General features: G+C 47.6%; 4 protein-coding genes and 1 long non-coding RNA gene across 10 annotated transcripts; 3 read left to right on the top strand and 2 right to left on the bottom strand.

The window, feature by feature from the left end:
* Nucleotides 1–17,515: 17,515 nt before the first annotated feature.
* Nucleotides 17,516–147,736, top strand: FLNB (filamin B). Of its 4 annotated transcripts, none has more exons than XM_084794487.1 (46): nucleotides 17,516–17,958; nucleotides 63,490–63,738; nucleotides 65,245–65,342; nucleotides 67,127–67,274; nucleotides 77,569–77,687; nucleotides 78,300–78,377; nucleotides 79,699–79,861; nucleotides 80,507–80,704; nucleotides 84,234–84,371; nucleotides 85,459–85,585; nucleotides 87,192–87,328; nucleotides 88,633–88,826; nucleotides 89,457–89,570; nucleotides 90,264–90,407; nucleotides 90,657–90,780; nucleotides 91,090–91,250; nucleotides 92,169–92,259; nucleotides 92,489–92,658; nucleotides 98,500–98,617; nucleotides 101,390–101,652; nucleotides 102,599–103,196; nucleotides 103,787–103,960; nucleotides 104,913–105,075; nucleotides 106,061–106,221; nucleotides 108,912–109,079; nucleotides 111,270–111,393; nucleotides 111,835–111,991; nucleotides 112,929–113,118; nucleotides 114,823–115,070; nucleotides 117,358–117,396; nucleotides 118,195–118,297; nucleotides 119,222–119,362; nucleotides 121,018–121,146; nucleotides 121,886–122,059; nucleotides 124,182–124,340; nucleotides 124,891–125,094; nucleotides 125,949–126,101; nucleotides 126,207–126,329; nucleotides 129,912–130,178; nucleotides 130,786–130,923; nucleotides 132,108–132,223; nucleotides 135,341–135,473; nucleotides 138,159–138,335; nucleotides 142,310–142,528; nucleotides 144,937–145,140; nucleotides 147,124–147,736. In XM_084794487.1, the coding sequence occupies exons 1-46, from the start codon at nucleotides 17,667–17,669 to the stop codon at nucleotides 147,309–147,311; spliced, it is 7,776 nt and encodes a 2,591-aa protein (XP_084650613.1). In that variant the 5' UTR covers nucleotides 17,516–17,666; the 3' UTR covers nucleotides 147,312–147,736. The 4 variants fall into 4 exon arrangements, with proteins under 4 accessions (XP_084650613.1, XP_084650612.1, XP_084650614.1 ...); XM_084794486.1 differs by having other exon boundaries at nucleotides 117,358–117,429; XM_084794488.1 differs by lacking the exon at nucleotides 117,358–117,396.
* LOC311604565 lies at nucleotides 116,116–118,261 on the bottom strand. The gene is made up of 2 exons (XR_014781565.1): nucleotides 118,170–118,261; nucleotides 116,116–117,117 (listed from the first exon to the last, which is right to left on the bottom strand). It is a non-coding gene; the product is annotated as an uncharacterized lncRNA (long non-coding RNA).
* A 6,228-nt stretch (nucleotides 147,737–153,964) lies between the features above and the next one.
* Nucleotides 153,965–156,843, top strand: LOC311604559 (uncharacterized protein; the record flags this gene model as incomplete). The annotated part of the gene is made up of 2 exons (XM_084794532.1): nucleotides 153,965–154,475; nucleotides 156,187–156,843. 2 exons carry the CDS (start codon nucleotides 153,965–153,967, stop codon nucleotides 156,303–156,305), a joined length of 630 nt encoding a protein of 209 aa, XP_084650658.1. The 3' UTR covers nucleotides 156,306–156,843.
* Nucleotides 156,844–163,591: 6,748 nt separating this feature from the next.
* Nucleotides 163,592–187,969, bottom strand: DNASE1L3 (deoxyribonuclease 1L3). Its single transcript, XM_084797152.1, has 9 exons — nucleotides 187,563–187,969; nucleotides 182,822–182,910; nucleotides 179,687–179,776; nucleotides 178,756–178,868; nucleotides 176,184–176,296; nucleotides 172,544–172,701; nucleotides 165,375–165,471; nucleotides 164,996–165,112; nucleotides 163,592–163,817 (listed from the first exon to the last, which is right to left on the bottom strand). The coding sequence occupies exons 1-8, from the start codon at nucleotides 187,716–187,718 to the stop codon at nucleotides 164,996–164,998; spliced, it is 933 nt and encodes a 310-aa protein (XP_084653278.1). The 5' UTR covers nucleotides 187,719–187,969; the 3' UTR covers nucleotides 163,592–163,817.
* A 14,439-nt stretch (nucleotides 187,970–202,408) lies between these two features.
* ABHD6 (abhydrolase domain containing 6, acylglycerol lipase) lies at nucleotides 202,409–249,572 on the top strand. 3 transcript variants are annotated; one of them, XM_084795428.1, is made up of 11 exons: nucleotides 202,409–202,548; nucleotides 202,766–202,869; nucleotides 216,695–216,834; nucleotides 219,889–220,041; nucleotides 230,164–230,320; nucleotides 231,224–231,337; nucleotides 233,130–233,262; nucleotides 236,047–236,204; nucleotides 240,025–240,079; nucleotides 240,288–240,388; nucleotides 248,215–249,572. In XM_084795428.1, exons 4-11 carry the CDS (start codon nucleotides 219,923–219,925, stop codon nucleotides 248,386–248,388), a joined length of 1,011 nt encoding a protein of 336 aa, XP_084651554.1. In that variant the 5' UTR covers nucleotides 202,409–202,548; nucleotides 202,766–202,869; nucleotides 216,695–216,834; nucleotides 219,889–219,922; the 3' UTR covers nucleotides 248,389–249,572. The 3 variants fall into 3 exon arrangements, with proteins under 3 accessions (XP_084651554.1, XP_084651553.1, XP_084651555.1); XM_084795427.1 differs by lacking the exons at nucleotides 202,409–202,548; nucleotides 216,695–216,834 and having other exon boundaries at nucleotides 202,610–202,869; XM_084795429.1 differs by lacking the exons at nucleotides 202,409–202,548; nucleotides 202,766–202,869; nucleotides 216,695–216,834 and adding an exon at nucleotides 212,688–212,844.
* Nucleotides 249,573–250,028: the final 456 nt, after the last annotated feature.

The raw sequence follows: 250,028 nt of genomic DNA, 5'->3' as shown, positions 1-250,028 counted from the left end.
TGTGCAGAGGCAGAGGCAGAAAGATCTCTATAGGTTCAAGGCCAACCTGGTCTCTATAGAGTTCTAAGACAGCCAGGGCTGCACTGTGAGCACCATATGAGTGAATGAATGAATGAATGATGAAGAAAAAGTATTTATCCTACGTGTAATATTCATTTAATCAACACTAAATTCTTTCAAGTGTATTAAACAAATTACAAGCTCCCAAATGCCTTGCTTTTCAAAACTCAACATGTTTCTTTTCATAAATCATTAGGTGTGAATATGTGTCCATAAGCATTAGGAATATATGCTGTTAAAACAGAAGTTGTTGATGCTTAGAGCAAATCCATTACATATGAACAACTCTTTGTTAAGTGCAAGAAGAAAGCAACGCCCTGAGTGCAGGCATAGGGTTATTGTATACTTCAAATGCTGATTTCTGTACCCCTCATATCTGGTTGCAATCCTTACTCTAAGTTTCTCCTGTCTCACTGTTGTGTACACAATGCTCCCCAACTATCCCCTGGTATACTAATAAAGCAGCTTACAGCCAACCGCTGAGCAGGAGAGAGACTAGTTCTGCACTTCCTGCCAGGTAGGGGAGGAGAAGTTAGAAGAGGAAGTGGAGGATTCAGCTACAGGCAGAGGTGCAGGAGAGATGAAGATTCAGCTGGAGCAAAGAAAGAACTACAAAGCAAGTAACTTGGGGATTTTGGGCAAAGATGGAGTCAGGATAACATAGAGGGTTAAGAACAGACTTACATTGCTCAAGATTGTGTTGTAAAGCCTTATAAACAAATAGAAATGAGTCTCAATTATTTATGTGATAGCCAGTTTAAGAGAGAACCTAAGAGAAGAAAACACAGTATTATAAAAATAACATTAACATTTGAGGTTCTGTGAGTGTTCCTTGCTGCAAGGCTGAAGCCTTTTTGTTTTTATCTTTGGCTTTTCAAGACAGGGTTTGTCTGTGCAGCCTTGGCTGTCCTGGACTCACTCTGTAGACCAGGCTGGCCTGGAACTCAGAGATCCACCTGCCTCTGCTTCCCAAGTGCTGGGTTTAAAGGGGTGTGCCTCCACACTTGGCAGCAAGGCTGAACGAAGCCTTTGTCTACATTTTGTGTACACTGAAGCACCGAGGAATGTTTGAGTATAAAACAGGGAGTGCTGATTAATTTCATCTGCGGAGTATTCAGAGAAAACACTTTCTACAACCTCTGAACACTAATACAAGAACTGCCCCACAAACCACTTGAGCACCAATCTCAGTGAGCTATTGATGGTTTGTTAGAGTACCACACCCCAAGACTGACCATGGCCAGAGACACAGTGGACTTGAGAGCCAAACTGTGATGTTAGTCTGCTTCTAAGGCAGGCTTTTTATAAGGAAAACCAGAACCAGGTAACAACCAGGTAGCCAAGGGGGAGGGCAATGTTACATCATTTTGATTAGCTAAACACAAGAAGAAACGATTTTGTTCCAAGCACAATGTATCCAGCTGATTGGCTAGGATACAGGCTTAGGGACTTTCCATTTCCCCACCCTTCTAGGAAAAAAGAAGCATAGCAGAGTATTGTGATTCTGTTTAAGTAGGGCATAAATCATTAATTCAAGCAGAATGTTCAACAAGGATTGAATTGTAACTAAAAGGCTATTCAAGCTCCTGGCAGGTAGAGTCTGAGATCTGAACTTAATTTTACCTTATGATCAAAATGAAGACTTGAAGGCAAAATGGCTTCTGATATGCTAAAGGCGACTGCAGGTGTTAACAGAGGAGCCACAGTTATGCTAGGAACTAAAGAAGGTCTCAATGGACAGGCTATGGAGTTTAAGCAGGCTACAATAGGGAGTAGGCAGGATGCAGGGTGGGGGTGGGGAGTAAGCTCTAAGTAGAATGTATGCTTCTGTGAGTTGTTTTTAAAAACTAAAGTAAAGTAGAATAAAGTCATTAATGCATTTGTTTCATTAAGATGTGACTCCTTTAATCCCAGCACTTGGGAGGCAGAGGCAGGCAGATCTCTGTGAGTTCAAGGCCAGCCTTGTCTATAAAAAGTGAGTCCAGGACAGTCAAGACTATTACCCAGAGAAACCCTGTCTCAAAAAATTAAAAAATAAGAAATAAATGAGCCGGGCGTGGTGGCTCACACCTTTAATCCCAGCACTCGGGAGGCAGAGGCAGGTGGATCGCTGTGAGTTCGATGCCAGCCTAGTCTATAAAGTTAGCCCAGGACAGCCAAGGCTATGTAGAGAAACTCTGTCTCAAAAAAAAAGAAAGAAAGAAAGAAAGAAAGAAAGAAAGAAAGAGATTTGAAACCAGGATTAGTGATATACTCCTTGTAATCCCAGCACTCAAGGAGGCAGAGGCAGGCAAATCTCTGAGTTCAAGGCCAGCCTGGTCTACAGAGTAAATCCAGAACTGCCAAAGCTATACAAGGAAACCAAAAATAAAATGAAATAAAATAAATTATTTGAAGGTTTAATTAATATATTGTTTACTTCTCGTTCTTTTCATTAAGCTGCATGCCATCTGGAACTTCTAAAACTAAATACAGAAAGGAAAGGAAAGGAAATATGACAGGTACATGGTGGTATTTTTTTCAGCCATAAAGAATAGTGTTCTTATTTGCAAGAAGAGTGATACAACTGCATATAATCATAGTAAGCCATTTTCAGGGGGAAAAATTCTTGTGTTATTTCTTATAACACAAGTTGCTAGATTTTTTTAAATTCTATTTTAGTTGTGTAATACTGAGATTGCCCAGTGTAATACTGAGATCACCCAGATCACAAGACCCCCAAAATGACCACCAGGACTCAATACTGATGCAACATACACAAATATTATTCTGAGCTCGAGCCTGGGATCACAATCCCTCCTGATGCAGCAGGATAGGAGTTACCCAGAGCTTCAAGGGCAAAGGGTTCATAAAGGTAAGTGGAGGAGAGGGATGCTGTGGGTCACAGGAATGTAGACCTTTAGCCAGGTTGGGGGTGGGGGAGGCTGGATTTTCAGGGAAGTTGTGGGTCACAGGAATGTTGACCTTTTGGCAGGTTGGGTGGAGACTGAGTCTGGAGGGGAAGTTTGTTTGTTTGTTTGTTTGTTTTTAATCTCAGAGGAACATTAGGAGCTAATTGTATGTAATCGCTCCAGTGGAGTTTCTGGGGACTGCTGGCAGGTCTAGTTTATGGCAGTGCGTGCTCATTCCCGGAACACAGGAAGAAGTGAAGTCACCTGGAGGACAAGTTCTGACAGCACATTCACAGGCCATGGCATTAGTTGCAGGATATAGAATAGGGCATTAATTTTGCCCTTACATTTGTATGTGAATGTATGTTTTGCCTTTGTGTATTTGTGTGTACCTTGTGGGTGCAATGCCTGCAGAGTCCAGAAGAGGGCCTTGGGTCCCCTAGACCTGGAGTCACAGACCGTTGGGAGCCACAAAGTGGGTACTGGGAATTGAACCTCCAGGTGCTTGGAATTAAACCTGTGTCCCCTGGCAGAGCAACCAGTGTTTTTAACCCCTGAGCCCCTGAGAGACTCCAGCCCGTGGTTCTAGATTTTCTAAGATACACAAAATCATATGTGTCTATATGGCTTGAAAGCTGAAGATAAAGTGTCTAGGGGAGTGACGGGACCTAATAGGAGAAGGAAATATTGAGAAAAGGGAAGGTAAAGGTGAGGGGGGGAGGGGCGGAATATGTTCAACATACAATGTCCACCCATGCGACTGTCTCCTCACGAAGCACGGTACTGTGTATAATGAACGTACACGATAAAAAAAATAATAAATTTTAAATGTTTTAAAATAAAAGAAACACCAAGGTTTGTGTACTTGCCACATCAGAAATGTTCATACCAGATGCAAGACCAAGAGCTTAAGAGGAGAACATGGTTGAGCTCCTGGACACCGTGCTTTTACAAAGGCTTCTTTGACGTGATGAACAGAGCGCTTGTAAGCACCAGGAAATATGTGGTTATAAAACAAAATAAAAGAGTTACACTAGGAAGAAAATTCATTGTACAATGGTTTCTCTCACTGGATGGAGGAAGAATACACAAGCAAAGGCTCCTGGAAGTCTTCCTTGGTTGAAGCCTGAAGCAAGCCTCTTTTTACACAATGAACGCTGAGTCACAGACACTAGTGAATATGTGCTTCTTCTATTCGTTGACTTAAAGAATAAGCCACAAGCGTAGGCTTCTGAGTCCTTCCTTAGACAAACCCTAAAGCAGTGCTCTGTCCCCACACTGGTCATTTGAAGGAGCAAGGACAGAGAAGACCGAGAACACAGAGCTTCTGAGGGCCAAGGGATGAGTGCTTGGAGGCTGACGTCTTCGTGCCGCAAGTGTGACTGCTACTAAACTTCTCTCCTTGAGTGCTGAAAATACAGTCTTAAGCTTCTGAGCATATGAGCTTGTTAAGGCCTAGAGAACAGGCATCTTCTCAGGCGGTGAATATTGCATCTTCTAGGTGCTTCCTAGAAGGTCGTAAGTAATACTGAACTTGATCAAAACTGGGGGGGTGGGGGTTAGGGGGTGGAGGGGAAGAAGATGGTTTGTGTGTTAGGGTTCGATTGCTGTGAAGAGGCACCATGACCACAGCAACTCTTATGAAGGAAAACACTCAATTGGGACTGACTCACAGTCTCAGAGGTTTAGTCCATTATCATCATGACAGGAAGCATGGCGGCGTGCAGGCAGACACGGTGCTGGAGAAGGAGCTGAGGGGTCTACATCTTGATCCGCAGGCAGCAGAAGGAGGAGACTGTGTGCCACACTGGGTGTAGCCTGAGCATAGGAGACCCCAAAGCCTGTCCCCACAGTGACACACTTCCTCCAACAAGGCCACACCTCCTAACAGTGCTACTCCCTATGGGGGCCGTTCCTATTCAATTCACCGCAAAGCGGTTGCTCAGATTTGTAACTCCAGCACTCTGGAGGCTGGTACAGGGTAATTAGAATGAGTTCAAGTCTTGCCTGGGCTACACAGTGAGTTTTGGGCCATCCTAAATACACTGTAAGACCTTGTCTCAAAAAAAAAAAAAAAAAAGGGAGGGGCGTGTGGGGCTGAAGAGATGGCTCAGAGGTTGAGAGCACTGGCTGGTGTTCCAGAGGTTCTGAGTTTAATTCCCAACAATCACATGGTGGCTCACAACCATCTATAATGAGATCTGATGCCCTCTTCTGGTGTGGAGGTGTACTGCATGGCGGAGCACTGCATACATAATAAATAAATTTTTTTTTTTCCCCCGAGACAGGGTTTCTTTGTGTAACAGCTCTGGCTGTCCTGGAACTTGCTCTGTAGTCTAGGCTGTCCTAGAACTCATAGAGATTCACCTGCCTCTGCCTCCCAAGTGCTAGGATTAAAGGTGTGCACTACCACGGCCTGGCAAATAAATAAATCTTAAAAGGGGGGGAGGGGCTACACTCAGAGACACAGGCAGATCTCTGTGAGTTCAGGGCCAGTTTAGTCTATAGAACAAGTTTCAGGGATATACAGAGAAACTCTGTCTTGAGCCCAGAACGGTGGCGCACGCCTTTAAAACCAGGCAGATCTCCGTGAGTTTGAGGCCGTCCTGGTCTACAAAGTCAAGTCCAGGAGAGCCAAGAATACACAGAGAAACCCTGTTTCAAAAAAGCCAGAAAACAAACACACAAAGAAAAGAGAAACCCTGTCTCAAGAAAAAAGTTTAAAGTATATATAATATTATATAAATTTCTTTATTATTTTATATAAATTTCTATAAAATAATATATATAAGAAATAGGTAGATAGATAGATAGATAGATAGATAGATAGATAGATAGACAGATAGATTGTTCAGTCGGGGTGGAGAGATGGTTCAATGGTTAAAAGCACTTTGTGCTCTTGCAGAGGACCTAAGTTCAGTTCCCATCACCCAGATCATGTGACTCACAACCACCTGTAACTCCAACTCCAGAGAATCCAACTATCTCTTCTGACACCTGCATACATAGAACATACATTTATGTAAGCACACATACATATAAGTTTTTTTAAAAGTCTTTTAAGTTTATTTTATGTGCATGAATATTCTGATATACACACACACACACACACACACACACACATATATATATATACACATATATGTTAACCATATTCAGAGGCCATAGAGGGCACAGAATCCCTGGGAACTGGGTGTGAGCAGCCCTGCAGGTTCTGAGAGCTGAACCTGCATGCTCTACAAGAGTAGCAACTACTCTTTTTTTTTTTTTTTTTGGCTTTTTCGAAACAGGGTTTCTCTGTGTAGTCTTGGCTGTCCTAGACTCACTTTGTAGACCAGGCTGCCCTTGAACTCACAGCGATCCACCTGCCTCTGCTTCCTGAGTGCTGGGATTAAAGGCGTGCGCCACTGTGCCTGGCTCAGCAGTAAAGTACTCTTAAACACTGAGCCAGGCCCCAAAATAAAACTTTAGAAACAAATCCCAGTACTCAGGAGGCAGAGGCAGGTGGATTGCTGTGAATTCGAGGCCAGCCTGGTCTATAAAGTGACTCCAGGGCAGCCAAGGCTACACAGAGAAACCCTGTCTCTAAAAAACAAAAACAAAAAAACTTTAGAAACAAACACTGAACACGGTGGTGCATGGCTTCAATCGTGGCACTCCAAAGGCAGAGACACGCAGATCTCTGTAAGTAGGTCAGCCAGGGATGCATAGTGAGACCCTGTCTAAAAACAAAGAAAAACCTAAAATAAATTTTAAAAAATCAAGATGAAACAAACAAAGGGGAGAAGGAGCTAAAATGAAAGCCGCTGTGACCTTTTTGAGACCAGAGAAGAGTCATGACCTTCCTGGGCCTCTTTTATTCCATCTGTGACACCCTCATTCCGTCTGTGCCTGAAGGACGGTTGTGTTAGAGCAGTGGTTTCTGCCTCCAGATGCCTTGAGGTTCCATGGGAGCTCTTCCTTTTCAGTTTAATGCAAGGAATTTTCACCCCTCTGCCCCAAGCAGCCCATACCGCCTGGCTAATCCGGAAAATCTGGTCTGGGCTAGCTTCATTCCTTCCCAGTCCTGGCCTTTTCCTGTAATCCATGCCAGGGAAGTGGCTAACTAAGAGACTGCCTTCCAGATAAGCCCATGTAGAAGGGATGCTGTGAGAAAGGACCGAGGACCTGGCAGCCAGAAGAAACACTCAACACCTGTCCTCCTCTCCCCGTCAGATCCCTGAGCGGCAGGATGGAGGGCGCCATGATAGGAGAGCTCTCAGCAGTGTGATTTCTGTTTGTTTGAGACAGGGCCTCCCTACATACCCCAGGGTTTCCAGACCTCTCCATCCTCCTGCCTCAGCCTCCTGAGTGCTGACATTATAGGTGTCACACTGGACCCCAAAGACCCTCCCTATCCCTTTCCGTGTTGGCACAGAGAGACGATGAGGCACTCAGTGTCTTTGAGAACACAGCACTCAGAGTCTGCCTGTGCCTGCCTTGATCTGGGCTTTGTCCAACCTCCAGAACTGTGAGAAACAAATTGTCACTGCTGGTGTTCATGGTTTTTGACACAACAGCCTGAACTGCCTAAGACATCCCCTTTAGCACAAGGTGCGAGCACACACACACACACACACACACACACCAGCAATAGAGAGTCATAGCAAGTCTCTGAATAAGGGTGGGGCAAGAGGATGTCGTTGTGTCTTTGGTGCTTTTCTCTGCGTAATAGCCCTGGCTGCCCTGGACTCACTTTGTAGACCAGGCTGGCCTCAAACTTGCAAAGATCTACTTGCCTCTACCTCCGGAGTGCTAGGTTAAAGGCATGTACCACCACCCCGGCCCTACCCCCCCCCCTCCACCTTTTTTTAAAAATAAGCATGTAGGGCTGTGGATGTAGCTCAGTTGGTAGAGTCTTGGGAATCTGTTTCCAATTCCCAGTACTCAGGAACCTAGGCATGACAGTGCATGCCTGTAATACTAGCACACAGGAAGCAAAGGCAGAAGGATCAGGAATTCAAGGTCCTCTTCACCCATAACACAGAGTTCAAGGCAGTTTAGGCTACAGGAGACATTGTATCGAAAGACAGATAAGAAAGAAGGGAGGGAAGAAAGACAGGAGGAAAATATAGGATAAAGAGAGAGCAACAAGAGGGCTCAGTGGCAACAGTATCCACCAGCAAACCCTTCCATCCCTGGGCCCTGCCTTTAATCCTAGCACTCAGGAAGCAAGGGCACAAAGATCTCTGAATTTGAAGCCGGCCTGGTCTATATAGTAAGATGGTGCCTTTAAACAGAGAGAAGAAGGCCGGGCGGTGGTGGTGTGGCGCACGCCTTTAACCCCAGCACTTGGGAGGCAGAGGCAGGTGGATCGCTGTGAATTCGAGGCCAGCCTGGTCTACAATGCGAGTCCAGGACAGCCAAGGCTACACAGAGAAACCCTGTCTCAAAAAACAAAAACAACAACAACAACAGAAAAAAAAAAAAAGGAAGGAGAAAGAAAGAGAAAGGAGAGAGGATGGCTTCAGTTGCTGGGCAGGGTGTAGACAGGAGAGCTGGGTCCGGTTAAAGCCTTGTTGGGAGGCTGATGGACAGCGAGGAAGGGTCAGGCCAAGCTTCTCCAGGGCAGTGCTCCAGTAGAAGGTGGGGCCCCACCCACCTTTCACCTTTCCCCTGCCGGGTTCCCCACAGGCCTCACCCCTGCTCCACTCCCTAGGCCAGCTTGGCTCATAAAGTCCAGGGAGAGGCCACTTCACTTCCTGGCTGAATGAAAAAAAATAAATAAATAAAAGAAAGAAATTAAAAAAAAAAAAATGAGAGGATATGACTGCTTCTAGGTAAGATGGAGAGGAAAGTTTAGGGTAGATAAAAGAAAGAGCATAGCCAGAGGTGGGGACATCTGGAAGAGTCCAGAGTGAACATGACCCTGAGAAGGGCCATATAAGGATAGGAAACAGCCAGCCAGACTGAGACTGCTCAAGAGTAAAGGATAGACCAAAAGGGCCAGGTACCCAAAATGGTCTGGATTTATACACAGAAAGGCGGCTGGAGGAAGGGTATGCCAGCTTACTCTGTAAGAGTAGGAACTGAGGAATGCTGGGAGAACCCAGCTGCCAGGTCCGCTCTGCTACCGTTAATGAGCACCTCAGCGGTTTGTCAGGGATTTGAGAGATCTAACCCTGGCCTGCCGCAATTCTCAAAGGTTTGGGGCTGATTTCTTCATTAGGTGGCGCTGAAGGGCTGCGTGGTTAAAAATCAGGGCCCTTGACTATAGAGCAAGTGCAGATGTTTGACCCAGCTTGTGGGCCCCCGGCTAGTGCTGGGAGCTGGCCCTGAGCCTAGGGGAGAATCCTGGAGAAGCTACTCCCGGCTGACTCAGAGCCTACTGCTCTTCTTATCAGGCCTGGGCAGCGACAGGGAGCAAGTCCTGATATGGAGATTCTGGGTCTTTCTTTGGAAATGGCAGGAAATGAACTGTGGGGGCTTTGCTTTACTTTAGTTTAAGGAATGGGGATGACTCACAGGGATGAGGGGCTGGGAAGGGGGAGAAATGGTCATCCAGCACCAAGAGGCAATTGCAGGGAGGCCCCTGGGGTGCGTCCAGCCTCCTCCACACCCAGGACCTGACTGTGGGCCACACTTTAGATGGGAGTGAAGGCCTGAAGAGTTTTTTGTTGTTGTTGTTGTGTTTTTTGTTTTTTGTTTTTTTTTTTTTTTTTGGTTTTTCGAATCAGGATTTCTCTCTGTAGCCTTAGCTGTCCTGGACTTGCTTTGCAGACCAGGCTGGCCTCGAACCCACAGGGATCCACCTGCCTCTGCCTCCCCAGTGCTGGGATTAAAGGCGAGGTCTTCTTTACATTTCAAACAGAAAATATTTTCAGGGACAGCCAAGATGGCTCAGCCAGTAGAGGTGTTTGCCACCATGCCTGCTGACCTGAGTTAGAACCCAGGGATCCGCATGACACAAGGAGAGAACTGACTCCAGAGACTGTTCTCACACACATTGTGACTTTAAATTTTTTAAAGGAGCTGGGCGGTGGTGTCACACGCTTTTAATCCCAGCACTCGGGAGGCAGAGGCAAGCGGATCGCTGTGAGTTCGAGGCCAGCCTGGTCTACAAAGCGAGTCCAGGACAACCAAGGCTAACACAGAGACCCTGTCTCAAAAAACCAAAAAACCAAATAAATAAATAAAAAGGAAATATTTCCCAGCATAGCGTTATTATTTACTAAATGTTGGCTGTTGGCCAAGTTCTTCAACCTTGCCGTTTCCTTGATGACCTCAGTGACAACCTCTGTTGGTGGTCTGGTGTCAGCAATTGTCTAGAGATAGCGCAGGAGGAAACTGGGGCTTAGAAAAAGGAAATGGCTCAGATTCACTCAGTAGTCAGGACTTCAAGCCCATATTAAAAATACATAGGCAGCTCCCTCACTATCCAAAGCAGATCTCACCAGAGCAGGGTGGTCTGGGAGTCTGGACTTCTGTAAAGTGCTCTAGAGCCTTCCAGAGAAAGAGCAGCTGGCTCATCCCAAGCATTGGGTATTGACGGCTCCTTTCCAACTACAGTTCTTCACTGGAGTGCTGAGGACACTAAAGGAGGTGCTCTCCAGCAGCCAGGTATTAGGAGGAACATGAGCTCATAGCTGGGCAGTTACGTCTCTCTGCTCCCACCCAGGATCTGGAAGAGGAAGAGGGTGTGGCACTTAAAGATGAGATAAAAGACCAGGAAATTCCTAGTCCTGTGGGAGAGACCAGGCCCTATTAGTCAAGACTGAGAAACAACTCCAAAAAAGGGAAGGTTCTGACTCATCCCACTCGGCATTGTCACCAGGACGCTGGCCTGTTCCCTATACGGCAGCCAAGCTGTCCGTTGGATGCCCCAGGCCCTAGTGTAAGGGAATCTGGCTGAGAATTCTCTGACACACACACACACACACAGAGTTCTGATTGGCTTAAATCACATTCCAACCCTCAAACCAATCACCTTGGTTTGTAGAAGGCTTTTTTCTTTTTTCTTTTTTTTTTTCCACCTCTAGAAAAATTAAATAAAAATTTAAATTTCATATATGTGTAATTGTATTTACATCACCCCCTGCTTCTCCTTCCTATAACCCCCATGTTGTCTTCCCTTTAAACTCCTAGTCTCTTTTAAATTATTATTGATACACACACACACACACACACACACACACACACACACACAGACATGTGAGCAAATATATGAATACAGCTTGAGTGCATTTAACGCTGTTCGTGTGGATATGTTTTTAGAGGTGATCACTTGGCAGTGAATAGCCAGTCAGGGCCCTCGTCTCTGGGGAGGATTAATTCTCTCTGCTCAACAGTCAGCAATTGTCCATAGCACTTCAGGCCAGGAATCCAAACAAGGCAGGACTCTGAGAGCAGGAGTGGACAGAGAGGCTGCCCACCAGCTTACTCCTCATGCCTGGCTCAGCCTGCTTTCTTTTTCCTTTTTTTTTTTTTTTTTTTTTTTTTTTTTTTGGTTTTTCGAGACAGGGTTTCTCTGTGTAGCCTTGGTTGTCCTGGACTCACTTTGTAGACCAGGCTGGCCTCGAACTCACAGCGATACGCCTGCCTCTGCCTCCCGAGTGCTGGGATTAAAGGCATGCGCCACCACGCCCAGCTCAGCCGGCTTTCTTATATTACCCAGGACTTACCAGGGTGTTGTGGCACACGCCTTGAATCCCAGCACTCAGGAGGCAGAGGCAAGTGGATCTCTGAGTTCAAGGCCAGTCTGGCCTACACAGTGAGTTTGTGGGCAGCCAGAGCTACGTAGACAGATCCTATCTCAAACAAACAAAACAAAACAACCCAAAAGCCCAGGACCAGCAGCCCAGCCATGGCATCACTTGCCATGGGCTGGGCCCTCCCCCCACCAGCCACTAATTAAGAAGAAGCCATATAGCGGAAGCATTTTCTCAACTGAGGTCCCTTCCTTTCGGATGCCTCTAGTTTGTGTCAAGTTGACATAAAACTATCTAGCACATCTGGGTGTCTTGTGTTTGGTTTTTAAAATTTCATGTATGAGGATTATGACACATCACTGCCCTTCTGTGTTCCCCCCACCTCCCTGCATGCCGCCCCCTACCTGCCCCCCCCCCCAGCACTCCTCAAATTCTTGACCACTTTTAGAATGAGGTTTTCTAATTGGCCAAGCCAGTCTTATGCCAGTCCTTGTAGTGGATCTCATTGTGAGACAGAGCTAGAGGCCAAACTACCTGTACCAAGTGGAAGGTGGAAGAGGAAAAGGCAGAAGAAGCCCTCCTTGCTCCCTTGGGACCCACAGCCTGGCTTTGAAAGAAGATTTATAAACCAGCAGGGAGCCCGTCCGTGTCTTAACGTAGGGCTTGGATTTTTTAAGCTCAGCATTTATCAGCACCGGGAGCTGGATAATTCTTGCCGTGAGGGAACTGTTTCTGTTTCGTGCATTCGATGTTTGGCAGCATCCTTGACCGGTCATAGGGAGGAACATCTTATCGCTTCCCTGGTGGCAATGTCTCTGGAGACAATGTTACCCCTGTTTGGCGTAGGTCAGGCTGTCCAAGAAACAGACTTTGAGGTGAAGGTTGCAGAAGGCTGCGGAGTTCTTGTCTAGCATGCGGGAAGCCATGTGCTGCCCATCCTGGACGGTATAAACTGTATATTCTTGTCATCTGTGCCCTCAGGGGGGATCAGAAGTTGGAAGTCAAGGAGGGGATGGAGCTCTGTAGACAGAGTGGCAGCCTAGCATACCGAAAGACCTGGACTGGGCTCCCCAGCACCCCCTAATCCCGGATGGTTGACAAAGAAGTTCAAAGTCTCCCTTGGAATGGAACTCGGGCTTTATACATGCTAAACAAGCACTGTACCAAGTGGCCTACAGCCCCGGTCCTTGCTTTTGACTGTTGTTTTTGAAGGAGACCTTATCCTGTCTTACAGGTGGGAGAACTGAGTGAGATTCAGAAACTCCGCAACTGAACTGGCAGCTTGCTGACCAGAAGTAGCTGCGGCTCCCAAGCTCTGGTCTCCAGGTCTACTAACCCTGCAGTCTTTCCGCCTCCCAAACAAACAAGTCTGTAGCCATCTGCAGTGAGAAGACTCAGCAGTAGAAAGGTTATCCCGGGGTCTGATGAGTTAGGAAGGCAATTCTGCTGACACAGGTCTGAGATGTTGGCCCGGCCTTTCTCCGGGTTTGGGTGGGGCTGTTTAAGTATGAGAAATAAAATATGAGTCGGACCTGCCAGTTTAACAGGAGGCAAGTAGAGAAAAAGAAAACAATATTGGAAGGAAGGTTAGGAAGAGGAAAGGGCTCGGTAGTGAATTAAAACAGGCCTCAGTTAGAAGGACTTAGTCTGAAGCTACAAGAAATCAGGAAGGACAGAACTTAGCGGGTGGCCACATATATTGGTGGCACCTCATGAGGGACATGTGGACAGCTTACAGGCTTATCAAGGGACTATAATAAGGAGTCTTAAGTCTAATTTCTTGGTTTCCTTCCTTGAATGATGTCACTTTGTTATGAAATAAAATATTTATCCACAGCCTGTACCCTAGTAACTGGGACATTAATAGTCTTGCTAAAGTAATTGATCAATCCCTGTGTACCAGACATATAACAGCACAAAGACAGAGGCCAAGAGAGGTCCCTTGCAAGTGGCATCCACTACCCTTACGACCGTGGGCCGTGGAGAGAAGGAGAGCCAAAGTTTCTTCTATTCAAGAATGCTCCAGCTGGGTGTGGCATGGTGACACGGTGACACGTGCCTATAATCCCAGCACTTGAGAGGCAGAGGCAGGGGAACCAGCAGTTCAAAGTAATACCAGCAGGCTCTACACACAGCCTGTTTCAAAAAACTGGAAGATAGCTGGGGATGTAACCTACACGAAGGCCTGGGTTCAATCCCCAGCACCACATGGTGCGTGATGGTATGTGACTGTGACCCTAGCACTTGGGAAGTGGGAAGAGGAGGACCAGAAGTTGAAGTCCATTTTCAGTTATATTGCTAGTTCAGGGCCAACCTAGAATACATAAAAGGGCCAGCCTGGAATACATAAGGGCCAGCCTGATCTCCAAATGAAAACAAAAACAGAGCCTGTGAGTGGCTCAGCAGTCTAAGGCACTTGCGGCAAAGCCTGACAATCTGAGTTTAATCCCCAGAACTCACATGGTGGAAAAAAAAAATGACTCCTGCAAGTTGTTCTCTAGTGTCTACACACCCACTGTGGCACCTGTGTGAAAACACACAAACACACAAGAGGCACATAAGCAAACAAAGTAACTTAAAACACACAACCCTTCCCCAAAGTCATGGCAAGCTGTTTCTTTGATTTACCCCTCATTTAAACTTGTGTGTTTCTCTCTCTCTCTCCCTCTCTCTCTCTCTCTCTCTCTCTCTCCGTGTGTGTGTGTGTGTGTGTGTGTGTGTGTGTGTGTGTGTGTGCGCGCGCACGCATGCTTTCTCCTGTTCATGTAGGAGAATGTGCATAGCCTTGCATGCACATGTGGATACAAGAGATCAACTTTGGATATTGTTCATAAGGAGCCATCCTCCTTTTTTTTTTTTTTTTTGCTTTGTTTGTTTGTTTGTTTGTCTTTTGTTTTTGAATAGAGCCTCTTACCAGCTGGAACCTATCAAATAGGTTAGGAGGGCTGGGCAGGAAGCCAACCTCAGGGATCTACCTGTCTCTACTTCCTAAGCATTAGGGTTACCAATGGTCCTAGCAACCTTCATGCTTATACAGCAGCACTTTACCAGCTTACTTACCTTCCTAAGCCCCAGGTGTGTGTGTGTGTGTGTGTGTGTGTGTGTGTGTGTGTGTGTGTATGTGTGTGTGTGTTGGGGGAGGCAGGGTGTTACTGTATTGGAGACAAACTCTTGCTATGTAGCTAAGGCTAGCCTAGACTTCTTTATGTGGCTGAGGCTGGTCTCAAACTCTCAATACCTTGCCTCCGCCTCCTTTGAGTTAAAGGCAGACAGAGGCCTCTAGAAAGGGCTATGCGTTTTAAAAGAACAAGCCAGAGATGAAGTGCCCCTCTTACCAGATCCTGTGGAGGGGTGGTGTGCAGTATCTCTCACAGGCTGCTCTGACCACAGGGTAAGAGGGATGTTTGCCTGCTTTTTCTACTGACAAACACTGTGCTTCCTACAAAGGTGTTGTATCACTAATTTCAACTTCCAACCTGAAATCCAAATTTTACAAATATTAATTTAATTGTCTTTTCAAACTCCTAAGGCCAGCATGATAGTGCATGCTTGTAATCTCAGCACTTATGAGGTAAAGGCAGGAGGATCAAGAGGATCAAGAGTTCAAGGCCACGCTGGAGAGATGGCACTTAGGAGGAGTGGCTGTTCTTCCAGAGGAGCCGGGTCATTTCCCAGCTCACAACTGTCCACAATTCCAGTTCCAGAGGCTCCAATACCCTCACACAGACATACATGCAGACAAAACACCAATGCACATAAAATAAAAATAAATTTAATTTTTAAAAAAGAGGTCAAGGCCATGTTTGGCTACATGAGAAGTTTGAGGCTAACTTGAACTACATGAGACCCTATTGGGAGGGGCACACACGAGTGAGTGCACTACGGTTTAAAATGAAAAGAAGAAAATGCCCCTCCCATTCTGTCTCCAACATCAGTGTTTGCTTGTGAATCATCCCAGAGGTATTTTATGCACTGGCAGGTAATTATATACACACATACAGCCTTTCTTTATATAGGACCAGCAGACTTGCCATCTTGCCCTGCACTCAACTGTATGGCCGCTTGTTTTGGAGACGCCCTGTAGGCAGCTGAATTTTCCCTCCGGGATGAATTCATAAGTGAATTAAGTTCTGTATGGCAAAGGCCCAGCCACATCGCCCATCAGAGATGACTAGATCTGGTGTTATGGAACGGCAAGATGGCAAAAGAAAATGAAATTAAAGATACAGGCTGACTTCCGGGGTATAGAAGAGCTCACAGGAAACTAAGTCACGGAGATAAAAGTAGAAGGTTTTTCTCCTGGTATTATCATTGTGACTTCTATACCAAAGGAAACTAAAAGCTGGAACCGGGAGCGTATGCTAGTAACTGAGAGGCTGAAGCCAGCACACGTGAATAGCAAGAGCTCGTTACTCTTTTCCTTGTAAGGCAGGGAAGGGCCGTTCAGCCTACTAGTATCAATCTCCTTGAATTGACATGTTTGCAGTTAATTGCTTTGTGGAAATGAGTAGAGCAAACACCCCACCTAGGGCAGGGACAGGATGTAGATTCTCCAGGCCCCACACCCCAGCGAGAGCGCCTGCAGGATGAAGGCTGCCTTCGTCAGCCTGCAACTACTCATCCATGCATCCACGCACCCAGCCAGCCACTAACCCATCCACTGACCTCTTCCCTACACGTCTCCCTCCCCCAGGAACACAGCTGCCGCAGTGGCTGAGGTGGACCTGACCTGGCGGGTGGGGCGTGCAGCCCAGTGTGGAACTGATCCAGTCTTGAATTTCTTCAAGGTCTTAGAGCTCCATATACTCTCCCACGCAGGGGAGCAGGGCCGCCTCACGGAGGAGATAACCAAGCTGAGCCGGAGAGTTGCCAGGCTTAAGGAATTGGAAAAGAAAAGGGACACAGGTCAGTAGGTGCCAGCACCCGTCTATCAAGCCCTTTCCCCAGGCTGTGCCTTCTTGGCGTCTCCTTGGTCATCATAGTCAATCAAATAAAACAGCACCATTCTGGACCAATCAACTCACCCAATACAATCGAAAGGGTCTTCAAGCAAGTTTGTGACTATGGAGAACTAAGGAGGTGACAGGATGAGAAAGGTTTTGTGCCCCCAAGGAGGAGCAATCCTAAGCCAAAGCATGCGCACATATTCTAGAACCCGGAAAGGCAAAGGAACAGGTTCTTCCCTGGAAGTTCCAGCGAGAAATGCACTGGGCCGGTGACCTCAGTTTTGGCTCACTAAAGCCCTGACAGGACATCTAACTAATTTGCTGAGATGCAAGATAAGAAATTTGTGGGATGTTTGTTTGTTTGTTTTTGTTTTTCGAGACAGGGTTTCTCTGTGTGTATCCCTGGCTGTCCTGGACTCACTCACTTTGTAGACCACGCTGGCCTCGAACTCACAGGGATCCACTTGCCTCTGCCTCCTGAGTGTTGAGATTAAAGGAGTGTGCCACCACACCGGGCCCTTTTGTGAGATTTTTTTTTGACACCAAGTCTTGGTAATTTGTTACTCCAGCAAAATATAACTGACACAGTTCATTTTCACTACTGCTACTCAGATGTGTGACCCTTAGGCTGAAATCAATGTGTCCAAATAATCATTGTCATGCCCGCTCTGAGAAATGCACCTGCCTCTCACTGAGACTACAGATGGATGGCCATTCCGTCTAGTCCCCTGCTTCCTTATGTGCCCTCATTCTGGGCCTTTCCCAGGTTACTTTCTTCTAGCTGGCCATCACATCAGGTTAGTGAGACTCACCAGGGTAGTGCAGGCTTTAGGCTGTAGAGGGCGAACGTAGCTAAGGAATTCGCTTCTATATGGTCGGAAAGGGGCGGAGTCTCGGGGGCGGGGCGGTGTAGCGCGCAGGCGCCAGGCCAGGCTACTTGCGCGCTCGGGGGCGGACGAGGGCAGAGCAGCTCCTGTTGCGGCTAAGGTAGCAGCGAGTTCGAGCCCCCCTTGCATTTGCCTCGTTTCCCTAGTCCCCGAGTCCCTGGTGCTTGTTGCCTCCGCGCACTCTCCGCCTCCAGGATGCCGGTGACCGAGAAAGACCTGGCGGAGGACGCGCCGTGGAAGAAGATTCAACAGAACACATTCACCCGCTGGTGCAATGAACACCTCAAGTGTGTGAACAAACGCATCGGGAACCTGCAGACCGATCTGAGCGACGGACTCCGGCTCATCGCGCTGCTCGAGGTGCTAAGCCAGAAGCGCATGCACCACAAGTACCACCAGCGGCCCACCTTCCGACAGATGAAGCTGGAGAATGTGTCGGTGGCGCTGGAGTTCCTGGACCACGAAAGCATCAAGCTCGTGTCCATCGGTGAGTGTTGTGGCCAGACCCCCCACATTTGCAGAAATCGGGGTATCCGGCAGCGCGCCCCACCGCGGGTCGCTTCCTGGGGCTGGATGTAGGCGCCGAGGGGAGGAGGAGGTGTCCCTGGGATGAGGACCTAGAATCTAGGCCTTTTCTGCGGTGCCATCTGTGGCCTGGGACCTGGCGTGATTGCTCGCCACGGTGTGCTTGGCGGTGCCGCTACAGTGTTGCGGGTGGGTTAAACACTAAGACCGTCCATTCACAGCTGGAGATTTGATTGCGGGGGTGCCCCGGGGGTTGCTGGGGAAAGCGTCTGCTGACCCTGATAGCAAAGCCCTTGGACTCTTACCAAATTCCTACTTCACGCTCGCCAGGTGCGCCTAGACCAGAGCGATCCTCCTGGGCTGAAAGGGCGTTGGCTAGGAGTCTGGGCGTGGAGACCTGAGACGCTACCGTTCTCTGGCTCTTCACCTAGGTGGAGACTAGGACCTGGGACCCTCCCCTCCCCTTCCAACGCCGGAATGGGTGTGGGCCCTGAGGTTGGAAAGGCAGTGTCCTCGTTTCTCAACTCTGGCTCGGGGCTGGAGGGTTCCCTCGAGTTGAAATAATTTAGTGGTGATAATAATTAATGTGTGTAGAAGAGGGCCTAATAGCGCTCGCTGGACGGCCCCAGCCTTCTAAGTTAGCTCAATACTCAACGTCTGGTGGGCTGAGATCTCCTTAGAAGAGGGGACTTTTAGAGGGCTATTGGCTTGTCCAGGGTCACTGTAAGTGTGGTCCAGCTAAGAGCTAAAGCAGTGCCCCATCCCCTTTCCCTGGTCGTCCTGAGAGAAGGAGTTTGAGTCCGGCTTCTTTCCTACTGTCCTGGCTTCGAGAATTAAGGTCTGGAGTAGTTCAGGCTTCTAAAGAGGGAACAGGGCCCTTGAGGATGTGGTTTGTGACTGTAGGAACCATGGGGGTTAAAGTGTGTGCGCCCGGGTTCGCTCCTTTGCCCCCGTAGGCGTTCGTGTGGGCACACATAGCATGTATTCATGCAGAGATTTTTTGTGTATGCAGAGGATGTGTGCACTCCATGGAGGGCTGGGGATTCTTCCTGAGGAAATAAGGCCATTATTAGTGACCCCAGTGACAGGAAGAAAGGAAGGTGGGTGTGGCTTCTGGAACTTTCTCCAGTGGAAAGGGGTTCCCTCTAGACTGAACCTCCACCCAGCCTCACCCTGGACTTTCCCCACACCTGTGCTGGCCGGTAGAGGAGCTTGTTACTTCCTGGGTCCAGGCAGCTACAACCAGTAGCCTCCCTCTCAGCAGGCTCTCCTTCCCAGGTGTGGCTTCTCAGTGGGGGAAGCCGTCTGGGTTGCATTGTGGTCTGGAGGCCCATCTCTTGTATCAAGGAGAGAGCACCTCAGACTTTAACCCGGAACTCTCCTTTCCTACGAAGAATGATTCTCAAGGCCTGCCTGGCTGAGCTCAACTTGCATTCATTCCTTGTTTTAAACTGTATATTTATTTCATTAACTCCACAAAGAAATTTAAATTAAACCAGGTGTTAAACATGACATAGAATCGCTTCAAAAAGAAACCATAGCACCGGAAAGTGAAGGGTAGCCTCATTTTTACCAACTGAGCTGTGTCCAGCACGGCTCCACAGCTTGTGGGTCTCCTTCTGGCCTGGTCTGGAGGTCCCTCCCTCACCGTTTCCTAATTGATCCTCATGATTTTTTCCAGCTTTGAACTGGCTGAGGCAGGTTAACTACCATTTATCTGATTGATAATGGGTTTGTTACTGTACTGCTTGATTTGTCCCTTTAAAATATTTCATGGATCATATTCTCCAAAGTGGTATTCCTAGGTTAGAGGGTGTGACCACGTACAACTCCTCCCTCGTTGCTTTCCAGAAAGATCTCTTAGCAAACAGGTTTTCCAGCCTCTGGAGACCCGTCTGTCTTGCCAGGGGCCCAGACTGCTGAAGGAAGAGATGGAGCCGAAGGCGTCTTGTGACGCCTAGGGATGTTTTAAGTAATGGCCTGTCTCGCTTGGACTTCAGTTCACTTATTCACTGTTCATTTTATATTGTCTAGCGCTCACCATGGCACTTTTTATATGGCCACCCACAGTGTGTTGTAATTCTGTTGACTACTCCCATTGAATATTCAGGATAATCAATTGATAGCAGCTAATGTCCTTCTGATAATGGTCTTCTCTAGCAGTCTCCAGAGGGGTCAGGGGCTGGGTTCTGTCCTAGGCTGCCACATGGTACTTAGAAAGCAGCTGCTGTTGTTACTGCCGTTGTTGTTAATATAGTGTCCCTACTTAAAGACGGGAAACAAAAATGAACCAATTTCTCGAGATGACAAGCGGCTGGACAGTACACTGGGGCCAGAGTGCAGGTTTGCCAAGCTGTTGATTTTGAATTTTGAGTAAATTTCCTTCTAGTGTCAGAGATGAAAAAAAAAACAAAACACCTCCCATCTCCCCCTCTGCATAAAAGGTCTGATGTAGCCTCCGTTTTGCAGTTCCAGGGTGTTGAAGTGGCGGCTGGACAGCCACAGTTTGAACCTTAGCCCCAGATGCAATAGGGATGATGGAGTCTTTGGTGAGTGACAGGATTCATCCTCTGGGCTGTGAGGAGGGAAGTTAAAATGGAGTCAGCGTGTGCTCTTATGGTTGGAGCTGTTGAGTAATAGCTGCTGTCTCGATTGGTGGCGCTTGACTGCGTTTTCCTGTTCTCCAGGGGCTCATGTTTTATGTATAACCTGGGAAGGTTATTGGATGGATTCAGGGCATCATATGGCTTGGCTGACTCCCAACAGTTTACATTGTGGGGACCTTTAGAATCGTGTTTGTAAGACCAGCTGTGGACATGAGGGGGTCAGAGCTGCCAGAGGACACTGGCATACCTGCCAGCAACTTCTGAGAGACAACCCTGGCTGTTTATTTCCTCACATTTGTGGTTCATCAGAAGTTGGTTCTGCCGTAGGCTCTACCCCAAAATTGAAAGCTTTGTTACGTTGCTTGTCCTGTTAGTTCACAGGGAGGCTCAGCATGCTTAGCTTTTTGGTTTTGGGTCAAGAGTTGGTAGTTATATTTACTTGTTTTCTCCACCGATCTGAAATTTGGGCAGCCCAGCTCACTTTGGAAAGGAAGGAAGTCTCCAAGCCCAAGAACCACAATGGAGGCTGCTAGAAATTTGGGTAATATATCGAGGTTTGGTCCTTTAGAAAAGAATCCCCCCCCCCTTTTTTACAAGATGCAGCTGGCCCTCATGTTTATTCAACTTAACCTGAACAGGGTCTGCTAGGCATTGTGAGTACGAGTGCCCAAGACTGAGTCCCTGGGTGGGGCATCATGCCGCCCAGCATCTTTGCCTTCCTCCCTTTGGTCCCATCACCAGAGAACCAGTGTACTATAGATGTTCCCATTTGTGCTTCTTCCTGAACTAGCTAGCAAAAGCCCATGTGGTCTTTCGGACCATGCAACCTAAGAACCCAGAGGATTCTTATGTAGTGAAACTTCATGCTTTGTTTGAACCGACAAATCCAGGGCCATTTGCAACAAGACAGCAGCACAGCCCTGTGAGATACAAAGTTAAAGGCAAGGTGTCTTGGTTCAATTCTCACTTGCCACAAAGTAGCTATTAAAAATTTCCAGGCCTCTGTTGTTGTCTAATTGCTGAAATAGAAATAATAAATGCACCTTAAAAGATTGTTACAAAGATAATTTTACATGTCATTTATGTAACTTGTAATAAAACAAGTTTTAAAAAGTGGCTGGAACAGGGGCTGGAGAGTTGGCTCAGTAGTTAAGAGTACTTGTGGCTCTTGCAGAGGACTTGAGTTCAATTCCCATCACCCACACGGTGGCTCATAACCATCTGTAAATGCAGTTCCAGGATATACTCTGCCCTCTTCTGAACTCCATAGGCACCGGGGACACACGAGAGGCGCACACACACACGTATGCAGGCAAAACACTCATTCAACAAACTAATTAAATAAAACTATCTTTTTAAGTGGCTGGAATAGTCCAGGGTACATAATAAGTGCTCTATGAGTGCTTGTTAACTGAACAAGATGCCGTGAGATAATCTCAAGCTGGCCTGGAAGAGCTTGCGCGCTGCAATGAAGCTCAGAGTCAGTACTGCTCGGGGAGGCCAGCTCAGCTGGCTGCTGTTCATCCTGCTTGCTAAAATAGAGTGAGGAGCTGCCTAGAGGGTGTCTGCTCCTTGGAAGGGGATGACCCCCGGTATGTTCTGGCTGCCTCCAGGGCCCATTCACACTAGCTTTGTTTCTGAGCTGGACAGGAGCTCCAGGCGCCTGTCATTCCAACCTCCCACCCCGTTCAGGAATCTCTGGGCCAAATCACTTCCAGATGGTAGCTGGGGCTCTGCTGAGCTCTAGCAGTTGGTGGAGCCAGCATGCCAGCCAGCGGCTGCCTTCATTCTTGGAGGGTCTGTGGGAAGGAGGGCTTTTATTTGGAGCCAAGTATATCTTTAGGCACTCCCTTCCCCGCCCCCTGCCCTCCCCCTGCCCCTCATAGGTCCAGGTTCTGCCCCATGAGCAGGCATCAGCAAGTGGGCTGCTAATTTGGTGGAGTGTGGCTGCCTTGCACTTTGGGGCAGTGGATGCTCAGAACGCAAGCTTTTGGGCCAAGGCCAGGGGTTCTGGGCATCTTACTTTCTGTAGACATAGGATCAGCATGACCTAGGCCTGGTGGTCCAGGCGTGGACTCAAAGCTACAGGGCTTGAATTGTGATGCCCACTCTGCCCCATAACAGCCCTGGTGTTTTGGTTTTTTTCTAAGCCTTGGCTTCTCCATCTGCAAAATGAAGCAGAACAATTGTTGCCATGGTCTGGTGGCAGAGGGCAATGTGTTCGATTAGGCTGGGCTGTAGCTCCGTTGGTAGAATTCTTGCCTAGGATGTCCAGAGCCTGGAGTTTGAACCCCAGAACTAAATGAACCTGGCACGGTGGCACACACCTGTAATTCCAGCACATGGGAAGTAGAGGCCAAAGATCAGAAACTTGAGGTCCTCTTCAGCCACATGGCAAATCTGAGCTTGCTCTGGGCCACACACAATATCCTAGCACAATGATGTTGATATGCTCATTATTAATGTTCATTCATTAATGGCGTTCTACTAGAAATCAGCTTTGACATTATTGTTGTAACTAGTTGCCAACTGAGTGTGCCAGTGACCACTGCGCAGCATCAGGATTATCATATAATGAACAATAGCGTTTCTTCAGAGGCTTTGAGGTAGAGCTCTTAGGTGGCTGTCTTAAAACATTTTCATGAGAAACTGAGTGCATGTCCTAAGGAGAGCATTTCCTGGGAAAAATGATTAGAAAACCAGGTGGTTCTCTGTAGGCTGTGGTGCCAAAATGGTAAGCGACAGTAGCTATATTGGATGTAAAGATGGGGACTGCTGGTTATTTTATTGTGTCACTTGCTGTGATGATTGGAGCTGGGGGGGGGGGGCGGGGCGGGCGGGCGTTGGGGGAAGAGGAACTGAGCTATCTGTTAAGTCCCCTACATATTCAGTATTTGTTTGTTTGTTTGTTTGTTTGAGACAGATGACTCAGGATGGCCTCAGCCTTAAGTGCTGACATTGTAAACATACACCTATCAGTAGCCTTTGTTCTAGGGACCTTGTAGAGTTGGCCCTGAGTGTGTTTCTTTGATAAATGAGAGCTGTTCTATCTCCTCTGCAAACTGTTACAAAGTAATTGGGTAAGGCTTTTTTACTCTGCCTATTGTCTTAAGTGGCGAAGTTTACCACGGACGCATTGCCGCCGCTCATCTTCCTTCAGCCAGCCTTCTGTACTCTACAATGTCCCTGGCCAGATACTTTTGTACTGTAAGCAAAAAACATAGCTTGGCTCTTGACTTAGTCCGTCCCGGTGATGAAACTGCACAGCAGTCACGCTGGCTGCCTGCTTCCCCTCCCCCACCACCAGAACCTGACTTTTCTGCTTTGTTCAGGTAGAAAGCTTGGCAGGAACGGCAGTATTGTTCTGTTTCCTTGGCTTTTCTTGGTACCAGCTCTGCCTCTTGATGATGTTGTCTGGGTGCTCAATGTTGAGGTGTGTCTGCTTGGCCTCTTCTGCAACATCAAGTGTTTACACGCCTTCTGTCTGCTCAGCGTCAGTCTGCGATTCCTATCGCTTCTGATCCTCATTGCAAACCCAGCGATGCTTTATTTTATTTTATTTTTTTAGATAGGGTCTCACTTTATAGTGCAGGCTGTTTCAAACCTGTGATCCTCCTGCCTCCACCTTCTGAGTGTTGCATCTGCATTTTATATAGGTGGGAAACTAAGGCTGAAATCCATCTACCTCCCTTTGTAAGACAGGCATGGTACACACTGAGGCTGTCTTACTGACTTAGAAGCCAGTGGGCCATTTGTCCCCCAGCATAGCTCTGAATGCAATGCAAAACTGTAAGATGGCTTAAAACATTATGTGCAGAGTCTTTGTCTCTTTTGTAATCCAGCTCTGTGGTTCTGGAGTATGAACTTTGGGGATGACTGCATCCTGTCCCAGTGTCAAAATGTTGGACGGACCTGACCTGTAAGCGAGCAGTATTTTCACATCAGTCAGGCTGTACACTGTACAACGGGTCTGTTGTAGAAACAGGCTGTGGGAGGGACTTTTCTTCTTGACTGGGTGTTGGTGGTGGTTGGTTTATTTCTTGTTCTGTTTTGCTTCAGACTTCACTCATTGGTGCTTGAGTAATGCAACACCAAGATTTTCTGCTACGAGCTGGGCTTGTTTGATGACACAAGCAAGCTTCAGCTGCTCAGGAGGCTGAGTCAAGAGATTGCAAATCCAGGGCCAGTTTGTGCTGGCCAGCTAACTAGGATCCTGTCTCAAAATAAAGTGGAAATAAAAGGGGGGTAGGGGGTTGTCCATGAAGATATAGTGATAGAATGCTTATCTAGAATGTTTGAGGCCCTGGCTGGGTTCAATCCCAGGTATTGGAGGGAGGGAGAGAAAGAATTTCCTGACACACCACAAAAACTCTCGCACCTGATCCAGCTCCAGGGATCATTGACTGCGCATGGAGGGTGCTTTTTGCAGGTTCTTTAGATTTCTTTGCCTTTGGTTCCCTTTGAGGAACAGCCAGTGCTTGTTTGCTTTGAGGCTACTGTGTGGGCCATGTGTTATGAGGCCTGGAAGCCAGAGGTGCGGAAGGAGGCATCCTTGTCGCTTCTGTCCTGCATCTGGAGAACTCACAGTGCCTGCCACAAAAGCAAGTGTGGACTGAGGTGTGTGTGTCTGAGGGGGGGGGGGGGCGGGGGGATGTGTCAAGAGGGCTGCGTCAGGGGAGCATTGGTGACAGTGGACATTGGCCCAGCTGTTCTCTTGTCAGAAATGACCTCACCTTCATCCTTTCCTTCTGCCAACCTTTAAATATTAACCAGGAGGAGGTTGTTTTCTGGGGAGTGCAGGGTTCCTTTCTTTCTACCCAAGTCTGGCAGTGGTCTCTTATTTGCTTGATGGCTCTGGCTTAGGTGCCTGTAGTTCCCACCAAGTGGCTTTCTGTTCATTTATTTTTATTTTATTTTATTTTATTTTATTTATTTATTTATTTCCAGCAAGCTGCAGGCTGGCCACCTGCAGAAAGGAAGCTGTGTGCTTTAAGCTGAGCTTATTTTGCCCGTGGCCTTCTCCCCTCTCAGAGAAGCTGGTCTGAAGGCCCATTCAGGGTTCAGCCTCCTGAGCAGTTCAGGGCTAGCTGATTGAAAGGTCTGGGCGTTTACACAGCACTCCTGTTCTCTGTCTCTGAAGGCCCTTTATGCTGGCTTGAATTCCTTTTCTCATGGAGATTTGAAGCTCTTTTCACTAACCGAGCCCGGTCACCTTACTGGGTATTTTCATAAGGATTTCGCCATGCCAGACAACTTTTGTGGAATTTCCTCTCTGATAGAAAGGCAGCCAGTGAGGTGGGAATTATTTGGAACTTAGCTTGGAATGTTGGCACCCTCCCTATATAGGGAAACGGGTGGGGCTTTGTGGCCAGGGCTATGTAAATTTGCTGTGACACATAAATTGAGATTTTTAAGATGGAAGGGGAAAAAAAGGGGGGCAAGCAGTTGGCTTTCCTTTCCCAAGAAGATCCGGTGTTTGTTCCCACCTTGTGCTGAGTGTGACTGAGGGACAGGCCGGCCTCCCTTGCAGGCTGGGGTATGAAAGGTTTCTAGTCCCTAAAATCAAGTTCCCCTCTGCCTTCTACAAACCATCCCTCAAGGAAACAGCTTGCTTTTTAATCATGTTGGTACCACAGCTCTTGTGTGAATCATTGTCACTTCCTTGCATGTTCCTGGAGCGACTTAACAGATTCCAAAGAAACAAGAATGATTCAGCACTCCAGGCTGTAACAGACTCTCTGAAATAAGTGACAGAGTCATTGGTTATAAATTGGCTAGAGAAAGGCTCCTCAAGGGACCAAAACTCTTAAGAATTTTTTTTTTCTTTCTTCCACGGGTTTTGTTTTGCTTTGTTTTTGAGACAGGGTTACTTACAGCGCAGGCGGTCCTTATACTCGGTATGTAACCAAGGATGACCTCCAACTTGTAACGCGCTGCCACACCTTGTCTACGCAGCGCTGGAGATCATACGCAAAGGAAGGCTTTTTGCTTGCTGGGCAAGCACTCTGCCAACTGAGCTGCAGCCCCAGGCTTTGCAGGTCTTCGCGGCTTGGTAGTTCCCTTAACCAAACAGAGCTCTGGGTTCTGGTCACAAAACTCTGTCAGAAAGAGGCAGGCAGGAGGAGCTGGGTGGAGCCTGGCTTAGAAGCCCCTGTCGTGTTGTCCTGTTCCTCAGAGCAGCTGAAGGAGGCTAGGTGGCAGGATGCCTCTGGGACAGGACAGAGGCACTGTTACTGGAGGGATCTAGAAAGGTCAGCATCCCACTTCCTGCAGGCGCCTCTCTTACCACAGTCTTCTCTGTGTCCCCTTTTTCTTTACTATCCAAGGTAGGCACTTCACAGGCCCTTCCCTGCCCTGTCCTTAGGACGCACATCCCTCTTATATCTGACTTGTCTCCTAAAGCTGTGAATCCTCATTGCTCCAAGAAGCAGGTGCTGTGCCCAGCTTACCTCTGAGCGGGGTACTTAATAGGAATCTAAGAAATTACTTACTGAATAAATAAACAGTCTCTAGTAGAGTGGGTTGAATAATAAGCCCAGTGCATTGATTTGCTTGCTTGGTGTGTGTGTGTGTGTGTGTGTGTGTGTGTGTGTGTGTGTGTGTGTGTGTGTGTTTATCAGACTTCAGATTTATTTTATCTTATTTGGCACCTCATGTTAAAGTGGGAACAGTGTCTAATGATCTGTGAGTGTCCCAGCAAAACACTCATTTTTGGATCTGTGGTGCTGAACTTAATTCAGCCCTTCATACTCACCCTCTCCACACTGACCTTTGACATCAGCTGTTCGAGAGCAAGGTTTCCCAAGTTGCCATGTGAAGCCCAGACAATGAACTTAGTAGCAAGCCACTGAGGATCAGAGCCCAGGAGTCACAGGGAAGCTTCATGAGTGCATACAGAGCGTCTGCTGATCAGCAGGCAGTGTTAGAAAGGTTGTGATGTTGTGATGTGTGACAATGTCCTTATATAGGAAGGGAAACTGAGGCATGCCCAGCTAGCTAGTGAGGATGTGGCTGGTTGTTATTGTTAAGATTTTAATCTTGTTTTTTAAAAATTATTTATTTTTATTTTATGTGCATTGGTGTTTTGCCTGTGTGTATGTGCATGCATCTGTGTGAGGGTGTCAGAGTCCCCGGAACTGGAGTTACAGGCAGGTGTGAGCTGCCGTGTGGGTGCTGGGAATTGAACCCGGGTCCTCTAGAAGAGCAGCTGGTGCTCTTAACCGCCGAGCCATCTCTTCAACCTTAAGATTTTAATCTTGTAAAGCTGTCCATCCCCTCAGCATGTTCTTGAAACCTACTTCTAGACCATTTTTTTTTCCTATTAAAATTTACAAAGCCATATTTGAAAGCTAGTGAGGTACTTGCCACTAAACACGAAGACTTGGATTCAATTCCTGGGACCCACATGTTAGAAGGAGAGAGAACACCTGCCAATTGTCCTCCGTCTTCTGCTACATATGTGGCATGTGAGCGCGCGCGCACACACACACACACACACACACACAACATAAATAAATGTGATTTTTAAATGTACATTTGCAATTACTTATTTTACCCTCACCCCCTCCCCCAAAAATCAAGAATACAGAAAGCATGGATCTCACCTGTAAAGACCTTTGAGAGTTTTTGTTGTTGTTGTTTTGTTTTCTTTTAGAGAATTTTACTTACATCGCCTTTTAGTTGTAATGGGGAAAAGAGAGGTGCATTTTCTCAGGAAAATGGACTGGCGCTTTCTTGTGCCATCTTTGCTCACACTGGTGTTTGTAACAAGCTTCACCTTTGACCTTTAACTGCTTGGACCCGCATTAAAACTGGAAGACCTACTTGCCTCTCATTATGGTTAGGAAGGCTCCCTTGGTTCAGGAACATGTTTTGGTCAGCCGTGGAGCAGGGGTGTTCCAGCTACTTCCTGTGTCTTAAAAGCTTTTAGGACCAACTTTTATTGGAACTGCCAGGGTCTGCTAATAACAGTTATTATGTTTGGTAACTGTTGCGATTTTTGTCTCATGTTTAGCTGCCCAGTAGAGAAACTCAATTTAGCTTTTAGTTGCTCAGCTACACCATAATTTCAATGCGTTTCAGCAGTCCCCTGGCAGGATGGAGTTGGACAGCCTGGTCCCCCACTTGCCTTCCTAGGGATTTATAGAGACTGTCCCATGCTGAAGGCTTCATGCTCTTATGGAGGAACTGTTTCCCAGCACTCCCAAGGACAGCAGATCCACAGATTATCCCAACTCCATTTCCTGTGAAGTAAAGGGGAAGTAATGAAAGCAACTTCTGATTCAGCCACTCTCCAAGCACTTAGGACAATGGGTCTGAAAGACCCCCACCACTTCCCCCTGAGTCTTGGGGCTGAGTTTCTGGAGTGTTCTGACAGGAAGTACTTTGACCTCTCACAGCACTCCCAAATAGCACTCTTGTCCTGGAGGTCCATAAATGTCATGTAAATCACACATGTAAATCTCCCATGTTCTTTATTTTTTCTTCTTCTTCTGTGTAGCCCTGGCTGTCCTAGACTCACTTTGTAGACCAGGCTGGCCTCAAACTCACAGGGATCCACCTGCCTCTGCCTCCTGAGTGCTGGGATTAAAGGCATGTGCCACCACACCCAGCTTGTTTAAAAAAAAAAAAAAAAAAAAAAAATATATATATATATATATATATATATATATATATATATATATATATATATATATATATATATAAAAGAAAGAAAGAAAGAGCATTTGAAAGAATTGCTGACTGCTTTTTTGTTTGCTCGGATTGGTCACAGGAAGCAGTTTTTCTCCTGTTCTCCAGAGCTGCATGGCGGGTTGTAGTTTCAGATGCTTCTGAAGCTCACAGGATAGGAGTTTGAAACCAGCCTCAGCAACATGGAAAGGCTATTCGAGCCTGGTGCCGTGTAATCCCAGCACTCAGGGAGGTAGATGCAGGCAGACTGCTGTGAGTTCAAGGCCAACCTGGTCTATAGCGAATCCAGGACAGCCAGGACTACAGAGAGAAACCCTGTCTCAAAAAAAAAAAAAAAAAAAAAAAAAAGAAAAGAAAGAAAGAAAAAAGAAAGGCTACCCTAAATGGTGGTGGTGTGTGTTGGGGGTGGGTGGGTAGCTTTTGAGAGTCTGAGGCAGGTGAATTCCCAGCCAGCCTGGGCTATAAAGGGGGTGGAGGACAAGGAAAACCCCTACATCTTTCTCACAGAGTTCTGGGGTATGAAAGCTGTCGTGTCCTTAGCACTGGCCCCACTGCACCTTGGGCAAATGAGTCTTCACCTTGATGTCACAGGTGCAGTTCTGCTTATCTTTTTGGGATTCGGTGGCAATGCTGATGAGCAGGGAGCTGGAAAGACTTGGAGGTGTTTCCAGTGTTAACCCCAGGTTATGCCAAATGCTTGGCGTGCTTTCATCTGGAGCAGAGTGGCAAAGCGAGCCGGCTGCTTCCACCCGGGCCCGGAGCCTCACTGTCCCTGACTTGGTCCTGGGTATCAATTTCTCTCCCTCTAACCCAGGCCCTTGGCATCCGGGACATCTTTGTCAGGCTACCCGCGCTACCTGCCAACATATTCACTTCCCTAGGTGTATGGCCTGAACCCCGGCCCATCCAACCTTGCATTCTGAGGCTTGGGATAGTATTTTTGCAGTGATGCTTGGAAACTACCCTGGACATCCAGGTTGTGGGCCAGGTTGGGTGTAGGAGGCTGCAGGGAGTGCATTCTGTGGTTTCTAACATAAGCGTGGCTCCTCAGTTCTCACCAGCCTACCTGCTCCCTCCGTAGAGTGTGGCCTGCTGGTTCCGTGGTTAGGGTAGACTTCTGTCTGCTAAGACGCCATTTAATAATTGTCGTTTTCTTTTCTGTGGCTAGGGAACATCCAGCCCCTTTCCCAAAGGTAGAGCTGGTGAAGGTTCTCGAGTGAGGAAGGCAGAACTCCAGTTTAACCACAGGAAGGAATGAGTCAGTCAAAGGTGCTTTTTCCATGGGGGACCGACACAATGGCTTTTGTTTCTCCAGCTCTGGCAGTTCAGTGTTATGGATAATACCAGCGGGTGTTTTAGCCCAGGCTCAGGCTAGCTCTTCAGGCTTCCCAGGCCTATCTCTATGGTCGTTAGGCCTGCGTTACCTGAACTTCAGCCACCTTTCCTAGTTTCTCAATCTATGGCTGTCTCCGTTTCAGTCTCACTTAATCATTTCCCCCTGCCATTGACTCACTTTTTTACAACAGATATAATTGAAAAGGAGATTCTGTGTCACTATCATAATGGAAAAGCATCATCACTAAGTAAACGGAAGGTAACCATAAATAAACCCAAAACAGTGTCACCGAGTCACAGCCAGAAGCTTGCCTGTGCTCAGCGTGAGGTCTCCCTGCTGCTAGTAAAAGGAGCAAGCGAACAGCAGAGCATCCGGCAGGCACCACACGGATGCTAAGCCTTTCTCATGACCTGCTTAGACCGGCTAGAGGGCAGGAACTGGGCAGAGACCCACACAATGAGTGAGTCTGAAGTTGTACCCTGTTCTGAGTGTACATGGGTTCTCACACTGGACCCTGTCATCTTCCCTAGACAGACAGACACATTCAGTGGTCCAGAGGGTCATCCTCCTATGTGCTTACCCTAAATTCAGTTTTACAAAGCATGATGTGGATGGATCCAAGAAAGCAAACTGGGAGATTATTTGCTACCGATACTGTGTATGTTTTGCTTACATGTGTCATAAAATACATATATGTTCATGGGAATGACCACTACCAAAACTTGTGGTGGCCAGGGGTGTATGTGTGCCGTCACTGGGGCAGAGAAGTCCAGGGGTGTGCAGATGAATTTGAGGGCAGCCTGGTCTACATAGCTAGTTCTAGGCCAGCCAGGGCTACACAGTGAGCTTCTGTCTGAAAAACAAACAAAAGTGGGGAGAGGTATGTGGAGGCGTTTGATTCGTCTATTTAATTCTTCTGTTGAATGACAATTGTGCTGCATTATTCCCCCCTGGTCTGCTTGTTTGTCGGGGCACTTCCTTTATTAAAAGGCTGAGAATGTAGCTCAGTAGTAGAGTAGTAAGCCTAGGATGTGTGAAGTGCTGGAAAAACATTGGAAAAATAAAAGTATAACTGTCTGAGAACAGTGGGACAAAGCTGCAGCTCTAGCTCACCAGCAGGTTGAGGTTCGGGGCAATCATGTGGGCCCCCAGGAGTTTGATCCAGCCTAGGCTCTTTGCTTTTCTTATAAAAAGGATCGGTACAGTATATCTCTCTATTTGACCATGGGGGGGAAAAAAAAGAGAAAATACCTTGTGTTATTGTTGTTGTGTTTGGGTGTCTTGCGTACATGTTCGAGCCCAGCTTGTAAGAAAGAAAATAGATCATCCTCGAGATGCTGGGACATGATAGTAAGACAAAAGACCTTCATGCCGAGTACGGTTCCTCCCCACTCATGTGTTGAAAGACCTGAGCTAATTGCCTTGGCCTATGAGGCCCTCCTGTTGCCTGTGAGCATGTCAAGCTTGGGGTTCCCAAAGACACAGAGCTCCCAAAGTTTGCCTCCAGGAGCTTCAATAGCCTTTTGTCTGGAAGAAGACAGTTTCTCCAAGTCTTCTGAGGAACTGCTGAAGTATTTGCACTCTCTCCAAAAGTGGGTAGAAGTCCAGAGGAGGAGGATGATGGAACGCGGGAATGAGTAAGGGAGAGTTGACTCCAAGATCACCTCTGCGTGGCCTACCTCATGGTGTTGGCCCCCAACTAGTAGACTGTGTTCTGGTCCCTACAGTTAAAAATTCAACAACAAAAACAAACAAACAAAAACACCAATTTGAATATAAATCAGATATAAAAAAGGGGGTACCTTATTACATTTGCAAGCATATACACGCCCACCCTCAGATACGCGTTCCTTCACATAGAAGGGCACCATTAGCAGTATGAAGACAGAGCATGCCTGTGGAATAGCCTTCAGAGTCCCTTTCAACCTCTGACCTGAATCTTGACATCTCCTCATTTGGGATTACAGGTGTGTTCCTTCATGCCCAGTTTGGTTTATGTTTTTTTAAAAAAGTGGCCTTTGAGTTCTTTTACATATGTATGTGTATATATATATATATATATATATATATATATATATATATATATATTTAATTAATTTATTCATATTACATCTCAATTGTTATCCCATCCCTTGTATTCTCCCATTCCTCCCTCCCTCCCATTTTCCCCTTACTCCCCTCCCCTATGACTGTGACTGAGGGGGACCTCCTCCCCCTGTATATGCTCATAGGGTATCAAGTCTCTTCCTGGTAGTTATGTTTGGTTTTTTGCTTTTGTTTTGTTTTTTATGGTTTTTTGAGACAGGGTTTCTCTGTGTAGCCTTGGTTGTCCTGGACTCACTTTGTAGACCAGGCTGGCCTTGAACTCACAGCGATCCACCTGCCTCTGCCTCCCGAGTGCTGGGATTAAAGGCGTGCGCCACCACACCCAGCTTATGTTTGGTTTTTAAAGATAGTATTTTTAAAAGATTCTTGGTGAAAGTGGCTGTCACTCTATTTTTACCTGTTCTCTATCACAAAACTTTAAATTTTTCACTGCAAAATAGTTCTTGTAACAAATTATAGGAAAAGTCCCTGTGGTCCCGCCCCATGGATTAACTAGTGTCATGGTGGATATTTATTGCAAAAACAGAATGCAGCCTTTCCAGCCATCACTCAAGTAGATAAGCTGTGCCTACCGTGTGCCAAGTTGGTACCAACCGTCACATATCCCACTTACTCACCTCCATTTTACAGGCGGGGGAACTGAGATGCCAAACATCTGCTCTACTGACTTAACTACACAGACAAGAAGTAGTAGGGGCAGACTTGGAATGTAACGTGGTAGGGATGCATATGGTTCCAAGCTCTAAGAAATTCAAACAGCCCTGGATCATCCAAAAAGGACGCTCATTGGCTGGAGCACCCGGAGCGTTAGGGGTATGGCCAGCAGCTTGACCTGCAGGTTAGCCGGCCACCAGAGAGCCCTGGCCCGTTTCGTGGTGGGGTTACTGTAACCATTTTAGGCTCTCCTTCTGTACCTCACATCTCAGTGAGGAAGAGGGCCGACCCCTGTTCCCAGCAGGCCCAGGAAAGTTGCAGAATTTGGGTGGTTTATCTGTATTTCCTGCCCTCTCCTCAAGTGCTTACTGGCCACATAACCAGTTTGATTGAGTTTAGGTCACGTGTTGTATTCCCCCAATTAGTTTGTTTTTGTTTTTTGAGACAGGGTTTCTCTGCGTGGCCTTGGCTGTCCTGGAACTTGGCTCTGTAGACCTCAATCTCACGGATATCCATCTGTCTCTGTCTCCCAAGTACTGGAAAGTGGCCTATGGTCCACACCTTCTAGAAGAACAAGTAATTTCACAGAGCTGTAGACATATAGAATTTTTGTTTGGTTGTTGGTTTTGGCTTTTCGAGACATGGTTTTCCCTGTGTAGTCTTGGCTGTCCTAGACTCGCTTTGTAGACCAGGCTGGCCTAGAACTCACAGTAATCCGCCTGCCTCTGCCTCCCGAGTGCTGGGATTAAAGACGTGCACCACCACGCCCGGCAACATACAGAATTTCATTCCACCTGAAGAGAGTGGAATACATTTTGGGGTCAGTGAGAAGCATCAAGTACCCCACCCCCCACTTCCTTAAGTAGGAAGAGTTCATAGAACAAATGACTATGTGAGGAGTAGGGGATTGGGTTGAGGTCCAGAATTTGTTAATGGAGGCAAAAATCGTAGTGCAAACCAGCAGCTTGTCATTTTAAATGTGGTTCCAGATTAGCAAAGTTTAGAATGAAGGTGAGAGCTTTGAACCGCTGGAGCCCTTCATGACACCACACATACACATCCAAGCTAAAGGATGCCCCCTTGTTGATTAGACAGGAGAGGGGGCTGCCTACTCGGCTGTGTGGCAACGTGGGCATGATTTTTATTAGGACTGAGTTTCTGCAGAGAGGCAGCTTTGCTTGCAGCCATCCCACTCTCACTGTGAGCTCACCAGGGCCCGTATCCACACAGCCTAATTGTTTCGGACCTGTGCATGCATGTAAGCTTCCTAATTAGCGGACGGGTTTACTTTTCTTACTGTTCCAAGGAAAGATGACCACGGGAGCCACGGCTACTTTAATTTTTATCTTTAATACTTTTGATCATGGGAGGGGCATGTGAGAGCAGGTACAGGCCATACACATGCAGTCAGAGGACAGCTTGGGGGTGGGGGTGGGGTGGGGGGACGACTCAGTCCTTGGTTTCTGATATGTGGATGCCAGGGATGAGCCTCAAGTCATGCGCCTCTGCCCGCTCAGCCATCTCACTGATCTGCCACTAGCCTTTTCAGCACCAAAAAAAAAAAAAAAAGATGCTGCAGTCTTTCTTGGCAAAACATGATGTTTACCGGTCCAGTGCTGGGGATGGAATCTAGGACTTTAGTGGTTCTCTGGGGAAGCTCTTTATTACTTGCCTATATGTCCAACCTTAGAAAATTATTCTCTTCTTCCTTCCTTCCTTCCTTCTTCATTTTTGGATAATTTCTTTATTTATTTTATGTACATTGGTGTTTTGACTGCATTTATGTCTGTGTGAGGGTGTCAGAGTCCCTGGAATAGGAGTTACAGACACGTGAGCCACCATGTAGGTGCTGGGAATTGAACCTGGGTCCTCTGGAAGAGCAGCCAGCGCTCTTAACCTCTGAGCCATTTCTCCAGCCCCAAACATTATTCTTGATGAATGGATGGGTTTTTAAGTTCTCTCTTTTCTTGCCTATAGTTACTCGCTTTGTCTGTTCCGCCCTTTGGCCGGGTCATGGTAACTCACAGTGAGATTCAGCACTGGAATAGAGAGGTCTTTGTAGATAGTTGACAGTGTGGGACTGTAATACCAACAAGGGAGTCACGTGCTGGTGCGGTCCTACCAATTCAGCCCTTGAGAGGCTGAGGCAAGAGGATGATGAGTTTGAGTCGAGTCTAGCCTACATAAATCAGAGCTTGTTTCAAAAAGCAGATTGCCTGTGAGAACCAGCAAGGGGGTCGGGTGGAAGGTTAGATGTGTGGCTGGCTTTGGTTAGTTGTCCGTCACTGGTCCTCAATTTTTGCTTTCCTGAGTTAAGATTTGATAGGTGGAAGAAAAAAAAAATCATGGAACAACAATTCCCCTCTCAGTTTGTTTGAAACAGGGTCTCGGTGGCTGGAGAGATGGCTCAGAGGTTAAAAGCAGCTTCTGCTGGCTGCTCTTCCAAAGGTCCTGAGTTCAATTCCCGGCAACCACATGGTGGCTCACAACCATCCATAATGATATCTGATGCCCTTTTCTGGTCTGCAGGCAGAGTGCTGTATACATAATAAATAAATAAATATTTAAAAAATAAAAAACAAAAATCAAACCAAAACAACAACAAAAAAGAAACAGGGTCTCATGTAGTTAGTCTTGAACTTACCATGACTTGAGGTTGACCTTGAACAGGATCCTGACCCTCTAAAGTTAGGACCGCAGGAGCCCACTATCACACCCAGTACAATGACACTGGAACAAAAGAAAAAGAAAAAACAAAAGTGTCTGTTGCTACTTGAGATTGAACCCCGGGCTTTCTGGTGCGAGGCAAGCAGTCTACCTTTGAGTTACACACTCTGCCTATTTTCGATTTTATTTTTAAAGCAGGATCACAACAAATTGCCCAAACAAATTTTGAACTTGATAGGTTGTCTGGGCCTGTTTTTGGTAAGGCCTTGGATTTGGAATCTTCCTGCCTCGGTCTTAGTATGTATGTGCCACACACCTGGCTCAGCAAATACTAAATAAAAGCAGTGTCTTGGATTTTTTTGTTTTGTTGTTCTCATTGTTTGGGGTTTGGAGTTTTTGTTGTTGTTGTTGTTGTTGTTTTTTGTAGGTTACATGTAGGGAAGGCCTGTTAATACCGGTGGGAAATGCGATGCCCAGTATTGTTATTAGTGTGTGACCGTTAATCTGCCATGAACCGAGGCGCTCGCTCTACACCTGGTTCCCAGCCAGTGCGTTGCCTACCAGATCTCACTCTACTGTTGTGTGGCTCGCTGAGTAACAAACAGGAGCAGTGACCAGACAGAACAGAGTTATTAGCCTGTTGGCAGTGTATGATGGTCACTTTCTTCCTGTTGGATCCGGAAGTGCTCTGAGGTGCTCTGGGCAAGACACCTGGCTTTGCTTTGTTGTCAGTCTCCTCCTTTATAATTGCTGAGGATGGTGCCATTATGGGTAGGAAGTTGCGGGATTTTTTTTCTCAACGTATAGTACATGCTTCTGGTAAGGAGCTGTATTCTCATACCACGAGGAGGTGCAACCCCTGTGCTCCTAGGCTCTCCTGTAAGGGGTTAGCATTTTGTGAAACATTAGTGGGCACTAGTTCAAGGAGCAGAAGCAAACTGGCAGAAGCTGGCACTGCAGGGGGAGTGTGCATAAATAGTTATCTTTTACTCCCATGGAGCCCGCCTCTACCTGGCAAAGAGAAGTTGTTTACATTTTCCTCTTGGGCCTTCTGTGCCTTCTTTTTAAGTGTGTAAGTGGGAGGCTTCTAGACTATGCCTGTGAGTCCGAATCCACTCCCTGATTGGTACTTGATAGGTAGGAACAAGCCTTTAGAAAACACTGCCACGCTGTGGAGGGGGGCGGGGTGGGCATGCCTTAGGAGGCTGAGGCAGGAGGATTGTGAGTGCAAAATCAATCTGTAGAATGGTGCTAATTGAAACAAACAAATGAGGAAATTTCCTCAGTTTACCTGGCTGCTAACCGTGTGTCTGAGCCGGGCCCCCGAAGCAGAGGTGCAGAACTTGAATGCCTTAAAGAAAAAGTGCGTTGGTGGCTTGCCTGCATGTATGGCTGTGTTAGGGTGTTATATCCTGTGGGACTGAAGTTACAGGGAGTTGTGACTTGCCGTGTGGGTGCTGGGACTTGAACCCTGTGCTCTTTGTTTTTTGGTTTGTTTGTTTGTTGTTGTTGTTTTTGTTTTGTTTTGTTTTTTCAAGACAGGCTCTCTCTGTGCTAGCCTTGGCTATCCTAGACTCACTTTGTAGACTAGGCTGGCCTCGAACTCGCAGTGATCTGCCTGACTGTGCGCCACCACTCCTGGTGTTGCAACCTGTGCTCTCAACCACTAAGCTATCACCCTCAAACTTCAGTTTTTTTTTTTTTGAGACTGGGTTTCCCTGTGTAGCCTTGGCTGTCCTAGACTCGCTTTGTAGACCAGTCTGGCCTCGAACTCACCACGATCCGCCTGCCTCTGCCTCCCGAGTGCTGGGATTAAAGGCATGCGCCACCTTCAGTGTCTTGATGAATCGAAGACTTTAATTCTTTTTGCTTTCAGTGTCATTTTTCGTGACTATAGTCAGCTCCATGTCCTCATGTGAGCTAGGGTTTGCAGTCAGTCACGAGGTATATGCATCTGCTGCAGCCACCGAGCACCTGGTGTCCCAAAGGATATTATTAGACAGGGCCCAAGGCTGTCTGATGCCCGAAGGTCCTGGGACTGTAGCTGGGTCCAGATGGCTTCTGTCTTGAATGACTTGGTTTTCCTGGAAGATCTCAGCCACTACCAGCAACGAAGATTAAACCCTCTCTTTCATCCCAAACTTAGTTTCCAAATAACAGGTAACACATCTACTCCTGATGCATTGGTACCCTGGGCACTGATCAAGTAGGGGCAGTCCTCATGCTCGCTTTGAGCCGTGTAGTCCTGGGTGCAGCCTTGGGCTCAGTGTTAGTAAAGAGGTTCAAGCAGTGACACAGGGTGCTCAGGGTTATGGGGCTGTGCTCCTGAAGCCGGTCAGACCTACTTCTCGTGACTTCCCGAGGATCCTTCTTGAGTTGTCTGTGTGGACTTCCCCCAGCTGGCTGGTCCCAGCCACACCATACCGTATCAAATAGCCTCGGAAAGGCTCCTGGCCAGCTGACTCAATTTGGATGTGTCCATCTTTGACTTTTCTAGGGTTCCGGGTAGAGAGATTTTAGCATTCTTGAGATTCTTTCTGTGGATGGCTTAGTAAATAAACCATTCCATTTCCTCAGTCTCCCACATGACCCTGCTCTGCCCCTTGCTCCTCAGGACTGCCTCAGATGACTGCCACTTTGCTGTCTCATGCACATGACCAGCTTTATCTTGCCTTTTTTCTTTCTTCCTTTCCTTCCTTCTTTCTTTCTTTTCTTTTCTTTTTTTTTAGATAAGGTCTCAAAGTTGCCCAGGCTAACCTTGAACGAATTCATTCATTACTCTGTAGCTCAGGCAAGCCTGGAGTGTGTAACTCTTTTTGCCTCAGCCTCCCAAATCGCAGGGATTTCAGGCCTGCACTAACAGGCCTTGCCCTGCCCTGCTGGTGATTTTTATTCTGGGAAGCATTCGTGACAGGGAGCAGCGAGGGGATTAATCATGGAGGCCCAAGACTGCATGGACAGCAGTCATTCGCTTTTCCAGATTTCTGGTCTTCTGGTAGACTGGGAAGCAGTTGGAGATTTTGGTTTTTGGTTCTTCCAGGCTGTTTCTTTGTGTAGCCCTGGCTGTGTTGAACTTCCTTTGTAGACCAGGCTGGCCTTGAAATTCAGAGATCCAACTGCCTCTGCCTCCTGAGTATTGGAATTAAAGGTGCGTGCCACCAGTGCCTGATTTTTTTTAATGCATTTTGTTGGGTAATTTTAAAAAAATAAAGCCTTGGTGAATGTGGTGGCACACACCTTTAATTTCGGCATTTGGGAGGCAGAGACAAGTGGATCTCTGTGAGTTGAAAGCCAGCATGGAGCTACAAAGTGAGTTCTAGGCCAGACATGGCTACACATTGAGACCCTGTTTCCAGAACAACAACAAAAAGAAAATCGAGCCTTAAACTAGCAAATAAACAATAAAATTAGAAATTTATTAGTCACTGTTCTTTTGAACACATGAGAAAAACTAGCTTAAATGGAAAAAAAAATAGTTTTGAGATTACTACTCTTCATATTCTCTTGGACTTAGTCTTCTCTAATCTAAGACTCCCCCCAGCTCCAGATTTGCTGGGTAGACCCCTGAGATACACAGCAGTCACGTGGGAGTGCCTTCACAGGTACCCACTTCTGTACTGGGTATTAATTAGATCCCTACAAGGAACATGGAGTCATGAACCTGTCCTGGGGCACTTGGAACCCAAGATCAAAAGCCACTGAGTTCTGGCTCTGGTTCCTGGTTGCCCCCACCCCCACCCCCCAGCCCTCTTTGTCTGGGTGAGTCTCTCTAGCATTGTCCACAACTAGCCTGACCCAGCACTTTTGCTGTTTACCTCTTCCTGTAGGCCTGTGCTGTTTAGCTTCTGTGGCGGAATACAGGTCAGCCAGCTGTGGGCAGAGGCAGAGACTGGCACCACCGCTAAACAAATTCGGGTTGGTGGAGTATAATCTTAAAGAAGCCTGGCTATCACAGCCAGGTCTCAGCCGGGCGTGGTGGCGCACGCCTTTAATCCCAGTACTCGGGAGGCAGAGGCAGGTGGATCACTGTGAGTTGGAGGCCAGCCTGGTCTACAAAGCGATTCCAGGGCAGCCAAGGCTACACAGAGAAACCCTGTCTCTAAAAGCTGAAAAGAAAAGAAAAGAAAAGAAAAAAGCTGTGATAGAGACGGATGGTCCATGCTTCTTTTTATCTGGTTGAGGGCATTAAGTACTTCTTCAGTCCAAGATGTTAAAAATAAGCCATGTCCAGGGCCTGTCTCCACGCTAGGAACATGTCACCCTAAGTTCCAAGTGGCTTACGTGGCTGCCTCCTTCCTGCCTCAGAGCCAAGCCCAGATCAGCACCTTGGGAACTCTTGGAGCTGGCCTCTGCTTCCTTCCTGCACAGTCTGCAGCACCGTCTGAGAGGCAGGATGGCTTCTCCTGGAGGGGAGGAAAAAAAAAAAACCGCATCAGCGCATGCGCTCAAGGCCAAGGCTCTCCCCAAACACTAATCAGCGCTGATGACTTCCAGTGTGTTGCCTTCGACCTCGGCCGTGCAGCACGTTTTGTCCAGTGTGGCTCCAGTGCCTGGCTTCAGCTGCTGCAGCAGATAGCAACAAGCTCATGGATGAGCCTAGGGGAAGGGGTATGTCCCTTAATCATGCTGGCCTCTGCTGGCCTCAGAGCCTGTCCGTAGCAAATTCCTAGCTCAGCGGCTGGCCTGCCTTCCACTTCCAGTATTCAATTCACACTTAGGAATGGAGTCCCCAGAGCAGAAAATGTGTTAGGGAAAATGTCCATAAAAATCACCACCACAAGTTAGTGCTGAAAGTGAATTTTCTTTGGCATGGCTGAGCAGAAGTGGAGACGCACTGCTCTCAGGTCCCGAGACCGAAGGGGAAACAGCTCTGCTGCGGACTTGAAGCGTGATCTTCACCTAACGAAGGCATTATTTCTTCAAGTTCACAGACATTTGGAAACTGAGCGGTTGAAACTAGAAGTCATGGGCTGGAGAGATGGCTCAGTGGTGAAGAGCGCTGCCTGTTCTTCCAGAGGTCCTGAGTTCAATTCCCAGCAAGCACATGGTGGTTCACAACCATCTATAATGTGATCTAATGCCCCCTCCTGGTGTGCAGGTGTATAGGCAGACAGAACACTGTATACATAATAATAAATAAATAAAAATTTAAAAAAAGATTTATTTATTATGTATACAGTATGCATCAGATCACATTATAGATGTGAGCCACCATGTGGTTGCTGGGAATTGAACTGAGGACCTCTGGAAGAGCAGTCAGTATTCTTAACCTCTGAGCCATCTCTCCAGCCCCAAATAAATAAATCTTAAAAAAAAAAAAAAAAAGAAAAGAAAAGAAAAGAAAACAGAAGTCATTGGGCTTGGTTTTAACTGAATGTCTTTGAGAGCTTTGAGACACTTGCTGGTGCTGCTCCGCCTTTGCACATGCACTCCGCAGAACAGCTCTGCTCTGTGTGATGGGAATCTAGAGTCCAGGCCCTCTTAGTTGCTGGGACTTAGCTTTTATTTAGTACTACCTGTAACTATAGTAAGAACTCTGGAGTAAGAATAAAGACAGAAGGATTCATAGGTTTTTTTTTTTTCAGACAACCTGCGCTCTTGAGGTCCAGTTCGTATACCACATGCCCTTTAAACGTATCTGTATTTCATTCCTTTTTTTGATGACCAAATGATGGAATGCATAGGATTTAAGTTTGAAATAAAGCTGGAACATCAGTGGTGACAAAAACACATTTACCTAACATGTAGGAACCCTGCCTGGTTTTACTTGTCGGCATTGGAAAAACAAGCCTATGAAGGTTTTGGTTTTCCTCTGCCTGGTAAACATTTTCTTAGAATGGCCAAGTGCCTCCTCGTGGAGAAGAAACGGAAAAGCTTCCGCGTAGTGAAGTAGTTGCTGCTGACACCTGGGAGATAAGATGGCTCTTCCTTTATGCCAAGGAAATTTATACATGTTAATTAGCACAGATAATCCTTTGTGATAAGTTTTTCATTACGTTTATTTTCCACATGCCTGACTTATTTTCAAAGTCCTTCTCTCCCCCCCCCCCCCATGCGCCTTCCTTGGGGAGTAAAGAGGAAGAGTTCTAACAGACTCTCAAAATCTTCTGTGATCCTCAGTCATTAATGTACCCCCATACTTGCTTGGTCATGGCAGAAATCATACCCAGGGCCTGGCGTATGCTACATTCCCAGGACTCCTATGTATTTATTTCATTGAGCTACTTGGAAATACCAAGCACCCATTGCTTCTAAGTATTTCAGCTGGCATTGAAGACTATCTTAGTCACAATGTCCCTGCATTCCTGGGCGGTTAGCTGTGACACAGTAATGGTACCATTGCTGCTGCTACTACATTTATTTACTGTGGGAGGTGGGGGGGGTTATGATGTAAGTCTGTGCATTTGAGTGCACCGCTCACAGAGACCAGAAGACAGTGTGTTCAGTACTCTGGAGCTTGAGCTACAGGCAGTTGTGAACTGCCCAAAGTGGGTACTTTTGTGTTTGTGTGTTTGCCCACATGCCACACATACAAGGTCAGAGGACACCTTGTTTGAAGCATGGCTCTCTTGTCTCTGCTGCAGTATATTCCAGACTAGAGGCGCTCAAACTTCCTGCCCGTGTTCCTTTCTCTGCCTCCCATCTCACAGTAAGAGCAGTGGGACTTAGAGTACTTACGGTTGCATCCTGTCAGGCTTTGTATGTGGATCCCAAACATGGGACTCAGGTGTCAGGCTTGCCAGTGCCTCTGTGTACTGAGACTTCTCCCTAGTCCCGGATTTTATTTTTATTTTTTAATGCAAGTAATGGATGACTGACTCCGATTTAATTTTGATTAAGTAACAACCTAATTTTATATGATTCCACAGCAATGGTGGGTTTCAAAAAAAAGCAGATATGGGGATAGGGGATGCCTAAGAGGGCAAGAGTGCTTGCTTCTTGCCGCAAAAGACTTGGGTTTGATCTCTGGAGCCCATATAAAGGTGGAAAGAGAGATTCGATTCCATGGGGTTGCCCTTTGACGTCCACACATACACCTATACAGTGCTAATAGATTTTTTAAAAAGTAAATATCTATGGAAATTTTTATTTTTATAATGGAGATTTAAAAATTTCTACGGACTTAAGGGAAAAACTCCCCTCCTTCCCCATTGAAATAGAGTTGCATGAAACAACAGAATACTTTACATTTACATTAGCTTCAAAAGAAAGATGCTTTAGCTTAACGTGTGTGTGTGTGTGTGTGTGTGTGTGTGTGTGTGTGTGTGTGTGTGTAGGCGGGGAAGGGGGAGGGCTTTACCTGTAAGGTTGGGGAGTTGGGGAGTTGGACAGAATTGCAAATGGGTTCAGAATGCGGAATAGCTCTTTGGCCTTCTGGGTTTTCATCCCTCCCTGACCTCTCCCCCAGGAAGTGCGCATGTCTTGGCAAGGTTTTGAGGCTCCTCTGTGAAAAAGGGTCATAGTGGGTTTTGGCCTTCTGAGCTCGACACAAGGCCTGGCTCATGATGAATGCACAAGACTTGCTGATCAAAGGGCTTGAACCTGGTTTCGAGAAGTCTACACACTGTATAACTGAACCACTCCCCAAGCTCCTAGTCTTCTTTGTATTTAATTTAAAAAAATTGTTTAAATCAATTGAATGTTTTACAACTATGCATTTATTTATTGGTGGTGTGGGGAGCCTCAAGAAGCCAGAAGACTACTTTTCTTCTTCTACGGTGTGGGTCCTGGGGAAATCTGACCTTTCTGTTCTACTTCAAGGGCTGCTGGGTCACAGATGTACCCACTATACTCAACTCCTACTTGTAGTTTCCAGATGGATCCTTACCCTTTCTGACTTAAAACCTATATAGTGTATCATTTACTAGTTTCCTTCAGCCACCCGTGCTTCTGATTTAATTAATCACCATTTATTCACCAAATAAATTCTTGACCATTTCCTCATAGATTCTGCACCTTTGGCTTACTGAGCTAAATTGAGACTTCAATTTCAAATCCTTTGCATGCAACTGATTATGTCCTTTATATTCTTTAGCCAAGGGGTGGTAAATTAAAAAAAAAAAATGACATTAAGCCCTCTTTAGCAACCGTATTTTTCTGTAAATAAACCTAATTGTCAAGACTCATCTCAGCTTCTACTCTGCCCTAACCACCCAGTCCAGGGCGGGCTTCCTTGCTGTACCGGATCACTGCTGGGGTGGGGGTGGGGGTGGTGTACTCTGCAGGCCCGACCATCATCAGTGCATTGGCTGGAAGTTGTGGGTTTTCTTTGTAAAACCATTTTTTGGTAGCATCGTAACTTTTCTTTCATTTTTACAGATCAGAGTGTGGAAGAGTGAGGAGGGTGGAGACTCCTGGCTTTCTGGGCCATCCTCTTCCTCCTCAACAGCCCTTAAGCTGGGTCTCTCAATGAGGCTCTGGTCGGCTGCAGCTGTGTTGACTAGACTGGCCACAGCCATCCCCCTGCCTCCCAAGTGATGAAATTGCAGGTGTGAGCCCACCCTTGGCCCCTATTTTGTTTTCTAAAGGCAATTTAGTGTGTGTGTGTGTGTTTTTTTTTCAGGGGTGTGTGTGTGTGAGTGAGTGTGTGTGTGCCCGCGCGCATCTCGTGTGCAAGTCTCCTGCAATCAGACTCAAAGCCTCATGTACACTAAACAGGTACTCTCCAGCTTCCGCTCTCCCTCAGCTCCTCCCCCACTTCTTCCTTGCTTCCTTTCCTTTCATGGTCCCTGCCTCCACATCTTAAATGCAAGGATTACAGGTCCCTGATTACATAGTTCTGGGGGGGGGGGGCAGGTGCAGGGGGGTTGGTCCATCTCAAGGCTGCTCCCATGCTAGACAAGCAGACTTCGTACCAGCCCCCAGCCCTCTGGCACCCTCTCTTCTCTGGTACCCTGGAGTATTTGTTGCAGTGTGTAACTGGCAGTTTAGGAAATCACATAAGCCAAACAAAGGGATAAAAATTCACATGTGTTACCAGGAAAGTTACAGTTGAATTTCAGATAAACAGTGCTGATCTTTCTAATGTAAGCATGCCCCACCTGTGGCAGTTAGTCCTGGTATCTTAGAAGCTGTTGCCTAGGGCATACTTACTAAAGAATGACTCTTGTTCTTTTCTTAAATTCATATTTAACTTTATAGGCACTCTCTCTCCTCTCTCCTCTCTCTCTCTCTCTCTCTCTCTCTCTCTCTCTCTCTCTCTCTCTGTGTGTGTGTGTGTGCGCGTGCGCGCGCGCGTGTTATTGATTTTTCAACCTCTGGGTCCTGTTGCAGGCTACCTCTGTTTTTGCCTGTATAGGGGTTGGTATTTGCAACTTCAGAAGGTCCTGGGGCCGGGGCTGATTGAATAGGCATCTCCTAGCAGTGGTTTTGGGCTCTAGGGTAGGGGCCAGATTAGCAATTAGCTAAGCATGACCTCACGCTGGAGGAATGTGCTCTTGCTAGGTATTAGCAAAGGTTTAAGCTCTAGGGAGCCATTGTCAGGAGTTTGTCAGTGATGTCATCAGCTGGAGCAGCCAGCTTTCGGGCCTCAGGAGAAGCCCTGAAGCTAGGACTCCAGTTTTGGTAATAACAGCGAATGGAGTTTCACAGGTGGGGTGGGGAGGAATTTATTAGGATATGAAGCCATGACAGAGCCTTCTGCTTGCCTGCAGCCCCAGCCAGCTTTCTAGAGTCTGATGAGCAACCAGAAGCTTCTAACGGGGTGATTACACCGTTGGCCCGAGGCCCTGGAAACACTGGCTCATCTGTGAACACTCCAGGAGCTGCGAGGAGTGTCACGACTGTTTTTACAGCTCTGAGTGGGGCCCTTAAACCAGGAAGAGAGAGAGAGGCTACTTTAAGAAGGATGTAGAGAAATCCTGTCCTTGCCGTCTCATCCAGCCCTTTTCTATGGGAGGGCGCAGGGAGAGAAAAATGCAGGGGTGGTGAGAGGAAGGGAGGGGGAGAGACAGAGAGAGCGAGCGAGCAACATGCTTGGACTATATACAGAAGAGCCATAGAGGGCAGGATATGCCATGCCATGCCCTGTAACAGGTGGGGACTGAGGAATGCTGGGAGAACCTGGAGGCCAGAACTCCTTTGATATATTAAATAGGCCCCTCAGCCGCTTGTCCCAGGTCTGAAGCGCTTCCTTCACAGAATTTTATAGTTACAGAACAAAGAAAATCATAAATCAAGGCAGTTTAAAAATGCATTGGCGAGTCGGGCATGGTGGCGCACGCCTTTAATCCTAGCACTTGGGAGGCAGAGGCAGGCAGATCGCTGTGAGTTCGAGGCCAGCCAAGGCTACATAGAGAAACCCTGTCTCAAAAAACAAAAACAAAAACAAAACAAAACAAAACAAATGCATTGGTGAGGGCTGGCAAGATGGCTCAGAGGTTAAGAACATTGACTGCTCCTCCAGAGGTCCTGAGTTCAATTACCAGCAACCACGTGGTGGCTCACAACCGTTTATAATGTGATTGGATGCCCTCTTCTGACCTACAGGTGTACATGCAGGCAGAGCACTGTAAATAATAATAATAATAATAATAATAATAATAATAATAATAATAATAATAATAATAATAAATTTTTAAAAACAGAGAGAAGGTCACAGCAAGATGGGGGAATTCTCCTGATGGGCCTCAGGTGCTGTTGGGTGATACTGTTAACTTCTGAGTCGGGAAGCTAGTGGTCTGCTTCATATGTTCATCACAGGATGTTAGACACAGAGGTGAGCAAGGAGATGGCTATGTAGGGGGCTGAGGCTAGCCCAAAACAAGGTAGTTAGGCTCTGAACCTGTCTCCATCACTGGAGTTTGATCATTCTGCCAGTCTTTGAAGCTAGGGGCTTCTTTCAAGTAATTCTTATTCCGAGCTTGGTCACAACTCAGAGCCTGCCTTGGCATTTTCCTCTAGTAAGAGGCCACCTCCCGAACGTTCTACAACCCACCCTCCAGCATGGGGGGGGGGAGGGGAGGGGGGGAGGGGGGGGGCAAGGGTTCAAGCATCTGAGCCTTTAGGAAACATTCATTCAAACCCCACCATAGGAGAGTTCTTTAGTGGGGGGTCACAGTGGGAAGGGGAGCAAAAACAAGCCCAGAGGTTTCCCCCCCACCCGCCGCCGCTACCCCCACCCCAGCTGCTGAGTTCTGACAGGGTTAACATTTAAATAGAGGTCAAGAGGCAGGCAGGCCTGGTCAGGGTGTGGTGGTCTCTCCCCAACCCCCACTCCTAGTCTTGGCCTAGCATTGTCTCCGGTCCTGCCTCAGCTCCCAGGTGGTCAGTCCCTCCTCTGGCTGACTGCAGGCTTCGGCCTTTTCCTTTTCCCACCATGAAATTCCTGGGGGGAAATTCCAATTCCTTAGGGACCTGGATTTCAAAAAAGACGGGTGGCCAGAGGGAGGAGCGCGGAGAGCCTGTATAGACTGTCCTTGTTCTTGCCTGGACAGTTACTATTGGAGGTTTCAGATTTTTCCCCTTTGACATGATTTGAAAATCCTATTCCCATCTATTCTGACGTCGGCAGTGGCCTGCATCCCCCCCGTGGGCCCTCCCACTGCCTCCTCCTGAGCGTATGCAGTCTGCTGATTTTGACGTAAGAAGCTCCGTAAGAAGCTCCGAAGCAAATCCAGGAGGGAGGAAGCTGCTTGGGGCCTGAATTCCAAGCATTGCTTGTTGCTTAAGAGTGAATGACAGTTTGCTGCTCTGCACTGTGGGGCAAACCTTTAATCATAGCTCTCAGGAGGCTGAGGCAGAGGCATGGTGACCAGACCAGCCAAGTGACATACTGAGACCCTGTCTCTGGGCAGGGTTGGGGGGTGGAGGGGGGAGCAAGAAATGACAGCTTGCACTGAACAGTAAATTGCTTCAGGAGTTGGTTATCACCAGAACCTGTAAACACTGGTTGAGGGGTGTGCAAAGGGTATGTTTTTCTTTAGCAGCCTTAATTAGGAAAATGCCTTGGAGAGCCTATTTTCTGTCTTTTATCTAGAAAACTTCTAGATTCCAAGTGTCAGGGTGGTAATTTCCCAATTTCTGCCTCAGAGCCATCATAGATTACAGATGGCTGCTGTTCCTGTTGTCCCGCCTCTCCTCCTGTGGCACATACATATTTCCTGTCTCTCTTACCCCGCGCTTAACTGTTTACAAAATGTCCATTCCCCAGATTCTGAAGAGCAGCCTAAAGTAGGATTTCCCCCAAAATGTAGAGTACTACTAGTCTCCTCGGAGGCAGAATTTCTATAAGATTCCCCAGTCCATCCATGGCTCAGCTGGTGAATAATCACGAAGATCCAACCTCAAACCCCACCAGCCACATTTAAAACGCCGGGTGCAGCTAAATGCATCTGTAATTCCATAGCCGGGATGAGCAAAGGCAGGTGACTTTCTGGGCCAACTCATTTAGTTAGATCAGTGAATGCCAGGTTCAGTGATAGAGTCTGTCTCAAAAAATAAGATTATAAGATGGAGAACGAGAGAGGGAGATGCACCCAATGCCTTCTGTCCTCCAGATGCGCATGCAGCACGCACACACAAACTCTGAGTGCCCCACTGGCTTCAGAGTTGGCGTTAGTTACAGCAATCGTTCTGTAGTTCAGCCTGACCTTAGCCCATACTGTCATCGTGAGTGGAGCCGTCTTTTGGGGTTTGGGACCTATTAGAAGCACACATCTACCCCACCTTCTCCCTAGTCTGATAACATCTGGAAATTGAATGACATCCTTGTCAGAGTCACAGCATCAGGTGATTGATTAAATAATCAGAATGAGCTAATGGCGCCGAGGCTATAAACCGTAAATGCAGGTTTATTGGAAGCAGCGTAGGAGGAGGAGGGGAAGGGAGAGCACACACTTAAGGGGTCGAGGGAAGGGAAGGAGAGAGGGCAGGGAGGTTGGAAGAGGACAAGGGGCAGTGGACCCAAGATGTCTGCTTTATATAGTGAGCCTCTGGTCCTAGCCATCTCCTGCAGATTGTCAGTGTAAATCTGTCTGATGAAGATTCTGAGGAGCCCTGTAGCAGCTTAGTTGTGTAGAGCTGGGTATAGTATGTCCACCTCAAGGTTTGTTTGAGATTAGAAATCTATAACGTAGCAAGAATTAAAAACAAAACAAAACAAAACAAAACTAGCCAAATATGGTTATGCAGGCCTGTAATTCTAGCAGTGGGGAAGCTAAGGTGGGGTGGTTATGAGTTTTAAGACGAGCTTGGAGCCAGGAGTGGTGGTGGCGCACGCCTTTAACCCCAGCACTCGGGAGGCAAAGGCAGGTAGATCGCTGTGAGTTCGAGGCCAGCTTGGTCTACAACTTGACTCCAGGACAGCCAAGGCTACACAGAGAGACCCTGTCTTGCAAAAAAAAAAAAAAAAAAAAAAAGACTAGCTTGGACTACATAGGGCAATAGTTCTCAACCTGTGTTTGCATTCCCAAAAGGGGTCGCATATCATATATCCTGCATATTATATATTTGCATCACGATTCATAGTAGTAGCAAAATTACAGTTATGAGGTAGTAACTAATTTTATGGTTGGGGGGGTCACTACAACATGAGGTGTTAAAGGGTTGCAGCATTAGGAGGGTTGAGAACCACTGGCATAGGGGGACTCTGTCAAAAAAAGAGTTGTTTAGTGTGTTACCAGTGCCTCTTTAGCCCCAAATCCCCCCACCTGACTCCACCCACGGGTGGGGGGCATCTGGAAAAACTGGTGGAGATCTGATTTAGTCTCTTCTAAGACACGTGGCACTCAAGATGATAAAGTTACACAACTAACTTTTGTTTTTTTGTTTTTCAAGTCAAGGTTTCTCTATGTAGCCTTGGCTGTCCTGGACTTGCTTTGTAGACCAGGCTAGCGTCGAACTCACAGCGTTCCGCCTCCCTCTGCCGCCCGAGTGCTGGGATTAAAGGCAGTGGCCACCATGCCCAGCTTTTTCATGAGTTTTAACAATGTAACTAGTGTTTTAGACTGAAATTTCATGGGCATTATCACTTAAGGTATTCCAGGCAGGGATGAGTTGAATTAAGGAAAATACTGGTCGATGGTCCAAGTGGTGAAGGATAGATGGGTCCCGGTTTACAGTGCTCCTGGAATCAAGTGTAGGCAGGACAGTTCTGACCGAGCTTTAGCTGCCTGAGCTGATGTCCTTTCGTTGCTGGGCTAGGGGCAGCTTCAGAGCCACACAGCTGTAGATGAAGTAGTGGCAATAAAGAGATTTGGCGCAGACTGGCTCTCCCTTCGGTCCAGCAGCAGCTGGTGGCTGGGCTAACCCTGTGGAGATTAATCGTGTGTCACTCGCCTGCTCTGCATTTTGGACAGCGTGTCTTAGGAATGTTTAGATGGAGTTTCCTCCACTTAGCAGTGCGTCTGACCTGCTGGATTGGGTCTGTTTATCTTGCTGCCAAGACCATTTGTCACGGGACAGAATACAAGGGTGAGATGATAAATCTCTTTTACAAGGGTGATGTAACCCTGAACATTTTTCTTTCTTCTTTTTTTAAACATCTTTTCCCATTTTTGAAGCATTTGTGACAACTCTGTCCATATATTGGCAACGTCCTTTGTGTGCCTGTTTGGTTCTCCAGGCAAGGATGGTCAACAGCAGGGTTTAGGGTCACTGACCTAAGTTCAAATCCCTGCTTTACCTTTGAAGCTCAGTGACTTTGGACTTAATTTACCCCTTATTAGTCCGGAAAATGGAACAAACAGTGGTATCTCACAGCCTTGTGAGAATTCAAGAAGGTGATTCTACTAGGTCAGGTTGGCAGCTGAGTCTTGCAAGAGTGCTCAGGGGGCTCAGGAAAATGGTGGCGAAGTTCATTTTTGTTGCTGTTGTCTGGGAAAATATGCCTAAAGGCAGCCAGGTGACTGTCTTCTTGCTGTGTCATCTGCGGCATCATCATCCCCCCCCCCCACTCCCCCAAGCTGTTTGGCCTCCGAGGGGGAGGCCATCTCAGGGACTTGGTGCCTCCAGGTGTCCTGGAGGGGGTGTGTCTGTCTGGTGAGCAATGGTGAGCATTTACATTTTCACTGTGAGAAAGGTGAGTGAGGGAACGTCTCAGGAAAAAAAAAAAAAGATGAGTCAGACCGGCAAGGTTTCTCTCAGATAGTGTACCCCCATCTAGGAAAGCTCCTGCCTCCCCTGCCTCCCCCTTCCCTCCTCCACCCACCCTGCTCAGCTGGTAAGCAGCTTTAGTCTCTTCAAGACTGAGCCTGTGCGATGACCTCAATTGTGCACACCCCACCCTTCCCCCCCACAGCTCTCCTTCCCTCACACATAAGCCTACCAAACCCATTGCCTTTATCATGGGATAAAAACTCTTAATTTCCCCATATTCATGCCGTGGCACAGAACCCAGCAAACAGTTTTATTGAAGTTTCTTAGTATGAGCATTTCCATCTTTTGGGTGGTATACATAAAATTTATTCTAAAAGGAATAACTATAATTAATTTTTAAAAAACCCACAAAACCAAACCAGGTTGTGGTGGCACACACCTTTACTCCTAGCACTCAGGCGGCAGAGGCAGGCTCTTGAATATCAGGGCCTGATCCACAGAGTAAGTTCAGGGACAGTCAGGGCTACACAGAGGAACCCTGTCTTGAAAAAAAGCAACCCCCCCCCCAAAAGAAAGAAAGAATGGATGAATGAATAAAAATGTAAAAATGCAAGCAATACAGAAGGGCTTCTTTGCCTTTACCTCTTTAGTGTTCTTGCTAGAGTCCCAGGGGCCAGTGGAGCATGCTCTGTCCTTTGCTGCAGTGTTTCCCTTTCTTCCATAATGTGCCAATGCTCACCCTTGTAGGAGGAACAAACAAATGTTCCTCATTCTTTCTGCAGCAGCCTGCTACTTCTGTTTGTACAGTTTCTTTAACTGCTTGTTGAGGTGGACATTGAAGTGTAGTGACATATTAGGCTGATTTAATGATTAATGATCTTTTAAAATAACACCTCCTCACCCATTTCGAGTTAGACAAAGAAATCTCCTTCAGGATCTTTCTAGAATACTTTGTGCTTCAAATTTAGTTTAGGGAGCCTGAATTTAATTTCCGTCAGCCACGGGATTGTTCTGGAATCTGCTGGTAGGGTCCGGGTGGCCTGCAGAGTTTAGCAAACTAGCAGGTTGTTCAGCAGCTCATGAAGCAAAGAACATCTTGATTCTATCAGCCTTAATTCAGGGTCCCTGATGGTTCCCACTCTTGTAGTTGTTAGCAGATGGAATGTTCTTCTGTGTGGAAGGCCAAGTTCTGGGGCAATCAGTGGTGAGCAGTCTTTACTTTTTATTTTACTTTATTTTATTTTATTTTTTGAAACAGGGTTTCTCTGTGTTATCTCAGCTGCCCTGAACTCAGTTTGTAGACCAGGCTGGCCTTGAACTCACAGTGATCTACCTTCGCCTGCCTCCCAAGTCCTGGGATTAAAGGCGTGTGCCACCACACCTGGCTAATGAGCAGTCTTTAACCTGCATAGGACAGTAGGGAACCTTTCTTTCTCCCAGTGCTGATGGCATACCATCGGTTCCCATTACTTGTGCGTGCTGACATTTTTTACTGTAGGAATAGTAGTATTCACTGTAGCCCTGCTACCTGCTCTACTGCAAGGTGTCACAGTGGCTTGATATGGTGAGCCCAAGTGAAAGTAGGCCACTCTTAGCCCCACAGTTACCAGGTCACTGCACTTTGGGGGATGAATGATCGGGGCTTTCCTGACCCCAGGGCAGAGCATGTGAGCTTCTATCTGTGCCGTCACTAACTGCCAGTCGCTCTCATCCTTAGGTTACTTGGCCACCAGTTATTTCACTAAATGACCCGCTCCCCCCCTTCCCCATAACCCCAAGCACACCTCCTCCCATGCTTTTTACCCAGAGATGTTGGACACAGGGCATGTTACCTGCGATGAGACAGCCAGTCTCTGGGGGGGGGCAGATGTGTTCAGAGATCAAAAATCGTAAACTGAGAGTACAATTTCAGCTGCCATTTAAGCTAAATCATGCCGTGGGATCCTGTGCCACCCCAGACGTGTCGTGTGGGGAGGCGGAACCAGCGCGTGGTCATCTCTCTTCTGCAAATTTCTTCCCTCCGACTTCATTCTCTTTCTGTTGAAGTTGGGAGCCAGCTGATCTAAATTATTTTGTATTTCCCTCAGCTTTATTCCTATTCACCACTTTACATGGGAAGTTTTGTTCCCTTTTATTGCTCCTTCATAACCTTTGGGCGGCCTGCCATCTCCCTAGTAGGCTTGCATGACTTGTAACATGAGCTGCATTATTTGAGGGGAATGCAAACCAAGAAAGCCACCTTGATCTGATTCTGTAACTAGATTCAACGTTTACAAGTGTAATCGAATGAACACCCATCTCTTCCTGTTCACCATTGTTATTTCTACTCTTGACGGATGTGCACATACGTATGTGTTTGTATAGGCCAAAAACCCATAGTGTAGTATGGGGAATAAAAAGCCAAAAGTTACCAGGTTTTCCCTTGACTTGTTCTTCGCTTGTGTTATCCAGTACACTCTGTTCTCTTCCTGGACTGTTTTAGAGTAAGTTTCATTTTTTTTTCTTGTTTAAAATTTAATTTGTATCCAGCACAAGGCCCAATGCTTACAAGACAGTTAGGAAATTTTTGTTGGACCTGAGAACAGAAGAAGAGAAAGAGCAGACAGGGCTTTCAAGAATACAAGTAAGCCTAAGTAGTATTTTCCAGAGAAAAGGGCAGGGTAGCAGGTTTGGATTTCCTTGGGTACACCGTCTCTTCCAAGGTTGGCTGTAGATGCGTCTCCGTCCAGCAAAGAAGCAATATGCAGGGACTTCCCGGATCAGTGGAATCCCAGGTCCCCGGAAGGTCTTGGCTGAGAAAAAGGGACTGATAAAACAGGTCTGACTCATTGCTGGCATCTCCTTTGCCTTCCGTTGCCGCTCTGCATGCACTGTCCGCTGTGTTTCCTTCCAGAGCCCTGCAGGTCTGCACAGTAAATATAAACGGAACTAGTTGAAGTCCATATGCTCTGCCTGTGGGTCGGCAGCCTGGTTCGCATCCTAAGCACATGGGACTCGTGTGGGTCGGCAGCCTGGTTCACATCCTAAGCACATAGACTGACCAGCTATAGGACCCTCAGTCTCCTCATCTGCAGAATAAGAATAATGACTTATCGCCTGTTGTGATACAAACAGATTCAGAGTAATGGCTTTTTCTCTATTATCTCATTTGTAAAATGAGGATGAGCCATCAAAGCCACCCTCACAGGGTCTTTGTTACAGGGAAGGACTTCAGGGTGCACAGGGCGTGGCCCTGGGAAGACTATGGGCAGGGGTAGGAGAGTGCGGGGCACAACTGCTGTCATGTTGTTGACCACAGGAGGGATGCTTATGGGGTCTTTCAGGCCTCTTTCTCATGTGCCCTCCTTTTCTTTTGTGGGCTGCACATTCAGGCAGCCTAACTCAGGAAGAGCGGAACTCCTAGTGAGTGAGCTGCATTTCAGTGGAGGCCTGTCTACATGACAAGCTGAGGCGGAGCCAGTAGGTCTCAGCGGGGGTGGGGGTGGGGGTGGTGGGGGGGATGGCTCCATTCACAGCCAGCATTTGTTATTTCAGCTGGACATATTCTCAGAGCCGTGGTGGCTGGGGGCTGTGCCTGCCATGCTGTGGCCAAGCTTCATGTACTTGTGCTGGGGTGTAACCCAGAGTTCCCAGTGGCTATATTCTGCTCTGTGACTCATGAGCACGCTCCGAGGAGTCCTTTGGGGGGGGGGCTTATCTTGTTAGCCAACCAGAAACCGTGTGGTGTCAACAGAGTGGGCTTATCCAGGGAGTGATAGCTTTGAGCTGAGATACAAAGTTGAGAAATTCAGACCATTTTGGGGGTATCCTTTATTTGCCCCCTTCTTCTACAACTTTCCTAACGAGGTTCTAATCTTCATCCTAATGTTTGGTAGGCTCGTTTTGAGACATGATTTTACTGCACAGTGCCCTAGTGCGCAACTCAATGTGTAGTATCCCAGGCTGGCCTGGAATTAGAGATCCCAGGAATATGATAGAAATGAGGACAAGATCAATCCGGTGTATGGTTGGAAGGGAGGTTTTTATTGGAGGCACAAGGGAGAGTATAGAGAGGCTTCTGGAAGAGTCCAGAGCAGGGAGAGGAAGTCCTACACTGAACAGGGCCGGCTGACTGGGCGTGACCAAGAGAGGAGTAGGAAGAGAAAGAAGAGAGCAAAGAGAGGGGCAAAAGAGGGGACCCAGAGAGTGCCATGGCCGAGATGGCTGGGTTATATAGGAATGGGGAGCTGGAGGAACAGGGCGCTCGTGAGCCTGAGAAGCGAGGTGTGGGGGTGAAAGAGCAGAGAAAGGCCACAGATACCGAGTGAGCCTGGAGTGTGCTTTGGTGTGCTGATAGGAGCCAGGGTTAGCTACTGAGCTTCTTTTGGGCCTGACAACTTATACCCTTTTCTATGCTGTTTAATATGTTATCACTTAGTCTAATATCAGCTTTTATTGCTGAATATAAACTAATTCTTAAGTGAATTTAAAGAAAGAAAACTTTCCAAAGTACTGTTAGGGAAGGGAAGAAGTTACCAAATATTGAAAATGTAACTTACAACACAATACCAAAGCCAGGTGGTGGTGGCCCACACCTTTAATCCCAACACTCAGGAGGCAGAAGCGGGTGGGTCACTGTGAGTCTGAGGCCAGCCTGATCTAAAGATTGAGTTCCAGGACAGCCAGGGCTGTTACACAGAGAAACCCTGTCTCAGAAAAACAAAACAAAAAACACAATAAAAACCATGGCCGGCCATGGTGGCACACACCTTTAATCCTAGCACTTGGGAGGTAGTGGCAGACGGATCATGTTTGAAAGCTTAACTAACACAAGACTTTCTGAATACACTCTAGAATAACCCAACTGCAGTGGGTGTATACAAATCCACTCAGAAGTCCCTACTAGACGCCGAGCAGTTTGTGAGTAGGAAAGAGAACTAGAAATCCAGCTGACCCCAGCTTCCTGGCCTCACTTTATTGTGGTCTATACTGAAATAGACCCACGTGACCTTAGGTCATGTTAACTGCTGTAACAAAGAGGCTTACGTGAGTGTGTGGTGGTGGGTGGGGTTGAACTGATGGGGTGATGGACAGCAATATCAGGAGCATCACTGGAAAAGAATGAAAATTTGTTGTTGTTGTTGTTTTCGATCTGATCCCTGATTCTGGTGGCCTTTGTTTGTTTGTTTGTTTGTTTGTTTTCCCAGTCCTCCCACAATCAGCTCATAACTGAGGTAGGTGCAAGGCTATGGCTGGCAGTTAAAGAGATATCCACCCAGGGCTACAGTGATGGCGTACTTTACTTTTGCCCGCTGTCCGTTGCCAGCAGCTAGGCCATTGAAGTCCAGAGAGGCTGGGAGAACCATCCTTCTGGAAGCCACATGTCTAGGATGAGAGAAGGGGAGGAAGGATTTTCAGTGTCCTTTGCCACAGATGCTCTCCAGTCATCAGGGTCGTGAGTCACCGGGCTCTAAGTCTGCTTTGTTGGTTTGAGGCCTCAGAAAGACGCCAGAGTACAGAGAGGAGCGAAGCTGGCCTCACTCTTAATCTTCCTGGGCCCCCCTGGCATGGTCCATCTGTGGTGTGAATAGACAGGCCATGCATAGTATACCAGAAATAGGACCCTGGTCTTGGCAGCTGGCCAAGATGGATCAGATCTTCTTTAACCAAGACTCAAGGCTTCATCCTTCTAAATTTTTCACTGAGGGACTGGAGCGATTGGTCAGTTTGTTTCCTTTCATTCCAGATTTCCTCTTGTTTGATCACCTGAAGACTATAGGCATGGTTTGTGGGGCTTCAAAGCAAGTCGACCTCACAATGCCAGTGAGCCTCAAGCCTGGCCATGTCTGGCCCATGAGCCCAGGACGTCTCTGCAGTCCAGGGTTCCTTGGGAACAGCCCCATACAGGAAACTGCTGCTGCAGGCTCACCAGGCACCTAAGGCCAACAGGAAGCCCCACTGTAAGGCTCGAGGGCTCCACTCTGGCTTCTGAGCTGTGTCCTGTGAGTCCCAGTGTTGATAAGAGTGCGTGGAGGTCAGCGAGGTCAGAGGACAGTGGAAACAGTACTCAATGAAAACCGGCTGCAGAGACACCAAGAGGCAGTGAAATTGCAGCAGTGGGAACCCGCAGCATGCTATGCTCGAATCACCCAAGTTCCCAGGTGAGGGGACTGGAGTGTAGGGAGAAGAGGCGGAGTCGAGAATACTCACACAACCTGTCCTTCCCGGCCTCTCCCTGACCTTCCTTCTAGGCTTAGAAGAAAAGGCGGGTAGGGAGTTCCGGGCCAGCAGCGTTGGGGGCCATAGACTAGACACCATGAAATCAGGACATCCTGTTAGCTCTGGCCCAGAAAGTCAGCCCTGAGTACCATGTTCCTTCTGCAAGGTTCAGCACCTGGCTCGTCTCTGGGAAGGAGGGGGACGGGAGGGACTCTCAGGCTGTGTGGGTCTTACCTGCTCAGCTCCCACGTGTCACACGTCATGGAGATCTCATACATGCAGCAGCATGGTGGTCAGTGGGGGCTGTTCCTGCTAATGGAGCTGTGGCCCTTCTGATGAGTGGCTTGGCTCAGAGAAGTGACAAGCAGGCCATGCACCAGGCACTTGTTTTTGTCTCTGTTTAGAAATGGCACTTGAGGTAGGCTTCAGGCTCTCCCAGAAGACTGCTTGGCACAGTAGGAGAGTTGTAGGTGAGTGAATTCAGGAGGGGGCAGAGTTAGACCTACTAGGCACCTACTTACTGTGTGCCAGACGTCACTCTCAGCTCTTGCTCTTCTCTGGCCTTACTCCTCATACCTCCCTATCAAGTTGTTGATTATGGTGGTTGCTATTGTCAGATGCGGAGAATAAAGCTCAGATGAGCTGCCATATTGTCCAGAGAGAGAGAGAGAGAAATCTGGTTGAGCTGCTGGCTCCGCAGCTGATTCTCTGTTGTTCATTTTTTTTAGCGCCATATATATTTGTTGTACTGAGCAATGGATTTTGGCTTTTTGTCCATATATATATATATATATATATATATATATATATATATTTCAGGCACTCTGACCATATTCACTCCCATTACTTTACTCACCCTCATCTCTGCTAGTTCCCTTAATCGTGTGTGTGTGTGTGTGTGTGTGTGTGTGTGTGTGTGTGTGTGTGTGCATGTCCGTCCATACTCCCTAGTTTCCATATAGGAAAGAAAAATGCAGTATTTTTCTTTTTCCTTATTATGATGTCTAGCTTTATCTTTCCTACAAATGGCACGATTTGTATATTTATTCTACATCACGCGCGCATGCATACACACACACACAGCACACACGTAAACACACACACACACACACCATTTTCTTTTTCCACTGGTGGAAACCTAAGCTGACTTCGTAACTCGGTTATTCTGAGTCACAGAGCAGCAAACATGGATGAACAGGTGTCTCTGTGGCATGCTGACATGGTTTCCTTTGGCCGTGTATCCCGGGGTGATTGGCAGAGCTTAATCATGGGCTGTGAGTTTTTAGCTGTTTTCGAAACCTCTGCACTGCCTTCCATAGAGGCTTCTGTAGTTTACATTCCCACCAACATTTTGTAAGGTGCCCTCCTCCCTCCTCCCCCTCACCAGCATTTGAAGTTGGTTTTCTATGTTTGTTTGCCTTTGTGTATACAAGTGTTCCATGCGCGTGCAGTGCCCTTGGAAGTCAGAGAGGGCATCAGATCCCAGCAAACTGGAATTGGAGGCAGCCATGTGGGTGCCGACACCCAAACCTGTCCTCTGCAAGAGCAGCAAGTGCGTTAACCACCTCTCAGACCCTTGTGTTCTCGTTTTGTTTTGTTTTTCGTGTTAGCCATTTCTGACTGGAGCGAAGAAGGACTCCACAGTTTTCCTTTGCTTTTCCTAGTGGCTAAGCATGCGGCAGGTACTCCGATGTGTTAGCCCTCGCAACTTCCTAGCAGGTAACAGTTGCTGAGTGTGCAGAGAGCAGAGAGTAAGGAATTCTGTTTCCCTGGCCCTCGCCACTCTCTTCACTTCTTACTTCCTGGAGTCATTTGTTGCCTGTTTGTGGCCCCGTAGCCAACTGTCTTGGGGCCAAAAGATGACCTATTGTTCTCATTCAGAAGAGTACAAATGTGGACTGTTCTCCACCCACATCTGTCCTCAAGGCTTACTAACTACCCCTGCCATCTTGGTTAATCATTGGCAGCCAGGTGAATGCCTCAGGAACTCCAGCGGGGTGCTGGTACATCACTAGATGGAGGAGGCAGGGCTGTATCGGTCTAGTGTTTGGGATCAAATGTCCTGCAACAGTCGGCCCTTGTTGATGAGAGCTGAGAGAGGCGAAAGGCCCTTCAAGGAAGTACTTAAAAACTTCTGCAGAATGCTAAAAAAAAAAACCCCTGGTATTCACCTCAGAATTGGCCCCATTCCACATATAAATGCTCCTTAACAAGAGCTAGAGGACGGAGACAGAGTGATATAAATGTATCCCATTGTAGAATTTGCAGGAGTTCAAATCGACTTTCTAGCTATTAAAAAGGGGGGGGGGGGGGGAAGCAGCGCTGTTATTTTAAAGTAACTGGATAATTGTAGGTAGTTTGAGAAAGTGTTTGTGGCTTGAGGGTTTGTGTTGTCAGTAGCCACGGTAGTTATGTGGGAATTGTGATTGGTCAGCTTTGGGGAGGAGAAGCACATGGCCAGGTTCCAGTCCGTGGAAATCCAGGCAGAGTCTGGGAGGTTGGGCAGGCATGCTGGGCGTTGGCTTGTTTGGTTCCTGAAAGCAAGAGGCCCTGCAGCCTTGGACTGTGGGTGTGCTGCCATCCGCTTGGTCTTTTCCTTTCTTGTGAGTCAGAAGGAGCACTCCCTAGCACACCAGCTCTTCAGCAATGACCAGACACACACACACTGGGATGCCCTCGCAGCATTTCCCCTTTAAGGCACGCTGTGGGAGTCTCCTGTTTCCTGTGGATGGGAACTGGGGAGGTCTTTTGGGCAAGTTGCCACCTTTTTATTGTTCTAAGAGCTGGGCTAAACATTTGAACCTTTACCTGTCAAAGATCACTTTTGGCATGAAGCCTGTTTTCCTTCCAGCTTCTTAGACTGGCGGGGTGAAGGTCTGGTGTATCCCAGGAAGGCCGTGAAGAGGCCCTTCCTGTTAGGACACCCACTTTGGACTCATTGGAAACAGAAGTTGAGGGTACTGTATATTTCATAACTTTGGCTCAGATTTTGACAGGGTCATACTTCCCCAAAATCTGCCCCCAAAAGGGCTTTGCTTTCTCCTTTAGAGCAACATGTGCAACCTGCATACAAATAGAACCACCACCTGACTTTAGGTCGTAAGTGTGCCCAAACACTTACGCATGGGTTTTGAGACAAGGTCTTGCTGTGTAGCCCAGGCTGGGCGTGAACACACTGACTTTGACCACCTGAGCATCCTCCTGCCTTGGCCTCCCTGGTGCTGAGATTACAAGTGCGTGCTCCCACACACCCAGCTCAAATTTGCCATTTTTCTTCTAGTGCCAGAGATTGAACCCAGGGGGGCCTTTCACATGCTAGGCAGGCATGCAAGCCTGCTTTGGAAAAGCTCCTATTTTACAGAGCTGTGGGGAGTTTGAGTTTTACGGGCTTAATGCTTGAGGTAGAACAAGGTTTCTTAGCCCCCACAATGCAGTTGGGCTGCCATCAGTCAGTATCTTACTAGACATACATATTATGTGGTTTAGTCTGTGTTCAAGTGCCTCATGGATGAGGAAAGCTGATCCCCACCCAACCCATCCCCACTCCCACTGCCACCGACATCCCCACCCCATGGTCCTGCTATGGAGTGGAAGGCAGGAGGTCTGGTCGCTGGTCCTGCTGTTGAAGGAAAGGATCCTAGCACACATGTGGTTGTGCATGTAGCACCACCAGCCTTGGGGCGGTGTGTGTGTGGGGGGTGTACCATAGTGTAGTCCACATGGAGACAGGGTGAGCGTTCTCACAGGCAAGGAAATTCAGAACGTGAAGCAGGCCTGTCATGCAAGGAAGTTGTCATCTTGGAACAGGCCAACTTTGAACCTGGGTATAGAGTATGTGGTTGAGTGGATGTGACAAGGATCAGGCCAACTGAATGCTGTGTGTTTAGGGTCTGTGGGCCTATGGACAACAGGTAGTGTCAGTGAGTTTGGAAGAACAGAAGTACTCAGCAAAAACATGGTGTTGAGGCTGTGTGTGTAAATGGCCGTTCATCTTCATGGCTCTCAGACATACCAGGAAAGGGAGAAGCTGCCCATCTATAGGAAGGTGCAAAAAAAATTGTCAAGAGATGCCATAGGGAGAGATGACATAATGTAAAAACTTTACCAGAGATTGAAGGGGATCTCAGAAGTTAGGATATTTTCAGCGTGGGGCCCCAGTAGAAAAGGGATGGTTCTTGATGTTTGTGGAAGGAAGGGAAAAGAGCAATCCTAAAGATAGTGTTTAAATTTTGTTGAGTGCAGGTGCAAGGTGGAAGGACAGAGAGCCAGGCATGTGGTACATGTGCATAATCCGACATCTGGGAGGCAGAGGCAGGAGGACCGCAGATTTGAGGCCAGCTTCCGCTACAGTACAAGAGTCTGTCCCAGAAAACAAACAAAAAGGAGGCGAGAGCTGCCCAGGGTATTGGCAAGCGCTCGGAGTCAGGGAAAGGATGAGAAGGGAGCCCCTGCCTAGGCTCGTCACTAGACGCTTTGCCTGCTTGCGTTAGCTTAACTACCTTCTGGGTGAGTGACTGAGCAACAGACAGGAACATGATTGATAGCTCAGCATCGGTGAGATTAAAGGGAAGCCGCCTTCTTAAACCTAAAGGTAGGAATGTAAACAGAAACAAGTTTTTATAAGGAAAAGATGACTAGGAGATAATTACCAGTGAAAAGAAACCTTTAAAGCTTGTGCAGAAAAATATAAAGCCAGGATAGCAAGCGAGATGTTAGTACAGGCTGTACACCATTGTTAGTTCTGGGACACGAATACCTTTTATTGTCTGCATTTCTGAAATGGTTCTTTAAAATGTTAAGCAATAAAAACAAACATCAATTTAACATTATTTTATCGTTTTAAAATTATGCATCTGTATGTATGCATGTAAGTTCCGGTAACCTTGCAGCTAAGGCGTTGGGGGTCTCCCTGAAGTTACAGGTTAATGTGAGCCACACATCGGTGCTAGGAACCCGAGTCAGGCCCTTTAGAAAAGCAGTATGTACTCTTAACTGCTGAGCCATTTCTCCAGCCTTGGAAGCTTCGATTTCAATTGAAAGAAACACCACCAGGAACTCAGGTACAGCAGTGGGATAGACCAACTCATGAGTAACAGCATCCTGGAGGCTTGTAGAAGAATATAAATGTCATTTAGCTTAAGAAGTTGTAAGTTACTTGTGAATTAACTCATTTCAAGGTGGAAGAATCCTCAGGTCATTTCTTCCTTTATGTTATTACATTAATGTATGTATGTATGTATTTTTGTGTGTGTGTGTGTGTGTGTGTGTGTGTGTGTGTGTGTGTGTATGTGTGTGTGTTCATGTGCTTAGAGAATAGAGGACAGCCTCCTTCCATCTTCCATCACGTGGGTTCCAGGGACTGAACACTCAAGCTTGGCAACACGATTTTACACATTAAGCCATCCTGATAGTCCCTCAGATCATTTCTTAGTGTCAACATGTATGCAGCCCTCTCTTTGAATTTCTTCTACATTTAAAGAGGGAACTGTACAAAACTCTCAAGTTCCCTGTACAGGATCAATTCTTTCTTTCAGGCAGCTTGGCACAGAGGGGGCAGCTAGAACACACACACACACACACACATGTGTGCGCGTGCGCGTACGTATTAGAGCATTCCATTTTGTTATGTCTCTTCATTAATCTCTAATAGTCAAAGTTTCTTCTACATCTCCCATTGTATTTAAATGTCAGTCCTAAGCCTATAATCTACCTCAAAGCTTTTGATCACTTGTCATCTTCATATAGATTTGTTTGTCTAGGCTGAGCTAGGGCCTCATCTGTGCCAGTGCTACTTTGTTGCTGATCTATGTCATCCATGTTTCAAACACTGGTTTCCTTAAAATTTAAAACCCTTTTTCTTTGTATGGAAAACTTTAAGCTTGCAGAAATGTATTGGCAATAATATAACACATCCTAATGATCCAGGCCAGTAGTTAATAAACAGCTTCGATTGCTGCTGCCGTCATTCTGTTTCCAGATGTTTTGAAGCATGCGTGCGCGCGCGCACACACACACACACACACACACACACGTGTGTGTGTGTGTATGTGTGTGTGTGTCCAACACTGCAACCTTTACCGCTCAAGTGTCTCAGTGCAGTTCCCTGTGGATGGCGGCTTCATTTACTTTCCACAAAGAGTTTGACCCACGCTTGTGTAACGCAGAAGAAGAATGACCAAGCAATGTCTTGTCTTGCCAGACAGTAAAGCCATTGTGGACGGGAACCTGAAGCTCATCTTGGGCCTGGTATGGACTTTGATCCTTCACTACTCCATCTCCATGCCCGTATGGGAAGATGAAGGGGATGATGATGCCAAGAAGCAGACGCCAAAGCAGAGGCTGCTGGGATGGATTCAGAACAAGATCCCATACTTGCCCATCACCAACTTTAACCAGAACTGGCAAGACGGCAAAGCCCTAGGAGCCCTGGTAGACAGCTGCGCTCCTGGTAAGTACATATAGGTGCCTAAACCACCCAGAGTAGGAGCATGGTGGCCCCATAGCTGGGTTTCTGGAAGAAGGGTTGTTTGTGGTAGCTGCTATGGGTCTCCTGGTTTTAGTCCATCGTAAGGCAGGAGATGAGCCACAAATGGTTCTGTGTGCTCTCCCAAAGGTAGGCATTCTAGGTCTGTCCATATAGGTTTGCTAGTTATTCAGATCGCCAGAAAAGCTCCAGGGCCCGAACTTTGAGAGAGCTTTGGGGTTATGGTCCACCAGACTCCAGGCGTGTGTCTTCCCACATTGGTGCCTTGTTTCCTGTTGGCTTAAAGAAAACATGTGGCTCTCTTCAGTGGCTTGGCAGGGGACTCTAAAGCCTTCTGCCCATTGGAAAGTGACCATTGTTATTAACTACTAGCTTGACTATATATGGCCTTCTCTGCCCCTTTCTCTCGTATTGCTGTGGATTAGCAGTTGGTGTGGGTCCAGACAGAGCCTTTTCCACCCTGGATGGGCTCTTTTCTAAGTGGTTGAGTGGACACCAAGATGTAATTATCCTCACTAGAGGGCTTAGATTGATGGGTAGAGTTTGTTGGCCCATGCTCAGTAGAAAAACTAGAACCAGTGTTTATAGCCACTCCCCAAATTATTTTTATAAAAGAACCCCTTACTTTAATAATTGCACATTTTTTTCCCATTTTCTGAGTGTTCTACAAGAGCTGGGCACACTAACACTGAGCAAGACAGTATAGCCTCAGCGTGCTCAAAGAAGAATTCACTAATGTCAGGTAGAAAGGGGGCAGGGGGCGTCATCAAAGCCTCATTCCTCCTTGAAAGCCTATAAACCTGAATATTCCAGAATATTCTAGCAAACGGACTGTCGAGCTGGCTCAAGGGTAAATGGCCTTGTCATCAATTCTCAATGACCTGAGTTCAATCCCTGGTACCCACAGGGAGGAAACTGACTCCTGGGCACCGTGGTATGTGCCTGTGTCCATTCACTCATGCATGCATACAGATAAATAAATGTAACTTTTCACCCGTCTTTTTTAAGACATGGTTTCCCTGTGTGGCCCTGGCTGTCCTGGAACTCACTCTGTAGACCAGGCTGGCCTCGTACTCACAGATCTGCCTGCTGGCATGCTCCTTAGCTGTCATACCTTTTGCCCCTCAGGTGTACAGTTTGTTAAGCTGCTCTCAGAAATGGCTGAGTTAGGGCACCGGAGAGATGGCTCAGCCAGTCGAGAGTACTGATTGCTCTTCCAGAGGTCCTGAGTTCAACTCCCAGCAGCCACATGGTGGCTCACAACCAACCATCTGTAATGGAATCTGATTCCCTCTTCTGGTGTGCATGAAAAACAGAGCGCCCATGTACATAAAATAAATAAATCTTAAAAAAAAAAAAAAAAAAGGAAATCGCTGAGTTAAAAGACTAAATGGTTTGGTTACCAGTGCATGCCTTCTTTAATCTCTTTGTCAACTAGTGCTAAAAGCACCTTTCATGTGTTGTGAACAGGTCTGTGCCCAGACTGGGAATCCTGGGACCCGCGGAAGCCGGTGGATAACGCCCGAGAAGCCATGCAGCAGGCGGACGACTGGCTGGGTGTCCCACAGGTATACACAGGCATGGCGTGACCCAGGGGACTGCTCCCACCCACTGACTTGTTGCCGGCAGTCTGGATACTTTTCTGGGTCAAACCACAGTCTGACCTTGTTGGCAGTCAGCCTTTAAAGAGCCTTGCCTCTGGCACTCTCCCACCGTGTCAGCGAATCCATAATGATAGGTTCTTGTGGATTTAGTAGCTTATAGATCATTCAGAAATCTGCACGTCACAGGCTGGCAAGTCCTTCCCCTCCCCTTTCCTCCCTTAACACTTTTCTCGTCTCTTTTTCTCACCTCCTATGTTCTTTCTTACTAAATAGTCCAGGCTGGCCTTGAACTCCTGCTTTCCCATTTCAGCCTCTAGAGTGCTGAGAGTTCAGGTGCGTGCCACTACGTATTTTCTTTTTCTTTCTTTCTTTCTTTGGTTGTTGTTGTTGCTGTTGCTGCAGAGCTTTTGAAGGCTTTGAACCCCAATCAGAAAGCATGGTCTTTAACTAAAGTGGACTCATAAGGAGCTACCAGTATTTTGACTGTTTTTAAACATACATAAAAATAATTTCAATCTGATATTTAGAACTTTTTTAAAAAATGTAAATCAAGATAGCTAAAACCCCCATTAGTGGAGATTGGGTCAGAGTTTCCATCCTCCGATCTGTCACCCTCAGGAAATGCCGCGTTACAGTTCTCATCCCCCTTTCAATCTGACGCCACCTCTTTGTGATGTTCTGTGATCTTGGGTACTATAAAATTATTATAGGAGTTTCTGGAGAGAGATAGGGAATTGGTGCATATTTTGCTTTTAATAGGCTATTTTGTAGACAACTGTTCAAAACCTCAGTGGCTGTTTTGTTCTTCACCACTAACCATCACAGTGTTTGGGGTGCATTCTCTCATCTCTTCGTTGCATCTGGTTGGTGTGGCTCATGATTGCAGCTCCTTCTGCTCTGAGGAGGTGTAGCACGCCACCGTGCATCCTCACTGGGGACAGGGAGGACCTTGCCTGTTAGGACTAGGTAAGATAGCGAATCAAGGGTGCTAAAAGCTTCAGGCTGGTTCCCTGTCCAACCTGGATCCAGCATAGCTCCTAAGCAGAGTGTCAGGAGAACCCCTCTCCCCCCGCTCAGTATTTTATTTTTATTTTCAGAGGCCAGAGTGGAGTTACAGGCTCTTGTGAGCTGCTGGGAAACGATCCTCTGCACAAGTGGTATCCACTCCTCAAAACTGAGCCATCTGTCTAGGTCTTAAAGGTTCCTAACATATTAAGACCATGTGCCGAATATGTTGTCCGCTGTTGTCTTGCTTGGCTTTTGAGCCAGGACCTCACTATGAATCTCAGGCTAACCCCAAACTTGCTATCTTCCTGCTCAGCCTCCAGAATGCAGAAGCTGTAGGTGTGCACTACCTTTCTTGTTGGTTTTCTTCGTTAATTGTTATCAGCACAGAGATGTGTACACAGTAGATGGGCAGAAGAAGAGGCCTGTTTGTGTGCTTCAAAGACATTTCCAGCACCTTATTGGGGTACATGTTTCTTTTCCCTCCTGTACCTTTTCCCCTTTCTAGAACACTGGACCAGGGCAGTGAATAGGAAGTCTTGGGCGGGCCATGGATCTCTAGAAATTACATACAGATTTTTGGGAGACGGTCTCCCACCTTACAAAGGAGTCAACAACCTGTGTATGTTCAGACACTGGTCTTATGATTTTAATGTGATGCCATTTGTTTCATTTTATTTGTGGCATTTGGTTTAAGGGAGCTTTCAGTGTCAGAGCGGTCACCTACCCTGTTGTCATTCTAGGTCATCACCCCTGAGGAGATTATTCACCCGGATGTGGACGAGCACTCTGTGATGACCTACCTGTCTCAGTTCCCCAAAGCCAAGCTCAAGCCAGGCGCTCCCCTTAAACCCAAACTCAACCCAAAGAAAGCCAGGGCCTATGGCAGAGGTAAGTGCTGGCCTCGTTGGATCTGATGCGTGTTCTCGGGTGTTAGCACTGCGAGGGATAGCCTCAGGATCAGGAGGCTGAGGAGATGGTGCTGTCAGTAAGGGCTTCTTGTGCAAGCATGAGGGCCTGAGTCTGGATCCCCAGCCCCTACCTAAAACCCAGGTGTAGCGGCACACCCCAAGTGTTTTCTCGAGATGGTGAAAGACTGTTTCAAGACACAATGGTGTAAGGTTTAATCTGTCAAGATAACCCGGGTCTCCTTTGTAAAGTGAGCAAGCAAGTGAGTGTGCGTGCACACGCGTGTGTACATTTTTATTATGACCACCTTATTCAGTCTTGAGAATCTGAGGCTTTCCTGTAGTACAGTATACTGAATTTGCTGCTTTTGTAGCCTTAGGAAATCTGGTGCTTTCACTTAAGAACCACAGCCTAGTCCACAGGTCACTAGTCGGGTGGGGGTGGGGCAAGAGCCTCAGCCGCACTGCCGATTCATTTCTGCTGCCAGGCAGAATCCGCTTCAGGTTTCCAGATGTGGTGGGAGCTATTGTTGATTCCTGGCGGACACTTCTTTGCTGAAACATCCTGTTTATGACTCTCACTGCTAGATGCTCAGCACCTGTAGCTGGCTGGTCAGAGCCATTTCGGGCCTCCGGTCTGTTGAGCTCAGCCGCTGATGTGAAGCACACTGGTTTTTTTTTAAGGAGGATAGTTGACAGCTGGATTGTGGTAGACTGTGTTCCCTTGTAAGTCTCTGCTTTGGGAGGCCGAAGCTAGAGAATCTCGGCTTCAAGGCTGACCAGAACACCAGCGAACAAGCCAAAGGGGTAAAACAGCGGCAACATGGCCTTGAGTTTGATTTCTGGTAAGATTAGTGCAGCCGTCTCCCTTTCTTATAAAGAAGACAAGAAGTGCGTTTTATTTCTTAATTGGAGTGATACTTACATGCACACTTTGGCGCACACCCACTTGTCAGTAAGGGGTGCACAACTTTGAAGGGCCTCTCTTCCCATTGCCCATTGGCATCTCCAGTTGCTCTCTCTGAGCCATAACCCAAGGTGATCAGTGCTGTGAGGAACCTAAAGATGCTTTCTTAATGCAAAAAAAGCTACAGATAGCTGTATGACTCTCATGTCAACATACTGACCGAGGCATAAAGTGCTTGTTTGTAATAACCTTATCACTGGCTCTCTGGTTTCCTCACTGTTACTGTGAGACGGTTTCCTTCCATGGTGCTATCTTCCAGAAAATGACTGCTCACTGTAGTTCAGGAATGTGGCTGTTCCCATTTCCTTCTTTTTAAGTGTTATGAATGCTGGGAAAAAAAACAAGCCGTTTTCGTCTCATATTTGTTTATGCATAAGTTTGTTTTTACATTTTCTCTTCATGATAACTGTTCGGAGAACGTCCCGGGGCATTAAGCACACCCACAAGTCATAGGACTATCATCATCACTCTTCCTCTTCGGAGCGTTTTCAACTTTCCGCTATAAAACACCCGGGCTGACTAAACAAGCTCTCCCCTCTCTTCCTCCCCTTTCTCCTGGCACCCTCTCTTCTTGACGTGTCTGAATTTGTGTGGGTATCTCACAGAAATGGAATGGTGCGCTGGGTGACTTTGCTGTCCAGACTACCTCACTTAGCATAATGTTTTTAGAATTTTTTTTTTAACATTATCACACATATCACCCTCTTCTTTGTCCTCCTCCTCCTCCTCCTCCTCCTCCTCCTCCTCCTCCTCCTCCTCCTTCTCTGTATCTCTGGGTGTCCTGGAACTTGCTCTGTAAACCAGGCTGGCCTCAAACTCACAGAGATCTAATTGCCTCTGCCACCACTTGGCTCTTCCTTCCTTTTCTATGGGTGAGTGATATTCTATTATTGTGCGAGCTTTATTTGGTTTATTCATTCATTTACTTACAGGCATATGCATTGTTCCACCTTTTAGCTATTGTGAACAATGCCGCCAAGAACGTGGAGGTACTGGGATCTTTTGGCTATAAACCTAGACATAAAATTTGATGGTTCATATTGTGAGTCTATGCTTAACTTTTCTCCTTTTAAAACAGGAAGGCAATGTAGTCAGTTCGGGTGATGGGGCCACAACACAAGGCAACATAAGAGGGGCGGTGAGATACAACCTTCTTTCTTGGTGAGGTGAAAGTCAGGCCAGTTGTGCTGCATTGCTTACTATGTTTCTGTTGCTCTGACTGGGAATGGAGAATACTCTACACGGCTTAGTTTCTAAAAGGGTTCAGAGGTTTGTTTCATCCTGTGTATGTTGAATAGATTTCCTGTTGAGGCCAGTTAGCACTTGCAGATCCATCTGCTGAGCTCTGAGTTGCCCTGTGTGAATGGGGTGAGAGGGCTTGTGGTCTTCGTGTGAGGCTCCCTTCTGGGGTTCGTGTCCACTAGCTGAGCAGAATCCTCCTCCAAACCCCATTCTGTATGAAGCACTTACAACAGAGCCTTGTGGTACCCTCAAGCTGAGTGATTAGAGGGGCTGGCTCCATGAGGTGAGCATGCTCTGTGGAGGTTTGTGGAGTGTGGGGGTGTGGCTCAGGTTCTGACCAGCCCTGCTTAGCCAGGGGACGTAACACTAACTTAACTGAGCCGTTGACAAGATGCAGGGTAAGTTGTTTCTCGGACTGCCGGAGATGGAGGAGATGCCTGTAAATGTTGTAGGTGTGTGTTTAAATCTTGTTAGTGACCTGATCATTATGTAAGCAAAAGAAAAGCATAGAAAATAAAACCTGAAACTCCGTTTTCCAGCTGCTAGCCCCTTCTTTTCCTTCCAAGTCTGAGGGTTTTATTTCAAATGGGGTGTGTGATGGTGGTGGGGGGAGGGGGGGGAGGGGTCATACTGAGATACCCTTGTGAAAGCTAAGAAAAATGTTGTTTCAGGGATCCGTATCCCGGCCAACACAAGGCAGAACACTCTTTCAAGACAGTGCATGCTCCATGTTGAGCCAAACACCAAAGGAAAGCTATGCCCTCCTCATATATCAGCAAAAGGAAATGTGGAGCCAAGACTTTGACTAGTCTAGTTTTAAGGTGGCGATGATGTCAGCAGAGGCTGGGCGAGACGCGGTGATGGGTGCTCCTCTTCTGGCTGCTAAAGGCAGAACTAAAGTTCCCACCATAACCCATTAGAAATGGGAGGCCTCTCTCTGTGTAACAGAGAAGCTCTGTCTTTTAAAAACACACACACACACACACACACACACACACACACACACACACACACACAAAAACAAACAAAAAATAGTGCCCAATGAACAGGGCAGAAACACTCTATAGAAAGGGCATGTTTAGATACACTTAGAAAACTAAAGACAATGAAAGGGGTTTATTTTGTGACAGAGACGTCTGTAAATCCAGGACTGTCTGGATCCGTTTGCTGTCACCCCCCCCCCTAGTACTGAGATTATGCGCATCTACCACCACACCTGACTAAGATTGGAAGTTTAAGCACGTGTGAGACAGCTGAAAACTATTCAGAAGGAAATACCAGAATGTCAGGTTTCTCTGACCTTGGGGGTCAGAAGGAAGTGGCACTGCATTTTGCAAGTGTTTTTTAAAAAAGGTTGTCAATTAGAATCCTTTTTATCCAGGGGAAGTCCCTATACTTCCAGACAAAGGAAATGCAAAAGAATTTGTCACCAGAAGTCTATCCTGAAAGGATGGCTTTTTAAAGGAAATATACAAAAGAAGAAATCTTGAAATAACAGGAAGAAAAATAAGTAAGCAAAATTAGGTCTTATCTACAAGGGACAGTGACAGATCAGCCAGATAACCTGCTTGAGGCTGTAAACATTCAGAGAATTTGATTTGTAAAATCGTACACTTCCAGCACACCTCTAGATGCAGGTGATTTCACTAGAGAATTCTACCGAACACTTAGAGAAGGATTAAAACAGATTTTCATGTTCTTAAAAATAAGGAAGGGATGAGGGCACTTGCTGTTCTGTTTGCTTCCTGCTGCTGGGATGATGTAGTGACAAGAGGCAGCTTTCGGGGAGGGAGGGAGGGAGGGAGGGAGGGAGGGAGGGAGGGAGGGAGGGAGGGAGGGAGGTATTACTTCAGCTTATACTTTACAGTCCATTTCCAAGGAAGCTTGAGTAGGAGCTCAAGCTAGAGCCTGGAGGCAGGAGCTGATGCAGAGGCCATGGAGGGGTGCTGCTCACTGCCTTGCTCACCATGGCTTGCTCAGTCTGTTTTCTTGTAGAACTCAGGACCGCCTGCCCAGGGGTGTCACCACCCACAGTGGGCTGGGTCCTTGAACATCAGTCATTAATGAACATATCACAGAGGCCTGTCCGAAGGAGGCGCTTCCTCAGTTGAGGGTCCCTTTTCCCATGTGACTATAGATTGTGTGTGTCTCAAAAAGTATCAGATGGGCTAGAGAGATGGCTCAGAGGTTAAGAGCACCGACTGCTCTTCCAGAGGTCATGGTAGCTCATGACCATGTATAATGTGATCTGATGCACTTTTCTGGCCTGCAGATGTACATGCAGACAGAGCACTCATATACATAATAATAAATAAATCTTTTTTTTTTTTAAAAGCCAAAGTGAAATACCATCCATGGCTTTACTTTTTCTATTTAAAAAAAAAAAAAAGCCAAAGTGGAAATAATGCCATATACATTTGGGCAATAATATAAAATGAATCATACATTGTAACTAAGTGGGCTTTCTTTTAGCAACATAAGCCTGGTCCACTATTAGAAAACTTGTCAGCACAATAACAGGTTAGAGAATTAAAAAAACAAAAATAACAACAACAAAAATGCACGGTCATACCAATGATAAAAAAGCAACTGACAAAGTTCAACAGTAAATCCATGATAAGACTCAGAAAAGGGGAAGGACAGACTTCCTCAAGTTAACGGAGAGTAACTGCCACAGACGCTGTAATGACATCTTAGTTGGCGGAGGCTGCTGGGTTCTAAGATCTGGACACAGGCAGGTGGCTGCTGCAGCATCATAAGGAGGGGGGCTTTGAATAGTGATGTTAGGCAGGAAGCGGAGGACGGTAACAAAGTCAGAAACAAAACTGCCCAGTTGCAGATGATGTGCTGGTCTTCACTGACCATCTCAAGCAGTTAAAAATGAGAAAAGCCGGTGTGGTGGCATGCACTGTTAATCCCATGCCAAGTCAGGTTACATGGTAAGGCCGTCCCGAGAGAAGGGGGGAAGGAGGGAGAGAGAGACAGACAGAGACAGACAGAGAGAATGAGAAAGCAAATGAATAATAGATCTTTGAGTAAATTAGATTCAGCAAGTGACCAGGCACAAAAGTGACATGCCAGAATCTGTTATAGTTTTACACGTGGATCCTGAAATTTAAGATAACACACCATGTACAGTCATATAGAAAGAAAAGAAAATTAGGGTGAGTGTGATAAAACACACATAGGATTTATAATCTAAAAACTGTGAAAAAAGGCCTGAGTAAGTGGGCAGGCTGAAACAAAGACACTGGTTCTTCCTTAATTGACACAATTTCTATTGAAATTTTGGCAACGAGCTCAGCAGCAGACACTTGCCTAGACGTGCGGGGTTAACTCCTCCGTAGCACCGTAAAGCAAACAAACAAAAATGTTCTAGGTGTTGGTGAAATTCTTCTAAGTGTTTATCAAAAGAAGAGAGGTCGGGGGACTATAGCAGTTGGAAGGGTTTTGGAAGAAGTGTAACAGAGGAATCAGTCTATGGCATTTGAACTATTCTTTCAGATCAATGCTGCCATTGGTGGAAGATCCTAGCACAAAAGGCAGGTGGATCTCTGAGTTCAAGGCCAGCTTGGTCTACGCTATGAATTCCAACCAAACAAAAAAAATTATTCCTAAGGGGCTGGAGATGGCTCAGTGGTTAAGAACATTGGCCACTCTTCCAGAGGACTGGGGTTCGATTCCCAGTGCCCACAAGATGGCTAACACTGGAATGTTCCAGGGGATCCAATGCCACCTTCTGTTCTCCATGGGTACCAGACACACATGTGCTACACAGACGTACAGATAAAGCATGCAGACACAGAAAATAAAATAATGTTTCAAAAGAGAAATCACACCTAACACAAAAATTAGCTCAAACGGAATCACTTAAATATACAACGTGCAGCTAAAACACTTAAGGGAGGAAAAAAAAAAAAAAGAATTTGGTATCTAGGGTTAGGGAAAGAAAGACCTATTAGATTTTTTCCCCCCTCAAGACAGGGTTTCTCTGTGTAGCCTTGGCTGACCTAGACTCACTTTGTAGACCAGGCTGGCCTCTAACTCACAGTGATCGCCTGCCTCTGCCTCCTGAGTGCTGGGAATAAAGGTGTGTGCCACCACGCCTGGCCCAGAATGATTAGATTTGACACCAAAAACACAAAAGGAAAAAAAAATGACATCTTTTGCTTCATCAAAATTAAAAATAATGAAAGAAAAACAAACAAACAAACAAACAAAAAACAAAAAAACCAAATTTCAAGTCTTTAAAAAGAAAAAAAGATCTATGTCTCAAAGGCTGTGCATGATAATAAAGAGAAGCCTTGCCAGGCCCCCACATGGCTGGGGTAAATGTAAAATGGTCCACACTCTGTTGTTCTAATTTTAATGCATGTGTTGCCATAGTGAGCCAAGAGCCTGTGTCCTCAATTTAAGACAACAGCAACAATAAAACCTATCACTAAACGTGCCCGTCCTGTGCAAGCCAGCAGCTGTGCCTGCCTCAGCCACGGTTGAGCACCTCTCCCGCTTGGACTCCCCATGTTAGTTTCTGCCCACCAAGCTGAGTGAGCTCTCCCACTGGCTGCTTTTCCAGTTCTCCGTGAATGGCGGCTGAGTGGCTCACAACCCGTTCATCTTGGAGCTGTCTGCCTGGTGTTGGCATAGGAGCTGCAGGTGAAAACCTCAGTCTCTAATCAGCCTTAGACACCGGTTACAAGCAGTGGGTCCTGGATGTTTACGATCTCTGACGTAGCTTGGTTCCGGATCAGAGGTTCTTGTGACCTGCCTAGGCTGGGCAGTTGCACAGAGCTCAGGGAATACCCATGTGTCCTGATAATATTACAGAGTGAAAAGAGCTCTGTGTCATGAGCTTCCATGGATCCTGAGAACTGGGGTGGGCTGCCCTCCTTGGCAAGTACTAGAAGCTTCTGGCTTCTAAGCCTGCCTTTCTGCCTGTGACCAGTCCTAACTGAGATTCTCACCCAGAAGTTTATCAACCCAGGAAATTCCAGGAGGGTTCGGAGCCCTGTGTCATGAACTGATCAGTTCCCACACCGGGACACTTGGACATTGCTAGGGGATCTTAGGGGCCCCGGGGTGAGGAACCAGGTTGGGAGGAAGATGCAGATATAGAACATTATACTTGATTTATTCTTAAATTCTCACAAAATCCATATCTGAGTGTTGATAGCAGCTTTGGAAATGACAGACAACTGGAGGCAGCCCAGAAACCCCTCAGTGGAGAATAGGAAAACCGTTGCATAGCATAGAACATTACTCACCAGTGAAAAAGCAGCAGCCTGGGTGAGGAGACAGGGTTGGTTCCCAGTGAGGACCACTGTCATAAGGTTGCGTAATACACGATTCCATTTATGTAACACTTCTGAAATGGCCAAATTACAGAGATGGAGAACAGATGAGTGGTTGTCAGGATAAGACGAGGGTGGAGTGCAAGGGAAGTGGGTGGGACTCCCACGAGGGCGGCAGGAGGGATCCTTGTGGTTAGAACGCTGTGTATCATGACCGTACAATTTCTAGTACTCTGGTTGTGATATCGTTAACATCACTTTGCCCCATTGTTACCACTCAGGGACCCGGGTAAGCATTTTGTATGCTTCCTAAGTGTAATAGTTGATTTCTGTTTTTGTTTTTTATCTATGTGCTTCTGTGGGTATGTGCGTATGAGTGCAGGTGCCTGCAGTGGCCAGGAAGAGGACATTGGATCCCCTGGAGCTGGGGCTGTAGATGGTCATGAACCATCTGATGTGGGTGCTGGGGAAGTTGAAATCAGGTCCTCTAGAAGAACAGGAAGTGCTCTTAACCTTGGAGCCATCTCTCCAGTCCGTTGATTGTGCAAATTAGTAGATGCAGGGTAATATTACATGTGTGTATGAATTATGCATTTATCAAACCCAACACAGCTCTTTTTATCCAGCCAAACCCCTGCTTTCCCAGTCCCAAGAAGGTATTTTCTACGTTCAGGTTGACTTATCAGCTTCTACTTTTGAAAAAGGACACACAGCAGTTACCTTTCTGTGTCTAGCTTATTTTGCTTTGCATTATATTATCCACGTCTGCCCATTTTTATGGCGGATGGTGGGGTTTCATTTTTCTTTATAAGTGGATATTATCCTGTTGAGTCTATATACCACATTTTATGTTTCTGTCTATTGATGGGCACCTAGCTATTATGAATAGTGGCAGAATTAACATGAGAAAGCAGCTATCTTCCAAGGTATGCTGGTGAAAGAGTATCGTTTCTTTTTCTTTTTTAAGATTTATTTATTATTTATCCAGTATTCTGCCCACATGTGGGCCCGCCCACCACAAGAAGGCACCAGATCTCATTATAGATGGTTGTGAGCCACCATGTGGTTGCTGGGAATTGAACTCAGGACCTTTGGAAGAGCAGCCAGTGCTCTTAACCTCTGAGCCATCTCTCCAGCTCAAGAATATCAATTCTTATACCCGTCTGTGTGAGAGTCTGTGTCTAATTTGTTAATTACCTTCTTTTTTAATTTAAATTTTATATAGATTCTTTGTGAGTTTCACATTATCCACTCCAGCCCCACTCATCTCCCCATGTCCTCATAGTCACCCTTTGCCCTTGTAACCTGCTTCCCAAAATAAAACACAAGCAAACAAACATCAAAACAAAGCATAGAAAACATCACTGGACTGGAGTATGTCACAGTGTGTCCCACAGTGTATCTATCCCTCTGTCCTGACATCTTCATTTTCAAATGTTCATTACAATGAGTCATTGGTCTGGTCCGAGATCTCTGGCCTCTGTGACGTCATCAATATTGGGTCCTCACTGGGACTCCTCCTGGTTGTCCTGTTATTGCCCTGTGTCCTGGAGATTTTGCGGCTTTGGATCAGCAGGACTGGCCCTGTCAATTGTCTTTTTTTTTTTTTTTTAATTTCTTCAGCAAATATACAGAATAATAGGTTTATCCCTCCTGAATTCCCCTCCCCCTCCCTGCTCTTTGTTTCTTTATCTCTTTCTTGTAGGATCTCATGAGCCCAGGCTGGTTTCAGACTTGCCATGTAGTCTGGTGCTACTAGGGATCAAGTCCAGGGCTTTGTGCAAGGAGTCTACTAGCCAAACCTCAGCCCCACCCTGCCCTTCCCTCCCTTCCTCCCTCCTCCCTCCTCCCCCCTTCTCTCTCTCTCTCTCTCTCTCTCTCTCTCTCTCTCTCTCTCTCTCTCTCTCTCATTCTGGCATTTTCACACATGTAAATCATCATTCTTTGCTCCTTACCCCCTCCACCGCCCTGCCCTTTCTCCCCTCTCCTGCCTGGTCTTGCCACAAGGCCTGGTGCCTGAGGAAGGCAGAAGAGGTCTTCAGATTCCTTGAAACTGAGTTAAGTGGTTGTTAACCAGCAAGTGGGTGCTGAGAGTGGAACCCGGGTCCTCTGCCACAGTAGCAAGGACTCTTAACAGCTGAGCCCGCTCTCCAGCCCCTCAGGTGACTTTTTAATACCTAGCTTCTGCATATTGGAGAAAACACACACCATCTGTCCATCTTTACCCCCCATTGCCATTTTGTTCCCTTCTGAAGACTCTTTTCTCCACAAGGTCCTGTTTCTACTTTCATGCCATCTCTCTATATAAGTCTGAATTCCACATATGGGATATTTGTCTTTGAGTCTAGCTACTGTTGCTTAACATTAAAAGTGTTAATTGCAAATAATAGCTAAATACCGTTTCTTTGCTTGTTTTTGTTTGTTTGTTTGTTTAAAGAGAAATGCAACTTCCTTTTCCCTCACGTCCTCTCAAAGGAGCTGCTAGCTACCACCTGTGTGCATTTTCACTATCATGTGGACCACTATCTGAAACTCCTGAATATTTTAGAATTGGGTATTGATTTGATAACTTGAAGAAAATTAAGAGTTTGAGCCTATCTGATTATTCCTGCCATGGCAGTGTATCCCCTGTCTCCCACATGGGATCTACAGGGTTGACTCCCACCTCTCAGTTCATTGGAGGAGATAGACAGACAAACAGACAGACAGACAGACAGGGTAATGGTTTGGGTGAGGGCGTAGTCCACCTCAAAATTTACTGTGTAAACTCATGACAGGAGTCGAACCCACTGGAAACATGGTGAAGCAGCCAGCCAAATTCACTGTAGATACCATCAGCGCCGGGCAAGGAGATGTGATGGTGTTTGTTGAGGACCCAGAAGGAAACAAAGAAGAGGTAGGTGTGCCGAAGGCTGCTGCCTCCCTCAGTGGTGGTTGGACCAGAGACTGCACCTTCAGGTCCTTATATGCTCAACCAAAATGTTGCCAAAGGGATCCTGAGGAGTGCCATGGCTAAAGTAGCTTGTCCAAGAGCTGAGCCTTGAGTGTAACCCGCAACGATTCACAAGAACACAGCGTTTAATAAAGTAAACGATGCTTCGGGTGAGGCGGGACTGAGGTGTCCTGATTTTCCTCTAATGAAGCATATTTTTTCCTTAGGTCCAGATCTCATTCCTGTCACAACATGATCTGAACTTCCAAGTAGGAGCAGGGTTTCTGCCCAACTTCCCTGCTTTATTTTTGGATCCTAAGGCTGCCCCTGGCATCTCTTAAGCTTGTAATACTCACCAAACAATTACGTGATCGAGTGAATCTGCTTGATGTTTTTCTCTGCCCATGATCCCCAGTCCCCCAGAGAGAGAGCCATAGCTTCATGCTAGGTAGACCACCACACTCCCGCCTTTTGTTGTTGTTGTTTTTTTTTAAACTGCGTCTTTGCTGCAGAGCCCTCACAGCTCATGACTTATACCTCACACCTTCTCTAACTGATGATCATCTTCTCTTCTAGGCACAGGTGACACCTGACAGTGACAAGAACAAGACGTACTCCGTGGAGTATCTGCCCAAAGTCACCGGGCTGCACAAAGTAAGATAAGGCAGATGGCCCCTGGCATGGTCTCTGGTCCTTGGGCCTGTGTTGTTATACATTAAAGAAACAGATCGTAGGTTGAGGAATGGTCTTGGTGGCAGTGTTTGTGCAGTCCTGGGTGTGGAATGCAGGCTCTCTCACATGCTAGGCAAAAGCTATGAGTGACTCAGATCAACTTTAGTTACTAGATGACTCGTGCTCACTTGGGGAAAAATGTAGAATCTCTATGAATCAGACTTGACATTAGCAAGTTATTTATAATTTCCTTGCCCTTTGTTTGTTTGCTTGCTTGTTTGTTTTGGTTTTTCAAGACAGGGTTTCTCTGTGTAGCCTTGGTTGTCATGGACTCACTTCGTAGACTAGACTGCCCTCAAACTCACAGAGATCTGCCTCCCTCTGCCTCCTTGAGTGCTGGGATTACAGGCGTGCGCCACCACACCCTAATTCTGCATGAGTACTTAAAGATTATATCCTGGAGTATAGCTACTATAGTGACTAAACTGTGGCCTCTGCCCTGAATGCTTCCTTACTCATTACCCTTTGAGATGGTCTTGAGCCCTGAGGATACCTAAGTCTGGCTCACTAACAGTAGCAATGACTATACCCAGCGATTGAGGAATGCCAGGGACCCAGCTCCCAGGCCCTTCACCTCAGCATCATGTCAAGCTCTATTTGAGACCATTTGCAGGATAGTTCCACAGGGCAAGAGCTAAGAGAGCCTGGGCTACAGCAAGTGGATACCCTAGGAACATGTCTAACACTCAAAGGAAGCCTTTGGCACACAAAGCCAATCCTCCTGCATCACACTCACACTTTAAGGGAAGCCCGTGCCTACATACCTAAGGATAAGTGGGTGTTCCTTCCCTGTTAGAAAGGCTAAGCGCTCTGCAAGATGTGCTGGGTAATGGTGGCACAAAACTCATGGCCGACCAACGACTGGTCTAACCTGAGGCCCGTGCCACAAGAAGGAACCCATGTCTAACACTGCCTGGATGGCCTGGAACCCGAGGCTGGAGAGCTCAGAGACCTGGGATAAAACCAAACACAGCTGGGAAGGTGGGGGCGGCAGAGAGGAGAGGCCAAGAACAGCCGACAGGAGCACTTTCAGTTTAAGACAAGTTGTCCTGGGCATAGCCGTATGCCTAATGGATCCAGATGCAGATGTAGCTCTGCCCACTTTCCCTGATTTTAAGGCTCTTGATTCAAGCCACCTTTGGGTGTACAGTGTCAAGAAAGGTAAAAAGAGGATTGGGCGTGACGTTGGAAAATGTTCTTGCTAGCCACGGAGAAGCTGTTATCTCTCTCTTGTTACTTGTAGGTCATAGTCCTCTTCGCAGGACAGCACATTTCCAAGAGCCCATTTGAAGTGACCGTTGACAAAGCCCAAGGAGATGCCAGCAAAGTCACTGCGAAGGGCCCAGGCTTGGAAACTACAGGGAACATTGCCAATAAGCCCACCTATTTTGACATCTACACAGCTGGTAATGTGTCACTCTTCCATGGATTTGACTTCTTGCAGGGTCTAAAGCAGAGTCCTCCGGAGGGCTTGGGCACCCAAACTTTGGTCTTTTAAATTGACCAAACAACTTTTTCTCATGAGTTAAGTTGTCTTTTCACACATCTTCACTCATGTTCCTGATTAAGAAGTAAGGGATTTCTGTACAGATTTCAGTCTGGACTAAATCTTACCAAGCATATGCTAGGCCAGATTTTATGAGAGACTGAGGGAGGTGGGCCACCTAGATGAGAAACGTGGATTATTGATTTCTTTTTCTTTGTTTCTTTTTTTGGGGGGGGGGGGAGGGTATGGTTTTTCGAGACAGGGTCTCTCCGTGTAGCCCTGGCTATCCCTGAACTCACTCTGTAGACCAAGCTAGCCTCCTCGAACTCAGAGATCTGCCTGCCTCTGCCTCCTGAATGCTGGGATTAAAAGCCTGCACCACTACCTGGCAGCTTTCTTTTCAGTTAAAAAAAAATTTTTTTTTAAAGGAAATTAAAAAAATGTGAAAAAGATGACAGTTGGTCCAGCCCTGCCTGAGTGACTCTTCTGTTTGCGCTGTGCACTGGTTGGCAGCACGCTTTCGAAAGAGGACACTGTGCTCACGGAATGGCCAATCTTTTCACAGGAGCTGGCGTGGGTGACATTGGCGTCGAGGTGGAGGATCCCCAGGGCAAGAACTCTGTGGAGCTGCTGGTGGAAGACAAGGGAAACCAGGTGTACAGATGTGTCTACAAGCCAGTGCAGCCCGGGCCCCATGTGGTCAGAGTCTTCTTTGCTGGAGATGCCGTTCCCAAGAGTCCCTTTGGTGTCCAGATTGGGGAAGGTAAGTGCCCCTAGCCAACTAGACCTGGCACGGAGACTGAGAAACTGAGCTCCCTCTGTGTTCTTTCTGCCAGGACCCCTTCAACAGTACTGTGTCTTTAAGATATTAGTGCTAACACAACTTGTGTTCCTCAGCTGCCCTTCCTCTGAAATGATCACCTTTATAGATGAGGAAATTATCTGGCTCATGGCCATGATCACTTGGCCTGGTTTTTCTTGGGCTATTGGTGGTGCTGCATTTCTAGGGTGGGCACTTGTGGTAAAGGAGCTGCTTCCCACATGGGAGCCAGAAGCCAAGGAGAGGGGGGAAGGGGCGAGGATCTCACCCATCCTTCACAGGGCAAGCTTCCAGTGACCTGACTTCCTTCCACTAGCTCCCACCTTGTCAACACTTGTGCCATCAGGGAGCATTTTAAGTCCAGTCTGTACCACGGATTGAATATCCCTAATCCGAAAACTGGATTGCTTTAAAGTTTTTAGTTAGAATATTTCTGATTAGATTTTCAGATTAGGGAAGCTTAATCAATAAAGTCTGCACGTATTTTTTTTTTTTTTTTAGTTTATACTTTTTAAATTTTTAATTAATTTATTCAGATTACAACTCAATTGTTGTCCATCCCATCACTTGTATCCTCCCATTCCTCCCTCCCTCCCGCTTTCTCCTATTCCCCTGTCCTAGGTCTATGAACAAATTTTTTTTTTTTAAAGTATATCTGAGACAGGGGCTGGAGATAAGGCTCAACAATAAAGAGCTCCTCCTGAGCTTCCAGAAGATCTGCATTCAATTCCCAGAACCCACAGCAGTGGCTCTTTACCACCCAGAACCTCCAGCTCCAGGAGTTCTGATGCCCTCTTCTGACCTCCATGGGTACCTGTAGACATGTGGTACACACAGAGACCACAGACACACACTATACCGCACCACACCACACCACACCACACCACCTTTAAAACATTATAGCAAAATCTTTTTGTTCAAGTCCTTCGGATAAGGGATATCGAATGTGTGTGCAGAGACCCAAGTGTGCTGGATTTGGTATCCAGAACCAAGCTTGGCAGCAGCAGGTACATACAACCCAGGCACTTTACTAATGTTGGACACTCAGTCCAACTGCATTAACCCACACAACACAAGACTGTGCCTTTCAGGTGTGATTACCACCCCCAGTTTGCAAGGAGGAGTCTCTGTGGTGTTGGCAGTGTAGGTCTTAGTGTCACAAAACATCAGTAGAATCATAGTGTCCGTCCGTTGACCGTGTGCCTGTAACCACTCTGCCAAATTCCTCTGCAAGCAGGAGCGTGTGTTTCCCTCTAACGTTAGAGTCTCTCTCTGTCTCTCTTTCTCCCTTGGTTTGTGGTTCCTATTGTTTTCCAACTATGCTGCCTTCTCTAACCAGTACTTGCCTCTCCTCCCTGTTCTGTGCTCCACCTCTGCACCTGCAGACCTGGCTGCTTCTTCCGAATCCTGCCTCTGGGCCAGCCTGGACCCTGAAGCTGCTGGCTTCCTATTTGCAAGCTCTGGGCCAGAGGCTCTTGCTTTGGTAAGGGTCGGTCGGGTGGGGCGTCTTTGTGCTGCTAACACATGTCAGCAGCGGAGCCCGTGCTGTGTGTGACTTCAGGAAATTCCTGTGCGGGTGTTAGCGATTGCAGCCTGAACAAGGTGCTGAGGGATGGCCCGTGGGTCTGGCACGGCCCTCAGACTCTTCAGCTGAGCTGGCTGAGTGTTTATAGGAACTGAACAGTTACCATTTTTGATGTTGACCCTGTTGTACGTGGTGTGTGTGTGTGTGTGTGTGTGTGTGTGTTTTAAGACATATTTAAACCCCACCACCAGGGAATTACTGTCATCTTGTTGAGATTTATTACTCATGTGACCAACTGTTTTCTTTGACCAAAAAAAAAAAAAAAAAAAAAAAAAAAAAAAAAGCAAAAAAACAAACAACCCTCCCCCTAGATATTCATAATCAAAATTCCTTTGACATAAGGAAAGAGATTTTAAAATATTTTTTTTTATTATTTCATAGGCATTGGTATTTTACTTGATATATGTTTGTGTGATAGATGCTGCAGATATATGCCTGTGTGAGGGTGTTAAATTCCCTGGAATAGGAGGTACAGACAGTTGTGAGCTGCCATGTGGGTGCTGGGGTCCTCTGAAGAGTAGCCAGTGCGCTTAACTGCTGAGCCATCTCTCCAGCCCCAAAAGGGGTAGTTTTAAGACAGCTTTCCTCATTTTAGTGTTCCCTAATTAATCTCTCATTCATGGACTGCCTTATTCATTTCTGGCACAGTCAGATTTTTTTTTTTTTTTTTTTACTGCCCTCCACTGTTAAAAATTTGATACAAAAAGAAGCTTTAGCCTGTTCCTGTGTTAGGTACAGGCTTCTAATATCAGCAACTTTGGGAGACTGAGGCAGGGGAGGCACAGGAAGACAACTTAGAGAGATCCTGTCTCAAAAAAATAAAAGAGGACTCAGTGGTAGGGCCCTGGCTTTGATCACACACACACACACTTAGGTGTCTTTAACTGCAAGGATGCCTCTGTGCTCTGGGGAGCAAGGGTCTGCTGCATAACTGACAGGGAGGTTGTATCTAAGGGGCAGTTAGCTTCTGTCCGCTTTCAGAGCCTGTGCAGAAAGGACTGTCAGATGTGCAGTGTGAGGTTTGGAAAGGAAAAGCCAATTCATAGACAAAAGGATATCTTGCCCATCAATTTCCCATTTCCACTTCAGGAGAATGTTGCCGGTGCTGGGCCAAACATTCCTAGGAAATACATATGCCTTTCTAAGCCTCCACCCTCACCCCACATGGAAGAGTAGTTTTTCATGGCTCTGTCAGGCGAAGGATGTTACTCATCACCATAGTCCTTAATTTTAGTCCTAAAAATGTGTGGTTTCTTTTTTTTTTTTTTTTTTAAGCAGAGACCAGAAATCAAGTCCAGGATGGCATTTTCTGCTGCGGCTTGTCTTTGTCAAGGCCCAGAACGTTGTCACAGCCACCTTTGGCTGAGAGCACAGTTTCATTCAGCTTTTTTGTTACTTTCCCTGGCTGTTCACATGCAGGACAGCAGCCTTGTCCAGATCTTCAGAAATGGCTGACCCATGCTTTGAAACCCACATATTTCAAGCGCTGCATTTTCCAAGTAGACTTGAGAAAGTGTAGCCTTCCCCAGTTAGTGGGGCCCTGGAGTGTGGCAGCGAGGCTTGGATAGTGTTCAGCATTCAGTCTTAATACCTCCCTACTCATAAAAGGCCAAAAACCAGCACCAGGACTACAGTGTGGATTCACGCTGCTCTCCTGTGGATGTTGCCAAAATAACTTTGGCCTCGCGTTTTGTGGTGAGGCCTGATGGACAAAGTCATGCTGTGTCCTTCTTTGCTGCCTGGTGTGTTCCCTGAGTGGGACCCCTGGTTGCCGGGTGCTCTTTGTGCAAAGCAAGCATTTTCTTGGGGGTGGGGGTGTGCCCCCTAACTTTCTTGTCTTTTACAAAACGTTAAAAGGTTGAACTGATGTCAAAACTCTGCTTGCAGCCTGCAACCCAAATGCCTGCCGGGCCAGTGGCAGAGGGCTGCAGCCCAAAGGTGTCCGGATCCGGGAGACTGCAGACTTTAAGGTGGAAACCAAAGCTGCTGGTAGTGGGGAGCTTGGTGTAACTGTGAAGGGCCCAAGTAAGTCCTCTTTTCTTAACCCCATCTCAGATGAAATCTTAGCTGTATTTTCAGCCATGATGTATTAATTACATCCTGTGGGCAGTCCTGATTGATATCCCCCAGAAAGCTATGACAAAGATTTGAGTCCTATCTGTACTCTTTGGAGTAGTGAACAATGATTGATTAGTAATGTCTGCCCTGGATATAGGCAGGCAAGACCAGTGGGACAGACCTCTGGGATAGAAACAATGCTGTAAGGGAATTGGAGAACTACTGCTTTGGGGACAGTAGTTCTCTCTCCCTCTTTCTTAATTAAAAAGACCTAGGTGTAAAGTGGAAGGTTCATGCTTGCGACGTTCTGATCTGGAATGCAAGCACAGTGTTCAAAGCCAATGATTTCTCTAGTACAGGCTACATTTTATAGACTGTGAAATTACATCAATTACTATATTAGTCTGATCAGTGCTTCCAGGAGGATAAAATGCCGTAGGATGGTTTTCTTTGTAGGTAAAAGCCATTGGCAGAGGGCATGTCTTTCCAGTACCCTGTTCCTACTTCCTCCTTTGGGTTGGAGACAGCAGGCATATAGGGGTCAGCATCTCCTCTGTCTCACATCTTCCCTAGAGCAGAGGGCAGCTTGGAGGGCCTAGATTCAGGTGTAACAGCACTTGGTGGTTTGGGTTCTAAGACTTTTACAGTCCTGTGCTTCTTGTGTCCGGTTTCTTTTGTCCTCTGTGTCTACATTAGTGGGGAAAGACACATAGGTGCTTAGCCCAAGACAAGCGATCATAAAGACGGACGCCCCCTCTTTCCAGTGTTTGCGGGTGGGTGGAGGCTGGGAGGCAGCCTGAACTGTTGGGAAATACTGAGACACAGCAAACAAGCCATCTGGTCTTTTGAAGCGAGTTAGCTGGGAAGTCTTCCATTTCTTCCTCTTGGCAGCTGAGATGGCTCTGCTCTTAGTTTTGGGAACCTCTCCCAGGTTTTCGGGGGAAGTCTCAGCATTCAGAGTTTAATTGTTGTAGTTTGCCTGTGTTTTCTGGATCGTCTCTCTGTAAGCTGAGGATCCTACTGCAAAGGCTGCGTGCTCTCTTTCTTTCCACAGAGGGCCTAGAGGAGCTGGTGAAGCAGAAGGGTTTTCTAGATGGGGTCTACGCGTTTGAGTACTACCCCAGCACACCGGGGAAATACAGCGTCGCTGTTACTTGGGGGGGACACCACATTCCAAAGAGGTGAGTCTGGGCTGGAGATGGGCCTCGTGTAGAGGTATGTTTGGCCTGTGACAGGCTCACAGGAGCCTGCTGCTTCCCAGGCTGCCAGAGGGAAGAGAGATCTGCTTTGTTGAGAGCTCCCCCCGGCCCCCCCCATACCCCCCTCCTTTTTTTTTTTCAGAGCAGCACAGACACTTGGCTTATTCTCAAAAGCAGCAGAAAGTCACTGTGGTTTCAGCTGCCCTGCTTTAAATCAAATGCTGGTGGTTTGTGCCTGGTGGGAGGCAGGGAAACCAGAAAGAGCTGTAATAGAGAGCAAATGGGCTGTGTGTCTTTACAGCCTTATATAAGCCGAGGCTCTCCTTCTCAATGAATGCCTCTGTTCATGAATGCCACAGGGACGCAGTCTGCTGTGGTTTACATTAAAGCCATCGACATGAATGCCATCAGAGACGAGGGACCCCTGGCCATAGCCTGGCCTGGGTCTTTTGCAGCTTCCTTTTTGTACCCCTGTGCTTTGCTGCTCTCCTGAGGGCAACATAAACTTTGAATATGTTTTGTTTGTCTTGAGAAATAATTGAGCATTATAATAGTCCTCCCCTGTCCGCAAAAGTTACCTTCTAAACCATAAATAATATGCCTGAAACCAACGCCAGATAGTGTCCCGTGCTAGATTTCTTCCCTCTAGACTTGCGCATGCATGAAAAAAGTATAATTTATAAAATAGACAACAGTAAGATAACAGTAGCAACGAGGCAGCAAAATGAAAGTTACATGAATATGGTCGTAATGAAAATATACCATACCGTGCTGGACTCCCTCTTCTTGGAGTGTTAAATGAGATAATGCCTATACAGTGAGACGAAGTGAAAAGAATAAAGGTAGGCATCGTGGTAAAGCATCGGGCCACTATCAATCTCAAAATGATGGACATATTGCAGACCACATTTGAAACTTAAGGAGTAGCCGGGCGTGGTGCCACACACCTTTAATCCCAGCACTCGGGAGGCAGAGGCAGGTGGATCGCTGTGAGTTAGAGGCTAGCCTGGTCTGCATAGTGAGTCCAGGACAGCCAAGCCTACACAGAGAAACCCTGTCTCGAAAAACCAAAAGAAATAAAACCAAGGATAAGGGGAACTCTTACAGGGTTTCAGTGTCTGAGCACGCTTATTGTAAACCCGCCCCCCCACCCCCCCAACCCCGCTTGCCAAAGTGAAAGCATATTTGGTCACATATGAATGAGCTAAAGCCTATTTAAATGACTTTCCTTGTTATAGCCTGGTAGGAAAGAGAGAAATGTGGACATTCCTATCCTCAAGGCTCACACTCTAGAGGGCCCTGCATATCAAAGGCCACTTACTAATGAGCAAACTAGAGCAAGTGTGTTGCTTGAGTGACGGCCCCATGCCTCCCCACTCCCGCAGCTCCCGAAGCAACCATATTACATTATATTGTTGACCTAACAATGGCTGTGGGGGTGGCCAGTGTGGAGTAAGGAGCTTGCCTAGAGTTTCAGCCTTGGTGCAAAAAGATCAGGCAAGTGGAAAGAACCGTGTTAAGGGTTTGTGGCTACGGTATTCTCCTTCTGTGCTCTTCTGCAATGCTTCTTCTGTCTCCTTCCTTCTAGCCCCTTTGAAGTTCAAGTTGGCCCAGAAGCAGGCATGCAGAAAGTCCGTGCTTGGGGCCCTGGTCTCCATGGTGGCATTGCTGGTCGGTCAGCAGACTTCGTGGTGGAGTCCATTGGTTCTGAGGTTGGAACTCTGGGTAAGTGGAGGTAGCTGCCCAGCCACTTCTGTAAGGCTGAGAATAGCAAGGTGCCTAGTGTTGGAGCTTCATGTGACCTCCTGGCCTCCTGGCTACCCAAAGCCTTCTCTGGATGCTGTAGAATTCTAGTTCTTATTTTCCTTCTTGCTTTCAATTAATTCAAATTCCTGTGACACCAGTGATTGTTCACCTAACAGTTCCTGGGGAGGGTGGTGGCTGGGGGAGAGGGTGTATGCCAAACAGTGCAAACAACCGCATAGGCAAATAGTGGTGACTGACCCTTAAATACATGCCTGTACATTTTGCTGAAATTTCAAAAAGTAAATATATTATTCATGGCATAACTGAATATATATTAAGTGGATGTCTGACAAAACATGCAATCATTATGGATTAGAAGTGAAACTTTTTCTAGATAGATGACTTTAAAATAGTAATCAAGAAATGCATAAATTAAAATTAAAATTTAAAAAAATTTTAAGTGAATAAGTAATAAAATATTTAAAAAAGAAATATATAAATGAGTAGGTATCCCATATCCCTACATTCCTGTAAAACACTCTATAGAACTAGACAGTAAGCTGGGTTTGGCCAGTGAGCTGTATTTTTCTGGCCCCTGTTTTAGGTATAGCAATAAGCAAAGGGGGAGAAATCAGAAAAAAAAAATATTTAATTCCTACCAGTAGAAAGATGAATCATTTTGGTATAAACTAATAATCTAAGGTAGTAATTAACCTTTTAGTCTCTGCTTTTTCCCTGTGCACACACGTATCTTTATGTCTCTAGGCCCCAGGTGAGTGGAGGCAAGGCCTTCACTTCCCATGACTGCTGTGGGGCTTTTGCTGTGTTCTTCGGCTTTTCATTCAACCCGTGATCTTGTTCTATGAACAGTGCTGAGTGTATAACCTCACTTAATTCCTTTAGCTAAAAAAAAAAAAAAAAAAACAACAACTCAGAAATGGGTTTAGACAAATGAGTATTGGTTTAAGACTTTTGGCATACGTTGCCGTATAGCCAGTAGAAAGGTTTTTCAGGGCCTTGTGTCATGTGTACCCCTGCCTTATGTGCACCTCATGCCACCCTTCCTCACGTCATCTGAAAACCAGAAATATCCAGTCTAACCCCTCCACTTCTAGTCAAGCTCCAGTGACCTTGGTTTTATGGAAAAGGGACACACTTGATTGGTGTTTTCTGCTCATTGCTCGCTTCCCGGGAGGCGGAGAGGTGATTGTAGTGGCACAGAACAGGTCATTCTCACCGTGGGTAACTAGGAAGGCCCTTCTGTTCCATCCCTCCCCCGCCAGGCTTCGCCATTGAAGGCCCTTCTCAAGCAAAGATTGAGTACGATGATCAGAATGACGGATCGTGTGACGTCAAATACTGGCCCAAGGAGCCTGGGGAGTACGCTGTTCACATCATGTGTGACGACGAAGACATCAAGGACAGCCCATACATGGCTTTCATCCAGCCTGCCACCGGAGACTACAACCCAGATCTAGTCAGTACCCTCGCCTTCTCTTCACCCCTTCCCTACGGCTGACAGGAACGGTTTACAGTCTGGGGCAGAAGTGGGCCTCTTGGAACTTTCGTGATGTTGGGAAGGCAATGTACCTCTCCGGCTCTTGGCATTTTCCTCTGCACCCTAGGAACAAGAGTGTCTCCTTCCAGAGCTTTTGGGGTGGTTGAAGGACATGTCTGACCTATGGAAGAGGCTCCTCCTGCCACTTTGTATAGCAGTTAGTTGCCCAGCTATCTGTGGACGACCATCAATGAGCTAACGTGTGACACTCACTGTCCCACAATCAATTCCTTGCTCAGTGGTGGCTGTACCCTCAAATGAGGACGGTGAAGCCAAGCACAGCTAAAGATCTGTCCCAGAAGCCAAACGTTGTTTTCTATCACCACAGAATAAGGCAGGGAGCTGGGTTAGTTTGGATTGGGGGTGTTTTGGACTGTTTTCTCCTTCATGAACAGCTACTAGTGATATTTATATTTAAGTTTCAGTCTACTTTGCAATTTTACTTTTTATAGCCATCCTTAACTAAGTACTAGGCTTTTTGTGTACCTTCCCTTCCGTCCCATTCTTTGACACAGGAAAAAAAAAATTATTATTTGGTTTTTGCCTCAGGTCCAAGCATATGGGCCAGGTTTGGAGAAATCTGGTTGCACTGTCAACAACCCAGCAGAGTTCATTGTGGATCCTAAGGATGCTGGGAAAGCTCCCTTAAGGATACTGGCTCAGGTGAGTGCCTGGGGCTTAGGGCCACTTGCAATTGTCAGGTGAGAGGTGTGATGTCAGCGCATTTGGTCCTCAGCAGTCTTATCCACACAGTGGGAGTAATAACAGTACCCCACAATGTGATGTGAGGACTGCATGGGACGGACATATAGCATTTTTTTCATGATATTTGTGGTTCATGCTCTGTTGAAAGGTAGCTTTTGGTTTGTTTGTTTCAGATTTCTCTATACTGTGTTTCAGTTTGGCTGAGTCTACTTAATACCTAAAAGGTCTATGAACAAAATTCAGATTACCACTTATCTGATTTAGTTAAAATTAGTCAAAGGACTTAAATTCAGGAATTGAAAGTAAGTTCTAAGTGGCAATGGCTTTAGGCAGGGGAGAAGATAGCATTTACTGTTAGTAATTAAAAATGAATAAACAACATGTACGTGATTCCTAGTAATTAGGAGGCCCAAGGTAGGACATCAAGATCATCCTGAGTAAGCTAGTGAGGCCTTTCTCATTTGGGGATTTTTTAATTTTATTTTTTGGTACCTATAGTGTGTGTTTTGGGAGTGTATAGCATGTTGCAGTTGCTGTATGATTTACTAAGAAGGTGGTGGGATCTTGGGTGTCTCTAGAAGCCACGGTGGCCCACTTTTGGGAGCGACATTCTGGGAACAGTTTGGTTCAGAAGGCTCTTGTCTTTTACAGGACGGGGAAGGCCAGCCCATTGCCATTCAGATGAAGAGTCGCATGGATGGCACATACGCCTGCTCGTATACCCCAGTTAAAGCTATCAAGCACACCATAGCTGTGATCTGGGGAGGCGTGAACATACCACACAGCCCCTACAGGGTAAGCTGCGAGGCCCATCCTGATGGCATGAAAAGCCCTGGCTGTATATTGAGTCTGGGCATTGTATGCAGATGGCCAAGGCAGATGTATGGGAAGAGCCCATTCTGGATAGGCCTTGGAAAGAGACTTGGCCTGAACAGCAAAATACTCTTCTAGACCGACAGAAATGGCCATCTCTAGGCTTATGCTGAACCTAAGGGAAGGAATACTTTTAATCTAGTTGTGTTTTCTGGGTTCATGTCTTTCTAGGTCAACATCGGGCAAGGTAGCCATCCCCAGAAGGTCAAAGTATTCGGACCAGGCGTGGAAAGAACTGGTCTGAAGGCAAATGAACCTACCCACTTCACCGTGGACTGCACAGAGGCCGGGGAAGGTGAGAGCAGGCTTCTTCCAGCTTGTGACTATCTTCTCCCTCAGAACAGTCTGAGAACTTTTGGAGGGCAGTGAACTCTGAACTCGGAAGTCACTCACTTTGGTAGATGATTTGTTAACCTAAGGAGCTGTGTTGGTCCCTTGGTGATATCTTAGCTAATTAATCCTCTGTGCGTCCCTTTCCAAACCATGCTTTAACCACCTCCCCTTTCTTGGGCTGTTCCTGTGGCGTGGCAGCCCAAGCTTGGAAGTGATTGTAAGAGACAGGCTGCTGCTTGCAAACTGGTACTAATAAGCTGCTCTGTTGCAGGTGACGTCAGCGTTGGCATTAAGTGTGATGCCCGGGTGTTAAGCGATGATGAGGAAGATGTGGATTTTGACATTATTCACAACGCCAATGACACATTTACAGTCAAATATGTGCCTCCTGCCGCCGGGCGATACACTATCAAGGTTCTCTTTGCATCTCAGGTACCAGCTGGGGCCTCAGAGGGCGGAGAGGAGCGAGCCGTGGTCCTTTGTTGGTTTGTTTAGCAACTGAGAAAAATACTTTGAGAGCTATGTTCAGTCCCTCTGTTTCCTTAAAATCTTAAAAAGGGGGTGAGGTGGGAGGGGGCAACTCTTTTCTCTGTCTGAGGTGAGGCATTGTTCAGAAGCTAAAAGCAAGACTCCAGGCAGAAACTGACTTGCTTAAACGTTCGCCAAGCTTTTGATTGAAAAGTTAGGCATCTTCACCAACTTAACTAAGATACGCGCGCTTCCCTTTGACCTATTCAGCAGTCGTAACTCCGGTCCCTGCCCTTAAACTTTTATAGCAAAAATGTTATGAAGCATCAGCTGTGTGGTAATGGTAGTCCCATAAGGAAGACTCCGAAACCAGACATTTTGAAATGCTAATGATCAAAATTAACTATATAAAAATGAGGACGCTCAGGAGAGCAATCTGTGCCTTGAGTTAACCATCTCAAGCTGGCATGACCTAGTTAATGTAGTCTGCTTTTATTCTGACAACCTGTAGATTCTTTTTTCGAGGAATCAGAGTCGCTACTCTGTCTTCGGTTCCTTCCTGGGAGCCCTCACACCTCAGCCCACCCCCATCCCTGGAGGGCTTTTTCTACCTCCTAATTCTCTATATTGCTGTTGGTTTTCACTTTATTCAGAGTAGTATATTTTTTCTAATCCTTTGTCCTCAAACATCTGGTGCCGGAGACACAAGGGTGTTTGTGCTATCACGGTTCCAGATGTGCACCTGTGTGTGCAGGCTTCGCCCTACAGTGGTGGAAGCGTCTCGGCACTTGCTGAAGTGGGCGTTTGGGCAAACATTGTCCTTTGTGTTTGGGGCAGAAGGTTACATTCTGACAGTGATTCTGAGATGTGCCTTTGCTTCAGGAAATCCCTGCCAGCCCTTTCAGAGTCAAAGTTGACCCTTCCCACGACGCCAGCAAAGTGAAGGCAGAAGGCCCGGGGTTGAGCAAAGCAGGTAAGCCTGTGGTTGGCGAGGCTGCCTTGATCTCTCTGCAGTCAGTGAGTGGCACTGCATGTGCTCTTTCTAGACCTGGAAGGACTTATCTCCATCGGGAGGCTCTGATGTGGCCGGAACAGTGTGTGCGTGTCACCCGGCTGGCTGCTGCTGTTGAGCCTGTCAGACTGGTTCTAAAAGTGAAACCTCTTCCAGCCAACCCTGCCTCCCTGTGTCTTTGTCCTTTCAGGTGTGGAAAATGGGAAACCAACCCACTTCACTGTTTACACCAAGGGGGCCGGAAAAGCCCCGCTCAACGTGCAGTTCAGCAGCCCGCTCCCTGGTGACGCAGTGAAGGACTTGGATATCATCGATAATTATGACTACTCACATACTGTTAAATACACCCCAACCCAGCAGGTAGGGTGGTCCTTGTCCCTTGCTTTTCTGCTCAGGCACCGCCCCCCCTGCCCCCCCCCCCAGTGCTGTGCTATGGACAGCATGGGATTGGTCACTGCCTGTGGGAGATGCCTCACAGTGTGCTGTCACCCTCTCTGGGAGCCCTGGAGGAAAACAAAGCCTGAGATGCTATGGGATTCCCAGAGAAGCCGAAAAACAGCCCCACATCCTTACCTCAGTTTGGGGTTTCACCAAACAGGTACTGAGTTCTTATAGAGAGCCTTACCAGGTCTATCTTCTTACACGCACCCCCTCCCCCACTCCTCTGACTCCCCAACCTTTCATTAATTACAGAAAAAGCTCCCTCACCTGCAGTTTCCCTTGCAGGCCGTTTCACATAGTTTACCTTTTTTATGAGGTGTTTTAGTGGGATCTTTTCTCAAAGAGCCCTTTCAGCTTTTAATCCCTGAGGCCCAAAGCCCACGCAGCAAATTGCTCCCTTTAACAGAATGCAGGAATTCTGAGGACTCTTGATGCCCAGGCAGATTAATTTGTTATTTTATGCAATAAGGGTCTTTTAAAAAAAAAAAAAAACACCCTTCCATACAATTTTATGTCTAATTTGCTTAATTTTTAAATTCATCCTTCTCACAGCCAAGTTGTGTGCTACCGTGGTGCTGAAGTGTGTACGCTTGAGAAGCATAGGTCGCATTCACGGTGCCCGTGCAGGTGTCACCTCCAGTCACCTCCCCGTGCTCTCTATCTTGCGCAACTGGAATTCTGAGCCCATCACAATTAGTTAAAGTTGTGTTTTGCTTCATATTCACACCTCCAGAGTGTGGACGGCAGTACAGCTCCGCGTTACAGACAGTGACTCTAAGCTTCTGAGATCCCTCCTGGGAGGGGCGGAGTCCCCTCTGTGAACAAGCCATTTGTAGGACAAGGGCTGTGCTGTCTTCAGACGTGCTGCCCAGCGCTCTCTCTGCCTGCCTGAGAGAGTCTAGGGGCTGGCGAGAGTCAAGTGGGGAAGAGCAGGGATACAGTAAGAACGGCGGCGTGTGCAAGGTGTGCAAGGTGTGCGTGGCCAGCCCTCTTGCTCTAGGGGTTACATATCCTTGGAGTTAATACCTTTTGTATCTTTTCTGTGGGACTTATTCTCTAGGATAATACTGAGAACCACATTATAGAAATGTGGCCTCTTACCTCCAGACTCTCTTCTTCCTATACTTTGAAGAAGTCCCACTGAAAGGTTCCTTTGTCTTTTTTTTTTTAATTGATTTATTATGTGTACAGTATTCTGCCTGCATGTGCACCTGCAGGCCAGTAGAGGGCATCAGACCACACTATAGATGGTTGTGAGCCACCCTGTGGTTGCTGGGAGTTGAACCTGTGGAAGAGCAGTCAGTGCTTTTAACCTCTGAGCCACCTCTCCAGCCCCAGCTTCCTCATTCTTCATAGTAAAAGCAACACATTTGTAGATATCTTGTCCTTTTTCCCTTTTTCCCTTGTCAGAATACTCAGTGATCAGCAGGCAGTTCTTTCTCACTGATGGTTCTAAGGAGTGGTAGGACCTTAGGCTGGGAGCTTGACAAGGTTTTGCTGCAAGTTATCTGCATTCCTTGGGAGAAAGTACCAGAAAGCCATCATTCTGATCAGAAGGTCATAGGTGCTTTGCTAAACCTTTTTGTATTTTGGTTTTTTTGTTTTGTTTTTTCTTTTTCTTTTCTTTCTTTCTTTTTTTTTTTTTTTAAACAGGGTTTCTCTGTGTAGCCTTAGCTGTCCTGGACTCACTTTGTAGACCAGACTGGCCTTGAACTCACAGAGATCCATCTGCCTCTGCCTCCTCCCTGAGTGCTGGGATTACAGACGTGCTCCCCCATGTCCGGCTCATGCTAAACCTTTAGTGACTTAGCTTCATCTTCTGTCCGTACACCCTATTTTCTTGCCGTTTGCATGAGGCGTTACTAAGTTGCAGGTACCAGGATGAAGTCAGGGTTTGACCTGAATCCTCTCAAAGCAAAGCTGCCAATCAGGATGCATGTCAGGAGCCCAAGTCCAGCTTTGCTGCGTTTGAGGTGATGCTGGAGTAGGAAGCACTTTACTTCAGAACGATCCTGAGGTCAAGTTCACCTGGTTCTCCTGTAGCAGCAGCCTTGAGAGCTGTCGGCATGCGAAGAGGCCTCTTGGGGCTGTGATATGTCCCAGGAGCCTGGTGAAGTCTTGGTATTGATGTTGGCCGACTGTAGACATTTTGTGGAGTCCTTCTCGTAGGCTGCTTAGGACAAGCCTCATAGTTTCATCCTTCTGTCTTATTTCCTTATGGCAGAGAAAACAGACGGCATGTCTCCTCCAGAACCGTCAGCCACCCTAATCTTAGTTACTATCCTATTACTGTGAAGAGACACCATCACCAAGGCAACTTATAGACATAAACATTTAGTTGGAGCCGGGTGTGGTGGCGCACGCCTTTAATCCCAGCACTGGGGAGGCAGAGGCAGGCAGATCGCTGTGAGTTCGAGGCCAGCCTGGTCTACAAAGCAAGTCCAGGACAGCCAAGGCTACAACAGAGAAACTCTGTCTCAAAAAACAAAAAACATTTAGTTGGGGGCTTGCTTACAGTTTCAGAGGGTTAATCCGTGGACCATCATGGTTCAGAACATGGCTCAGGCAGGCAGGCATGGCACTGGGATAGAAGCTAAGAGCTTGCATCCTGATCAACAGGCAGCAGGCAGAGAGAGGCCACCCGCAATGACACACCTCCTCTAACAAGGCCACACACCCCCACTGTCAATGACACACCTCCTCTAGCAAGGTCACACCTCCTAATCCTTTCTAAACACCAACTAAGGGCCAAGCATTCAAATACAGGAGCCTATGAGGGCCATTCTCGTTCAAACCACCACACACAGGTAGGCTAGTGTGTCCTGCACCAATCCTGACACTGTCGGTGCTCCCTGTGGACTAGCAGATGATTGAGGGAGGGAATGATAGGGTGCCTCTATTCAAAGCTCACCTGGCCTAGGAGCATTATAATCTGGCGGAAGAGCTGGGGAGCACAGCCTGTGCCTCAACGAGAGGAGCCCAGAGCCCCAGTTGGGTGGTAGAAAGTGTATCTGTCAGCCATGCTGTGGAGTGTGGTTAAGAATCCTGGGCCCACCAGAGAGCTGTCCCCTTGTTGGAGACTAATGGCCATGGGCATGCCTCCCTACGGTGAATTTTGGGGACTACCAGACTAGAATTTCCCCTCAAAAAAGGCAGCTGTTTGGTGTGTGTTGAGAGGCATAGGGGCACCCAGGCCTAGGTTTTTTGTACTTCCTCAGAATGTAGACCATATTTCTGAAGAGCTAAAGCCCTGTGTGCCTGAGGAGCCCGGGCCTTGACTGCGGCCTTCTGGTCCCTGTTGGTCTCTGAATGACAGTTTGCAAGCTACTCGCTTCCGGTGGACAAATGAGGTGAACGGTTGGATATGTTTGTAATGGTATAGTAGTCAGAGCTGGTTTCGCCTTCAAGGAGTAGGCATGGGTAGGTGGGGCTTCAGGATTCTCACAGAGGTCAGGAAAAAAAAAAAGCTGTATTTCACAGAGAGCCTGGGTTTTCGCCCAAGGACACGGCTTGTCTGCAGCCTCATCGTCTCATGTGGCTTAGGCTTCTCATCCCAGACCAGTTGCTGTGTCACGAGCTGCTAGGTTTAGGCAGCCATATGTACCGCCAGTGCTCTCATGAAACCCTGTGAGCTCCCAAGCCTCGAAGGGCAGCAGTCCCTGTCCTGAAATGTTCTCAGCGAAGTGGTGGTGTCTCTCAGGAGGCTGTAAAGCAGACGGGCCTGTATTAAACTCTCCAGCTCCATCTTCTAGGCTGTCCTGTTAGTGTCTTATCACTTTGAGAGAGTTTGTTTTGTTTTGTTTTGTTTTTTCAAAATAAAGGTTAGGTCTCAAAAGTATGTATGGAGAAACAGAAAGATGTTTTGCGGCCAGCTTTAGCTTGGTGGGAAACACAGGTGGTTCCTGCCTTAGATAATCCTGTGGGAGAAAAGTTCAATTTGTTCTTAACTTGGCCCCAGAAGAAAATGAAAATGCTTAGGGATTGGAGGTGTAAGTCTCCAAGGCTACCTACATCCACATGCAAACCAACTCCCACTCCTTAAAGTTGTTTAAGGCAGAGTTCTTTTTTTTTTTTTTAAATCTGAGCATTGCGTTGCTTCTGTGAGTGGAAATGAAGCATACTTTATTTTATGAGCTGGGCGGGCTTGACAGGAAGAGGGACTTTTCTTTTGCTCCAGCGCTTCAGGGAAGTGGCCAGAAAGAGGAGAAGGTTCTTACCAAGATGCCTGGTTAGCCTTGAGGTTAGCCTAGCACCCAAGGAGTCAGAGGATAGTGGGGAAATTGAGCCTCAGGAGAAACGACAGAGTTGGAAAAATTGCAGTGGCTGCAACAACGAATCCGTGTTTCTTTAAGCATTGGAGGAGACCTTTCTTGACCTTTCTTATCCCTTGGCTGGCTCCCAACTCTAGAATTTGACCTATGCACATTTCAGTATGAAATGTTAGACCCTTAAGGCAGGCCAGTTGATTTTGTGCACTGTATTAAAACAATCAGTTCTTCCCCCTTCATTGATGCAGCCATCCCTCCTCCCCTTGGCTCCCTTTCCCTTCTTTATTTACAAAAAAGGAATGTGAGAAAATATACATCAAGCCAAAAGCTACAGCCTTTTAACACTTGATCGGTGACAGCTTTTTAGCAGGGCCTGTGTGCCAGAGAGCCTGTGGACTGTCTGGGGACTCCTCTCACTCTCCCACACACTTTGTTATTCCTGGACAAAGAGGCGAGGAGAACACGGATCTGCTGAGATAGCAATGGGGCTTTCACGGAGCCCTGTCTTGGCGGGGGGAGGGCGCAGCTGAATGTGGAGAGAGGAAGTCGGCAGCGAGCTGGCTCGGGACCTGTGGACAAGGATCAGCAGCTCCATGGTTGTGCTGTGTGTCCCTCTGCAGCCACCAGGGCTTCCAGCAAGGGGACCTGCCAGTCTTCCAGCACGACGTGCCTTCCTACCCACAGCCTTTCTTTCCTTTCCATGGAATTAGCAGTTAGCATCTGTGTGCCAAGCTAAGACTGCTCCTGTGAGCACCTCCCTTAATGTGTGGCCCAGTGTCCTGAAACTGAATGCCCAGGCATTGAAGGACTGATTCTATTGGTTTGGAGGCTCCAGGCCCAGTGGCTGTACCCATGGTGGAGGTTGGCTTATATCGTACGGTGGGGTGCTGTGGCAGAGCAAAGCAGATAAAAGTTTGGGTGCCATGGGTGTGAATCTAGTACACACACTTAGTATGTGTGTGTGTGATGGGGTCATGTTTCATTACCTCTCTGAACCAAGGAGGTTGCTCTTGAGAAGAGGGACTGAGATCTGTTTTGTGGTTTTGAACTGAGGAGGTATATGGCAGTTCACAGCCTGAGCCTGGTATTAGTCCCCAGCACACTGTCCCTGTTTCTGTCCACTTTTATTTGATTTTTCTGTTGTTCTTGCCATATGTCCCAAAAGCTCGCAGACAGTGTTTAAAATGCTTTCTGAAGCCACTAGGAGTCAAACTGTGGCTATAACTCAGTTGGTAGAATGCTCGCCTGGCGTACATGAAGCCATGAGTTCGATCCCTAGCGTTCCGTTAACTAGGTGTTGTGGCACACACCTATGATCCTGGGAGACTGGAGGATTAAAAGTTAGAGGTCGTAGCATAGCAAGTTCAAAGCCATGCTGGAATATATGAGACCCAAGAAAAATTAATTAGAATTGGTTAATGAATTCAAGCTTACTGCATCCAAAAGAATGCCCCCTCCCCAATCCTTTTTTTTTTTCTCTCTCTCATTCCAGGGCAACATGCAGGTTCTAGTGACTTATGGTGGCGATCCCATTCCTAAAAGTCCTTTCACTGTGGGTGTTGCTGCTCCGCTGGATCTGAGCAAGATAAAAATAAATGGACTAGAAAACAGTAAGTGTCTAACGCGGTCACTGACGACCAGCAACTGTGACTGCTGTTATTACATTTCCTTCGAAAGATGGAATTTCCAGAGAGGCTAATTCTTTCTTAAAGAGGTGTTGCATTGGGCAGACACTAAGTCTGAATGAGAACTGTGCCCTGAAGCATTTCTGTGGCATGCCTGCCACCTCTGCTCGCCAGGCTTTCTCATTTGCATAGCAGGAACGGGGTGTTGGGGGCCACGTAGACTCGTGGAAGTATTGTGAAAATTAAATGAAGCAATAACACAGACACTGGCATGTGGTCAGCTCTTTGCAACTGGTGATGTTACCACAGGGAGTTTTCATTAAGAGAGAAGCTGGAGAGTGTTGCTCTTGGATGGGAGTCGCACTGGGCTGACCATCTTGGGCATCTGCATCACATTAAAGTCAGTGGTCGAACATAGAAATCAACTCCTGGGCACTTAGAAGCCATAGCCTTGCCCTTTAGCTTCGCATGTATTTTAGTTATAAGTACATTGTAACATCACTTTATTTGTGTTAAGTTTTAAAGGCTGCCTTTTTGTTTGTCTGGTTTTTAGGGCTCTGAGGGAGCCCTGGGCTTCGTGCAGGCTTGGCAATCACTCTACCATTAAGGGGTATTCCCAGCCCTTCAGTGTTTTTGTTTTTTGTTTTGTTTTAATTATTATTATGGAAACCGTCAAACATAAAGAGAATACCAACATGTTTACTTATGTTCATCTAGCTTCCACATATGCTCTTAAATAATTTTAACTCAAGTAATACATAAACTCATTTTTTCCCACCAGAAAGGTCTTATATACATGCATACATGCATATATACATACATACATACATGTCCAACCTTTTCACATGGCAAAATGATGTTATCATCTACGAAGTTTCCAAAGCCATACAGTTGAAAAGGTTTTGTTATTGTTGTTTTTAATCTCTTAATGTTCCAGGTAAGTTAATGATTCTCTCTTGGGCTGCATTGGTGGCTGTCCTAGGCAGAGTGTGGCTAGCCTGTAACCTGCGAGTTGCAAGTTGGAAATGCCTGATACCTCTTGCTGCAGTTAACCAAACTTATGCGAATAGACTGGTGCATTTTAAAACATCTTTGGGTTTTAAGTCAAGTCTTGCATATTACTTCCACCCCCCTCCGTTTGCATCTGTACAGAGAGATGCGTTCAGAGAAAACACTTGGCAGTATTTATTTTACACTGAAGTTGTGCTACCTTGTCTGTAGTCCTTGGCCTGTGCTGCCCTTTGAGGTCAGTGATACACTTTGGAAATCTTAAGCCAATTCAGTCTTCTTCAGTAATGTTAACTGCTTGGAGAGTCCCAAACCGGATGCCCTTCAGGAATGTACACTCCCCTGATGTCAGGGCTACCAAGACAGCAGCAGAGCAAGTCTGCATACCTGGGGTGTGTACCCCAGGTTACCCCCTTCTGGGAGTTCCCTAGGGCCTCAGCTGGCCTTCAGGGAGACTTTTCATTGGCCAGGCCCCACATGCCCCGTGTCTGAGGCTGGAAGCTGCTAAGCGAGAGCTCGGTGTGGCTTATGTGGCTGGGAACAACAGGCTGTGAGCAGGCAACAGCCCCTGCCCGGACACTTCATGTGTCCCCTTGCTGCTGCTTTCCCTGAGACATCGAGTTTGGCTCTAGAGCAGGAAAAGCATGGTGCCCACTAGAGAAAGCCTCTGTCCTGTGGGGACATAGAGTGTGTGGGCAGCTGTGCGGCCTCAGCAGGCTCCTCAGTGTCCCCAGAGTCAAGACTTGCCTGTGTTGTGACGGGGTCTTATAGTCCGAGTGCTTTTGTTTTGCCTGAAACCCTTTCCCTGTTTCTGTCAAAAATAACACCTGGCCCTTCCTGCAGCCTTGCCTTGCAAATGCTGTTTTAAAATTTATTTTTTCTTATTTTTAAATTTAATTATGTGTACATATTGGGGGAGAGAGTTACATGTGGCGCCTGGAGGAGTTTGTCCATCTCGTGGAGGTGTGGATATAGGCAGCTGTGGACCTGCCTCCTGTGATGCTGGGAATTGAGCTGCTGTTTCTGGAAGATCAGTATGCACTCTGTCCCTCTGAGTCATCTGTCTACCCCTACCCTTTTAAATATGCAAGATCTTGCTCTGTGACCCAAAGGCCATTTAAAAGACATCAAAGTTAGTTCTTAGAATTTGCCAGCTCTGTGACTTCTGCCTTTTCGTGGGTGGAGATGGCCACAGGAGTGAGTTTCCTGCCAGGAGTTAGTAAATACAGCATTGACTTATTAAGGCTGCTGTGTAAGATCACCACCCCAAAGAAGTGAAGAAGCAGCAGGCAGTGTTGGATTGTAGATAGCCATATTCTTTCAAAGCGGACCTTGGGGTTAGAAGATTTATGTTTGAATGCTGGCTTTGCGATCTGCTAAATATGTCGCCCCAGACAAGTTACTTAGCCTCTCGGGGCCTCAGTTTCCCCGTCTGTAAAAGCCACCGTTGTAAATAAACGGGCCATAGAAGGTGACAATGCACAGTATTTGTGACTGGAATGGAAACCACTTAGTAAACAATCGCTGTTATTGTTGGCGTTAATGACTCATTGCATTGTGTGTATGCCAGTTGTTGAGCCTTGGAGAGCATTGTATTAATCTTGCTTCTGTCCTCTGAGTCACCTGTTACACATTGTAGCAACTAAGGTAAAAACCTGGTGTCCATGGACCATCTTTGGCTTGATGGCTCTTTTTCTTGCTCCTGACAGGGTCTGTGTAAATCACTTTAGCTTGTCTCCCTTTCCACAGGAGTTGAGGTTGGAAAGGACCAGGAATTTGCCATTGACACCAAGGGGGCCGGCGGCCAGGGGAAGCTGGACGTGACAATCCTGAGCCCTTCTCGGAAGGTCGTGCCATGCCTGGTAGCACCGGTGGCCGGCAAGGAGAGCAGCACAGCCAAATTCATCCCTCGAGAGGAGGGGCTGTTTGCTGTGGACGTGACCTATGATGGACACCCCGTGCCTGGGAGCCCCTACACTGTGGAGGCCTCACTGCCACCTGATCCCACCAAGGTTAGTTTAGGGTTGCTCTGCTGTCGCCAAAGATGCTGCTGGTGCTGCCTGGGAAAGATGCATGGGAAGTCTTTCTGTGGGGAGTGTGAGCTCTCAATGGCTGATGGATGTTCTGCAATCCAGTGTGCTGGGTTCCCCCAACAGTGGAGTCACTCCCTGCTCTTGTTTGTTCTGTTTGTAAAACTTGGGTGAGAGAGTCCTTTCCTTTACTGGTTAGCATAATAACGGTACTAGTCAACCCATAGGGTGGGCAAGAATATGGAGCCCTCAGCCCAGTGTCCATTACACAGATTGAGCTCACCCTACAGAAGCTATCCTAGCAAATATAAAAATATATTATCCTTATTCTTAGTCTTCTCAGTTCAAATGATGTAGGAATATTTCCAGCAGTCTAAGTGGCACGATTTCTATAAAATTATCTCTTCTAATGCATAGTTTTATTGATGAATGTGCAACAGTCCAAGCTACTGTGAGTTTCCTTCTTCAAGCCCCAATGTGCATGTGAGCGTGTGTGTGTGTGTGTGTGTGTGTGTGTGTGTGTGTGTGTGTGGTGTTGGTCTGGCTGTTAGGCCTCACATCCATCCTCGTGGTTCAGAAGAGGCAGGACAAAGAGTAAAGCCTCAGGGTGGGCCTGCCACCTCCCCTCCTGCTCCTGTGCTGAGGGCCGTTCTCTCCCAGCTGTTCTTCTGAGCAGTTGAATTGTGTTCTTAGACCGTGACTGAATCATGTACACGTGTGTGCATGTGCGTGTGTGTGTGTGTGTGTGTGTGTGTGTGTGTGTGTGTGTGTGTGTGTGTGTGTGACAAAGCGGCCCCAGGGATATAGGGTACTTAACTGACATGTGCTTTTGTGTGATTGTGGTCACGAGTGTTGAGAAAGCAGGGCTGACTGGGCAAGTGCGAACAGCTTCAGAGAGGATTTATTCTTTTGTTCTTTGTTCACACAGGTGAAGGCCCACGGTCCTGGCCTTGAGGGAGGTCTTGTAGGCAAGCCTGCTGAGTTCACCATTGACACCAAGGGAGCCGGAACTGGAGGTCTGGGCCTAACTGTGGAAGGTCCATGCGAGGCCAAGATCGAATGCTCTGACAATGGTGATGGGACTTGCTCTGTCTCTTACCTTCCCACAAAACCCGGCGAATATTTTGTCAACATTCTCTTTGAAGAAGTCCACATTCCCGGGTCGCCCTTCAAAGCCGACATTGAAATGCCGTTTGACCCCTCGAAGGTTGTGGCGTCAGGACCGGGGCTTGAATACGGAAAGGCGGGCGAAGCTGGACTCCTTAGCGTAGATTGCTCCGAAGCAGGGCCGGGGATTCTGGGCCTGGAAGCTGTCTCAGACGCGGGGGTGAAAGCTGAAGTTTCCATCCAGAGCAACAAAGACGGTACCTACGCCGTGACCTACGTGCCTCTGACAGCTGGCATGTACACGCTCACCATGAAGTACGGTGGGGAGCTCGTTCCACACTTCCCCATGCGGGTCAAGGTGGAGCCCGCCATTGACACTAGTGGGATCAAAGCCTTTGGGCCCGGAATAGAAGGCAAAGGTGAGTCTGTAAAACAAACTCAGCCGCCTGCCGGGGCTCGGGCTCTCTCACCTATAGCCTCTGCCTCCCGTGGTTGACTGGCGGGATGGGGAGGACTGGATGTTTCCAGAGGCTGCACTCCACCCAGCCCCATTTTTTTGTTGTTGTTGTTTTGTGTCTCCCTGAATGGGGCCCGGCAATCTCGGCTGATTTTCTAGTTTTTGTGGCAAAGCCAGAAATCCTTGTTATTTATTTTTTGATGTCACTGGGACTTGGTTGGAAGGAAATGGAATACACAGAGGCAGAGCTAGCCTGTCTTTGCCCTCGTCCTAGAGCTCCACCTTGGTTTTTGTGTTGAGACGTAGCCTAGGCTGGTCTTGACTTCACAACCTTCCTGTTCCACTGTCTGCAGTGGCTAAAACTCCAGGCATGCGCCCCTGCACCTGGCCTGGTCCCCATCTTTGTGTGAGCAGTTTGTTGTCACTTGGCCAAGTCTACCCTGACTTTCATAATCAGCAAAACCATTCTTAGGGCACCAACGTATGTGAAGAGCCTTCCTACCTGGGTTAGCTTGGGCCCGAGGTGACATTCTTATGTGCTGTGCTCAACAGATGTGTTTCGGGAGGCCACAACAGACTTCACAGTTGACTCAAGGCCCCTTACCCAGGTTGGAGGGGACCACATCAAAGCTCATATTGCCAACCCCTCAGGGGCCTCCACGGAGTGCTTTGTCAAGGACAATGCTGATGGGACCTACCAGGTAGAATACACGCCGTTTGAGAAAGGTGCGTTATCCCCTCTGTGCCTGGGACTCATATTACAGCTGTGTTTGGCCGTTTGTTTATAGTGACTGGTGCTGACCTCTTACCCAGGTACTCAGCATGCCTCAGCAAAGGACAGTGCACGCACATTACTCAGAAGTGTAAAAGGTCCCTTCCCCAGCAGCCACTGGCTGTTCAATGCCTGCTTTCCTGGTCTTATGTTATGTGTTGCTAAGCCCCAGCCTTGCCTGAGCAGGTTATGGAGTAATGCCATGGCGTGTTAGCAGCATATGACTTGTGTACATTTTTTCTTTGTGAATAGTAGTGGTGATTATTAAAATGTTGAGAAATCAGGAAATCATAAAGAGAAGAGAAAAATACTATGTATTCCCTTTCCTAGACTTAGGATCTCATAAAGACTCTATACGGATATCTTCAGATATTTGTAGATAGCTGGCTTTTCTTTTTCCTGAGTTCCCTGTGGTCTTTTACTACCTGGATAGTGTTTTCCCAAATCATGATAGTCTCCCTAGAGTGACTCCCTTACATACAAAGTTAATGCTTGTTTGCTTGGGGCAGGATATGTGACGCGTGAGCAAAAAGCATAGCCAGTTTTATCTTTTAAAAATAAGATTATACTGACAATTACCATTTTCTGTTTTGGGGTGTGTTATTGTGGGCATGCATGTGCGTGCAGAGATGCCCGTGGAGGGCAGAAGAGGGCATTAGAGTCCTTGGAGCTGGAGTTATAGCTGGTTGTGAGCCAATTTATACAGGAGCTGGGCACTTCACTCAGGGCCACCTCAGCAGTCCCGAGTGCTGGGATTAAAGGCATGTACTACCACACCTGGCATTACTGTGTTCTTACTCTATTCTTTTCAAGTGGCAGCTAGCGTTCTATCTATAAGTATTAGATAAGAGTCTGAAGTCGTGACATTGTATACAAATACTGCTTTTTTCCTTTGTCTTTGGACAGGTTTCCATGTGGTGGAAGTGACGTATGATGATGTGCCCATCCCGAACAGCCCCTTCAAAGTGGCTGTAACTGAAGGCTGCCAGCCGTCCCGGGTTTATGCCCAAGGTCCTGGATTAAAAGAGGCCTTTACCGACAAATCTAATGTCTTCACGGTGGTAACCAGGTAGGCAGGGCCCTGGGTTCAGAGTATTGATCCCTATGTAGGTAATTGATTAAGCAAACAAAAAGCGTTTATAAGTCTGAGGTGAGAGGATTACTCTAAGTTTGAGGCCGGTCTTAGCCACGGAATGAGGGCTGTATCCCCCACAGGAGAAATAACATTGTAGCTATGCCCTACTGATTTCTCATGATCTTTCAACTTCAGGTAAGATGCGTTTTGAACGATATATTAAATATTTTCTTCTGTCAAGATTTGTGCTACAGAGAAGGACCAAGTATATCCAAATTAACAACAGAAACAATAATAGTCATTAAGATGCTAAGCACACACACACTGGGACTGGATAAAAGATCCTTAACTTAATGATGCAGAAACATATAGCCAACCCTATATGTAAAAGAAATATTCAGAACATCCCTATTGTAATAACTCCAAAGGGAAATGATAGTAGAACAGTGGTAGATACAGGCTCAGTACCCTCCAGGACATGCCTGCACTGTAGTTTTCATTGTCCCCTACAGTACAGTAGACAGGAAATATAGTTGAAGAATAAACATGAAAAGGAGGGGGTCAAGACTGTCCACCCACATATATATATATATATATATATATATATATATATATATATATATACATATATATATCAGCTGTTCTCAACCTGTGGGTCATGACCCCTTCAGGGGTCACATATCAGCCATCCTGTGTATCAGATATTTTACATTAAGATTCATAATAACAGTAGCAAGGTTACAGTTATGAAGTGGCAGCAAAATGATTTTGTGGTTGGGGGGTCACTACAACATGAGGAGCCACACTAAAGCATCAGGAAGGTTGAGGACCCCCGATCTATACGAAACCTCTGAGAACTGGCGGAATCAAGCTAACCAAGTAGAACGGCTTATATAAAGTGGTTTTTTTTTTTAAAGTGAATGCTGGCTGTATGTTCTGTTCACGTTTCACCTCTTCCCCCCGCCCCCCGCCTTTCCAGGGGTGCAGGAATTGGTGGGCTAGGCATAACTGTGGAGGGGCCGTCGGAGTCGAAGATAAACTGCAGAGACAACAAAGATGGCAGCTGCAGTGCTGAGTACATTCCCTTTGCTCCGGGGGATTACGACGTCAACATCACCTACGGAGGCGTCCACATCCCCGGTAAGCTGTCCCAGAGAATAAATCATGTCGCATGAGAGATGACTTGGCCTCTGCCCGAGTCTCTTTAGTAGAAGGAACACACCTGGACTTGAGAGAAGGCTTAAGCCAGGACCACAGCGCCAAAAACACTGCAGCTCCCAGTAAAACCCAGTAACCAGAGTAGAAAGCAGCGCTTTGGACCTGCCATGAGAAATAGTGGCTCGTGTGTCTTAGTTCTGGTGACTCCGTTTCTGATTTAAGGAAAAGTGTTCCTTACAAAAATTTAAATCTTTTATTTTCAAAAGATTTTATTTATTATGGTTGTTGTCATTATTACTACTGTGTGTGTGTGTGTGTGTGTGTGTGTGTGTGTGTGTGTGTTTACAGCTTAGCTATGGCAGAGGACTTTGGCTCCCCTGGAACTGGAATTACAAGTGCTTGTGAGCCACTCAATATGGGCACCAGGAATTGAACCCAGGTTCTCTGTAACAGCAATAAATGCTCTTAAGCACTGAGCCATTCCTTCAGCCACCTGTAGTGTAAATCAGGGTTTCTCATCCCTGATGGTGCTGGTGTTTCTATGTGAGCTTTGGTAGTTCAAAATGACTAGCTTCCCCTCAAGCCTGTGCTTGCTGCTCTTATTAATAGAGGTGTTTCCTTCTGTTTTTAGTCCTTAACCTAGGGAACTTCAGCTAATAACAAGACAAAGCTCTCACGCCTGAGGCAGCAACTGTGTGGCATTGATGCGGCTACACGTGCTCGCCGATAGAAAGCCAGCGAGTCGGCAGAGGGGACAGAATGGGCTTGTGAGGTCCCCTTGGGTGCCTCGCCTCAGGGCAGCACTTGTGGCCGAGATGAGCACTGAGTGTGAGCAGAAGGTGGTCCCCAGGGGAGACGACCGTGCCTCCCACCAGGCAGGCCATTCTGCTGGCTTCTGCGTGCGCTGCTGTCGCCGGCCAGCCAGCTCTTCAGAAAGTGCTGGATGCCATGAGTGTTGGAATTCTACTGCAGAGGGAGTAGGAGTTTGGACCCTTCTGTGAGCGCTAAGCCAATGATCATAAGAAAAAAAGGATGTATCTGGGCCTTTCCCATTAGGGGAGGGAGCGTCAGGCTCTGTCTCCTCGGTCCCAGGCAAAGGCACTTAGTGTAAGATGTTGTTCCTCTGAGTGTCGGGCCACCTAGCCAAGATGACTCCCAAGAACTGAACCCTCCAGTGACCTACCAGCATCTTGTTTGCTTTCCTGGGGATTTGGATGCTTGAATATGGGCTCAGGGTTTTCATGCCCTGATGTTGTTTGGTCTTTTTGTTTTGAGACAAAAACCTCAGACTTGGACTCTTCCTGCCTCAGCCTGTCCTCCATGCTAGGTGATGGTATTGCTTGAATTGCTTACTGGTTTCCTGTGGTGACCCAGCTGCAGTCTTGGTGGTAGGCCACTGATTAGTTTAGATTCATGAAAGGTTGTGGTCAGTTGGTGATGTTTACCTAAAAATGGGAACAGGAGTCTGGCAGATAACATGTATGAACATGTTAGCACCATTGCTTACTGCTTCCAGGCTGCTCTCCGGCTGAGTTCACACAGTTTCTAGTGGAAGTTCTAACTTAATAACCGGCCACAGAGAGTCTGTTGTCACTTGTTAACATAGGAGCTCTCAATTATCACTCCCAAATAAATCACTGTTTGGTTTCCCTAAGCCCCAGCATGCAAAGCCGAACTCATCTTCGCCAGGGTCTCCGTCCTTCATGTAAGTGTATTTATAACCCCTGGCTCAGCATAGGGGAAGGTTTCGGAGATTTATTTCCATGGCAGGTGTCTGGCAATGGCCAGACCTTGTGAAATGCACAGGACACGTTGCTCTTGAAGAGCGAGAGATCCTCAGGTTTCCCCAGAGGTCATTCATGCAGTGTATACCACAGCTTGTCCTTAGACAAGGCTTTCACAGAGGAGTGTGGAACCAAGTGACCGTGTGTGCTCAGAACTTGGTGGCTTACACAGGAGGTTAGACGTGGGTTGTAAGGCCTACCCCCTCCTTTCTGCTCTTCCGCATATACCCAGACCACCAAGCTGCTCACGTTCCCTTCTTCTGGGAGCCTCTCTTCTCCCTCTCCTCTATGCCTCTGTGTGTGGGCCCCTCTATCCTGCTCTTCTCTCCTATGCTCTGTCTCTTCCCAGAGCTGAATATGAGTTTCTTCTGAACTCCAGAACTCCCCCAAGCCTGAGGTGTTGTGTTGCTTGTCTTAATGTCATCCTGCTTAGTCTTGAAAGCTGAAACATCCAGCGACCTGGTGGCATCTTGTTTGCTTTCCTGGGAATTCCCCCCAAGCGTAGCTTCCCCTGAATGGTAGCCGCTTTCTCTTACGTCATGTCTCTGGTCTTAATAATGGAAAGCTTTCTCCGGTCTCCTCCAGACCAAACTTGTTGTCTCCTACGTGTTCTGCCTTGTATACCACCTTCCAACGGACGCCACACAGAATGTTGGAAGTCCTGCTTTGGCTTCCCGGAAGGTTCACTGAGGCCCCATGTCCTGTGTCTATATGTGGTTAGTGCTGTGTGACAGATGGGGGAATAACAGTGGGCAGATAGCCACACCCACAGGGAGGCGGGCTCAACTGACTGGGGCTCACACAGTAGGTGTCCAGGCCTGCGATTCTGAGATTCTGAGTCTGCGCAGGGTGCTCCCTTGATTGCTCACGGTCCTGTGACTCTTCCAGGCAGCCCCTTCAGAGTTCCTGCAAAAGATGTTGTGGATCCCAGCAAGGTCAAAATTGCTGGCCCCGGCCTGGGCTCTGGTGTCCGAGCCCGCATCCTGCAATCCTTCACAGTGGACAGCAGCAAGGCTGGCCTGGCTCCATTGGAAGTGAGGGTCCTGGGCCCAAGAGGTGAGTCTACATCTTGCCTGCCACTCACATTCACCCGACATGACCCAGACCAGGTTCTTTGTTATGAGATGGGACCTATAGTTAGATCCTCTCGGCTTATTTGCTGTTCTGCATTCTAGCTAGCCAGCAGAAGAATCTGCTTAAAAGCTGGAGTATTATCTTTCCATAAGTCCATTTCTCCTGGTAAATAACATAGTCTTAAATTTCTTTTTTATTTTTATGATTTATTTTTATCTTATGTTCACTGGTATTTCAACTGCATATGTGTCTGTGAGTGTCAGATCCCCTGCAACAGGAGTTACAGCCAGTTGTGAGCTGCCATGTAGGTGCTGGGAATTGAACCCGGGTCCTCTAGAAGAACAGTGCTCTTAACTACTGAGCCATCTTTCCAGCCCCCTACATTTCTATTTTATAACTTCACTCATTTCTTTCATGGTCTGAAGACCAAACCCTGGGTCTTACAATGGCAGACAAATATCCTATCAGGGAGCTTACATCCCAGGCTTTGGTTTTCCCAGATGTGGCCTAAGTAGCCAAGACTGGCCTTGACCTGGCAATCCTCCTACCTCTGCCTCCTGAGTACCGGAACTCTGGACGTGTGCATGGTAATGTCACTTTCCCACTGTCCACCTGGCCGCACCACTACCTGCTCAACATGTGTGAGGGTCCCTGGGGGGGTTGGTCTGGGTATGAGCAGGAGGCAGGGTTTAAAGGTGGTCCCTCTGAGATGCTTGGTGTGGCCATGGAGCATTCCAGCATCCTGGTCAGCTTTTTTATTGTCGCGGCTCCCTGGACAGACTCTGGTCTCTTGGGGCATGGGCTCTCTTGGCAGTTGTCCTGCGCTGCTCACAACCTGGAATGAAGGTTTCGGGTGACTAGCAGGCCATCTGGGGACAACCCTGAACTGCTGAATCCTGTAGCCATATTTCTTCCAGTATTTAGCACGTACCCTTCTTTCCGTGTAAAATAGTGTGCCTGATTTCTTACGTAATCCGGGCTTCTCCCCTGCCCCCACTTCCCCTGTGATGTGTCTGCGGCTTCCAGAAGTAGTGAGCTGAGGTTTCCTCCTTTGAAAGGAACCCTCCCTTACTGGAGTTCATCCGGAGGTTCTGCCTTTGAAGCTCGGGGCAGAAGTGGTCTGAGAGAATGAGGTCATGGGAGTCACCTTCGGTGAAGGTTCTAAGGCGGGGGGTGGGGGGGGGGTGGGCGGATGACCACAGAGACTGAGGCAGGGAGAGAATGTAGCTTTCCTTACATAGCAGCCTCTAACGTGGAGGACCTCTCAAGTCCACAGCCTTGTAATTTTCGCTGCTGGCCCTGGGTTCCCACTCATAACGCAGCCCATTGAAAGCCACTGCAGAGTTCTTTAAAGCTGACCCGAAGGGCGTCTTTATACAGACAGGCCTGAGGTCTGCCCATTAGCAGCTGCCTTCACGTTACGCAACCTGAATGAAAAGCCTTTAGGCTGGCCCCACCTCTACCCCTGCCCTGTCCTAACTTCACCTGCTCTGCTTAACGAGCATTGTCCACTCTGATTAACCTCCCCGCCACTGACTCCTCCCTGGCCTTATGTTCAGGGCTGGGGTCTAGAGTCTGTCAGTCTAGGGCATGCTTTAGTTAGGCTTTAACACACTCTAGCTATCACCCATTGTAGCATCTTGTTGATGGCCCTCTTGTTCATTGAGATTGGCACCCCTGCCTTACTCTGTGACTTTGTATACCTTAGTATGTTGGCACCATTATGTTCTTTGCTGAACGGTGGGCACAGGTCTTGACTGGCCGGCCCGTTGGTTACTTTTGGCTGTTGAGGTTTCTGGGCACTTTGGCACCTTCTTAGCTGTAGAATAAAATTGCCACATCCAAGCATGCCTAACCAGCTCGAAAGGATGTATAGGCCTGTCTGCAAAGATCTCCAGGAACAAGCATGGGCAGTCTCCTTAATTGTACTGTAGGGCAGTGTGGCGGGCTGAGTGTACTTTAGCCCACAGAAAGCTAGAGGTGTTTCTTGGGGGTTGGTTCTGCTGTTGGGACTTACAGCTCCTGGGATTATGGGCCTGCTTGCCTTTGTGTTACTCTTCGGTGGAAACCAACAGTGCTCAGGGATGGGTGTGATCCTGTTTTTAGATGTAGCCGGGGTGCAGTGGAAGGGAGGCCAAGTTGTCAAGTCAGACCTCTCATTTCTGTTCCCAGGCCTCGTGGAGCCAGTGAATGTGGTGGATAATGGGGATGGCACACACACAGTGACCTACACCCCATCTCAGGAGGGACCCTACACTGTTTCCGTCAAATATGCTGATGAAGAGATCCCTCGAAGGTGAGTGTGTCTCAGCCTTCCGGCATGGGTACAATTCAGCCTCAGATCTGTATCCACTGCTCCGGTGCTACCCCACTCCCCACCCCCCACCCCCCACGCCCCGACCCCAGCCAATCACCCACTTCCCATTCAGCAAAAGTTCTAGGACTGTGTAATCCACACAGTGTGGTAACATCCGGTAGGCACCGTGGCTCCTGTTCTGGGGCCTACCCATTCTTCTGTCTTCAGTTCGAAGGGAAGCTAGTCTGGTCTCTTGTACTATGGCTTGTACCTCATGGCTCTGTCTGTGTTTCCGGTGGACTTCTGGCCTTTTGATTAAGCTTGCTTTCTTATCTCTTGTAGAATTCCTCCTTTCAGCCCCAGTTCCTTGTATAATAGAGTTCAGATAGGGCAAGGCTGAGCTGTATCATTACTGACCAGGACTTCTGTTTGTCTATCAAGTCCCTTTAAGGTCAAGGTCCTTCCCACATATGATGCCAGCAAAGTGACTGCGTCCGGGCCTGGCCTCAGCTCCTATGGGGTGCCTGCCAGCCTACCTGTGGAGTTTGCAATCGATGCCCGAGATGCTGGTGAAGGCCTGCTTGCTGTCCAGATCACGGTAACTGTGTGGTTGTTTCGTTGTATATGTGTGTGTGGGGGGGGGGTGGAGCCAAGCCCTATTAGGAAGACTTAATATCCTGGAAAGGGATAAAAACAGGAGTTTAATGACTAGTTTCTGCCCCAGTGCATATGTTTTTGGGATTCTTATAGTCAGTGTGTCTGCTTAAGAGCAGAGTACTCACCAGAGCTTCTGATGGTGGGTGTGGCACCAGTCATTTTGTGTACTTTGTTACTACGTCTCCTCTTACACTGATTTTAAATGTTTTAATTGCCTATTGGGTTGACTAGAGCTAAACTTTTACATGCCACAGAGCGTCCAACATGGGATTGTTTTTTCTTGGGAACAAAGCCAGAGGTAAGCCCCTGGTAATATGCTCTATGGCTTACCAAAGAGGCTGGCACCTCTGACCTAGTGTGTGGCTCTGTCCTTAACATCTTCTCAAGGACCATGAGCCTGCCAGTGCTCTGGTCATCTTGTTTAAGGTGAACCAGAAAGAGAAAAGAAGACAGAAGGAAGGAGATTGGCTCTTGTGGATGGGTGATCTGTCTCTTAGTCACATGGTTGTACCTAGTGGCAAAGCTGCCAGCATGTGGAGAGCCTTGTATGCAGTGGTGTGCTTAGCTCACGAGGAGTGTCCTGTTGATAGCAGGAAGGGAAGGGAAGGAAAGGAAAGGGAAAGGCAAGCTGTGAGCTCTTGCCACAGTTGCCGCTGTAGTTCAGTGTATGTGATGCCCAAATGCCGTCTGAACAGACCATCATGGTGTGATCTGTGACCCTCTTCTTTCCCTGCCCACGTGCAGCAGAACACGATCATACTAAGCCATCACTTGTCTGCTCCACCTGTAGACGTGCTAGTTAAGGAGCATGGTTTGCTATGATTGGTTTCTATGTGTCAATAGCAGCATCCCAAATAGCATTGCTCTATGGTTCACAGGACCAAGAGGGAAAGCCTCAAAGAGCCACCGTCCATGACAATAAAGATGGCACATACGCCGTTACCTACATCCCTGATAAGACCGGACGCTATATGATTGGGGTCACCTATGGTGGAGACAACATTCCACTTTCTCCTTACCGTATCCGGGCCACACAGACAGGCGATGCCAGCAAGTGCCTGGCCACAGGTGAGTGCAGGGGGGCACGGGGGGGGGGGGGGGGGGGAGGCCTAGGAATGTGTGGTCTCTGAGCTCCAGGCCATCCACATGTAGAGTGAAGATCTTTGGACGTGAGAACATTAAGATTCCAGCAGCATTTCCAGGTATGAGAGGAGGCATCCCAGGGTTATTAATGAGGATGAGGTAAGGTGAGGCGAGAAAGATGCCAAGTATGATGCCAGGGCAGGGGACCTCTTCTTCTGAGGTGAGGCACCACTTGAGGTCTCTGACAGAAACTGCCATCAGAAGCAGCGTATTTCTGCCTCAGTGCAAGGTGGGCTCATTTGTTCAGGACTCATTCGAGAGCATCTTACTGGATCAAAAATAGAGGAGAAGAAACACGGGAAAGGATCTGGGATTTTCCTCTCTGGAATTGATGACTATTTCCCCCTAACTCTTGCTTCAGCCTCTTAAGGTTGCTTGACTGTGTGGAGGGGCTTCTAATCACTGAAGTCAGGTGGTCAGGCTTGCATCAAGGGCCTATAGGTACTTTTACCCGCTGAGCCATCTTACCAATCCAAAGTGGTATTCTTCATTTATAAACAAATAATAAATAAATAGATAGATAAAAGAAAGCACAGGGTCTCATGTATCCTGGCTGGCCTTGGGCTTGCCCTGTAGCTGAGGATGTGACCAAAGACTAGTCCTCCTGCCTTACTTGCCAATTACTGGGATCAGATGCGTACAGCAGCACACCCGGTGTTGTGCCTTCCTGTACCTTGCACAGCTCAATGTTGCTGCTTTAGCAGATTTTAAAGCATGAAACCTGGCCTAGCCAGATGGGGCAGTGGGTCAGGGTGCTTGCCAGCAAGCCTGACAACCCAAGTTCAGTTCTCAGAGCCCACACACGTACACACCTGCCCAAGCACTTGTACATGCACACACACACACATGCAATATCAGTCATTTATCAGTGGAGGAAAAAAAAAACAAAAATACACGAGTCACTGACTCAGAAATAAATCATTTACTTCTCTTGTAAATAGAAGGAAGCTGCATGTGGTCTCCCCTGCCATGGGCTCTTGATTCTCTGCTCTGGCCCAGCTCAAGTTTGTAAATTGCTCACCCCCACCCTTGTCGTCTCACCTGTGGCAAAAGCTGAAAACCACTGGCCAGGCCACCACTTCTAGTCTGTGCATCAGTCGCTAACCACTGGCTCAGGGCATGTTCGTGAGAGCTGGGGACTTCCTCTGGCTTTTCAGACCTGTTTCCTTCCCTAGCTCAGGCAGGGATATCTTCCTTCGGCTGGTGGTGCCTATTGGTCTCACCCCCTGTTCTGTGATCTGGGGCCTTCCCCACCGACAGCTGCATTCCTCTTCACTTCCCACTCTGTGGACAACTTTCTTTGCACTCCCTGTTGCCCCTCTGTGCTTTGCACACTTTGACCAATGTGTTTTCCCTTTGCTCTTTGTTATACTTTTTTTTGCAAATCAGAGACAGAAAGATAAGCTGACTGGCTGGCTGTTGTTTGGGGCAGTCTTGCAAAGCCAAAACATGTTTGAGCAGATATTCCTTTGAGCAACACCCTTCCCAATGGTCCTTTGAGATGCCTCTGCCTGGCAGCAGTAAAGGTCTGCCCTTCACAGACATAGACAGCCCAACAAAAATGACCTGTTCTGGGGCCAGTATTCACAGCCAGTGCTTTACTTTTCTTCTCACCCTTTTTTTTCCTAGGTCCTGGGATTGCTCCCACTGTGAAAACTGGCGAGGAAGTAGGCTTTGTAGTGGATGCCAAGACTGCGGGGAAGGGGAAAGTGACCTGCGTGATTCTGACCCCAGATGGCACTGAGGCTGAGGCTGATGTCATCGAAAATGAAGATGGCACCTATGACATTTTCTACACTGCTGCCAAGCCAGGCACCTATGTGATCTATGTGCGCTTCGGTGGCGTTGATATTCCCAATAGCCCCTTCACAGTCATGGTAAGCAGGGTTTCTTCCCCTGAGCCAGCTGTCACGGGCAGATGCCGTCATGGCTGTCATTTGTTGAACTCTTACCGGGCCATCTTTTTTCACAGCCTTGGTTGTAGGTATAATCTCTAGAAACAGTGATTTTGGGGGAAATCTCATCAGTCGTGAAGGCACCTGCCATGCCAAGGGAGTTAGGCAACATCCTCACCTAAGCTAGCTCAGAGGGAGGCAGTTTTACGTCAAGGAGTAGGTGCAGGGAGAGGAAAACAATAAGGAGACTGCATGTGGCTCTTTCCCTGTCTCCATAGTTGGAGAGGGGTCCTCATGATCTCTTACCTACACACTTGACTCTGATGTCTCAGGATGCACAATACCTCCCATTGTGTCTGGGTGAGAGTCAGAAAGGGGTGTGTGTGTTGTCTTTTAAAGCCAGCAGGTTCTGTAATAGAAGGGCACCACTGTGTGCACATCCCCGCTAACAAATAACCAGAGCCTTTAATTTTCAGTCCTGGGCGCCTTTTAGATGTTCTCTAATCATTAAGGTTCTTCTACCAGGAGCATGGCAGAACTACGGCAGAATCACCACGTAAAACCTCAGAAGCAAGCCCTGTTTGCCCTGATAAAATGAGGGGTGCCCAGTCTAGACAGACACCGGGGGCCGTGTGGGCTCCCTCGCTGTGTCCTTTGATGCAGAAGGACAGTCACCCAGCCACAGGTCCTGGGCTGCCGGTGCCCCAACTCCACTTTACCACCTATGATGAAGTGCTTTCTGGTTGTTTCATGTTGTCCAGCCGTGGAGAAGGGCACAAAGGGTCCCTTCCAAATGAAGCCCAGGGACAGTGTCCCCGTCTGTAATCTGTGGTAGCTTTTCTCCTTTCCCTCCATGTGTGTTTAGCTATAAACATCTTGCCAGAGGCCTCGAAGTTCTTTCATATCTCAAATATGTAAACACTGTCAGCTTTGGGCACTAGCCATTAAGGAGTGTTTTTCTTCTCTTGGGGAGAAAACATTGCAATGAGAATGTCGGGTATTATTTAAGGAAGTGTCCCTGTTGTAGTTTAGATACATTGTGATTACCCATAGAAGGCATGAACTTACTTAGAAAAGTGTCCCGGTTGTAGCTATAAGAGGCTGTGTTAACCCATGGTAGGCATGATCTTGTTAGCTTGGGGGTGGGGGGTGGGGAAGAACAGCATCCCCTGGGCAGAGGTCATGGTGCTGCTGCCATGGGCTGGGGCTAAGAGACCCCAGATGCTTGGTCTGAGTGAGAAAATCAAGGTTAAATTTTGGAGACCACATTAGCAGAGGGCCAGAAGCCTGAAGTGGAGGCTTCCGAACCCATTAGAAATGAGCATCCCTGAAGCCCTCAGTGCTTAAAACATAAGGGCGCCTAGAGGCCACTCACTGCACCCCTTCCCTGGGTACTGGACAGACATGGACACCTGACACCGTATGGATAGCAAATGCCTCAGGGAGACCACAGGTTTGGCCAGTTAAGTGTGCCACACACATGTGACATGCAAGTTCATGGATGTGCCACACATGTGACATGCAAGTTCATGGATGTGCAGTCTAATTGATTGTAGTTGCTGAGACGTTCTCGTTGCAGGACTGTATATACATCCTTAAAAGGCCTTCCTGTTAGTGACGTGGTTTTGACTTAGCCTTCCTCAGAACTGGCCAGAGAGACAAAGCTGGGTGTCGTCGGGAAAGCCCTTTCTGCCAATGGCACAGCACACAGCTTCTGTGTCCCATGTTCTGGCTAAGGATAGTGATGAATCAGGCACAGGAAGCTGACCGTTTTTTAAAATGAATATGCTAAAACTTTAAAACATTAATGATTGGGGTGTACATACCGGTCCCCTTGCCAGTCCGACCAAAAGCTGCAAAGCTTACTTCAGTGGCGGCTTGTGGCTCCATCCAGCCAAACTCCTATACCTGTCACTTACTCATGAATTGCAGATTCAAAGGACAAGTGCCTGTGACATTTGCAGAGAGGACAGCTTTCCCTCCAAGGGTAGTAAGAACGTATCTTTCACACTAGGTATCATAGCACATGCTGATAATCACACATTTGGGAGGGAGAGATGAGAGAATTAAGCAGTTCGAGGCCACCCTTGGGTACATGGAGAGTTTGGGGCCAGCCTAAGCTACATAAGACCCTGTCTTTAGGGGAAAAAAATATATCATTTCACAATAACAAGCAAGCCAGGCTGGGGAGGAGAAGCTAGACAGGAGGTCTCGGTGACAATAGCCATCTGGTGTGATTCCCAATTAACCTCCATTTGCCACTGACTAGGCCACCGATGGGGAAGTCACAGCCATGGAGGAGGCACCGGTAAATGCATGTCCTGCTGGATTCAGGCCCTGGGTACACTTTGGTTTTTGGTTGTTTTGTTTGTTTGTTTGTTTGTTTTTTCCCTTTTTGCATTTCTGGGTTTACTCGGCCTTCATGTTTAGAAAAGCTGCTGCTGCCTGCTTGTGGGGATCGCTTGAGTTCTCTGGTGTCCTGGCCGCTCGCTGGTGTGTTCCTCACTGATCATCCCATCGTCACAACCCCACTTCCTCTCTAAGATCCACCTTCATGTCACTGCTTCCCCACGAATCGCCAGCCATCATGTCTGTGATCACTCTCCATGCGGTTCCCCTGTCCTCCCCCCATGTTCAAAGAGCAAGATGGATGGCTGTCGGCGGGCCTCCCCGTGGCTCCCAAGCCACCACTCCTGCCTCTGGTTTCTGCCTAGGGGCAAAGTCACCCGCTACCACTCTGTGCCTTAAAACACACCTTCTTTTCCAGGCCACAAGCAACTAAACCTTTCCAGGTGGAGCCTCTTGGGACTCAGACATTGCTCTCTCCCCTTTTCCGTTTCCTGTGGGCAGAACTGGGAATTCTACAAGCACGCTGCAGAGCAAGCAGTTCCAAGCAACCGATCAGTGGACCGTCCCCAGCCCTTCCAACTCGGCCCAGGCTCGGGCCCAGTCAGACAAAAGCCCATAAATAACACTGCTGACCACACCATCACCCCCAAATTTAGGCCTTGTTGTCCTTGTAGAATTCCCAGTGGTTCTGCCCCCTGTAGCTTCACCAGCCCACACTGCTGTCCGTCTTACCAAGTGAACGCTCTCGTGTTTTTAGGTGACCGAAGAGGCCTATGTCCCGGTGAGTGACATGAACGGCCTAGGCTTCAAACCCTTTGACCTGGTGATTCCATTTGCTGTCAGGAAAGGAGAAATCACAGGTAAATCCTTGGGACAGTTGCCTTACTGTTTGTCTGTTGCCCCCACCACCACCACAGAAGGTTGGGGGTGACTGCCATATGTCACACCTGCTTCCTTCCCCAGCACCCCCTGAGACATGGAATGTGTTTCTCTGCAAAGATATTGCAGCTTGTAGTAATTCTTGAGGAAACTGGTGTTTCTCCTCAGGCCTAGGAACTTCCTTGTTTAGAAACCGCTTCACTGCCAGGTTTCTATTCACCTTTCCCCCTGCTTTCTCTATCCACTCACTTTCCTGAACACAGCCTGACCTTAACACCAGAGTCTGTTGTACAAGTCCCTTTCCGGAAGCCCCACTTCTTTTTTTCTGCTTCTCTTATTGGTTTGTGGTCTTCTTCAATCCTCTTTGCACTTCTAATTTGTCTTTCGGAGACACCATCTATTTGTTTGTTTCTGAGTTAGTTACCAATGGAATTTTATGGAAACCAAGGGGAAGCCATTGGAGACATCATCTATCTATGAGTTAGTTTCCTATGGCATCTTTTTTTGTTGTTTTTAAAGATTTATTTATTTATTATTATGTATATAGTGCTCTGCCTGCATGTACACCTGCAGATCAGAGGAGAGTATCAGATCACATTATAGATGGTTGTGAGCCACCATGTGGTTGCTGGGAATTGAACTCATGACCTCTGGAAGAGCAGTCAGTGCTCTTACCCTCTGAGCCATCTCTCCAGCCCCTCCTATGGCATCTTATGGAAGCCAAGGGGAAGCTGTAGAAAGCAAAGCAGTCTCCATTTTCCCACTGCGGGCCTTCGATGTTTCAAGTAACACGAGTGTTCCGGGGTCTGAGAAAACCTTTGTGATGAAGACGCCTATGTGTTACATCTATCGCTTGGGGGAACATTGCCAGTGATCCCACAGCACTGTGTCCCTGTGCTTTCCAGGAGAGGTACATATGCCTTCTGGGAAGAAAGCTACTCCTGAGATCGTGGACAACAAGGACGGCACGGTCACTGTCAGATACGCCCCCACTGAAGTCGGCCTCCATGAGATGCACATCAAGTACATGGGCAGCCACATCCCTGGTAAGTGGGGTGCAGCCGCTCTCTAGCCTCTCGGACATCTGGGAGACGGTGGAGCTCTCCGCGGCAGGCACAGGAATGCCGTGGTTGCTTCCACGTGAAAACAGCCTGAGAGCCTCCCTCCTGAAGAGAGACTTCACCTCAGCATCCTGGGACATAGTGCAGGGCTGTGTGGCTGTGGTTGTTTGTTTTTGTAACTGTGTCAAGTGTGGCTGAGGATCAAGACAGGCACAGGAAGGGACGCCTTCTGGACCGGCCTGTAAAACCCTGTAGGGCTGTGGGGCTTAGGACAGAGTCACATACTAAGACACAGGGCTTAGAAGACAGATGGCCCCCGATAAGGAGAGCTGGCTTATGTTCCCTGGCTATCACCCCGCAGTATTAGTCATCTTCAGTTTGTTCTTCATAATCAATTAAATGTCTTCTAATTTAATATTTTGCATAGGTAACATGATCAATTATATAACCTCTATCCACCTTCTTTTTGCAATTGATTGTTAGTAAATTTTATGTTTAATCTGAGAAAATTTTAAGACTGCATAAAGGTGAAATACAGATTTTAAATTCCAGCCCCCCTTTAACTAAAATGGGAGCAGGTTCACATCACCTGTCCTTGCCTTTTCCCTCTGGCAGCATGTCCAGGAAAGCTGCGCAGGCCTGCGAGCTGTGTAGCCTCTCCTCATCTGGATGAGGTACCGTGATGCCTCCTGTTTCCACTGGAGAGCATTTCACCTCTTCCCACCATTGCTGTCACCACTCGGATTTGGTCCCCGGGGCAGCAGTGCTGTGGGGCCAGACACACGCCTTTGTAATTTGGGTAGATTGTAGCATATTGCCCTTCCTAGGCCTGTGACATTTGCATCCGAGCAGGGAAGGAAGCACCTGCCGAGCCACAGGCTTGCCCAATGGAGTCTACACTGCAGTTGTTTCTTTGTTAGCCTGGCAATTGGAAGATGCACATGACCTGGTGTTTTTTCCTGCATATGCCATGAGACAACTTTCTATATATTGTGTGTTTTCAGTTCTTAATGTCTGTACTGAATCTTCATATTCTTCATCTGTTTTCCTATTGGAGAAATCAAGCTTTGGAGTGTCCCTTGCTTTAATTTAGGCTCATGGGTATATGCAAAACTTGGTTAAAGCAAAAATGGTTAGGATTCTAGTCCTATAGATACAGAATTGAAGGAACAGATATTTCTCAAGCTTCAGGAAAGCATTGGATGCCCATAAACTCACTCAGGAGGCTGAGGCCAGCCTGGGCTACACAACGAGACTATTAAAAACAGCGACAAACCTTCCTTTTCAGATGCTTCCTGTGTAGTTACTCGCGTACTCAGATTTATTCTGTTAAAAGAACAGCATAATGGTTCGTTTCTGTTGCTATGTGTGTGCATATGTACGTGTAGGGTCACAGGCATGTAGAGGTGAGAAGAAAACTTTGAAGAGTTAGTCCTCCCTCTATACCTTGACATGAGTCGGAAGGCTCACACGTGGGTCACTAGGGTTTGCACCAGTGTCTTCCCACAGCGAGCCACCGCGCTCTGGGATGACACTCATGTCTCTAGTTAATGTGGCACACTGTTGGCTAGCCTTGCTAGTGTACGTGGGCCTTACCATTTAATGAGTCCCACTTTTGTTTCTGTCCTTGGCAAATGCAGAGAGCCCTCTACAGTTCTACGTGAACTACCCCGACAGTGGGAGCGTGTCTGCCTATGGCCCAGGCCTTGTTTATGGAGTAGCCAACAAAACCGCCACCTTCACCATCGTCACGGAGGACGCAGGAGAAGGTAGGTTCTACATGGTTTCTGCGTTCATGCACGTGTAGCCTTCCGTTGGGAGAGGCGAATAAACATCACTGAAATGCGCTGAGCATGGTGACACACACATATAGTCCCAGAGACTCAGTAGCCCGACATGGGCGCATCACTTGAGTACAAAGCCAGCCTGAGCCATTTAGTGAGATCTAATCTCAAAAGAAAACAAAAGAAACCACTATTATATGGTAGTACTTGTCTCATTTTCTCTCACATAAAAAGCCATTTCTTACTCAAATTAAAAATGTCTAAGTTCTTATGATCTGAGTGAAATCATATTTGTAATATGAACTACTTCATGTGCCTCACTTAGAACTCAAGTGGGCTTTTGACTGAAATTGGCTTTATTTTTGTCCATCTTGCTCACTTCGTCCTCAGGATCTCCCCCGAGTTACTTAGCTGTACGTTCTAGCTGAAGTGCTCTGCTAACCAACCAAGTATTCACAGATTCCTCAGCCTACTGATCTGAAGGTGGCATCCGCCCTGACCTCCGTGACAGTCTGTGCTAGCCCACCCTGTGTGTGTTTGATGTATAACACTCTGCCTTATCCTTAGCGCTCAGATCCTGGAGAGCTGGAGTTATTTAAGCAGAGCTGTGTTTCCAAATAGACTTTCCCCTGCTTTGGTACTTACATGGAGTGTGTCAGTCTGCTGCCCCTGCCGTCAGGGTCCCCCTGGATGATGACCCGCCCTCCATGTGCCCACTCTTTAGGTGGTCTGGACTTGGCTATTGAGGGGCCCTCAAAAGCGGAGATCAGCTGCATTGACAACAAAGACGGGACCTGTACAGTGACCTACTTGCCCACCTTGCCAGGCGACTACAGCATCCTGGTCAAGTACAATGACAAACACATCCCGGGCAGCCCTTTCACTGCCAAGATCACAGGTAGGGTCATGGGCGGCTCCTGTGTGCCTGACCTGCCTCCTCTCCTCTTCGGCCTGGGATAGCAAGCTAGGCACTTAGTTTCTGTTCAGGCTGCCTAAGTGCTCCTTTCTTAAGAGTTGCCATCTGGAAAGCAGGCCCTCAGACACAGGAGTCAGGCTGAATGCAGGGGCTAAAGAGGCATCGGCATTGTGCGGCATGCAATGTCCACTCCTTCTTACTGATCAGAAAACTGAAGCTTGGAGCCATTTAGCCCATTTCAGTGGTGTTCAGAGGCAAGTTACACCCTTCTGTGGCTTATGCCCCTGGCCTCTGTTCTGCCTGCTGGCTTGGGACCATAGGGTAGCTTCTCAGGAAGATGCACACATCGAGGCTCCTGCCTCCAAGGTACTTAGATCTGTCTGCAGCAGCACTGTGGGGAGTGGGGCTCATGCATCTCTGGGAAATGACAGCAGGTGGCCGCTGCCGCCACTGCCAAAGATCACAAACTAATAGCTTTTCTTATAGAATTTTTATACATTTCTCATTATACTTTGTTCTAATTCATCCTTGTTCACCAATGCCCTCTCTCTCCTACTGCCTGCCTCTTGTTGGTTCCTGTCATGGCCCCAAATTGTTCCCCTCTCTGCTTGGATTCTATTTCCCCTACGTACCCCTCCCTTAAGATAGCTTCCTTCCCTCTCATGGTCCCCAGTCTAGTCTTAGCTCCCCGCCCCAAGACACACACACACACACACACACACACACACACACACACACACACACACACACACAGCATGTGACGGAAACCATGTGGAGTTGGTTTTCTGAGTCGGCCTGACTTCATTTACAATGGTAATTTCCACTCATCCATTTTCCTGCAGATATCCTGATTTAACTTTTTAAGTATTATTTCATTCAGTATATGAGCGTATTTTCTTTATCCTTTCTTCTGTTGATGGGCATCCAGGCTGATTCTATTTCCTAACTATTGTGAACAGAGCAGAAGTGTACCTGGAGGTGCAGGTGCCTCTGTAGCATGTTTACTTAGTGTCTCTCAGGCTTTGGCAGAAATCGATCAATTGGTGAAGCTGCTTTGAGTTGTCTGAGAACCTTGCACACTGATTGCCACAGTGGGTGACGTTAGTGTGCGTGCTCACCATCAGCGGAGCAGGGTTCCACTCACCAGCACTAGCTGTTCTCTGAGTTACCGATGATGGCCATTCCAGAGGTTGGGGTGAGATAGACTCTCAAAGCAGACCGGCCGGTGGTGGTAGTGGGCAACTTTAATCCCAGCACTCGGGAGGCAGAGGCAGGTGGATTTCTGAGTTTGAGGCTAGTCTGGTCTCTACAGAGCAAGTTCCAGGACAGCCAGAGCCACCTTGTCTCAAAAAAAACCAAGAGGGGTCAGGGTCAGGGTCAGGCGGTGGTGACACACACCTTTAATCCCAGCATTCAGGAGGCAGAGAGAGGCAGGCGGGTCTCTCAGTTTTGAGGCCAACCTGATCTTTAAAAAAAAAAAAAAATCATTTTTTTCTTGCTGGCTAAGGATGTTGAGCACATTTTAAAAATACTTATTAGCCATTTGTGTTTCTCCTGTGAACTCTTATTTGATTTTCAACAAACTCTTGTTTGACTTTCACTGTTTAATTTCTTGCAGTTTGCACACTAACCGACGCAATGTGTAGTTCAGCGAAGTTGCCCCACTCCCAATTCTATAGACTGTCTCTTCGCTCTGTTTTCTTTGCTGTGCAGAAGCTATTTAATTTCATGTAAAGGTTTTGGTTTTTCTATTTCCTCCTGCGGTTTCTAAGTTTCTGGTCTCATATTGAGGTCTTTGATCTGTTTTGAATTGAGTTTTGTGCAGGGTGAGAGACGGTTTCATTCTTCTGCATGTCAAAGATTCTTTTAAAAGTCAGTTCATGAGGACTGGCAGCTCTGTCCCTTCCAGCTTCTTGCTTTCCTCTGAACCAGTTGTAAGCACCATCATCCGCCTAGGATGGTCATTATGTTGTCGCTGTCAGAGGTGCACAATTATGAAACCCCCGTGGCTGATAGAATCTCTAAGTGCCGTGTAGACTGTGCGCTCTGGACAGCTGCAGCTCAGCCTGCACGTGTGATAGGAGCTGTGTTGGCTTTTTCTCAGATGATAGCAGACGCTGCTCCCAAGTGAAGCTGGGCTCGGCTGCCGACTTCCTTCTGGACATCAGTGAGACTGACCTCAGCACACTGACAGCCAGTATCAAGGCCCCATCTGGACGTGATGAGCCCTGCCTGCTAAAAAGACTGCCCAACAACCACATTGGTGAGCTCTGGGCTGCATCATGTATGCCTGCTCCTCTGTGTTAACGTGCATGGACACTGGGCTGTCGCAAAGGAAAGGAGTCATCTTTCCAAGCTTGAGACTTTGACATCACAATCGTCACTTTCCTCACTACTGTGACAAGATGCCCAACAAAGCAGCTTAGGAAGGGAGAGGTTGATTGTGACTCCCTCCCCCTGTTCAATGATACAGTCCGTCACCGAGACAGAGAGTGAGACAGATGAGCGCCGGTGCTCAGCTTGGCGTAATCTATACGCCAGCCCGCGGCGCCAGCCCAGCATCAAGGTTGGCTCTTCCGATCTCAGCTAACCTAACCTAGAAATGCCCTTACACGCACGCACCCACGCACGCACGCACGCACGCACGCACGCACGCACGCATAGGGTCCTTCTCCTAGATTACTTTAGATGACTTTGAATCTTATCCATGAACACGTTTTCTCACTGGTACAACCATTCTCCTTCCCCGGCTTCTTTTCCTTCACCCTTTCCCCACCTCCACTTACTAAACCTCCACTTGTGTTCCGGTCCAGGCATTTCCTTCATCCCCCGAGAGGTGGGCGAACATCTAGTCAGCATCAAGAAGAATGGCAACCACGTGGCCAACAGCCCCGTATCCATTATGGTGGTGCAGTCTGAAATTGGCGATGCTCGCCGGGCCAAAGTCTATGGCCGAGGCCTGTCAGAAGGTCGGACTTTTGAGATGTCTGACTTCATCGTGGACACAAGAGATGCAGGTTTGTGGGGGTAGTTCCATGGGAAACGCCCGGAGCTTGTGGCCGCTTGTTCATCCTCTTATCCTGTGAACTCTCTGATCTCCAAGCATCGTGCTTGCCTCTACCTGAGGCACAAGAGTAGGAATGTGCTTTACAGAGGAAAAAAAAAACCTGAAACACATGGGGATTATAAATAACCCTATGTGTTTCTGAGGTCCAAACTCAGATCCACAAGCTCTTACAGACCCATTGTTTTATGTGTATTGACATTGTTTTTGGCCCCAGTGTTCTCTTGGACTCCTCCTGAGCAGAGCATGGTGCCTTAAGTTGAGAGTGCTTTGGGCAAAATAAGGCAGACCACTTGGAGATGATTTGAGTTAGGTTGGGTTCTCTCAAGCCATACCACGTCCCAGTGCCCTCAGTCATCTGTCTTCTTGAGTGGCAGTGGCAGCCACATTGGTGAGCTCTACACAGAGTTACAACCCCAAAACAGAAAGTGGGAAAATATCTGCTCCAACTTAAATGCTCACTGTTGAAATTTCATGCTATTGAACTTTAGGGTCTGCTGGCATGGCCAACCTAGCTATGTGAAAATTGAGATAACCCTTTGAGGCAGCACAGGCATTTATTGAGGGGCATTGGTAGATACCTTCAAGGAAGAAATTGTCTGGTCAAGGCTACAGTTGGCAGGTTATCCGGCTGTAGAACTTCTCAGGGCTTTTAGCTTGCTCCTTTGCACCACCTCCCCCCCCCACCCCCGCTGGATACTTTTCTTTCTGCCCTGTGTAAATTATTCCAGTATCAAGGGTCGAGTAGCCCTGCTGCATTCATCATTTCTCTCAGGAGTTGTGTCAGGACAGGCTGCTGTGTTGCAGGTTATGGTGGCATCTCCTTAGCGGTAGAAGGACCCAGCAAGGTCGACATCCAGACAGAGGACCTGGAGGACGGTACCTGCAAGGTGTCCTACTTCCCCACTGTGCCCGGGGTCTATATCGTCTCCACCAAATTTGCTGATGAGCATGTGCCAGGTATGAGAACCCCTTGGCCCTCCCTCTCTGATGCTGGGGTTTTAAGTAAATGCCATCTGTGCCCCAGTGTTGAGGCTGCTCACATGGTCCCTCTTGGTCTTTCAGGAAGTCCATTCACTGTGAAGATCAGTGGTGAGGGAAGAGTCAAAGAGAGCATCACGCGGACCAGCAGGGCCCCATCTGTGGCCACAGTTGGCAGTATCTGTGACCTGAACTTGAAGATCCCAGGTGAGTGTGGGGAGCGAGTGGGTCCAACTACAGGCATGGCCTGAAGCTCACTGTCCACCTTGACACTGGGGCCATTTTTATTGTACAAGCTTTCTTTTTCTTTTTTGGGGGGGCGGGGTTTCAAGACAGGGTTTCTCTGTGTAGCCTTGGCTGTCCTGTACTCACATTGTAGATCAGGATTGCCTCGAATTCACAGGGATCCACCTGCCTCTGCCTCCCAAGTGCTGGGATTAAAGGCGTGCGCCACCACCACCCAGCACTGCTTTTTTTTCTTTTATTTTATTACATATACAGTATTCTGCCTGCTTGTACTCCTACATGACAGAAGAGGGCACCAGATCTCAGTATAGATGGTTGTGAACCACCATGTGGTTGCTGGGAATTGAACTCAGGACCTTTGGAAGAGCAGACAGTGCTCTTAACCATTGAGCCATCTTATCAGCCCCATGTTTTCTTATTTACTTTAAAAAAAAAATTTTTTTTTAAGTAAGGTCTCATTATGTAGCACAGAGTGGCTGTGCTGCCTCAGGGCTAGAGGCTAGGGGCACCACAATGGGATTTTTGTTTTTCACAGAGGCTTGTTTAGAAAAAAATGTGCTTACCTCTTAAAACACACACACACATACACACATACCCGCCACTGCCGCCGCCGATGAAGGTAGTTTTGTTGCATTGCCTAGGGAAGCCTAGGTCTGCTTTTAGGTTTACTCTTCTTTGCCACTGAAAATAATGTCAGTGGGAAACACAACCCTGCTGATGCCAGTATCTAGAAGCAGTTAGGAGGTGAGCCTTTCGGTTCATCTTTTTGATCCTTAATGTGAGAACTAGAGTTTTACATAAAACTAGGTGTGCCCCATTGTGCTGCTTCACAATAAATTGTTTTTCCGCCTAGGGCCATATGCTACTGGTAGGCCAACAGCCTGCCTGAAGTGTGGCTTGTGTGTGTGTGTGTGTGTGTGTGTGTGTGTGTGTGTGTGTGTGTACAGAGAAGCGCTGTGTCAGTGAACGCTTTGAGACTCCTGTGCCCACAATCTGTCACAGCCTGTGGGAGTCACACAAACTCTACAGAGACAGGAGATGGCTAAGGTCGTAAAGTCAAGAGGCCTTGACTTCCATCTCCAGATTATTTGACCTCCATCTCCATCTTGCATTTGAAAAAAAAAGAAAGAAAGAAAAAAAGAAAAGTCAGGTGTGATGTTACCTGCCTGTAATCCCAGCTCTGGGGAGGCAGAGATGAGAGAGAGGTCCTAGCTAAATTGGCACTCCTCAGGCCAGTGAGAGACACTGTCTCAAAAAACAAGGTGGATGACTCCTACGGAACAAGACTTGAGGCTGGGGGCGGCTGGAGAGGTGGCTCAGTGGTTAAGAGCACTGACTGCTTTTCCAGCTGAGTTGCTGAGTTCAATTCCCAGCAACCACATGGTGGTTCACAACCATCTACAATGTGACCTAATAAATAAAATAAACGTCTTTAAAAAAAAAAAAAAGACCCAAGGCTGTCCTCTGGCCTGTACATGCACACAGGTACACACACACACATACACATGAACATGTGCACCCACTCATACACACATGAAAACTTATACACATGTGAAAGATGCACATCTGCTCTCTTAAGAAGGAGGTGCTCCCTCTCAACCGGGCACATTCCCTTCACCCTCCCTTCTTAGCTGCAGTCAGTGGATTCTTGCGCACGGGCACCAATGTTGTCCTCAAGTGTCAATGTCGTTAACACCTCATGACTACAGTCAGGATCGCTCTTTAAAAACTGTTGATTTGAATGTGATGGCCCAAGGCTCGTTCGTGTGCTTCAAGGTGGAGGAAGATAGGCGGCCAGGACGGGGGTGGCTTGCCAGTGAATTTACACATGGCCGTGCTGTGGTGAACCGTCCTCCAGAAATGTATAGCATCCTGTTTCTCCTCATCCTGTACCAGCAGGAGGCATTCTGCCATTCACTCTCCTGGGCAAATGCGGTTGTCTCCGGTTCAGTATTATTTCTAGGACAACTTTGGACATGGAGTTTGCTTTGCCTTCCACCTTTCATCCAGCAAGTCACCTGTTCTCTTTGCCGACTCTCACTTGAGGAACTGGAGGATCTGTGTGCAGTGTGGACGTGTGACCTCTGTCTTAAGCCTCTTCCGGCTCTTCGTCATTTGTTTCCAATTACTTGATAGCGGAAGAGTCGGCCGGAGACACTCTCCTCAATATCCACCTGACCCTGTCTCACCCGTTAGAGGGAGAGGATTCATCAGCACCTGGGGACCTGGCCACATGGGTGATCTTAGTGACAAAAGTAGCATGTCTTGACAACTGGTAGACATTCACTTCTCCCAGCTACGGAGGCTGTGTGAGTCATACTGGATTAACAGGAGTAAATTCCAGTAAAGACCTTCTTCTTGGTTGCAGATGGCCAACGTGTATGCTAACCTAGTGAGAAGACAGGAAAAAAAGGCTGCTGGGGACTCTTCTGAGGGCACTAAGTCATTATGAGGTCTCCACTTAACCTCAGTGAATCTGCGTTGTCTCCCCTGTGCCTCTCTAGAACCATACTTCTGTCGGGTAGAGTTTGCCAAAGGAATTTGGCAGAGCCACAGACATTATTAGGTCCATACTGTGGAGCGACTGCTCCTCAACCTCTTGCTCTTCCTTTTTCTCTGCCCATAGGATACAGAATCATGAAACTGCCACCCGGTGCAGTTTTATTGGGGCTCTGGGTGATGGCCACATCCCATGCCACGTGCTTTTGTTTTCTCCGTGCCAGTGCAGGCACAGCTGTCTGTGCGAAGTGAGCAGCTTGCCTCATAGATGTGATTTGCTTCCTGGTGCTTGCAACCCAAGGCATTGCTTTTCTGAGAATGTGGCCCCTTGACCTCGGCTGAAAGCTTTGCTCACGCACACTTCTTCCTTTGCCACTGAGACTGGCGTGTGTTCACTTTGGTCTCCGAATGCCTTTGGCTTTGTTGCCTGAAAGAGGCACCAAAACCTGACAATAGGCATGAAGGCTCATGGGGCCAGTGGGATGGCGCAGTGGCCAAGGATGCCTGCTGCTAAGCTTGATGGCCTAAGTTTGATCCCCAAGGTCCGCACGTTGGCAGGAGAGAAACACTTCTGAAGGTTGTCCTCTGCCCTCTACAGGCATTCCGTACCACACATGCGCATACACACAATACATACGTCAATAAAAATGCAGGAGAGAGAGACACAGGAAGGCTGTTGTGTTCCCTGCCTTCTCTCTGTAGAGAAGAACTTGCCTGTGCGTGACATGTGGCTGCACCGCTTTTTCACAGGAATGTGGGTTTTATTACATGTGCTGTAGCTGCCCGCATAGGTCCTAGTTTGACACTGCCATGTAGAGGTAACTAGGCACAAACCAGGATCGCTGTTGACATAGCTCAATGGGACAGGAAGTGGCAGCCTTGTCCCCTCATGCTGCCCACAGGAGAGCTGACCTCCAGCCCCAAGGGGAGTCCACGCACCTCACGCCCCTGAGCTGTACCTGCCTCACCCTTCTGCTCACCCTGTGTGCCCTGCCTGGCCCTAGGTCTTTGTCCTAACTCTCTTCCCCAACCTTCTATTCACAGAGATCAACAGCAGTGACATGTCTGCCCAGGTCACCAGCCCCTCTGGCCATGTCACCGAGGCAGAGATTGTGCCGATGGGAAAGAACTCTCACTGTGTTCGATTTGTGCCCCAGGAGATGGGCGTTCACACAGTCAGCGTAAAGTACCGTGGACAGCACGTAACCGGAAGCCCCTTCCAGTTCACTGTGGGGCCCCTTGGTGAAGGGGGTGCCCACAAGGTCCGGGCAGGAGGCCCTGGCCTGGAGAGGGGAGAAGCAGGCATCCCAGGTAAGAATTGGAGCAGGATTTAAGTAGAGACAAGTAAGTGTACACTGTACCCATCACTCTAAAGAGACAACGTCCAGTGGGTGGCTGTAAGGGACATTTCTTAATCAACCTTTTAAAGCTAAGTAAGATTGGGAGTCACTCACCTACACAAAGCCAAACGGACTTAAGACAGGTTTTGCTGAGTGTAACATTAGTATGCATGAAGTCTCTTAAGAGATGAGCAGTAACTGTTTGCAGTGCATTCTTAAGAACCAGTGTTCTGTGCGACGCACTCAAATGCTGCAAAGCTGATTTGAGGGGTCCCCTCCTGTGGTGTCGGGGAATCCGAACGTTCTCATTCTCTTCTGGTTTGGTTTGGGTGTGTTCCCTGGTACCCATTTCCACGCGAACCTTCATGATCATTGGCGGTGCTTCAGAAGCCACAATGATGGCCTTTGCCTGGGGCCGGCTTGGGACTAAGGGCAAAAGGAAAATGCTGTCAAAGGGGCTGAAAAACTGCTGGCTTGAGCTAGAAGAGGGCCAGGGGCTCTTGGGCTCTCGGGCTCTCGGGCTCTCGGGCTTTTGGGCTCTGGGGCTCTCTCACTAACCAGGTGTTTCTTTGTCTCAGCCGAGTTCAGCATCTGGACCCGGGAAGCAGGTGCTGGAGGCCTCTCCATTGCTGTTGAGGGCCCTAGTAAGGCCGAGATTACATTCGATGACCATAAAAATGGGTCATGTGGTGTCTCTTATATTGCCCAAGAGCCTGGTATGTACTCAAGGGTCCACGAAGGATGTTTTCCTTGTTTTAGAGATGGTTTAGTTGCCAGGATCAGAAACTCATCAAGTTAGGTCAGGTAAATAGGCGTTTGCATGTGGGGGCACATGGGGGAGCACCTCAGGCCTCCAAGAGATGAGGAGCCTTGTTCTCATCATCTTTTGTCTTTTACTGGTGATCTCTGCTTGCTTGCTTGCTTTTTTTTTTTATTGTGAGAAATAATGGACTGTATTGCCTGATCCGGATAGCCTGCTTCCCCTTCCTCTCAAATGCGTCTTTCCTTTCCACCAACCACCCAGACACTGCCTGCATGTGACCAGTAGCTGGTTTGGCTGCACTAAGAGAGTGGCTTTGACATCTGAGAACACAGAGCAGAGAGTTGTCAACTTTTGGTGTGCCTGGAAATCTGATAAAACATGCCTGTCCTCAGGATAGTTGGTTTTTTTGTTTGTTTGTTTTGTTTTTGGCGTATGCAGCATATAAAGTACATCAAATCATAAAAGAAATAAATTCTATTCAAATATACGTGTGACAGCCAGGTGTGGTCGCCCATGCCACATGGGAGGCTGAAGCAAAACTGTTGCCATGGCGTGTAGAGCCAGCCTGAATTATACATGGAGAGCTCCGGGCTGACCTGGGCTACAGAGTAAACCTTGTCTCAAATAAATAAAACTTTATTAAAGTATAGTTAGCAAATACATAGCAGTAACGCTCTTGATGATCTTAATTTCAAAGTAGTCTTGAGTGTAAGCGATAATAGCTACAATGCTCAAAATACAATGCAATACCTTGCTATATAATGTGTAGTACTGGCGACACAAGGCACAGTTGCTTCTTTTGTACTTGCTAGTTGATATCCCAATGAGGAATCCTCTTAGACAGAGATCAGTGGACATACGGATGCAACTGCTTTTCCTGCTCATGCTTCTGGCTCTCCTGGATTCTATAGACAGATGACACTGTGGACCCAGATCAAGAATCTCTGGTGCTTACCCCACTAATAAAATCCTGTTGTCTCAGTGTTAGCCAGATGACCAACCCTCTTTCAGCCAATCAACTGTCACCTTAAGGGAGTGCTAGTCCCTGAAGACATTTGAGCACAGCTTAAGCCAGTGACCACTATGGAAATACCTTTCTGGAGTCTCTGAAACTGTGGGGCTTTCCTCTCCCAACAGGTAACTACGAGGTGTCCATCAAGTTCAACGATGAACACATCCCTGAAAGCCCTTACCTGGTGCCCGTCATCGCGCCGTCAGACGACGCTCGCTGCCTCACTGTTATGAGCCTTCAGGTGAGACGCAAGGAAGCATCCATGTCCTTGGCCACAGGCCGACCAGTGAGGCTCCTGGACTCCGGAGGCCACTTTAATCCTCTCTTGGGCACCAAGCCCTTGTTGAGAGTTGGCAGCCAGATGTCGCCAGTCCTGGGGCAGGGTCACCTCCTTATGCTCCCAGAGCAAAAGACAGTTTGAGCAAGCATAAACAGACTTAGTAAACAATATACCTTACCACTCAGGGATAAGTTTGCTCTTAGATATTTATTCAGGAGAGACAAAGGAAGCCTGTTAATCATTGGCTGAAGGAACAGGAGAGCTTTCAGGACAGAGCAGACAATGCTGACACTCTGATTTGTAGCTATAATGGTTGTTGGCTTCCTTTCCCTAAAGCTAACTGCATTTTATTTTATTTTATTTTTTATTTATTTATTTATTTATGTATTTATTTTTTTTTTTGGTAATGAGGGTGATTTGTTTATGATAAGGAACCATGCTGAGAACTTTATCAGTGTTACTTCAGAAAACCCTTGCAACACCCTGATGGGCAACTTCATTTGACCTAATTTTAAAGATGGTACAGAATGATTCTAGCCAAGAACTAGTAGGTTCCTGAGGCGGCAGTGAGAGATCTATCCCCAAAAACCTATTCCCCTGTGACTATGACTATGCTTGCCTTCAGTCTCACCACAGGTGCGAGTGCTAACACACATAGGCACGTGCATGCGCGCACACACACATATACACACACTCACATACATACACACTTAAACACATATATACACACATGCATACATATACACAAGCACACACACAGTTAGCGCCAGAGCCAAACTTAGAGCCACTGGGGCTGCCTCTGTGTCAGCTTGGAACACCGAACTTGTTTGAATTAGGAGAAGCAAGTAGGTTGTAGAATAACACCAGATGATGCAAAACACTGTTTCCAGTTTCTAAATAGCCTATAGCTATCCCGGTTCTTAAAAGCACTTGGGTTAGAATCCAGTCTGAAGTTTGGAGCGGGTGATAGAGCAGCTAGCTGCACACTTTCAGCTTACATTTGAGAGCCCCGTCTCTATGCTGAGAGAACAGAGTGCTGCTAGTTAGAGTCCTAGCTGGTAGCCACACCAGAGTCCCAGCCTATGATTGATACGGTCTCAGTTGGAGAACTCCAGGTCTTGACTGGTCGCGCGTGGTACAGATGTTTTTCTTGTGTTTCACTTAAAGGCTTCTTAACAGAAGCTCTTGTTGTGGCCGCCTTAGCTGAAACCTATATAGAGGGAGATAAATGCAGCATTTGTTGAGGGCAGAGAGCTGCCTTTCTGCATCTCGAAGATTCCTTTTCAGATCTTCAGAGGCATTTATCTCCCTCTTGAGGATTTAGCGGCGACCCTCAGGTAACAGAGACTGGTTTGCTCCCACAAGCTGGCTCTGAGTGGGTCCCCTCCAGCACTTCTGCTGAGTCCTCCTGTCACAGTTTGCTCAGGAGCATTTCTGTAAGTATGTACTCACTCCACGCCAAGGGATATGTAAATTATTTATCAGAGCCGCTGCCAAGGCCTGCCCGACATCTGGTGCTGGTTAGACGTGAGAAGCGTGTTTTGTTTTATCTGACTTTTGAGCCTTTTCATAGAAAAGTGGAGTCGGCTGGCACTTTGTGGGGGAGGGGATAGAATGGGGATTTCTGGAAATTAAAGAATCCGTAAGTTTGTATTATGCCCTCCCTTCCCAGGCTGTAGCCTCCAGGCATCAGAGGTTCATACGACATTCTGCACGTTCCTCCGTCTTCCCAGTGTAGTTTAAGAGTCACCAATCACACAGGTGGCTGCCCAGCTAAAGAAGCTGAATTTTTCTTGTGCCACTTGAAGCGCTTTAAGTTGGTACGCTTAGGCCTGTGGCTAGGGACTAACCCAGGGGACGCAGTGCTGTGAGGGCCTGCTCTGGAGAGGTTGTCAGAATCTGCATGTTAACCGAATTCCTGGATAGCTCTTTTTGCATACCAAGTGTGAGCCCAGCTGCCTCGGAGGAATGGCTGTCTCCAGCAAGTTCAAGCCAAAACTGGGCCATGTAAAGCCGCCTTACCTTCCAATCAATCATAACCAGCGTGGACCAATCATAACCAAAAGTGTGGCTTGGCTCTGAGTACCTAGTGCCTGCCTAACCCCCTCCTCCAAGAATGTGTACTTTTTAAGATAGGACCGGAGTGAAGCTGACCCAGGAAAGAATGAAGGCCACGATTTCTTCGGAATTTCTTCTTTTGTTGTGGCCCAGAGGCAACACTAAATACATAGTAATACTGACCAGTATGCTGGCATTTTTGGAGCCCTGTGACGTATGGGCCAGGTCCTGGGCTGTCCTGTTAGCATCATTTCACATGGTCTTCACAACCAGAGAGGGTCTTTACTGTGTCCATTTTACAAACAAGGGAAATGGACTCAAATTTAACTTACTTTTACTACTAGGGGGAAAAAAGTAGTTAAGAGAAGTGCAGCCGACTTTGCACGTGTAACTCTTTACAGTTTTATCAAAAGTGCCGCCCATTCCTGCGCTTAATTTAAAAACAGTAACAAGAGCAGTGACAGAAAATTTGCCTCATGTCAGGAAACCTGCACCCAGACTCCTAAAAAGGAATCTGACAGTGAGGATGGTGGTGAGTTAGCTGGGAAGGACCTGGGGTTTTGGCCTGTGCAGAGCTTGTTTGGGATGCACTAATCATGATTCTCTGGAATGTCTCAAGTCTCCTCTCCCTGAAGCGTTTTCCTACCCTGAATGTCTGGATAAAAGAGTGCAGTGTGAGCCCAGCGCAGTGGCGCACACCGTTAATCCCAGCACTCGGGAGGCAGAGGCAGGCAGGTCTGAGAGTTCAAGACCAGCCTGGTCTACAAAGTGAGTCCAAGCCAGCCAAGGCTACGTAGAAAAGCCCTGTCTCAAAAGAGTGCAGTGTGTTTCTGTTTACTGGTAGGAATGTGGAAGCGTTACGTAAGTCAGCTACCCAGTTTTGTCGTTGGGTGTATACAGGAGAAAGAATCTTCTGAGCCTGTTGCATGAGAATTCCACCTGGAGCCTCCCTTGGGTCAGTGTGTGCCGCTGAGCAGGAGCACCGGGTGCCATAACCTGTCTAATGTATTGAATTCTCAGGAATCAGGACTAAAGGTTAACCAGCCAGCGTCCTTTGCTATAAGGTTGAATGGTGCAAAAGGAAAGATTGATGCTAAGGTGCACAGCCCCTCAGGAGCGGTGGAGGAGTGCCACGTGTCTGAACTCGAGCCAGGTAAGCAGCAGGGCTGGCACTGGCTCTCACCACCAGTGTTTCTGTCAGATCGACCTACAGCTGTGCCCCCTGGGGCAGGACTCTTCAGCCACCGTACCGCCGGGCATCGTGTATAAAATGGAGTAGACGTGATTGCCAGGAACATGAAGACTCTTTGTGTGACATTAATAACCCTTCTCCTTTCCTCTTTAAATAAAGTCTACTTTATTTCCTGCTACTTTTATCAGATTCCTTTTACATGACATTAGTCACAACTTTCGATCGTATTTTTAGAGAACCTTACAGTTTTATTATATTGCTGGCTTTGTGACACGAGGATTTTTTGATCTTACCCTACTCCAAGAGAATCCAGGACTCTGGGGCTTAATGCCTCCGATTTATGGGATGCTGATGTCGGTCAGCTTTAAAGGGGCCATCTTGTCAATGAACATTTATTATATATTAGAGACTTGGCAGGAAAGTAAAGCTAGTGAATATACATTACTACCCTCAAAACATTACTGGTGTTGGCCCATCTCTATAATCTTAGTATTTGAGAAACTAAAGTAGGAGGATTTCAAGTTCAAGGCTAGCCTGGGCTACAAAGCAAGACTCTCTGGGGGAAAAAAAAAAAGCAAAAAAGCAATTGGCTAGAACTAGTCAAAATGAGGCTTAAAACCTGAGGTTTAGAGACAGCCCTAAGTGATGCCCTAGGAGAACCAAGGAGCAGGTTGTAGGCGTGTGAGAATGGGAGGGATACTTCTTGCCTTAGCAGGGCCAGGAAGGCTTCATTCAATGTGGTCTTTGACACCTATTGCTGTTGGGCATTTGCTGTGTGCTCACCTGCATCCAGTGAGGATAGAACTACGGAGCAGCAGTTCTCAACCCGTGGGTTACAGCCCCTTTGGGGGCTCACATGGCCCTGTCACAGGAATTGCCTAAGACTTGGAAAACACAGGTGTTTGCATTATGATTCGTAGCCGTAACAAAATTACAGTTACGAAGTGGCAACAGAAATAATTTTATTTCCTCGCCACAATATGAGGAAGAGTATGTATTATAGGGTCACAGCATTGGGAGGTTGAGAACCACTGGCCTCCAGCGTGGGTGAACAGCTACGTATGTTCCTCTCACTGGACAGAAAAGACAGGGGAGCTCAGGAGAAACAAAGTGGGGAGGAGGCCTTGACCATGTCTTAGCCAACATTAGGCCACGTCACAGAGAGTGTTAGAACATCTGACTGGGTAGGAAGGTACCCCATACAATTAGCAGAACCGAGGATCTCTGGCTAGCAGGTGCACAAGGGTTGGCCAGGGTCTCTTTCTTACTTGGAGCGTCTCCCAGATAGCCAGGTGGTGGTGTTAGTTAGATGTCCCTGGCATCCTTGGCCCAGGCAGCCTCTGAAGCCTCAGTGGTATCTAAAATCGTTCCTGGCATGTTGTAGCTGAGGTGTTACTGATCGTAATGATAGAACACCCACATGAAGTGACAAGGCGCAGTAATTCGTATTACTGCCAAGTTTGGGGTCTACAGAAGAGTTTAACAATGGTTTGATTCGGTCATTGGTGGGTGTTCTCCAAAACCTCAAAGAGTTTTTGTTGATTTGACTTTGAGTTTTGAGATTAGAGGCCCTCTGTATAACCCAGGCGGGCCTGAAATTCATATATCCTAACTTCCTACTCAGATCTTCCTGCCTCAGGCTCCCAAGTATGTCCCATCACATGACACCGGGCGGAGTACGCCCTTATGCTCCCCCCCCCCCCTCATTTCAAGGCTTCTTGCCTTCTTGGTGGCAAGATGGCTGCAGCAGCACCTGCTGTAACATTTTCATACCATATTAGTCAAGAGACATTTTTCAGAAGTCTTGGGAGACAAATCTCTAGCAAGCCTCTCCTCCACCTCAGTGAACTGGGACACACGCCCATCCCTGAGTCACTTCCTGTGACTGAAGAAATGAATTGATTCACCTTAGAGAAAGTTTTCCCCCATCCTGTGAGGGACTGAATCTAGCCCTTGGGGTGGGGTTCACTTCCCCCCAAAAAATTTTTGGCTTCAAGGAAGGAGGTGGGCACCCAATTGGGAAGTGCTGGAGGAAGTGCAGTACCAAAAGATACGGGTAGATAGCTCTGCCTAGAACATTCCTTTGTGGAGAGTACCAGTGAAACAAAAGAAGGTTTGGGTGGACCTTTAATAGACTCGGGTCCTAAAGGAGCCACAGACTAACTGGTGCAGAGACCATGTGGTTTGCCATGCGAGGCCGGTCTAGGCAATCGTCTGTTGGCAGATGACCTTGACACGTGTTGTGACCTAAAACAGAAAAGCCTGGCTGTTTCAGTTGCTGACAGTTGCTTGCCTAGGGCTTAATGAGAGAGCCTTAATGCCAGTTGGAACTGTATTTTTCCCTTCAACTGGGCAAATAGGCAAACCTGATGAGAAGCGAACTTTTTCATAAAGGGTGGATTGTAAGGCAGGAGTCTGCGCGTATAACAGGACTGGAGAGTCAGAGCATTTCCCAGAGGGCTGGTTAAGGAGACACAAGTAAGTCTAGCTGGCCTTGAAATCTGTGTGTTAGCGGCCAGGCTCCCAGCAGAACAGTGTCTCTAAATGATTCGATGCTGGCCAGCTCAGGTTGCCTGCGATGCTGTGTCCCCACTTAACTCCAGGCTGCCTGCCCCCACATTTACCTCCTGTCTCTTCCCCTTCTAGATAAGTACGCCGTTCGCTTCATCCCCCACGAGAACGGCGTCCACACGATCGACGTCAAGTTCAATGGGAGCCATGTGGTCGGGAGCCCTTTCAAAGTGCGAGTCGGAGAGCCTGGCCAAGCAGGAAATCCCGCTCTAGTGTCAGCCTATGGTGCTGGGCTTGAGGGGGGCACCACAGGTGAGAAACGCTGCTTTCCTCATCACCTGAGCAGCTCTAGCACAAAGCTGGGGTACACATCTTCCCCCCATGGAGGCCTTCTGTGCTCTCTCTTTGGGAAAATGCAGGCACATCCACTTTGGTGGACTTTGGAAACCATTGTTTGAACCAGGATAATCCAGAGTGAGGCCTGTATTGTCACACCTCATTACTGTTGGTTGTAGCCCAGATGTTTTTCTTCAAATAAGTTCTCAGTCCTAGGGGCAAGATGGTGACAGCACAGTGTCATTAATTTGCAGAGTTTTCTTTGCACAGAGTTGGTGGTTTTAGCTCCCGGGGCCTACCGCCAGCCTTCGCTCAGGCTGTTCACTGCAGATGAAGTGAAAGGCTGAACGAAAGGCCTCCAGGAGGCCTCAAGCTTTATGAACCTGTTGCAGCCCCTCCGTGGACCTGTTCTGCCTCCTGCAGGTGTGAGCGCTACTAGCCAGTCAGTCGCCAGCCATGGAGGCTTTCCTACCTGCTGCCTGTCTCCGGGCTGGCATGGTACTTAATGGCCAAAGTCAACTAGAGGGGTTGTTTCCAATGATAGACAGATTCCCAGTTCGACTTTAATTTTGTGGAAAGGACAACTCACCTTTTCACTGGGCATCTGAAAGATGTTTCTGGGTGCTCTTTTTTTATTTGCTGCTTGGCTTTTTGTAACTTGAACCAAAAATTCGGTCAGCTTGAAATACAGCCTCAGCTGTCCATCACCTACCTCAGCACTAGGGGTCACGGGGACTCTGTCCTTGTTAAGTGTCTGCCGAGAGAGTCCACAGTGTGGACTCAACAGGACACTACTTCTAGGTGCTGTTACTTGGGGCTTCTTGGGAAGAGCCTGGTTCCTGAATGTCCCCCTTGGTCTTCCTGCCTCCCCCCCCACCCCCCCACCCCCCGCCATGCTGTAACTTGGGACAGAACTGGTTGTCTTCCCTCATGCATTAGGGGGGTGGTTTGCTACAGTTGCAGGAAACAGCCCTGGAGCGAGAGTCTCCGAAGTGGTAGAGAAGCCCTGCCCGAGTTGGGAGTGTCCGGTAGACTGGCGTGCTGCCAGGAAGTCTAACCAAAGCGGTGTCCTCCATAAAACCGCCCCCTCAGTGGCATCGTCCTTGCCAGATGCCCTTGGCACACCGAGCCTGATTCCCTACTTCACTCTGAGCCAGTACCTTGCCCTTGGAGGAGATCTACTTTGCAGATTAGGAGAACAAGGCAAAATGGTCCAGTGGTCCAACACCGTCCTGACCCGCTCAGCTGGGAGCCTGGGGGTCAGCCCCAGCTCTGTGATCGTGAAGTCTGTGCCTCTGACCCCGGCATCACATACTACCCCCCAGCTGGCCTTAAGGAGTGTAAACCAGAACGCCTACCCTCCAGAATGGTTTCCAGGCAGCCATGCAGGCATGGGGCCCTTCCTGGCAGGAGAGCAGACAGCAGGCCTTGGCCTGGCCCCACAGCAGCCTCAGAGCTCCAGCCAGGAGCCACCACCCAATCCCCCTGTTGGCAGCTGCTGTCACACCTCCCTCTACTTCCTCTTGGTATTTGTCACCCTTCTGGAGCTCAGATGCCAGGCTGTGCTCTGGCAGTGCTAAGGAGCTGGTCTTACAGGGAGACGCTCCCAGGCAGAGAAGGCCTGGAGCTCACCACTTCCACCCTTCGCAAATACTGCTCTGTTCATAGACAGGGCATCTTGTTTTCCTAGCCCGCTCCCAGGCTGTCCCGAAATGTCCATCCAGAGATGAGCACTTTTCAAAAAAGGATCTGCGTTTCCACACTCGCTGTATGTCTGAGCTCAAGCCTTCACTGCTACTCTCTGCAGATTTCGCAGTGGCAAGTGGAGAGATTTGAGGGCAGGAGTTCCAGACAGAAGCCTGGCGGGGGTGGGAGGGCTAGACCACAGAGTTTGGGACCCTTTGGAGCAGCCCTGAGGGTCAGCATGGGCGTGGGGGAGGGCCACCACCATGCACATCACATGGTTATAACCAGAGTTAATGGTGATATATGTCTGCATGTGAGTTTCTTCTCTTGGGCCAGTGCCCTAGCAAATAAATAAAATGGGCAGGTGTTATGTATAAGCCATACTTGTGCTAAGCCCTAATTGTGGATGAGCAAAGTGATGGCGGGGGGTGGGGTGAGGGTGTGGACAAGTTTTCTCAGAGGAAGTGAACACTGGGTCGTTTCTTGACTTTTGTTTCGAGACACGGTTTTTCTGTGTAGCCTTGGCTGTCCTGGACTTGCTTTGTATTCCAGGCTGGCCTTGAACTCTCAGTGATCTGCCTGTCTCTGTCTCCCTAAGGATTAAAGGGGTGCTCCACCACGCCCAGCTAGTTCTTGACTTTGATTATTTCCCCTTGTCCACATCATCCCTGCCTTTTCAGGCTTTGGATTGATTAAAAAGTGGGGTGAGGGAGAGCTGGGTATGGTGGCGTACGCCTTTAATCCCAGCACTCGGGAGGAAAAGACAGGCAGATCTCTGTGAGTTCGAGGCCAGCCTGGTATACAAGGTGAATCCAGGACAGCCAAGGCTACTCAGAGAAAGCCTGTCTCGAAAAACAAACAAACAAACAAAAAAGTGGGGGAAATTTTATCCTGGACACCCAAGTCTTTTCAGCTTCACCTTCAGGGCGGTTGTTCTCACCAACTTGCTGCCACTTCCTGGACACACTGCCCCTTTGTGGCTCCAAGCTGCCCCCAGGCTCCACAGCAGCTACTGGAGGGTGAGGGAAGGGAGGGGGTCAGAGTCAAGGTGGAATAGTAGTGAGACTTTGGGGCAGCAGCCTCAGGAGTTTCCAGAAACAGCTGGCTCATGTTGAGGGGTGGGGGTGTCACACCATAACAGCTTCTTTGTCTTATTGATAACCAGAACAATAATTCTTTCTCTGGCCTAGGAACTGTAGTTAAACCAAAATATTTCCCAGCTGGGTTGGCGGCTAAGGCTCTGGCAGAGCTACAATGCTGCTAGAGGATGTTGCACTAGGGTGCCCCCTAGAGGACTTCTAATGCACAGCACCTAGTGTCTGACCCCCCCAGCAGCTCCCAGTGACCACCTAGTGCCCTTCTGGACTGAAAGGAGGCTAGCAGGGCAGGCAGGCTGTGTGTCATTAGTTGATGTTGTCTTTGCCTTCCCTTTAGTCACAGGGCAAAATGTCTGAGAGGTCAGGTGTCTGAGGGCTGCCAAGTAGGATGTATATGGCAGTTTCTTCCTATTCACCCTCCCACCTGCCTTTCCCTGCCACCACACACTGACACAGCTGTGCACAAGTGATTAGCACACAGCACACCACTTTCCGGTGATGCCCACTTTCTGGTGATGCCCCTTGAGTCGCACCTGAACAGCATATAGAATAGGAAACCCTGACAGAGTGTTGGGCTCACAGAGCGGCCTGTGGCCTAGGGTCTGGTGTGGTGCTCAGCCAGCAGAGTTTCAGTTTCATCTTTCTCTTGTTGCCGGTGTTCATGGCAAAGTGAGTGGCCTGACTTGCTTAAAGCATCAGCCCCAGGATTCAGCACAGGGGCTAGGGTGAGGAGGAAGGGAGGAACGACTGGGTTCCTCGCCTGATCTACCAGGAGGAGAAGGAAGAGGCCAGTGAGGCCTACGCCTCCCCTCGCTACTCCCCTAGAAGCAGAGCTGGGCTCCATTGCCTGGGGCAGCACTTCGGACTCACAGTAACAACCGCATTCCTCGCCCTCAGCCACATTCCCTGAGACAATAGGCCAGGCAATCGGTGCTAGTGGGCGAAATGTCAGCCACGCTTTTGACCTGGCCTGGGCAAGGGAGCTACACCCCCACAGCCTAAGCTTCTCTGTGGCAGGAACTTGGAGCCCTGGGGCCAGTTGGTTCCCATGCTTCCACAGCAAGCACTTAGTGTGGCCAAGTGTGTGTCTCACCATTGTGTCACTCTTCCAGGAAATAGCCCCTTGTCCCTCCAAACCGTTTATAAATACCATGCTTCCTCTTCCAGGTATCCAGTCAGAATTCTTCATCAACACCACTCAAGCAGGCCCAGGGACATTGTCCGTCACCATTGAGGGACCATCCAAGGTCAAAATGGATTGCCAGGAAACCCCAGAAGGGTACAAAGTCATGTATACTCCCATGGCCCCTGGAAATTACCTGATTGGTGTCAAGTATGGCGGGCCCAACCACATCGTGCGAAGTCCGTTCAAGGCCAAGGTGACAGGTAACGAGGATCCACTCTGGTTTTACTCTTCTGCCCTGTAAAGCACGTCTTGTAAAAATTATCAATAGTAACAACCACAGGTGATTTTTTTTTTTTAAGATATGAAGAGTCCACATCTAACCTTGAATGTAAAGAAATGATAGGTGGGCAGCACGTATACTACCCAGTTCTGTGAGCAAGGGGAAGGAGGGGACGTGATTTCCCTTCAGACATTAAGACGAGCTTTTGAAGGAAAAGTAATTGGTTCTTTTTATGCTATGACACATTAAGTTATAGAGAAATATGACTTTGGGGTCCAGTCTTCACACAAGCCGTGATGCGCTCATAGAGTCTCGGCAGCCCCTGCCCTTCGAGTTCTACTGCAGTTTGATAGAGCTATAAATTCATCATTGTCTCAGAGGGTCAGTAATATTTGGTCTCAGGGGCTCTCTACATGCATACAGATTCTGTGATAATGTGTGAACTTCTGTATTGAGTGGTATTGAATTTAGAGAGGTGACAGAACTTTATTAAATCAGATAAAGTAAAACTTCTAGCCTGTGACTGTGAGTGGGTGGGTGGGTAGGTAAGTACATAGATAGAAATATCAGCCTCAATACTATGAATGAGTAGAGACGCAGCTTTTTTATGCTATCTTCTGTTATTTTCATTGTCTTTTAAGAGAAGCATGGAAAAGAATTTTTAAATTTATTCTCACAGAGCAGAAACAACAGCCCTATGCTATATTACTCAAGGGTTCTGCAGCGGGAAGCAAGTAGCTCTGCCCTTCAGTACAAAGCACAGAGAAATTTAACTTTCATTTTTAATAAATCAAAAGCAGTAGTATTCCAAAGTATACTCTTTAATGGACTTGTTTTAAAACTGAAAAGGCAGGGGATGATGTGTAGGGCTAGAGAGATGGCTCAGTGTTTTAAGGGCATATATTGGTCCTGTGGAGCACCTGGGCTGGGATCCCAGCACCTACGTTACAATGCCTGTAACACTAGTTCCAGAGAATTGAGCACCTTCCTGTGACCTGAACCACAGTACTTGCATGAACGTGACACACATAAGTTCACACAGGCACATACACTTATCATTAAATCAATAAACCTTTTTTTAAAAAAAATAGTATGTCTGAATCCAGTATGTCCCAGGCTTGGAAAAATAAATTATTTGACTAAAGGAGTGAAGAAGTAAAGAAAGGGTGCTGGGTGGTTTTCCATCTCTAACAGAAAGAAATATTTCTTTTTCTTTCTTTCTTCTTCTTCCTCCTCTTCTTTTTTTTTTTTTTTTTTCCTTGAGACAGGGTTTCTCTGTGTAGCCTTGAAGGTCCTAGCTTTGTAGACCAGGCTGGGCTCGAATTCACAGCGATCCACTTCCCTCTTCCTCCCAAGTGCTGGGATTAAAGGCATCTTCCACCACCACACCCAGCTCAGAAAAGAAATATTTACAGATTTGAATGACATACACTTGCTTAATTGGGGCCTCATTTCTACTCCTCACGTTACAATTTTTTTTTTTTTTAATTTGTGCCAAACTTTTAAGCCTACCTTCAAAACCCTGAAATCAGTACCAGACAGTAAGGCCCAGGGAAGCATTGCACACACAGTGCTGTCCCTTCTGGGCCACGTGGTTCTCTGTTACACAGTGCTGTGGGCTCATTGTAGAACGACAGAGAGCTCAGGTAGGAAAGCATCCCCCCTCGCGCTTGCAGTCAACTTCTGTTCTCCCCAGCTCTCTGTTCACACTGCATTATATATAAGTTATTCCGTAGAAACAATAGGAAGATGTGGATTCTGCTGGATCTTTATCCTTGGAGCGAGAGTACTGGGCCTTGTCAGCCATGGCTGAACCTGGTCTGTTTGCCCAGGAAACTAGATTCTTCTACCTGTCTGAGTGAGGCCCCAATGATTCAGATGGCATAGGTCGCTGGTAAATACCTGTTATCCACCACAGAAAGCTGAGGCCAGAAGATCAAAAGTTTGAGGCCAGCCTAGGCTACATACATAGCAAGACCCTGTCCTCTTAAAAGTAATGATAGAAGGGCTGGGAGCCAGGCCTGGTAGTGTACTCCTGGAATCCCAAGCATTCAAGACCAGCCTTGCCTAAATGAGACCCTGTGGGGGGGGGGGGGAGAGAAAAGGAAAGGAAAAAGAAGCAAAAATAACTAAAAACCAAAAAGAATGGGGGATCTGGGTGATGGTGGTTCGCTCACCTGGCATACAATATGATCTGGATTTTGAACCTTTCTTCCACAAATAGCTATACAGATGTGAAGCGCTGATTGGACAGGTTTTTTGTATACTGGTATTGGAGCTTTCCTGCGTCTTGCAAGGGGTACACTTGTTTCCAGGCTGACAGGACCACACTCCACACAAACACCCACTGGCTCAGCCACTTACGCCTCCCTCTTTCCCATGTTCTAGGCCAACGTCTTGTCAGCCCAGGCTCAGCCAATGAGACCTCATCCATCTTGGTGGAGTCAGTAACCAGGTCCTCAACGGAAACCTGCTATAGCGCCGTGCCCAAGTCATCCTCAGATGCCAGCAAGGTGACCTCCAAGGGGGCAGGGCTTTCAAAGGCCTTTGTGGGCCAGAAGAGTTCTTTCCTTGTGGACTGCAGCAAAGCTGGTAGGCAACACGGCTCTCCCGGGAAGGGTTGACGTGGAGGTGCTGTATAGACTAGAGACCTGCCTATTTCAGTGTCCCCCATCCTAGGGTCTTCTGTAATGTCCACCTCCCCCCCCACTCCCTGCTTAGAAATAACCATGTTTATTTTTCTGTCCTTCTGTTGTTAATATTCTTAGATATTTTTCTTTCTTTTGCTTTTTGATTCTTTCACCGAGACAAATGGAAAGATGGTGGTATCCCCATTTCAGATAAGCAAACCGAACTGATTAATTACCTAACCCCATTCTTTGACACCAGTTGCTTTAACCATAGCTTAAAATTGACTGGGGCTAGAGAGATGGTTCCGCAGTTAAGAGCACTGGCTACTCTTCCCGAGGACCTGAAGGGACTCTGACCAGCTCTGGCAGGTCTTGCCCGTCTCTCTCATTCCCTCTGCCTTGCTAAAACCAACGGATTACATTCCTAAAGCCCCCAAGGTCTATTCCTTTATTTGGCCACTTCCTCCTCCTGAGGCTGACCACCAAGGTCCAGCTATCGGTCCAATTTTCAGAGTATGTGCTGCCAAAGCGAGCAGAAGAAGGTCCAGCTACCGAAGCACTGAAGTTCAGCAATCACAAGCCCCCTTGGCTCACCTAATTAATGTGCCCATTAAAATTAAACACCTCACCCTAACACTGGGCTTCCCCTCTGTCCACCACCATTTGCCTCTGAGCCATGTCTGTCTCCTCTCTATCCCAGGCGGTCCTTCGCCCTCTGGGACAAACACCTCTTAACCCTCTCCCTTCCTTCTATCATCCCCCCTCCCCATCCTTTGTTTCTTTTCCCTTCTCCCTCCTCCTCTGTTTCCTGTCTTTGTCTCTTATTTCCTGCCCTCTGTCCCTCTGGGGCAAACACATCTCCCTTGTGCTGAGAACTAGGTCTTGGGGACCCTGAACCAATACTTTTGCTTTCAGGGCCCCATGCTCAGTTGCCCACACCCACACACGGCAGCTCATCCCTGTCTGTAACTCCAGCTCAGGCCTTCTGACACCCTCACACAGACACACACACACACACACACACACACACACACACACACACACGCAGGCAAAACACTGGTGCTCATAAAATAAATAAGTAAACCTTTAAAACTGAATGATGTCCTTAGGTTTTGGTAGTCAGCTGCCTGGCTCTAGCACCGAGCACACCTGGGCTGGAAAACCCCATCATTCCTCTATTCACAAAGCTTTGTAGTAGCTGCCTTGGATGAGTTAGCCAGATCACCTACACCTTCTTCTCCCAAATGGGAATCACAGTGCTTTCCCAAGGTTCTCCTTGAAACGAGAGGATCCTAACAATCCTCTCGTGGTGGGTCTGTAGCTGTGTGCCAAGGGTTTGCCTCAGTCACGCCTGTGGCATCCAGAAGTTTAAGGGGCGGCTGGTGAAGCTGGGTGTGGTGGTGCACACAGGCAGATATCTCTGAGTTAGGGGCAAGCCTGGTCTCCAGAACCAGTTCTAGGACAGCCAGGCTACACAGAGAAACCCTGTCTTAAAAAAAAAATAAACTGATGAGCCTGGCACACGCCTTTAATCCCAGCACTTGGGAGGCAGAGGCAGGCAGATCGATATGAGTTCAAGGATAGCCTGGTCTACAAAGTGAGTCCAAGACAGCCAAGGCTACACAGAGAGACCTTGTCTCAAAAAAATAAATAAATAAACAAAACGATGATAACAAAAGAAGAGGCAGCTAGTAGTAGCCTTTCCTGGTTTGCAGTTTAGGTAGAGAAGAAATGTTTCATGACTGAGATCACCAAAACAGTGGGTGTCAAGAGCATTTGAACCCAACTCAGGCTGTCTCTCCTGGCAATGGATATGCTTTGCTATCTGTCAAAGGACTATAATGTCATCATCCCAGCTCAGCCAGGAATCCCTGGTCCTCACACTCCTCCCTTCTCTCTCTGCTTGGCCTGACTCATCTGATCACTAACACCCTCTCCTCCCCAGGGTCCAACATGCTGTTGATCGGGGTCCATGGACCCACCACCCCCTGTGAAGAGGTCTCCATGAAGCACGTGGGCAACCAACAATACAACGTCACATACGTTGTCAAGGAGAGGGGAGAGTACGTTCTGGCTGTGAAGTGGGGGGAAGAGCACATCCCTGGCAGCCCCTTTCATGTCACCGTGCCTTAAAACAGCATGCATCCCATCCTGGAGGAAGTCCTTCCGGTTGCTTGTGTTGCTAGTTTGTAATTCATTTTTTCCACAATGTCCTCAGTCTGCTGGTGGGCCCGAAACCCCATCTCAAAACCTTGCCACTCATTCCAAGTGCCTTTAGTGCCCTAGACGTGACTCTTGAGGGCATGTGGGGCATTGTAAGAAGGCAAGCTGGGGCCAAGAACGTGCAGAGTACTCTGGCCAAATCAAGACTCTTGAGTTCAAAGGTCACTGCAGATAGACCAAGATGGACTGGCTTTCCTAAGCTCCTGGTCTACTCGAGCATCTACCAAGCAAAAATATCCATTGCAGAAGGGGGGTCCTGCACCTCACTTGCCAAAGACCCTTGCAACCCACTTCCCTCAAGTCTAGACGACAAATAAAGTCTGACCCCGATCACACTCCATGTCTAAGCTCTGTCATGGGCCCTGGCCACCTTGATTTCATCCCAAAGCCAGCCTCAGGGGGCAGGAGGCATGCAGAATACCCTGGACCCAGTTTTGGGAATTCTGCACCTGCCTGCTGCTTTATAAACAGCCTTGAAGACACGTGGTCATGGCCAAATGCAGGGCTGCTACCAGCTGCCTCCAGAGTCACTGCTGCTGCTAAATGGCAGAGGCCACTGATAAACTATTGCAGGGGCCCCCTTCTTCAAAAGCTGTCAGGGGGTGGGCGCTTATTGACCCGTGAGAGGCCTTTAATGACCAAGACACTAACATGTGGATCTTCCTGAGATCTCTTTAAAGGCTTTGGTGTAAACATTGCCAGGCTGCCTAATGGCTGTAGCGAATGTTAACAACAACACAAATGGGCTGTTGTGGCTCTTGTTGTGCACGTGGCAGGCAGGGGAGAAGTGGGTATCCTGCACCAAGGGCAGCAGCCAGAGAGGTGTGGGTGGTAAAGGCCGCCTGCTGGGAAACTGGCGCATCTGGAGCCGGATGTGAAAGGGCTACAGGCATAACAGACACGGAGACCTAACTGGAATCAAATGCCGACTGGAAAGTGTATCTCATAACTTATTAAATAAAATGTTTGCTCCATAAGCAGCTCTCATTCATTCTGGGAGTCCTCAAAATCAAGGGGTCTGGGGCCTCTGGCCATCCCCTCCTGTCTCTTGTAAGTGCAGGTAGTATGGTTTAACCACGGGACTGACCCCTTCTTGCGAGCAAAGGGCTGCCTTTTCCTGAGAAGAGAGGTGGCCAGACAGTGCCAGTCTCAGGCAGGGAGACTCAAGAGGCCATGTGGGCCATGGTACCAACATGACGACTTTGGAGCCCCCTACATATATAACCTGGGTGGAAACTATGGCTTTTAATAAGACCTCATGCGTAATAACAGGAATATTCATTCTCCGGATTGTTCTCAAATAAGGTCTGTCATGTGCCCCCACTGCCTTAGACACAGTTAGTGCTTACTGCCACCATCTGCACCCCTCCCACCCCCTCACCCCCCCACCCCCGTCTCTGTTTGCTAGGGAAAGTGCTTACTGATGACTCAAGGTGTGTTTAACCTTCCACCTACTAATCCTTAACACTGGTCAGTTGACATTTTACATGTGACAAAACTAACGTGGGTACAGTTTACACCACGCACTTACAGACCTACCTAGATCTCAAATTTTAACAGATTTGAGCCTATGCCTTCTGACCTCACAATGGGATCTTCGTGTCCTGGACAAGCATCCCAGCTGAGCTGCATCCCTTATTCTGTATCCTCTGCTGTGGTTGGTTTTGTCTTTTCCTTCTATACTTGGCTACATATTAGAACCGTTTGTTTCCCTCTGAGCTTAGAGCAAGGTAAGGCAGATGCGCCTTTCTCCTTGCCTTGAAAGCCTGTCCTAGACTCCTAGCCTCTGTAGGACTGTGGGTCCTGAAGAGTCCACACAGACACTGTTCAGTGTGATGCTGGCTTTGCCAAAAGAAGCAAAGGGATTTTTGCCACAATTCATCTGTTCCCCTTGACCCTGACTAGGTTTGCTGGGAGGTTGGGGAGAGGGCAGCATTTGTACACTAAGAGCATTGACTTTGGGACAAGGTGTCCCAGAGTCCAAACACTGGCTCCTAACTGCCTGTGTGAGCATGCACTGGCTTGGCTGAGAGTGAGGCTCCCATGAATTCCCACTGGCATCTGTGGGGACACTTCTTTGCTTGTTACTTTCTGTGGGTGCACTGCACACGACAGGTATGTGTGAGCTGGCTAGTGGTTGGCACCCAGTGGGTGATACCAGTTTTACCTTTGGGGTGCAGCCTGTGACACCAAGGCCTACAGGGTGCTCTCAGTGCCTAGAACCAGAGGTCAGCCCTTATCGGCACCTGGGCTTGGCTACCATGGAAACGGGCTATTGTTTGTGTCAATACCCTGGAAACTTTGAAACTTGTGGGCCTGGTGCCAGGTCCTTCCTTCCTGACTTTGGCTGCCTGACTTTCCTGTGCCCTGGCTGAAGCTGGTGAGTCCAGGATGACCTCCTTCAATGGCCAAGAGAAGTTGTACCCAGTGCCCACCCTAACCTGCCCATCCTGGGTGCCCACTCTGCCTCCCACACTGTCGTCTGCAGCCCTGAAGTGTTTACCGAGAGACTGCAAGGAGCACTCATTAGCTGGCACACTTACACACTAGCCCTTAGTCACTTGTTCTGGGACTTCAAAGGGGCCTTGAAAGCTGCATTTTGGTGCATGTGTTACACAATTCAGACCACATCGTGGAGGTGGCACACATGTTTAATCCCAGCAGAAGCATTTGGATCTCTTAAGTTTGAGGCCAGCCTGGTCTGCAGAGCTAGTTCTAGGACAGCCAAAGCTACACAGAGAAACTCTGTCTTGAAAAGCAAACAAAATTTTTAAAAATCAACAGAGCGGAAAAACAAAAGGATAAAGGGGGAAATGGGTGTTCTAGCCCTGTACCTTTAAGTTTATGTCTTTTGTTTTTTTAAGATTTATTATATATACAGTGCTCTGGCTCTAGGTTCACCTGAATGTCAGAAGAGGGCGTTAGATCACATTATGTATGCTTGTGAGCCAATATATGGTTGCTGGGAATTGAACTCAGGACTCTGAAAGAACAGCCGCCAGTGCTCTTCACCTCTGAGCCATCTCTCCAGCCCCTTAAGCTTCCAAATCCGACACTGGGATGGTGAGTTATTATGTTTTGGGATGGTTTTGTTTGTCTGTTTAATTGGTAAATAGCTCTGGCTCTCTACCCCTGAGCCATGCCACCAGCTCATCCCCTGAAGTCTGTATTTAAGTGGAGGATAAAAGAGTTGGGAATAGAATTCAGCTCAGTGGTAGAACACCTGACTTCCATCTCCAGCACCCATATAAAAAAAAGCAGGGCATGACATCATCACCCAAACTCTGGGGCTGAGTCCTGGGGCTCCCTGGCTGGCCCTCCTAATTAGCAAGTTCCTAACCACATGAAACACCTAGCTCAAAAAGCAAGGTGGGCATCACCTAATAAATATTTTTGTTTTTTCTTAACAAATGCCAGAGGTGGAGGCTCTCAGTAAGCTGCATTCAGTTTGTTTTCCTCTGTCCTTTCCCTGAAAGATTTGATCAAAAGCATGATGGGAGGGGTCCTTGCAAACAAAAGCTCGTTCTCTGCTTTGTCTGAGCCCCCAAGTAGATGGGGACCAGCTCATGTACATGGAATTCAAGAGACCCACCCTTCACACCCTCTTTCTCTTCCTCAGCCTTCTCAAAGGGAGGCAGAAGGCAGGAATTTACAAGCCTGACTTGTGGCACATATCCTAGGGTGCTTTGAGCTTTGGACTCATTTATCTCCCCAGGACAAAGAATCCACTGGTCCTTTATGGCCAGAGTTTCCCCTCTGCCTGACCACCCACCCTTCCACAGCACCAGGATGTCTTGCCTCGCCCAGTCAGCATGGAGGTGGGGCACATTCTTTAGGTCCAGCTCAACCTGGTCAGGGTGTTCTTAGGGAGGGAAGTTTGACTGAGACATCAGGACCCAGGCCCAGCATGTGGGGACTCAGCAAACAGTGTGTCAGATGCAACATTGTCAGCCCCAGCCCTGTGGCTTGCCAGCTGTGTCAGCTCAGGCGATGGCCTCTATGCTCTCATCTATAAAATGGGGAGATAGTGGGGACTGACCCTACATTCTAAGCTCATTTATCCCCCAACAGACCTGAGTTAAACCAGAGCTTCCAGGATGCCTGGATGTTGGGGTGAATTGACTCCCTAAAGTGGAGAAGAAGGGGGGGTCCCATTGGGACAAGCTTGTCCGTGGGAGAAAATAACGTGACAGTTCTAAGCACAGGCCGGGAGGTTCACGTCCTACTCTGCCCTGACTTCCCCCAAGTCACTCTTCAGTTCTTCCATCGATGTGGGGCTCAGGAGAAAATGTGGGGCCACGGAGCCGGGGCCAGAGCCCAGTGGGGGCCTGGATTTGGGCGTCATGAGTGGAAACTTGTGAAGCGCTGGGCAGTAGTAGTTAGGATGCAGCGGGGTCAAGTCTGACAATGCCAGCCCTGTAGTGTCAGGGAACGGCCTCTGGAGCTCAGTGCCCACACCTGTAGATGGGAGTACACCCTGGAGATGCAGGTCAGTGCTCTCTGCTGGGCAGCTCCAGGAAGCTCTTCCTCTATGGGCGTGGGACTTCTCTTCTGGTGCAACTCCGGGTACCTAGTAGGACAGCCAGGGTTTACAACGTGACCCTAGAACCAAGAAGTTATTTGAGGGACCGCTCTGAGCACTCAAATGGAGGTACAGTATGCCCAGGCTTTCGTGTTTAGTTTGCATTTGATCTCTTTAAGTCCCCAAACTCCTTCTAGCCTTCCTTTTCCCCTAGGCACAGCTTAGGGATGTTTAACAGTTTTGAACCTGCTCACTGTTCAGATGAGGGTCTCAGCCTGTTCCACCATTCCCCAGCTCTGCCTGGCTAGCGCATGTTTCTAGTTGCGATCTAAGAGCACCCCGCTAAGAAGCCTCCCCTGTCTCCCTAACACCCTGATTATCTTGGTGTAACTACCTCCTGTACTGAGACCTTACAGGCTGGAAGCATAAACGCTGTCCATCCTCATCGACCTACATATTGTATCTTTGTCATCACCCAACATGGGGGTCTAGAGCAAATGAGTGTTGGGTGCATTAATGAATACACACCCAGCCAGGGATAGAAGGACAAGTGGCCTTGGAGCACTGTGGCTAGTCCTCTTCTCACTGGCCCTTTCCAGGAGAGAGGCAGAGGCTGTGAGAGTGCCATGAGCTGGCCTGTGGCAGGGTTGAGCTTCGGCCCCTCTCTGCTTGTACGTTCACTAGGAGAGGTTTGTGTATGTAACTTCGACAGAGGTTTTGAAGTCATGGTTGAATCCAGGATGCCCCCGCCACAGACTCATATACTGCAGACTAGGCTGCTATGAGAAGGGCTTTTGTGGGGTGGTTGTTGAGGGCTCTGACCTAAGGGATGGATAAACCCTTGACGGGGTTCTTATGGTGGCGTTACTGAGAGCTGGAGAGAAGGACGGGTGCAGCCTGCCTGGAAGAAGCCTGTTTCTGGGATCTTGCCCTTCCTGTTGGTCCCTTTCTCCTCCTCTGGCCGCCATGAGGTAATGCGTCTTCATCTACCTGCTCTGGCTACCACAGTGTTCCTTGTGCCCAAGCACATGGGGCCAAGTGACCAAGCACATGGGGCCTTCTCTTAGGTATTTTGGTCACAGCACCAAAAGTCTGACAGACACAGGATCCTATCCCAGGGCAAACATTTAATGTCACTGGGTCCCCATTTTTCACACCTGAAAAAGATTTTGGTCAGAGCACCTGTAAGAAGTGTTCTAAAGCAGTGACGGACCCAGCCTGGGGCCTCGGTGAAACAGGTGTGAACCTCCATATACAGCAGTGCTCTGGTGCTAACAGCATTTTCCTGTACCTTCATTTCACACCTGGAAAGGAAGCCATGAGCAAGGAAATAGCTACCTCAGGGCCTCAGACTGCAGCACTGTACCTGGTTCTTGCCACATACGTCAGCTGATACTGATGGAGATTGCCATACAAACTAGACTCCACCCCAAGTGCTATACACACTGAAACGCTATTTGCCTAATGCCGTACCCCCGGGAACACTCAGCATATGATCCCCTGGAAAAGAGTGGGAACACACACACACACACACACACACACACACACACACACACACACACACACACCACCTGCAGGCGGATCGCTGTGAGTTCGAGGCTAGCCTGATCTACAAAGCGAGTTCAGGACAGCCAAGCCTACACAGAGAAACCCTGTCTTGAAAAACTAATAAATAAATAAATAAAATTAGTTTGTGTGTGTGTCGGGGTGAGGGAGGGGGTTGATGCTTGGGTGAGTGCAGACACACCCGCGGAGGTCAGAGGACAGCTTTGGGGAGGATGGAACACAGGCCATTGATGGGGCTTGCACGGCGGAGCCCTTACCAGTGGAGCCATCTTACTAGCCCATGGCTGTGCTTCCTTTTCCAATTTAACCTGCCCTGGCCCCTTCACCATCCCACCCCCTCCTCCCTAGAAGCCCTGGCAACTTGGCTCTCATTGGCTACACGTTTCCGTGGAGACGGACACCGGCCACCCAAACACAGACTGCTAAGCTTTAGGTGGAAGAATCTGCCTTCCTTCCCTCCCCTTGGTTCCGCAGCATGAGGGAACTGTTCAACGACAGAAACCAGGCCGTCTTTGGGGAGCAAATAAAGAAGGAGGTGCTTGCTCGGACCACCTGGACTCTCCGCTATGGACACAAGTACCTGAAAGAGGGGGCCAGGGCCAGGAAGCAGCCCCAGCCGGCGGCCCCGTTTGGGTCAGTCTCGAAAGCAAGCCCAGTGGCCTCCACTAGCTCCCCTGTCAGAAAAGAGCCACAGGAGGGATGGCCAAAGACCAGGGGGGTCCAGGACCAGCATTTTAGGGCTGGAGGTGCCCAGGGAAGCAGAGCGAGGCAGGCTAGAGATGCTCCCGAGCACACAGCATCCCAGGGCAGGCCAGAGAACTTAAAAATGAAGCAGCCCGCCCCAGCCACTCGGAAGCTGCTCTTCCAGGGCATCTCCCATGATGGCCAGGGGCGTCAAGGGTACCTCAAGGAACGGTATCGACTGAAACCAGAAGAGAAGTTCAAGTACCCGATGGTGTCTTCCTGGGAGTATGGCTGGCATGTGGGTAAGACCACTTCCTTCCCAGCCGCAGTCCTCCCTCCCTCCCTCCTGACACGAAGAACCAAACTAGCTCCCCGCCCCCCCACCCCCCACCCCCGCCCCGCAAACACACCAAGGGACTTCAGATCCGCAGTTCAGCATCATGCCTGGTCTCTAAAGCCACACGCATGCACGCATGCACGCACGCATGCACGCACACCCAACACCACCATCCGTCCCCCTTCCTGCCCCAGGCTGGACTACAGGCTACCTGCCCTAAGGAGCCTTCCCAGAGTCCTCCAGGCAGATTCTCTGAGGTCACTTGGTGCCTCTGCAACTCGGTGAGAACCCGCACTAGAACCGCCACGTCAGCAGTCTGCATGCCCATTTGGCCTGGAGGGCCTTTTGGTTTCTAAGATTTCCTGGTTAATTTTTTTTCCCCCATAGCCTCTCAGTTGCCTGCTTGGAACTGATACTGAGTGTCTGTGGAGTGAATGAAAATGGACATGCCAACCACGATGGTGCACACTTGTAACTCAAGTACTTAAGAGGCAGAGGCAGGAGGATCAGGGCTTCAAAGTCAGCCTGAGCTCCGTAAGGAGACTGACGCGAGCCAGAGCTACCTGCAACCTATCTCGAAAGAACTCAAAACCCAAACCAGATATGGACAAGAAAGCAAAGCTTTTATTTGCAGTAGGGGTGGCGAGATCTCACATACTGATTCTGCTTACTGCTCCCGGGCAGCAGGATCTCAGGAAAACATCCACTTCTCAGGGTCTTGGTTTCCATGTCTGAGAAATGGGTGGATGGGTGGGGGGGAGCTAGTCCCTGCTTCCCTTTTGTCTGAGCATTCTGGGGGAAATTGTGTGGGAACGTACCTGGGGTGGGAATTCTGTTCACAGATCCCTGTGAGATGTGAGAGCTCTTTAGAATCCTTCTCCCAGGCAACCTGCAGAGGCAGGCCAGGGTTCTAAATCCTAGCTGTCCCCTTAAAGGATCTTGGGAGCAACAAGGCTCAGAAGACAAACCCAGCCTGAGCTGGAGGTCTGGTTTCTTTGCTCATTTGACAGATTTAATGGAGCAACTGATATATGCCAGGCACTTTGACACGGTCCCTGCCCACATGGAGGGAAGACAAGATGTACATATATGTGCTGTGGCTGCAGGTGGTGGCCATGTTGTGTTTTCTAATCCTTACTGGGCATCGGAGTCAATTGTTAATGGCTGAGGGGTGGAATCCAGGGCGCTGCCCACGTACTAGGCAAGTGCTCCACGCTGAGCCTCGGCCAAGCTTCCAGATGCCACTGATGCTGCTTGGTCTGTGAACCTCCCTGACTGTCAGAGCTGTAAGAATTAACTCGGAATATGGGGATCAGGACTGGGAGGCTACACTCTGTCAGGTAATTAGGAAGCCCACGCCCCCACCCCTGCCACCCTATGAATCCCCATCCTGGGCAAAACCAGATCGTGGCTGGGGTGGAGGTGGGGAGGCTGCTGCAAGCTCTCCAGTTTCCAGGCTCTGCAGGCACTGGCCTTCCGCTGTTGGTCATAAGGAGTTCTGAGCATCCTCAGGAAGGGGTCAGGGATATTGAAACTCAGTGGCTATTCCTGAGTAACAGAAAACTTGCCCCCATTTAACAGCACACCACTGCTGACCCCCAACCCTTTAAGGGGAGCCAGTACTAGCAGGAGGGTAACTGTGACCCCTGTTCACCTAGGCCTCTTCTGTGTTCTAGGGGACGTCATGAAGGACTTCAGGACACCAGCTCATGCCAGAATGCATCCCATCACAAAGTCATTCTACTTGAAAAATGGCCTTTTCTATATTCCTCGGAGATCAGATGACCTTATGTGAACTTGGCTCTCGGGAAAGGCCTCGGTAGTTCCTTTACCCCGTGCTCTGCCTGGACCAGCCAGGTGGGAGATGCTGCGGGTCAGCTCCACTCCACTCCAGTGCTCTGCTGAGCCCTGCCTCCGCGGCTGAGAGTGCCGAGAAGAAGTGAGCACGGGCGTGCGCCTCTGGGGTGTACTGTTGTCCTGTGTTGGACACACACTGAGAACTCCACTCCTTGCAAAGCCACCCCCAACCCTGCCAGCAATTCCAGAGGGAAGAGAATGAGATGCAAGGCTGCCTCAGCAGCCCTGGACAGGGGAGGAGTTCGCTGAGGCCACCGGGTGCTGAGGAGACCAATGCTCTCCTGTGGTTTATTTCTCTACATTCGACTGGTGGGATCCCCACGGCAGAGTTGCTCTGTCCCAGCGCATCCTGCATCCTATGTGCAGGTCAGGGAAGAACTCCTCTCTGGCTGCTTCCCTCGCTGCCCCTGGAGCCTGCGTCAGTCAGAGAGGGCCGCGCGTCACGTGCTGCCGTAGCAGTTCTAAGTCCCAACTATTTAAGCAAATAAAGATACATTTCTTTTCTTTTTCTTCTTCTCCTCCTCCCCTCTCCTCCTCTTCCTCCTTTTTCTTTTCCCCCAAGTCATGTATTTGTCCCAGTCCAGCCTGATGCTGAGTGGCTACTTCCTAGCTGCTCATCTGGGAGACACTGCCCTCATCTGGTCACTCTGTCCATGACTCAGACCTCAGAGTCCAGTGGAAAGGGAAGAAAGACCGGGAGTGTAGAGACGCTGGAACGGTGTAGGGTTTTGGTTCACTTTATTTTTTCTGAGATGAAGGTTAATGTAGAGCGCAGGACTGACCTGGAACTCCCGCCTGACAGTCCCATGACTCCCACAGCCGTGAGTCGCCAAGCGTGACAGCAAACCCACTCTTTACCACCTTGGTCTTGGCCTTGGCCTGATGTTGACAGCCATCATCACTACCCCTCACATTCTATTAGTGAGAACAAGTCGTGTGACTTCTAGGTGGGTGACAGCTGGATTGTGCCCTATAACCATGAACCCTGGGCAGGAATAAAGAGAAAGGGCCTCTACACACCTAGCCCGTCTATGCCCCAGCTGATGTGGTTTTGGGCTGTCCTGGAGGCCCAGGCACAATCTAAAACTCCTAGTGCCCTCCTGTCTTCCTTTTCCTAGGCTACAAAAATCTGGGAAACTTCAAACAACAGCAATTTCATCTTATCGCCCGCCCTAGAGGCTGGAGATCCAGGAGTCGGCTCCACGGAGCCCTGCGCCCGTGCATCTTGCCTTCTTCATGCTTCTCCTGGCTTGGGAGCAGCCTTGTGCTCTCTGGCTTGTGACAGCACTGCTCTAAACTCTAAAAGGCGTCACACAGGTCAGCCCAGAGCTGTCTTCACAAAACCCCTGTCGTATAAGGGTGTCAGGCACATTGGACTAGGGGCTATGACACTCTGGAGGCCCTCACTTAACTAATCAAATCTGCAATGCTCTGTCTCCAAGTCAGGTGATACTATAAGACCCTGCCAAGTGAGGGCTTCATTCAGCCCACCATGCCTGCCTTCTGCTCGCCAGTCCTTACCGGGTCTGTCATGGGAGTCATCTTGATTGGGGTCTTTTTGCTTGGGAAGCATTCCCATGGACTCCCAGAAGGCACTGGTGTCCACAGTACCTCATTGCTTAGGAGACATACATAGGTAGGAGGCCAAAATGTTACATAGGTCTTTGCAAAACCAAAACGTTCACAGGTTTGCCTTGTTCACCCAGGCCACTGTGGTACTACCCATGCTAGTCGAAAGGGAAGTCCCTCAGTCTGAACAGGGAGTAAGCTGGACAAATGAGTCTCTCTAAGGGCCACCTTTAGAGGAGTTCTACAGGCCGTTACTGGTTTGCCCATTCTCCTGAGATCTCACGGAACACTAGACCACTTAAAATACTGAATACAACCAACTTAACCCGGTTCTCCCTAAATCAACTTTGACAATGATCTTGAGCGAGAGAGCAAAAGACAGATGGGGTGACCAAAGAGCACAGTGCAAATACAGTCTCCTGGGCCTCACACAGCAGCCTGACATGGCAGAGTGGCTGGAGAACAGCCGCTGAATGTACGCAAACACCCATAACCCACTGGGTTCACTGGGGTCATTGGATTGACAAGGCCTCTGCTTGGTTTCTTGTAACTCACAGACAGAGTGAGAGGGACTGTGGTGAGGTCGGTGGGCAGCCTTGGAGTACAGAGAAAACTCCTGGTGGCAGGTCACTGGCAGTCAGTCTGTCATTAACGTCTCAGCAAGCCTTTGGCACAGCGCCCGGCTCTATCCATGTGTGTGATGAATTGTGATTTTTCTCTAGTAGCGGCAAGTACACATTGCTCAGAAGAGGACGAGCTCGCTCGACGAGCATGCTGCACATCAGCTAGGCCATGCTAAGTGACTAGCCCAGGGGCTGTTTCCTCAGTTCTCCCAGGAGCAGTACCAGCACCATTCTGAAGGTGTGGGTTGAGAAGGAGATTCATTACTAGTAGCAGATGTCCCAGATGTTTATGCCTTAAAATTCTCCCCAGGGAAGCCAGCCAAGGAGAAGTGGGGGGGTGGGGGATGAGGGGTTAGACATGTAGCTCAGATAGTAAAGTGTGACATGCACAAAGGCCTGGGTTCAAACCCCAGGTCCCCGTGATGAGACTGCACATGGCCACGTGTGCGTGTGGGTGTCTAGGGAGAGATACATGAATTTCCATGACAGCCTAGAGAGGGCTCCCTGCGCCCCACTCTAGCACAGAGTCCCGATGCAAAAGTGCTAGATGAACCCTAGGTCGTCACCATCAGAGGCTTGATGACTCATGTCTATAGTCCGAGTGCTCGGATGTGGAAACAGAAGGGTCAGAGGTCCAAAGTCGTCATCCTTGTGCACATGGCCAATTCAAGGCCAGCCTGGGCTACACACAAGACACCTGAGTCCAAAAAAGGGAAAAGGTAGTCGGGGAAAGAGGACTGGGGAAACGCCTCAGCAGTTAAGAATGCTCCCTGTGTAATCATGTGGGCTAGAGTTTAGATTCCCTGCATTTCCATAGCAAGCCAGACATCCTGCGCATACCTGAAACCCCAGTGGGGCAGTCAGGAGGATCTCACTGGGGTTAAGTTCAGAAAGAGCCTGTCTCAAAGAACTAGGTGTAAAGCGGTAAAGGATGACACGTGATAGCGTCTTCCGGCTGTGAGGCACACAGAGCTGCTCACACATGCATGCACACCTTCACACAGAAACACACAAAGGAAAGGAGAGAGGAAGGAAGGCAGACAGATGGGCGGCTGTGTATGTCATAAATACCCATGTTGGATGTGCAGGCACTTTTCTAAGCATCCGTCTCCAAGTTGGTGTTCACGGGCCACACATGTCACTGAGCACTTTAAATGCCTTTTGCCCGCTGAGATGTTCTCTGAGTGTAAAAGGCACCCTAGTTTCTGTTTATTTGAAGATTTAGGATGGCAGAAAATGTGAACCCATCGATAATTCTAAGATTGAAATGATAGACTGTTTTAATCAGGTTTCCTGTGAAGGCCTAGAGAGCAAACATTTCGGCCTTGTGAGCCATCTGGTCCCACCCACACAGATGTTCAACTGTAGCACTATAAGGCAAAAGCAGGCAGAGAGCATTTGGAAAGCACCAGGCATGGCTGTGTTCCCATGAAACAGCAAAGACAAAAACCAAAGGCAGATAGACTAAATTTTACCCCACTCCCAACCCCCCGCCCCCACACAAACAGATCCTCCTCGGGTTTAAGTTTATAAAACATGTTATTTTGTTTACTTTTATTTTTAAAAAAATATTGCTGCTGGACAATTTCAAGTTGTATGTTGGCTCACAGTATGTTTGTATTAGCATGCCTAATCTGAACAGTACGGATGGAGCTCAGAGTTCTCCGTGATGAAGAGTGCACGTGGGCACCTGTGCGTGTCCAGGGCAAGATGTGTGAGTTTCCATGACAGCCTAGAGAGGGCTCCGTGCGCCCGACTCAAGCAAGGAGTCCCAGTGCAAAGGGTGCTAGGTGCTAGCTGCTTCCTAGGTCATCATCCCAAATTTCCTTGGTTTTAAATTTTAATTTATTTTATTTTGTATGCATTGGTGTTTTCGTCTGCGTCAGATCTCGCAGTTACAGACAGTTGTCAGAGGCCATGTGGGTTCTGGGAGTTGAACCCTAAACTGAAGTTCCCAGAAAAGCCACTAGGTGGAGGTATAAGACAATGCATGCTGGTCTTGGCCCAGCCTTTTCTTATTTGGCCTGATCTTGAGGACATGCAGGAGAACATGACCTTTGAAAGTTCAGAGACCTAGATTTGATTTTGGCTCTGCTAGCTAGGCAAGTAAGTATTCTGTTAGGACTGCCCTGGGCTCTAGCTATTTTTTCCATCCTAGATCCATTCCTCCACCAAAAAGAAGTTGAAAATTTGTATTTTATATGTATGATGGTTACAAAGAAAAATATACTAACATTTCATACTAAATTTTCTTCAACTAAAAATGTATCATTTCTGTGACCCTAAAATGATTGTGCTCCCCAACCTGCCTCCAGGAACTAATAAATGAGTCAGCCCTGGTCTATTCTCTAGCTGTATATGACCTTGGGGAAACTGAGACTGTGGATGATAGCATCAGATATCACTTGTTAATGGGACAGTCAAGGTTGCAGTTCTTTACAGCAGTATTTTTGTTACATTTATTTATTGGGGGGGGCATGTTCACATGTGGGGAGGTCAGAAGACAACTTGAGGGACTCGGTTCTTTCCTTCGATCATGTCCGTTCTGAAGATCAAATTCCAGTTGTCAAGTTTGGCAACAAATGTCCTTACACTCTGAGTCAGCCTGCCTACTCTGGCGACACATTTTTAGGGCTCAGCCTAGGGCCTGGGGGTGTAGCTCAGCAAATAGGTTGTTTGTCTAGCATACATGAATTGTTAGGGTTTTTTTTTTTCTCCAGCACTGCTCAAAGCCTTGCATGGTGGCTGTCATCTATAATGCCAGCACTCAGAAGGTGGGAAGGTGGGAGCAGGAGGGTCAGAAGTTCAAGGTCATCCTCAGCCACATAACTGAGTTTGAGACCAACCTGAGATACATGGAACCTTTTTTTTTTTTGGAAAAGAAAAAAGAAAGGGAGGGAAGAAGAGAGGGAAGGAGGGAGGAATGAGACAGCTTAGAGTGGAGCAAGCTTTGCAAAAGATGGCTATCAGCCGGGCGTGGTGGTGCACGCCTTTAACCCCAGCACTCGGGAGACAGAGGCAGGCGGATAGCTGTGAGTTCAAGGCCAGCTTGGTCTACAAAGCAAGTCCAGGTCAGTCAAGGCTACACATAGAAACCCTGTCTCGAAAAACAAAAACAAAAACACAAAAAACAAAAAAAAGCAAAAAGATAGTTACTAATTGTCTTTGTCTTGAAATCTGCTTTCCACTTGTAAAAAATGGGTCAGGGGCCTTAAGTAAATGACCACACAATCCAAAGCATTTTGGCAAATCAGAAGTTTTTGGTTATTTGGTTTTGGTTTTTTGTTTGTTTGTTTGTTTGTTCCTTCTGCAGAAGGGTACATAGCCAGTCAAGTTAAGTAGGCAAGCACATCCTGGGATTTTAGTCCTAATGCAAAGGGACCCTACCCCTCATGCTCAGTGGTCAGAGCTTGGCCTCTCATTCTTCCTGACGGGCTGATATAAAGTGACACAGTTACTAAGCAGAATGCAATTTTAAGCAGCAAGGATAACCTGGAACTCACATTTTAAATTTCAAGAAGTGTTGACCCTGGAGGAATGGGAGTTTTTGTCAACCGTCACACACACACACACACACACACACACACACACACACACACACACATTTATGTGAAGTCTTGTCTTTGTTAACCATTGCGTAGAAAACTCAGCATGTTTCCCACACACTGTAACCTGTTGGGAACACAGGCTTACAGCACTCAGCCAGAAGCCAAGCAGCCTGGTGAATATGTGACAGGCACTAGTGTTCCTCCGCCAGCCAGGCCGGGTCCCTAGGAGGTACAGGAGGGTTATGGCAACATTGATTCAGGAAGAGTAAAAATCGTTCCAGTCTGTCACCTCTGGCCTTGCTGAGTTTGGCAGAGTGACAGTTCGAAGACACACCTGTTTGTGACTCTAACCTGCCACTGGGCGGAAATAGAAAAACATGTAGGCTGGGAAGGAGCTTTTGGTGACGAGTCCACCTCCTCCCTGTCTCCCTGTCAGTGAGTCCCAAGCCCGTGGCCCAGGGTTCTTGGTCTAGCCACAGTGGCCAGGGAAGTGTTGGTGCTTGGGAGAAATGAACACTCCTGTCTATCCAGGACACACTCGTGTGAATAGCTTACTTTACCTTTTGGGGCCTGGAAGGTTTCTGGGTATGGTGGACTCTGCCAATGTTTCATCAGCCTTACCATCTCCCCCCCCCCCTAAAATCCAGGCAACGAATTGGACAATGGTGGTGGCTCACGCCTTTAATCCCAGCACTCGGGGGGCAGAGACAGGTGGATCGCTGTAAGTTCGAGGCCAGCCTGGTCTACAAAGTGAGTCTAGGACAGCCAAGGCTACACAGAGAAACCCTGTCTCAAAAAGCCAAAAAAAAAAAGAAAAAAAGAAAGAAAGAAAAGGAAAAGAAATCTCAACAAAATCTCAGAGATGAGACAGGCATTTGGGAAAATGTCTTCCCCAACTTAACCAGGGCCCATTTGATTTTACTTCCTTGGCAAGATGACATATAATCCCAGCCATTAGACTGCCACCACCTGGAACTGGAACGGCTCCTAAAGTGCCACTTAGAAAAGATTTGGTCCCCAGCTCATGATGCTATTGAGAGATGGCAACGCTTGTAAGAGGTGGAGTTTGGTTGGGGGTCATAGGGAGAGCGTACCCTAGAACGGAAACTGGGATTTTTCCCTACCCTCACCCCGTGTCTGTCTGTATGTGTGTGGGTGCTTTCCTTGCATGTTTATTGCCTATGGAGACCAGAAGAGCCCATTTGCATATGGGGTGTGTGTGTGTGTGTGTGTGTGTGTGTGTGTGTGTGTGTTGTTCTACCACAGGATCTTTTTCAAAGACCCAGAAACAACAGAGCCAAGGCCCATAGACTGAAATTTCTAGAAGCACAAATTAAAATACAGTCCCTCCTTTTGAGGTGATCTTGGACATCCTGAAGAGTAAGGATGGAGCTGACTCGTGGTCCTTTTTCTCACATCAAAGTAACATTGCTCCCAGGATATTGAGGTAAAAAAAAAAAAAATCAACAACTCACAGGCCCATATTTAGAGTGTGATAGACATTGTATTTCCTCAGGTTACATATGGTGCTCGTTGACGCGCAGACACCTTCCGGAAGACGCAGAAGCTGCCTGGAAGGGGTTGCTTCTGAGACAGGAAACCAGGAGCAGGGCCTGCTGTGTCACTGTTCTCTCACTGTTGCGGAGTGCACGGGTTCGAGTAAAGGAAGAATTCCAGGAAAACAAAGCAAAATGCACAAAAGTGGATGCCCTGCATACAAGCACAACAGAACCACGTTACAGGATTCCAGGACTGACAGGAAGAGAACAGAGCCTCAAGTCCAAGTCAGCCAGCAGGGCTTTTGCCATTCCTGGACTTTCAGGGGGTTCCAGAGCTGGGCCTGCCGACAGTGAGGGAAATACTGCGAGGGTGACAGGGATGTGCCACTGGGGGCATGGGGGCAGGACAGGGCATGCAGGGTAGAGTCCCTTCAGGGAGGGGACAAGGAGGAAGAGGAAAAGAAGAAAGGGGTAGGAAGGGAAGACACTGTTGGAGCATGCAGTGCAAAGTGAGGCTGGCTGTCAGATACTGCAGACCTTCGTGATGTCTGAAGACTGAGCTCAGGACGTGCTGATGGCTTATGGGCAGTGCTGTGGGTGAGGTGAGCTGTGGGTGAGGTGAGCTGTGGGTAGGGGTGAGCTGTGGGTAGGGGTGAGCTGTGGGTGAGGTGAGCTGTGGGTAGGGGTGAGCTGTGGGTAGGGGTGAGCTGTGGGTAGGGGTGAGCTGTGGTCTTCATGGAGAATGAGAGCATAGCACTGGTGATTTCTAGGCTGACAGAGTTAGTGAGACAGAACAGTAGAGGCAGGACAGCACAGGGAGAGTGTCCTTCATTCTTCCTTCCTGAATGGTGTTACAGAGGCCTGACCCCCGCCAAATGTAAGCTGAGTCTTATCGTCTATAACATAAGGTCTCATCGGAGTCTTGGCATTTGTGCTCATTCTGGGAAACAGGGGTTCCTTGTGAGCTTGGCAGCTGGGCTAACAGCTGACATGTGTCCTGCTGCCTGACTAGTGGCAGTGTTTTGCAGGGCACCAGGGATGGTGTGGAGGCAAGGAGGCAGAACAGAGGGTTCTCCGCCCAGCTTGGCTCCAGGCAGATCTAACTCAAGTGACTGTGAAAGCAGCTTAGCCAGGATTAATTCCTGAGTGTGCAGACAGTCTAGACCTGTGAGAGCCAATTTCATTTGGAAGCAAGAAGTGACTTGGGGGAAAAAAAAAAGCCTGTAATCTCAGCATTGCAGAAATAGAGGCAGGTGGATCACTGTGAGTTCAAGGCCAGCTTGGTCACCAAAGTGAGTTCAGGACAGCCAAGGCCACACAGAGAAACCTTGTCTCAAAATAAATAAATAAATAAATAAATAAATAAATAAATAAATAGTGTCATGGTACCTAAGAGCGATTGCCTCTTCTTCTCTTCTTTAGAGAAACAGATTTTCTGTTGTTGGTGAAGGCCCTTGAAGACTGTAGCTTAAACTCAACTGGGAAGTGATCACTGACGTCCAGGGCCTATAAGGGGAAAATAGAAGTAGATTTGGGGTTTAATGGATGCCTAGAGCATGTCATGGCCTTTGCAGTGACCAAGTTCAAGAGTCGACCGGGAAGATGAAGTGTCTGGGGGTAAAACCGATGAGCGTCGTTCCTGGGAAATGTTGGCAGGTCTTCAAATCACAGAACTGCAGATCTTAAGACACAAGAGGCGCCCTCCCACATCCGGGGTTGGGGTGGGGGTGGTGGGGTGCAGATCAGAAAGACAAGGTGGCACTCTTACCTCCTCTTCCGACAACTTATAAGCTTTCTGGAAGTCAAAGATGCCATTTGAATTGGGAACCACGGAGTTGACTATCTCTTGTCCTCGAAGGACAATCCTGGAATGAGGACAAGGAAGGTAGATGTGTTAATTACTCCGCGCTCTGGACTCTTAAGATCAAAGGGAGCTCTGGGTGTGACTCTGGACTCAACTGAGCAGTCCCGCCCCTTTGTGGAGTGAGTGCTCCATGTCCACCACCGAGTTAGCTTGCTACCTGTACTCGTTAGTTTTGGTAAACTTGTCCCAAACCTAGAAATATCTTGGAAGAGGTAACCTCAGTTTGAGGAATTTCCTCCATCAGATTGGCCAGTGGGGATGTCTATGGGAGCATTGTTCAGTGTTTAGTAATGTAGGAGGATTTAGCCCACTGTGGAGGTACCATCGCTAGGCAGGAGGGCCTGAGCTATAGTAGTTCCGTAGCTCAGTTTTATTTATAAACCACTCATGAATGGTAAAAGAACTGCAGGAGGTGTCATCATCCCTGAGATCAAATTGTTCTACAGAGCATGGTAGATACCAGCATGGTATTGGCACAAAAAAAAGGGGGGGGCACTCTGTTCAATGAAATAGAGTTGAAGACCCTGAAATAAGTCCACATACCCATGGACACCTGATTTTTAATAAAGAAGCCAGAAATAAACACTGGGAAAAAAGACAGCATCTTCAACAAATGGTGCCGGTCAAACTGAACGGCTGCATGTAGAAGAATGCAAATAGATCTATACCCATCACCCTGCACAAAACTCAGCTCCAAATGGACCAAAGGCCTCAACATAAACCCAGCTACACTGAGTCTGATAGAATAGTCTTGATCTCATTAGCACAGGAAAAAACTTTCTTTACAGAACACCAACAGCTCAGGCACTAAGATCAGTGATTAATAAACAAGACCTCGTGAAACTGAAAAAAGTTTGTAAGGTTTTTGAGGACACCATCAATAGGACAAAATGGCAGCCTCTCAACTACACATCCAATAGGGAGCTAATATCCAAAATATATAAGGAACTCAGAAAGTATACATCAAGAAAACATATAGCCCAATTTGAAAGTGGGGTATGGATTTAAACAGAGAACTCTCAAAATGTGGGACAAAATGGCTGAGAAATACATAAATGTTCAACATCATTAGTCATTGGGAAAACACAAATCAAATTACTTTGAGATTCCATCTTACACCAGTCAGAATGGCAAAAAAAAAAAAAAAAAAAAACCAATTCCGGAGCCAGGAGTGGTGGCGCACGCCTGTAATCCCAGCACTCGGGAGGCAGAGGCAGGTAGATTGCTGTGAGTTCGAGGCCAGCCTGGTCTACAAAGTGAATCCAGGACAGCCAAGGCTAACACAGAGAGACCTTGTCCCGGAAAAAAAAAATTCCGTAACTCAAGTGACAGTTCATGCTGGTGAGCTGTGGAGTAAGGGGACCACTCACCCATTGTTGGTAGGAGGGCAAATTTGTACAGCTACTATGGAAATCAGTGTGCCAGTTCATCAGAAAAATCGGACTCAATCTTGCTCAAGATACAGCTATTGTACTTGAGCATATACCCAAAGGATACTTAATCCTACCACAGAGACACTTACTTAAACATGTGCATCGCTGCTCTATTCATAATTGCCAGAAATTGGAAACAACCTAGATATCCATCTATGGATAAAGAAAATGTGGTACATTTGTACAATGAAATATTACTGAGCCATTAAAAATGGAACCATAAAATTTGCAGGTAAATGGATTGTTGGGGGTTGGTCTGATGTATTTTAATGCTAATGAATAAAAAGCCATCACACATGGGCAGGGCAAATAAGATAGGCGTGGCTAAGATTCCCAGGCTTGGGGAGACAGAGAGAATTTTGGGAAGAAGACTGGAGGAGAGGAGAGAAGGAGGCTCACCATCATGGGTTAGATGATGGAGAAGCACATGGCCCGCAGCGTGGATAGAGACTTGGCCCAGATGAAGAACATTAACAAGTTTATGGGATTATGGATGGGAGGTAGCTTGATAGAAATTACTAGAAGCAGATGACAGGGGATACCTGCCCCACTATGGGAAGTAGTTTAGAGGATTAATGTCTGCCCTGTCCCAGGTTAACTAAGGCTATTTTAAAATATAACAGGTGTCTGTGTCTTGATTGATTGCTAGCAGGTTTTACTGCCATAATAATAATAATAATAGGTATAAAGCCTAATAATAAACATTATTAGGTCTTACTGGTAAACTTAACAACAACAATGGATGGAGCTAGATAGAAAAAAAAAATTATCCCGAGTAAGGTAAGTCAGACTCAGAAAGACAAATATGGTATGTATTTGTTTATGCATGCGTGTTAGCTGTTAAGTCATTGATAAGCAAGCCACAATTTGTTATAATCCAGAAGTTAATACAGAGTAAGGGACTGAGGGCACAGGTAGACCTCCCTAGAAAGGGGAACTAGAAGAGACAATTATGGATGGAGGAGGTGGACGGACTGAAATGAGAGGATCAAACAAGGAAGGGAAGGGAAGAAGAGGGAGAGGGAGGGAAACAGGGACGGAACAGCTGAAACTTAGGGCCATTTGGAAACCTGATCCAGTAGAAGCTTCCTATAATAAATGCATATATGAAGATGCTCAATGAAGTTGACAAATAATGGGGGAGATGGAGCCCTCAACTGGAAATCTCTCATCACCAAATGAAGCTTCCAGAACCAGGAATGGGTTACACCCAACCAAGTTGCTAGCCAAAGGCATCCCATGGGAGGCTCCAAACAATCCAGGCTATTGCCAAGGCCTTCCACAAGTTATCAGAAAGGCCCTATAGCTGAAGACAACACCTATACACCTCACTGAACACAGGGAAGTCCAGCTGGAGCCTACCTAGAGCCTTTACCTCTACGGACTAGTATCCACAATACTGGAAGTTAGTCACTCTGCATGCTACCAAAGGAGAGAGGTAAACACCAACCCAGCTACAAACTTTCCATCTACAGGAGAATGACCTGCCTGCAAGATACACTGGTGCAAAAGTGTCACAAAGCTTTCAGGAACGACCAACCAATAGCTTATTTGAGTTAAGGCCCCCTCCATGAGCTCAAACCCATACCCAAACTGCTTGGGCAACAAGAGCCTGAGACTAGATAGGCCAGGGACCTAGCGGGAAACCAAATACTGTTCTGCTAAAGGAACAGCAATAAAATGATTCCTAATGCCATCCTGCTGTGCTCACATACCTGTGCCTTGCTCAACTATCATCAGAGAAGCTTCCTCTTGTTGCAGATGGGAGCAGAGACCCATAGATAGACATTATGCAAAGCTAAAAGCCTTGAGAAAAGCCTAAAATGGAAGTCTCCATCAAATCCCTCCTCTCATGGTTCAGAGAACTCGGAGAAAGAGGTGTTAGAAAGAGTCTAAGAGCCAAGCGGTGGTGTCGCATGCCTTTAATTCCAGCACTTGGGAAGCAGAGGCAGGTGGATCTCTGTGAGTTTAAGGCCAGCCAGGTCTACAAAGCCGGTCCAGGACAGCCATGATGACACAGAGAAACCCTGTCTCAAAAAGCCAGAAAAAGAAGGAAAAAAAAAAAAAAGAGCTGGGCACGGTGGCGCACGCCTGTAATCCCAGCACTCAGGAGGCAGAAGCAGGCGAATCGCTGTGAGTTCAAGGCCCCAGCCTGGTCTACAAAGTGACTCCAGGACAGCCAAGGCTAACACAGAGAGACCTTGTCTCAAAAAACAAAAAATAAAAATAAAAAAAAGAAAAGAAAGAAAGAAGAAAGAGTCCAAGAGCCAGACGGGGTGGAGGACAGCGAGAAATCAAGGCCTTCTAGATACAACAAGGCTGGCACACATATGGACCCACAGAGCCTGTGGTGGCAAGCATAGGGCCTGCATGGGACTGCACCAGATGGGGTCCTAGAGCTGAAAGATGTGTTGACACATCCCATCCCTGGCCTAGAAGCTATCACGAATTGAGAGCCACTTGCAAATGAGCAGTCAGTTTTCTGCAAGGGAGTCTCACTGGAAAACAAACCACTAATCACTCTTTTTCTTTCTTTCTTTTTTGTTTTGTTTTGTTTTGTTTTGTTTTGTTTTGTTTTGTTTTCAAGACAGCATCTCTCTGTGTTAGCCTTGGCTCTCCTGGGCTCGCTAACAAACCACTCTTAAGGGCAGGCTGCATGGCCAGCAGCAGAGGGAATTCTATCCAAAAATGTGAAACAAACCCAACGACACCTTTGGAGGTTCTTTGTGTCATAATGTTATGTTAGGACTTCCCCCCCCATCTTACAGTTCCTTTGTGTATGTATATTGGCTTCTGGTTTGGAGTTTTTATGGGATTCCTGTATATTTGAATGTATGTGTCTATATACATTTCTTGTGCTTTTTCTTTGGCTTTATTCCTTGTTTGGTTGTTTTCCAATTTGCTTGTTTTTGTTTTATCTTACTGTATTTTATTACTATGCCTTATAAGCCTGTTTGTCTTCCGTCAGGAGAAAAAAAAGGGTGTGGATCTGGACGGAAGGGGAGGTGGAGAGGAACAGAGGAACTGGAACGAGTAGGGGAAGGAGAAGCTATAATCAGAATATATTGCATGAAAAAAATATTTTTTTTTTGTTTTTGGTTTTTGAATACAGGGTTTCTCTGTGTAACAGCCTTGGCTGTCCTAGACTCAATTTGTAAACTAGGCTGTCCTTGAACTCACAGAGATCCACGTGCCTCTGCCTCCCAAGTGCTGGGATTAAAAGCATGCACCACCATGCCCAGCTAAAACTCGATTTGCAGTAAAGGAAAATAAACAAATGGAAAAGGAAAGAAAAGTAGCTGAGCAAACTGGGGGGATTGGGCCGGCAGCAGCATTCCTTCATGGCGGCTGCTTCCGTCCCTACCTTGGTTTGCCTTGAGAATAGCTTATAAGTAGTAAACTAAGCTGAGCAAAACAAAATTCAGTAAGAAACCCCATGTCAAGGCAATACAACAGACAGATGTCTCTGACCTCCAGGTGCATACTCACTTGCATTCACCAACACACATACACACACACACACACACACACACACACACACACACACACACACACACACACACACGAGCAAGCACACACGCAGATGTAATCATTTAAGAACCAACAAAGAGGTGGACTATAGCATACGCCAAGTGAGGTAAATCAGGTGGGGCTGTGTGGCCTTTACACTCTGCCTGATTTGCAGAAAGTGAGACAAACAGCCCTTGCATGGGCTCTGCCCTGAGCTTTTCCAATTCTGAGTGGCAGCCTGGTCTCTGGGTTTGAGCAGCCAGAGGTCCTAAGACTGAGCTGGTATCGTCTTCGCAGCTTAGCTGAAGACACTTGAGGAGGGGAGGGGAGGCTTCCGCGCTTGGCAGGCTGTAACTTCTCACCCTGGGCTTCCCACTTTTGAGGGCTGGAACCATAACAGCCAAAAAGGAAACTGCAGCCTCAAAAGCCCCAAGAGGAACAAAAGTGCCCAGGAGATGAGTATAAAATGCAGACCTCGAGACCTAAGAAGTAAGCACGCCACAAAAATGGCCTTTCTCGTCCTCCCTCCACAGCAGGCTGAGTGCTGAGAACAGCATGCATGTGGAACTGGGGTTTCCCCACTTCGGGTCTGTGGTTTCTGCTGAGGATGGTCCCAGGCATTCCCACACTGCCCCCACTTTCCTTCTGACTAAGAGACTCAAGCTGATGGCGCTTGAGAAATCCCAGGGACAGTTTGAAGGTCCAGTGCTTGTCACTATTTAAACATATGCATCTGCATTTATGCGTGGCAATAGTTTAAAATGTATTCAAGTCAAGCCGGGCGGTGGTGGCACACATGCCTGTAATCCCAGCATCCAGGAGGCTGAGAAACAAAAACCAAGAATTCAAGTTTACTCCGGGCTAAATAGTGAGTCTGCAGCCAGCCTGGGCTGCATAAGAAGACCCTGTCTAAACACAGTATAAGTGGGGCTTGCACTAAATGCTCTCATTTTAATACTCTGAGGTATTTCCTCAGTGGGGAGCATGCCGCTACAAGCATGTGAGGTCGGAGAACAGTGCTGTGGAGCCGGATCTCTCCTTCCACCTCTGCATGGGTTCTGGGGATGGAGGTCAGTTCGCCCTACTTGTATGCCAAGTGCCTTTGCCGGCTGAGTCACCTCACTGGTCCTCACGTTGATTTCTCAAATAGTAACTGAGGCTCGTAAACATTTGCTCAAGATACACAAGTAGACTGTCCGTTTCAGCAGTGTTTGTAGCAGCAAGGCCTTGATGACAATGCCAGTGATGGTGGTGGGGTGACCAACTGGGGTATGTGTTTGGGATAAAATTGGTCATAGCACAGGAACTGTCTGTGGTCATACCTTCCTGAATGTCCCAGGTCTCATCTAAGTAGTCATGCACCAGGCACTGTGTTCAAGGTTTTACATGTTATTTCATTTAGTCCTCAGTAAATCTCCACAACCGAGGTACTTTTTTGATGCCACAATCTGAAGTTTATAAGTGAGAAGACCAACACAAAGAGTATGGTCACAACACTTGAAGCTGTAGAGTCGGGACTTGAACTAAGACCCATCTGACATCGGTGCTGGCCACTGTGTAACAAGCCAGCGGGTCCTTGTACAGGGCTTTCCTCAGAACTAAGCATCCACCACCTTGGGCAGTCAGCTGTGTCCATGTGACCACCCCAGTTGGGCTTATTGACTGCTTGCATCTCCACATAGGAGGCTGGGGAGGGTCGCAAGACTATTTCCTGAGTATCCAGCCCCTCCCTACCATCTGCTGTATGCAACTCATCCCAAAGCATCCAAGACCTCAGGAAGGGATAGAGTATAAAAGCCTGAGGAGACGAGGGAATCCAGGCTTTGTCTATGCAGCTATGGGAAAGTCATTATCTCTGCCGGGTATGTGGTGTGCGGCCTTGCCTTTCAGCAGGGGAGCACTCACACTCCAGTGAATAAACCCCACCTGTGTGGTCTGTAAGGAAGCCAGCACATTCATGAGTTCCCTGGAGTGAACTTTGGTGGACTCCTGCCTTGGCTTGTAATTGGGACCTTAGGGTGGAGCATTACATTTTCCACAAGGAAGAAGCCTTAGTTAACAGTTCTGAAGTGGAACACTCCTCCTCCATCTGCAGGGCTCGAGTTGCCCTGGCACAAATGGGGCTCTCACCTGTCGTAGGCACAGTTGGTGCTTTTCTTAACTGTGGTGTCCTCTTGGTCCCCAATCAGCCAAACAAAGTGGGTGTCTGTCCTCAAACGGATGTTCTGCCAGGCCTTCTTGGGGACATAGTTGCAGCCGGCGTTGAAATCACCCATGAAGATGAAATTCTGAAAGGCGTGTTTGAGAACCATCACTAGGTAAGCACTGAAAGACAAGCCTTCATTCTCCACCGCCAACAAGAACCCCACCTTCCACACCCAGTGAACAAAGCTGTCTGTCTGTCTGTCTGTCTGTCTGTCTGTCTGTCTGTTTGGCTTTTGGAGACAGTGTAGTTCTGTATAGCCCTGGCTGTCCTGGAACTCACTCTGTAGACCAGGCTGGCCTCCAACTCAGAGATCTGCCTGCCTCAGCCTCCCAAGTGCTAGGATTAAGGGTGTGTGCCATCACCTCCCGTCCACAAAGAATACAAAGAGGCCTTTCATGACTCAGGTTGGACCCCTTCCAATTTGTTCATTCCTTTTAACTATATATATATATATATATATATAGTGTGTGTGTGTGTGTGTGTGTGTGTGTGTGTGTGTGTGTGTGTGTTCCCTTCTGTTCTTCTACTGTGAATTTATTTCAGCGATGGAACTTGGCCACCGGGCTTGCACAGCAAATTCTTTTACTCACTGACCCACCCATCCCAATTTTAACTCCTGGCCCCAGTACACTAGGATATGACTATATTTGGAATTTGGATCTTATTATTAGTTTTGTTTTGAGCCCAGGATGGCCTTGGATCCCTGACTCTCTTGTATCCACCTCTTGATCTGCATGCATTATCATAACCAGCTGGAGAATGGGACTTTTAAATGTAATTAATGTAAAAATGAGGCAGGTGTGTGGCCCCTTATACAGGAGTAGGTCTGGGTGCTTGCTCAATGATAGAGTTCAAGCAAGTGGTAGATCCTAGCTTTGATTCCCCACATGACAATAATAAATGAATGAATTTAAATAAGTAATTTTTCTTTTTTTGGTTTTTCGAGACAGGGTTTCTCTGTGTATCCTTGACTATCCTGGACTCGCTTCGTAGACCAGGCTGACCTCGAACTCACAGCAATCCACCTGCCTCTGCCTCCCAAGTGCTGAGATTAAAGGCATGCACCACCACTGCCTGGCTAAATAAGTAAATTTTAAGAAGGGTTAGAACACACAAAGACACAGAGGAAGATGAGCATTTACAGGCCAAGGATAGAGACCCCAGACGGCCTTGGCCCTGCAGCCTGCAGAGCAGTGAGAAACAGCCCAGCATTGTTTCATGCACCTGTCTCTGGTGTGCTGCTATGTCACTAGCAAACTCACACAGATTCCCATCTTTGTCTCCCTTTAAAATTTTATTTATTTTTGTTTTAGGTGCATTGGTGTTTTGCCTACATGCATGCCTGTGTGAGGGTGTCAGATCATCTGTAATTGGAGTTACAGTTGTAAGCTGCCCTGTGACTGGGATTTGAACTGAAGTCCTCAGTAAAAGTAGCCATGCACTGAGCCATCTCTTCAGCCCTGACTCCTCTCTTCGTTTCCTTTTTAAGAGAAGAGAAAACAGGTTCCAAGTGAGTCAGAGGTTTGGCAAGGATCTGGCAGTGAGAACAAGGAGTAGGAATAGGGGTGTTCTCCCCACCACGTCATCCTGTTCTTAGTCACCCCCTCCCTGTGATCTGTTGTGCACAGGTAAGGCAAGAACACTGGAATCCAACTAAGATAGTCCCTCGTACAAATACTACCGTGAGCCGGGGGTGGGGGTGGGGTGGTGGCACACACCTGGAATTCCCAGCACTCAAGAGGCAGAGGCAGGCAGATCTTTGTGAGTTTGAGGACAGCCTAGTCTACAAAGAGAGTCTAGGACAGTCAAGGCTACACGGAGAAACCCTGTCTCAAAAAACCAAACCAAACCAAACCAAACAAAAAACAAAACAAAACAAACAAATAAAAAACCTCAGTTCTCAGGGAAATTCCTAAGGAAGTCAGGCCTTACAGTAACTGTCCTTCTCCATCCTATACCATCAACAGTTAGAAGTGCCCCCGCCCCACCCCCAAGGGTCAGGGCAAGAGAATTTTAACATTCCACAATACAGAGGAAGCGTCTTATTTCCTTGTTTGTGCTACTGTTTGGGATGATTGAACATTTCATTTCTGCAAATGAAGGGTTTCCTTCGAGATTAAGGTGCACAGTTAAGGACAGACTGTTATCCCTGACCTGTGTGCCCCAGCCTGCATGAAGTGATTTACCAAGCTCAGTTTGCATGGCTTGAAAGTGCCCTCAGTCACAGCGGACCAGGTTAGACTAACCCTTAGAGGGGTGAAGCGGGGTGCTCTGGGCCGCACACCAGGAGCTTTAAGCACTACAGCCTGGGGTCAAACTTCAGCCCATGCCTTTTAGGTCCTTCATCCAAGGTTTCTTCCCCCGGGGCCTATCGCTTGACAGATGCTCAATATATTCTTGCTGAATGTATGGGCTTCGTCATTTGTCTCGGAACTTACAAATAGGCAGTAAAGTGCACCCCCACCCCGGCCTTCTTGGTGGCCAGTTTTGATCAGCTGTGTCCACACTTGACTCACTTTGCACCTTGAGCAGAGGAAGTGCAGAGGAAGAGGGACTTTCAGCATCACATTCCGAAAGGAAGAAAAGAGGAATTTGGTGGGAGAGCTCTCCGAGCACTTCCACATTCACCAGTTGCCTCCTGAGCCATCGGAGCTGCCACAGCATCCCTGTCTTCTAAACGGAAAGGTGATGGCTGTCTTGAGGAGAGAGCCCACCATCATTGCTTCTCCTTTTCAGGATCTTGCCACTTGCCTCTGGACCCCTCCCGCCTCCTATGCCTCACTGTTCTCAGTTGTAAATTGGGGCAGATTAAAGAAGGGACCTTGTGGGGTTGCTTAGTGTGTGAGGTGGGGTGTGCACATGTGCAAGTGTACACATACGTATGCTTGTGGAGGCCAGAGCATCACCTTGGCGATCCTTAGGCACTGTTGTTTTCTTTTTTTTTTTGTGGTTGGGCACTAGCCTAGAACTTGCCAAGTAGGGAAGACTAGATGGACATTGAGTTGCAGAGATCTTCCTGCCTCTATATCCTTAGCACTGGGATTATAAATTTGTACCAGTATATCCAGCTTGATCTCTCTCTCTCTCTCTCTCTCTCTCTCTCTCTCTCTCTCTCTCTCTCTCCCTCCCTCCCTCCTTCCCTCCTCCCTGTGTGTGTGTGTGTGTGTGTGTGTGTGTGTGTGTGTGTGTGTGTGTGGTTTGTGTTTTGTTTCATGGTTTCCGGGCTTTGAACTCGGGTCTTGATGCTTGCCAGCTGAACGAGCTCTCCAGCTTCTTGTTGCATCATTGAGAAGACTAAACCCACTTGTTCTTGTGCGGTCCCAGCACAGCCCCTAAGCCTCAGTGCCCAACAGTTAATAATACTGGCATCCATTATAAATACAGCACAGCATCAATTTCCAAGACCCACTGGGACAGGCCCAGACAGCTTTAGCAAGAAGAATGTTTAGAACTGAGATGAGGCTGTCGATCAGGAGTGGTTTGCATGTACTCCATCCCCTCACCCTCCTACTCGGGTGACCTGGTGCTGCTTGACGGGGAGGGGACAAGCACAGAGACCCTCACCTCCACCTTCCATCGACGTTTCACGTCCATGTAGACATCAGCCAGCTCGTCAATCTCTTTGACCGAGTTCTCAGGAGTTGTGTGCAGCGGGACAATCACGAAGTCCTTGACAGCTGAGGAATGGCACATAGGAGGTGGCACACTTTCTGTTAAGGGCCCGCTAGCACTGCCTGCAGAAGCAGCTGCCCTTTCTAGGAGGTACTGCTGCATGTCGCCATGGAGCCAGAGGGTCCAGCCAGTGGCTGAGGCCTCAGTGCCTTAGTGCCACCAGGACATGTGTTTTCAAGGTGTGAAAGACTCCTCCCTCCCACCTGTGCTCTCTCCAGCTAAAAGGAAGCTGCTGGAAGTGGTCCTTGTTGGCACTGCTCGTTCTTTCTCTCTTCCTCTCTCTTCCTTTTTTATCATTTGCATGTGTGCGTACGTGTGTGTGTGTGTGTGTGTGTGTGTGTGTGTGTGTGTGTGTGTGTGTAACAGAGCGAGACATAGAGACAGAGACAGAGAGACAGAGAGAGAAAGAACATCTTGCAGAATTGGTTTTCTCCTACTGTGTGGGTTCTGGGGATCTCACTTGTTTTGGTTTTTGTTGTTGTTGTTTTTTGAGACAGCCTTGACTGGTCTGGAACTCACTCTATAGACCAGGCTGGCCTTGAACTCACGGAGATCTACCTGCCTCTGCCTCCTGTGTGCTGAGATTAAAGGTGTGCGCCACCACGCCCGGCTCCCAGGCTTCTATTTTCAATTCTCCTTGCTTGTACTGCCTAGCACTACACCTGGCCCTACTGGAGGTGCCCGAAACCATTTCTTGATTGAATACATAAACGAATGTTAGATAAGGGAATGAAATCATCTCAGGAGAGAGAAGAAGGGCAGGGAAGGCTGGAAGGTGGAGGCTCAGGAAAATCAGGTTAGGCACAAAGCCTCACCTTCCCCTTTGAGAAGAACTAGTGCTTATAGGCAGAGGCTGTCCCTGCTCGGCCATAGCGAGTTAGATAATGCATAAAAGAATTACTGCACTCATTGCCCTCAACAGCCCCGCCTCTTCTTCAACTGAGAAGTCCCACATGTATTCATAGTTATTTTCTCAAAGTACCATCCTCTAAGTCAACTAACTCTGGGCAGAAATAGTTAATGCCGTAGTTTGGGATGTTACAACAGTGCGGGATGAATATAGGCATACCTAATTTAATTCTGCATATATAATATACTGTATCATATATAATCTCCATGCTCTGTCACCCTGCCCTGTCCTGTGCCCTCAGCAGGGCACACAGTAGGCAGTGGAAAGCATTTTCATTACATGCTGCAGCTTACAAACAAATTGTAATTCTTGATTCTTTTTCTTTCTTTTCTTTCAGTGCAGAAGATTGGAACCAAGACCTTGTGATACTAGGCCCTTTCACTGAGCTATATTTTCAGCCCTTGCCTTTTGAGACAGGGCTTCACAATATAGCCCGGACTGGCCTCAAACTGGCCAATCCCCCTCCATCTGCCTCCTGAGTGCTGAAATTACAGGCATGTGCCACCATGTCTGGTGAATTCTTGACATGCTATTGAGTACAGCGGTGACTGGGAATACGGCTTGTGAGTCGGTGGCTCAACTTACAACTCTGGCTTGCCTCCTTAATAGCTGGACTTAGGCAAGTGACAATGCCTTTAAAATTCAGTTTCCAGTCAGGCATGGTGGCACACACCTTTAATCCCAGCACTCAGGGAGGCAAGGGGCAGGTGAATCACAGTGAGGTCGAGGCCAGCTTGGTCTACAAATCGAGTCCAGGACAGCCAGGGCTACACAGAGAAACCCTGTCTCGGAAACAAACAAATAAAAACAAAGCACACACGCACACAAAACAGTTTCCTTAAATCTGAATAGGGAAAGCCTTAATCCTTGCCCTGCAGTGCACGGAAGGAGAACAGGAAACTGGCCATTAGTCATGGACCAGCAGCTGTGTTGTTGGGGGTCAAAGTGCACCTGATATAGCTTTGCTCCCTCCCAGCAATCTGTGGAGAAGGCCGCTGCACTGTGGAGCCACCAGGCTGTAAGAAGAGTGAGGCTCTTGAGATTTTCCTTGGTGACCATCGTTGGGTCTTTTGAAAATGAAGGGATAGATGTACTTGACAAGGATCAAGGATTGTGATAAACCATTTCTATGACCCCAAATACTCCAGAGGGCAGAGTATTTAATGACCCTGGATGGTGGTATCCGGGCTGGGAGGCTGTGCGTCTTGGCATTCTGAAAAGCATGCCTGGTTCCATCAGACCAGCCTCTTTTTTCACGTATGAACTCTCACCTCAGGAATCCCATAAGACAATGTGTGACTCTGAGAGCATGGCTCACACATGCTCAGTGTCCCTTTGTGGACTGCTGGGGAGGTCACCAGGAGAAGGACTGTTATGGTTTAAATATAAAATGTCCCACATGTGTTCGTTCATGTGTTGAATGCCTGGTCCTCAGCTGGCAGCAGTATTTTTGGGAGAGTGTTAAAATCTTGCCTCCTCTAAGCTGTTTGCGTCTCCAGGTATATTTGGTCATAGCCACCTCAAGAGTAACTGACACAGGGGTCACAGCCTCACCAGTAAAGGGCGACTGGAACCAAACCACAAAGGGCTCCCTGGAAAACACGTCGGTGTCTCCGTCCTGGTAGTCAGGGTAGAGGTATTTTTCCTTCACAGACACCAACTTCTCCCTAGAAGACAAAAGAGAGAGAGAGAGAGAGAGAGAGAGAGAGAGAGAGAGAGAGAGAGAGAGAATTCCTTCTCACTGTGTCCAGAGCAGGTTCCTGGGGAGGCTCTTCTCCCTAAGAACGGGCAGAATCAGCTCTTCTCCTTAGAGTTGAGAGCATGTGAGTCAATGTTCGGACTTTAAATAGACAGGTGGGCAGTGAGAATCCTAGATAGCCTGGGCCAGGCCTTCCCCAAGAAGGACAAAGAACTCCTGCCCCAGCCTCATTAGTTGTCCCCGAGCTGCTATGTTTTCTAGTTCATAACTGAATCATTGTGGAGGTTTTGGGATTACTTGCTTTGAGACAGGGTCTCACCTCCTGTAGCTCAGGCTGACCTTGAACTTGCTGTGTTGCTTGGAGTTCAGAGCCCCCTACCACCACCATCCAAGGGCAGGGATTAAAGGTCTGTGCCACCACCACAGTGCTGGGGACTGAGCTAGGCTTTGCAAATGCCAGGCAAACGTTCCACCAGCTGAGCTACAGCCCCAGCACATGAGTCTTCAGTTTAACAGCAAAGATTCTGACTGACAATGGTAACTGCTTAGAGACAGAACCAAGTGGTTCGTTTTATTTGAGACAAGGTTTCATTTAACTCTCACTAGCCTGGGACCAAGTAGACCAGGCTGGCCTTGAACTCTTAGAAATCCGCCTGCCTCTGCCTCCCTGAGTACTGGGATTAAAGGCATGCGCCGCTACACCCAGCTCAGAATCCAATTTTAAAAGAAAATAAAATACATATATTTTGGTCAATTCAGTCAGATGTAGGGACACATTACACTCACTTGTAGAGGAAGGCATATTGTTCTTTGTATGTGTTTCTTCCAAGCCGAGAACTAATCACATAGTTGTATGTTGTACTTCTCCGTGAATTTCTAGAAAATGTAAATATGTTAGTATGTTGTAAAGAATAAATACATCTCTGTGGTATCTGCCCTCACCCCTACCCCTGCCTGCACACCCCAGGGCTGACACATAGTACCACAGCTGCCCTCACCCCTACCCCTGCCTGCACACCCCAGTGCTGACACATAGTACCACAGCTGCCCTCACCCCTATCCCTGCCTGCACACCCCAGTGCTGACACATAGTACCATAGCTGCCCTCACCTCTACCCCTGCCTGCACACCCCAGGGCTGGCACATAGTACCACAGCTGTTCTTATTTCTTGTCCTAAAAAATGGCTACTATTTTTTACCTTTCACTGCATGATTTGTTTGTTTGGTTTTAGTTTTTGTTTTGTTTGTTTGTTTGTTTTTGAGACAGGGTCTCTCTGTGTAGCCTTCACTGTCCTGGAATCACTTTGTAAACTAGGCTGGCCTTGAACTCACATTGATTCGCCTACCTCTGCCTCTTGAGTACTGGGATTAAAGGCGTGCACCACCACGCCCGGCTTGTTTTTGTTTTTCTGAGACATGGTTTTTCTGCGTAGCCCCCGCTGTCTTATAACTCACTCTGTAGATCAGGCTGGCCTTGATCTCAGAGATCTGCCTGCCTCTGCCTCCCAAGTGCTGGGGTTAAAGGTGGGCACCCACTACCATCTTGTCCCTACTGCGTGATTAATAACACAAGGCTAGGATTTGAAGCCAGAGCTTTTCATTTCAAACCCCACAAGTTTTAGCATGAATCATAGAGGCCAGAAATGAGCAGATCAGAGCAAATCTCTACTTTGGAGTCTTCAAGATGGCTTAGCAGGTAAAGCTTGCAGCCAAGCCTAACAGTTTGAGTTTGTATCCAGAACTCACAGATGGAAGGAGGGAACTGACTCCTGCAAATTGTTCTTTGACTTCTACATGTGTGCTGTGGGACACACACACACACACACACACACACACACACACACACGGACACACACACACACACACACACTTATGTGCACTCACATACACAAGGTAATAAAAAGAAAGAAAGGAATGAAATCCCTCTTAAGCCTGGACTGTTGCCATAACTCCTGCTTCCTGGTTAGAATCAAAATTCTTATGTCTCCTGTCCACCTGTCCACCTGTCCACCTGTCCACCTGTCCACATGCCACTTCTGAGCTCTACCAGGTCCTTAAGAGTCCCTCCTCTGTAGCCACCAGGCACCTACTCCAAAGTTCTGGTACTGCTTTCAAACAATCAACTATTTCTTCTTGGGTCTAGAGCTTCACCATGTGGGGAGGGGGAGGAGGAGGAGGGCAGCCGATCCCCTCACTTCCGCTGGGAAATCTGACCCTCCCTGTGAATGTGTCAAAGCTGCTGATAACCGACTCCTCCAGACAACCCTACCCCGTTTCCTTCCGTTGGCCCCCAAAAGAATCTGGGGCCTGATTAATACTTGGCACTGGTCAAGTGGTCAGTTAGAAAAGATAGAGGGGCTGACTTCTTAGGGAACAACTTAAAATTTGTGTTTTCAAATGTTTGCTCTAAGCCAGACCGAAGTGTGAGAGCCCAGGAGTGAGGACAGCAGAACTTGCTAGGCATTGGGTTTGGAAGGCTGGCCCTCTGCTAACTCTAGCCTTCTGGATCTTGAGGTGGCACATTGCTTTAGAACTCCACTGTGAGGGGGCGCAGACCCTTTCCTGCTTTATGGAAGACAAAGAGGTGTACTTGCAGCTGGGGCACTAGCTAACATGTCTTAACATGGTCTTAACATGTATGTGACATGAGGTTCATTCAGCAGAGAGAGCTCTGTGGGTGGGTTTTTTTCCTGCTTGGAGTCCTCAGCCCAGTCTAGGCAGATTGAGGATGAGGACGTCAAGACCCCTCACCTCTAGACTGCCTCCATCGTGACTGTGGGGAGAAGTGTGGAGTCTGCTTCTCCTCTTGGCCCCTGGCACTTCTGAAAACTTCCTTGAAGACTGAAGGGGCTTAAGAGATGACCTAGGTTCAAAAGTAGGGGTGACAGGCAGGCCTCCCCCCATGGTGTGCTACCTCAACACAGACCCCCAAAGCCAACTGACCATAGCCTGAACCTCCAAAACAATGAACAAAAGCAATCTTTCCTCTTTGCAAGATGTTTTTCTCAGATATTTTATCACAGTGATGAAAAGCTAGTGGACGTGGTGGTTTGCTGATCATTCAGAAGGAATAGAAATCATCTGTATTACCCACTGTCATTTAAAACTACTGGAAAACACTGCTTTTTCTTTCTATTGTGCCCCACTCCTACGCCCAAAGCAGGATTTCTGTGTATTCCTGGTTGTCCTGGAACTCACTGTACAGACTAGGCTGGCCTTCCAATTCGGAGATCCCCCTGCCTCTGCTTTAATCTCAGCACTCAGGAGGCAGAGGCAGAGGCAGACGGATCTCTGTAAATTTAAGGTCAGCCTGGACTACAAGGTGAGTCCAGGCCAGCCAGGGCTACACAGAGAAACCCTGTCTTGAAAAACCAAAGGGAGGAAAAAAGAAATAAAAAAGGTCTCCTACCCCTTCACTGACCTTGCTCCACAGTGGCTTTTCAAACTTATCTCTTCGAAGTAACTATTACCAGTTGTTAGCTCATCCTCCCAAGTCTTTCTTTTGTGATCATCCGGGCACCTCCACACCCCCAGCCTTCATGTGAAAGTAACACAGTGACCTGAACTCACTGCTTCTGATACATTGTAGCCATGTTCTCTTTCTGCCGGCTTCTTCTGTCGCCTGCCCTAACCTTTACGGCAGGACCTCCTAGCTCGGCCTCTTATCTACTCCTTTCCCTTCTGGGTCCCAATTCTTGACCTTTTTTTCTCTGTTTTTACTGTCATATTAAAACCAGCCAGGTGAAAGTTCACAGGACTATAGCTAAGAGCGAGAGCCTACGCAGCTCTGGCCATGCGGCCTGGTGGTTACACTGGCTCCTACCCCCCTGCCACTTGTCAGATGTCCCTGCACTTGACTTTAAACTCTAAGGGGGAAGCGGGGGTGGGGGGTGGGGGGGACCCCTCCCTCTTCCCCTTTACCCATTCAGCTTCTCCATCAACATGGGGCAGATGTAGTTGTTGCTGTCCTTGATTTCCATCAGGAGTATAAGGTCACAGCGTTTGATGATCTGCAGAGAGAGAGAGAGAGAATTCCCAAGGTTTGGAGCTTTTTACTGTAAATCACCAAGCCCTTCATCAGGCACCTCCTGGGCTCCAAGCACCACAGTCAGGTGCTTGCTACCATAACTTAATCCCCCAAAGAAAGGCTTCCTGCCTTTGGTGTGGCCCTTTTTTTTTTTTTTTTTTAAATTTTGATTTATGTGCATGTGTTGGTGTAGGGGTGTTACAGACAGTTGTGAGCTGCCATGTGGGTGCTGGGAATTGAACCAGGGTCCTTTGGAAAAGCAGGCAGTGCTCTTAACCACTGAGCCGTTCCTCTAGTCCCAGCCCTTCGTGTTTTGTTGATGTTTGCCTGCTGTGTTAAAATGATGTCTCATTGCTGAGGCTGGTCTCAAACTCTAAAGCCTCAGTCTGGAGTAGCCAGGACTGCATGGGTACATTGTTTTGGGGTGTTTTGTTTTGTTTTGTTTTGTTTTTTTCTCGATGTTTGGCTGTTGTTCTTTCTTTTCTGTCTATTTCAAATTTTTAAAATTAATTTCTTTATTTGAGGCAGAGTCTTACTATATAGCCCAGGCTGGCTTGGAACTCAAAGAACCACCTTCCTCAGCTTCCAGGGTGCTGGAATTAAAGGTGTGCGTCCCACAGCTGGCTGCAATGTCCATGGTGGGGAGGAGGTCCCTTCTGTCAGTGGTCTGGGGAGGGAGGTGGGGGAGGACCAAAGAGGGAAGGAGGTGGGGAGCAGGAAGATACAAGTGAGGGGATAACAACAGGGATGTAATCTGAATAAATTATTTTTTAAAAAAACAACAACAACAACAACAAGGAAACTGAAGATTAGACAAAGGCAAGGACGTTACCCAGACATGAAGCAGCCACAGTGGCACCTGAATCCAAGCAACCCGAGTCCAGAGCCCCAGCCATGACCCTCTACACATCCACACAGCTTGGGGCTGCTGGTGTGATTCTAACAGTGGTGATGGCACTAAGCACCTTAGTCTTTGACGAGCTAAGGTTCCAGGCTGGGGAGGGCAGGTATCAGGACGCATAACTACAGTGATAACAATGATGAGAGCTGACATTTATTGTGAGCCTACTTCCCAAACAACTCTAAGAGAGGGCTGTTGATGGCTGGCCCATTACACCAGGATGCTAATTAAACTCCGAGTAGCTGAGCCATTATCCTAAAATCACACAGCCAGTACAAGTGGGAAAGCCAGGGTTCCAACCCAGCTGGTCAAATGCACTCGCTCAGAGACCCCGAGTCTCCTGGGAGCAAGGAGGTACAAGGGAGGGATAACAGAATTGACGCTAAAGGACAGTCACAAGCCACAGACGTGTCGGGCATGTTGGGGGAGCGATTAATTGCTTCTGTCAGAAGGAGACGGCCTTTGGCCCCCCCCCCAAAAAAAAAGGTTCAAAAATAATTCAGTGGGAGCAAAAGGATATGAGAGAGGCTTTGTCAGGGCGAGCAACAGCTGTGATCAGGGAGCAGGAAGAGCTCCCAGCCTTCCATGACCACGGGCCTCTGGGTAATGAGATGGCCGGTGACTCAGTGCCACAGGATGCTTCTATTAAGGATAAAGCACTCCCCCTCCCAGGTTAGTTTTGTTCTCCCACACAGCCTCTGGTACTGTATTTCCAAGAGCATCTCCAGTCACATCTGCAGCAGGGTGGAGTTCAACTTCCCAGGGAGCCGGAATGCAGCCTTTAGGGAGATGAGGAGTAGACGCTGACTGATTGGGAAGCCGGGATACCAGGTTAAAGCCACAGCATTGGCCACTAGGGACTCACCACAGCCTCGTGCTGCTGCTGCGGCGCAAGCCAGCCTGCTGGCTAAGTCCCTGGGAACTATCAGGCCTCTCTAGAAGTGACTGTAAAATGTACACATTCAGCGGGTGTGATGGTGCACACCTTTAAAGCCAGCACCAAGAGGCCGAGACAGGCAGATCTGTGTGAGCCTGAGGCCAGTCTGGGCTACACAGTGAGACTCTGTCTCAAAGCACAAACACAAACAAATGTACACACTCTTCGTTCTCGTCTCCCGTGTTGATCCTTCATAACCATATATAAATGGTAAGGAAGTGCCCTGTGTCCTGTTTAAAGACATTAGGTAGAGGCTTGTGGCCTTCTCTTTACCAAAGATCTCTCCAGACTGCCCCTCCCCTCTCTCTCAGAGGAGAGAGAACGGCAGCCCTTATCTGGATTCCAGCACAAACCCTTGCTCTCTCAGGGCTTTTGGCAGCACAGCGGTTAGCACAACTGTCCTCTGGAGTGTGGCAACCTTTTGTGAAGGCAGGGATTTGGCATTGACGAAATCTTAAAGGATCCAGAGCCTGGTTCCGAAGGGCTCCCTAAGAGTCTCTTCCTGAGGAGTAGGAGCCAGAAGGAATGTGTTTTTTCCTGGTGCTCTTGCCCTTTTGAGAATTTGGACAACAGGATCATGCAGAGTGTTGTCTGAGGAAAACTCCCCAGAGATAGCAAGGAAACCAGAAGGCAGATACAGCTGGAGGCGCCGGCCTCAGAAGTGCTTGGTAGGCAAGGAGTAGGAATGTCAACAGGAAACCTGGCCCTGCTCGCTCAGGAAAGGGAATCTGAGCCCACTTGCTCTGTGCCACTGGGTCACCCAGGAGAGGGACCTTGGCCTTTGGCGTGCTGATCTCCCCGGCTGTTGAGTGTGTGGCCAGGAAGGGGGGACTGCAGTCTAGAAGCCCAGTACTCACACTCCCTTGCAGTTCATTTTCCTTAGCGCCCACTGAGCCTTGGAGTGACAATTAGAAAGAGAATATGAGGGCTGTGAAGAGGGCAGCACCAGCCAATGGGGATGTGACTCAGTTGATAGAAGTCTTGCCTAGCGTGAACAGAGCCCTATGCTCAGTCCACAGCACTTTCACAAGCCAGGTGTGATAGCACAAGCCTTTAATCCCAGCACTCAGGATGGCTCTGATGGTTTGGGGCAGGGTGGGGGTGGGGGTGGGGTGGCTTCTGTTTACAGAATGGCTTTATGGGGATGGGACTAAGTCTTGACAAAGGCTTTAGGCACACCTGTGGGAACTCACAGCACGAGGAAGAAGCTGTGTGGAGGGATGGAATCACCAGAGAACAAAAACACAGAGTGTGGGGACATTCCACGGTTGAACAAGTCAGAAATGTAGAAAGACCCTTGGGCTCCAAGGCTCCACTGGGCCACGGATGAGGAAGTTGGGAAGTAGTTTCCCTGCGTGTCAGATTTCTCCATTAAGCCATGGTGTCAGGGTTCCCACAGGCTTGGCACAGCTGTAAAACCACGACATCTAGAGGTGTCTGGACTCAACACCTAAAGGGCAGAGTCATCCGGGGCCTCTTGACCCATTGGCCATCTTGGCGAGAGCAGAGCAGGCCTTCTGTTTGCATCCTCTGAGCAACAGCAGCCAGACACGGGCCTCTGCTCATCACGCCTGGGTTTCACTCACCAGCCTTACCAGCTGTTCAAGTGGGAGAGCCCACTTCATGTGAAATGCCAGAAGAGAGGGCATCAGCTCAAAGATGGAGTCTGAAGTCAGGGATGCTGGCATTTTCAGCACACACAGGGGTCTCTAGTGCTTTGGTGGTGGTGGTGGTGGTGGTGGTGGTGTGTGTGTGTGTGTGTGTGTGTGTGTTGAGATAGAGTCTCTTAGCTGGGCATAGTGATGCACACCTTTAATCCCAGCACTCACTGTGAGTTCGAGGCCAGCCTGGTCTACAAAAGCAAGTCCAAGATAGCCAGAACTGCTACACAGAGAAACCCTGTCTCAAAAAACATAGACCAGGCTGACCTTTACTTTTCCCTATAGCCAAGGATGACCTTGAACTTATGATCCTCTTACCTCTATCTCCCTCGTGCTGAGATCACAAGTAGGGAACATCATGCCTGGCTCATGTGACGCTGAGGCTGGAACTCCGCATCTCATAAATCTTAAGCAAGCATTTTATCAACTCAAGTAAATCCCTAATCTAATTCCCTTTTGTTTAATTTTAAAGTAATAGCCACCCCACCAGAGTCCCAGGATCAAACCCCATGGAACAGAGAGTCAACTGACTCCAGAAAAAATGTAAGCAGTGTTCTCAGCCATTGGTCATAGAACCCCAAGGACAGTATTACCCAAAGCAGAGAAAGGGCAGAATTGAGTGTTGGGAGGAGATCAATGTGGGCAAGGGATGAAGGATTGAAAGGAGAGAGATAGGGAGGGAAGGAGGAAGAGAAGAAGAGAGAGAGAGCACATGCTTTGCCAATGGTTACGAGTATGAAGTAGGCAAGGCTGCACTAGTTCTCTCACCCTCCCTGGAGCTACCCAGGGCCACATGGCCCTTCTGAGTCCATCCCCATCCCAGGCAGAACAACAGTCCTTGCTCGAGAGGTTGACAAGTGAGAACATGCATTTACAGTGCCTGACACAGACTTTCAGTACGCTCCATTCAAACCAATCGAACGTGGACTGCCTGCAGGCAGGCTTTGGCAGGAGCGTGCTGCTTATCTGCTCAGGTAACCCTTGCAACACCCCTCTGGGGTGTACAGAAGCACCCAGCTGAAGACAGGAAGCACCCAGAGCCCGGGGTGGTCACTGCAGTCCTTACCTCACCCTGAGGGCCAATCTGAGGCCAGGAGAAGATGCGAGGGTGTGTCCAGGACAGGAACAAAACTCACCTTCACAATGACATCCATGGCTTTTTGGTTTTCCTTCTTGCTCTCCCCAAAGGACCTCACATTGAAGGAGCAGAGCCTCAGGGCCAGGGCGCCATGGAGGGCAAGGGAGAAGAGCAGCAGGGAGGCCAGGCGCGGCGAAGCCAGGTGCAGGGACATCTGTGCACTCCTGGGACTTCAGGCCGGATGAAGAGATGGCTCCTTGCTCCGTGACTTATAAAGCCGGCTGATAACAGGAATTACTGGATCCGTCTAGGCCACTTTCACTTCTCTGAGGAACTCACTCACCATAATGGGTTTCAATCCCCAAGGAAATGAAGACCAAGGGCTGGTCTTTAGGGAGTCCTCTGTTGTCACTGCCCTTGTAAGGAAAGCCACATGCTTACTTTAGGCACCAGCCCCCTTAAAGTCACTCATAATCTCAGTGGCAGGGGTGGGGTGGGGTCAGTGGTGATCTCCGGACATGTCTCCTGTGGCAGCTTGCCATGGGCCTTTTTCTGAGAGTTGATGAGCTTGGAAGTGTCCACCCAGAGGGTACTGGGTGCGTGGAGCCATCTGCTGGGGACAAATATTTGGTGAATAACCACCACTGGACACATCTATGCAGTGGCTCTGTAACCATCTCCGTGGGCGTATACGGTCAGGCTTACTTTGAATGCAATGAGGCAAAGGATGCCTTAGGATCTGAGGAAGGCAAGATGGAGATCCCAGGAGCAAAGGTGTCACCGACTGAGTCCCTCAGAGGTGTCAGAGATAAACAATGAGCCTGCAGGAAAGTTCCCATGATGGGCAGGGATGGGCCTTGTGATCCAAACAGGCGTTTCCAGTGGCTCACGCTGCTGTGCGCAGTAATGAGTGAGCAACCAGGCAGTAATCCTGTAATGCGCACACTGTAGTTCGTCATCACATTTCACCGGCATCTTTGGGTTTGGGCTAAGGAGGGAGCCCACATTTAAGATTGTGTAATTCTAGTAAAACTCCTCTGTGCAAACTGGAGCTCTCAGAAAGAAAAAAAAAAAAAAAGAAGGCCACACCCAAGTTACAGGTTCTACAGAGCTGATTGACTAATAGAACTGCCGTGAGTGATGAGAGCCAAATTACCTTGCAGCCATCTTTAACTCCGCTCATTGCCTAGTTCTGTGCTTGACTTAGCATCCTGTGACAATCAGGCAAAGCCCTGTCAGAATACATGAGCAGAGCCCTAGCTTCCTCGAGCCCAGAATCCAAGAATGTCATCAGATAGCAGCTGAGACCTACAGCACGGCTTTTCTGCTTTGCTGAAACCACCTACCCAGTACTCTCACCAATGTTTCTTTTGTCTTCTTCCTAAAAAAAAAAAAAACACCCTAAAACTGGGGACTAGAGAGATGGTTAAGGGCACTGAACAAATGAGAGCCTGCCACGGTGGTGCACACCTGTGGTCCCAGCACTTAGGGAGGTAGAGGTAGGCGGATCTCCATGAGTTCAAGGCCAGCCTGGTCTACAGGGGATCTGACACCGTCTTCTGGCCTTCACAGACACAAGACATGGCACAGACATCTATGCAGACAAAACACCCATACACATAAACAAAAATTGGCTGGGCGGTGGTGGCGCACGCCTTTAATTCCAGCACTCGGGAGGCAGAGGCAGGTGGATCCCTGTGAGTTCAAAGCCAGCCTGGTCTACACTGTGAGTCCAGGACAGCCAAGGCTACACAGAGAGACCCTGTCTTGGAAAACAAAAATTTAAAAATTAAAAAAAACAAAACTGTTATCACGTTGGAACACGGCCTCAGGGGAAGCCTAAATCTGTGCTTCTGAGCCATGGCCATTCGAATGTGGTTCTTTTATTCCCTCGTTCTCTTATTCTCTGACGGTGGGAGCTGTATTTTGGCAGATGCTTTTGTGGCAGCTGATGGAACAGGCTCTCGGGTTTGATCCCACATGACAGCCTCTACACAGGGTCGTGCTCAGACTGGAAGCATGTTAAGGTAAGTCCAAGTCTTGTGCCTTCAGAATTCTCGGGACTTTCTTTCTTTCCTTCTCTTTTTCTGAGAAGGGGTCTTTACCCCAAGCTGACCTCAGACTTCCTATGTGGCCAAGAGTAACCTTGAACTTCTGATCTCCCTGCCTCCACCTACTAAGAGCCATCACTCCCCATGGGTGCGCTTTTGGGGGTCAAAGCCAGGGCCTCATGTGTGCTAGGCAAGCATCCAGCCATCCGAAAGACATCTCCAGCCCCTCAAAGGCTCTTGTTTGATTCAAAGACCATATTCCTGGGTTGAGCCTCTACCGGGTCCCATGCTCAAGGTCATGCACACTTCCTCCCCCACCGTCCCTTCACAGTCTGGTTTCCACTTCTCACCCAGGGCCTTTGCACACACACACCTTTCCACTCTTGCTCTTGTTCCTCCTTGCTCTGGCTTCCGGCCCCAGATGTAATTCCACACTCTCCCAATGCACGTTTTCCTCTTCTCTTTCATGGTGTCCAGGGCCTGTACTTTGTTCCAGGAACCCCGACATATTATTGTATATAAGCTACGTGTTTCCTCATCTAATGCCTACCTTATCAATAGCTCTTCATAGGCCCGGATAGCTTGTGCATGTATGAGTGCCTATGTATGTATACATGCACATGTGCATGAGTGTGTGAGCTCATGTATGTGTGCACATGTGTGTGCGTGTGTATGTGTGCGTGCATGTGAGTGCTGGCCTGGAAAGGATGGGCATGGAACAGTGCTCAATAAATCACTATTGAATGTAAAATGTGGTACTCACTGACTCTCCAAAGCCCAGGTTCTCCACGACAGTATTGATGCTGAGCCAGGGAACTCAGGTTGCCTGACAACCAAAGGTACCCCCTTCCCTAGCCACACAGGCAAGAGCAAACAACAACAACAACAGCAAACAAAGACCACCAGAATGAAGTCGCCTTCCATGGGGCATGAGGGACTGACTCTGGCTGGCTTTGGGGGGTCTTGCTGAAGTCTGCATTTCAAGTATTTCCCCTCCCCCCAGCCAGAGACTGGGGGCTGCTAAGTGGTGACACCTAGTGGAAGGTTTGTGTCATTACAGGCATGCCCTGAAGGGGCTTGTGGAGCAGCCATGAGGGGCACATGCTTACTCCAATGTATGTTCCTGCCATGAAGTGCTTCCCCCTCACGGGTTACAAATAAACACAGCCTGCAGATGATGGCCTTGACCTCAAAACTGAGCCAAAGGGAACCACTTCTCTGTATACGTTAATTATCTCAGGTGTTGGCTGTAGTGATGAGAAGCTAGCAAACTCAGGGCCAGGTAACTCTTTGCCACGGGTCTGTCCAGGGCATTATATGACGTCTACTTCCAGCTAGGGGATAGTATCCTCCACATTGTGACAACTAGAGCCATGCTCAGGCTAAAGGTAACCCCAGGAGTGGAGGGAGTCTCGCTGAGCTCGTTGGTGTGGAGGCTAGAGCAGACGTACTTCCAGTTCCTGGCTGTTCAACCTTAGGCAGAGAGCTAAACCTCTCTGTGCTTGTCTCCTCGTCTTCAAAATGGAAGATAAGTGCTCCCATGTAGTAGAGCTGTGAAAATTCAGTTTTTATTTTTTATTTTTTTATTATTTATTTATTTATTTTTGGTTTTTTGAGACAGGGTTTCTCTGTGTAGCCTTGGCTGTCCTGGACTCACTTTGTAGACCAGGCTGGCCTCGAACTCACAGCGATCCACCCGCCTCTGCCTCCCGAGTGCTGAGATTAAAGGCGTGCGCCACCACGCCCGGCTGAAAATTCAGTTTTTAACTGAAGCACTAACTCAGCACAGTTCTTGGCCCTTCATCCGTGTAAATAACACATTACCATCCCTGAACTGGAGAGCTGGCCCAGTGGTTAAGAATACTTGCTATGTCGGGCAGTGGTGGCGCATGCCTTTAATCCCAGCACTCGGGAGGCAGAGGCAGGCAGATCACTGTGAGTTCCATGCCAGCCTGGTCTACAAAGTGAGTTCAGGACAGTCAAGACTACACAGAGAGACCCTGTCTTGAAAAATAAAACAAAACAAAAAGAGAGTACTTACTACACAACCATGGACTTGGGTTTGGATCTCAGCAGCCATGGAGTAACTTGGGCATGGTCTCATGCACACCTACAACCCCACAGTTGTGAGGGTTGGAGACGCACATTTGTTTACAGCCAGTCTAGCCAAAAATCATGAGCACTCCAGGTTCAGAGAGAGGCCCTGCCTCAAAGGCTAAGGTGAAGAGTGGTAGAGGCGGACACCAGAGACCCTCCTATGGCCTCTCTACCCCACACATATACATAAGCATATGCCACACACACCACACTCATATGCAACACATACATACACAGAGAGAGAGACAGAGAGAGAAAGAGAGAGAGACAGAGAGAGAAAGAGAGAGAGACAGAGAGAGAGACAGAGAGACAGAGACAGAGAGACAGAGAGACAGAGCGAGAATATAAATTGGAGAAGCTTCTGAAAAGATAGGAAAAATATTGCTATTTTCATTTTTTAGACAAGGAGATAGAAAGTCGGAGTTAAAGACATTGGTCATGGTGTGACATCAAAGGCATTCGTTTCATTTCTCAAAACAAATTGTCACTTCTAATTCTTTGTTTACAGGTACAAAAAGGCCCCTATAACCTCAGACCTTGCCTGACCAATCACTGACTCTGAGCTGGTGGTGTTGCAGTACCAAACAAATTAATAATCAAGACAAGTTAACTCCATATTCTGTAAAAATAAAATTTTATGAAAAAAAATCTATGGTGAGCAGAATATCAGTATGTTAAACAGGGACACAGATGGGGACCTTGCATTTCCCCTGACTCTGTCTCTTTCGTTTTGTTTAATCCTGCCTCTGGCACCTCACTCAGGAGTCAAGAGCGCCCTCTTCTGGCAGGTGCGAGCACGGCTTCTCTGCTGGTGAGCTGGTCGTGCCTTTCCTTGCCCTCTGCTGAGCCCAACGCTAGCTCGCTGTCCCTCAGATTTCCATCATAAGACAAAAGAATACTGTCGGTCAAACAATGCCATTGCAGCCTCTTTCCTAATTCTTCCCACGAGAATCGCTGCTCTTTGCCTTTCTCTCGCCGCTTTCTGTAGGAACACACGGCGGGGTCTCTGGCGAGTCTAAAGCAGCTTGTTGGCATGAAACCGACCTTCCCCGCATGGCCACAAGAGGTAGTATGTTTATCCTGTACTTTATGGCTAATATCTGCTTATGAGTACAGACCACGTGTGTCTTTCTGGGTCTGGGTTACCTCACTCAAGATGATCCTTTCTAATTCCATGCCTGCAAATTCCATGATTTCCTTGTTCTTAATAGCTGAGTGGTATTCCATTGTGCAAATGTATCACAATTTCTTTACTCATTCTTCGGTTGAGGGACATCTAGGTTGTTTCCAGATTCTGGCTATTATGAATAAAGCTACTATGAACATAATTGAACAAGTGTCCTTGTTGTATGATGGAGCATCTTTTGGATATATGCCCAGGAATTATATAGCTGGGTCTTGAGGTAGCACTATTTCCAATTTTCTGAAAAGGCACCAGATTGATTTCCAATGTTGTTGTACAAGTTTGCACTCCCATCAACAGTGGGGGAGTGTTCCCTTTTTTCCACATCCTCACCAGCATGTGCTGTCACTTGAGTTTTTTATCTTAGCCATTCTGGTAGGTGTAAGATGGAATCTCAGCATCGTTTTGATTTGCATTTCCCTGATGACTAAGGGTGTTTGAATATCACTTCAAGTGCTTTTCAGCCATTCAAAATTCCTCTGTTGAGAGTTGTTTTGCTCTGTACCCCATTTTTAATTGGGTTATTTTGTTTGTTGCTGTTTAATTTCTTGTGTTCTTTATATATTTTGGATATTAGCCTTTTGTCAGATGTAGGATTGAAGATCTTTTCCCAGTCTGTAGGCGATTATTTTGTTGGCAGTGTCCTTTGCCTTTCAGAAGCTTTTCAGTTTCATGAGGTCCCATCTATTAATTGTTGGTCTTAGAGCTTTAGCCATTGGTGTTCTGTTCAGGAAGTTGTCTCCTGTGCCAAAGTGTTCAAGGCTCTTCCCCACTTTTTCTTCTAACAGATTTAGTGTGTCTGGTTTTATGTTGAGGTCTTTAATCCACTTGGGCTTGAGTTTTGTGCAGGGTGATAAATATAGACCTATTTGCATTTTTCTACATGTAGACATCCAGTTAGACCAGCACCAGTTGTTGAAGATGCTGTCTTTTTTTTTTTGGGGGGGGGGGCTCCTTTGTCAAAAACCAAGTGCCCATAGGGTTTATTTCTGAGTATCTCTCTTAGAATATCATAGTTCCTATCAGAACCATTACATGAACCCTCCCTCAGTCATGACCTTGAACTTTTGGACTTTTGGAAGTACACAGTTCAATCATTTACTGAAAGCTCTCTGAGTGTGACTGGCACTCCTCTTGATTTTTCCAGAGATTGCTGCTTATGCCTCTGTCTCTGTCTGTCTGTCTGCCTGTCTGTCTGTCTGTCTCTCTGTCTGTCTGTCTCTGTGTGTCTCTCTGTCTCTGTCTGTCTGTCTGTCCCTCTCTGGGTCTCAGGTAGCCCAGGCTGGCTTCTAACTTGCCATTCTCCTGCTTCAATCTTTCCTATGTTGGCATTACAGATATGGCCCCTGTACTCAGCTAGAAGGATTTTGTGTGTCATTGTGATGGCATTTGTATAAGGTAGTGGTTCTGGCGGTCTTTTGTGGTAACTGCTGCCCAATGGCAGAGCTGGGAATCCTCCCTGGTTTGTGTTAGGGTAAGTGCCAGAGGAGGAAAGCAGGTTTGAGCAGGTGTCAAGCCTTAACAAAACAGTGACTCACAAGTGACACTCCAAGCTTGGAAATTCCCCTGTAGATAAGAGCCTCCCAAAGCAGTCCCCAGACCTGCAGGCTTGTGTCATTCATAGAATTTTAATATTTATTTTTGTTTTGTGTTTTTTCGAGACAGGGTTTCTCCCTGGCTGTCCTGGAACTCACTTTATAGACCAGGATGGCCTTGAACTCACAGTGATCTGCCTGCCTCTGCAGCCTGAGTGCTGGGATTAATGGCATGAGCCACCATGCCTGGCACATAGCATTCTTCTTTAAGACTTGATCCCTGGGTCTGGAGAGATGGCTCAGTGGTTAAGAGCACTCTCTGCTCTTCCAGGGGTCCTGAGTTCAATTCCCAGGAACCATGTGGTGGCTCATAACCATCGATAATGAGATCTGGTGCCCTGGCCTGAGGGACAGACAGAACATTGTATACATAATAAATAAATAAAACCAAAAAACCCAAACCTTGATCCTTAGCCAGGCATGGTGATGCATGCCATTAATCTCAGCACCCAGGAGGCAGAGGCAGGTAGCTCTCTGTGAGTTCGAGGCCAGTCTGGTCTATAAAGGGAGTTCCAGGACAGCCAGGGCTACACAGAGAAACTGTCTTGGGGGAAAAAAAACTCTGGAGACTGTGAAACAATAGTTCTTGACTTGGGGCTTGGAAGCATTTTACACAGTGGGGTTTTCAGAGATGTAGTCAACAATTTGCCCTCAAAAGAGTGGAGGCTGCCATGAGGGAATGTATTTCATCCTCTGTAAAACAAAAAACCAACCAAACAACAACAAAACCCAAACCAACTCACTTTGATAGAACTATGTGAAGAAGTGAACAAGATTAGATCACTAGGAGGGAGCAACTGTCTTCTACAGAAGTGGGTTTGTTCTGGCAAGAGTGATACAGTAAACCAGGTGTGTGGCACATGTCTGTAATCCCAGGACTTAGAGACCAGCCTAAGGTACACAGTAAGAGCCTGTCTCAAAACTCCAGGTTAGAAGCTGAGGTGGTGACACAGGCCTTTAATCCCAGCACTCAGGAGGTAGAAGCAGGCAGATCTCTGTGACTCTACAGAGTGAGTCCAGGACAGCCAGCCTGTCATACAGATACCCCCCTGTCTTGAGAAACCAAAAGACCAAACAAACAAACAAACAAACAAACAAACAAACAAAAAATCCAGGTTAGGGGCTGGAGAGATGGCTCAGTGGTTAAGAGCACTCTCTGCTCTTCCAGAGGTCCTGAGTTCAATTCCCAGAAACCACATGGTGGCTCACAACCATCTATAATGTGATCTGATGCCCTCTTCTGGCCTGCAGGTGTACTGCATGGCAGAGTACCGTACACGTAATAGTAAGTAAATCTTTAAAAAAAATATTCCAGGCTATTACAAAGCAAGGTCATCTGCTGTGCTTTGTTTCTTCTCATTCTGCTTTCTCCCTGTGTAGCAACATGAGGCCTCCGCTTGACCCAATGCTGCAACTTGACATGGACTTTCTGGTCTCCTGGGCCAGGACACAAGATGAACCTCTTTTGATGTTGTTGTTGTTGGTGGTGGTGGTAGAGGAGGGTTTTTTGGTTTGTTTATTTGGTTAGGTTGGTTTGGTGTGCTTTGGGTTTCTTTTCAAGGCAGGTTTTCTCTGTGTAACAGCTCTGGTTTTCCTACAACTAGCTCTGTAGATCAGGTTGGCCATGAACTCACAGCGATCTGCCTGCCTCTGTCTCCCAGAGTGCTGGGATTAAAGCTGTGCACCACCACACCTGGCTCTTCATTTCTTTATAAGTTACCCCACCTCCAAATCCTGTTATACAAGCAGAACCCCCAGACTAAGAGAGACATAAAAGAATGAATAACGTAGTTTCTGCCATGAAGGACTCAAAATTAAGTAGTTAATGAAACCAGTTTTCCATTTCCCTGAGGTTTTGGGTCTCTGAAATATCTATATCCAATGGCTATGAGACAGTTACAATTTTGAATTACCATCCTAAATCCTAAGCTCAAATCACCTTGAGTCCCATTGGCCACTTTTTGATCTGAACTTTTTTTTTTTTAAAGATTTATTTATTATGTATACAGTACTCTGCCTGTGTGTGTGCCAGCAGGCCTGAAGAGGGCACCAGATCTTATTATAGATGGTTGTGAGCCACCATGTGGTTGCCGGGAATTGAACTCAGGACCTCTGGAAGAGCAGACAGTGCTCTTAACTGCTGAGCCATCTCTGCAGCCCTGATCTGAACTTCTGACTTCTGACTGTAATGCTGGGAAGGTTGCCATCCCAGTTTGCCCGAGCCTGAAGTTGGGTCAGCTCCTAGGGTACCAGGTTTTCAACACTAAATCAAAATGTGTCACAAGCAAATAAGAATTAAGCATCTAGCACCTAGTGTTAGGAGAGGAGACTGAGGAGGGGTAAATGGGAAGGAATAGACATATTAACATTCATTTTATCTAAGAACGTATTAACATACGGACAAACATAAAGAGTAAGTGTTATTCTGTTCCTCTTGTATAATAGGCCATGGCCTGGAGCTGAGAGGGGGGTATACAGTTCTTTAGGGTATCCGTTGAGTGAATGGCAGAATAGACATGCCAGAAAGCTAGCTTGTGTCCCCACCTTGCGTTGCCCTAAGGAGCTCCTGTGTTAACGTGGAACACATAAAGTCCAGAAACTGTATTTAGAACTAATTATGAGATTGAGAGCCAGCTTCTCTGTAAGAAGTCAGTGGAAGCTGTTTCCATGGAGACCCACTCACATCCAACCAAGCTGTGTTCAAATGTCGCCCCAACGGTGAGAAGGCATCGTCACTAAAATAAGGTACATTTCTAGAGGCTCCCCCAGGCTTCTCCAACATGTCTCCCACTATTTGTGATCTCAATGGAGTCTTTATTGCAGCCTGCAGCATGTGTTGCACAAAAAGCCTCAGAGAGTCTCCCGAGTGCCAGGTTGGTGGACAGCAAAGATTCAGCAAGGAATCCTGCCCCCCTCCCCCGTTCATTTCTCCTGTCTTTGGACAAGTTACCCAACCGTGAGGGTCAGCTTCCTCACTGCTAAAATGGCAGGCTCAAGGGCTAAAGATGCAAGCAACTGCGTTAATGCATGTAAACAAAACAACAACAACAACAACAACAAAAAATGCTAGGCTCACAGTAGCCTACGGCTAACGGCTCATCTGCCTTTTAATGAGCCCAATCGGCTGGCGTGATGGGGCAGGAAGTGGTTCTCTTCCAGCTTGGCCTGCAACATCTCACTCAGCTATGTTTCAACGTCTGTCCCCATTCTCCCCCCCCCCCCCCAGCCTGTTCCCTGCCACTTCGGGATCAAGTGGCTCAAACACTTGGAGCTTCTACTGACGTCTTAGAGAGGAGCTAGCTCTCAGTGTTATAGTTAACACAGGAGCCCCCTAGGGCACTGCAAGGTGAGGGGTGGGCACACAAATTTGCTCTCTGGCGTGTCCACTCCCCGTCCAGCCGGCTATCATTGTCCCTGACTCCCGCACCCCAAGCTATTTCTTTGGTTCACTATGTCTCCTCTAATCTCAATCCATGTGAGAGTGAGGTAGGCGTGGGTTTCTTAGATGAGACATGAAAAGCAGCGCATGGGGTTTCACGGTAGCACGTCAGGAAGCCAGCCTAGATGCCAATAGATTTGTGAGACGGCCTGTGCCGAAGCCCTGAGCTTGCCGTTGAGGCATGCGGGAAAAGCTAATTAATACTGCCTGTTCCGTGCCGCCACTCAGCCCTGGAGAAGACAGGAAGTGGAACAGAAAAGGAGCCACAGCCTGGGAGAGCTGAGAGTCACCTAAATAAATACGCACACTAGCCGGGCGTGGTGGCGCAGTGGCGCACGCCTTTAATCCCAGCACTTGGGAGGCAGAGGCAGGCGGATCGCTGTGAGTTCGAGGCCAGCCTGGTCTACAAAGTGAGTCCAGGACAGCCAAGGCTACACAGAGAAACCCTGTCTCGAAAAACCAAATAAATAAATAAATAAATAAATAAATACACACACTATAGTGAGTTCTCTGCGTGTGTGCGCGTGAGAGAACGAAGAGACGCAAGGGACCGCAGGACGGTGTCGTCTGAGCTGCAGATTGAGCAGGGGGTTGGGTGGCTGGCCTACAGGTGCCCTGCGGATGTATGTTGGGGGATGGTCTGATGTATTTTGATGCTAATTAGTGCTTACTGTCTCTGACTAACCTTTTGCTTAATAAAAAGCCATCCCACCTGGGCAGGGCAAAGGAGATAAGTAGGGCTAGGAGAGAGAGGAATTCTGGGAAGAAGGACACCAGGAGAAGGAGACCTGAACTGAAGAGAGGAAGGCCGCCATGGGTTAGCTGGGGGAGTAGCACATGGCCCGCGGCAGGGATGGAGAATCCAGCCCAGATGAAGAACATGAACAAGTATTTGGGATTATGGATGGGAGGTAGTTTAGAGGATTGATATCTGCCCTGCCCCAGGTTAACCAAGGCTATTTTAAAATATAACAACTGTCTGTGTGTCTTGACTGATTGCTAGCCGGGCCTACAGATGATACTGATAATGCAGATAAATTTAAAAAACAATAGATATGCTACTGGGGGCTGGGCCATGCAAATGCTTTCTAAGAGGAGATGCATCCAGATGGCATGTGGGTACACATGGAATCCTTTCTGCTTTATCTGCAGCATTTTCATGTTGAACACAGCCTTTGTGTCATTCTCGGGTGAAGCAATCTCCATCCTTTTCTTTTCTTGTTTTGGTTTTTCGAGACACGGTTTCTCTGTGTAGCCTTGGCTGTCCTAGACTCCCTCTGTAGACCAGGCTGACCTAGAACTCACAGAGATCCGCCTCCCTCTGCCTCCCCAGTGCTGGGATTAAAGGCGTGGGCCACCACGCCTGGCTCGCATTCTTTTCTTATATGTAAATAGACTCTGTATTAGTTTTCTTGTTGCTGGGATCAATAACATGACGAGGAGCAAGTCAAGGGAGGCAGGGTTTCTTTGGGCTTACATTCGAGGGGACACAGTGGACCTTAGGGGGAGCATGGAGGCAGGGTGTGAGGCAGCACAGAGAGATGGATGCTGGTGCCCAGCTCTCCCCTTCCTTTCTACTCAGTCTGGAACCCCAGATCATGGACCGGTGCCAGCCATATCCACTTCACCAGCCTATCTGGAGACTTGTGCCCAGACAGTCCCAGGGCTGTCTCCCATGTGCTTATAGATCCAGCCAAACTGAGAACGACAGTTACCCTTCACAAACTCTAAGTCTCTGAGGGCAGCTAGTGAGTCCTAGCCCCACGGAATGGCTCAGTGGTCACTGTGCTTGTTGCCAAGCCTGAGGACCTGAGTTCTGGCCTCAGGACTCATGATAGAAGGAAAGAACTGACTCTAAGTTGTCCTCGGACTTCCACACACATACCATGGTGACACACACACGCGCGCGCACACACACACACACACACAGAGTCATTCAATTAATAAGTGTTTTGTTTGTTTGTTTGTTTGTTTGTTTGTTTTAAACCAAACAGGGGCTGGAGAGATGACTCAGAGGTTAAGAGGACTGGCTGTTCTTCCAAAGGTCCCACAACCATCTATGATGTGATCTGATGCCCTCTTCTGGCCTGCAGGTGAACATGCAGGCAGAGCACTGTATACATAATAATAAATACATCTTAAAAAATAAAAAATAAAAAAATAGCTTAAACCAAACAGAGTGACCCATCACCTAGAGAGTGGTAAATTCATAGTAATGTCTGATGAATCAGTAAGCAAATGAATGCTTTGACTCCTCACTCTGCTATGAGTTAGCTCTGGGGTCTATCAGATAATCTCTCTGCAACGTGGTCCGTGGAGTGCTCATGAGGACCTGATGATTTGGTACCCAGAGCCTGCAGAACAAACAAGCGTTAAACATATCCACCGTGGATGCCATTCGTCCCTGGCTGACGTGCTGCTGCTACGCCTTTTCTACAGGCTTGTGATGGACCAGAGCCTGAGGCAGAGGGAAGCTGCTACCAGAGGAGAGATTTCAAAGCCCTGCTAATGCTGGAGTGAGAGCTGGTGGCTGATAACGGAGTTCTGTTTAGTCAGGAAAGAAGGAGACTCCTAGGACCACTCCCTACCCAGCGGCTCCTGAAGTGTCACGGACTCAGGGGAATGGGGGTAGGGTGGGGAAAGCCAGGTGTGGGGAAGGTTCCTTCATCTCTTCCTACATCCTTGGCTTCACTGCAAGACTTGGGGGGTAATTCAGGCTTTCCTCTTGTCAGCCATCATGTGAAGAGTCACGAAGAATGTGACTTGGCTCTGAGTTTCAAGTATGTCTGCATAATACAACTGTCAAGAGACTTTAGGCTCTTGAAGGCCTGGGACCAGAGGCTATAAATTTAAAGGAGGGGGGAAAAAACCGAGGACTAGCCAATCACTTTTTAGTTTCTGTTTGGTTTTTGACATGCTAGGGGGTCAAACCCAAGGCCTCACTTTGGTGGGGGTGGGGGTAGGGTGGGGCGGAGATTGGTTTTGATTTGTTTGTTTGGTTTTTCCTTCTGAGACTCACTGTGTAGCCCTGGTTGGCCTGGAACTCACAGAGATCCACTCTGCCACTGCCTCTCTAGTACTGAGATTAAAGATGTGTGCCACCAAAGGTGTCAGGCCTCAGTTTTAAATACCACTCTTACCACTGAGCTATATCCCAACCATTTTTAAAGTACTGAAGAGGGAAACTTAATGTATTTTTTTTTAAAAATCGCTTTCAAACACACACAGTAAAGGTTAAAAATGGCTTCCAGGCTGGGCCTTCTATGATGTTGTTTGTTCACTGGTCTCATTCCTTTATTAATTAAATCCAGAAGTCACCCCCCCTCCCCCCCCACATCTGTTTGATAAGTGCTCCCCAGTCTAAGAGTGCAGGGCCTATAGTAACTGGTCAGTGGGGAAGCCAGATAGTTCATTCAGGCCTCACCTCTCAGGGTCTGTTGTGAGGTCATCGGTGAGCAGGTGAGTTGGAAAGGTTCAAATGTGATTAGGTAAGGAGAAAGAAAGCCAGACATCTGTCTTTTGGTGGGTGATTTGCTGCTATGCAAGCTTTGGAAAACAGCTCCTTGCCCTGAGCCAGAGGCAGCCCTCGGGGCCTGAGTGTTGAGGTGGCCAACAACTGGCAGGATCCAGCCTGAGACAGAAATCTTGTCGCAGACTTTGGGATAAATTCGAGGAGCCTGATGGGGGGGGGGCGGGGGGGGGACGACAACTTTGCAGACAGGAGTGTGCACCAGCGGCTTCAGAGATCTCCACCTGGAATCTCTGGGTTTTTTTTTTAAATTCATTTTTAGAAGCTAAGACCCTCTAAGCTTAGTCCAGATCTGCTTGCTCTAGAGCCTGGTGGGGCATGCTGGGTGGGTGCCCTTACATAGAGGATGTAAGTGGTCCAGAGTCTGGAGGTGGAGGCAGACAAGGGAGATAGGAAGAGCTGTGCTGTGACTATAGGGCTGGGTCCATTTTGCTCATCTCACTGCAGCCAGTACATAATGTTAATGTTAAAAGAATGAGTAGGTGTTTTGATGGGAGAAGCTTGCCAAACACTACGTGCATAAAGGGATTTAGAGAGGGTTTCCTGAAATTTCTTTTCTTTTCTTTTCTTTCTTTCTTTTCTTTTTTTTTTTTTTTTTTTTTTTTTTTTTTTTTTTTTGGTTTTTTTTGGTTTTTTTTGGTTTTTTGAGACAGGGTTTCTCTGTGTAGCCTTGGCTGTCCTGGACTCGCTTTGTAGACCAGGCTGGCCTCGAACTCACAGCGATCCGCCTGCCTCTGCCTCCCAAGTGCTGGGATTAAAGGCGTGCACCACCACGCCCGGCTTCCTGAAATAACTTAACTGAGACTTCGGAATAGGAAGAGCAGTCAGGCCACACTGTCCTTTGCATGGTCCTACAAAGGAAGAAGAAACCGCAATATACTTTTCAGGAAGTTTTCCATCCCCCATCCCTAGCCCCCGCCCCCCTCCCCTTTTAGTTCAGTAGCCAAGGGGAGGGTTGCTTTGGATTTCTCAAGAGCTTTGTAATGGGTACAAGGCTTTGTAGCGCCAGGCACACAGTAGATGCTCAGTAAATGAAACAGTGCCCCATGAGCTATGGCTCGCCTGGCAAAGTGGCAATGCCTGATGCCTAATGCGTCCTGCCCAGAGCACTCTGTAGGAAGGATGATTCCGTTTGGCTTCTGAAAACCCAGTAGGTGCTCGCATTAGGTTCACAGTTGTTGGAGTTAGGCTGTTGGGGGAGGGATACTGACTGTACTTCCGGGTTTAAATTTTTGAGCTGGAGATGCTGATTAGTTTATGGGGAAGCAGCTCAGCGTCCCCCCAACAGAATCCGCCTGCTGAAGACACAAACGGGCTGGGCTGGTTTTTCTGTCGGAGGAAGCGAGCGAGAGTGTTGTCCCTTTAAGGAATCAAGCCAAGCTTATCGCCGGAGAGCTGAGTGCGCAGGTGCAAGGACCTGGGAGCGGAGGGCTGCTCTACGGCTGGCTGCAGGACCCCTGGCCTCTCTAAGGTAGGTAAGGTCAGCGAGGTGGGAGAGAAGGTGACGGTGGCTACGCTCTTAGGATAGGGATTGCAGCCTCCCAGAGACTGGCCACTTGTCCCCACTGTCCGAGGCCAGTCCCTTCACCCCAGCATCACAAGGGTGAATGCCGATGAGTCGAGATACAAACCTCTCTTCCTATTCCATTTTCCCGCTCTCTCTTAAGGTGGTGGTGGGCAGGGGGCGGGACGGGGAGGCCTGAGACGTCCCCAAGCCGGGTCTCCCCACTGGCTGGCCGACTGCCAGCTTCCGTAAGCTCAGGGATAGAGTGAGGACGACTCTGGAATCTGCATCCTATCTCTCTTCCTCCTCCGGATTCTCCGCGTTTGAACCAGCCGCGGCGCCTTTCCTCCTAGTGTCAGGGTGGATTTAGTCCTGTACCCCCCACCCCCATCCATGCTGCCTACACCGCCCTGGAGGTGGGCTACAACTCCCTCTCCTGGTCCCGGGGAATCGCAGCTCGAGGACCTTGTTTTCGGAGTTTGGGAGAAAACTACTGGGCAGGCAAGCTGTAAATCTCTGTAGCTGCTGAAAGGAGGGAGATGGAGAGGAAGAGATTCGTGACCTTTGAGGTAGGATCAAAACAGGCTTGGCAATGAAAAGTCTGCAAGCATATGTGTGGAAGGGGCTCCGAATGTCAGGGCGAGCATGCTCAGGATCTGAAGAAGAGGTGGGAAGGGGAAGGGGGAAGTTAGCTTTTTGAAGAGGGCTGGGAAGTGGGCAGGTTTAGCAGTGAAGATATGTAAACAGCTGCCTCCAGGCAGGGACTACTGGGGTCTGTGTGTATGTATCTCACTAAGGTGATAAGTATTCCTACTTACCATTACCTTAACAGCCTTCAGGCATATCACCCTTCCTAAGAGGTGGTCTCCTGCCTAGGTGACTGACAGACACAGTTGGCTCAACTCTTAAAGACCATGTTTTATTTGCCAGGAGAAAACACTTTCTTTTTCTGGGTCTCAACAATAACCATCAGGCTCTAGTTGGCTCCCTTGCATATGGCACTTGAAACGTTTAAGGAGGAAGGGCTACTGTGGTGCTTCCTTTTCTTTTCTTTTTTTGGTTTTTTGAGACAGGGTCTCTCTGTGTAGCCTTGGCTGTCCTGGACTCGCTTTGTAGACCAGGCTGGCCTTGAACTCACAGCGATCCGCCTGCCTCTGCCTCCGCCTCCCAAGTGCTGGGATTAAAGGCGTGTGCCACCATGCCTGGCTGGTGCTTCCTTTTCTTAAACAAAACAAAACAAAACAAAAGAGAAAGAAAGAAAGAAATGATGTGTTGCCAGGGAGACCAGAGGTGAAGCCTCAAAGCTAATGTTTGGCCATCTAACACTCTCAAATGACCTAGCCCTGTGTCACCTCCCCTATCATGACCAGACTTCTGTACTTCCCCTAAGGTTTCTCTCCTGCCACTAATACCAAACCTGCCTCCTTTCAGCTGTCGTTACCTTAGCGTGTCCCAACTCCCTCTCCCTTTGGTGGAGTCAGGATGCTGGCCTAACCACTTTGGCAGTAAGAGCTGGCTTTTATCACCCCAGCTTAGACCGCCTGGGGCTTTCTGATCACCTTAGAGATGCAGATTGTGAAATGCTAGCTGGTGCATGATTTACTGCTCCCTAGTCCACAGACCTGTGGGGGAGGGGCCATATGCTCCTGGGGGGGGGGGCGCAGATCAAGTAGCTGTGTGTGCAGGAGGCTTGTATTTTGAGCCAAATTTTCTTTTAAAAGGTCACTCGGGAGGCAGAGACAGGCAAATCTCTGTGAGTTTGAGGCCAGCCTGCTTTCACAAGGTGAGTCCAGGACAGCCAGGGCTCTGTTACACAGAGAAACCCTGTCTCCAAAACCAAAACCAAACAAACAAAAAAATTGTTTAAAAATTAAATTTGAAGCTCAGTTCTTTATGTTTCAAAGGTGGGGGCAATAGCTGTGTGAGGCAGGCCTGTGTGTGATGGTCCAAGGGATAACACTATAACCCAGTGAGACCTCAAGAAAGCCGCCTGTTAGTGGGAGTAAGCTCTCTGCTAAATTGTCTACAGGCCAAGGGACAGAGCGCACAGAGGTGTGTCATCATGAGGAAGTGTGAGACATCTTCCACTTGTTTTGGCTGCACCACTGGCTTTTTCCTCTGCCTTGGGAGTTGGCAGGAAAAAAACAATGTTACGGTACATTCTGTGTAAACTTAGAGGCACGGGTGAGAAGGGCTCTGCTGTGGATCGGTGGTAAAGTTCTTGCCTAGCTTTTGTAAGTTCCTGAGTACCTGAGTCCTTGGGTGGCTAGCCCTCTGGGCAGGAGATGGGGTTCGGTTGCCACAGTGTTTGCTTAACGTGCATGAAGCCCTGCACTCCATCCCCACCACCACATGCAGTCATGGAGACGCATGCCTGTGATCCCAGCACTGTGGTAAAAGCAGGAGGATGCGCAGTTCAAGGTCATCCTTGGCTACACTACCAAAGGAGCTGTGCATGAGGGTGGCAGCACCACTTCAGTCTCTGGGCTATTCATGCTGCCGGGAAAGACTTCCCTGCTGTGCATTCCTGGTAAATGTCATAAACTTCATAACCACTCAAGGAAAGAAGTGGCCAGACCTGTGCCTGAGAAATCTCCAGCAGCCCAGCTCTTCTCCCAGACCGCTGTTAATTGTCATACCAGTCCCCAGTAGGACTCATCCCAGATTATATGCTAATTTTAGGTGAAAAGTCTGGACAAAACCCCACCAATTCAGCACTTGGGAGGCAGAGGCAGGCAGATCGCTGTGAGTTAGAGGCCAGCCTGGTCTACAAAGTAAGTCCAAGGCAGTCAAGTCTACACAAAGAAACCCTGTCTCAAAAAAAACCAAACAAACAAAAAAAACCCCCACTAATCCCTGAGCAGGAGAACAAACCAGTTCGTGAACAGGAAAGCCCACCAATCCTCACTCAAGAAATCCCGGCCCTAGAAAGCTCTACCTCCTAAGAAATCCTATAAAAAGGCTGGGTCTGCCCAGTTCCCTGCTGTCTTCTCTTAGGAGCAGAGGCAGTCAGTCACTCCTGGATTTGTCCCTCCAATAAATCTCTTTTAAGAGATTTACTGCCTGGCCGGGCATGGTGGCACATGCCTTTAATCCCAGCACTCGGGAGGCAGAGGCAGGTGGATCACTGTGAATTTGAAGTCAGCCTGGTCTACAAAGCGAGTCCAGGACAGCCAAGGCTACACAGAGAAACCCTGTCTTGAAAAAACAACAAAAACAAAACCAAAAACAAATAAACAAACAAACCCCAGAGATTTACGGCCTGGTGTGACTCATTGGAAGAAGAGAAGATGCCGGAAGAGGAGCAGAGCACAGGCTTCTAGGCTCCTCAGCTCCTCAAGGGTTGGAGTAACCTTTGCCTTGAAGCTGTAACATCTCTGCAGAGGAGGCCTCTGCTCAGAGCCGTGCGGTTCCTGGGCTCCTGTGTCTTTGGGTCGCGGGGACACTGTCCCACCCCAGAGCGGTGTGCTTCCTGGGTTTCCGTGTCCTAGGATAACTTCCCTCAGAGCTGTGTGGTTCCTGGGCTTCTGTGTCCCAGGAAGGACAACCAAACAATGACATTTGGTGCCGTAACTCAGATACCCTTCCCTCAGGGCACTGCCCCACCTTGGATCCAGGGTTCCTTCCCAGGCCTCAGAGTTGCCCAGGAACTCTGTGGGTTGCCCGGACACCTTCTCACCCAATCGAGAAGGCAGGCCAACCAACGAACAACAATGTGCCCAAGACTTGTAGACTTGTCTGGGAAAGTGATGCTGGGTAGTTGATGAGAAGAAAATGACTCCTGAGAGATGAGCAGGCACCAAGCTCCTAGTAGCCTGGCGCTGGAGGCCCCTGTGAACCAAGGAGCGGAGGGGGAAAAAAAAAAAAGCAGTGTGACCTTGTGGGTCTCAGCTGCCCCACGCTAGCTAGCTGTTCTGACAGGAATGTTCATTGTGTTGGTAGCCATAGGAACGGGGTGGACGCTGGCGAGGCAACCCTATGGACTGGTAACTCCTCCATGAGAGACTGTATGTTGACTGCAGGGGCTTCTTTCTTCTCACTCTAGGAGTTGGCTTTCTTTCGACTTTCTAGCCCTACTATTTGGGATTTACCAAGTGCTCACCAAGGGCCAAGGCACAGTGGGTCTCAAGTGCTTATGAAGGTATGGTCTGGCTCATTCCAAAGCTTTGGGGGAGGAGGAATGGGTGAGGTGAACTCAGGGTGCCAAGGAAACCCTAGCTGAGGATCTAGCTTACAGAAAGATCTGTAAAGGAGATGAGGTGTGTAACAGGTGTCCTGTAGGTAGAGCGAGGGTTATAGAGAAGAGAAAGCAAGCCAGTGCAGACAGTTCCCAGAGGTCCACGCCATTAGTGGGCCTCATATCTCAATCCCCCAAAGGGTCTAGTTTGGAGATGAGAGCTGGAAGTTCTCCTGGCAGGAAAGTCCTCATTAATGGATTCATGAACATGCAATATTAGGTTCCGTTCTATCATTCCTCTTGCTGTTTTCCACCCTGGGGACCAGGCAGGGGGTCCAGGGGCAGTGATGGTTTGTTGTCTTCCAAGCCATGGTTGTTTGTAAATGTTGGACAGATGGGGGCCTGTAAAATCACTACTCTTAAAAGAGAGGCGGGACTTCATGAAATCAAAGCAGCTGATGTTTGAGAGCCTCCTGCCTGGTGTGTTGAGGCAGTAGGCAGGATCTGGTAGTTTATGTGTGAACAGTTAAAGATAAGGGATAAGCACCCCTTCCAGGGACAGAAATGGGGAAAGTAGAGGATTGGGGGACCCTTGAGAAATGAAACTGTATTTTTTGAAAAAAAAGAAAGAAGGAAAGGAAGAAAAAGTCTTTTGGTATCATTATGGTAACCAGATGTCAATTGGGTGGATCCTTCATGTTATTAACAGTCTAAGGAGCTTTACTTTTTGTTCTAGGAATTAGCACAGGGTTGTAATCAAACAACAGCTGTTTAGTATTTGTTTCTCGGTTTGTGTGTTTGTTGAAGGTTATTTTTATAAAACTGTGTTTCTCTTAGTTTCTTTCAACCTGGCTATCACACAAGTAATTGAGACCCTTTTATATTTGCATATAAAGCTTTACAACACAATCTTGACCAGCTTAATTCTGTTTTTTGTTTGTTTGTTTGTTTGTTTTCGAGATAGGGTGTCTCTGTGTAGCCCTGGCTGTCCTGGACTCGCTTTGTAGACCAGGCTGGCCTCAAACTCAGAAATCGACCTGCCTCTGCCTCCTGAGTGCTGAATTAAAGGCGTGTGCCACCACACTCAGCCTTACTTGTTCTTAACCTTCCATGTTATCCTGACTCCATCTTTGCCCAAAATCCCCAAGTTACTTGCTTTGTAGTTCTTTCTTTGCTCCAGCTGAATCTTCATCTCTCCTGCACCTCTGCCTGTAGCTGAATCCCCCACTTCCTCTTCTAACTCCTCCCCCCCTACTTGGCAGGAAGTGCAGAACTAGTGTCTCTACTGCTCAGCGATTGGCTGTAAGCTGCTTTATTGACATATCAGGGGTACAAGTGGGGAGCAGTGTTTACACAACATTGATACAGAAAATAATCAGAACGAAGCTTGCAACCAGATATGGAGGGAAGAGATCAACATTTGAATTACACAGTAAACTTATGCCCATTCAGAGTCTCAAATATCCTACCTTCCTGGCTAGATTACAGGTGGGCCCCGTTATGACCACTTTATATAGGTGTGTGGGGTGGAACCCAGGGCTTTGTGCATCCTAGCCCCCTTACGTTTACTATGAAAGACTGTTCGCTGCATATTTTTTTTAAATTTGCATACAAAGTAACAAGTTTGGCATTTTCTTTCTTTTATGGTTTGTTTGTTTGTTTTTGGTTTTTTTTTTTTTTTTTTTTTTTTTAATTTTTGAGACAGGGTTTCTTTGTGTAGCCCTGGCTTTGTAGACCAGGCTGGCCTCGAACTCACAGAGATCCACTTGCCTCTGTCTCCTGAGTGCTAGGATGACAGGTGTGCGTCACTGCGCCCAGCTCTTTGGCATTTTCAAAGATACTTTGTTTATATTGATTCCCCTTCTCTTCTTTCTCTCCCTTCGGCTTGTACCCTTTTGCCTCCAGTTTCCCTCTTTCCACTTTTGTATCACATGTGTTCTATTACTCGGTCTTTATTTAATGCCTTTTCTCTCCCTCTCAGTCACCTATGTAGTTTCATAACCTATATCCCCACACTCATCCCCTCATAGAAGCTAGCTAGGGTCTGCATGTGAGGAAGACTGTGTGGCCTTTGGTATTTGTCTTTCTGAACTTGGTTCTTACCCCCACCCAGAGACAGGGTTTCTTTGTGTAACAGAGCCCTGCCTATTCCGGACTCGATTTGTAGACCAGGCTGGCCTCAGATTCACAGAAAGCCACCTGTCTCTGCCTCCCAAGCGTTGGGATTAAAGGTGTGCGCCACCATGACCGGCCCCTGAACCTGTATATTTAAAAAAACAAAACAAAACAAAACATTCAAAATGTAGTCTTTTCCAGTGCTATTCACCAACTATAAGATTTTGAGTGTGGTTTTATCCTGTGTCTTTTTTCTTTCTTTTTCTTCTTCTTATTTTATTTTATTTTTATTGTTAGCAAGGATTTCTTTTTGTAGCTCAGGCCGGCCTTGAACATGATCCTTCTGCCTCCGCTTCCTGCATGCTGTGCGGTTCCAGGTCTAGCTTTGGTGCTTCTTTTCTTGTGTTCCTAAAGCTTCTTCTGGGGAGGAATTTTGGCTAGAAAGAGAGTGGGGACCAGCTCACCAGGGTCCAGCCAAATTTTGTGCCTCCCCCCCCCCCCATTCTGTGTGAAGCCGGTGTTGTTCCTATCATCAGATATCCCGTTGATAAGCCCTATCCTCGTTGCTGAAGACAAACCTCTTTAAACTCCCAGCTTTTTTTGAGAGCAGGTTTGGGCAACAGGAGAGTATCTTGGGAGTGCTCAGTTTCCATCGTAGGACTCTACCATAGCACACACGGGGCAATTTTGATTCCCTTTTAGTCCAGTGGAAAATGCAGATATGATGGCAGCTTGCTGGGTGCTCCCCAGCCCCTGGAACTGAGGGACCACCTAAGGAGCTGCCCGAGTGGCTTTGAGCTTCTGTTTGACACGGATGGAGAAACTGGTTTGGGTTTCAGGGTGTTGTTTTATTTCAAACATGATTTCAAGGAGATAGCTATCTTCGGTTATCACAGCTCACATCTTAGCTCCAAGCGTCTGGCGTCTCACAAATGCCAAGGCCTTGCTTCTTAGACAATAAGAGTTTTGAAAACTGTACCGCTGGTGTGCAAGTCTCCTCCTAGCTAAGTTCCTGGTTGGTCTGTCTAATTGGCTGCATCCCCACGGTTGGGTGGCAACACTTTCTGGTTCTCTGTGGTCCTCTGCCCATGGGGCCCAGACCAGCATGCTGAGCTATCTTGTCCACAGTGTCACTTGGGTGGCAGAATTGGGGAGGAGCTGAGTGTTGACTGGTTCCTGGGTAAGAATCTCCAGGGAAATGGGTTGCTGGTGTTTCATGAGCTTTCTCATCAGCTCTTCTCCGAACCATTAGGGGACAGGAAGCTACAGCAGGGTAGAAAGTGTTTTTCAGTGTCTGTCTTAGAGTGCTGGACCCTGAACCTCAAAGGCTGGCATTCTTGCTGGCGTGCAGTACCTCTGCGCTGTCGCATAGGTTAGGACCTCACCCCCCACCCCCGACTCTGAGTAGTGTCTTAATGTAAGCCTTCAAGTTCTGTGTGTCATAGTGTTTCCTCTCTCATCCTTTTTTCGGTGCAGAAGTCCTCCCTGCCCCCGCCCCCGGTCTGTTTTGGTTTTGCTTGCTTGTTTGTTTGTTTGTTTGTTTGTTTGTTTTAGACTGAGTCCTGCTGTACAGCTCAGGCTAGCCTTGAGCTTCTAATCCCTACTGCTTCAGTTTTCTGAGTGATTGAACTATAGATGTTTACACCATGCCTGGCTCCTCTACTGTCTTTTCTTTCTTCCTTTCCTTCTTCCTTCCTTTCTTTCTTTTTCTTTTCTTAATTATTTATTTATTTATTATGTATATACAGTGTCCTGGCCTGCTTGCCAGGAGAGGGCACCAGATTTCATTATAGATGGTTGTGAGCCACCATGTGGTTGCTTGGGAATTGAATTCAGAACCTTTGGAAGAGCAGACAGTGAGTGCTCTTAACCTCTGAGCCATCTCCCCAGACCTCGTTCTTTCTTTTAAATTGACTATGTACCTTATTGTTTATTATTCATTGGGACAAACGAGACTGTTTCTTTTTTATTTTCTTTCTTTCTTTCTTTATTTTTTATTTTTTATTTTTTGTTTTTTCAAGACAAGGTTTCTCTGTGTAGCCCTGGCTATCCTGGACTCACTTTGTAAACCAGGCTGGCCTCGAACTCAGAGACCTGCCTGCCTCTGCCTCCCAAGTGCTGGGATTAAAAGCATGCGCCACCACGCCCAGCTTGCTTCCTTAATGTGTGTGTCTTGTGAGTTTTGCCTGCGTGTATGTATGTGAACCGTGTGTCTAGGAAGGACAACAGAAGATTATCAGATCTGGTAGAACTTGAGTTACAGTTTGAGCACTTATGTGGGTGCTGGGAACTGAACCCAGGTCCTCTGCAAAGCAGTCACTGCTCGTAAGCACTGAACATCTCTCCAGCCACAAATAAATGTAAGAGGGAGGGGGGGGAGAATCTCACTAAGTATCACTGCTGGCTTGGAAATCGTTGTATAGACCAGGCTGGCTTCTAACCTACAGAGATCCACCTACCTCTGCTTCCCCGAGCACTGGGATTAAAGCCATGCACCACCATGCCTGGTCATATTCCCCATTACTTTAATGTCCAATAATTTAAATTTGTATGTAATGGCTCCATATAATCTTTTTAAAAAAGCTATGCCAGCATTTGTTTACCAGATCCCATGTAAGTGGGCAGTCTTGCTTCCAGTCTTGCATTATAGTATGTTACAATAAATAAGCTTTTATCAAGATTTAGATAGATAGATAGATAGATAGATAGATAGATAGATAGATAGATCATAAGAGTGAGTTTAAAAAAGAAAAAGACAAGGAAATTGTTAGGTCAAAGGAAGGCACATTTTACATCGCCACTGGTTTTGACAAATTGCTGTCCCATGGGGTTTGATGGTGATTGTATAAACTGGTACAGGATATGAGAGACCATCTGTGTCTACACAGCCTCACCATACAGTCTACAATGGGTTTTTACTAAGTGAGAGCTTAGATTACCTGTGTCTTACTGTAAATGAGACTGGCATGTTTTCATGGGTTTCAGGGCTGTTTCTAGTTCCTTCCTGGGGAGCTATCAGGTCACTTACTCAGTCTTCTACTTGTTCTGGGTCCTGGGTCCTGGGTCCTAACTTTTCCTTCCCATCTCTTCACACTTGGCTGTGAAGCCCAGCCCCATTGTATTCCTCTAGCTCTGTAATTTAGCCTTGTTTGCTGGCCACTGCTGTAGCAGGACTGCCCTCCTTCACCCACTCCTTATGTCTCTTTTTTTTGCATTCCTTCTAGAATGTAGCATTTAGGTAAGGCCTGATCCAAATGACGAAGCAGAACTCTAGATCTTTATTTGAGGTTCTTTGTTTTGTGCTCCAAGCATGCTTGTTTCCTTCTGTGTGACTTTTCATGTGCTGTGGTGACTTTCTAGGCTTGACCTATCACCCTTACAGCCCTCCCAGGGCCTGACTAGTTTATCTAGGTGCCCTGCCCTAGTTGGGGGGGTGGCCAGAGATAGAGGAGGACTATAAAGCCACAGGATGTGCTCATTTTCCGTGTGCTGAGAGAGACCGTGTGTTCCACCTCAGGCCGATCTGGCTGGCTGCCTAGACATCTGGCCACATTCCTTTCGTTGGTCTAATGCTTTGTCATTTAACTTCTTGTGACCATAGAATCTCCTCTTCAGCTCAGTAATATTAGGAAAGAGTTGCTCCTTGAAAAGTAAGTATGAGTTGTTATTTATTTATTTATTTATTTATTTATTTTGGTTTTTTTTTTTTGAGACAGGGTTTGCCTGCCCTGAACTCACTTTGTTTTGCTTTGTTTTTTGTTGCTTTTGGTTTTGGTTTTTCGAGACAGGGTTTCTCTGTGTAGCCTTGGCTGTCCTGGACTCACTCTGTAGACCAAGCTGGCCTCGAACTCACATCGATCCACCTGCTTCTGCCTCCCCAAATGCTGGGATTAAAGGCCACGCCTGGCTCAGTATGAGGTTTTTAATATATTAGATTATCTAAAACAGGAATGGCCTTCCTCAGGATGGGCCTGAGTTCCTGTCCAACCTGTGCAGGCCACCTCTCAGTATGTGTGGTGGGATGGGACTAAGTCCCTGTGGGGAAGGGTCTTCAAAACTCCAGTATATAGTCCAAAAGCGCCTATAGTTTCCAAAGACCTGTGCAGGCGCAGGGCTCTGACATAAAGGGTGTCTAGAAGGCAAGGCCACAGGGGAATGACAGTGTTCTACTGGGGAATGTGTCATTGGAACCAGCCCTAGATGCAGAGAGGAGTTAATTGGTTAGCTAGGAGAGCAGGACCAGCAAAGGACAGAGCAGGAGGCTACGTGGGCAGGCACGGGGCAGGAAGCTGGTGTGTTGAAATGTAAGCGGATGTGGGATGAGTCAGCTTTGGAAAGTTGAGTTGGGACCATATGGAGTGGCTCTTGTTGCAACTGGTGGCTATTGGACCAGCACAGCCCAATCCTTACCATGAACTGAGATGAGTGAGTCCTCCAGGAGTTGGTGTTGGAAGAGCGCTTGATGTGTTGGTATAGCATTTACAGAAAGGGAGCCAGGAGAAACAAGGGCCGGAGCCAGTGTACAGCCCGAGGAGCAAGTCGGAGTGATGGAAAGGTCTATGTCTGACGTGGATTGCTCTTCCTACTCAGTATTCCCACTAAATACTGAACCAAGCTGGTCTAATCAACTGCTTGCCTAGGGCCTTCCCAGTGTGCCTCCCAAAGCTGTGTGTCCCTGTATGGGTGTGCCTCCCAAAGCTGTGTGTCCTTGTATGTTTGTGACTCCCAAAACAGTGTATCCCTGTGTGGGTGTGCCTCCCAAAGATGTGGGTCCCTGTATGGGTGTGACTTCCAAAGATGTGTGTCCCTGTGTGGGTGTGACTCAATACTGTATGTCCCTGTGTGGGTGTGACTCCCAAAGATGTGGGTCCCTGTGTGGGTGTGACTCCCAAAGATGTGTGTCACTGTATGTTTGTGACTCCCAAAGTGGTATGTCTGTGTATGGGTGTGGCTCCCAAAGCTGTGTGTCCATGTATACCTGTGACTCCCAATGCTGTGTGGTCCTGTATGGGAATTTATATCTACACATGGCTATTGAGTGCTTGAAAGGCAGTTATTGTAATTGAGAAGTAAACTTTAGATTTTAGTAAATTATTTAAACTTATGGCACTGACCATTAAACCTAAGAATTTATACATGCGAGGCAAATTCTGTCACGGAACTATGTCCCCAGACGTTATTAAAACTTGCATGGCAGTTTTCCATAGACTCAGATGAGTTGACCTGGATATTAGTGTCTTTTCACCGGGATGTACCTGCTATGTTGAACAAGTAAGAGGAACGGAAGGGACATTGGCACTTAGGAGGCTAAGAGGATGGTGTCAGCAGAAGTTGGTGAGTCAGGAGAACCAGGAAGTGCTATATCTGAGGCATGACCATGGTGTGGCCAAGCAGGCATGAGGAAAATCTCGAAGGAAATCCTGTCAAGTGTGTTGATAGTTATAATTTCCTGTAGGGGAGAGTAGTGGAGAATGGACAGGAGGGAAGAGTCAGGAGAGCATTATGGGAGTTACCAGGGGATAGTAGAAAGCCTCTGGGGTTATCCAGGGAGAAATTCAGGAGAGTGTTGAGGTGCCCCAGCCAGGCATGCTCAGCCATGGCTTACTTCAACAACTAGACTGTTAGAACTACAAATTACACAGTAGGATTGAGCTCAGCCAGAGGCCAGGAGGAGACAAGATCGCCACAGAGAAGGCAGAGGAGAGCCACTCAGCGATGTTTTAGCTGTTGCTCTTTAGGTATAGTTTTGAAGAGTCAGTTTCTCTTTCCAGGAACTAGTTCAGAAGTCTGTGGACATGCAACACTATTGGCAGTAGGTGGGGTGGGGCTGGGGTGGGGTGGGGGGTGGGGTCATTGGCACTCAGACTTCAAGAACATAGTGTTTTTCTTTTCCTATACTTCTTTAGTGCTTTAACTATACCACTGTACTCACAGTGGGAATTGAACCTATTCTAACACTAAACCATGTCCCTGGCTCTAACAAAACAAAACCCACCAAATTTATTCTGAGAGAAGAGCTTGCTAAATTGCTGAGGCTGGCCTGGAACTGGCTACTTAGCCCAGGAGGGCCTTCAACTAATGATCCTCTGGCCTTGCCTCCCAAGAAGCTGGGATTACAGGCCTGTGTAGTGAGGTCTACTAAAACCAGTATTTTTTTTAAGAACTAGAGAGATGGCTCAGCACTTAGGAACACATATTGTTCTTGCAAAAGACCAGGGTTCGGTTCCCAGCACCCATGTGGTGGTTTACAACCATGTAGAGCTCCGGTTCCTGGAGATCCACCCGCCTCTCTGGCCTCAGTGAGTACAGCATCCACATGGCACACATGTAGTCAAAAATACCTGTACACGCAAAATAAAAATAACTGTTTTTCTCTCCCTGCCCCCTGCTTTTTGAGACAATGTTTCTCTGTGTACTTCTGGCTGTCCTGGAACTCACTCTGTAGACCAGGCTGGCCTTGAACTTACAGATAACTGCTTGCCTCTGCCTCCCAAGTGCTGGCATTAAAAGGTGTGTACCACCATGCCCAGCATAGCAATAAAAGTATTTTTTCTAGTGGTAAATTTCATGGGGAGAATTTTTATACTAAAAAACTGAACAAATTTAGCAGCCCTGAATAGTTTTTTAAAACATAGCATGAGGAATAAGGAACGGATAAGATTGGTAGCTTGTCAAGGTTGCTACTGTATTAGCATGTGCCGGAGCAGAGGAACAGAAGTGTGCTGGGTGTCAGAAGTCACTGATGTGTGAGTTTCATGCACAACTGATGCCCAGTGCATGCATGTTCTAGAAAGCACTGCATGGAGGAGGCAGAGACATAAAGTAGGGAGACCTTCAGGGTCCAGTTAGGGCTCAGGTGATGCTGCAGGGCTGGCACAGGGAAGTTATCAGTGCACGAACCCTGTTCTGAGATCTTTAGCTGTGCTGGCGGTGGCGGCCTCAGTTACTTCGTTGTAAAAGACATTATTATTTTGGACAGACCAAGACTTTAGTTTGTCAGATTTGACAGACTGTAGGTGAATGTCAGGGTGCCCAACCTTTTGGTACTGTGATGACACTGTTACTACAAATGTGTGAGCTGTAGCTATAAATATCCTGGGACCCGTGGGACAGGTCGGGGTGTGCCTAGAAGGCAGGAGTCGGTACACGTGTTTCTGTCTTCTGTTTACTCTTGTATTTCACCCTGAAGAGTGGCTGGTTGGAATGCCCCTAGATCCGGTGCCCCACCCCCCACCCCCCATCCTGTGACTGACTGTGTCCTTGCAGGCTGCAGCTCACGTACCACATTCCCAGAGCCACACACCACCCACTTAGCATTTTCCTTTGTTTTCTTGCAGCACAGAGGATCAAACCTCATGATTTAATGCATGCTAAACCAGCACATTACTTACTGCCAAGCTACAGCCCTGCCTCTAGTGGTTTCCCTTAGATTAGTCTCTTTTTACTTCAGTTTATTCTTATAATTAAGATATGTACCTAGAATAATTTTCTTTCCCCTAGAATAATTTAAAAGTCTCATTAAGAGCCAAAGAGCCAATGAATGGTTCAACTGCGGGTAAAGGTATAACCGCCACACCTGATTACCTGAATTTGAGCCGCTGGACGCACACACAGTGGAAGGAAGGAGAGAGCTGACTTCTGTAAGTTGTTCTCTGATCTCCACATATGTGTTGTGGCATGCCCCTGCCTCACAGCTCGCTCTCTCTCCTTCTTTCCCTCCCTCTCTCCCTCCTTCCGTCTCTCCCCCTCCCTCCTTCCCCCTCCCTCCCTCCCTCTCTCTCTCTCCCTCAGTCGTGTCCCGTGTCCCCCCCCCCCCCCCCCCCGCTACACACACACATACACACTGACCAGCTTGCAGGAGTTCCCAGGAGCAGAGATCTGTTTAACCTACCATCCTCAGAGCTGCTCTCTGGCCTCGACAGGACTTGACCAGCAGAGATAAGTTTCTTAGTGAGTGTTGGTGTTCTCCAAACCCTCGTGCCTCTGAAGCCTGACTTAATGTTCTATTTCTAAGTCACCAGGCACTATACTTTGTATGGGCCCATAACCTGGAAAGTTCCAGGCAATACCTTTATGTGGTTTTCTGATTGTTGGTCATTGGTAGCTCCTTGTTCCCAAGGTGCCGGTTCTTCTGTCTCTAGCCTACCCCTAGGCCCAAGGAACGTCTGTTAGTTAACGCCAAGAGGGTAGGGAGCCATCTCCCATAGGAAACTGGAAGTCCTCTGTAGGTAAAGGATATGACGGAGGTGGGAACAACCCTTTGTCCTTCATCCAGACCACTGGTCCTCAGCCCCCCAATGCTGCTACCCTTTCATACAGTTCCTCATGTGTTGGTGACCCCCAACCATAAAGTTATTTTCGCTACTACTTCATAACTATAATTTTGCTGTTGTTATGAGTCATAATGTAAATAACTGATATGTGACCCCTGTGAAAGGATCATTTGACCTAAAGGGATCGCAACCAACAGGTTGAGAACCACTAGAAAACATGAACGTAGCTTCCTCGGTTAGGGCTTGGCTTCCTTTGATCTTGTCAGGGAGAGGGTGGGGTTCTCTGGGGGAAACCCAAACCTTGTTAAGTTGATCGTGTCACACAAGAGTCCCTTCTGCTCCAAAGATGGACCTGGTAGAACTTCCCTCGAAAGCGTGATGTCCACAGCAGACACAGGCAGAGAGGAAGGTGTTTTCTTTGTTTGCCTTCCGTCTCCAGTGTCAGAACTCATGATGTACATAACCTCGGGCATAAAATGTCCTAGAGTGATGGGATGTTGGGTCATTAACATCCCAGCTCAGGAGTCTAAATCACAGTGGGTCTGGGCACTTTCTAAGGATGTCCTGTGATATGGAAGCTGAGTTCCTGCATCCATCAGCTCGCATGAGACCCACAAGCCTCAAACTCACAGATACCTACCTGCCTCTGCCACCCGAGTGCTGGGATTAAAAGGCGTGTGCAAGGCGTGCACTGCCATACCTAGCCAACATGCAGATTTATACACATTTATTCTTCGGGCGGTGTGCATTCTGCCAGCTGTGTTCCCCTGCAGTGTTGGACTGGAACCAGAGCCCTGTGTGCGCTAGGGTTCTCTCACTGAGCCATGCACCTTTCCCCAACCCTTATGCCTTGAACTTAATAGGCAACCTCTCCAGGAAGATTTATAACTGCTTAACTTCTAGGGGAAAACTAGAGTCTTTTGTAGCACTGTAGCTTTTCCTCCCCTAAAACATGGAGTACAGGATTAATCCCATCTTGTCCCTTTGCTTTTCTTCAGTCTGTTTGTACTTTGTGTTTGCCTTGTGCTATTCCAGGCACTAAGAAAGAACATATGCGGTTATTCTTGCCCTGAAGAAAGTGTGCTTCTACAAGAGTGATTGAAGCATGCTGGGAAAACTTCTTCCCTTCCAGTGACTCAGCAGCTGAGAGGACAGTTGCATGAGCAGACCAGGCTTCTGTTCTCTCTCCCTCGGTGTTCTCACCTGTAAAATGGATATAACTTCTCTCTCTCTCTCTCTCTCTCTCTCTCTCTCTCTCTCTCTCTCTCCCTCCCTCTCTCTCTCTCTCTCTCTCATTTGGTTGTATATATCAAGACAGGCTTTCTCTGTGTAACCCTGACTGTCCTGGACTCACTCTATAGACCAGGCTGGCCTTGAGTTTATAGAGATTTGCCTGCCTCTGCCTCCCAAGTGCTGGGATTAAAGGCGTGTGCCACCATGGCCAGTTATATATTTTTAATCTAATTTTTATTTTATGTAAATGGGTATTTTACCTGCATGTATGTACATACACAAGTCCTTAAGGAAGTGCTTATGTGCCTGAGGAAGGTAGAAGAAGGCATCAGGTCTTCTGGAACTGGAGTTACAGGTGGTTGTGAGTCACACTGTGGGTACTGAGAGCCCAAGCCAGGTCCTCCTTAAGAGCAGTAAGTGGCTGGGTGTGGTGGTGCACACCTTTAATCCCAGCACTTGGGGAGGCAGAGGCAGGCTGATCTCTATGAGTTCAAGGCCAGCCTGTTCTACAAAGTCTGGGACATTAGTCAGTGCTATTATGTAGAGAAACCCTGTCTCAAAACAAAAACAAACAAAAACAAAAAACAAAAGAGCAGTAAGTGTTCCTAACCACTGAGCCATCTCATCTCTCAAGCTCTTCTAGGCCAACCTGGGCTACATAGTGAGTTTCAAGCCAGCCTAGGTTACATAGTAGACTTGTCTCAATCCATCAATGAAAATAAAATATTGCAAATCAATAAAAGACCTGAAGCAATAATACATTATAATTAACAATTCACATACATTACTTTTTCTCCTGAACTTCTAAATGAGAGTGCTGGATACCAGTCTATATATACCCTCCCACCCCTGCAAATGCACCTCACCCACACCTCAACATTAGAGCAGGCTTCTCTTAGGCACGACATTCCGCTTTGTCCACAGGTACAGTTGTGTTGAATGCTCAAGAACGGTAGCACTTTGCATACTGCTACTGTCTGATACCCACTGGTATCAGCTCTCTCCAGTCATCCTTGGCAGTGCACCGTGTAGTTTTGATTTCACATTTTGAGGCCCAAGGTCCTCCCAAGTTTTCCAGGTCACATCCAGGTGCCACGTGTGTTTTCTTTCATTCGGGGGTCCCTTCCCTTTCCGCGTCTTCCTCTTTTCCCCTCTGGGATGGTTTCAATACTGTCGCCCTCTGTCCAGCCTCTGCAGGTGCCAGCAAGCCTCAAGGAGCAGGATGGATCTCGATGTGGTCAACATGTTTGTGATTGCGGGTGGGACGCTGGCCATTCCAATCCTGGCATTCATCGCTTCTTTTCTCCTGTGGCCTTCAGCACTGATAAAAATCTACTATTGGTAAGTCAGCTGTATAACTGAGGTTTTTAAAGTATCACAGCATTGTCATCCTTACTTTCTCCTGGTCCTGGTTCCTTGTCATACATCTTTTTTTTGAAATCTTTTAAGTTTTTTAAAAAAATACTTATTTTTATGTGTATGAGTGTTTTGCCTGTGTGCGTGTCTATGGACCACGTGCATGACTGGTACCCACAGAGGCCAGAAAAGGGTGTTGGGTGCCCTGAGCTTAGAGCCACCGACAGTTGTAAGCTGCCATGTTCATAATCCTCTGAAGCAGCAGTGTATGCTCTTAGCCATTGAACCATCTCTCAAGCCCCTCTTTCGAATTTGGGATATGTTCTTGTTTTTTTTTTATTTGTTTGTTCATTTTTGAGATAGGGTTTTCCTGTTACATAGAGCCCTGGCTGTCCTGGACTTTCTTTGTAGACCAGGCTGGCCTCGAACTCACAGAGATCCACCTGCCTGCCCCCTGTTTCCCAAGTGCTGGGATTAAAGGTGTGTGCCACCACGCCTAGCAGAGTGTGTATTTGAACTGACAGCTGCTTCAAAGCAGGCCGACTATTTCGAGTTTCTGACAGCCTGTTTGCCCTCAGGATCACTCAAGACTCCCAAGGCTTTTCCCTCCTAGCCATCAGGTCCAGGATGTCATTGAGACACTTAAGAACACTGGAACATGCAGTGGCAAGTGCGCATGTGGCACAAAATGTGTTTTAAATGTACCCTAGAACTGTTTGGGGTTTTACTGTTTTGTCTGGGTTTTGAGACAGGTCTCAGTAAGTAGCTGTGGCGAGCCTAGAATTCTCTGTAGAGCAGCTGGCCTCAAGGCCCTGGAGATCTGCCTGCCTCTGTTTTGGAAGAGCCGGCATGGAAGGCGTGCCCCACCACAGTCATTTGGGTCTAGTGTTTTGAGATGAGATCTTATGTAGCCTAGGCTTGCCGTGAAGAGGACTCCTGATCTCCTGCCTCCCAAATCCTGGGGTTACAAGGATATGCCGGCATACCCAGCCTTGCTCTAGAACTGTTAACTGGTGAGGTGGAGAGACAAATACAACTCCCGAATATCTGCAGTTCTTACCACCGTCACTCCTGCCCTGCCTTAGTATGTGTCTGTCTGTCCTTTTCTTCTGTATTTTCTTTAGCCTTAAGCCTGTTTTAAATTTTAGCCAGGCATGGTGGTGCACGCCTTTAATCCCAGCACTGGGGAAGGAAAGGCAGGTGGAGCGCTGTGAGTTCAAGGCCAGCCTGGCCTACAAACCGAGTCCAGGATAGCCAAGGCTATACAGAGAAACCCTGTCTCGGGAAAGAGAGAGAGAGAGAGAGAGAGAGAGAGAGAGAGAGAGAGAGAGAGAGAGAGAGATCTCTCTAATGTAATGTGGAACACTTGCCATAAAAACTAACTAATGTAAAAGAGTAAAAGTAAACACACTTACCTTAAACAGACACTCTTACCTAATTCTAGCCTAGCTGTTGTTGCCTATTGGAGGATTGACCCCAGGGCTTGCGCACACAGGCAGGACCCCTAGCACTGACCTATTTTCCTCCATCCTAAAAGGTTAGCATTTGAAAAGAAAGTGCTATGCTGTGTTGATTTTTTTTCTGTGCTACTGGACATTTTATGAGATAAAGCCAACCTTCCTCCACGTCATAATGAAATGAGTACTGAAACAGACCAGGTTCCTGTACGCACTGTAGATATGCCCCAGGAGACTTATCTGAGCTTTGGGCCGTTAGAAGAAGCCTTTGCACACGGGATGAGTGCCAGGAGGCTGATGCCCTCTATCTGCCCTCCTTTCTGGCTCCCTTTTGTTTCACTGGCTTGTGGAATTTTCCACAGGCTGCTCAGGCTCCAAGCTTTGGGAAGCAGCAAATACAACACAATGTTTATGGTCTTTCATTCACTCAGCCTTTTCTGCATTGATGGGGCTGTCACCCTTTCAGAGGATCCCGCCTCTGCACTGACAAATCAGACCTCTCGCTGCCTATATATATGCCACTGTCCTTGCTGCATCGCCAAGACTCCTGGGTGGGCCTGGACATGAAGCAGTCAGAGCCATGTCTCCACCTCAAGGCCCTGCCCAGGAGCTTGCTCCTCCACACACAGATGCCATTATAGTTACAAATGAACTTGAAACAGAGAATGCAGTTTGCACATGTGGACAGTAACCACAGCTACGGCTGCCTCAATGCCATGTTAGTCTCCCCACCCCCAAGTTCCCTAGACTCTTAAGAAGCACATTATCAGAATCAGGGTATCAGAGTAGTCTAAACATTTTTAAAAAAAAGATTTATTTATTTATTTACTATTATTATGCATATAGTATTCTGCCTACATGTGCCTGCACACCAGAAGAGGGAACCAGATCTTATTGTAGATGGTTGTGAGCCACCCTGTGGTTGCTGGGAATTGAACTCAGGACCTCTGGAAGAGCAACCAGTGCTCTTAACCTCTGAGCCATCTCTCCAGCTGCCCCCCCCCCTTTTTTTTAAAGAGGAAAAAGATCTTCTTAGCAAATAATCTTTACTGTTTTTACCAAGTTCTACTTGACCCAAAATTCACCATATTAAAGTGAAGAGTTGAGTGGTTTTTATTGTATTTATAGTAATATACTGTCGTGATGACTGTGCTATTCTGGATCTTTTCTATCTCCCCAAAATTCACACTAAGTTAAGTGTGTGATCCTCCTGCCTCAGCCTTCCCAGAGGCAGAGGAAGAAGAGAGAGGAAGAGGAAGAGAGGGAGAGAGGGAGAGAGGGGGGCAGGGTAGGCCTGTGTTTTTATATACTGGGCAGGGCCACGCCCCCACGACAGGTAGGCGGTGACATCACAGGTAGGCAGATGGAAGCAGAACCTCATGTTTTGTCTTTTCAGTGCATGGCCACTTGCCCTATGCCTTTCTGTCATGAGTTGAAACAGCTGAAAACCTTAAACCAAAAGCCAAGCGGAAGTGACACCATGGCTCAGACTTCTCAGCCTCTAGAACGGAGGTCCTCAACCTTCCTAATGCTGCAACCCTTTAATATAGTTCCTCATGGTGTGCTGACCCCAACCATAAAATTATTTTCCTTGCTACTTTATAACTGCGATTTTGCTACTGTTGTGACTTGTAATTATAAATATCTGATGCGCAGCTCCTGTGAAAGAATCGCTCCACCCCCACCCCCACCTCCAGGTTGTGACCCACAGGTGGAGAACCACTTCTCTAGAACAATTAACCTGAATAAACCGGTTTCCTTTAGAAGTTACCAGTCTTCAGGGTTTTTGTGATGGAAGGAAAAAACAGGGATAGTGTGATTAGACCACATTGTGGTTACACATTCAGCTGTTGATGAACGCTTGGGTTGTTTCTGTCTGTGGCTCTTTCATAATAATGCTGCAGAGCAAACCGTTCGCTTTAATTAGCAAGTGATCCCACCAAAGCCAGGGGCCCCACTGAGCAGGGCATTTACTCCTCTGTTGGTGGTCAGTGTGATTGAATGATTATCTTAAAGCCTGACTGTCACCCAGCTCGGAGCCAGCAACACACACACACACACACACTGCGCTTTATTCTGTGAACTCAGACTCACAAGCCAAAAGGAAGACTCAGCTAGTTGAAGAGAATGAAAATCCTGGAATACTTTTCAGATCATGCCAGATGGCGAGGTGACATGAGAGATCTTAGCAACAACACCCTCCATGCCGTCCCACAGAGCTGTCAGAAGTCCCACTAGCGGCTTCCTCTGCTACACTGAAAAGCACAGTCCGCTTCCCCATAATCTCCTCCCTGTGAGTGGCATTTACACAGTGCTGTCAGAGGATGCGCAGCTTTCCCATACGTCACTTCTATCCCTCAGTCACGGGGCTCCAAAGGCTTGCTTGGCTGCTTGTCATGATCGCCAATAGAGTTGCAAACCTGGCCTGGACTCAAGTGACTCATCACTATTGTCACCCAAGTAGAAACAACAGATGCTGGCAAGCCCTGTGGCACACCCTTCCTGGTTGGTTTCTGGTGGCACTTGATAAGCAGCGTGCTGGTTAGTTTTTGGTCAACTTGACATGAGCTAGGATGATCTCTTGAAGAGGGAACTTCAGTTGAGAAAATGTCTCCATTAAACTGGCATTGGCTTAATAATTGATGTGGGAAGGTTCAGCCCACTGTGGGTGGTGAAACCCCTGGGCCAGTGCTCCTGGGCTGTATATAAAAAAAAAGTATACGGAACAAGCCAGTAATGACTGGTGTTCCATGGCTGCTGCTTCCGTTCCTGCCTCAGGGTTGCTGCTGTGAGTTCCTGCCGTGGCTTCCCTTGACGGACTGTGACCCAGGCTGTGTGAGCCAAAATAAACCGGTTCCTCCTGCTTTTGGTCACGGATCTCTACCACAGTTTAGAAAGTGAATTAGGGCAAGTAGCTTCTTTCGTTAGTTTAGACATGTTTAACTTTTATATGGTCCTTCAGGTTGGAAGGAAATGTCATTCACCTCATTTTACAGGAAAGACTGCTGAAGCTCTAGATAAAAAGCTCTTCTTCATAAAAAGTTTTTATTAGCATGTATAAGCTATAGTAGTTAGGGTGAGTTTCATTATAACATTTTTGCACATATATGTTATGTGTTTTGGTTGTGTTCACCGCTTGTTACCCTCTCTTGTCCTCTCCCTTCTTTTCCCCAACTAATCCCTCTCCTAGTTCTTTTTTTTTTAGATATTTGCTTTTATTTTATGTATATAAGTATTTATCTGCATGTATGTATATTATCATGTGTGTGCATGATGCCCACAAAGGCAGAAGAGGGAGTCAGATACCCTGGAAATGGAGTTATGAGGTGCCACGTGGGTGCTGGAAACTGAACCTGCGTCCTTTGCAAGAGCAGCCAGTCCACTTAGCTGAGCCTTCTGTCCCATCCAACTAAGCAAATCCTTAATAAAGAAAAGGAGAGGGGGCCAACTGAACAAGGTGGTCTTGAAGAGTGAATCTAGGTGATTTATATTATTAGCTCTCAAGACTTAATTATGAAGTTACAGAAGTCAAGTCACCGTGAAAAGTGGTACAGAGGACAAATCGAACAGTGGGCCAGAGGTGTCCAGAGGTAGATTTACAATGATATGGAAATGTGCTATGTTAGAAAGGGATCCAGACTGGAGGAGGCAGAGAGTTCCCAGCAGCTAGCAAGGACACGGGGCCTTCAGTCCTGCACCCACAAGGAATTGAGTTCTGCCAACCAGCTGAATGAGCTCAGGGCTGAGCGAGAGACCACCTGCCCGAGGCCTTGATGTCAGGGCCGAAGCCCTGAGCCAGGTGCCCACACTTCTCACCTGCACAGGGACTAATGAAGGGTGGTTTTACACTCTGAGCTTGCATTGTTTTATAGCTATAGAAAAACAAACACAACCCTTCTGCAAGTTGATACTCTGCACGAAAGGCAAACCTGATAGATTTAGTGTAAACACTCAACAAATCTTTGTGGGCTTTTTTGTTGTTGTTTTGTTTTTGTATTTTTTTTTTCAAGACAGGGTTTCTCTGAGTAGCCTTGGCTGTCCTGGATTCACTTCGTAGACCAGGCTGACCTCGAACTCACAGCCCTCTGCCTGCCTCTGCCTCCCAGGTGCTGGGATTAAAGGTGTGCACCACCATGCCTGTCTAACAAATCTTTCTTTAAACAACATGGAAATGTGTTTTCTTGCCGTTTGAATGAGATAGGCAGAAACATGGCATAAAATCTTCTAGCCATAAAAATTGTTCAGTTTAACTGTATCATCTTAAATGAAGAGGTATTGTTAACCAGAAAGACCAAACTGGCATGTAGCTCAACAGTGGGTGTGCCCAGCGTGCCCTGGACACTGTGTTCAATCCTTAGCATACTTTCTCCCCAAAGGAACACTATTTAGGAAGTGAAAATGCAAACCAACGGGTGGCCATGTGTATTTGCAGGAAGTCTGTTCATAAAGAACTTGCAACCGGCGTATATAAAGAATTCCTACAGTAAGTTTTTATAGAGCATAACTGGAAGCAATGGACAGAAAACTCCGACACTTCACAGAGACGGTACCAAATAGCCCATGGCCTGAAATAAAGCGATTACTCTGGTTCATTGGTCATAGGGACACTCAAAGCCACAGTGAATCTGAGCGCTGGGGAGGTGAGCAAGAGGGTGTGTAAGGTCAAGGGTTCAAATGTGAACTGAAAACAAAGTACAGTGAGATACTATTAGCTCCTTATCAAAAAGGCTAAAGTCAAAAGAAAAGAAAAAGAAAAAAGAAAAAAAAAACCATCCGGGCAGGAGGGATGGCACAGCAGTTAAGAACACTGGCTGCTCTTCCAGAGGAATTGGGCGCATTTCCAGTACCCACACCATTTGGAACTCCAGTTCCAGAGAATCTGACTCCATATTCCGGGCTCTGAGAGCACCAGGCATACCCGTGGACATACATGCACACAAAACATCCATCCATACAAAAATAAATACACTTCAGAAACAAAACCAACCTGATAGCTGGGTGAGTTGTGCATGCCTTTAACCCCAGCACTCGGGAGGCAGAGGCAGGCAGCTCTCTAAGTTCGAGGCCAACCTGGTGTACAGAGTGTATTCAAGGACAGCCAGGGCTACACAGAGAAACTCAGTCTCAAAAAACAAACAAACAAACAAAAACCCAACCTGACTAGCAATTCTAAGTGCTGGTAAAAAAAAAGACATGGTAGGCCACCTGTGATTATTAACTAGGAACTGGGTATCTAAAACCAGAACTGTACAAACTGTCTCATGTTTCTTGAGTTTGGAACATGGAATTGGGGTGCTAAGAGGGTAGTTCTCGTTAGTGTTGAGGGAGACTCATTCCTTGCCTCTTCTGAGTTTCTTGTCAATGCTGGCATTCCTTGCTATATAGCTGCATTTTGCTGGTCTCAGCCTCTGTTCTCACATATTCTTCACTGCGTATTTTTCCAGTGCTGGGGAAAGAACCCAGGGCCGTGCATACTGGAGGAATATCTTACCCCTGAGTCACATCCCAGCCCTTCTATTCGTGTTTCTGTGACCTATTTTTTTTCCCAAGTTTTTCTTTTTGTTAATGTTTCTTCTTATCTCCTTGGGATGAATTATTCTTGGAAGTATAATTAATAGGCCAATTTTTAAACTCCTGATGGCTAATGCTAGATTGCTTCTTAGAAAGGTAGGACATTAAAACTGGTCTAAAAGGGGGGGGGGGGGAGTGGGAGGAAAAATGCTACTTTTCACTTTGAAAGTCTACATATACAGGGGCTGGAGAGATGGCTCAGTGGTTACGAGCATTGACCGCTCTTGCAGAGGTCCTGAGTTCAATTCCCAGCAACCACATGGTGGCTCACAGCCATCTATAATGGGATCTGATGGCCTCTTCTGGTCTGCAGGTGCACATGCAGCAGAACACTGTGTACATAATAGTAAATAAATAAATCTTTTTTTTAAAAAAGTCTACATATACAGAAGCTGTAAGAGAACCAGAATTGGGACTGGAGAGCTGGCTTGTAGAGGTTAAGAGCACTGGCTGCTCTTCCAGAGGTCCTGAGTTCAATTCCCAGCAGCCACATGGTGGCTCACAGCCATCTACAATGAGATCTAATGCCCTCTTCTGGTCTGTAGGTGTATATGAAGGCAGTGCACTGTGTACATCGTCATCATATATATATATATATATATATATATATATATATATATATATATATATATATATATATATATTTGGAGAGGGGGGGGGGAGAGGGAGAGAGAGAACAGAATTTCAGGGCTGGAGCAATGGCTCAGTGGTTAGGAGTTCTGGCCACTCTTCCAGAGGACCCAAGTTTGATTCCTAGTACCTACATGGATGCTCACAATCATACGTAACTCCATTTCCCAAGGAATTCAATGCCCTCTGCTAGCTCTGTGGGTAACCAGCCATGTATATAGTACATAGACATATATAGTTGTGGGCAGAACACCCACACACATAAATTCTTTTTTTATTGAATTTTGTCATTAATATATCTACTTTACATCCCAATTGTAGCCCCCTCCCTTCCTCCCTCCTCCCCTCTCCCCTAGTCCTCAGCAAGGGGGAGCCTTCTTTCCCTATCATCTGACCCCAGCCTCTCAAGTCTTAAAAGGACTGTGCGCATCCTCTTCCTCTGTGGCCTGCCAGGGCCACCTCACCAGGGGGAAGTGGGCACCAGAGTTCATGTCAGAGGTAGCCCCTACTTCTCATCATTATTTTTTAAATCAGAATTTTGCTGGGTGCGGTGGGGGGTGGACACCTGTAATCCTAGCACTCTGGGAGGCAGAGGTAGCCAGATCTCTGTAAGTTCAAGGCCAGCCTCGTCTACAAAGCAAGTCCAGGACAGCCAAGGCTACACAGAGAAACCCTGTCTCAAAAAAACCAAAACAAACAAACAAAATAAAAATGTAGAATTTTTTTTTCGGGATGTGGTGCCACACACCTTTAATCCTAATACGTGGGAGGCAGAGGCAGGAAGATCTCTGTGAATTCATGCACAACCTGGTTTACATAGTGAGTTCCAGGACAGCCAGGGACTACTTAGAGAGATCCTGTCTCTAAATAAATAAATAAAAATAAAATAAAAAATTAGAGTTTCTTCAGGAAATTCCATGCTGGCAGTGAGGGTAGACCAGACGCTGGAACCAAAGGCCTCCTGGGAACAGCATGGCTCACAGTTTAGATAACTTAACTTGTAGCTAAGTCTATGCATGTACTATTCCTGGCTCCTGGCTCACCATTTCTGTAAATTGAATAAGGCCCAGTAGAGAAAGGCTGGGAATTTTTCTCTTTCCAGTTCTGGCCAAAACTAAAAAAATCATTTTTCTTTTACCAGTTCCCACTTCCTGAGTTTTTTTAGAACAGCTAGCACCCACACTTTTTGTCTGTAGATACAAGTAAACATGAATATATGGCCAAACTTCCTCACTTTATATCACAAAAAGTTCTTTTTTTTTTTTTCCACACACAAAGGTCTAACGCATTTGATACCTTACTTTTACAAGACTTGGCTGCCTCTGCTGGCTAAAGTCTACCATATCACAGAGAAGATATTTTGATGATTTAGTTATCTTTCACCTTTGACCAGATTTTGCTTTTCTTTTGATTTTTCAAAACAGGGCTTCTTCTTCGTCTTCTTTTTTTTTTTTTTTTTCTTCTTCAAAACAGGGTTCCTTTATATAGCCTTGGCTGTCCTGGACTTTGTAGACCAGGTTGGCCTCGAATTCACAAAGATAACTTGCCTCTTTCTCCCAGAGTCCTGGGATTAAAGGCACGTGCCACCATGCCCCGCTTTTGAAGAGATTTTTCATGTTAAGAGGTCAGTTTGTTTCAATGTAATCTCATATTGAAATGGACTTGAGGCCAAGTCACAGCCTTGCCAAGGCTTTCGTAACCAACAGACGCTGAGCCTTCAACTGCTGGTGTACGTGAAACGAAGCCAGAGGACAAGCCAGCATGTAGGTCTTGAGCAATGAGCTAGTTCTGGAGCCTCGAGAGATGTCCAACAAAAGGTAACTGTGGCCGGGCCGTGGTGGTGGCGCATGGCAGAGGCAGGTGTATCCCTGTGAGTTCGAGGCCAGCCTGGTCTACAAAGCAAATCTAGGACAGCCAAGGCTACACGGAGAAACCCTGTCTCAAAAAAAACAAGGGAAAAAAAAGGGTTATTGTGTACGGTGTGTTGTTTTTTGTTGCTGTTGTTGTTTCGGTTTTGTTGTTCATTCAGGTGCTAGGGTTTTTTTTTTCTCATTATTTTTCCTTTTCTTTATTACAATATATTAATTGTGAGAGCATAGTGAGTCTCATGATGACATTTCCACGAATGCAATATATACTGATCCTGTTATTCTCTGCTGTCCATACATTGTCATCCACTCTAACACACATGTGCTCGTGCGTGCACACACACACACACACAAACACACACACACACACACACACACCTTGCTGGTCCTCCTCCTTTTCCCTAACACATGTGTGACATACTTGTCCTCTTAGTCCTCCTTGAGAGTGAAGTAAAGTACAAGAGCTAGACACAGACAGCATCTGTGTCACCCCGAAGCGGGATCTCTGGAGAGGACCTGTGCCCCTCCTGAAGCCATGGACCCTGAGCGCGCCACTTGTGTCTTGCCCTTCTTGACCCTAGGTACTGGCGGAGGACACTGGGTATGCAAGTCCGCTACGTACACCACGAGGACTATCAGTTCTGTTACTCCTTCCGGGGCAGGCCAGGACACAAGCCATCCATCCTTATGCTCCATGGATTCTCTGCACACAAGGATATGTGGCTCAGCGTGGTCAAGGTACACTTCCGGACTCTTCTGCCTTAAGAGGAGAGGGGTGGGCACACAGCTCAAGTTCAGTGTTAAAATTTCCGAAGTCTATTATCCAGACCCTTTTTTGTCTTACTGAATTGATTGAGAGAAACCTGTGTCTCTGGAATCTTCCCACGCTGGGGATATTTTAGGCAGGGGTAAGGATGGGAGTGTCCAAGCACAGTTCCATCTTAGAGTGGCCGTGATGCTTGAGGCTGGGCTTTCCCTACAAGTCTCATTTCTCTTGCATTCCATGCTTTCTCTTTCCTTCCCTGTCAAGCCCCAAACGCCTCTTCATTTTGCTGTTTGTCCTTTTTTTTTCCTCCCCCTTAGTCATTTAGAGAAATGATCTAGATCTGGCAGCTTTTCCGAATCCTTTTCCAAGTCACTTTTTGTGCTGTTAACTCCTGTGGCCTTTCTCTACTTTGTGAGCATGGCCAGCTGGTGGGAAGGCTGAGGCTGGCACTTCTCCTGAAAGGACAGCATCCTGGCTTCCTACTTCAAGTAGGTCAGGATCCGAGAGACCGTAAGTGTCCGTAGGAGTGAAAGGCACTTATCACATTGAGTTCCCGTGTGGTTCTTTCCTCAGGCCACCATGAGGCCAGCCATCTTCAAGCCTTAATGAGTCCTTTTGTTTGGTTGGCTTTGTTTTTTTTCCGAGACAGGGTTTCCTCTGTGTAGCCTTGGCTGTCCTGGAACTCTGTAGACCAGGCTGGCCTCGAACTCACAGAGATCCACCTGCCTCTGCCTCTGCCTCCCCGAGTGCTGGGGTTAAAGGTGTGCGCCACAATCTCAGTGGCTGTTGGGGTCACTGGGTAGGTGGGGCTACCTCCCCAGAGAAATGGGCAGACGTAGTTTTGTAGATCATATACTGACTGTCTAGGTTTTCAGTTCCTTCCAAAGAACCTGCACTTGGTCTGTGTGGACATGCCTGGACACGAAGGTACCACCCGCTCCTCCCTGGATGACCTGTCCATCGATGGGCAAGTGAAAAGGATACACCAGGTAAGCCGGGAGCCTTCTGACGTGCACAGATAGTTTCCCAGCACAAGGACTGCAGGCAAGAGTTGCACACTGGCTTGTGGCCAGTCCCTAGTACATTCTGGCTCCAAGAGATTGTAAACAAATGGCAGCCTAGGGCTATATCTTTGATCCTTGGAGGAGGGGCTGAACTCATTACAGATGCTTTTCCTTTAAATCTATTGAGCTTTTTGTTTTGTTTCTTTTGTTTGTTTTTGTTTTGGTTTGGTTTTTTTCGAGACAGGGTTTCTCTGTGTAGCCTTGGCCATCCTGGACTCTGTAGACTAGGCTGGCCTCGAACTCACAGCGATCCTCCTGCTTCTGCCTCCCGAGTGCTGGGATTAAAGGCATGCGCCACCCCGCCCGGCTGTGTTTTTTGGTTTTTTGTTTGTTTTTGTTTTTCGAGACAGGGTTTCTCTTTGTAGCCTTGGCTGTCCTGGACTTGCTGTTTTTGTAGACCAGGCTATCCTCAAACTCACAGTGATCAGCCTGCCTCAGCCTCCCTGTGTGCCGCCACACCCGGCCTTTGTTTTGTATTTTGAAGCAGGGTGTCATGCAGGCAAAAGGTTACCTTGAACTTCTGAATCTCCGGCCTCTACCTCCCACGTGCAGTTCCTGTGCTACCACATGTTTTGTGTGGGAATATCAAACCTAGGAATTTGTACATGCTAAGCAAGCGTTCTACCCACTGACTTCCATTTGTCTGTGGAGAAACATAACCCTGGGCAATTTCTCAGCCCTCTGAGAAGGCCTCTGGAACTCTATGGACCTGTCCCCCTGTAGAGGTCTGCATTTCTGCTTCAGCCTGCTTAGGGGTGGGAGACTTTACATGTTGTTACTTTGTAGCATCCATCTCTGGCTGCTCTCCTAAGGTTATTAGCACTCAGGAGCCCTTTCTTTTTCTTTTTCTTTTCTTTCTGAGGGGCTGAGCAGGGTCTCTCTCTCTCTGTGTAGCCTTGGCTATCCTGGAACTTGCTCTGTAGACCAGGCTGCCCTTGACCTCATAGAGATCCACCTGCCTCTGCCTTCCAAGTGCTGGGATTAAAGGTGTGCACCACCACGCTGAGCTATGAGTTCTTTCTTAACAGAGTAGTTTGTAAATTTCAGGTTCACTTTGTTTTTTGGTTTTTTTTTCCAAGAAAGGATATTTACTTGCCAATTTCTGCCTCTGCTGTTAATCTCTATATTTTAATGAGGGCTTCTTGTCTGTCTCTCTCCTGTATCCTCAGCAGCTAAACATAATTACTTGTTTAAATATCCAGAAAATGTGTTTCCAATGAGAGATATATGTATAGGTGGCTGAGTGGACAGATATCTACCCAGATAGCGCTTCAAATTATACAGGAGTCATCAAACTATGCTTTTGTAGACTGAATTTTATGGGAGCACAGCTGCGGTTGCTTACTTAAGCCTCTGGCAACTTTGGCAACATAGTAGTTGAGCCAAGTAATTGCACAGACAGGCCAACCCACAGAGCAAAAGACCAACCAAACAAAATACATCCATGCTTCGGCCCTTTATAGAACAGTTTATGACCTATGAAGGGAATCCTTGTTGTTTGATTTCTATTTATAAATTATCACTACAGTCACATGTGCTATATAAAGCAAAGTACGTATCTGTCACAGGGCTCAACTAAATAATGGGGTATAATAGTGTCAGAGCCAGTAGTGTTCAGTTGTATTGGAGGCGGGAGGGGGGGGAGGGGGGTCTTTGCTCTACAGCCCTTGCTGACATCTGAGCTGTAATCACATCTCCTTCTTGTTTTTCTTCCTAGTTTGTCGAATGCCTTAAGCTGAACAAAAAGCCCTTTCACCTTATAGGCACCTCCATGGGTGGCCATGTGGCTGGAGTCTACGCCGCTTACTACCCGTCTGACATCTGTAGCCTGAGTCTTGTGTGCCCCGCTGGTGAGTTTCATGACCAGAACAACCTTACGAATGACTTGGATTTCAAGGAACATCTGCACAGCAGCTGCTGTGACTACTTTAAAACATGCCATCCTCCTGGTACAGACGTCAGAGGCAATGTCCCCTGATAATTCTGCCCAGATAACAGTTGTTTGGTGGGAACCGTGGCCAGCCTGGCTTGAGCTGTGGAGCCAGCTCAGTTCCACAGAGAACTGGAGGGAGCCAGTGGGCAAGCATGCAGTGCCACGTGGCCCCTGGTTCTCATGACTGTGAAGCTTATGTTAACTTGCAACATTTATTGATTCCCAAGAGCTGACATCTTTTCTTTTCTTTTTTTTTTTTTTTTTTTTTTGAGCTGACGTCTTTTTATAGATTGAATTCTTGCCTAGCCCTGTGCTATTACATTCTTCTTTTGCCAAAAGTCTTACTCATTTAAGGATTTTTAAAATAATTTTTACCATGTGTTCCTTGTACAAAGTGGTGAGTTAGTAGAAAAAATTCCACCCAAGGTACGATGTGCTATGACCACAGTCATGGCCAGGCCAGGGCCTGTGTCCACCACACCCCTCACAATCCCCTTCTTTCCCCAGTAGTCACATGATAGAGCACTTCAAAAAGTCAGCCGGCTTTCTCTTCTCATATTTTATATGTACGTTTTTACATATTCACACACATACATCTTACAACAATTTGAGCTGTAACTCCAGAAATTACCACCTCAGGGTGGAGGTTTAAATTTATTTTTCTCCCATAAGTCTTTACGTTTGAATTGATAGCATGTGATAGATAAAAATATTAATTTCTCCAACTTTGCTCCCTGTCCTCTTCTGTCTTTGATAGTAGGACTTTTTGGGGTTTTTTTTTTGTTTCGTTTCGAGACAGGGTTTCTTTGTGTAGCCTTGACTGTCATGGACTTCCTTTATAAACCAGGCTGGCCTCCAACTCACAGAAATCTGTCAGCTTCTGCCTCCCTCCATGCTGGGATTGCAGGCGTGCAGCACTGTGCCCCTGATATTAGGACATTATTTACGCATAATAAAGTGGGTTTTGTTTATTTGTTTTGACAGAGTATGTCTATTTAGTCCCAATTAGCCTTGAACTTGTAATGCTCCTGCCTCAGCTTCCTGAGTACTAGATTGTAGACATATAAGCCACCACACCTGACTGGAGTGCTCAAATCTTGTTGATTTGCTTCTTTAATCATTTTAGATTTATTTATTTTATGTGTGTGCATGTTTTGTTTGCATGTATTTTACGTGTACCATGTGCATGGCTGGTGCCCTTAGACGTCAGAAGAGAGAAGGCTCCCCCCGCCCCCCCCCCCCCCCCAGAACTGGAATTAACATGTTTTTTAGTTACTGTGTGTATCCTGGAAACCAAATTGGGGTCCTCTGCAGAAGTCCTGGGTACTCTTACGTAATGGCTCTCTCCAGCTTCCTGTACTCAAACTTCGGATGTCTATCTCAGTGACCTCTTACCCGTGTGATAGCTACAGAAACAAAAGTATTACCCCATTTTCCAGAATAGAACGTTAAGGCACAAAGAAATATCTGTAATGTCTGAGCCAGGATAGAAGCAGAGCCCATGCATTCCCTTTGTGGTATGGCTTCCACACATACACCCCCCCACCCACCCCCATAGTGGTTCTCAACCTTCCTACAGCTGCGGCTGTTTAATTCAGTTCCCCATGTTGTGGTGACCCCCAACCAAAAGTTATTTTCATTGCTACTTCATAACTGTAATTTTGCTACTGTAATTAATCGTGCCGTAAATGTCAGATACGCAGGGTATCTGCTATGCGACCCCTGTGAAAGAGCCATTTGACCCCCAAAAAGGTTGTGACACAAACTGTCCTTTAAAACCCTTCAACCAGGGGACGGAGAGATGGCTGCTTGCCGAGAAGACCCAGGTTCAATTCTCAGCACCCGTACAACAGCTCACAACTGTCTCTAATTCCAGTTCCAGGGCATCTGACACACTCACGCGGGCATACATACTTGAACATATGTATGAACACATACGAAATAAAAATAAATAAAGTTAAAAACAATAAAAAAGCCAACAACTACAGCTATGGTGGAAGTTGATCAGTTTCAGGCCTGTTAAGGACCCTGAACCCAAAGACAAGCTCCCGGTGGTGGGCTTTCTCTTCCCCCTTTTCTCAGCATCGTCTCTGAAATCTGTTGGTCTTTTAATAGTAAAGCTTGGGGATTGAAGGAGCAGCCCCCCACCTCCACCCCCAGGGAAGGTCACTCACCTTCCTAGTACAAAATCAGCCCTGTGCTTTCTTTCTTTCCATCATATTATTTCCTTCCATCGAAATAATGCAGGCATGCAAATAGCCTGGGCTACCCACAGGCGACCAGACTCCTCCCCTTGCAGCTGGCTGAAATGCAAATTCTGGTTCAAGAGGGACAGCCTGAGTTTGTGCATTTCAAGCTAGTCTGTGCAATCAGATACATGTGTTGTTTTAATCTGGGCTAACTTAGAATTGATTATATAGCCCATTCTGGCCTTGAACTTGTGATCCCCCTATCTCTGCCTCCTGGAACCTATATGTACCACCGTGCTTAACTCCAACCCTAAAATATCTTGGATAATATATTTTTAACGCATTTCTCAAACTTGGATTTTTCACTTTGAGCAAGGATGCCAGTACCAATTAAGAAAGGGATGCCCTGGTGAATGAAAGCTGGCATTGTAACCCGGGTTTGCCATTGCACGTTATCGGTGGCATGGTAAGAAGGTCGGTGTATGATTGGGCTCTTCCGATTTGCATCCCAGGCCTACAGTATTCAACTGACAATCAGTTCGTACAACGGCTCAAAGAGCTGAATGACTCGGCTGCCGTTCAGAAAATCCCCTTGATCCCATCCACCCCGGAAGAGATGAGCGAGATGCTCCAGCTCTGTTCCTACGTCCGCTTCAAGGTGCCGCAGCAGGTACAGTGTGTCAGGACCGCCCCCGTGCCCCCCTCCAGCAGCCCTGCCCCCCCATATCCTCTTGCACCTACTCTGACTCCATTCTGTCTGCTGCATTTATTCAGCTAGCAGCTTGTCTGTGATATGTCGGTCACTGTGCTGACACGGGGAGGTCAGTGCAGGGGGTGGGAGGGTGGGGTGGGGGTCTGGGGGGGAGAGGAAGATGGCTTTGATAAGGTACTTTGGAGGAACATGTGTAGAGTGGAAAAACCCATACACAGGGTTGTGGCAATGAAAAAAAGCAAGTGGCTGGAGCCTGGACAGTGAGTTGGAAAGGAGACAGGGCCTAAATCACATTCTCAAAAAAAAAAAAAATTATTATAAGACTCTTAGACTTCTACATTAAGAAAACTTTTTTGGGTGAACCCAAAGGGCCTTTCGCCTATGAGTTATATTTGCTGGTATTGAAACACAAACAAATTTTAAGGCACAAACAGAGATGATAGCATCTCATGTTATATAGGTACCAAATGTTGCTGTTACTTTAAAGGTGGCATCTAATAAATGCTTATTGTTAGCCCTATAATTATTATTTCAGTGGTATTTTCTAACCTGCTGGCAATCAATGAAAACACAGACACCTGATGTATTTTATAACAAGCCTCTACCTGGGGCAAGGCAGAGATTATTACCTCCAATAACTCCCAGTCTCCATCCCATTCCATCTGCTTCTAGTAGTTTCTATGTGGGCTACCTCCCATCCATCGTCCCAAAATACTTGCTAACGTTGTTCTGCATCTCTTTCCATGCGGCCCCGCAGAGTTCCTTCTCTGGGCCCACGTGGCTATATTCCTATATCACTGCGAGTCTCCTTCTTCCGTCTTCCTTTTTCCCAAGGTTCTCTCTGCTCAAAGCCGGAGAAACCTTCACCCCGCCCCTTCCTTCTGCCTTGCCCAGGTATATTTATTCAGCCAATCAGGGAGGCAAGGTTCTGGGCAGTAACAAGATCTTGTGAGCCAGCAGTTAGCATCAGAATGCATCAGACCAGCCTCTAGCAACCAACCGAACAACGATGTGCTTAAGAGAATGTATGTGACAGGTGATGACCCTGGGTGTCACCAAGTATGAACACCATGTGTCCTCATGGTCTCCTGGGACCTGCTCTCAGAAGATCTTGTAGGTCCCTGTAGGTTATGGGAATGGGTGTGTGTTTTCCCTACACATAGTGGGAGAGGCGCTGGAAGACCGTAGGGGAACACTAATAGAAACAGGGGCCATTTAAGATATTATGTGGCTTGGAGGTGATGGGGACAGACTTGGGTAGGAGCACTAGAGCTGAGATGTGTCGTGAGGCAGATTGGAAGTGAGGGTGAGGGAAAGTGAGGGGTCATAGGTCACTTCCAGGTTGTATGACTGGGCAAAGGTAGCATTTTCTGGGCAAGGAAAGGAAAGGAGGAAGTTCGGGCCTGGGATGTGCGCTGAGAGTTCTAGTTTGGATATATTAAATTCATATTGCGTTTGAGGCCTCCAAGAGACACATCAAGTAGGCAGCTGGACACTGAAGTGATGCAAAGGGAAGTCTGTGCCTGAAGGCAGAGCAGGAGCCATTGGCAGAGGAAGGCACTGAGGATCATAGGTCTGAATGAGACCATTTGAGGAAAGTCCACAGCTGAGGGCGTATTATGGACCCAGATTATCTCCTGTGTTGGAGGCTGTGAGCCCTGACTCAGCGTGGGGTGGGGTTCTCCTAGGCTGTTAAGAATGAGTGCCATCCGGACTTTGTGACTGTGACTTCGTTCATCAGTGCTGCGTATTTCTGGGAAGCATCCAAATCTCTTGCAGCGGTGTACTCTGCTCCCGAAACCATTTTAGTCATAAAGCGGCACTGTCCTCTTCCCACCAGGATGTCTTTAGCATGTTGTGACCAAAGGAGGCTCCGTGCTTTTAGTTGTCAGGGATAAGAAAACACTGAGAGAAGCCTTGCTTTTCCAGGAGGGTAGGACCACCTGCCACTGAGCCCGTTAAACCGTCTTGCGGTTGCGTTTGTTCACGTTGTGGCTACTGCTCTGTGCTCTGTAAGATCAGGGTCCGTCAGTCTCCGGCCTCTAGCAGGTGCATTGGTGACCTTTCTAACACTGTGGGTTCAGAGGTCTCAGGCCACTGTCTCTTGGCCCCTGCACTTTAAGCCTAGGGTGATTCGGAACGTCCTGGCAGGAAGTATGTAATAGGTCAGACTGCTCCTCTCATGGAGGACAGGAAGCACATCAGGCCCCGGTAGATCATAACTGAAAAGTATACCGCCAGTGCCCTGCTTCCTCCAAGTGGGCGCCACCGTCTGAAGCCCACCTTCCATTGGCACCCCGGGCTGAAGGCCCAGCATTTAGTACGTGGTCTGCTGAGGGCCACAGCACTAGTCTTCCCAACTTTGGTCTGCATAGAGCTCTGAGAAGGTATGCTGCAGGTCTAAGCCTGTCCCTGGTGGATGAGAGGCAAGGAACCGCTTTACAAATGGCCACTGCCACTGTTCGGCTTAGAGGCCCAGGGCTTGGAGATCTGATCTGGCCTGTGTATATGTGCTACAGCAAGGAAAGCAAAGGCAGTGTCAAAAAATAACCTGTGCTCTATGGGACTATGGGAGGCTCCCCAGGCTTTCTCGCTCTCTCTCTTTCTTTTTCTTTTTCCTTTTTTTTTTTTTTTTTTTTTTTGAGACAAGGTTCCTTTGTGTTGCCTTAGCTATCTTGGACTCACTTTGTAGACCAGGCTGGCCTCAAACTCACAGAGAATCGCCTGCCTCTGCCTCCCTGAATGCTGAGATTAAAGGCCTGTGCCACCACGCCTGGCTCTTCTTCCTCTTTCAAGAGAGTCTTCTCATGTCTCACAGGCTAGCCTGGAGCTCACTGTTTAGCTGCAGATGAATTTAACTCCCTGATACTTCTGCCTCTACCTCCAGGCATGCTGTACGGCACCACATGTAGTTTATGTAGTGCTGGAGATGTCTGGGGCTTGGTGCCTGCGAGGCCAGCACTCTGCCCACTGAGCTATGTTTCCAGCTCCTTCATGGTTTATAGGATCAGCGGTCTCAATGGTTCAATCTTGTTCTGCATTTGGATATCATTGAATAATGACCTGGTATTTTGTTTATTCAGATTTTTGTCTTGAACTCTAAACCAAGAATTTTTCAAGATGTCATGCTATTACAGGTGTCTTTAACATAATGTGCAGACCTCTGCTTTGCAGCACTTCTTGAGTTCCTCCCTGGTTTTTTTTTTTTTAAGTTTATTTATTTTGAATACAGTATAATCAGATCACATTATAGATGGCTGTGAGCTACCATGTGGTTGCTGGGAATTGAACTCAGGACCTCTGGGAGAGCAGTCAGTGCTCTTAACTACTGAGCCATCTCTCCAGCCCCTCCTCCCTAATTTTTAAAAAAGATTTCTTTGTACTGTGAAAGGCATTCTGCCGACACATCTGTGCACCACACACATGAAGCGCCTCTAAAGGCTAGAAGAGGGCATCCGAGCCCTTGGAACTGGAGTTACAGATGGTTGGTTGGGAGCCTCCTTGTTGGTGCTGGGGATTGAGCCAGGGTCCTCTGCGAGAGCAGCAAGTGCTCCTAACTACCAGCACCCATAGTTTGCTTTTGCAAAGATTCCTAATTATCTATTCTACATCCTGGGGATTCAGAAGCCCAGCCCTGGGCAGTGCTGGGGGGGAGGGGCCAAGACGGGGTAGAGGGGGAAGCATGCTGAGTTTTCTCCCCTGTGCTGCCCCAGAGCTGGAAGAGGCTGGAGGAAGTGAGGCTTCTCTCCTTTTCTAACTTTGCATTATTCATCCTCAGATCCTTCAAGGTCTTGTTGACGTCCGCATCCCTCATAACAGCTTCTACCGGAAACGTGAGTAGCCCTGCTCCAGCTTGCAGCTTAAGCAGCTGGCTGGCCTTGTCATTTGTAAACCTCTGTGCGCAGAGTGTTTTCTGGGCCCCTTAAGAGAGGAAGCAGTGGGCCTGGGCTTGACGAAGCTCTGACTCCTGTGATACCTTTGTGTGGAATCTGCACGCGCTCACTGTGGGTTTTTTGTTTCGTTTTGTCTTTCCCTGACAAGTGTTCTTTGAAATCGTCAATGAGAAATCTAGATACTCTCTGCATGAGAACATGGACAAGATCAAGGTCCCAACACAGATCATCTGGGGAAAACAAGACCAGGTATGTCCTGGGCCCCACAGAAGAAAAGCAAGGGCTGATCTTTAAAGTGAGTCTCCCCAGGGCTGCCGACAACTGGCATAGTCCAGGAGCTGAGAGCTGTGATGTTTGATTTTTAAAAAGAAAGGGAGTTTATTTGTTCGTTTGTTTATTGAGATAGGGTCTCTTCCACTGGCCTTGTAAATGGAGTACATGTTACCAGTGGGTAGTACCGGGCCTCATACTTGCCAAGCAATCACTCTCCCTCTAAGCCGTGCTCCCTGTCCTAATTTATCTGTCAGGTGCAGAACCTGTGTTCTGCTACATGAGAAAGAAGGGGGAAGCAGGGTGTCCCTTGTGTCCAGGAAATGGCAGCCACCTTAGCAACACAGACCCTGTTTAAATCAAAACTACCAATGCCCCTTTGTCCCATGGTACAAAAAAACAAAACAAAACCCAAAAAATGTAATCATGTAAGTATGGTGTCTGTCCTTCACATCCAAACCTTAGTTCCTGTATTCTTTACTGCCTTGCAAGATCTCTCAAAACTTTCTTAAGCTAGAAGTTAGCAAACTTCCTGTAAGGGCAAGATAGTGAACACTTAAAGCTTTGCTTTCCAGGATTTCAGTCACGTTCACTCAGTTCCGCTCTGTGCATAAAAGTATTGTAGATGGTCTGTAAAGATAGGACAAGATTGTGTCACAGGGGCCATCGCTCGGTGGCAGAGCACTGAAGTAGCATGTTTGAGGAGGTTCTGGGTTCAATTCTTAGCACTACAAAACAAAACAAAAACAGCCACTGTTTACCTGCCTTTACTCAGTTAATATTTAAATAAATATATATGTGCATATATATATAGTACAGACATATCAATTTTTGGAGTTTGTTTTGCTTTGAGACATACTCTTATGTAGCCCAGGCTGGCCCGGCCTTTAACTTACTATGTAGCCAAAGATGACCTTGAATTTCTTCCTTCACCTCCAGAGGGCCAGGATTAAGATACGCCTTTCCCAAACATACTGTTTTGCTCCAAGAGCTGTGCCTTATATATGACACACATATCTTAGGAACCATTTCACGCTGCCTGTGTAGATCTGTGTACTCATTTGAAAACAGTTTTATTTCAAAATAATTTCAAGCTAGTAGAAAAATCTATATGGGGAAGACTTGAGGAAGGATGATCGTGAGTTCAAAGCCAGCACGGGACCTCATAGCCAGACCCTGTCTCAAAAGCAAAAAGAAAGGGCTGATAAGACGCGTCAACAGGCAAAGGCACTTGCTGCCAAGCCTGACAGTAGGAGTTTGTTGTAACAGCCCATATGGTAGAAGGAAGGAACCAAATCCTGCAAGTTGTCCTCTGCCCGCCACACATGCCCGGAGTACAGATACATATGTGCATGCACGTGCACACACACTAGTTAGTGTAATTTTAAAAATAAAAACTGTTAAAAGAGTAAAGGATCTGGAGAGATGGCTCAGCAGTTACCACTGACTGCTTATCCAGGTTTGATTCCTATCCACCGACATGGATGCTCACAACCATCTGAAAATTCATGTCCAGTGACACCCCTCTTCCAGCCTCCTCAGGTACCAGGCATATATGTGGCGTATAGACATATATGCATGCAAAACACCTGCACACTCAAATTTTTAAAAATAATAGGCAAAAACAAAAATAAAAGTACAGAATCTTCTTACACACCTTTACCATAAGTTTTTGTCTTTTAGCTGTTTTAATCAATTGAAAAGATATAATTACATTTTATTGGCGTGTGTGTGGCAGGGTGGAGTGTAGGCATGGGTGGCTATGCTTGGCAAGCTGCTGTACTCACTGAGCCAGCTTACCATCTGCTTTATTGCTGCTTGGCTTGCATAGCCGCTTAGCCCAGGGGTTCACCTGAGCACACTGTCCCACGGCCTAGTTGCAGAAAAAGATGACACCGCAGAATATGCCCTCTCCTGCCTGTTTGCAGCTCATCTCCGCTTCCACGCACCCCCATGCATGATCGTGTGTCCTCTTTCTTAAACTCTGGCCTTTCTAGAAATTCCAGCTAAATGGCGTTGTGTAATGTGCACTCCTTTGCACTTGGCTTCTTTCACTGTGGCATGTTTCTAAGAGCCATCTGCATTGCTGCATACATGGTTTCTTGGTTTTGTTTTTTAAGACAGGGTCTCACTATTTCACTTTGGCTGTCCTGAACTCACTCTGTAGACCAGGCTGGCCTCAAACTGAAAGAGATCTGCCTGCCTCGGCCTCCCGAGGGCTGGGATTAAAGGAGTGCGCCACCACGCCTGGCTTCACTTAGCATTTTTTTTTTTATGGCATATATGTTCCAAATTTTATTTCCTTGCAATCTGAATTTCCCATTCACCACATTGGCTAGATGTATAGACGAACAGATCTATTCAGACTATGTAGTGTGCTTACATCAGAGTCCCCAGAACCTCAGGGTGTATTTGCTGTGAGCAAGAACACTCTTTCATGTAGCGAAAGCACATTCCAGAAATTGATGTGAGACAGCCCGCAGTCCAGTTTCATCATTTACCTCAGTGTATCTTACACAGTATTCCCCCATTCGCCCTCAACCACCTGAGCCAGTAACTAACCCAAGACCTCACCTCATGCTGGATATCCTGTCTTTTTATTCTCTTCAAACAGGGACAGTTCTTGGGCTGACTCTGTCATTCATTTGTTGAGGTGTTCGATGCATAATTTGGGGTTTTTGTTGTTGTTGTTGTTCTGTTTTGGTTTTCTTGTTGTTGTTGGTTTTTGTTTTGGGGGGTTTTTTTTTTTTGGTTTTTTGGTTTGTTTTTTGTTTTTCTTTTTTTTTTTGGTTTTTCGAGACAGGGTCTCTCTGTGTAGCATTGACTGTCCTGGACTCACTTTGTAGACCAGGCTGGCCTCGAACTCACAGCGATCCGCCCGCCTCTGCCTCCCGAGTGCTGGGACTAAAGGCGTGCGCCACCACGCCCGGCTGGTTTTTTGGTTTTTTGAGACGGGGTTTCTTTGTGTAGTCTTGGCTGTCCTGGACTCACTTTGTAGACCAGGCTGGCCTCAAACTCACAGAGATCCACCTGCCTCTGCCTCCCAAGTACTGGGATTAAAGGTGTGCGTCCAGTTTATGACATCATCTTAACCAGTTAACACCTGCACTGCACTATTCTAAATCTGGCCAATGCCGAATACTGGGTTTAGGGCTTCAGTGTGAACACCATTCAGCTCATAACCAGTTCTCCAGAGACGCACCACATTCATCCCTAGAAGGGCTTTTGAAACTGCCTTTGAGAAATCATGCCTGCCAAAGATTTTCATAAAGTTTAAAGCAAGATGAGGCAGTGAGAAATGTGTAATGCAGATGAATGACAGTATATTCTGCAGTGTCCATTAAGGAATATTGTAGGGGAAAAAAGGTATTAAAAACAAGCTTTTTCTGATATTGTTTTCTGTTGCTATAATAAAATACCTGGGGCTGAGCAGTTTATAAAGACTAAAAGTTTATAGGCTAATAGTTCCGGAGGCTGGGAAGTCCATGTTCATATTACCACCACCATCTATCTGTTTAGCATGTAGTGAGGGGCTGCCTGTTGCATTATATGGCTGGGGACAGTAGACAGTATAATAGTGGCATTGATCCATCCCTGAGGGCAGAGATCTCAATGGTTATTAATCTGATTAGGACGGTAGAAGGGTAAAGCTTCCAGTGCATGAACCAATAAGAGACAGATTCAAGCTCTGGCAGAACCCATGGTGAAAATCACCATTGTGAGTCCTCTCTGGGCTGCTGAGAGCAGAAGCAGAAAAAAAAAAAATCACGCTGTGCTTACAGGGACCCAGAGTGCCTATGGCCCGGAGACAGGGAGACAGGGAGCGAGGGGGTGTGTACTCACAAAAGCCTGTAGCTGGTAAATAGGCCAAGGATGGCCCAAGGTGCATTGTAAAGGGCTGGGGACAAGGAGAGGAGGGACATTTTCCCATTGTCCCTCCAGCTACATCTTTCTGCAGCAGCCAAGAGACTGAAAACAGCTTTGTGTACAGCCAGAGACGCAGGACCTGGAAGCCTGGCCAGCAAGAACTCAATCAGAAAAACAAAAGCCTCTCTTTTAATGCTGGTCCCTTGCGGACCTGCAGGGACAGGCCCATAGCCCATTATCCCAGGAAGGTAGATGATCAGAGAGCCCAGCAGGCCCCGGAAGTATGTTCTAGTAGTTCCGCTTGTGCCCCTCCTCATCCTGTGACCCCAAGAAAGCACCCCAGCCTCTCCAAGTTAGGACGTCTCTTCTGCTGCTGGGGTAACTATGAGATTCAAGTGCAGCAACTTGTATGAAAATGATCTTTTATTTTTTCAACCATCAAAACACAAGTGATTTATCCCATGCGTCCTTTGCCTCTGACTGCTGGCCTCAGCCTATGGTCAAGAATTTCTCCCTAGATTCTGAAGTCCATTTTGTTGCATGGAAGGACAGTCTAAGGTCCTATGGGGCGCTACAGAGGCCCAATAATAGAAGCTTCAAGGAGCATCTTTAATTCATGGCCTTTGGCTCCCAAGCTCCCTTGCTCTTTGCCTGCCCTGCTAACAGGATTTGGTGTCACAGCACCTGTACCTGTCAGACTGAATTCAGCCTTCCTCTTTTTTGAACCCCGGGAGGCCAGCTGCTAGTGTGCCCAGATACAGGGATCCCTGTGTCCTGTCAGTTGTATGGATGGTGCTCTTGGATTTGGGCAGTACAGAGCCTCCATGGCTGAACCTGGCAGCCCTTCCTGAGAGAGCTGCTGTTCATCAGTCAGGTCAAGAACTCTCCCCCCCCCCCCCCCCCCCCGTGTGGTGGCTCATGCTTTTAATCCTAGCACTTAGGAGGCAGAGGCAGGCAGATCACTGTGAGTTTGAGGCCAGCCTGGTCTACAAAGTGAGTCCAGAATAGCCAAGGCTAGACAAAGAAACCCTGTCTTCAAAAACAAAAACAGCCAGGCGGTGGTGGTGCACACCTTTAATCCCAGCACTCAGGAGGCAGAGGCAGGTGGATTGCTGTGAGTTCGAGGGCAGCTGGTCTACAAAGCAAGTCCAGGATAATGAAGGCTACACAGAGAAACCCTGTCTCGAAAAACAAAACAAAACAAAAGCAAAAAAACCAAAAACAAACAAAAAAACTCTCTTCCATTTTCTTTCTTTTTTAAAAAAAAAATATTTTATTTAACTTTAATGTATGTATATTGGTGCGAGAGTGTCAGATCTTGGAGTTACAGACACTTGTGAGTTGCCACGTGGGTGCTAGGAATTGAACCCGGGTCCTTCGGAAGAGCAGGCAGTGCTCTTAACCACTGAGCCACCTCTCCAGCCCCTCTCTTCCATTTTCAGTCCACCAAGATAGAAAGGCCTTCAAGAGAAAGGCTGTAGATATCAGTCTTCATCTCTCTTCTTGCCAGCACTGTGTACGGAAGGACAGTAGCACAGGCAGGTGGTGAAAGATTTTACCAGGACATGGAACAGGCAGAGAACTTATGAAGACATACCACAAGAGCAGAAGCAGCCCCCCCCCCCAAGAGGCGACTGTGTGGTTGAGAGGGACGGAGTTTTACAGTTTAAAGGGGAAGCTACTTGAGTTTGTCCCGTGGGCCACTTGTATGGGAGAGATCGGTGGGCATCTTACTGTCTTGTAAGTAAGCAATTCTACAGAACAAGTTGTTTTTCATGAGACTGGCCATCTCTCTCTAAGGCACCATAGGTTGTTAAGAATGTTTATGTGTCAGGTAGTGGTGCCCCCCCCCCCTTTAATCCCACCACTCAGGGCGAAGAGGCAGGCCGATCTCTATGAGTTCAAGACCAGCCTGGTCTACAGAGCTAGTTTCAGGTTAGCCAGGGATACACAAAAAAACCTTATCTTGAGAAAAAAAAAAAGGAGAAGAAGAAGAAGAATGTTTATGTGAGACATCAGGATCCAGGCCCTTAAAGAATAGGAATTTTGCTTCTCTTTTTTTAGCCTTTTGTCTCTATGTGCACAGGGCATGGCATACAGGAGCTTGTTTTCCCTCCACCGCTTTGGATTAATGTTTATGTTTAAAAACTCCACATTCAGGAACTTGTCATCTCCAATGCTGAATATAATTTGGGTTCATTTAAAGTTTGTACCCTGGGTGAGACCTTGGCCTCAAATGCAATGGAGACTATTTTTAGACTATTTCTATAAATAACCTGTCCACAAAATCACATACATCCCACTGGCATGCATATGGCAGCTTTACGTGAGTGACCACAGGGGATGCTAAATCTGCAGAGCTGACCAGAATCTCAGTGCTTCTGTAGGATGGATCCTTTTGGGAGGTGGTTTTTTGTTTGTTTGTTATTTTTTCTTTTTTCTTTTTTCTTTTTTCTCATCTACCTCTGTCATCTGGACTTAACCTTTATCCTCTCTGGGCCCTTCATTCCCAGTAATGGTGGCCTCAGCGGAGGTTTCCACCTACAGCCCGGGATCCCTTCTCATCAAAGCTGCCTGTTCACATTCCTTTCCCTGTTCTGGGGTGTTCTGCCACACTCCCTTCTGCCTCCCCCACTTCAGGGTGCTGGGAACCTCAGGTTGATGAGACTGAAGCTCAGAAGGAAACAGCTTTAGCACTTGAGCTCCTGGCTTTTGCTCTTAAGGACAAGAGGGGAGAGCCTTGGCTTGGAAGACTTGCAGGTGACTTTGATTGGCACCGGGTGTGCGACTGCAAACCTAGCTCTAAAGGACAGTGTGGAGGGGAAAAGCGAACCCACTTGCATGCTGCCAGGATAGCTAAGGAGGAAAGTATCAATTCTTAGCTGTGCGATGGTGGCACATGCCTTTAATCTCAGCACTCGGGAGGCAGAGGCAAGTGGATCTCTGTGAGTTCGAGGCCAGCCTGGTCTACAGAAAAATTTCAAGGACAGCCAGGGCTACACAGAGAAACCCTGTCTCAAAGAAAAAAAAGAAAAGTATCAGTCTTGGAAAAGCTCTGGGAGTCCCCCTGTGATGTTCGCTTCTTGAATTTTCCTTTTCTTTCTTTTTTTTTCGGGGAGTGGCTTTTTTTTTTTAATGGGGTTTCTCTGTATAACAAGCTCTGGCTGTCCTGGACTCACTTTGTAGACTAGGCTGTCCTCAAACTCACAGAGACCCGCCTGCCTCTGCCTCCCGAGTGCTGGGATTAAAGGCGTGCGCCACCACGCCACCTCCTGGGTTTTCTAGTGAGACTTTTCTACATCTGGGCTCCCTACTACTCAAACCATTTCCCCTTAACAAGTCTCAGGGCCCCCCTCTGTCCCGAGGCTGGCGTAGGACTGGGGATGGGGTGCAGTTGGTGGCGTGTGCTGCCTAATGTGCACAAGGTCCTGGATTCAATCCCTAGCAAGACATAAAACTGTGGATGTGTTGGTAAGGCCAGAGTAAAGGTCTCCCTCTGCTCTAATATGCCCTGCCTGACCCTTGACCTTGCCATAACCCCTCACCCTCGTGCTCCTCCCTTTCTGTAAAGTTTCCTCTGCTCCCTCCACTGTCTCAGAGCTCAGAAGCGACGTCTTCCCTTTCTGTGCCCCTGTCTGCCTTCTCAGCCCCTGTTCCCAACATACTGTCACCATCTCTTGATGCGTCTGCCTCTCCCTCCAGCTTAACCTCCTTGCAGACAGGAGCTGTGTCTTTTCCCCGCTCCTTGTCATCAGCAGCGCTGTACTTGTAGTGCCACATTTCGGGGTCACACAGAAGGCATGCTGGGGGCTTCCATGGACCCCATCTCCCTGACCCGTGCGTGCCAGGCCTGGGTGGTAGAAACTGCAGTGCCGCAGTGCAGCGGTTGGAGCCCCTAAATCTTTGTGTGCCATCTCTTCCCTTCTCTCCCCCTGCAGGTGCTTGATGTATCTGGGGCAGACATATTAGCCAAGTCGGTGAGTAACTGCCAGGTAGAACTGCTGGAAAACTGTGGCCACTCAGTGGTGATGGAGCGACCCAGGAAAACAGCCAAGCTCATTGTCGACTTCTTAGCTTCTGTGCATAACACAGACAACAAGAAGCTGAACTGAAGCCGCTGGCGCAGCCTGCATCGTGCACACACAGCATCTGCTCCCACCCCCCAAAACCTGACACAGTCACCTCTCTCAGGGATCCTGTCCCCAGTGCCGAAGGAACGCCAACGTCCCTGAGGAAAGCCAGTCTCCTGTCCCAAGTACTCTTGGTTCCACGGAGCGTCAGGAGGCACAAGGAAACCTCCAAGATCTTTTTTTTTTTTTTTCAAAATAGAAAACTAAATGGCACAAAATAAAAACATAGCCAGCCACGAAGCCTACTAGAAGTCTCTCAAGGTCCATGTCCCTGAGAAGCAGCACGAAGCAGCCACCTTGGATCAAGACCATTAAGGACGTTTTCTTTAAGACATTCCACACACATTAAACTCAAGCTGGTTTTTTTTGTTTGTTTATTTGTTTGTTATTGTTGTTGCTTCAGATGTACCCTCTGCATGGTCAGGGGCTTCTTCTCCGGGAGCCTTAGTCATCTTTTGAACTCTCTTGTTTAGATCTAATTCAAGTTTTGCATAGAGGCCCATGTGTGAGTGAATGCAGCCCCATTAGCCACGAGACCAGGGAAGAGACAGCAAGCTGTGGAGGAGGTTTCCGCCCCTAGGCCTGATGCGCAGACCTGGAGTCTCAGCCACTTGGGAGGCTGAGGCAGGAGGATCCAAGTTCAAGGCCTGCCTGAGCTACTGACTGAGACAATGTCCAAAAATTAGAAAAGAGAAAATGTTTCTACCCTTTTTTTTTTAAACATGTAGAAACATACATGAAGGGGCATCATTTAGCCTCAGTCAGGCCTAAGAAATGCTCAAGCGGCAGAACACACAGACTGGTGGCTTTGCGTACCTACAAATCAGATATGTCATGAGTGACCAGAACAAAGGAATCCTGACAGGCTGGGTTTCCTAGGAAAAAAATTTATAATTTTTTAAAATAAGGACTAATAAAGCAATAATGTTCCGGACTTGTATCTAATCAGAGTGGAGCTCCACACCAGGCACCCACTCATGGGCGAGCGCCTTTTCTACTCTGCTGTTCCACTGAAAACCCCTGGATGTAAAATACTAGCGTGTTAATGAATTCTGTGAATTCTGTGAACAATAATGTGATCGGAAAAAAAAAAAAAGTCCAAACAGCTGTAAAAAAGTAACCACAATAATGTGAAATAAACTTACTAAGTCTAGGCTGGCAACACACAGGTGCTTTCTATTTTAGAGCTCCTAATGGGTGCGATATTAATAGAGTTTTCTGTTCACTTAAACATGTGTTTATTATCCTGCTGGGTATGGTGACGGACACCTTCAATCCCAGCACTTGGGAAGCAGAGGCAGGCAGATTGCTGTGAGTTCTGCCTGGTCTACAGAGTAAGTCCAGGACAGCCAAGGCTACACAGAGAGACCCTGTCTTGAAAAACAACAACAACAAAATGTGTTTATCTAAGGAGGCACAGTGACGCGTGCCTGTAATCCCAGCACTAGGGGAGACACTGTGAGTTTGAGACCAGCCTTGTCTACAAAGCAAGTCCAGGTCAGCCAAAGCTACACAGAAAAACCTTGTCTTGAAAAACAAACAAAACCAAAAAAGTATTTATCTGTGGGAACACGTGAAGAGGCCAAAGGTTGATGGTAGACATTGGGTTTATTCCTTAGTCG

This window comes from Acomys minous (assembly GCF_964271855.1).
Source record: "Acomys minous genome assembly, chromosome: 9".
Classification (NCBI taxonomy): domain Eukaryota; kingdom Metazoa; phylum Chordata; class Mammalia; order Rodentia; family Muridae; genus Acomys; species Acomys minous.
The sequence above is the reverse complement of the archived record's forward strand: the minus strand, read 5'-3'. Positions and strand labels throughout refer to the sequence as shown.

Coding starts and splice junctions, on each gene's coding strand:
- FLNB (XM_084794486.1), top strand. CDS start 17,667: ATGCCGGTGACCGAGAAAGACCTGGCGGAGGACGCGCCGTGGAAGAAG. Junction 90,781..91,089: donor CTGCACAGAGGCCGGGGAAG/GTGAGAGCAGGC, acceptor GCTCTGTTGCAG/GTGACGTCAGCGTTGGCATT. Junction 121,147..121,885: donor CACGGAGGACGCAGGAGAAG/GTAGGTTCTACA, acceptor CCCACTCTTTAG/GTGGTCTGGACTTGGCTATT.
- DNASE1L3 (XM_084797152.1), bottom strand. CDS start 187,718: ATGTCCCTGCACCTGGCTTCGCCGCGCCTGGCCTCCCTGCTGCTCTTC. Junction 178,869..179,686: donor CAATATGCCTTCCTCTACAA/GTGAGTGTAATG, acceptor TTTGTCTTCTAG/GGAGAAGTTGGTGTCTGTGA. Junction 165,472..172,543: donor ACCAACTGTGCCTACGACAG/GTGAGAGCCCCA, acceptor TCCTCATTCCAG/GATTGTCCTTCGAGGACAAG.
- ABHD6 (XM_084795428.1), top strand. CDS start 219,923: ATGGATCTCGATGTGGTCAACATGTTTGTGATTGCGGGTGGGACGCTG. Junction 231,338..233,129: donor AAGTGAAAAGGATACACCAG/GTAAGCCGGGAG, acceptor TTTTCTTCCTAG/TTTGTCGAATGCCTTAAGCT. Junction 240,389..248,214: donor TCTGGGGAAAACAAGACCAG/GTATGTCCTGGG, acceptor CTCCCCCTGCAG/GTGCTTGATGTATCTGGGGC.